The 288358-nt window shown below is 37.4% G+C and overlaps 1 protein-coding gene and 2 pseudogenes across 2 annotated transcripts; 2 read left to right on the plus strand and 1 right to left on the minus strand.

Annotated features, from left to right (window-relative positions):
* Positions 1-909: 909 nt before the first annotated feature.
* Positions 910-241191, minus strand: Mipol1 (mirror-image polydactyly 1). Of its 2 annotated transcripts, XM_075947988.1 has the most exons (11): positions 241070-241191; positions 181115-181319; positions 179536-179668; positions 178180-178285; positions 161652-161781; positions 155593-155626; positions 155163-155333; positions 119598-119705; positions 77959-78053; positions 35391-35621; positions 910-1644 (listed from the first exon to the last, which is right to left on the minus strand). In XM_075947988.1, the coding sequence occupies exons 2-11, from the start codon at positions 181246-181248 to the stop codon at positions 1578-1580; spliced, it is 1209 nt and encodes a 402-aa protein (XP_075804103.1). In that variant the 5' UTR covers positions 181249-181319; positions 241070-241191; the 3' UTR covers positions 910-1577. The 2 variants fall into 2 exon arrangements, with proteins under 2 accessions (XP_075804103.1, XP_075804104.1); XM_075947989.1 differs by lacking the exon at positions 910-1644 and having other exon boundaries at positions 35387-35621; positions 241070-241157.
* Positions 225367-225501, plus strand: LOC142835214 (thymosin beta-10 pseudogene; annotated as a pseudogene).
* A 19639-nt stretch (positions 241192-260830) lies between the features above and the next one.
* On the plus strand, positions 260831-261506 carry LOC142835278 (motile sperm domain-containing protein 3 pseudogene; annotated as a pseudogene).
* Positions 261507-288358: the final 26852 nt, after the last annotated feature.

A 288358-nucleotide genomic window follows, 5' to 3' on the forward strand; every position in this document is an offset into this window, starting at 1 on the left:
GGAATAGATGTTTTCTTTACTGACCTGCATCCCCTGGGTAACTTTCAAGATGCTGTGTCTTCACACAGAGCCCAAGGAAGCAACCAAAGCACTAGCTTCCTTGTCTAAGTAGTCATTGCTCTATCAGAGGTTATGATGCTCTTCCATGGCAGAGACAGATGCAGTTAGCTTATTTATAATACCTGCTATCATTTATCTTCTAATTCTCACAGTTTAAAAACCACTAAGAACATGTAACATGAGTGAATTTCAAATTTGAATGCAGTGAGATGATTCTAGCTTAATTTTACAGATTTAGTAAAAAGGAAATTGTGGTTAGTATCCTGATTCATATTTAATCTACGACAAATGGCCTTAAGTATTCTGCAATGTTCAAAGATAAACAAAATGGATATTTCCCAACGCTATATGAAACAATAGGTATAGCCTATTATTCTGAATATATTTATCCTGAAAATAGGTAATGATAAGTAGTTTAGCTCACTCTTATAGATAAATTAGGAACTTAGAAAAGTTTTTGGCTATAAAATTTTCAATAACAGTATTTTTTGGTCATTTCATCCTATTCCAGGTATGGCCTTTCAGCTATCCAATCTGTAAAACTGGCAATATTCTCCATAAATATTCATAACATCTATGATGAGAACTGGCTTCTATGCTTTCATTATTTTTTGTCTTAAATTCAAAAGTGGATAACTTGAACCAAATTGCAATAATGCTTTTTTCCAAGTCCTCATATTTGGACACTATATTTTTGTGTATTTTATATTAGGTGTTCTTCCACCACACCAAAAATCATAATCTGAAAAATAGTAAGAATGCTAGTAGGTTTGATGTCTTCTTGCCTTTTAGGATAGACATGCTGACTGGCATATGCTAAGACTCAACATTAAAAAAATACCAATAATATGTATGTGTAAGCACACATTAATAACTTTTTAATTGAAAACAGCATATATTAAAAACAAAAATCATACCTTGGTGATTGTCATCTTAATGTACTATCAAAGCAAATAATACACTCTATTCATGGCATCTATACTTAATATCACTCACTATTAAGAACAAAAGCTGCATACGTACATTGAAGGTAGACTACATTCTCTCATGTCTGAGCTTCTCCATCAGTTAAGAAATATACTCTATACTGAAAATGCATTTGTTTGAAGTTTTGACCTAACACAGTGGATTAAGGCTTAGACAATATTGACTTTGCTGCACTTTGATTCAGAAAGGGCCATATGTGAGGGTACGATCCTGACCGACTTCACACATTTTTCTAGTACATCTGCAAAAAAGAGTTACATTAAAGGCGCAAATATAAAATAGCTACAAAAGAAGCTGCAATGTTATAATTGGTAAAAGCCTGTAGTTAATATATTTGGATGAATAACTGAAGCCAGCAGCAAAGTGGTTAAACATTTGTGATTTGATCTTATCTCAGCTTGGAATGTGCTTGGAGTGTCCCACTTCTAACAACTGTTTGCTAAGTTAAGGCTTTCAGTGTTTGCACAGTGCTGAATGAAGCAGCCTGGCCACCAGATGTGATTGCTCGCCCCAGACTGGGTGTTTTTCAGTCAGATCACTGTCCTCAGGGCCCCTGTTCCAACCTTCTTCCTCAGGACATCCACCAGTCTTTCTAACCTAAGGAGAGGCAAGGGAAAGAGAAAGAAAAAAAAAGTGTAATTATTATTGAGAATATTCTGGCTGCAAAGAACAGTATGTGCTTGTGACCTAGCCGTTCTAGTAGTCATGTTAAGAAACAGGCATTGCTGAGAGAGACACACAGAGTGCCAAGAATTTGAGGCTAAACACAGCACAGCACGAATTTTAACGCAGATCCTTGGCTGGGTGAGTTACAGGTTACACAAAAAATAAGGAACACCCATCTGAATACACTTATCTTCTTGCATAAAATTTGTGAATGAATTACCTACTATGTAAAGACAACATGAGGATTTGTAGTAGAGTCACAACATTAGAAAGGTTGAGAATCACTGAAATAGACGAAGCAATACGAAAAACAGGGGTTGAAAGGGGATAAACCAAGACGAAGGCATCACATAAAATAAAACATTTGAAAAGAATCTGCGAAAGAAGTCAGAGAAATAAAAGATGGACCAAAGAAGACCTGCTGTCGGAGAACAGTGTGAGGACTTCAAGCAGGGAGTAATTGATGGGGCGAGGTGATGAGTTAAAGAAAGTTGAAGTAGTCCAGCACGGTGGTGGCGCACGCCTTTAGACTCAGCTCTTGGGAGGCAGGGGCAGGTGAATCTCGATGAGTTCGAGGTAAGCCTGGTCGACATAGGAAGTTTTAGACCAGTCAATGCTGCTACATAGCAGGACCTTGTAGCCAAACAACAACACAAAAAAATAACAACACACAAACACACACATACAAATGGGATTGAAGTGAAAGGTGAATATTTAGTTGACAGAGGGAATGTCAACCATTTTGGTACAGTTTTTAACGGTTGTCCAAGCAGGATGAAGCATAACCAGAATATTAAAAAACTGAAAAGCAAAGACAGGCTGTTACATGAAAGCTCACCCAGCAAAGGAAGAAGGGCTGTGGCCACTGGGGGATGACTCAAATAGAAGACGTGAATATATCTATGGATCATAGAAAGGAGATCATGGAAAGATTAAAAAAAAATTTAAGAAGAAAGACGATACTTTTGAAAATAAGATATCAAAGGATGATGTCACCGCAAGATTTGTAGGATAATCTCTGGAAAAAATGACTAGACAAGTTTTCCTTGGGGACTAACAGGAAAGAGTAAAGGTGGAAACAGCTGTGAACAATTTTGTAGGTGTGGAGGAAGATAATTGTCAGAAATAATGGCAGCTAGATTCAGTTTTCCCCATGGAGTAAGAGATACTGATTGCTGATGAAAACAGAAAGAAAATTCTGGAAATGAACAATGAGGGCTTAATAGAATAAGTGGGGGCGATGATTATGTCAATTTAACAGGACTGCGGTGACAACCATCTCTATGAGGTTAGAGACTATAGTTTTGTAGAAGACACTGGCTGTTATACTAGTATAACTTTATTTCCCCATCAGCTCTGCACATTGAGAGCGGAAGTGTGAAGGGGAGTTTTTGCCCAGCTTGAGCCTAACTGGAACACATGACTTTGGATAACACAGACTCATATAAAATGTACACATGTACATATTTATAAAGACATGGTCATAGAAAGACTATATATACATATGCTCACAAAAGGACACATACTAATGGGATATCAAATGAGAAAAAGGCAGAAGTGGAGGTATATGCAAAAGTGGGTTGAAAATCAAAGAGAATGAGGAAGAAACAAGAAGACAAAAAGTAGTAAAATTTATGGAGCTGAATACTAATGGCGTGGCCATGAAATTGGGAAAATAGCTGCCTCCTTACAACTTCCCTGCCTGTATCAAATCACCTGATTGATTTCCTATATAAAGTATTGCCAAAATATTGGAGAATTCTCAAGTCTTTGCCATGTTTCACTTTTTCTAGTCTAAAAGTTGTCTTCAAATGGCTTCATTTAAGTGAATATATGGATCACATTATTGAGGTGAACAATCTAAACAGACCTGTTAGTCGCGAAGAATTAGAAGAGGTTATCAAAAACCTCCCTACCAAAAAAAGCCCAGGACCAGATGGTTTCAATGCGGAATTCTACCAGAACTTCCAAGAAGAGCTAATACCTATACTCCTTAATGTATTCCACAATATAGAAACAGAAGGGTCATTACCAAACTCCTTCTATGAAGCTACAGTTACTTTGATACCAAAACCACACAAAGACTCAACCAGGAAGGAGAATTACAGGCCAATCTCACTCATGAACATCAACGCAAAAATCCTCAACAAAATACTGGCAAACCGAATCCAAGAACACATTAGAAAAATTATCCATTATGATCAAGTAGGCTTCATCCCAGAGATGCAGGGCTGGTTCAACATACGAAAATCTATCAATGTAATCCACCATATAAATAAACTGAAAGAAAAAAATCATATGATCATTTCATTAGATCCTGAAAAAGCATTCGACAAAGTTCAACACCCCTTCATGATAAAGGTCTTGGAGAGAATAGGGATACAAGGATCCTACCTAAATATAATAAAAGCTATTTACAGCAAGCCAACAGCTAACATTAAATTGAACGGAGAAAAACTCAAAGCCATCCCACTAAAATCAGGAACACGACAAGGATGTCCACTCTCTCCATACCTCTTCAATATAGTGCTTGAAGTTCTAGCAATAGCAATAAGACAACATAAGGAGATCAAGGGGATTTGTATTGGAAAGGAAGAAGTTAAGCTTTCGTTATTTGCAGATGATATGATAGTATACATAAGTGACCCCAAAAATTCTACCAAAGAACTCCTACAGCTGATAAACACCTTTAGTAATGTGGCAGGATACAAGATCAACTCCAAAAAATCAGTTGCCTTCCTTTACACTAAGGATAAGGAAACAGAGAGGGAAATCAGAGAAGCATCACCTTTCACGATAGCCACAAATAGCATAACATATCTAGGGGTAACCCTGACCAAGGAAGTGAAAAACCTATTCGACAAGAACTATAAGTCTTTGAAGAAAGAAATTGAAGAAGACACCAGAAAATGGAAGGACCTCCCTTGCTCTTGGATTGGGAGGATCAACATAGTAAAAATGGCAATTCTACCAAAAGCAATCTATAGATTCAATGCAATCCCCATCAAAATCCCATCAAAATTCTTCACAGATCTGGAGAAGACAATAATCAACTTTATATGGAGGAACAAAAAACCCAGGATAGCCAGAACAATCTTATACAATAAAGGATTGTCTGGAGGCATTACCATCCCTGACTTCAAACTCTTCTCTCAATGTTAATTATCATGTCTCATATTTTAAAAATTCTCAGCCATATATAATCATACAGTTCAAACACTACAAAAAGAAACTGCAACTTCCATCTTCCTAGAACTGCACATTATTCCTATTTAACACAGTCATTTCCATAACTGGCTTAAATGGCTCCTATAGGCAAAGCATTTACCCATTAATACTCCAGCCAAGCCTCTATTCTGGACACATACAATTTCTGTGTACGAATATATATGTTTCCTGGAGTGGGACACTTTATAAGTTGAACTCACGATGAGACCTAGTATAGCCTCAGACTCTCAATCTTCCCGGCTACTGGGATTATAGGCACACTCATGGTGATGTGCAGCTACAGCGAGTACTTTTGTATGTTATTTACTGCTATATAATAACCTCAAAGTCACTCTCTTGGAACAAAAATTACTTTTAGCCCCAACGTCTCAGTGGGTGGGCGCATCCCTCGCAGTCCTGACTTCCTTGCTCATGTTCTCCCTCCTTCTGCTCCTCATTTGGACCTTGGGAACTCAGTCCAGTGCTCCAATGTGAGTCTCTGTCTCTATCTCCATCCATCGCCAGATGGTGATATGCAAGATATTCATCAGTGTGGCTATAGGACAGGGCCATTTCAGGCTCCCTCTCGTCAGCTGCCCAAGGAACTAGCTAGAGACATCTCCTTGGACACCTGGGAACCCCTCTAGAGTCAAGTCTCTTGCCAAGCCTAAAATGGCTCCCTTAATTAAGATATATACTTGCCAGCTCCCATATCCACTCCTCCTCCATCCCAACTGTCCCAACTGTCACGTCTGAGCAACACACAAAGAACAAAGTCAATTACTCAAGGCGAAGACATGCTGTAAATATTTTAAGCAGTCAAAGCCTTGGAAGAATGCCATTAAGTGGCAGAACAGTCATTCAAAAGAACACAGGTTGGTAGGAAGGCAGTTAGGTGACGCTTTACCCCAAGAGCTAAACCAAGGTGGGTCTTTTGGTGTTTGGAAGAAGGTAGCTAATGCTAAAACAATGATGCACAGATGCTACAAACCAGCTCTGTTTAATTCCAGATTTATTCAGAGATAAAGAGAGAAGATAGATGAGGAAGAGAACGAGGAAGAAGCATTCTTTTAAGAGATTGGAGTTAAAAAAAACAGGCAAGCATAAGACAGCAGGAGAAGCAAAGCAGTAATCATTTAAACAGGCAAGCATAAGACAACAGGAGAAGCAAAACAGTAATCATTTAAACTAATCACTAAAATTTTTGCATTTCTAACTACTGAAACAAGATATGCCACTGTTGCTGTTTAAAGGGGGTGCTGATGTGTTCTCTTTTCTCTTTCCTTATCCTAGCTTTTGTGTTTTGCCCCTGCATTCCAGCTTCTGGGTTGACCCATGTAGACATCTGCGTACGTTACAACTGACAGCAAAAAGAAAACCTTTAATTCTTTTTTTTTATTGAGAAAAGGAAAAAAAAGTTTCCCCTTCCTCCCAGCCTCCCATTTCCCTCCCCCTCCTCCCACCCTTCTCCCCCTCCCCCCACTCCTCTCCCCCTCCCTGTCCAGTCCAAAGAGCAGTCAGGGTTCCCTGTCCTGTGGGAAGTCCAAGGTCCTCCCCCTTCCGTCCATATCTAGGAAGGTGAACATCCAAACAGACTAGGCTCTCACAAAGCCAGAACATGAAGTAGGATCAAAACCCCGTGCCATTGTCCCTGGCTTCTCATCAGCCCTCATTGTTAGCCATGTTCAGAGAGTCCGGTTTTATTCCATGCTTTTTCAGTCATAGTCCAGCTGGCCTTGGTGAGCTCCCAATAGATCAGCCCCACTGTCTCAGTGGGTGGGTGCACCCCTCGTGGTCCTGACTTCCTTGCTCATCTTCTCCCTCCTTCCGCTCCTCATTGGGACCTTGGGAGCTCAGTCCAGTGCTCCAGTGTGGGTCTCTGTCTCTATCTCCATCCATCACCAGATGAAGGTTCATAGGCAAGAGGATAACTATATGTTTTTCCTTGGGTTCACCTTCTTATTTAGCTTCTTTAGGTTCACCAATTGTAGACTCTGTGACCCTTATTTATGGCTAGAAACCAATTATGAGTGAGTACATCCCATGTTCCTCTTTTTGGGTCTGGGTTACCTCACTCAGGATAGTGTTTTCTATTTCCATCCATTTGCATGCAAAATTCGAGAAGTCATTGTTTTTTACCGCAGCGTAGGACTCTACTGTGTATATATTCCATACTTTCTTCATCCATTCTTCCATTGAAGGGCATCTAGGTTGTTTCCAGGATAAAATACATGTGCAGGTGTATAAGTGTGTGTGCATGTGTGTGTGTGTTTGCCTGTGTGTGGACATACATGTGGAGGGTAGAGGGTGCTATCTAGCCAAGGTCTCTCTCTGGAACACAGAGCTCCCAGAGTCTGGTAGTCTAACTAGTCAGCCACTTTGCCATTTCTGTGGGCACTGGGATATGAACTCTGATCCTCACACTCTTGTGTGGCAAGCCCTTTACCCACTGAGATGTTTCTCTAGCTGAAAAGCTTTTTTGGTCCGAAATGGACTATTTGTTGGTTACCCGTGTTTTATTTTTTAAAACAACCCACAGCTTCATTATATTCAAAACATTTTAGTTAAAAATGGTGATTATTTCATTCCATGCGGAACTGACCCTTCAAGAGAAGCATACAGTAAATAGAATGAAGAAAAAGCTTATTCATTATAGTCTGAAATATTTACAGACACTGATCCTTTCTGGAAGTTTATAAGCCCATGTCACTAGACTGAAATATTCAGTTAAGTCCTAAACTTTTTATATGGAGGGATCCATTTTTCTAAAACACTTTAATTTAGTTAAGCAGAACAGCCATAACACGGTAGATTGTTCTGAAATGTCAAGGTGCACACTTGATACAGCACACACCTTTTCACTAGGACAGTTGTCATCCACATAACGAGAAACTGTTACAAAGGTCCATACTGTGTGTGCTGAAGACAGATCAACTTTACAGTTTCATTTATCTCAAAATAGTGGGTATCCCAAGCACACACTACACATTTTGTGTGTGTGTGTGTGTGCGTGCACACGTGTGTGCTTTACAAAGAAGGAATTGCGGCAGCATATAAACACCAGCATTTCTGAGTTTTTTTAGTTCATTTTCCTCCCGATTTCTGATTTTGATATGCCACTTGTAAATGTAATTTCCATTCTTTAATATCCATTCACTTCACTGCTAATACTTTTTGAGCACCATAGGTGACTTGAAATTAAATCACATACATCTTTCTTTTATGCATTAAAGCATCGGTATTAAGGATTAATGAGCTTTACTCTCAGTACCTTTATTCTTTGGCAGTTAGTGGCATCGGGATGTATTAACTCTTTCAAGCTAAGACACTATTTACTAAACTTTGGGAGAATGAGGAACTTAACTGTGAAATATACTAATGCTCACATCAGTCAGTGGGAGATTTATTTAAATAGATGGTATTTTTTTCCTTTTGACTTCTTTGGGACTTAGATCACTGGTGCCAGTAACAATACATATTGATCTTTATATTCTAGAAACTTCCTCTATATTGGCAAAATGTATAATAAAGCCTCGTATATGTATAATCACTGTAATTTACAAAATGTTAGAGGGCATGTTTAAAAATTACTTTTAATTATATGCATGTAAATGCAGTGCCTTTGGAGACTGGAGGCAAAGGATTCCCTTGGACCTGGACGTAGAAGTAGATATGGTGGTGAGTTCTCTGACAAGGTGGTAACTCAAGCCTCCACATTAACAGTTTACATTCTTAACCTTTGAACCATCTCTCCAGCCCCTGAGGAAGAACACTTCATAAAAGCATTGCAAACTATTGCTATTATTCTTTTGGTTTTTTGAGACAGGGTCTCACTATTCATGCTAGTATTCAGAGTGTACACTACCATACCTGGTAAAAAATATTCATTTGTGTTAACAAGAATAATTTTAAACTAGGTAAAAAAGGACGCTTTCAACTTGCTTCCTGATAGAAATCCTTAGATATTTTCTAAGGATTTATACTTTAAAAATCTATACTTTATACTATACTTTATAAAGTATAACACACAAACACTGTAACTTAAAGCCAATACAGAATGTTTGCCTCTTCAGGTATGCGTTTTGTTTCCTGATGAAGAAATGTCTTGAGTGAGTCACCTAGACAGAGTCAATGAACAGGGGCTATAAATCTCCGCTAACAGCCCCGCTTGTGCTCTATCCCTTTGAAGCAGAATAATTAGTAAATTTCCTGCTATTAGCTGTCCGTTTCTAAACTTTTAAATATTCACACTTCAGCCTGGCTCAGACAATTGCTCCCAATGTGAATGACATCAGCTAGGGGCTGATGTGCTGTTTGCCCAGCAGAGGAGTTACATATTACCTTTTGAAGAATGACACCTCACGTGCCAGTCTTGACATCTGGCCTGTCTTTGAATGGCTTGAGATGCAGCTCTCAAGCATAAGCTTTATGATTCAGAATAAGTTTGGCCATTCTGACTTTTGCACTAAACTCCATGGAGAGTGTAATTATGTGGGAAGTGGGGTTATATAATCTAAATTGCTATCATTCCAGACAAACTCTCATGGGTATTTCCATTATTCCCCGAGAAGAATCTGTTGAAGCCTTTCCCTTCTTTGGCTGTTCAGTATCTGGAAGCCAATTTTGATGAATTTTATATCTGCCACCTGGCAGTACTGTTCTCAAACTTAATATTTTTTCTCATAAGTTTATAAGTTAGGGTTACACAGAAAGAAAATGAAATTAGATCTTCGCACTGAACTAAAGACATTCTATTAATGGCACGGTGTTCTTCCTATCCTTTAGGGAGAGAATCTTAAAACCCTGATTTCTTTGCCCTGCACATCTTTTTGGTCACTAAGTCGTATTTCCTCTGCAGTGTTTCTAATATCAATCTCTCTCATTCTTACTACTTCCAGTCCACGGCGGAGCATCATCTATCTTCTTATACTGGATTGCTACAATCACTTCTTAGCTGGTACTTTTGCTTCTAACACCAACATGTTTAGCTAATTTTCTAATAAAAGAATAGGCTGATGTTCCTCGATCCTATGATCACCTACAATTATAATTACACAGTCATTAAAGAACTGTACAAGAAACTCAGTGCATTTGCATACTCTGAAAACTTGGGTATCCAGCCAAGTCTTGTCATTCCATAGGAATCTCTGGAGTTTTCTTAGGTTATGTTCAGACTTAGACCCAACTTTATTCACATATCTGCTCTCCTCTGTATTAGCTTCTCTCCCTTCCTTTCTACTAATTCACACTCCATCCACTCTATTAGGTACATCTGCTCTCCTTGAAGCCTTTATTCTCCTGTTATCTATACTGGAAACTCAAAAGGACACTTGGCACCAGCGTACCCTATGAAGTAATGAATGAATGAGGTGGAAGATACAGCATCAGTATCACATGTTGATAGATTCCAGATTCTCTTCAACTCACTGATTTCACTTGCAGGAACCTATGATTTCTTCAAATATTTGGTACACCGTGTTCAATGTAGAAATATGTAGAAAAAATCTCGTAGGTATTGATGTCATAAACTGTAAGCGAAGGAAGTATGTCATACTTTTAACATAGCTCACCAAATTTAATACAACGACAGCACGAGGCATGATTTGTGTGTATGTACACATGCATGCAGGTGTACCCATGAGTGCACTTGTGGAGGCCAAAGGTTGACACTGGTTGCTTTCCTCTATCACTATCTTGTTTTTTATTTTAAATTTTATTCCTTTATTTTTAAATTTTATATGTATTGGGCTGGAGAGATGGCTCAGTCAATAGAGGCTAGGATCAAAGACAAAAATTTTATGTGTATGGGTGTTTTTCACGAGTGCATGTATGTATGTATTGTATACATGTATGTAATGTATTGTGTACACCACTTGAGTGCTCAGTGCCTATGGAGTCAGAAGAGGGTACTGGGTTCTCTGAAACAGGTTGTGAACTGCCATGTGCATGGTGGGACTGAACCCAGCTTCTTAACAGAACAACAAGTGCTGTTAACCATGGTGCCATCTCTCTAGCCCCTGTATTTCTTTCTATGGGATCACTAACTGATCCCAGCAAGTCTCTGGGATCTCTCTGTCTCTGTCTTGCCCCACGACCTCGAGTTATAGAAGTGAGCCACCAGGTGGGTAGTGGGGACAGGAACTCAAGTGTGGATGCCTGCAGTCAGCACTTCACTGAGTGCGTCATCGCCACAGCCCAGGACATGACTTTCAGTGAACTGTCTTTATGCTTGGCAATTACATAACAAAGCTAAAAGTCAACTCCAACTTTATTGCTCCTCTTGCACTGTTACATGGTTTTTTTCCAAATTGTGATAAAAGTGTTTTAAAGTTCATGTAGCAAGTGGTAAGATGAACAAAACCCTTTCATATTCACTATTAATATAAACCAGGGAGGAGAAAAAGTACGGCAAATATGGAAAAATGGAGTCATCTTATTCATGATTGTCCCCTTTCAGGTCAATGTTTCCAAATGAGTAGTATTTGCAATGCTATTTTCATTTATGGAAAGATTTAAATGATTCATATTAACTAATCAGAAATATTAAGAATGAATTTTCATGAAGCAAGTTACTAACTCCATTCTAAGCACTCACCTTCGATCCAAAGATTTTAGGGCATCTCTTAGATCACATATTCTATATTTTCTACCTTCATGAGTTTCTGGTCATGTATGTATATATGTCTAAGCTAGGCTTACTAACCAGCAAGATATATGCATATATACATACATACATATATACACATATATGCATTATTGCTATATATGTAGGTAGTAAATGTATAGATAGTTTGAATGTTTCCTCAGTACTTGTACCATGTAATAAGTAAACCCAAAAAAGTTGTGAATACTAATGTACATATATTATAGATTTTATAAGGTCGTTTTATTATAGAACGTATAATATATTTCACAATCAGAACCAATATGAAAAATTGTCCATTATTAAATAAAAATTCACTCTATTATTCATAATTGGTTTATAAAGTTGTATGTATTATATAAAATATTTTATAAAACGGTCAAGCTGCTTAGTTCTTTTAGGTGTTTCTAAATTTAACACTTATTGCTTTAGTAATTTGAATGTTTTAATTTGAAAAAAATTTAGTCTATCAATAAGACAATCAATGGGTGTGTGTGTAGGTATAGTTCAGTGGCAGAGTGCTTGTCCAGAGTCAAAAGGCACTGGATTTGATACTTAGCACTGAAAAACAAAAGACCAAAGTCCAAACTAATGGAACCCCTTACAAAGAAGAAATTAAAACACTCCTTCCAAGTATTTAATATTTCTGTCAATCAAGATAAATACAAGCTATAATTACTAATACAGACACCAAGAGTGCATGTAAAAGAGAAACGCAGCTGCTTTTCTCTCTTCCTATCCTTACTGAACTCATCATAAGTCTGGGTTATTACCTTCCTGACAAAGAGAATGAGGCTTCAAAGTCCCACTCAAAGTAACTCTGTCTACAAGACTTAAATCTTCTTGACATGTACTGTGTAGGTCTTACATTTTTTATTTCTAAAGAGACATTTAGCAGAAAAATAAAGATATATGGTACAAAAATGGAAGAACTGATCACTATTTTTAAAATAATAATTAAGGCCCCACAACATTCCTGACTGAGCGTTTACAACAATCAAAAACCTCTTTGCTCTGAGACAGACTGCCTTTTACAGCCGGGCTGCTCCTCAGGTACCACCCTGCACCCGACACACCCAACCAGCCAAACCTGGCATCGAAGGGCTCAGATCTTTCGCTGTAAGATTCTGCTTGTTTCATCCATTCGGGATATTTGCTTTGGAAGACACAACACACAGCCGAAGAACTATGACTAAACAGCTTATTTGCTAAGAGAAACCAATCTGAATTGGCATTAAAGTATGAGAACAGTTATCTGATTGACTTCTAATTATTAAAAGTGATTTGGTAAAGAAGGAAGTACACATAGCTCATGTTTACAAAATAGCCTAATTATTTTTAAAAGCAATACTAAGTAATAAGTATACGTCTTAACTAAGCAACATTCAGTCTCAGTTTCCCTAAATTACTTCAGTTCAACAAACAAGCACACCCCAAGTTCAGTTCCCTGCAGCCAGGTAGGGCAGCCATAGCTGACTATGACTCCAGCTCCAGGGGATTGGATGACCTCTTTGGCCTCTGTGGGCACCTTCACTCATGCGTACATACTCTCCCCACTATACCTATATACATAATTTAAAAATATTTTAAAGAGGAAATGCTTATAGGTATATAATAAAATTATTTCCTAATAAAGAGTTCTAACAAATAATAACGATTCACAATTCAAAAGAAAAAATGTGAAAAGGCAATTCACATAAAAAACAAAATTGTCAAGAAAACTCCCCCCCCAATCCCATAAAATTGTCAAATCTTATTTTCAAAGAGATGCAATGCATACTATAGTGAAATAATTTTAACCAACAGAATTGGAAGGTTTAACAATTTACTAAATAGGGATGAAAGCTCGGGGAAAGTGCATTCTCTTAGATAAGTTGTTTCATGAATTTTACAAAGAGCAATTTCATAATATTTAGCTTTTGACGTTTAAGACTTTGCTTTCTTAGAATATATCCCATTGATCTATCCTCAAAAATATAAAATTGGTTTGGGCATGGCTGTTCATTTTCAGAATCATTTATAGTTAGTAGTAAATTTAAAAATCCCAAATTATTCATAGAACTTTCTTTCTCATCTACAAATGAAGATATTTAACTTTGGTGCTAGGAATGAATTTATGGCCTTCAGTAAGCTGAGAATGCACTAACCCCCTAAGTACGCTGTCAGCTATCACCTAATTCCAGAGTCAACACAACCACAACACATCTTTATGGATTCAAGGGTCCACATGTAGTTCGCCTATAACTGCCTACAGATATGGAAACTTGCACAGTACAACAAGGGATTACTGATGTTTACGTCACAGAATGTACTGGGCATACTTGATAAACTGGAAAAGTGAGCTCTGACGCTGGCATTCTACAGTAGCAAGGTCAAGATTACAATGTTGTCTTTTTTTTAGTTTTTCAAGACAGTGTTTTCCCGTGTAACAGCCCTGACTGTCCTGGAACTCATTCAGTAAACCAGGGTGGCCTCGCACAGCCTGCCTTTCCCTCCTGAGTGCTGGGATTAAAGACATGAGCCACCACTGCCCAGCCAGAATGTTGTCTTAAAGAAAGTCAGTTGGACTCATAATTCTAGTAAAAAAAAATTATTAGGTTTTATAACTGTATACTTTGTACATGGTAGACTGAATTCATTTTTGCATTACAACATGGCTACAAGTCTTTGGGAATCAGGAAGTAAATGTGGTGGTTTGAAAGAAAATGAACTGTAAGATGTTGGACTCTCAGCTTTCCCCAGCACCATATCTACCTGTGTGCCACCAAGTCCCACCATGATGCTAATGGACGGAACCTCTGAACTGTAAGCCAGTCACTCCAATTAAATATTTTCCTTATAAGCTGTCTTGGTCATGGTGTGCCTTCACAGCAATAGAAACCCTAACAGAGACAGAAGTTGGTACCAGGAGTTGAGTAGCTGTGGTAGGCCTGACCACGCTTTTGTTTGGAGGCTTTTAGACTTCGGTACTTTGGGACAGGAAAACAATGGAATGCTTTAAGCACTGCTTAATGGGATATATTGGTAGTAGCAAGGAATACAGTGGTGCTAAGAGTTATTTAAATCAAGAGGTTCCAGAGAAGAAGAATTTTATAGTATATTACCTAGAGACCATTCATGTGATATTTTGGTGAAGAAACTGGTTGTGTTTTGCTCTTATCCAAAGATTCTGCCTGAGGCTAAAATGAAGAATTCTGAATTAATTCCATTGGCAGAGAAAAATCTCAAAACAGCCTCATATAGACTCTGTCTTGTGATTATCAGTGGTAACTCTAGTGAAGATTTATAATGAAAAGGAGCAAGCTGAACAGGGTATATTAAGAAACGTAAAAAAAGAGTAAAGAGGCACCAGGAAGTGGAATGGAGCTAAATCCTGTGTTCAAGGAGATAAACGGATTAAGAAATGGAATAAAGGGAGTGGTGCAGGGCAAGATCCCACCCAGCTAAGTTTCCAACTTGTGAAAAGGGATTAAAGAAAAGCGTAGAGCCAGGTGGGGTGGTGCACACCTTTAATCTTAGCATTCAGGAGGCAGAGGCTGGCAGATCTCTGAATCTGAGGCCAGCCTGGTCTACTGAGCAAGTTCCAGGACAGTCAAGAACAGGCAGTGGAGGAAAGCACTGAAAACAGAAAACTGGTGAAGATATAATTGAATATGGGGGCCATGTTCCAGTCCTGGCAAGCAGCAGAACCTGGAAGCTTCGACCACGTGGTTCGGACTTCAGCGTCAAGGATCAATTAAGAAAAGCTGCTGAGGCCAGGCACATATCAGGGATGTCCTTGCATGAAAGCCTAAAGAACCATTTCATGAAGCTGTGAAGGTGAAGCCTGGACTGCCTTGGAGACCTCCAAGATGTTGGAGATGCCAGAGTTTTGGAACACCTGCTGAGAAGAACAGGGTATTCAATCAGCCCAGGAGGAAGAAGTGTGTTGCAGTCAACAAAGCTGAAAGGAGTTGGAGATCTGAAGAGCATTTTGACTTCAGACATGGAGATGCAGAGTTTGGAGTTTGCCAAGCTGGTTTTTGTTCTTGCTTTGGTCCAGTATTTCCTCACTATGCTCCCTTCCATACATTTGGAAATGGTAATGTATATATCCTGTGCCATTATATGTTGGAAGTATATGATCTGTTTTTAATTTTGATTTCATTGGGGATTTTAGCTAAGAGATTGTATAAAGCTCAGAAGAGATTTTGAACTTTAAACATTTAAATACATTTAAGACTATTATAGGATAGACGGGCTTTTGAAGTAGGACTGAATGCATTTTTGTATTATGATATGGCTACATGCCTTAAGGGGCCAGGGAGTGAAATGTGGTGGTTGGAAAGAGAATGGCTCTGAATGGGAGTGGCACTGAGGGAGGTATGGTCTTGCTGGAGGAAGTGTGTCACTATGGAGGCAGGCTTTGAGGTCTCATACATGCTTTAAGCCATGCCCAGTGATTCAGACCACTTCCTATTGCTTGCGAGGTATAGGACTCTCAGCTACTTCTGCAGCACCATGTCTGCCTGCATGCTGCTAAGAGCCACCATGATAAAGGTCTGAATCTCTGAACTGTAAGCAAGCAATCCCAATTAAATGTTTTCCTTATAAGAATTGTTGTGGTCATGGTGTCTCTTCATCGCCACAGAAACCCTAACTAAGACAGTGTCCTTTATATTTTGGGGTTAACCAATGGTCACCTAACTGGATGTAAGGCCTGATCAACAGGAAGGAATGAAATCATGTTTGGTACTGTAAACCTAGTCAACTACTCATAGAACCTACAGGAGAACCCACTGTTACCACTTTCCTAGTCAATACAGTTTCTATTTGCAGTCTAGTTATCCTTAAACACATAGAAAAGTATGACTCTCACCCCTCATCAAAGAAGACCCTCTTTGCAGCAGAGATTAAGACAGAAGCCATAACTGGTGAAAATTCAGAGAACAATAGGGAGTGGCACTTCTGTCCCCAGTTACAACAGGCCCTACACCTAAGACTCGGGGACCACAAAGGATGAGGGCGGCAAGACTGTTAAGAGCTAGAGTTCCAGGGCATCAGCTCTAAGATAGCCTCTTAAAAAAAGAAGAGAAGAAAGGAAAACAGGAAAAAAGGAGGAAGCAAAGTGAAGGGATGAATAGCAGGAGAGGGTCTGGAGGATTAGGAGTGAACACAAAACCTGCTGCACGAAATTCTCAAAGAATAAAAATAAATTACTAAAAATGCGCTAAAACTTGGCTATTGCTTACTTAATGACTAATATCCACATATAAGCAAGTACCTACCATATTTATCTTTCTGGGTCTGGTCACCTCACTCAACATGTTAACTAAGCTACAGTCCATAGGCCCCCAGAGGCTAGATACAGAGGAAGAAAGCAGAGGGACAAAAGGACCTCTCTTGGAGGTGGAAAGAGTTCTTATTGGTGGACTGGGGGACAGGACATGGACACAAGAACAGGATCAGGTGGGGAGGGGAGTGGGACTGAGGGAGGAAATACAGGGAGAGGACAAGTGCTCTTCTCTGCTGAGCCCACTCTCTAGTCATTATTCTCATTAATGTAACATTGGGTGCTCACACAGAGGAAGATGAAGTACACCAACGCCGAGCACAACCTAACAAGGGAATACATTTGTTTAAATTCACTAAATCAGTAAGTTGTATTATTAGGTCAAAATATTCATATTTACTTAGTTTCCATACATTGTAGTAAGAACCAAAGGGCTCACAATAGCTATTTGTTAGCAAACAAAGGCAGAAAATGAATTCATTTTAAAATTCAAATGTTAAAATCCAAATACCATGCCATAAGCAGCTCTCCACAGAACAACTAAACTTTCCACTACTTTATTTCCATGCTAAGACGAACAATATACTTCTGTAAAATACAACGATTTAGCTTCTCCTACATACCTGAAGACAACCTCATAGATCTAGTGGCTATTAGCAACTGTATTCAAAATGTTACAAAGCAATCAATGTAAATTATCTTCTTTTCATATGCTGAGGCAAAGAGGTGCTTGAAATACTACCTAGAGAGTCATATACTGCTATTAAAGAGATTCAGAAGTCAGGGTAGCTGAGGAATGTTGGTGAAATACTGCTAAGGTTTTTGATCATTTTAAAGCCAGAAAAGTTTCAATTAATGGTGGAGGAGGCAAAACACTGATTTTCCTAGTGTCAGGTGAAATGCAGCCAGCTGGAGCAACTGGTTAGTTTTATTAAGGTATCTTATTAAGATGGCTTATTAAGCTCCTCACCATTGTTTTCAGAGAGCTTTATACTGATACCAAACTTTAAAATGTAGGATTCTTTCCTTCCTAACTTTCATAAAAGTCATATATAATTAGCACTGAATGAAATTTTCTAATGTCAACATTTCAAATTTTGATTAACAGGGAATACAAATCAACCTTATTCAAGTTTAATTCAAAAGACTAGCAACATCCTTTGGGAGACTAGTAGAGATAATATATCAATGCAACTTCAAATTTCAGACTAAGCCACAGGCCTACAAAGTAAAGTAATATTCAACTTATTAAGCTGGCATGGTGACAGACATTTTCTCTGCCGGATTTAACTTTGATTCATAAAACCATACATTCTCAAATTGAAATGAACATTTAGGGTCATAGAACCCTTGCAATGACATATATGTTTTTTTATTTACCTACACTCTAAAAGATGATTACAATGAAGATAACACAATAGTTGACAAACAAAATCTGTACATAGACAGTAGTAACTTTTCTGTACAGCAAGCATGAGAAAGTGTTGTCCAATTTTAAAGGCCTGGAAGAACCACCGATCCATCAGACCTGTTCTGCTGTATGCAATAACATGCAACACCATTCACCAGAAATCACAGTAAGGTGGGATAACTCAGTAAGTTATTGCTTACTGATGAATTAGGTCTATTTCCTTCAACAGCTGTGCTGCTGCTTCTATAGGGCTGGAACTTCTTAGGGCTAGAGCTATGCTAAAGTGAATGAGATGGTGAGTTCATCTTAAGATGTAAAGAGATGCAAACCACTTCTTGATAAACAAGACATTTTAATAAAACATTTTTTTCTCAATATTTTTAAAAATCAAAATTAATTTAAACCTCCATAATAAACACAAAAATTTTACCTTAAAGATATGTCTAACTGTTCAACTTTGCAAAATGACATTATCATCTACAATGTTAACATTCAAAAAAACCACACAATAAGGTCACCAAAAATTTTACGAATTACTCCTCCTAGCATATTGTCTCACTATGGGACCTGCCTCAGCCTTCCAAGCTCTGGGCTGTAGACCTGCGCTAATACACTCCCAAGTAACTTCTTACTAATTACCTGGCTCTTGAATTAATCCTACTGAAGGTTACCAGAGGATGCTTTATCTAATTCTGCATCCTATCTTCAATTAATGACTGATATTTTTCTGTACAAAAGGATTTTTCCTTTTAGTAACTATCTTTCTTTTCTCAGTGTCTCCGTAGGCTGTAAAATATAAGAGTTCAACATGACTATAGTTCCTTCTCCAAAACTAAAACTGTTCCAAATCTGCCAAGATTGTGTCCTTCTCAATACCAAAGCATATATAAATGAAGCATAATCTGACTTCAAGCACAAATGATAATCATACTCACTCATAGTCTCAATTTCTTTTATTGAGAAATTGTTATAAAAATCTGCACCACAGGCAAGGATGAACCTACCCTGAGAGTATGCAGGTACTGCACCCAAGGAGGGTGGCCCCAGTAGCTTGACCTGACCTCCTTGGCTAACACCCAGGCCCACAACTGCGACTTGGGCTGAGCCACCCTAGCATATATCCCATCTAGGTACTGCTGGAGCTAATAAAGGAACTGGTCTTGCAGAATGATACCCACAAGATCCTCAAGACACAGGTACCTCAGAAGAGCTCTAGTGAAGATCCAGTGAGAATGGTATGCCAAAATCCAGAGCCTTGAACTAGTCCAATGACTCACTGCAATGAACAGTTGCCAATCAAGCTAAAGGGAAAAAGGGGAACACTATATCACACACTGAAGCCTCCAACGGCATCAGGACAGGTTAAGAGGTGATGGAGGGCAGGAGAGAAGGAGAAGCAGGGATTTTGCTGTTTTGGGTGTGTTTTTATTTTTTTCTTTTTTGGGTTGTTTTTTGTTTTGATTTTGTTTTTATTTTTGCTCTTGTTTTTATTTGCTTGCTTGCTTTTTTTTGTTTTGTTGTCTTTTATGGGGGGATGCAACAGGGATGGGGGAATATGGGGGAATTTGGAAGTTAACAGAATTGGTGTGCATGATGTGAAACCCTCCAAGATTTACTGAAGAAGAAAAGAAAGACAAAGTGTGAGGAAAGAAAGGAACTAAAATTTGGGCTACATCCACCTATGCTTGTAAAGGATCTTAGTGTATAGAGCTTAGAAAAATATTTTAAATCATGAGTTCTTATTGATAGTTCTGACTCAAATGTAATGTTGAAGTACCTTTTTCTTAATGCTACTTATTTTTACAGTTAAAACCTTGCTACCTAATTATGATACTATTATTTACTGCTTACTTGATCAATTCAAAATATAAAAATGTTTCAAAATGTTAGTACCAACTATGAACAATAGGCATCCTCCTGAATATTAACCTTCATCAGGCGATGAAAGGAGACAGTGACAGAGACCCACATTGGAGCACCGGACAGAAATCTCAAGGTCCAAATCAGGAGCAGAAGGAGAGAGAGCACGAGCAAGGAACTCAGGACCGCGAGGGGCGCACCCACACACTGAGACAATGGGGATGTTCTATCAGGAACTCACCAAGGCCAGCTGGCCTGGGTCTGAAAAAGCCTGGGATAAAACCGGACTCGCTGAACATAGCGGACAATGAGGACTACTGAGAACTCAAGAACAATGGCAGTGGGTTTTTGATCCTACTGCACGTACTGGCTTTGTGGGAGCCTAGGCAGTTTGTGTGCTCACCTTACTAGACCTGGATGGAGGTGGGCGGTCCTTGGGCCTCCCACAGGTCAAGGAACCCTGATTGCTCTTCGAGCAGATGAGGGAGGGGGACTTGATCAGGGGAGGGGGAGGGAATGGGAGGCGGTGGCGGGGAGGAGGCAGAAATCCTTAATAAATAAATAAATTAAAAAAAAGAGTGTAAAATATATGATTGTTTTCATTTCCTTTGAACCTCAGGATATATTCCCGTGAGGATATGCAGAGTATGATGACTGAAAGTTCTTCAAGATGGGGTGACGACTCAGAGAGAGGTATTTGCTGCCAATGCCTGGTGACCTGAGTGTGACACCCAACACCCACATAAAGGTGGAAGGATGGCGAATCCATAAATCTGTTCTCTAATCTCCATATATGTGCCATGACATCTGTGCTCATCCTCATCATGTGCACATGCAAAATCCTAAAAATGAAGAATAAAAAATACTTCAGCTAATTACCTTCTCTTTACAAGAATCTTATTGGTTTGATAATATAGTTACATATGTTTATCACTTTTAATTTATTTTTAGGTTTGACTTTTTTCCTTACAGATGTGATTTAGTTTCTGATTATGTACAACACTGATATGGTTCTAACATTAAAACGAGAGGCAATATTGTCATTGGTTTCTGGTTAACCCTCCTGTTCTCATTATTCCAGTGTAAGCAATTTGGTTTTTTAAGTTAGCAATATGTCTTGGACACTACTCAAGCTCAGCTTATAGGCACCCTTCTTATTCTTTTAATAGTTGCATGGTGTTCTCCTAGGAGTATATATTATAAGCTACTCTACTATTCGGGTTGTTTTCACTTGCTATTAGTGGTAGTAATTTTTGAGTTATTTCATATTTATAGAGACATATATTCATGATAGAGCTCTGAACCTAATTTTCCTCAAAGGATAAGTGTACATGTTGCCTGCTGTCAAATCCTCCTCTTTGGATTTCTGTTTTGCATTCCCACAAGTAATATATAAAAATGTATATAACTTTTAACTTTCAGTTTCTAAGATGTATGCTTAAAAACAATCTCCTTCTCGAAAGGCTAAGACATTATTATATTATTACGATTTATGGATCCAAAGATCAACTTGAAATTTAGCATCTATATTATGGTTTGAAGCCAATCAATGGCTTATATTTATAGAGCACAGTTTTCTTCATTAAACTTCTATGAATATGGATATCTGATTCTTACAGCTATACTTACAAGCACAGCAAGCAACTCAGTAGCTCCATTTTCCAGATGAGAACACTGAGTGATAACACAGTGTTAATTTGTGTTCCACAACATGCCCGAGAGCAAGTCAGTGTCCGCGAATCCACTGAGGTTTCTATTACATGTGATGCTGCATTCCCTTTAACTTGCAGCTCGAGTTTATCACATAACCCTGTAACTTGCTATAAAAGATTTAGTGATATAGACAGTTATAACTAATTCACAAATAGGAGAAATAAGAAAATATTTTTTATTTTCAGCTTATTTTAGATATATATATCTTCATTGTTTGGGTTTAATTTAAGAACATGATAAACTATCAAATCTAGTAAGAAAGCTATGCCTGACAAAAATAGGTCATATTTTAATTTAAAGTGAGACTCTATTATATAATGCAAGTAACAAATTTTTTAAATATGATAAATTTTCTTTATTATATAAAAATGCTCAATTTCTAAGGTTTTATAATATCAAGTGTAAACAAGCCAAAATACAATTTCAAGACTGGGTCAGTGTTTTAAGGCCTCTTCTGTACTAAACAACGTCTCTTTTATATTATGAAAATGTAAGACAAAGTTCTATTCGTGTATAAAACCGTTTAACCTACTGTTTTAACAGTACTGCTTCATCCCTGTCAAACGGCAACATATCCATCTACCAAGTGTTTCCTAAAAATATTAACAGATGACTTTAGTCAGCATTGTAAACTGAATCCTTAAGCGGAAGTCATGAGATCAATGTGCATAAATATAAGTCTCAATTTCGTCTCATTTTCATAATGCAAACTACTCAACACTACACAAGTCCGTATGTTAAAGATGACATTTATTTTTGAACTTGAAAAATAAAGACATTCGACCCACATGGAATAGGTACTCTTTTTTATCCTTTTTTAAGACACTGACCTGTATATTCATCTAAAACTTAACACCGCATCTATACGTTATTAGATCTTTGTTTTGATCTATTAGTATTCACCAAAGTGCCATTTTATAAAACCGCACGCTGAATAGCCACGGCTGGAGGTAACCATCTGCAGCTTTAGAGGCTGCCTTTGAATCAGTGAAAAGAGCTTTGTGTTTTCATTGCCAAGTTTGATTCCTGCAGTCATTAGGCATTCCCCTCAGATCGCATCAATGAAACCGTACTCTCTTACGCCCATGTGTTAAATTCTCTTCTCCTCATGGTTTCCCTTGCCAGTTCTACTCAAGAATGACTATTGGGTCTTAGCCACATTCTTCTCACAGCTGTGTTAAAAAAAGAGCACCAGAAAGTCTCCCTAAAACCCATATGTGTATCTGGTCAGCTCTCTGTCTTAGGGTCACCTCACACTGTGGTGTGATTATTCAGAGATTCATTCTTGTTCTTGAACTGCGCCTCTCCCATCACTCTGGGAAAGATTAGGCCCTCTGAGAGTCAGGAATAGAGAACTTGGAAGGCGAATGTGAAAACACATAACTCCATTTAGAAAGAAGATTAACTTAAGGAAAATTGCGGAAAATTAAATGTTATATTATTCTCATATATCTTATAAGATAAGGTAAAGAGAAATCACATGTGCTTATGCACGCTTTCAGAAAACTTCAAATGAGAAAGTAAAACATCACAATGTTCTATAGAATGTTACTAGTTTGTATAACTACCAAAAATTAAATTATTAAGTTCTGAAATATTATTAAGTTCTGTGCAGTTCTTTGAATCTTAAAATTTTAGTTCCAGTCAGCTGTTATACAGAAATATTTGATAAAGCAATATAAAAAATTATTCGTTATACTTTACTTAAGTTCAGAATAGATAGGAAATCTGCCTCTGTTGAGTTTAATATATAATAATTGGGGTTGGAGAGATGTCTTGGTGGTCAAAAATGTAGAACAATGTAAGAAAAGAAAAAATAAAATTCAGCTGGCATTCTATATAGTACTGTTAGAGTTCTTTTCTTTTTGAATGTAAAGCATCAGGAATGAAGTTTAGGTATATAATGTGCTCATGACTTCACCATCTAAGTTACACTGAAGCAAGCAAAGACTTTTTTCTTTCTATGGATTTATTGGGACTATCTCTGTCCCAAAAGGAAGCAGTAGTCAACTACTGAATGTTGGAATTGGAATGAAAGTGAAACTTAACTGTGGGTTCAACTGAGTTCATGTGGAAATTTTAAACGATTGTTTCGGTATCAGAGTTTCAATGCAGCTTTATCATAGAGTACACGCTGACTTATGTAAAGTTTCATGCATTCTCTATTCTACTAATATACAGTATATACAAATTATGTGTTTAAAGCAAAGGAAGTGGAAGTTCTGAGAGTTATAGGATATATGATCCATTATACCAAGCATATTAAATATAATACAGCACCATCCAAACAGGAATGATGTAAAATTAAGGTCAAATTTCTACAACAGCTTCATTCCCTTTACCAGCGATTAACTTCATCAAGCAATCTTTTTATAGAAAACTTAAAACACTTTTTACATATTATTTATATCAGTTACTAAACCATGCTCAAGTAAGATTTGTAATTTTATAGAACCATGCAGAAGTAGTGCATCCCATTTAAAGTTAAACAGTAGGAAGGTCCTGACCGCACCTAAGAGCAGAATTAAAGAAAATGATGCTAGGTAGAACTTACATTCACATGTATGCGTTAAAGCAAAAGTCACATAAAAACTCCTATTTTTCCGCCTATCAATTTCTAGTCAAAATGTACGTGATTATTTAAGTAGATTTTGTAACTGCCCTAGGTGCAAGTCTTATCTCTGACTTTTTAAATTACTGTGGTACTAGGATTAATGAAAAGGAAGGAAGGAAGGAAGGAAGGAAGGAAGGAAGGAAGGAAGGAAGGAAGGAAGGAAGGAGTGCATTGTATATGTCTCATCTTTGACTTTTGATCTTTTTTCTTTTATTTTTTTCTATTGTGCTTTCCTAAAACATGTTTATCTATTTTAGCTTGCAGAAATGCATATTAGCTCAATTATAATAGACATTTCTGCATACCACTGGAACACAGCTTCTGAAATGAAGAAGCAGATCAAATGTCAGAAGCAGCGCCGCAATTTAGCTTTTTAGCTCCTGCTTTCTTTTCTGTTTCCACTCCTTCTGAGGGCTAACTATTAGGGTCTGTCTTAGGCGGGACAGTACAGGGTCTTGGATTCTTTGAGCTCCTTTCTTACTTTCTTTTCCACTGGACTCTAATTCTGGGTTAGGAGCCAATCCTAGTAAGCCCCCATTAATCCTAGCATAGTATAAAGGAGAGAGCCAGAGAATTAAAATTATGTTTCTTCTTCATGGTAAAGTCAGGGATTTCCCCAAAGACTAAGCTGTGGACGGACTCTTCAGTTTACAAAATAAATGAATTCAATTAAACATCTGTAGAGAACTGCGTATATTTCTGCACACAATGAAATAGATCTAAAGAAACTTACACTGAGTATTGGAGTGAGGAAGGCACTCGAGTAGATAAATATATACTGGAATTGGTAATTTTAATAAAACATATACTTGCTTTACAGAGAACAAGATTGATAGGTTTGGTAAGTTAAATATGTACTCAGGTAATTTAAGAACAGGCTTAAACTTCACAAACACAGACTCTCACAATGTACAAGACTGCATCATGTGTCTGAGACGAGAGACAGGGTATCTGGATGCTCTTCAGCATCTCGCAGTGTCTTGGGACTCATCTGAGTTCATTTTCCACATGTGAACGATAGAAAAGATGAATCTAATGTGATACAGATATAGAAGGTGCTGATCTGGGAGAGCATTTGAAAAGACGATCGCTGCCGGGTGTTTTTTCCAGAAAAGTTCTAAATGCCAAACACTAAACACATTTGATGAGCTACTTTAAAGCCAACATTTCCTAGTCTATTATTTGTGCTGATGCATCAAAGGCAACTTTAAACATTATTTTAAATACTAATTTACACCGTATGATGAGTTGAGAATTTGTAAAAATGCAGTCTTTGATTCAATTCGTGAGCATTCATAATATTAATATCTGTCTAATGCTGCCATGGAATTAAAATAGTCCACCAAAAATTTATATGAAAAATATCACAGGTAAATTTGACAAGGAAACACTGTGTTGAAGAGACCATGGAATTAAGAAAATGTTCTCAGAGACTTTTCACATTAAGTTACTTGAGAATATTTTTACGTAAACTATTTCTCCTTGTGGTCAAATCAGATTCTTGAGCAAGTAGCAAAACAGAAACGTGTAGTGAAGTCTTCCGATGAAAACAGTAGGCCTTTTCTGGTTTTCGTTTTAAATCAAGAAACTGTGGAAATGCTCGGTTCCCCTTCCCAGCACCAGAGCCATCTATCCCGCTTTATAATTCAACCTGCAAACAGATTAGGCCGCCGAGTTTGTGGAAAGCATGTTTGCTCTATGCTAAGAACCCTCGTGGGACACGGTGGTGACTCCCCTGACACTTTGAAGAGAAGCGCACACAGCTCTTACTCATCAGCAGGGAAACCAGGCTGAGAATTCACAATTCCTTTGTAACATCAACTTCTTCATAGAAATCAGTATTTGGCTGAGGGGCAGGAAAGACTTTGTTAGCTTTGCATGGCTTCTTTTCTGTTTCCCTGTCAATATCACTCGAGAAAGGCTGTATGGTGTTCTCAGAGACAACTCTAAAAATCTAGCAACTGAAATATTTTATTCTAATCTTTGATATTTTGATAACCCTATAACATTTTAAATGAGAAGAAATTATGTAAATTTTAAGCAACTGATTCTTTTTTTTTTGAAGAAAAGAATGAACAGAAGGTTCTGAAAAGCTAACTTTCTAGAAAATATGTTTAAGTGTTTAAAAACGTCTAACATCCATTTGCCCGACTTATTCGTCACATAGTTACAGCCCACGAGGGAATCTGAATTGCAGTGCTGTAAATCTGGCTTACAGGACAGACGATCTATGACAAAAATTATTTAAATGTAAAAATTCAGAACTCCGAGAGGCTGTTTCACCTTATCATGATTGTCATCACGCTTAAGTGCATACAGCTTGGGTAGGCTAAATAGGGCAAATTTTATTTTATTAAAACCTTTGGCAGTTTCGCTTTGGGCTACAAGAAGCATATGTCTGCAGACAGAAAATAAAGTGTTGTAGACAACATCACTGCGTCTCAAATCCTCACGAGCGTAAAAGAGTCTTTTAGAATGGTATGTCTATTTTCTCTATAGTAAACAGAGATTAGAGGTCGTCCTTAGAAAAACTATTAAAAGATATTTTCATCACAAAGTTCTTGTGCTCTTCACCTGCTGTTTAGCTCTCTATACCTCTACAAACCTCCTCTCTGCAGCACCTACCTATCAGAAGCAATCGAAAGGCTAAATCACTATGTGGTATTCATCAAATCGAAGTACATATATTCAGCAAAATTTCAAAGAAACATAGCGGGCTTCACCCAAAGAAATGGCTTCTCATTGCTGAAATTTTATATTTAAAATAAATTTGTGTTTATATATGTGTATGTATGTATGTCTCTGTGTGTGAAGTTTAGAAGAGTGTCAGATCTCATGTTGCTAGAGTCACAGGTGGCTGTGAGCTGCCTAACGTAGGTGCTGGGTCTGAACTCAGGTCCTCTGGATGAGCAGCAAAATGCTCTTAACCACCGGACCATCTACTTGCCTTTGAAATATTAGATCTTATGACAACTGGGTCAAGAACTATTTTTGAACATAGAGGTTTAGCATTCATTAATTTTTATTTTATAAGCATTTCTAAGTCATATTAAGTATGGTAGTTTTATACAACTTTTCTTTCCAGAAATACTTTTAAACTTTAAAAAGTTCAGAAAATAGCAAACATTTATAACTGAAAAAAAAATAAAATATAAAATTTAAATTTTAAACTTAACAATATTAGATGACCTCACATCACTATTAATGATGGTGTTAGGTCTTAAATGTAATTAAACTTGATAGAAATGGTTGGTTAGCACAAGAATTATAATCTGGTCATCAAGTCCCAGTTCCTTGGGGAGTTGTGGAAGATCGACAACAAAGGGCTCCTTTTTCTAGAAATGCACTGGGCTGGGAGAAGACTCCTATCTAGGGCCTAAATCGATCAGAGTTCACATGAAAGTGCTCCACGTGCTCCTGACCTGGACAGCGATTGGCTTTATTTCACTGTTCTCTCTAGTTAATTGTTAGGCTCTCCTGTTGGTGAGCACTGTGGAATGCCTATCTTACAGGAGCATCTGCACAAGATTTTGGAGATGGCATATGAAAATGGTGTCTGTGTCTTGGGAAATTTCAGAGAGAATAGAGTGCAACAAACATTCAAAATTACTATAACACTGAATGACTAAAGGTTGCTAATACATGCACAGATTAAGAATGGTGAATATTTGGACTTGAGCTTTGTGCATGGCGATAGCTATGGATCTATTTGCATTCTTCTACATGTCAACATCCAGTTATGCCAGCACCATTTGTTGAAGATGCTTTCTTTTTTCCATTGTGTAATTTAGCTTCTTTGTCAAAAATCAGGTGTTCATAGTTGTGTGGGATGATATCTGGGCCTTCAATTCGATTCCGTTGGTAAACCTGCCTGTTTTTTATGTCAATACCAAATTGTTTTCATTACTGTAGCTCTATAGTAGAGTTTGAAGTCAGGAATTGTTATGCCTCCAGAAGTTCCTTTTAGAGGATTGTTTTGGGTATCCTAGGTTTTTGTATTTTTTTTTCTTTTCCATATAAAGTTGAGTACTCTTCTTTTGAGGTCTGTGATGAATTTTGTTGATGTTTTCATGGATATTGCTTTGAATCTATAGGTTGACTTTGGTAAGATTGTCATTTTACTATATTAATCCTACCTATCCAAGAGCATGTGAGATCTTTCCATTTTCTTCGTCTTCTGTCTTCTTCAAAGATTTAATGTTTTTGTCACACAGGTCTTTCACCTGTCTGGTTAGAGTTACCTGATGTGGGATGCCCTTCTGTATATGTGTTGCTTTTATGGGATAATGAATAAAGCTGTTTTGGCCAATGACTTAGCAGAGTAAAGCGTGAAATTCGAAGAGATGTATAGGGAGAGTAGGTGGAGTCAAAGATATGCCAGGTAGCTGTCAAAGAAGAAAGATGCCAGTGGAACCTTTCCAGTAGGCCACAGTCTCGTGATGATACATACATTAATAGAAATGGGTTAATTTAAGATGTAAGAGTTAGTTAATAAGAAATCTAAGCTATTGGCCAAACAGTGTTGTCATTAATGTAGTTTCTGTATTATTATTTAGGTCTGGGCAGTTCGAAAACAAACAATCAGTCTCCATTTACAGTTACCCCAAGATATTTTAATGTTATTTGTGGCTATTGTAAAGGGTAATGTTTCTCTGGTTTCTTTCTCAGCCTGTTCATCATCTGTATATTGTAGGGCTACTGAATTTTTTGGGTTAATCTTGTATCCTGACATATTACTGAAGGCATTTATCAGTTGTAGGACTCTCTGGTGGTATTTTAAAGTCAATTATGTATACTATCATAACATCAGTAAATATAGAAAATTTGACTTCTTCTTTTCCAATTTGTATCCTCTCGATCTCCTTTTTTTGTCTTATTGCTCTAGATAGAACTTCAAGGACTAGTGAATCAAAGACCTCAACATAAAACCAACCACACTGAATCTCATAGAAGAAAAAGTGGGAAGCAGCCTTTAGTGCATAGGCGCAGGAGACCACTTCCTAAATATAACTCCAGTAGCAGAGACACTGAGAGCAACAATTAAGAAATAGGACATCCTGAGATTGAGAAGCTTCTGTAAATCAAAGGACACAATCAACAAGACAAAATAACAGTCTACAGAATGGGAAAGGATCTTCACCAACCCCACATTGGACAGAGGGCTAATCTCTAAAAGCCACAAAGAACTCAAAAATCTAGACATCAAAAGAACAAATAATCCAATAAAAATGGGGTATAGACTTAAACAGAGAACTCTCAACAGAGAAACCTCAAATTGCCAAAAGACACTTAAAAAATGCTCAACATCCTTAGCCAGCAGTGAAATAAATGCAAAGCAAAACAACTCTGAGATTCCATCTTATACACAAAAACACTGATGACAATTTATGCTGGAGAGGACGTGAAGTAAGAGGCACACTCCCCCATTGCTGATGGGAGTGCAAACTTGTATAGCCACTTTGGAAATCAGTATGGCAGTTTCTCAGAAAATTGGAAATCAATCTACTACAAGACCCAGCAATACCACTTTTGGGTATATACCCAAAGGACGCTCAATCATACCACAAAGATATTTGCTCAACCATGTTCATAGCAGGAAACACCCTAGATGCCCCCAACTAAAGAATGGATAAGGAAAATGTGTACATTTTTATAATGAATTACTACTCAGTGGTAAAAAACAATGACATCCTGAAATTTGCAGGAACTAGAAAAACCAGCCTATTTGAGGTAGCCCAGACCCAGAAAGACATATAATATGTACCCACTCATAAGTGGCTTTTAGACATAAAGCAAAGGATAATCAGCCTACAGTCCACAACCTCAGAGAATCTAGACAACAAAGAAAACACTAAGAGAGAAATATGTGGATCCGCTTAGGAAGGAAAAAAAACAAGATGTCCTGACTAATTTGGGGACATGGGTGGCAGGAGGGAGGGTGAGGAAGGAAGGGAAGTGATAAAAATTGTATAGCTCAATTAAAACGAATAAAGTATAAAAGAATCATGAATATAATGATTAAATAGAAAAAACCCTCTTTTAAGATTTATTTTTCTTACGTGTGTTGAGCATTTTACCTGCACATATGTCTATGTACAATGCATGTACCTGCTGCTGCAGAGGTCAGAAGAGTGTGCTGGATCTCTTGGGACAGAGTTACAGGTGATTGAAAGCTCTTGTGAATGTGCTGGCAAATGAACTACGGTCCCTCTGCAAGACAAAGTGTTCTTAGCCCCTGAGCCATCTTTCCAGCACGAAAGAGAAATCTTAAAAACGCCTATCACAGGAAGAGTATTAGAACAATGAGGGAAGGCCTACCTTTGGCTTCATATGTCATGTTAAGGTGTTAGTGCTTTACCTTGTAGGGAGTGAAGGATACTTGAGAGATTAATAGGGAAAAATAATATCTTTTTGTCAAAGTAACAATTTTTATTGATTTTATTGAGCTCTACATTTTTCTCTGCTCCCCTTCCTGCCTCTCCCTTCCCCTTCAACCCTCTCCCATGTTTCCCATGCCCCCAATTTACTCTGGAGATCTTGTTCTTTTACTACTTCCTATGTAGATCAAATCCATGTATGTTTCTCCTAGGGTCCTCATTGTTGTCTAGGTTCTCTGGGGTTATGATTTGTAGGCTGGTTTTCTTTGTTTTATGTTTAAAAACCAATTATGAATAGGTACATTTGATAATTGTCTTTCTGGGTCTGGATTACCTCACTCAATATGATATTTTCAAGCACTATCAATTTGCCTGAAAATTTCAAAATGTTGTTATTTTCTCTGCTGTGTAGTACTCCATTGTGTAAATGTACCACATTTTCCTTAGCCAGAACCTGTAAACAACCTAAATGTCCCTAGCCTGAAGAATGAATATTATAGTCTTATTTGTGTTTTCGAGCACTTCATTGTGATGGCAGATTTTTTTATTTACTTTTTTTAAAAAGAAAACTATGTTCTTTCATTTTCCATACCAATCCCAGTTCCCACTCCCTTCTCTCCTCCCACTCCCTCTACCTTCCCTCCCTCACCTCATCCACTCCTCAGAGAGGGTAAGGCACACTGCTTTGAGGAAGGACCAAAACCCTCCCTATTATATCTAGGCTGAGCAAGAGATCTATCCAAAGAAAATGGGTTCCCAAAAAGCCAGTACAAGCAGTAGCGATAAATCCTGGAGCTATTGCCAGTGGCTCTGCAGTCTGCCCCAGCCATACAATTGTCCCCCACATTTAGAAGGTCTAGTCTGGTCCTATGCTGGTTCCTTCCCAGTCTGCCTCGAGTTGGTGAGCTCCCATTAGCTCAGGTAGACTGTTTCAGTGGGTGTCCCCATCATGGTCTTGACCTCTTTGCTCATATTCTCACTCCTCCCACTCTTCAACTGGACTTTGGGAGCTCAGCCCAGTGCTCTGCTGGGGTCTCTGCATCTGTTTCCATCAGTTTCTGGATGAAGGTTCTATGGTGACATTTAAGACATTCATCAACCTGACTTCAGGACAAGCCCAGTTTGGGCACCCTTTCCTCTATTGCTTAATGTCTTAGCTGGGGTGAGCCTTGTGGATTCCAGAGAATTTCTCTAATGTCAAGTTTCTTGCTAACCACATAATAGCTCCCTCAATCAAAATATCTTTTTTCTTGCTCTCATCTCTGTCCCTCCATCTGGACTATCCTGTTCCCTCAAGTTTTCCTTTCCCCTCCCCTTCTCCCATCCTCCTCCTGTTTTACCCTCCCTTCTCCCCTACCCCATGCTCATAATTTTGTCAGGCGATCTTGTCTATTTCCCCTTCCCTGGTGGATCTATATATGCTAGTCTTAAGGTTCATCTTGTTACTTAGCTTCTCTAGGGCCATGGACTATAGGCTCGTTATCCTTTGCTTTGTATCTAGTATCCACTTACAAGTGAGAACATACCATGGTCATCTTTCTGGGTCTGTGTTACCTCACTCAGAATGTTTTTTTTTTTTTCTAGCTCAAAGTTTTTTACACAAGTTTTCCTAACATTCATTTGACATTCAATAGGTAGGAAGTATCATGTAGAATTTTAGGGCTTATATGTCCTAAGAACTTATACGACCAAGCAATATAGAGTCCAGCAGGAAAAAAAACAAAAGCATATAAATATATAGTTCAGTAACTATATCTGGGCATATTGTAGACCAGAAGATTCCCTAATACATCAAAAAGAACCCTAAATACTATGGAAAAACAGAGAATACATTTTTCTTTCTAGGAAAGACAACTTTCTTTCTAGGAATAACAACTTTGTGGAGAAAATGTGGTAGAATTGGTCTTATATTAATGGATATGCTGTTATTAAAAATACAACATTTTATAATATTCTGGCACTGCACTAGGCATTTATATTATAATTGTATAATAAATTATACAATTTTTCTTCATAAGAAGGCATTATATGAAACCAGTATTATTTCTAACCTGATCTAGAAACTTTTCCTTATGGAGTAAGTAAATCTCTTAAGCAATTAGTAGGGATCAGGGATCGAAATCCAGAGCTACTTGATGTAACACTGAGCCCACATTTTCCTATGCTCAGCACTGCACTGACTCTCACAGGATGCACAATGTTCTTGAGGCTGGCAGGGAAGGCAAAGGGCTCCACAGAGAGAGATCAACATTTGCAAAGGCATCTAGTCCTGAAAAGGCAGAACCGTTCTGAGGAATGGATAGACAGTGCAGGAGAGAGGAGGGAGCACAGAACAGGATTGCTTAACAGCTCTACACGTCTCATTCCATCTAGTTCCTACAACACTGCTGAAGAAGGCATGCCACTGTGAATATCAGCGTGACGCTTCACAGTAAACTCCAAGTGCATACTTACACATTTTAAATCCAAAGTGTAAGTATTGAAGTTGCTATGTTCTATTGCTAATCATGAGTGTACGTCTTTATTTTTATTGTGGTTGTGCATCAGTTTATAATAAGAATATGGTAAATATGTGCCGTGGGCTGTGGAATTAGAAAATTACTTTTAACCTTAATGAGAACAGTTTTAGCCAGTTGCCAAGAATGTAATGAACTCCAGAAGCATATATAGGTATTGAAAAATGAGCAATGATTATTGATCATATACTCAAGAAATTTGGTTGTGAACAGAAAAAAGACCTTTTTTGTTCAAATTTTATACTGTAAAATGTATTTAGATATTTTCAAAGAATTTGCCTCAGTGAAAAAACTAGACTGTATAGAGCATCCTAAGCCCATCTAACACAGTTCTATTTGTGGTCTTTTCAGAGGAGAACCTTCCTAAAACCCCCTAGAATGCACAGACTGCTGCTCAAGCAACCATGATGAAGATACAAACTGCCTAATTTGTAGCTATGAAAATAAACATAATATATAAAAGAAATCCCCGCAATACTTCAAATAGGTCTTGTAGGAACTCAGAATAAAAGGTTTGAGAAGTAATTTCAATAGTTAGCTCTTATAAAATGTCATGTTGTAGTGTTAAATCATGTTAAAATGATCCTCAGATTGGTAGAATTCCATTATAAAGGTTTTATGTGTTTGTGGTTAATGTATAAAATAAAAAGGACATAATTTTGTCCAGTAGTTACAACTACCCAGTTTAATAACATGAGCTAACAATGATGATCTTCCCACTTTCTGGTATTCAAAAAAATAATCTTTTTTTTAAAACATGTTAGCTGGTGACATTTCCAACATTTTTTGAAACCTAACTGATCTCAAGAAACCAATGTTTTAGGGAATTTTAGTCATATAACAAAGAAGTGCTTACACATTAAAAAATTTAAATTTATAATTCTCTGTAGACTGTACAGACAGAATTAAATCATATCATAATGTCCAAGTTACTGATTGTGATTTACAATAAAATATATATTAGCCATCTATATATCACAACATTCTTAGCTTGTTAATGTACTTGAAAATAACTAGATATATAATGGCTTATTGAATTTGAATCTAATTTTTATACAGAAAATGCACAGGACTTAATTAAAAGCTTCAAGATACACTGTCTGCAAAGATTAAAGTGTGGAACCCTAAACGATTCCAGAATGGCTTTGCCCAGATTCACTTGAGTTTGGGTTATCAATTTAAATATAGTTTCAGAGATGCTGGGGAAATCGTTGAGACCACTTATTTCAACTAGGAAGTTAAAGGAAGTAACAAGCCTTGCTACTTGTGCATAGGATGTAGTCTTGAAAATAAAGAAACAAACAAGATGAAGGGAAAAAGCTGTGCCGGCAACAAGAGGTGATTAAATTTGTGAGTGAGGATGTGTGCTGTCCACTATACAAAAGGATGGGTTGACAAGCCCTAGTCCATAAAGCGTCCTCAGAAAGCACTGCTACAAGATTCAAGTTCCATAAATTAATAACGGACGTCTTTGCTTGGGAAAGTGTTAGCATTCTGTGCACCGTCATAAGGACCAGTTGATTATGCAGCTTTGGCTAAATTTTAATAAAAATGCAAAGAACCATCAAAATAAACAAATATAATTATGCACTCTGAAGGCTGCACTGAATACTTTTAAAGAACAACACAGGAAAACTAATTTCTCTGTACGGGTTCAGTGCAGTGAGAGGCCTCAGCGACCAAGGTCCCAGAAGATCTCAACTCCATAAACATGACAGCGAGGCTCAGTGAGTACAGCCCATGGCAACATGTCTGTCTTTGCGAATACCATTGCCTCTCAATGTGGGGTGTGCAATGGTTGAAGCACCATGGCCTCCCTTAATTGGTCAAGCCCACTTATTATAAACAATTTTTCCCAATATTATAGTAACAGTAAGTCTCAAGAAAACAATTTTTTTTCATATCAAAAAGGATGTGATATGTAACCTAAAAAGTTCATTTTGTTCACTTTTTCCTTAAAGCAATAGTAAGTATTGCAAACAAAAACCAGATATTGTTTGGTTTCCAAAGGAAAGTTGTTTTGCTTTGATTTTTTTTAAATGTTTCATGCTTTTATTTACTTACTTCTGAACTTTTTCATTGGCTGCTTGGGAGACCTCGAGAGCACACTGAAGCTGTAATTCCATGCTTGCTTGCTGAGTCAGAGCCTGCTCAAGTTGGGTGGCCAGTTCTTCGTTCTGCTGTTGAGTGATGGAAACAACGCTCTCTCTGTTTTTCAAGGCTTCTTCATAGGTACTAAGGGCATGGTTAAACTGATCCTTCAAGTTCTCTTCTTGGGATAATGATTTGTGTAAACTGAGAAAACATAAAATTACAATTATAAATATCTAGGCTGACTGTTCAATCATTTCTTTAATAAAAAATATTCATTTGGAATCCCCACTTCTAAAAATCAATATAGAAATACCTAAATAGGTTTTTTTTTATAACATATTATTATAATTGATCATTGTTCTGTAACTCTGTTACTTGCCAAGAGCTATGCAGACAACTGGTTATCTGTGATATCAGAGCACACAGAAAGATGCTGTAAAATGTTAATTTAATTATGTCAGTGTAAATATTACATTCAATTTTCTTTTTAAAGGAATAGCACAGAACTAGAAAATAAAGTATCTCTAGGTAAATAAAAAGTATAATAAGCTGACTGCAAAGATGTGAGAAGAGAGTGGACACCAGTTTAGGAGATCCAGGGCCTATCGAAGCCCTTAATGAGAATGAATGAGGTTGGTGCAAATATCCGTCAGCCTTATACAGACACGCAGCGGAAATATGAATGAAGGTAAAATCAGCAGTCAGATGGTATGTATTCAGATATATATTTTTATGGTTAATGATTCTTATAATAAATACATCTACTCATTAAGCGATATGGAGGAAGAGCATATAAATTAAGACTAAATGAATGCAGAAGAAAATGCAGACAAATAGAATCCTAAAATGCTAAAGGTCAGATCCTTGATATGTCATTACACCCACCACCTGAGGTTATTTTGAAATGGCACCAAGCACCTCACTCAATTAAATAAAGACATTTTGAAAATATAAATATTTAATAAGGGAAATTTAAAATCCACATAGGAGATGTTCTTTTTTTATTAAATAAAATCATTCCGGTATATGCATACAAAGGAAATGTCGACTGAAGTGCAGGAAGTACTACAACCACTGAGCTATATGACACAAGTTGATAATATGAATGAAAGCTATTCGTAAAGCTGCAAAACGCTAAAGGGAGAACCTCAGTACTGGCCTAGCCCGGGTCTGACGCTTCATCTAAAACTGTTCAGATGAAAGTGATTATAAATTTCTTCTTTTCAAGTTACAGATAAGCCTTTATAGTCGCCTCACTGTGGGATAGGTATCACATAGAAACAAAGACAGTTCGCATATCAAAAAGAATCATTTCAGGATTTGAATTAATACCTAACAGTAGAGATTGTTGCTAAACGCTGGTCAGTTGGTTATCCCGTGTAAAATCAGAGTGATGTGCAGACGGCTATGTGACTTTACATCCTAGCCCACAAAGGCCACCCACTCAAACTGCCTGACAAACACCCACATTCCACCAATGTTGTTAAGGAGAAGCAGTAGCTATAGTGCTCTTTTAAAAATAATATCACTAATATCATGCAAAGGCATCTCATGTGCTCTGAAAACAAATCTCTAAAATAACAAATTGTAAGTTTTAACTCACTAAACTTGCAAACAACCCTTGTAAAGAGCTTTATTTACTGCCTTTGTTTTATGAATGAAGACACAGAAACAAAGAGAGGCAGGCAATTTAATCAGTCTCATCCCCCTAGCAGAACCCACAGTCTCTTCCCACCTCAACCCCAGTTTGTGCACTGCCTGGCTCTTCTGTGCTGGCCACGTCTACAGAGCTCCGCATCATCTGGCCTTTCTACCTCGTCCTTCAGCCAGTTTCTTAAGCAGAAAGCTGTTCCTGCCCATGGCATTTGCTTGCACTGTTTTCCCTCCATGAAACTCCTACTCAGCAGGGAGGTTTCAGTGTAGATACTGCTTCCCCTGGCAAAATATCAAGACTCTCCAAACTTAATGGTTTTGAATTGTTAGTTCTTTGACAATTTCATACAAGCATGGAATGTGTTCTGGTAACTCTCTTGCAAGCCGTGTCTTATCTTCCAGCTACTTGTATCAACCTCATTTCCCCCTACCTGTCTCTTTCCCAGATGCAAGGCTTTGAATTTGGTTGTGTTTCCTGACCCTCTTAGTTTAATCACAGCCGCCTGGTGGGGTCACGAGTGGGCACACAACCAAAGGCAAAGGCTATCCCTCTCTGTGAGTCTGGCAGTTCAGAAATGAGTGGCCATCACCCATTCCAGTGCAGATCCAGTGAAGTCATCTGCAGTTGTTGAGCGGTTGTTATTATAATGGCTGTGTTCAGAATTTGGCATGTGGCAATACAGTGTTTTTGGAACCCTTTCCCTTATTCTCTGGCCTTTACATTCTTTCTACCTCCTCTTCTGCAATGCCCCCAGAACCTAGGAGGGGATGATATTAAATGCCTTGTTTAGGGCTGAACACTCCACTGTCGCTTCATCTTTTGTGTAGCCCTAAGTCTGTAATCTCCACAGTTCATTGGAAAGAGGTTTTTCTGACTAAGATTGTAATTATCTATGTGCCTAAACACACACACACACACACACACACACACACACACACACACACACACAGAGAGAGAGAGAGAGAGAGAGAGAGAGAGAGAGAGAGAGAAAGAGAGAGTTTAGAAGGAGGTTTGATTCTATGTCAGTTTAGCTAAACAACAGAATTAAATCCACTGTTACTGTAGGACAAACTCGTGTAGCCAATATGAAAATCTATGAAATTCCTCAAAAAGCTAAAAACAGAACTACCACACGTTTATTCCTCTTCTGGTAATATATCCAAAGACATTTATATCCTACTATTGAAATACTAGCTCATCCATATTTATGGCTACTGTATTCATAATAATAGGAAATGGATCAGTCTAGGTGTTCTTCAACTGATGAGTGGATAATAAAAAAGGTGGAACATGTACACTATAGATGGAATTGGCCGGAAAATAGAGGAAACTGTTAAAGTTATACACATGCTTTTTGTGTCCCTGCATTCGAATCTCTGGTTTTGTGTCTTCAGCGTGGAGTTCCTGTAGAGCTCAGAAGTCTAGAAAGAAGCTGTGGGGAGAGGGATATTTTAAGGGAGAAGGGATACTAAAGCAAAGGTGATATGAAAGTAGAGAGGTGCAATCTGGGAATGGAGAATTTAAGAAACTGGCAGGATAGGAAACACTAGGGGATAAGTAAAGAAAAAAGGCGATATATATAAAAAAAACTATATGGAAGCTACTATCTTATAATCAACCTAAAAATTCATATATACAAACAAACAAACAAAATGTTGGGGAATGGAGATGCCCTGAATGGCTTATAAGAGCTCCTCCTAAAAGCTGTGGGTTATTAAACAAAGAACTCAGCGCCAGGTATGTTTCATTTCCTTATGAGGACTTGGTTAGGAAAGGCCCCCTAGCAAAACAAGCTCTTGCCACGTTTTTTGGTTGTCCACAATGACAAGACGGTAAGATCCAATAGCTGAATATACCACTTACCCTAGTTGTATGAAATAGAAAAATGAAGGTAAAACTAAGCTTGAAGCCCTTCTTTGCCAGACAGCTGTTACAGTGCAGGAAGGGGCTATGAGGTCAGCTGGGGAAGAAGAAAGGGAGGCATCAATTTACCTACTTAGCTGTGATCCCTAAGAACTACAATACCAACCTGCAGGCAGGAGGTGCCCACTTGTGCAATAGTGGCAGGATATCTGAGGGTAACCAACCGCTCTCTATTTAGATTAGAGACCCACTCCACAAGAGGGAATCTACACCTGGCATTGGTATTGTAAACTCATTCAAAAAAAAAAAAAAGCCCATGGCAGACACAGAGGTCATAGTCCGTAAGGGGAAACTAATATTTAAATTTTGATGTTTTCTCCACTAGTGTGTCTCATAATCCTACTCTTGTATTTTTTATAACTTATTGTAATATATTTTCTCTCTTATTTTGTAGTTTACTTCCCACTAACAATATACTAATATTCTGTTATTAATTATATGGTCAATTTTAGGTAAATGTTAATTTTAAGTTCTACTTTATTTTATGAGAAGTACATATTTATTAAGAACTTAAAAAGTTAAATGTTTATACTTCAAAAAAATTTTCCTATATGAACCTAAAATAGGGAGAATAATAAGTAAAGTAAAGGGAATATATTCTCAGCATCTGGGTGTTTATAAATATCTGTAGTGCCCCTTTGTCTCATAGTGCTCTACCCAACATGGACATTAGAACCCCACTGTCTAGCTTTCTTCAGGGAATCCTGTTGAGTATAATTTCTTTCAAAAGTTATTTATTTTCAGCACAGCAGAAGCATTACAACTTAATGACCCTTAAACGGCATGGAAATAAACTAAGTTACAGTGAGTTACAGTGGAAAGAAATGATAGAAAGCAGAAGAGTTGTTGAATCACTCACAGATATTCAAGGCACATAACCAATGTCTCACAGGATCCTAATTCTTCCTGTTTGCTACAAAGGCAATGAAATACAATAAATAAATTTTTAAGTTATGTTTCAGTTTTGAAATTATATAACCTTAGTGATTCAATGTTCTTCTTCTTCTTCTTCTTCTTCTTCTTCTTCTTCTTCTTCTTCTTCTTCTTCTTCTTCTTCTTCTTCTTCTTCTTCTTCTTCTTCTTCTTCTTTTTGGTTTTTCGAGACAGTGCTGGGAGCCTGTTCTGGAACTAGCTCTTGTAGAACAGGTTGGCCTCGAACTCACAGAGATCCACCTGCCTCTGCCTCCTGAGTGCTGGAATTAAAGAGGTGTGCCACCACCGCCTGGCGATTCAATGTTCTTAAGTACAGAAAATGAGATTTTCAAACATTACTAAGTGAGAGAGCTGGTCCTGAGGGGGAGCAGCCCCTGCCCACTACCAGCTGCAACACTCAGGAAGGCAGGCCCTGCACCTCACCTGGGCAGCCCAAGAGATCCAATCCTGTTGGTGGGGCTGTTGATGAGTCAGCCCCGATATTGTAAGCATGGAAGAATTGTCCCCATTACTGTCATGTGGTGGCAAAGACAGGAGAGGCATGTGGTCCCCCCATTCTTGCCCACCAAAGCCTGAGGCAGGTAGGAGAGCTTTCCCTGGGGTCATAAGAGCCAGAGAGCTGTCCCTGCTCCCCATCTGCTGCTGCACTCCAGAGTGGCCCCTACTCCCTTCCCGGGCAACACAGTAGAGCTGGTCCTGAAGGTGTAAGTGTGGGAGATTCAACACTGAGGACAAGGAAGCAGGAACACTGTCCCCTCTTGCTCATTGCTGCAAAGGGCGAACTCACCAGAGCAATGTAGAACTAATACTGGTGGTGAGGACAAGAGAGAGTTGACAGAGTGACCAGCCCTGCAAGTACCCAGGTCCAGAACCAGGGTTATGTGTTGGTCCACCCCAACAACCACGGTGATCTGCAGGAGTACATGAAGGGACCAGGGCTGTCTACGCCAAACAGCAGGTTTTCCACAACACAGGGCAACAACAGGATATCCAAGAGGAGTCCTAGTGAGGGCCCAGCACCAATAGTGTAGCAGAAGCCAGAGGACTTGAACAGTGAACACTTGCAAGGAAAGGTGTCTGGACAGAAGGGTGTAGTGTGACTCTCTGTGTCACACCACAGCTTCCATGATGAGACCTGTTCCCTTTTTTAATTTTAATTTTTCTCTTAAATTTTATTCTGGGAGGGGTGCAAGGGCAGAGGGCAGATAAACAGGGATAGAAAATGAATGGGACCGAGATGCATGATGTGAAAGACACAAAGAATAAATAAAAAGAAAGTTTAAAAAATTACTAAGTAACTGTAATAGTTAATCTCAACTGTCGAATTATCAAGATTTAGAATTATGTAGAAGACAAATTTCTGGGCGTGTCTGAAAAGGTATTTCCAGGAAAATTTAATTTAAGTAGATCTTCTTGAATGTGGGCAGCCAAAATACACTCCTCTCCTCCTGCATGGCTTCTCTCAGGTGTCCTATCATAGCAACGAGAAGAGTAACACAGTACTATTTCACCTTATTACATTTTAATTCACAAGACTTTGAATTATCTCCCAACTCCTTCATTAAATACAGTGGAGGATCACGATAGAAAAGTCCCTTAGTGGGCTCTTCTCCAATAAGTGGTATGCATTTTTTTTCCCCCAGAGAATCTTGCTATGCTTTAGGCTGGCCTAGAATTTGCTATACACTCTAGATTGTCTTTGAACTTGCAGTCCTCTCAGGCCTGGAATTATAGTCATGTGCTACTACACTTGGGTGGAAAACCCCACCGCATAGCCCACCTTCAGCAGCCTAGCAGCAGCAGGGCTACATCGCCATCAGCCACCAAAGTACAACACATTTCCACTGTTAGCACTAGTCGCATATTCTCACTATGTGCATGCACTGCTCTTGTAAAAAGCTAGAGCTGTCTCTTTGCGCCCTATTTCCCCTTCCACCCTTGATCAGAGGCAGCCTCTGCCTACCCTCCTTCTCCCAATAAACCTGTTGAGTGAGCTCTGCGGTGTGGCATGATCTTTGCAGCATACCTTGGCCAGATCCGCCAAGGTTCTCTGTCACTGACTCTTAACAGGCCTGGCCCCGACTTCCTTTCTGCAGTGCTTTCTCCCTTTTCAGATATTTCCTGGTTGACTCCGTCTAAAGTCCTGTGATTTTCCTGGACCGCGACTCTGTACTGTTTCAGCTTAACGCATTTAATACTATCAGGCCCCTGAACACACAACAGCATGCGTTTTCATGTAGTGTAAGTTCTCCTCAACTGCTTGTCAAACTCTCGACTGTAATGCCACACACGGGTTCGGCTGAGGTACTTGATTTGCATTTTTTTTTTTCATTTACACCACATTTGATGCTACTTTCCTTATGTCCTCTCTTCTCTGCATGGTGCATGCCCTACAACAAGCACTTAACTCTTCAGCTTAGGCTTCATTTATCTTATAGTAATCCTTAATAAAGAGCGTGATCTATATGCACTGTTTACTGGATAGTCTGTGTTTACACTTTAGAGCTAAGGTAATATAGACGAGTAGTTCTTTTATTTAAATCTTTGTGTGAGTGCATGCGTAGTATGTATGTATGGCATGGATATGTGTTCATTTGTACGGATGCCATGGTATGAGCGAGGCAGTCAGAGGACTCCTTTAAATGCCTGTTCTCACTTCCCACTATTGTGTAAGAGAGCTCAGCTGGTCTTTGCGGCTCTGTTTCTCAGGCCGCTGAGGAGCACCGGTGTGGTACCGCATGTGGCTCTGCAGGCGCTGAGAACTCAACTCAGGCCCTTGAGCATGCACGGCTAGTACTTTACCCATGGAACCACCTCCTTGGGGCAGTAAGTACTTCTTGACTTGGACTGATTTTTTTTTTAATCCCTCGAAGTAATTTTTCAGTGTTCAAAGACATTTTTAATTGTCAAAAGCATAGCCACGGAACAGTCATTTAGTGGGAAATGGGCCAGAGATGCTGCTAAATAGTACAGAACAGCTCCTGATAACAGCTAGCCAGTCTATGACTTCAGAACGCGAAGTGTGGCACAGACGAGCGAGGTTGAGGCTGGGTTCCACGGTAGAAGATAAAGGTCACATTTCAGTCTTACCTTCTACCGTGGAACCCTGGGAAAATACTTTTCTCTCTGAATATTAACAAAACATGAGAAAACTCTTGAGTTCAAAGGATCTTTAAGGGTAAAAATTCTTAGCACAAGCCCTGGCCAAGAAAAGACATTCTTATCTGTGAAATTTTTATACGACTTACATCTAGTTGACATTTTCAACATATTATGCAATACTAAGATATTTTGTAAACACCGTTGAAAACAATTTCTTGTGGCTACAGGTTTTTCATGAATTGAGAGAAGAAAACCAGTTTCCCCAACTTTTACTCAGCTACTGATAACATCCTTAAGTCATTCTTTAAAAAAAGAGAGCAAGAGAGGCAGGCTCGGCTTGTTTTACAGAGTAAATAGAAGTTAAGCAAAGTATGCAAACCAAGAGTATGCACTGACTTGTAGGAGTGTTTGCCTTTATGCTCTGGTCAGTTGCATTAATTAATTCACCAAGGTCCTTTCAAAAAAACAATAGTCTATTTTACATAATTTTGGGGAAATTAGTTTGTATTTCAACAGGCTTTAACTCTGAATAAGCTTCAGAGGGAAGACATCCCTTCAGCATCGTTGAGCTTGTGGACCCACAGATTTCATGCGTAAACATGGCAGCCTGGTGATGCCACTGTTGCTTCCTCTTTGGCACAGCTGACTTAATTAAAGAAATAAGTTAAAATTACCTCAGAGAGAATAGTTTTAGGTTATAATGTAAGACAATTAATACTCTCTACTAGATAACCAAATGGTACAGAATAACTCAGCATCATTGAACACCAGAATATACAAACTACTCACAGATATACAGCAGCAATTCACACATTATTTTCCATTGTCCCCAGAACATATACCATGATAGGCAATGTCCTTAAATAATCTTAAATAAGACCACAAAACAAATTTCAAAAATTCAAAAGAATTAAAGCCATATATGATTTATTCTCCAATAAAAATGAAAAAATAAAACAGACATTAGCAACAGAAGGTTAATATTACTCTAGGTTCTCTTTATTTATTATTTTAATCTTTCCTTTATTTTTATTTTATGTGTATGGGTGTTCTGCCTGCACATACGTGATGTAGATACATGCAGGGCCTGCAGAGACCAGAGGGTATTTGTTCCCTGGCACTGGATGCGGATGGTTGTGGGCTTCCACGTAGGTGCTGGGATTTGAACTGGAGTCCTCTGCAAGAGCACTCAGTGCTCTTCACCTCTGAACTATATTTCCTGCCTATCCTCTAGGCTTTATAAGTTAACAGGAAAGTCACTAAACACCTAGAAACTCAACAATACATGTTCAAATAAAATCTGAATGAAACAGGAATTTCCCAGGAAAATTAAAGAACACACCGAAGTTAATGGTAATGAGAGTGCAGGAGACCCAAATCTGTGGACAAAGCTGAAACAGCGCTGAGAGCAAAAGTCACTGCACTAAATGCACACATTAGGAAATGTGAAATGTGCTGACTTAGCACTCTAACCTTCCTCTGCAAGAACCTTAAACAATAAAACAAATGCAAAGCAATGTGGAAGGAAATAGCAGAAGCACAGAAAGGCAGCCTGAAGATGCCTATCATCAATGCAAGAAACAGTGGTGACTGTCACCACCAATCTTGCAGATACAAAAAGAGAAGAGTTTACTAAGAACAAGGACACACACCATATGTAAAAGTGGCAACTCTGAAGAAGTTAGGCATTTCTCTAATATATATATATGTGTGTGTGTGTGTGTGTGTGTGTGTGTGTGTGTGTGTGTGTGTGTGTGTATTTACCATTCAATTACATTACTTGAGAAAAATGAGATCTCCTGTCTCTGGAAATATCAAGTATCTAATGCAGTGTTTTTAATTGTAGTTATCACATTATTTAAACTATATTCAGAATTCATTAATTCAGATTATCCATCTGAAACGTCACATCCAGGGTGATCATCATTCTATCTTCTGTTTCTGAATTCAGATTGTTAAGATTCCACATGTAAATGAGAGTACACTGTATTATCTGTTTGTGTCCAGCTTATTTCACATACTGTCAAGTCATTCAAGACATCACTTACCAATACAGAGTTGGCATTTATAGAATAATTTTAGCAACAGAAGATTATACACTCTTCTCAAACTTAAGTGAAACACTTGCCAAGATATATTGTACTATATGGACCATAAAACATACCTTGATAAAATTAAAAGATCAGAAGTCATAAGATATGCTCCTATGCTTTTATGGGATTAAACTAAAAATTAATATATAACCAGGGCTGGAAAAATATTTGGAAGTTAGACAACAAAACTCTAAGTGCATATGGGCCAAGAGGGAAAAACTGAAACATAGTAAAAATGAAAGCACAATTTACCACAACTCATGTAGAAAAGTAGTGACGTATATGCAAACATTTAAGAGGAAGAATACTGATGAGCTAAATGGAGCCCTGTTAGGCCAGTGTGAAGACCGTGTTGAAATGTGGCTAGAGATAAATTATGTAAGGAATTTGGTCTTTGGGTTAGAAAAATGACATGTTTACTGAAAGATTTCGAAGGGAAGCTACTGAGATCTGCTTTAAGATTCTGCCCTGGTTATGGGGACTCTTATAGGGCTAACAATGTTCCCACTACTTACAGGACAACATGCCTCTAAGTAAGCTTTAGCTTGTTCTTTTGAACGGGTCAGTTTTAGAATCTTAGCTGGAAGAGATGGGACCACGCTAGAGTCCAAATCTACAACATAGAATAAAGTTCAGAAACTCATTTTTAGTTATCTGAACCAGAACAGCTATGAAAATTTTTGTTGTTACATATCGGTATTCAGATTTACTAACTTTTCTAGATATTACAATTTGGCATAAGAGGACCTAGTTGGGGGGGGGGGTGTCTTATTTAGCTTTAGGACCTAACTAGAAAGTCTTATTTAGCTTTAGGAAATAGTTAGAAAGCCTTATTTAGCGTTAGGACCTAATTAGGAAGTCTTATTGGCTCTATGGTTGCTGCCTTCACATCAATTTCATTTCAAGGGGCTGCAATCCGTTTTGTGCTCAAGGTGTTACTGAATTTGCTAAACATCAAGACCCTCTCCTAGCTGTCTCTATCTTACCTATCTGAAGCCAGTTCTTTCTGGAACCGCCTTCCTGACCTGCTTTGTAATTCAATTCATGCTGGTTTCTGTTTACTTTCCCAAAGCTCCCCTGTCTCCTTGAGAGTGCTTCTCCTCCTCCACTTAGCCTTTGCCTAGACTGCTGGTGCCTTCTCCTTCACCCATCTCTCTCATGTCAGTTCATTCTCAACTCTTCCAGTTAATCATCTCTAACACAGCAAACTCCTCTCTGCCACAGATGGCTGCATTGAGCACCAGATCTGCACAAACACCTTGAAGATATTGTCAAATTACAATTCTGTAAATAACTAACTACCACATGATGTCTGGATGTGAACTCATGATCTCATTTTATACCCTTCCCCAAGGAGCTTTATCTTCCTGTCATTTCCTATGGTGGAGCCATATTCCCTGTCTATCAGACTTCAAACCGATGTATCATCATTAATATGTATCTCTCAAGTTACTATCCAATCCATTACGCTGATTTGCACTTAACATCCCTCCTTCGTCTTCAATTTCATCCCATTATGATTGCTGCTACCCTTACATAGAATGGTAGTATTACTTTTGTTGGTGAATTTCTGTAAAGGTCTTCTTGCTCTTTTCCTAGAGTGAGTTTTCTGAAGCGAAGGAAGTATTGTCTATCTCCTCTGTGTATTGGGCATCGCTCCTCAGTGCAGTTCTCATCATGCAACTACTTACTCATAACAATCCAGTCAGGATGAATATCTTTCGATTTCCTTAGAACCCTGGCCCAATCCTGCCTACACATTTCCCCCATCTCACCGCATATATGAGTTTCCACAAGAACGATACATTAAGGGCCAAAGAGATAGCTCAGTGGTTCAAAGTGCCTACTCTTTTATCAGGGATCCACAATTTTGACCCCAGCACCACATCAGGGGGCCAGCTAAGTGACTTTCTCATGTGTTTTCAAACTGAGTAGAGAGTATGAATCAGAAAAATAAATCTTCAAAAACTAATGTTCCCCCTTTTAATCATTTGATATTAATCTATTACCAAAAAGTGTTTTTCAGTCAATATCTGTGGGATAAGTGATTCCTGATTCTTTACCTCAGATCACACAGTTCTTTATTTCTCTGTGTTAATGGCTGATGAGAATCTTTGTGAAGTATCTAAGCCCTGCATGTTTATTTATATTCAGTATCCAAAGTGGATTACAGGTTGGTTGCTCTGTGAGCTCTAAGGGTAAAACAAAGCATAGGATTTAAAAAAAATTAAATGAAATTGAAGAAAGTAAGCATTGCAAACCTTTTAAGAGTTAGTCTACCTTGGGAGACTCTGAGGGGACTCACTAATGCAACATCATTGCCTGATTTCAGAAGCTTCCCTGCCGTGTGGAGAACAAGTGCTGCTGGAAGCCCGCCTGTGGCTCAGCGTATATTTGCTTGTTTTGAAATAATTTTTGAAGGGGTTATTCATTGGATATTTATTGAACAACCACACACACACAAGTATAAAGCATAATAGCAACTAAAACAGATAAAAATCTAATCTCTTAGGTAGATTTTAGGGATGCTAGGACCTGCACCCAGAGCCTCCATAATGCTAAGTACACAGTCCGCCATTGAGCTACATCCTTTGTCTTACAGAAGTTTTACTGTTTTATCTGTAATACTTGGCAGAATGCTTACTAAATACCTGAAAATTAGTTACACCACATTTCTTAAGGGCTGTGTTCAATCTGAACCATCCTATATTTTCTTGAATGTTGATAGCCTTCCAGGGGACATGTGGAATGCATGGCAGACCTCACAGACGAGGAAGAAGGGAGGCTAAGACATGTCTCCTGGAGGAAGCCTATTTTTCTCCCATTTTCCTTCACTTCTCTGACTGTATAATATTGTCACAGAAGTTTACATAATCAGCAAAACATTAGCTAGTGAAACTGAAATCCAGTCTCTTTCCAATAGATCAGAGAACAAAAAAAACCTTGTATAGTATTTTTTTAATACATAAATTTACCCATGGTAATTACAAAGAAACTGCTAATCACTCATACCTGGAGAGCCTCTAACTTTAGCAAATGACACATGTGGTCTATGCCCCTTAATGAAAAGAAAATTTTTTTAATGGTGATTTCAATGTATTTTTCTGTGTAGCACGTGGAAACTGAGAACCTGACAAAGTGAGCCCAAGCTTCTTGGAGACTGACTTATCTCCATGTTTTAGGGATTATAAAGATAAAACTAAGGCTATTGTTTCGTTTAGAGCTGAGGTATCAGGCAAAGCAATTCACTGAGGTTTCTTCAAAGGGGAACACTTGCATATAACCAGTCTGATAACACTAAAACACGACTTACAACACGTTTATAAGCATCAGAATTCTTTTAAAAAATTTAGCTAATAATCAGGATGAATGCCATTTACGTTTGTTTGGCTCTCCAGGGAATACTGTTTACTTTGCTTTAAAATTTATGTGAGTCATTTGGTTATATGCCTTTTTTAATTAGCTTGAAGGAAGCAATCACTGGAGAGAAAGCGGAAATCAATTCTGATCCGATATTGATAGCTACTGTGCTGTAAACTGTGTGTCCTTTCTAATTAAATGTAAACACGTTCAGTTCTAAAGTCCAGCAGCAATGACAACAGTCACTAGGAAGCATTGCTTAAGCACCGCTCAACTGATTTGCCTGGCCTCTCTTTCCTTCAGAGCTGTGCTTGTGCAATCATTGGTGGGGAGAATGCTGGCTGTAACTGACTTTTTTTTTTTTTTTAGGTCGTCTTCAGAGAAAAGGTTTGACAAGAATGTAGAGCACTCTGTAATACTTAAAGTTACTTATTAACTCTGTCCTTCTGATAGCTAATCAATGGCATTGCAGAGAGTCAAATGCGGTGCACTAAACTGCCCCCTTGCCTAAAGCCAAGTCTTGGTAAATATTTAATGGCTGTAAAGGTGTTTTGCTAGTTATCAAACTGATATGTTAAAGGACTCTTAAAAGCAACTTTATCTTCCCTTCCCTTCCATAAATAATTGGTTCAGCAATATAGTGTGTAGGTGTAAAAGCATTTGGATGATTGTATTTTTAGTATCTTGTTCAGAAAAAGACCCCATGAGAATTAGGATAAAAGGGTGTTCATTTAAATTATATCCAACTCTATCACAAAAGCAGAAGAGGGAAGAAAGCACCCAACTTCTCTTCTTGGTAGACGGCCAACTCAGAAGGATAAAACAGTCCAGCCCTTTCACTTTACTGAACACCACACTAGGCTTGCTAAAAACCTGCTGTATAACTGTTCTCATAAGGAAATGTTATACAATTGCTGTTGCTATAGAACTGCAACATACTCTGTAAAGTTGGGAGTCATTAGGTTTTTTTTTTCACTATGGAAAAGGTTGTGCTTTACACATTTATATTTTCAATTAGCCTCCAAATTTTGTGCCCCATTATTTTAATAACTCTACTTGTTGATTCTGCAGGAAAAAAATGGAAGTTTCATTTTGGAAATAAGAAGAAATTTTATCAATTTAAATATTTTTAGACTACTTGGCAATTGACTAGATTTTTTTTTTAGAAATGTGGCTAAATTCTTTAAACTTGAACTCATTTCAGATTTTAAAGGACGTTTAATACAATTACCAAATACTGACCTGAACTTTAATAGTCTAATGACAGAAAGTCCAAAATTTATCTTCCTAAGTATTGAATAAGAACTAGAAACTCAAAGCATTATATTGAATTAACGACCATTCAAACTATAACCTACATCAAGGGGTTAAAAATGGGGCTGGAGACAAAGCTCAGCACCTGCTGTTCTTGCAAAGGACATGAGTTCGACACCCAGCACCCACATGGTGGTTCATAATCACTCACAACTCCAGTTACAGGGGATCTGATGCCCTTGGCTGACCTCCACTAGCTCCAGGCATGCTCGTGGTGCACAACATACAAGCAGGCAAAATACCAATATAAAATAGATGAATTTTAAAAATTAAAAAGGGCTAAACTGAAACAAAACATGTTAGAATAAACAGGTTGTGGAAAATATCACAAATGTGCTGAATTTGAGGTGGCAACATCAGACTTAACAATCCTGATTGACCTGTTTATTTTACTTCCTCTCAGGTGGCCAAGAGGAAGGTATTTATCTATATATGGATAGTGTATAGAAGAGAAATTGATGTGGGATGTCCTTCTGTATGTGTTGCTTTTATTGGTTGATGATAAAGTTGTTTCAGCCAATGGCTTAGCAGAGTAAAGCCAGGCAGGAAATCTCCACAGAGATAAAAAGAGAGAGTAGGCAGAATCCAGGAGACACCATGTAGCTGCCAAAGGAAAAAGATGGTAGAACCTTTCCAGGAGGTTTTAATAGAAATGGGTTAATTTAAGATGTAGGAGCTAACTAGGAACACGCCTAAGCTATTGGCCAAACAGCTTTGTAATTAATATCGTTTCTGTGTAATTATTTGGGTCTGAGTGGCTGGGAAATAAACAAGGAGTCTTTGTTTACAAAAAAAAATAATTCCATACTATCCACAATGCATAAAGTTAAAAATGTCTTCAAAACTTCAAGTGCTGTGAATTTTCCCTAAGACTTGACCAAAGGATTATTTAATAGTAATGTATACTTTAATAAAGAATTATGCACAAGTCTTAAAATGAATTTCAATTTGTACGTTGCTGACCTGAAAAAAAATGAACGTTTGGAAAAAAGGAATATAATACAAATACTTTACATCTCATAATTCTGGCTGTGTCTCTTAAAGTCATATCTACATTGATTTTTATCTCTGAATGTTAAAAACATAAGTGTGTTTCTTTACTTCTCAATTGTTGATGAAGTTCCACTAAGAACTACAGGCAGGCCAACAGGTACATGTCCAGGGCTTCAACCTAAAATAGCCACGAAAGCCAGCTGGAATAAATTCAAAATATGATCAGGTTGCACAGGCAACCAATTAACCATGTAAATGGAAAAATATGAACTGGGTATACTGCCAGTGAAATAGATGAACACTTTAACAGGAAATTACAAATGTTTTTTTCAGGCTATGAGTCACAGTTGCACATATGCGCAAAGACCAAGACAGACGGCATTAAGGGTATTTCACCAGCAAGTTGAGTTCTGGAAAATACAGAATGGTGCTATAGGCGATTTGGGCTGTAAACCCCCTTTAGTTTAGTATGTTTCCTCTCAGGAACTGGCTTCAGAAATTGCATAAAACAAGCACAGAAATCCACAGGTGTACACAGTAGGAGCACCTACCCCAGACTGAGTGGGAGGACGTCACTGAATATATGATGTCCTGGATGAGCGTGAAAAGTAACAATTCATCAAATAAGGAAAAGGGGTATTCAGACTAGAGCAGGGCACGCACATTGTCATGGAGGTATAAGAAACCGATTGCTAGTTCTAGGGTACTTCAGATGCAGATGCAGGTCCAGAACAAGAGGCCCTGTCTGCTCACCAGTGTTCTGTTCTATACTCAAGGCTCCAAGACACAAACTCTTTGAGTTTAAAAACTAATATTTATTTTAAATTTTATACTTTGTGAGTTATCTTTTTTTAAATTATGCATTGTCTGTAATAAATGACATAATAACAAAATAAATTCTTTAATTTACTCAAGTGTTTTACAAAAGTTAAAGAAGTTGTAACTTTTGAAAAGTACTAAAATTTCTGGAAGATTATCTGCTAAAAATTTCAAGTATCATTGTTTTTCAAACGATTCTTTAGACCTCTGAAAGAAAATGTTAGGATGAGTCCAAGTTTATGATATTAAGAAAAGGCATGAAACCACAACAAGAGATTTTTGTTGTCCATTAATATCTCTACCTGTTTTGGTAATTATTTGCTATAAGGAATTTATATTCAGGAGTAAAAAATACAACTACTATAAATCTCTTCAAAACAACAAACTAATCTAAAAGAAAAATTTAATTTAAATGAAACAGGGAATTTAATGTCATTTGGGGCAGATTGTTTTACTTTATAATATCTTACTGTAGCAAAAAAGATTAGGTCATTTCAATAAGCAAAACTTAATTTCCTTTATGTAAAAATACAGTTATAATATGGTTGTTTTTTTGCTGTGATCCTACAGCTGTTTTGTATTCAGCTAAGCTACAATCCAGTATAAAAATGGTCCTCAACTAAATTTGTTTTTTCATCTGGAGAAATTATGGCAGATATAATCTAGGAACACATTTAGGTGGGGAAATGTATATATAATCTTGCTTACTATTAAAGAAAATGTTAGTTATTTGAAAGACAGATTAAATATGGAAATAATATAATAGGAATTGAGTTTGGTTACATAAAGAGATAAAAGTGGCAAACATATTACTTATTTTACTGTGTTTGTTCTCTAAAAGGTTTGAGTTCAGAAATAAACTACAAATATTAACAAACAGAAGATATGGAGTTTCTTATGAACATTCTTTATAGGGTAAAAATTCTTTAAAATTTCATCAGCTTTCTTAGTTTTGTAGCTTATTAAAACCCATCGAGTAACAGAATATGGGATAAGTTTATTGTACTGAAAAAATACACAGAAATAGAATAATATTCAGTTTGGTAACCACAAATATACAATTTTGAGCTATTAAGAAATTGCTGGAATCATACTGAAACAGAATGTTAGTGAAATCATGGAATTTTCATGAAGTATCACCAACTTTCTAAGAATGCATGAATTAGGATGTTTCAGTGTGCCGTAGTACAGGGATGATCATATGGTGGCACAAGCTGAAGGAAACGATTTTCACCTCAAGAAACTTAGAAGAAACTTCTATTACCAATTAAATGCAAGACTGCTAGGAAATGTCACTGAGAGGGGAAAAGGAATATGAAGTTTTGCAGTCAAAACCTTGGTTCTTCCATTTAACAGCTATGTGATTTGGGCCAGATTGTTTGACTGAAATTGAGATTGTTCAACACTTGCAAGACAGTGCTGTTTATTTCACATAGTTATGGGGAGAAAATTGCATTAGAAATATGAAGAAAACCAGCCCATAAATCACAATCCCAGAGAACTTAGACAACAATGAGGACCTAAGAGAGACATACATGGATCTAATCTACATGGGAAGTAGAAAAAGACAAGATCTCCTTGGTAGGATCAACATAGTAAAAATGGCAATTTTACCAAAGGCAATCTATAGATTTAATGCAATCCCAATCAAAATTCCAACAAAATTCCTCATAGGCCTTGAGAGAACAATAATCAATTTTATATGGAAAAAAAAAACCAGGATTGCCAAAACAATCCTATACAATAAAGGAACTTCCAGAGGCATTACCATCCCTGACTTCAAACTCTATTACAGAGCTACAGTAATGAAAACAGCATGGTATTGGCATAAACACAGAGACGTTGACCAATGGAATCGAATCGAAGACCCAGATATTAATCCACAAACCTATGAACACCTGGTTTTTGACAAAGGAGCTAAAATTATACAATGGAAGAAAGAAAGCATCTTTAACAAATGCTGTTGGCACACCTGGATGTCAACCTGTAGAATAATAAAAATAGATCCGTATCTATCACCATGCACAAAACTCAAGTTCAAATGGATTAAAGACCTCAACATAAATCTTACCACACTGAACCTTATAGAAGAGAAAATGGGAAGTAGCCTGCAATACATGGGCACAGGAGACTACTTCCTAGTATAACCCCAGTAGCACAGATATTAGAGCAAAAATGGATAAATGGGACCTCCTGAAACTGAGAAGCTTCTGTAAAGCAAAGGACATGGTCATTAAGAAGACAAAAGGCAACCTACTTAATGGGAGAAGATCTTCACCAACCCCACATCAGACAAAGGTCTGATCTCTAAAATATATAAAGAACTCAAGAAACTAGTCATTAAAATTCTAAATAACCCAATTTAAAAATGGGGTACTGAACTGAACAGAGAATTCTCAACAGAAGTTCAAATGGCCAAAAGATACTTAAGGTAATGTTCAACTTCCTTAGTGATCAGGGAAATGCAAATCAAAACAACTTTGAGATACTATCTTACACCTGTCAGAATGGCTAAAATCAAAAACACCAATGATAACCTATGCTGGAGAGGATGTGGAATAAGGGGAACACTTATCCATTGCTGGTGGGAATGCAAACTTGTGCAACCACTTTGGAAATCAGTATGGCGGTTTCTCAGAAAATTGGGAGTCAACCTACCTCAGGATCCAACAATACCACTCTTGGGAATATACCCAAGAGATGCCCAATCATTCTACAAAAGCATTTTTTCAACTATGTTCATAGCAGCTTTATTTGTAATAGCCATAACCTGGTAACAACCTAGATGTCCCTCAGTGGAAGAATGGATAAAGAAAGTGTGGCACATATACACATTAGAGTACTACTCAGGGGTAAAAAACAATGACATCTTGAATTTTGCATGCAAATGGATGGAAATAGAAAACACTATCCTGAGTGAGATAACTCAGACCCCAAAATATGAATATGTTATGTACTCACTCATTAGTGGATTCTAGCTATAAACAAAGGACATTGAGTCTATAGTTCGGAATCCTAGAGAAGCTAAATAATAAGGTGAACCCAAAGAAAAACATATATAGATCCTCCAGGAAATTGGAAGCAGACAAGATCGCCAGGCAAAAGTTGGGATCATGGGAGTGGGAATAGGGTGGGGGGAAGGGCAGAGGGGGAGAGAGAAGGGAGAAGGGGAGGATTGGGGAGAGCTTGGGGGAATGGGATGGTTGAGATGGAGGAAGGGCAGAAATAGGAGCAGGGATGAAGATATTTTAATCAAGAGAGCCAATTTAGGGTTGGCAAGAGACTTGGCTCTAAAGGGGTTCCCAGGTGTCCACGGGGATGTCCCCAGCTAGATCCTTGGGCAGTAGAGGAGAAGGTGCCTGAATGGGCCTTGTTCCATAGTCACACTGATGGATATCTTCAGTATCACCATAGAACCTTCATCTGGCGATGAATGGAGATAAGAGACAGAGGCCCATATCGGAGCACTGGACTGAGCTCCCAAGGTCCAGCTGAAGAGCAGAAGGAGGGAGAAGATGATCAAGGAAGTCAGGACTGAGAGGGGTTCGTCCACCCACTGAGACAGTGTACCTGATCTAACGGGAGCTCACCAAAGCCAGCTGACTGGGACTGAACAAGCATGCGATCAAACCAGACTCTCTGAATATGGCTGACAATGGGGGCTGATTGAGAAGTCGATGATAATGGCACTGGGACTTGTTTCTACTGCATGTACTGGCTTTTTGGGATCCTAGTCTGTTTGGATGCACACCTTCCTAGGCCTGGATGGAGGGGGGATGGCCTTGGACTACAATAATCTTTAAAAGTGGTAATTAAGAGATATGATTAATTGTGGAATCTAGAGAAAGCCACCAATTGCTTTTTTTTTTTTTACCTTTAAACCATTTATATTAAGACAATTCAGGCCACTAATCACCTAACAAGAGGAAAGTGCTTATCACTTTTATACATTAGAGACAAAGAACATAGACAACAACACAATACAATCATATGTCTAAGAAAGCTTTTGAGAATTCTTAAATTTGAAAAATACAGTTTTAAAATTGCATGCACGATTTCATATTAAAGATCATCAGATGGTAATTGTCTTTCATTAGTAAATAGAATGCACATGCTAACATTTATTTTCCAACTCATTATTGCAGCTTCTTAAAATGCCACTGCCTGTTTTCTGAGCGGCAAGCACAGAGAAGGCCATTTACCTAAAACCCAAGGACTAAGGCTTAAGGAAGAAAGAATGAACATCCTGCTGCTTGACATTAATCACATTAACTGAGAGCACCTAGCAGACGGCGCTGGCATTACTCCTAACTGGAAGACACTGAAACCAAAGCATAGGGCTTCAGAGTTAATGGAATTGCGCAACTGAAACACTCTATGTCAACTTGATAATATGCCCCTAAGTTATTGTTCATGGATAGTGCTTTTCTATGTTTAGTCAAGAGTTAAAGCATGGGCAGTAATTCCTTATTTTCACAATATTCTTTCTGACAATAAAGATAACAACTATAAGAACAGTTTTTAGCTGGTTAAACCTGATGAACTGGTTTTGTTATTAAAAAAGTTCATGACAATTAATGAAGTAGGTCTATTAAAGACAGTCCTCCAAAGCAGTACAGCTGCCACACCTACAGATGAACTCTTCCTGACCTATGTTATTCAGAAAGAACTGTAGAAACTTGCACTAAAATCTATTACTCACAAAAATTTCAAATCAAGTCAAAGCATTACTCAGAAGCTGGCAAGACAATTCAAGTGGAGAATACTTGATATGGTCACCTTTCATGAAGCTTTCACTTGCTACTCATGTTTATTTCAGCAACACATGCCTTTCTACCAAATTAAAGTTTACTAAATGTAAATCTACACTCAAAATCATTTTTAGATAATTATAACTTGGCTTAGTTCCAGATTTTATATTTTTTTATTCCAGCTGTAATGAAAAGAGAGATTGCTGAGTGATCATACCTCTTTCTCTTCATCTCATTTTTCTGTTTTGTTTTTTCAAGACAGCGTTTCTTTGTGTAGCTCCAGCTGCCCTGGAACTCACTTTGTAGACTAGGCTGGCCTCGAACTCATAGACATTCACCTGATTTTGAGTGTTGGGATTAAAGGCATGTGCCACCATGCCTGGCTTAATCTTGTTTTTTAATGTGAAACAGTAAGCAAAGAGAAAAGACAAAAGACCCTCAGGGTTCTGGACAACTTGCTTAAGATATTCTGAGAAATACAAATCTGTTAAACATTTATTTTGTATAGTCTCTCCCTGAAAAACAATCTTTTGTCATAGAAAAGTCACGCTTTGCTTTTCAACCTCTCTGGGTATCAATAATTACTTTTCTACCATGCATGTTTTGTTTTATTCAATTCCATGACTACTATGAACTATAGTCAAATTAATTTTCATGAATATGAATCAGAACCTATAGAGCGAAGTTCATTGTTTAACAATGACAGAAATGCCCCCAGGGGAGGTTAATTTACTGCTCATAAGGGAGTGGAATGTTGTAGAATATTCCTTTACACAGTGAAAATGTCACTGTGCTTGATTTAATAAAGAGCCAAATGATCAATACCTAGGTAGGAAGAGGTTAGGCTGGACTTCCAGGGACAGAGAGGACTCTGGGATAAAAGAAGGTGGAGTCACCAACCAGAAATGGAGAGGATATAGAAGGTGCTAGATGGAAGAGTAGTAACACTACATGGCAGAAAATAAAGATTATGAGTTAATTTAGGTTATGAGAGCTAGTTGAGACAAGCTTAAGTTAAGGCCAACCTTTTATAAATAATTTGAAATTGCCATGTCATTATTTGGGAGCTGGCTGGCAGGAGACTGAAAGACTCATTATATATGGCACCCAATATGGGGCTGGAATAGCCAAACATCGTGCTGGAGAAAGTTATGAAAAGTTCTGGACAAGGAGTCAGATGTGGATTCCTAGTCCTGCAGTCTCTCAGGTGGGCCACTGTTGTGGAAGATTATTTTAAGATGTGTTACATTTGATTATTTAATGATACAAATATGTATTGCATTCTTTTATGTTGCATTTATTTAACTCTGTGAGGCTGTGTTACTTTGCCTGTCGAAAACACCTGATGATATAATAAAGAGCTGAACAGTCAACACTGAGAGAGGAGAAAGGACAGACAGTACTGGCAGGCAGAGAGAATAAACAGAAGGAGAAATCTGGGAGGAGAAGATCAAGGAGCAAGAAAAAAAGGGGCCAGCAACACAGTTATACAAGCAGCAATTGAGAAAGAAAGAAAGAAAGAAATGTTATATAGAAATAGAGAAATATAAAATCCCAGAGGAAAAACATAGATGGGATAATTTACATTAAGAAAAGCTGGCTAGAAACAAGCTAAGCTAAGGCCAGGAATTTATAAAAAAAATAAGTTTCCATATGTATTTATTTGGGAGCTGAGTGTTGGGCTCCCAAAAGGAACAAAGAGTAAAAGGGCAAAAAGAGTTCAAAGAACAACCAGCAACAGGCCAGTGCTCAGCAGCATAGAGAAGTAGGGCTCCTGCCCTTGCCTGTGGGCTGGAACCAACTGCCAGCAACACACGCCAGTGCCATGTGCTAAGCTAGAGTTGCTTGGTGGCTGACGTAGTCATCTAAGGTTTGTTTCATGATCAAAGAACACTGCAGCTGTACAGTAAAGCTGTACACACCAAGAAAACCTTTAAGTAGATAAAGAAAAAAAATAGGTATAGACAGTCACAGAAAAAAATAGCTTCAAAATAAGAGAGCAAGGAGAAGGTAAGTAATATTTTTTATAAAAAGTCACATGAAGGTGGGATTTAAACAGGGTATCTGGATTGTGTATGGCACTCTGTTGACTTTGAATTTTCTAAATGCTGATATACAAAAGACAATCGCTGCCGAGAGATATTGGATTATTGAAACTGCTATATTAAACCATCATATATATTTTAAGAATATCTTAACTTCCTACAAGAAACAAAATGCTATGGCTCTCTTTAAAATTAATTAAGGTCAGATTTGATTTGGGCAGAGCTCCTGAAAATCTTGGCTGCAGACATGAAAAAAGAAACCAAAGAAGTTACAGGACAGGTGATATATATGCTGATCATCTCTGAGATTGGATGAGACATGATAAATCTTGTTGGCTATAGAATCCTCATGAGTTAAAATGTTCCACCCTTTCATATGGCATGGCTCAAGATTTGGTTATACAGTTTAATGAAACTTGTACAGTTAACAGATGCCTTTTATCTGCTCAAACCTAAAACAAAAAATAATCTTTAACTGACTTGTATACATAACATATTCCATACTTGTGTTAATGAGGGTGTTACCTTTAAAAGTTTATGTGTGTTCAGAAGAAAGAACAAGACATCAATAAAGACAAATAGCCTAGGTGATCCAGCCTCTCGGATTGCCTCTGCTGCAGTTTCCTCAAAATTCTGTATCCAGAACAACATCAGAGCTACTAGCTGACATGGCCCAGCCTCACAGTTCTCACCATTCGAGGCTTCAGATAAGTCCTATACTTTCCCATCACACATAGGATAATGATAATACAATAGTACAGTTAGCTTTCCCAGTACTTGGCCATTAACCAAATTTTCTCAGGGTACCTAAAGGTTCCATCACCCTCAGACAACAGGAAGCAGTCTAGACAACATGGTGCCCACGTTTCCAAAACTTGGGGTGGGTGGTTTTGGTCATTCAATGGATTATGAATGCTTATCACCATTGGGGGGGGGCGTTGTTACAAGCTGTTGTCAGTTATCGTCAGGAAAAAGGCTGAACAAAGATTAGTTCAGGGTTCTCATTCTAAAGGGGAAAAGAGGGTATAGTATAGAATTGATGAGATAAAAGGTTGTATTGTTGAGTTTACCTTTGAACAACTACTAGTCCAAAATATTTTAAATCAGAATAAATTTTTATATATTGTTATAAATTTAAGGTTATTTTTGTTATACTGTATTTATGTTTCTAACCTTATTTAAGCTATTGTACCTATGTAGCTCATTTAAAAATGTAATGTAAAATTTTAGTCTTTGAAAGCTATTTAGGATAATAAAAAAAGACAGATTAACTTAGGATAATAAAAAAGAGAGATTAGTAGCTAGTCATCTATAACAATCAAACTTACAGTCATGTTAGGTAAGTGTTCAAGTTTAAATATCTATTTTAAACAGATGTCTTTCAAACACTTCAAAGATCTACAGAAAATGGCATTTAAAATGTTTTAATAAAATAAGACTTTCACGATATTAATATACATGTGATCCTGGCAGCAATTTATCTTAAAAGAGGATGACAGGCATCAAAAAATATGGAATTTGCTTTCATTTGTGGCAAAGTTAGACACTGGAAAAAGAAACTGCCTTTGCCTTAACTGCTGACAGTATGCCATCCAAATTGAACAAGCAGGGCATAAAAGAAGACAACTGCCAAACTTTGACAAGGCAAGGTTTTACAATTCTTTAAAACTTCTGCTTCACAGAAAAGTCTGTCAGATATTCTAGGCCCATAGGCAGAAGATGAATGCCCCAACATTACAGAAGAACTCTGGGATGACTGTTCAGAGAGCCAGACGTCTTTGTTGTTTCTTAGTTTTGGAAGTTGTGTACTGTGCACTTTCTGTTTAACCAGGTAATACCTTCTCACATCTCTAATGAGGTTGAGGATGAAATTGTCATAGTTTTACAGTTTTCCTTGTTATCAAATTCAGAAAAGTGATGTAATGCTTATAAGGTTAAAAAACATTAAAGCTTAAGTTGTTTATCTAAGAAGATGTTTTAAGGTCTAAAAAGATATTTTTTTAGGATGGTAATACAGATCATGATATAAAGTGACTTAGGTATAAAGCTTTCAACTCACTAAGATAGGATAGATAATACAGTACCGTCTCTGAATTTGCTTAATACAAATCGACTGAACATTGTGAATGCAATTCTTACCTGAATTTTCTTTATTGTTTATAATCAGAGTTAAAACCTTCCCTTTTATTTAGACAAAAGGGAAAAATGTTGCAGAATATTCCTTTACACTATGTGATGATGTGTCACTGTGAATGGTTTAATAAAGAACTGAATGGTCAACAGCTGAACAGGAAGAGGTTAGGTGGCATTCTGGGGACAGAGAGGAATAACTAGAATAATCAGAATAATTTGAATAAAAGAAACACATTGTATTTCTCTATTTGGAGCTTAATTAACTTGTGGATACTTCTATTAGGTAGCACAGTGAATTCTTGGGTAATTTACAAGTTGGACAGAGTAAAAATATCAAGCTAAAAAGCTTCTGAAGTTCAGACACTGTCATACATTCCCATTCATATCAAGTGTTATAAAATGTATTAAAGTTACTTAGGATGGAAAATGTATATATTAAGTATAAGAGAAGCTGGGTTAGGGATAATAAAAAATTAGTAGACTCATAAAGATAGGGAAAACATTATGCTAGTTATATAAAATCAGATGTTATAAAAAGAGCTACAAAATAAAGAACAATTTAAGAGAATAAAAAATAACAATTACTAAGATAAAAGTTCGAAAGAATACTTGATTATTCATGCTGCACATAGTATTTCAAATATAATGATAAAAATGGACTTAAAATAAAGTTGAAGAGATTTTTAAGTGCAGACATCAGAAATGTAAGGATTTTAAAATATTAAGAAAAAAACATTAATCTGTCTCTGAGGTACAACCTCTGGCAATTAGGAAACCAGAAAGAAACATCAAGGGTAAAAGAAGTGGGGTGGGGCTTACAAATAATCTTAAGGAATATTGTTCAGGGATGAAAGGAGAGAATCTTCAAGTAGAAATAATCTTTAAGAACAGATCACAATAAATGAAAGAAATATATTCCCAGACATCTTAAGAGATTTCAGAACACCAAAGGTGAAATAAATTTAATATCTTCCATGAGAAAAAGTCTACAAAGATAAATTGATTTGAATCATTTTAGAATCAGTTCAGTGTAGAATCAGCAGGAAAAAAGGAAGAGTAATATATCTTAAAAGTTGTGAAAGGATATAATATTCAAATCTGAATTATATATTCAGAAGCTCTAGAAGTTACTTAAGGAAGAAAGCAGAAAAGAAGGCACAGAATCCTGGAAATGGTGACATCAACGCAGAAGAGAAGAGGTATCAAGGGTGATAAATGTTGCAAGGACACAAAACAGGTAGGATGTGCAGAGCACAGCTAGAACAGAGGATGGGAAAGCTGAGATAGTAAAGAGTGAGACCCAGTCACAGAAACATAATTAGCATTTTTAGGCAGTGTTGTATAAGAAGGTCATGGCTGTAGAGAGGCAAAGACAAATAAAGGATTGACTTCCAGTACTTGATGGAGTGTCAAAAATCTTTTTGTCTTGTTCCAGAGAACATTCTGTTTGGCAGGGGGCTGATAAATTCAATCCAAAGGAAGACCCCTGTAACTCTAGAATTCCACCCTGTGAGACAGTCTTAATTGTGCTGTTCCTTAGATTTCATACCACAGAGGTGGCTTGCATGTGCATTCTCCACATGTATGCATTTCACCAGTGTTTAGACTGAGAATTACAACATTTGGGAACAGTCTGGGTGCCTGTATCCCTTTCCAGTATTCTGTCAATGGCTTACAGATTTTCAAAAGCCAAAGTATTTCTTCAATTTTTACCAGTGTAATCTATGTCATAACTTATAAATAGGGAAATTGATGTAAAAAAATGAAGAAGCTATCAATTTTTAGAATGTCTTTAACATAGCAAAAATCTCAGCAACCTGTCTGATCAAGTCCCACACGTGGAATGTGAAAGATATCCCATGGGTGACAGGAGGAAGAATGTGATCTTGCTGCCACTGCCTCCTTTTTTGACATAAGCCAGAAACTGTTTATTAAGACTGCTCCTTAGAATGCCTATGATTAAAAACTGACTGAAGAATTCAAAGTTATCCTCAAAAAAAAACGTAAAAATAAATGTCTCAAGGACATAAACACAGAGACAAACTGGAATGCAAATGCGTTATGTACTCATTTACAAATACTAAGTCTTCATACACACAGAAAAGCAAGTAGAGTATTGAGTCCATATTTCGTTTGCTTTTAGTATGATTTGATACTAAAGGATTCTAAGGACATTGTGAGCTCTTCCCTTCTCATCACTGTTTGTGAACCCAGTACTGATATTAAAAGGTCATAGGCTAACAGATGACAACATTACTTTCACTTAAGGATTTCTGAGCTACTGAAAACACTCAGGGATAAAGTGGATGCTGTTAATGCTAACAGTACAGCGTCTGGCCCTTTGAAGGAAGACAGCAGGCAGGAGAGTTAGGGACATCTGAAGTCTAACTGGGGTTGTCTCTCAGGTCCTGTTCTTCAATGTTTGGAGAGAATTGCTTTGTTTTGATGGCTGCTCTGTTTTCTCCACCATAAGAGAGGAATTCAAAAGGACAGAACTCTCCACGAAAAATGATTTTATGAAATCAGTCATCAAAATCTTGAACATGTGTTGAAATCTTGCTTGGCTCTGTCAATGGCCAAGTAGTCATTTGACCTCTGTATTTCAGTGATAAACACCAATCTCTAGCTAACATCTGTTGAAAAGAAAGTTACCAATGTTCTTTAAGTTCTCTGAGCAAAATAAAGTCACATTATATCTATTTTCTTAGAAAACAGAGAGCACCCTGGAATTAAAGTGTTAGAATAAACGAATAAATAATGTTGACACTAGCTATCAGTGGGAGTAATATGCAAATCAGTAACACCAACAAATTGCACTGAATCCTCCACAGCCCGGGCTGGTGACTGCCTCTGCTTGCTCTAATTTAAGCATTCCATGTTCTTACTCCTTTAGCTTGTAATACATACAGCAGCACAGAGCCATATCTGTGAAACGGTTCAGCATTGCAGCACCAGGAGGGTGCATTAGGAAGCTGTGGTGAGAAGACCTAATGGACTGATGGGGAAACGAGGGGACATGTCTACCTAGCACCGTTTAAGAGCTAAGACGTAATTTTCTTTCTCAGTGAGAAGTTTCCCTCACTGAGTTAATAATCAGAAACTAGGAGTGAAGGTAGCCAACGATTGAGTACACAAATAGCTATTAAACATGTATTTTCGGCCAGATACTATACTAGGTTTAGAAATGAAAAGTTCTAATCAAAGATGTTTTCCTGACAGATCCGTGAAGCCAGGGATAAAATTATTTTTTTATATATAATTACCCAATTACTCTATTACTATTTCTTAAATATTAGACTTTTTAATAAAAATTGCACTGTCCTCTTGGTGAAAGTGTTACCAAATCCAGTTCCAATAACATGAATATCGGTCTTTTTACCAACTCCAGTGTCTTGACTGATGCCTGAGTCTACAGACTCTATCTTGGAACCTGTGGTTAACTTTCCCTACTGTTTCCTTTATCAAATTGTTTTGATAGTTCTTTGGCAGTCATTGGCATTTTCATATAAATTGTATCATTAGCCTATATTTCTAGAATTAAAAAGGATGTAGGTTTTTTTTTTTTGCCTGAATCATGTGGAGTCGAGGCTGTTGACAGAAGGTGCTTCTTCGTACCATTTGTGCAGAATGGCCATCTTGGCCACACAGGATCTTCCTTTTGTCTGTATTTTGTTTATTCTTATAGACCTGTCAAAATTGCTGCTAAAACCTTTTGGTATTTTTCAGCGTACAGTGTTAAGTCATTAAGATGGAATTTTATTTAATTTTTTGTCTTTTCTTTTGCTTTGAGGCTTAAAAACTAAATATTAAAATTCATCTTTGTCTATTGGTAGCAGATAAAATATAGTCAGCTTTCATTTTTTGATCTGAATAAACTTATTCTAGTAGCATTTTAAAAAGTGCTCATCATTGCCTAATGCAATTGTGCTGTTTATGAGTAAAAGTGAATTTCTCTCCCATTGCCATTTCAAGAAACTATAACTTCTTGCCAAACAGGGAAGTGGTGAGTTGTCTATCAACGCCCTTTTCTCACTCTTATTAAAAAGTAATCTAGACTTTAACATTAATGATGACAGCTGCGACTTTCCTTCTAGATATTTTTTAAAATCAGTCTTACCAGGCAACTAAGCAGGTTTTGGATTATCTCCATCCAAGAGGATGCAGTGTTTTTTTTCAGCATCCTCTTCTCTCTCCCTGCTCCCTTAACAGCGTGAATTACACTTATTTTCAAATGTTAAAGCACTGCCTTTCCGCTCTATCAGTTTTACCTATTGTTGGATTTGCTTTCTAGTCCGGGTGGAACGTTTTAGGGCTTATATTCCTGTGAGGTTTCAGCTTGTAGTTTTTGTCTTTGTTATGCTCTTGAATGGTTTTCAAAGTTATTTCACCAACTGATTTGTAAAATATTCCCTATACTATTTTCTGAAAACATTACAACTGTTTTTAATCTTCTTGAAGTGGTTGACAAAACTCGCAGTAACACCTGGAGTTTCTTTGTGGAGTACTTCCTGGGTTCAACCTCCTTAGCAAATGCTGCTACTTAGGGGTTCTCTTCTATAATTAATTTCATATTCATATAATTATATAATATGAAGAAATAGATTTCATTGGGAAATTTTCATATAGATATATTTTATCCTTAATTGACCTCCAGCTCCACAGCGTTCACCTATCCTTGCTCTCCCACAATTGCTGGCTAGGTTTCCTCCCTCAAATTGTATCTTTCCTTTTATGACATATATTCCATCACCCTCTCTTGTTCCCCATTCCTCCCCCAATCTCTTATAATATTCTTTCTACTTTCAGGTTTTACACACACATGTTTACATGTATATCTAATTTACATGTAGTTTCTGTAGTTAAGAAAAGCACATGGAATTTGTCTTTTTGAGTATGACTTATTTCACTGAATATAATATTCTCTAGTTCTATCCATTTTCTGCAATTGCTATTTCATTCAGTGACTTTTCAGCTTAATGAAATTCCACTGTGTATGTATACCACATTTTCTATACCTGTTCATCTGTTGAGACTGATTCCCTATTGTGAACAGTACGGCTTTAAATAGATGCCGATCTGCAAGCATCTATGTAGTATGCTGACCTAGAATTCTCTGAATATATAACACCCTAATATATAGGATTGAGTATTGCAAGGCCATAAATAGGGGTACTATTTTTAGTTTTTGTGAGCAACTCTATTCAATACTGGCTCCCACGGTTTACATTCCCATACTATATGAGGAACCCCCTTCTACATCCTTGTCAGTATTTGTTGTTATCTATTTTCTTGTTGATAGCCATTCTGACTAGAGTGAGGTAGAATTTCAATGTAGTTTTAACTTTCACTTCCTTGATGACTAAGGATGTTGAACACTTTTCCAAACACTTATTGGATATTACATTGAATCATTGTGAGGGTTAGTATAGACTATCAACTTGAAGGATCTACAAAATAAGCCTTTGGCCATGCAGGTGAAGGATTATCTTGATTAGGTCACTGAAGTGGAAAGACCCACCCTAAAAGTGGGTTGCACTATCCCCTGAGTTTGCATGAAACAGGAGGAAGCTAGCATTCATTGCTCTCTGCCTTCCCGACTGCAGACCAAGATGACCCAAAGGCCCGCCTGCCATGACTTCCCTGCCAGGATAGACGATATCTTCTAACTGCGAACAAAATATATTCTTTCTCCCAGAAGTTGCTAGGCATTTTGTCACAGCACTGAGAAAGCACAGGATAAAATGGCCTATGACTTGAACAGACAGCTCTTAAAGGAAGAAGTATAAAAGCCAGCATACCATTTTGTCTTTTAATGCCAGCTGTGGGCTTATTTCTCAACTCTCCCTAGACTTTACCCCACTGACCTAGATGTCAGTCCTCATGCCATTAGCACACTGCTTTGATAAATGAGATTTCTGTATCTCTGTAGTGAGTTCTGAATGCAAGATGTAGAACTTTTTCTGCTTTGTCTTTTTAAAGACCATCTTTAAAATCAGAAACTCTAAAAAGAAAAGAAATAAACAAAACACTTAGTCTTCTTAAATCTTTTCAATTTAGGATTATTTTATTATTAGCTTCAGTTTTCTAATAGTTTCTGGGAGTCTAGTAGGTTCTACCATCTTAACTATGTAGCATCTTGGTATTCACAAATACAGACTTTTTTTTAAAAAAAACAAATACAAATATTCCACTGGTTTCTAATTTTGAAGTATGTTTGATGATAAATAAATGCTGTTTTAGAAATTACAGATGATTTCTACACTGTTTTATGCTTTTTAAAAATTAGTTTGACGAGTTTTTTTTTTTTTTTTTTAGTTTAGGAGGGTTTCTACTTATTATTGTGCCATCTGTGAATACTGAGGGTTTAGGGTTTTAGGTTTTTCCCAATCACCAAAACTTTAATGGGTTTTTGTTCCTCAGATGCCCTGACTATGACCTCTAGTATATATGTGCAAGGGAGGACATCCTTGTCTTGTGTGGTGTTGTAAAAGGAAAACACTCACAGCTCTCAAGTGTGATGGTAACTGTGGTTTTCACAGATGTTTCTATACACTCAGGGTCAGATAGAATCGTAGTCTGCTGAGTGGTTTTATTGTTTGTCTGTGCACACAGTTTATCAAATCCTTTTCCTACATCTACTAAGATGGCCACATATGTTTTACTATTTGTTCTATTTAAGTTATATATGTGGTTACTTTTTTGTCCTTTCTATTATAACTTAAAAGTAAGTATTCCTTAGATTAAAAAAATTAGGAAATACATCCTTTGCACAAAATCGTTATATTATTTTACTTTCAAATGCCCATTTTAATATCATATCTATTTTTAATACCATATTATTAATAATAAATACCTTATGAGTTAATAAAAAGGAGCATATAAAGATGGAATGAATGATACAAGGTCTGAAATAATTTATGCTGTAGGATATTTGCACACTGTGTAAAAATGTTTTGCTGTGATTGCTGGAGTTAAAAAGCTAATGGCAAGAGATATAGACAGACGTCAAGGCAGAGAAAGGACTCTGAGAAGAAGGTGGAGTTACCATCCAGATGCGGAGGAAGCAGCATGGACAGTGTGGAGAGATGAGGTAATGAGCCATTTGACAAAAGGTAGCGAAAATAAATGGGTTAATTTAAGTTATAGGAGCTTGCAGGACAAGCCTAAGCTAAGGCTGAGCTTTCAAAATTAAGAGTAAGTCTGTGTTGTTATTTGGAGCTGGCGGTCCAAAGTAAAGTCTGACTACACATTTTGAATCTGCATGTATGTATAAGGTTACTACTTCATCCCTCTTAATGATATGGAGGATTAAAGAAGATAACTTGAAATTTTCAGTCAGTTGTTAGCTATACCATGAGGATGTACCAAAAAGAATTAATATTGGAAAATTTAAAATACTAGGAAATTCTTCCTACAAACAATTATAAATGACATTACATAATATATAAAATTAACTTTTAAATAATTCAAGAGGGCAGAGGTCTGCGTGTGAAAGCATGGATGGAGCAGAACTGTGAGCAGGTTGATGGCTTCAGGAGAGGAAATGAGTCGGTGTGAGCTTCATTCTTCCTGCTTTAGAATGCACTCAAAATTCTTCATGAAGAGCAGTTTGCTATTGTTGTTGAGCTGAGTATGGAAGCCAGGGCTGTGAGCATGGTAGACAAGCACTGGACTTTTGGATTGTACACCCAGAAATTCTCAAGTTGTTCAAAAATTTCATTTACTTTAAAAAAAACCCCACTTTTAGAAATTTCAGAAAAATTTGGGTATAACTTTATTGTAAAGACTTAAGCAAATTATCCCATGTTCCCAAAGCATCCAAGGAAGTACAGGCTTAAAAAGTGTAGTTGGCATTAAAATTTCTGAGCATTCCTCTTAACTGCACAATGTGATACAATATGCTCATTACAACATCAGCACTTTTGCTTAAATGCTGCTTCCAGAATATAATGTCCTCTCTTAGAATCTTACTTAGTCATGTTTTAATTCCCAGACATCCCATGAAACTTCCTCTGTTCCAGTGTAAATGATCTCTCCCTTTTGTGACTTGAGAATGTCCAATAACATCACTTAACAGCACGGTATTAGTTTCCAGTTTTGAATACACATTTTCTGCATAATTCTGTCTTCCTTGAGAACAGCGATTGCAATCTGTCCTAGGATACCCAATTGTCCATGGGCTCCTAGAGTCCTCAACCCTTAATAAATCATTCATAACCCATGGGCTATTTGGTTAATGATTACTTCTTAATATGGTTACTGTTTTGTGAGCAATTGTGCTAGAACACTGATAAAACAACAAAGTAATACTACAACCTACTAATAAAAATAAAGTATTATGAGTGTGTAGATAAAATTACTGTCAGGCCAAGCATTTTCTTTCTGTAGCCTGACACATGATATAACGCTAGAGCTTAAAAGTTCTCAAAAGAATATTCAGGGGAAGTCTATTTATAAATCCAGACATCGACTGCGGTTATAAATTGTACAGTTTAGTTGAACACAGACAAAGACGGCTAAACTCCAAAGCAGGTCAAGTTCCCCAGGGTCTTAGTGATATGTTTTGTGCAATAAACATATCAAGCAGAGCCAAATCAGGAAGACGGTGCTGAATTACCAGTTTTTGTTCAGGAATATTAAGGAGGAGGCACGATAGGAGACGCTGTCTAGTAGGAACTGAATGTTCAGAATAGTTACATTTTTATCTTGGCCCTGGTGTGACCTAATACATACTAGTTCACCTCTCTGTGATTCTGTTTTCCCATCTGTAAAAGGGATGATATCTCACAAGGATGCAGAAGGGATAACACCAGATAATTCTTGTACCAAATTAAATTATAAGATACAGAATAGTCGGAATTGGAAATATCAATGGTGAAACCCATGGAAATCTTTTGACAGACTAAAAAGAATAAAAATTAGTGTAAGCAGACATTTTTCAACAGGTTTCTGAGCATTAAAGAATTCTTGTGTGAAAAAAGAACTCATGAGAATAAACTATGAGTCAGAAAAGGCTAAATCTGAGTTAAGGGTACCATTTTGATCAAATCTGTATCTTTTTGCTTTAAAGATTGCTCATTCTGACTGGAGGGGTGGCACAGGCCTTTAATGCAATTGGGAGGCAGAGACAAGCAGATCTTTAAGTTTGAGGTCAGTCTGTTCTACAGACAGAGTTCCAGGACAGACAGGGCTACACACAGAAACTGCCCAAAACAAATAAAATAAATAAATAAGAAAAGAGAAAGAAAATGTGGAAGCGTGAAGATTTTCAAGCTTAGCACACGCCTTTAATCCCAGCACTCAGGAGGAAGAGTCAGGTGGATCTCTTTAAGTTTGAGGCCAGCCTGGTCTACACAGCAAGTTCCAGCACAGGGAAATAAAGAGAAACCTGTCTCAAAAAACCTAAACCAACCAACCAAACAAACAAAGAAATAAAAATGCTCACTCTGAGGATCTAATTTACTTATTCTAAATAGCCTAGAAAGCATCTGCTACATTATGACAGTTAAAAAATTGTTTATGATGATTTTCCCTCTTCTCTTCTATTCCTGTGATATCCTTGTACCCTTACAACCCATGAAATGTGCTTGTGTGTGTGTGTGTGTGTGTGTGCGCGCGCACATGCGTGCATACACAGAAGTGTTCTCACTTGTGTGGACACGTGTGAAGGTTAATGTTTGTGTCTTTTTCTGTTATCCTGCACTTTAGTTTTGAGATATGATTTCCGGCTGAATCTGAACTCTCTGTGTTTGCCAGGATGGCTGGACATCAAGTTCCTGAGATCTATCTGTAGCCCAGTGTTGGGATTACAAATGCTGCACAACAAAGCATCTTGCTTTTTCAGATCGGTTCTGAGGTTCTAAAATCAGGTTCTTACACTTGTGAGCAAGCATTTTACCCAGTGAGCATCCCTCCAGACTCATGGATCTTAAAGTGACTTACGATGAGGAAAAAAAACAAAACAAGATACTAATTCCAGTAAAAATTTGTTTCCAAAGATTCAATAATTCTACACTCCTGTCATAATATTACATTCATACTAGAAAATAGTAAAAGATCAAACAGAACAAAACACAAACAGCTCTCCATCTGTATATTAGTAGGTTTTCAAGGCAAAGTTAACAAGGGCAATCTAAATTTGATGGCAGGATTGTGATCATAGTGCCTCTTTCTGTGTTGGCCATCTAGGTACGGCAGATGCACCGCTTCATTTGATTATTCTTTACAATGACGAAGGAGAACTAGAATTCTTATTTTATATGTCAGGAAATTGAGGCTTTGAGAGGTTAATTACTTGCCAAAGGTCATTGTCTAGAAAGAACACACACCATCTGTCTTACTGTAGTGCTAGTGCTGAATTAAAACATTATACCATATGAAAAGAACGAATGCAAAACAATTTTCTTAACCAATGGAAAGATGAGCAAACACCAAATTAAAGCAGCCGACTGCACGGCCCTCTCCATGTCAGGCTATCGTGGGTTATCAGTGTGCAGCTTCCTAGGACACATGATTATTTTACCCTGTCTCATACAATTGAGGGTTTAGGAAAACGTTTTGTTCAAAATAGCTAACCTGATCAAATGAGACGACAACTAGGCATTTTATGAATTAAAGTAAATTATTCAGACTACTATCTAATAAAACTAAATTTATAAATGCTTATACTTCCTGTTTTACAGAGCAATTGGATATTCTATATTTTTTATTTCAGTCAGAACCTGGCAATTTTAAAAAGTATTTGAAAAAATGACTGGTATTTTATGAGTAGATACCAACAATCACGAATCCTTATAAACGCAAAAGGAAGAAGACATAACATAAACCATCTACAGCTTAAAATCATGATAGTAGGTTAAGACACAGTGAACTCAAAACTTTCATATCTTAGGTTTGGAATTTTAAGTGGAGAAAAATAACTTTAAATTTATCTGACTTAACATGATATGGTTTTTTTTTGTAATTACGGGAAAATAATTATATCAATCTGACTAATGAACTGTTGCTACCACCACTGTTAGCTCTGTAGACCAAGTACTTTATGATATAAAGAGAAAAAAAATCTACTTCATCAGTAACTGAACCTGGAACATTCACACATTTAAATATCTAACTGCAAGTAAACAACCACCCTTCTGGGAGCCCATCCATCTCAATGTGCCCCGTGGCAAAACAACACTGCAAAAGCCAGGACGTCTGGCAGCATTGCTGGTCCTGCCTGGTAATACTGGACCATCATCTGCATCCTTAGTCAATATTGACTTAGTTCTTTATGATAGCAGTGGTATTAAAAAGTTTATGCACATCAAGGATAGCTTTAAAACGTCAGTTTATTATATCTTGTACTGTGTGCTAACATTGTGATTCTTTGCTTTTGAAATTAATAATCAAAATGTTCTTTAACAAGTCCGATGATTAACTCCCAGTTCCACTTGTCAAATATTTTAACTAATTAATAAACATTTTAGTACACTTAGTATACACATGTTCTATAAATAAAAAAAATAAATGTAATATTTGTATTTCACATATCCTAAAACTCTCACTGTACAAGTAAAGTTTCCCAAGCAAAGAGGAATTGTATGTTTTCATTGTCATTTCTGGTCATAGCTTATGCTCATGGGATCAAATTTTTCATATTATTATTATTATTATTAGTTTTATCCATACATGGTTTCTCTGTGTAGCCCTGGTTGTCCTGAAACTCACTCTGTAGACCAGGCTGGCTTTGAACTCACCTGTTTCTGCATCCCAGGTGCTGGGATTAAGGGCATGCACCACCACTACTGAACAGGTAGTAATTTTTAAAAATATATATTATTTTCACACACCAAATGGGCACACTCGATATATTGTTTTGGAATGATAAATAAGGGAAAGAAATATGAAGGGTTTGTTCTGAAATATAACACATATGATTATTTAGAAATCAAAGTATTTATTTTCCAGTGCCGATGAGTTCAAGCATATTTCCCACTTTCTCTTCCATCAGATTCAGGATATCTTGTATTGTGCTGAGGTTCTTGGACTTGGAATTGAGCTTTGTGCATGGTACTAGGTATGCATCAATTTTCATTCTTTTTATTTTATTTTTTTAAAATTTATTTATTTATTTATTAAAGATTTCTGCCTCCTCCCCGCCACCGCCTCCCATTTCCCTCCCCCTCCTCCGATCAAGTCCCCCTCCCTCATCAGCTCGAAGAGCAATCAGGGTTCCCTGACCTGTGGGAAGTCCAAGGACCACCCACCTCCATCCAGGTCTAGTAAGGTGAGCATCCAAACTGCCTAGGCTCCCCCAAAGCCAGTACGTGCAGTAGGATCAAAAACCCATTGCCATTGTTCTTGAGTTCTCAGTAGTCCTCATTGTCCCAATTTTCATTCTTCTACATGCAGTCATCCAGTTCAACTAGCACTATTTATTGAAGATTGTGTTGTTTTTTTTTCTACAGTATGTATTGTGGCTTCTTAAAAACTCAGGGGTCCATTGGTATGTGGAGTTATGTCTGGGTCCTGGAATTTATAATTATTGTTATTTAGAAAGGCGATTTGATGAACACATCATGCCCATTTATCAAAGCAACAGCAGCAGAGTCATGACTAGGGTCTGTGACGTCCCAGTCATGAATTTTTGGTTGGGTTTATTTCAGATGTAAATTCCTTCCTGTATGGGCACCAAATCCAAAAGTGAAGTAGTTGGTCACATCTGTAATAGGCTTGCACTGTTACAGGATTGGGTCCATTTTGCCTAGCTGGTATTGCTGCATACAGCTACATAATACTGTTAAGGCATTTATGCCTCAGCAGAACCTTCTGGCATTATAAAGGCTAGCCAGCAGTAAAAAAGCTCCTTTTTTCCTGTATCTTTAGCAATAAGGTTTTATCATCGAGTTCTGGTGATAGCCAACAGCAGTGGCCATTGACTGTACTACTTTGGGGACTTCTGGAAGCTTCTTGACCAAGAACTTGCAGGGAGGCAGTCCACTCCTGCCACTGGATATTTTCATTGAATCACCAGTGGCTTCCAGGAGCAGGTTTACCCAGCTCATAAAACACCCAGCTCTTTGGTCAATGCCAAATCTAGTTACTGCTGTACTCCAGAAGTGACTACTATTAAAATCAGGAGTCTCAGTAAAGCAGGTTCCTTTATATGGTATGAGTCTTTTCTAATCAGACCTTACTGAAGAAGCAGAAATCCCTGGAGAGGAAGAAAATAAAGCTCTTGGGAGTCACAACTGCAGCATGAACTCTCTCAGGATTCAGCCTTGTTGGCTTCCCTGCAGGTTTCAAGCTCCCAAAGCTGCTTGAAGGACTTCCTTTCAGCAAGTCTCTTTCCTCTTACAAGTGTGGTCTTTCTCATTTCTCTGCAGGACACTGGCAAACGTGCTTAGCCACCATTCTACGCTTCTCATGCCATTAGATGACTAGCTTTTATTTTGTCAACACACTTTATATATTTCCAACAACGTGAAAACTCAGCCATCATTCTAGGAAATGATTCTAATTAGTCTTTTAGAAAATAGTGTTATACTGAACAATCTTATTTTCTAAGACATATTAACATTCCAATTCCAAGAAAGGTTAAAAATAAATAAGAGTTTTGGATGGTGTTTTTCAAATCTAAGCACTATAAGTTCAGGAAAAAAAGGAAATTTTGTTGGTTGATGATACTCATTTCATTAATGTGCCTTACATCTTTATAAAAATCTTGACAATGAACTAGGTTCACGGCATATTCAATAATTTAATTCATAAATTTATAGTTGAACTGTTATATATATTTTTGTTTTGTTGTTGTTGTTTTACTCAGAATAATGATTTTTAAGGTTTATGCATGTTACATGGAATATATAAAAACTGCATGTCACTTCAAAGTTGGAAAACATTCTATTCCATATAGAAAGATAAGTGCTGCCATATCCTGTTCCTTCATTTGTGTGTTGATGGTCAAATGGATTGTGTCTATTGAGAGAACACACTGCTGTGCACACTGCTGTAACAGTACCTACTAGAATCCTCCTTTTCATCTCTTTTGTGTATACTGAAGGGTAGAACTACTGACATACAGTGATTCTATATTTGGCTTTAGAGAACTGCCACACTGTTTTCTATAGCAGCTACACCATTTTGCATTCTTATTAGCATTTCATGAAGGTTCCTGGTACCTCTTGCATTTTGATAGCCACATGAATCTTCTCACATGAACTTCCCTATTTAATTTTTCTGTGATACTTCTGATTTAAACTCTCTTTTGGCTTTTCTTTTTTTCCATGCCTGTGCATTTCACAGTGTGTGTTTGGAGACCAAAGAACAGCTTGTGGGACCTGGTTCTCTCCTTCCAGGATATGGACGCCAAGGATTGAATTCTGGCTCTATTCATTTGTTTTATTTTTAAGAAAAGGGTATTATGTAGGCTGTTACGCTGTACTCCAAGCTGGCCTTGATCTCATGGCACTCTTCCTGTCTCAGTCTTCCAAGGGTGGGGATTATAGATGTGAACCACTAAATAGAGCCCCATTTGTCTATTATTAGATCTTTTTATGTTTTGATCTTATAGTAAGCACACTGATACATACGTTGTGATCTGCTGTTGATTTATGGTTTCTTGACCATCCCCCCTCAGTATATATGTCCCTTAAACTTTAGTTTTTGACATAATTCAGACTATCTTTTATCTGTTGGCTAATACCCTTAGACTCCTTATTTCCCATCATTTTTGTCCTGTAAATTTGTAATATAGAGTCATTTCAATTTTTGCCTTTTGTACGGATATACAAGAACATTGATTATAATATATTTCTAATTAGTTAGCAATAACCATACAAGCTAATGGTATATACTAATAGCTGAGTCCTGATTAACTGGTTAGTCCGTTCTTTATTTTTGATGGTTTCTCATTTACACACAATGTACTGTGATTATTATTTATCCACTGTTATTCCTAGCTGTTTTTTTTTTCTCTTTCACACCTAGGATCACTGTCCGGGCATCTTCCTGTTCTGCACGCACTCTAAATCCCACCCCTTTCAAAGCCAAACAGAAAGCAGAAAGGTGAAGTTTGCTTATGAAAGACTAGAGTGAAGCCACAGAGAAACCCTGTCTCGAAAAAACCAAAAAAAAAAAAAAAAAAAAAGACTAGAGTGTGTCTATTGCAAAAGATAGCAATGAGAAGGCACATGGAAAATGTATCTTTAATGCAGTAACCTGTTTAGGAGATGTTATGTAACTCTCAGATTTAGTAAATTCTCAGGAGATTTCTTTAAAAACTGATTTCTTCCTTTTTACTTTCTGTATATGTGTGTGTGTCTGCACATATGCTCTTACACACTTGTGCTGGTGACCCTGGAGGTCAGAAGAGGATGTCATACTCATTGGAACTAAAATTATAGGCAGTTGTGAGTTGCTCAATGTGGGTATTGGAAACTAAACCAGGGTTTTTATTGACTAACTAAATTAAGCGATTCTAATGATAGCTACAACTAGGAATAGTACAAAAACCACACAAGTGCTATAATATCCATTGTGCTATTAAAACAAAACAAAACAAAAAAAACAGGAAAGCAAGATGTTTTCCGTTACCATTGGTGTTTGTTTACCTGTATACTCTCCCACAACACTGGCTACAATTGGAAAAGCAAATTCAACACCCACACACATGTGGCGGTAGTTTTCTATGGGTGCTGTAACAAAGAACTATAAACTAAGCAGTTATGGACACAAGAGACTGAAATCAGGTGTCAGGTGGGCTGTGACTCTTCCCAGGCCAACTTGGCTTTGCATTCTGCTGACAGTCCGGCACAGCTTTCCTGCAGCATGGCTGTCTTCTGCCTGTGTATCTTCACGATGTGTTTCCTCAATGCCTACCTGACTCAGTGTACGAGTTTTGCCTTTCCTATAAAAACGCCTGCCATGAGGGATTAAAACTCACCCAAATGACCACATTTGGACTAGTTCCCCTCTATAGTGACCCAATTTCAAATAAGGTCACATTTAGAAGTTATGGACTTTTAGCCTCGTTTTGAGGGCTAAAAATTATCAACACTGAAGATGTCATCGACAATTCCCCAAAGCAGGGTTTCTTAGTGTTTTTGTTTGTTTGTTTTTTGGTGGGAAGACATTAGTATTTTCTTTTCTTGAACTGCCAGTGCAGGTAGTAAACACGGTACTTAAGGCAGCTGTGCTGACAGTAATGCTTGGTGATTTAGTCCCTAGCACTTGCAATTATCATCCACATAGCATCCATAATCATCATTAGTAAGAATTGTAGTTATTAGCATATGCACTGCTAGATTTGCTGCTATTTAATACATTAATAATGAAGCATATACATATATCATGATATATTTTCATAATTGCAATTCAATAAACTTATCTTGATTTCATTATATTTTAGGCACTTAACAATGCTAGTTTGAAAAAAGTTCCATTGAAGTTTAACCCATAGCCTCAATGGATTTTCACACTTCAGACTTAAGGTAGTTTAAGATTTACTGTTTAAGAACCAAGAACATCCATATATCAAACAATTTCTTTACCATTGCCCACCATGGAAATCTAACATTTTATATTTAGCCCAAAATACTTATCCTACACACCCCACAGAAACCTGAAACAGAAGCATTGCAAAACAATTATTAATCCTTATTATATAGCATTTATATAGTTTGCACTTTTTATAACTATTCTAGAATAGGAATGAAATGTCCTGGCGGTGGTGGCTCACACCTTTAATCCCAGCACTTGGGAGGCAGAGGCAGGCAGATCTCTGTAAGTTCAAGGCCAGCCTCGGCTACAAGAGGTAAAGAGGTTGTTTCAGGACAGGTTCCAAAGCTACAGAAAAACCCTGTCTCAAAAAACCAAAAAAAGAAAAAAAAAACAAAAAAGAATAGAAATGAAATGATTGCGTTACGTATTTAGTGATATTTCCATAAAAATTTCTCATGGCATATTGTTAACGGTGAAAGTTCATGTTATATACATGCATTATATATATACACACACACGTGTGTCTGTCTATCTATCTATCTATCTATCTATCTATCTATCTATCTATCATCTATCTATCTATCAATGTATCTATCTATCTATCTATGGATCTATCTATCTATACACACACATGTATATAGCATACACATAATTTTAGAAGTGGCATTTAGATGAACAAATACCTCAACTATCCAGGCTTCACTTAGACAACTTGACTATTTAATGAGTTATATGATTTTAATGGTATAAACTTAAATGTTAACCCAAAGTATGAATAAAAGGTAAAAAACAATATTCTAGGTAATTTAAATACAATAAAATGCTTTAAATCTTCAGAGTCTAATTTCATTGAGAAATTTCTTCAGCCACAATTACAATATCAGTATAGGGGTTTCTCAAGCAATATTACGTGAACTGAAGTATGAAATGTTTTACCTGTAGTAAACTCGTAAGGTCTGTATTTCTTCTTCCAGCCTTTTGTACTGCTCAACAGCAGTTTCTTTGGCTTGCTGCATCGATAGCAATTTTTCCTGCAAATATTAGTTTTGGCATGTTAAAACACAGGATAAAGGATGAATATGAGCTAAACCTTTTTTGTTAGTTTAAAATCTAGCCACATTTTAGCAGCCACAATTCTTCACACAAGAGTCCAAACATTAGTAATAGAAATACTAAAGGCAGAGCTTCTTAAGTGTATGAACTTTGCTAGTACCTACCTTCAACCTTACTTCATCTGTAGTATCAGATATGCCCTTCTGCAATGTTTAACTTTATGCACAGAATTCAGAATGTGGAACATGGGTTCAGAAAAGTGTCTGAGTAGAGATAAGCACAATGGGCATTTCAGATACAGATTTAATGGGGCTCCACTGCCTGCTCTCACTAGATTTTCTTTTAACTTTATTAACAATAAAACTCAGGAAATCCTAAGTATGTTGTCAAGCCATCTTTGATACACAAAACTATGACCTGATTCTTACAGATATAAGTTAACACTTTCAATTCCTTTTCTGCAAGAGATTTTTTTCCCTAAAAAGTAGATTGATGGCAGCTTCCATTGCTAGAGATATTTTTCTTGAGGATATCATCTTAAAGCATAGGCAATTTCGTCTACAAAACTTTACACTGAGTTAATTTTAACCAATAAGGAATAATCAGCCTACATCTTAATGGGAACTGTGGCATTTTCATGTTTGTATATATTGTGTGATGTTTGGAACAAGGTAAACTTTCTATTTCTTATGGACCTGTCAGTCTTTCATGGAATAAACTTTATTGTGTTTTCTCCTAGCTTTTTGTACTGAATTGTTACCTTCATTTTTATTTTGGTAGTGCTCAACGTTGTAATTTTAAAATAATTTTCCAGACTCCTACCATCATTTCCACAAGTTTTAAGAAATGTCAAAAAAGAGTTTAGCATTACTTTAAAACTATGGTACTAGTAAGCCAAGTTTTAGTATTATTTTTGTCAAAGCTGAATTTGCATGAAAATACTGTCTTTCAGTTTAAATAGTATTTGACAATGAACATGTAATTGTTTCAAAACTTGAAAAACACATTAATTAATTAAAAGTAATTTAAAGTCTGGAGTCTCCGCATTTTGTTGAATGCATATGATTTCAGTGGGATTAGTTTCTTGCATAAAAATGCAATAAATAAGAAAAATAATAAAATCCCAATTATGAGAAAATTAATTAGAGTAATGAAAATGAACACTAGATAATGCAACTTTTCTACTTTAATAATGGAAAATTATAAAGACATGCAGCAGACTGGATATTTGCATGTAAGTTTAGGCACAAGATATTAGTTTGTTTTCTATCTGGGCTAAAGAATTTAATAGACGTATTCTGTAATTAAATTTAAGAAGTTTGAATGATTGTTTTAATCTTCTGAATTCTGTAACTATAGATGAGATATCCCTGCAAACTAGGAAAAAACATTCAAAATCAACTCTCATTTCCATGTTAAAATGTTTTTTTACTTTACTGTAGTTATATCCTTATCGACACGTTTTACCATTTGCATTTTTATATTTCTACTCATAGACTTATTTTAGGTAAAGTTTCATGAAAGTGAAACATATATATGACATCAAACAAGTATACACACAGATTTTAACAATTAGGCTCATGGAGTTGTAATTTCCAGAAAGTTAAACCCATGATTTCAAACCTATTATCTGTAATGTTATGAGGTAGAGTAAGGAATCTAGGTCAGGTTTTTCTGGATAGGGCAGCTCAGGTCTTGAACTTGAGGCAATCTTCTCATCAGCTTTCAAAGCTGCTAGTACAGGCATGAGCCACCACATCTGGTTGCTTCTGTAAATTCTGATCAATATATATAGTCATGTGATAAGCATCACACTCAGGATATATAGCATTCCCACTACCTCCATTGCACACCAACAGTCACTCGCCTCCTTTCGTGTGGGAGGTCCTTATTTCTATGTGTTGCTTTCATTGGTTAATGAATAAAGAAACTACCTTGGCTTGTTGATAGGGCAGAACTTATGTAGGTGGGGAAAACTAAATAGCATGCTGGGAGAAAGGAGGCAGAGTTGGAAGAATCCACAAAGCCACAGAAGACAGACACTGGAAATTTTACCCAGTAAGCCACAGCCACGTGGCAATATACAAAATAATAGAAATGGGCTAAATTGATATAAGAGTTAACCAATAAGAAGTTAGTGCTAATGGGCCAAGCAATGTTTTAATGAATACAATTTCTGTGTGGTTATTTCCGGGCTAAGCTAGCCGGGAGACTGGGATTAACAAGTGGGCCCTCCTCCTACACTCCTTTATATTTAGCCTGTCTATATCTTTGCCTTCTTTAGATGATGTAAAAAAAATACAGTCACTAACTCAAGCTTATTTTACTTAATATATTTGGATATTAATCTATATTACTGCATATCCTAGTAGTTCATTCCTGCGTAATCAGTGAACAATGCTACACTGTGAAGTCATTAATACAATTGTTATATGTATATATGTCATTTTCATTTTTTTTAGTAACTGCCTTGAATCAGAGTTTCTGGGTTCTATGGTGTGTATATTTACATATTTTATGAAGAATAACAAAATTTGGTGATTTCACTGAAAGAATCTTAAGGGTTCCATTTTGGAAGGATGTTACCTGTGGAATTCCTGTTATGGATTAAGATGGTGCCAAGTGCTTGGGAGATATTACTAGAGTCTATCCTTTCAAACAACCTATAGGATAATTCCTATTATATCCAGGTGAAACTATGAATCAAATCATCATTAGGTAACAGAATTGCTGACAACAAAGTTAAGCATAATGTGTTTTCTGCATTCTGTGTGCTTTTATGATACTTGAAATAACAATAATAAAGACTGGTTGCCTAGTGCTAATGTACACACCTATTTTGAGTACTGTGGTTGAAATAGGGCAGCCATCGACTATATTAGAAAAGAAATACGCTGTTTTAGGAAGTCTTTTCTGGTAACTGAGAATGGCAGACAAAGGCAGGATTATTACCGCTCACAGAACAGAACAATATTTACTGTTCCTATTGTGAGTAACAATCTTTATCTTACTTTAAAATCTTTTTATGTTTGGCTTCAATGTGTTTTTAATAGTTATGGTCTGAAATAGTTCAGCCTTCCTTTGGTATCACCAAGATCATTAAAGCAAGCCTCTTTTCATGACAGAGCAGAGGTAGTTGATTGTCTTCACGCTATCTGTTAAATAAAGGAGCATGATGTACAAATTAAATTGAGTCAGGATGCAGATTTAGGATGCATCTTAGAGGTAACATAGTCCTCTGTTTTCATGATAAGGAAATTGTTGCTATTGCAAACATTTGGAACCTGTCCAAGGTTTCACAGCTAATTAGAAAAAAAGCTGAAACTAGAATACAAATATTCATAAACCATTGTTTATTTTACATTATAAGACCACATTTTAATATGACATAATTTAAGAGTATGTTAATTTTTAAAATAATCATTTTTACAGAATAACCACAAATATATTAATCTCTGGTATAACATATCTAAAGACATCTTCTTGTTGATTTTTAAAGATAGGTATAGAGGACTGTTTAAACAGTGACTATATTCATCTTGGATTTTAGTTCTCAAACTTGCAAGCAGATTAAAAATTTAGTAGATAACATGTAACTAAAACCCTGGCAAAAGAAGCCTGAAAATTAAAAGTCATTATTGAAAGGATAGAAGTGAGATTTCGTTTACAGCTTCCTCTTAGAAACAGAATTTGTTTGCTTGCTACATTGTGTAACTGAGAGCATTTTTTGTGGTTATACTTTAGCCTCATGTCATAACCTTTGATTTACCAAAATGGATACAACTGAGTCTTTCATTCAAAGAGAGCATATGCACTGTTCAATAACCTATGAGGTCTGACATTAGAGGAAATAGGCGATTGTGGTGGAAACAGAAAGTATAATAGCAATAATTGAAGTTGATTCTTGAGCTGGAAGCACAAGTCACAGAACTGAGATAGAAAACTTAGAGTATACCAGAAGTGCAACCTGACAAGGTCTGTGGAACCAGGGACTTGGGAGGCATCCTTGCTTCCTCCTTGCCACCTGTCTCATCAGGCAACCTAGTACTTCATTTTTGTATTCACCTACAAAGTGGGTAAGACCCATTCTCAAGGAGCTGATACTAGTAAAATATAATAAAACCAATGAAATACATAAAATAGCACTCAGCATATAGAAAATGCTTTAATGAGTTATTGTTGAATAAATAGTAGGAAGAAAAGCCAAATCACGGGCTGGAGAGATGGCTCAGTGGTTAAGAGCATTGCCTGCTCTTCCAAAGGTCCTGAATTCAATTCCCGGCAACCACATGGTGGCTCACAACCATCTGTAATAAGGTCTGGTGCCCTCTTCTGGCCTGCAGACATACACACAGACAGAATATTGTATACAGAATAAATAAATAAATATTTAAAAAAGTCTTAATTCTGAAAAAAAAAAGCCAAATCACCAACCTGGTGACTTAGGAATTGAGGATGTAGTAAATACCTACCAAACAGGAGAAGAAAATAAATTAAATTTTCAGTATCGTTCCATCTTATAAACTTAACATCTTTGACTCAGACCAAATGATGAGTCTCTGTGAAGCTGTTTGTGGGTTTTCTTATGATCTTAAGTATCTCTACCAAGAAAACCATTATGGGGCAAGACACCATTTATTAATTATGTGCAATATATTAATAACTTTAAAGAAAAAAAACACAGCTTTGCTTTCTCAGGCAATGCTTCTCTATCTCCTTTCTTGGCTATACAGTTTCTGTGCAGGGCACAGGACTCAATATCATACAGTTTATAAAAGACTTAAAGTAAAGGACGTTATTGAATTTGACATGGTACAAAACTGAATGATTTTCTGAAGGGATAAATGTTATGTCAATTATTTTGGAAGGGAGAAAAATAAGAGAAAATAATATTATTAACTGTGTGCATATTTTAGTAATGAAAAGGATATAGAAAGATATCCAGGTTTTCCAAATCATATTATGTTATAATTTTGTACACATCCATAACAAAATTAAAATACTGCAAACAAACAATGTTCTATGTTCATTTACTTATTTCTCTTAATGCACCATCGTGGTAACTAATATTTCCATTTTACAAATGAGAAGACTGCTATGTGACTTACAAAATATCAGCTGGCTACTAAGTGTCAGAACAAAAATTTGAATTCAGTACTCTAGGTTCCAAAGTACTTTTCCCCTTAACCACTGTGCTCTAAACACCACGCAAAATTTGGCCTTTTACAAATCAGATGTTTAATGGCAGAGCTTTGGAGATCGAGCTCATAAAAACCTCTACAAAAGAAGAACACTTGTGCCTAACGCACAGGGAACATGGTGGAAGAAGGGCTGAAAAAAGTTTAAGAACCAGAGATCATGTTCTCCCCCCTTCTGCTCCTCATTGGGACTTTGGGAGCTCAGTCCAGTGCTCCAGTGTGGGTCTCTGTCTCTATCCCCATCCATCACCAGATGAAGGTTCTATGGTGATATGCAAGATATTCGTCAGTATTGCTACAGGATAGGGTCATTTCAGGTTCCCTATCCTCATCTGCCCAAGGAACTAACTGGGGACATCGCCTTGGGCTCCTGGGAGCCACTCTAGGTTCAAGTCTCTTGCCAACCCTAAGGTGGCTCCCTTAACTAAGAATTGTGCTTCCGTGCTCCCCTATCCAACCTTCCTTTATCCCAATCCTCCTTTTTCCCCAAGTTTCCCCCATCCTCCCCTTCTCCCTTTTCTCTCCCCATCTCCCCTTACCCCCATCCCACCCCACCCCCAAGATCCCAATTTTCTTCCCAGCAATTTTGTCTACTTCCCATAGCCAAGAGGATAACTATATGTTTTTCATTGGGTTCACCTTCTTACTTAGCTTCTTTAGGTTCACCAATTGTAGACTCCGTGACCCTTATTTATGGCTAGAAACCAATTATGAGTGATTACATCCCATGTTCATCTCTTTGGGTCTGGGTTACCTCACACAGTATAGTGTTTTCTATTTCCATCCATTTGCATGCAGAATTCGAGAAGTCATTGTTTTTTACCGCAGCGTAGTACTCTAATGTGTATATATTCCACACTTTCTTCATCCATTCTTCCATTGAAGGGCATCTAGGTTGTTTCCAGGTTCTGGCTATTACAAATAATACTGCTATGAACATAGTTGAACAAATGCTCTTGTCATATGATAGGGCATCTCTTGGGTATATTCCCAGGAGTCGGGACCACGAGGGGTGCACCCACCCACTGAGACAGTGAAGCTGATCTATTGGGAGCTCACCGAGGCCAGCTGGACTGTGACTGAAAAAGCATGGGATAAAACCGGACTCTCTGAACATGGCGAACAATGAGGGCTGATGAGAAGCCAAGGACAATGGCAAGGGGTTTTGTTCCTACTTAATGTGCTGGCTTTGTGGGAGCCTAGCCAGTTTGGATGTTCACCTTCCTAGATATGGACGGAGGGGGGAAGACCTTGGACTTACCACAGGGCAGGGAACCCTGACTGGTCTTTGGACTGGAGAGGGAGGGGGAGAGGAGTAGGGGGAGGGGGAGAAGGATGGGATGAGGGGGAGAAGGGTGGGAGGAGGGGGAGGGAAATGGGAGGCTGGGAGGAGGTGGAAACTTGTTTTTTTTTCCTTTTCTCAAAAAAAAAAAACAAACAAACCAGAGATCAGAGAGTTTTCTGTGAGACAGTTTCCTAGAAATGTCAGAAGCTGTAGACATGAAGTCTCACCAATGTTACTGCCTACATGTGAACTCACATGTGAACTGAACAAAATGACAGCAATAGACACACCAAAGGGGATGGGGAAAACCATGAGACCTCAACCCTATAGAAAAGATAATAGTAATGGGCATGCCAAATGGGATAGGGGAGAAACCAAGAGTCTTTAAAGCCATAGAAAGAACTGCAAGCAACTAAGGAATGCTGAGAATGGGAAAGTCATATACAGGGAAGCCCACACCAATTGTCATCAATACCAAATGGTCAGCCTTGAAACCATAGATACAAGTAACAATATACAGAATGAGCAGGTTATATTTGTATATTTAGGAATAAGTATGCATACACATATGTATGTAACAACAAATAATGAAAATGAGGTTATGAATTTGAATGAGAGCAAGAAGGTGTATATAGGAGGGTTTGGAAGGAAGGGGGAAAGATACAATCATAATTTTAACAATAAATAATTAAAAGTATGATGTTAGTGATCATAAATGAATTATATTGATAAGCTTACATAAAGAAATTGGAATACTACCACAAGATTATAATGCATTTGTGTTTTTCAGCTACTTAATTCGCTTAACATTAGCCCACTCTACTTCTATCCGTGTCTTCAGAGATGATAGAAACTTATGGCTGACAACAATTCATATATATATATATATATATATATATATATATATATATATATACACATAATATATGTATGTATATATATCACTTTTTCATTATTCACTCATTGGCTGATAGACATTACATGTGTTTTCATGCCTTGGCTATTGTGAGAAATACCACAATTAGTGTGGGAGTGCAGATGCCTCTGATATCATGATATCATTCCCTTTGGTTATACATCCAGAAGTAAGACTGTGAGATCATGTGGTAGTTTTGTTTTTAAATTATGAGAACCTCTACCTTGTTATTTGCACCATTTATGCTAATTTACAGCCCTACCATCAGGGTCCAAAGTACTTTTTCTACACATCCTTAGTGCCCGCCATCTGCATTATGGGTAACTGCTATTCTCAACACATATCTGACCACCAGCGAGGTTGGACATCTACTGCTGATGCTCATCTCCACTCCAAAATGCCCATTGCCTACTTTCCTACCAGGTTGTGTTCTCAATTGGAGTTTATTATATATTTCAGATATTATTCACTTGTCAGATGTGTAGTTTGCCTTTTAATTTTTAGTGTTAGGGAATTTCTTAAGCTATAAGAAATTTAAAAAGTTTTGTGTTTAAACATTTATGTGCATCTTAAATCATCCTGTGAGATATATATCTCCACCTTGCATCTTTTACATCTAATGAACACTATTTCATGAAATACTAATTCGGCCTATGTTTGTTGATAATTAGGCATCAGTTACATGTTTGGTCCCTGAGACTTCTTGGCTATTCTTCTGAAAGTTATTCTTATTGACATGTAGAATATTGCCAAAAATTCACAGGTTTCACATATAATCTAGTTAACATTTTATAATATTTGATATGTAGAAATCTGGAACACAGGTAATCAAGTGCTACTACAGTCTGTTTACCTCTCTAGTAGGTGGCGAGAAACTGGGAGAGTGGGCACTAAAAGTGAGGCAGACTGAAGTCTCATGCAAAGCCAACTTTATTCAGAGCATCACACAATTTATACCCCCAGGGTTAAGAAGAGTCACCTAAGTATACAATCACAAGGACAAACCACATGTGACAAAAACCACATTTTCCCATAGGACATTTAAACAAATAACAGCAGTCAGTTGTAATGAACAGTCTGAAGTGAACTTCAGTCCACCACATCTGGGAGGGGTACAAACGCACATTCTAAAAAAAAAAAATTGTGTTTTTGAAGAAATTGAGGTCACAAGACATTTGCCCTGTTTTATTGGAGTTTACTCACAAGCACTCAGAATTCTCACATGACTCCATTCTTAGTCTGTGTTCTGACAATGATCCTCAGTGAATATCTCTTAAATAAATGAATTTTGTTCGAGCCACAGCACCTATTCATGAGGTTACTTTCCTAAAGAAGAGATGTAGTGTTTTAAAAAAAAGTATCAGCCAGAGTGTGGGTTCCTAGGTTGGGAGTGTAGCTCAGTGGTAGAGCGAAAACTTGGCATGTAGGTTCCTAACAAAGCCTATTGTCTTCTCTCATGTTAGAATACATTCCTCTCTCTAAGCTCTGTGGAGCCACCTAAGAACATGAGCACACAGAGAAAATTAAAGTCTTATTTAAACTCAAGAAGCAAACATTTCCACAAGTGACAATATATACTCTTCTACATTTCAGTCATAAACATTTCTCTACATGCAGTACCTTTCTATTTAGTTAGACTTTTAACCAGTATAATTTTGTTTATTTGTTCAGGATCGTGTATGTTTTTGCATTACATCTATTGTACACTTCATCACCTGAACACCTGCTGAACTAAAATAGTCTTGCCAGGAAAAAAATTTGAAATTATGCAATCTGCAATTCAGTCCACAGCAAGCACTTGGGTAGAATTTCTTTTATACTTTTCAACATCAATTACTGAACAGCCTGCATAGAAATATTGCCAACTGAAAAAGCTAGAGAAGCAAGGGTAACCAGCTGAACATTACTATCACCTTAGTTCAGGACTTTTCAGATTCCTAAATTAAATAAGATTCATAATCACTGCCATGTAACTCACCAGAACATTCTTAAATTCATAAAAGTATTAAGTGGAAAATCAACCTGATTCTGTGATTGTGTGATCTCTAATAAATATGGACCTCATATTATCCAGACAGTTTTATGTATGGGTGTGTACTACAATTAAATACAAAATGGCTACTGAAATTTCTTGATATATAATTAATAAAAATTATAAAAGCATAAGTATAAAGCTCTATTGCCAATGTTATATTAAATATATATTGCACTAAATCAGAACACAATTAAGAGTACTAAAGCATAAGGTAACAAGCATGAATTTATAATCCTTTTGTTGCAAAACAGCTCTATTCAGGTGCTAAGTCCAAGCCTACAAATTTTCTAGTCACTCTCTGTAAAGAAAAAGAAATCCCCAGAGTTTTCTGACCTAAATATAACTTAAAAAAATCCAACTCAGTTTTTAAAAATAGCAGGTGAAGCAAGGTTTCATAAATGCATTACTAGGTTTTTTGTAAAAACTTCAAATATAAATGAACTAACAGGTTTTTGTAAAAACTTCAAGTTGACATAAAGGTATTAAAATAAGTAAGATAAAGTTTTTAGGAGAGGGCATCTTAAAGAGGAGAGAGGGCTCGCTACAGCTCACTCCATGCTAATTGGAATATGCAATAATTTAAAGAGAAATTCAGCATCTCGGTATGGAAATTGCTTTGGAGCTGTGCATGTGAAGGCAGAAAAGAATTCTCTGTCTTCCCCTGTCCCCTTTTGGATGCTCACACAGCAGCACAGCCCAGGGCACACTGCTGCGGATTTTAACTGTTGTATGGAACTACTCAAAATGCTTTTGATCCATTTTATCTTCTAAGTTAGCAAAGAAATGTTGCAATAAGAAACACCAACAAAGATCTGGAAAAGTTAAGCTCTGGATTACCATATTGTGCGCTCCCGCCATTCAATGCTTCAGACAAAGGCAGTGGTGTTCAAAGTAAGAAAAAAAAAATGTAAGGAGAAGAGAAGAAAGGGAAACTGGTCTCAGAAAGTGCAAAGCACCAAGTAAATAATATTCTTCTACATCACTTCTTTTTCACAGATTGGATGTTAAAAGAGTTGCAGCAATTAGGCTTTTGTTAATTACCAGCTGTTGAAACAGATGTGTTGACGATCCTTATTAGTTAACAGCTGGGTGAGAAGAACAATTGATGCTCCCTAAAACCAACAGCCAGCTGCTCTTCAGTAATTATCTCCAATTAATAATACAGGTGATAACAGCAAAAAGCTCCCAACCCTCTCTTTCAATAACTTTTGCAGTTTCAATAACCATGGCTTTATCATTACACAGTACTAGATAATACATTTATTACAATAAGAAAGGTTGGTATATTGGAGTTGCATTAACGCCACGGTAGCTTCCATTATGCAATTTCTGCAGAAGGAATCAGACAAGTGCTAAAAGTAGAAGCAGACATTCTGTAGGCTTTTATTTATCATATTTCAAATGTCACTGCCAACTTACTTCTCTAGTACTAACAATAAGAGCTAAGCACTTAAGTTCTTTGAAAAAGAGAAGCATAGCTAAAATCTGTTCTCTTTGATTTCCAGGTGTTTTCACCATCATGTTTTATATTCAGTTCGCTGAAGCAATATATTTCCTCTTGGTATGCCTAAATAGCAGTGTGTTGTTCTCTGGCTTATATTTCCTAGGTGACTGGTAGAAGCAATTTTACCAAACTGGAGATTTTATCTCAGAGCAGTAAACATTTCATGTATACAATGCGATCAGCAAAACAAACAAGCAAGCAAGAAATAAAGAAACATACTTTAGTTTTGTAGACATTGCCTATGCCATGTAATCTTCAGGTTTCTAATTGTAATATTAAAAGAAACATCATCCCAATAAATCACACCAATAGCATCACAATGATTACATACTTCAAAACTACATTTTCTACTTCTTGCATTTTAGATGTTTCTATTAAAGCCCCACTTATTAGAATGTAAAACAAATATGCAAAGAAGCCAGGCAAACCATCTCAGTCCTATGAAGGTGTCTACAATAACTCACAACCATATCTATTCACTAATTAGAGAACACTTAAAGATACTGCTTTCTGAAAAACAAAGATTAGAGTGAGCTGAATACCCTTCTCTCACAACCCTTCCTTGTGGCTCTCTTGGGTCATCACAAGCAGCTTGTTTTTTCAGAATTAAATAGAAAAGCCTGCTGATGATCAGTCCTGAGTGCCTCAGTTGGGCATCAGGGCGATTAATAGGGACAGAAACTTTAAATATCATGTAAATAAATCATTCCAGCACAAGTGGCTGTAATAAAGTGAGCAACGGCAAACTTTCTAAAGCAATATTATTTAGGTTGCCAATTGGGTTATATAGGTGTCTGCTATAAAAACCATTATATAAAACTCTCAATACATTCTATATAATTGTGACTCCTAACATAAAATTGTAATGCTTATGTAATTACAAAGTAGAGAGAAGTGGACATATAAAAAGTTATTCATTTCTATAAAAGTAACTTCGCAGGACAATACGTAATAATAAGTTTCTGTAATGACAGGGAACCACCTAATATGTACAAGCTATTAAAATACATAACTAGAAAAGCTAACTATTAATTTTGCTTAAAAATCTCTATTATTCTACTCTTTCCCAGTTCTAAGTAAAGACCTAAGTTTTAGCACAGTAGCTGGCAGAATAGTTAGCTGTTTTCTGTCCTGACATTGGACAGCCAACACTGTCTTCCTATTGCTACAATACTGCAGCAGAACCCACGTGCCAGAGTAGCCAGCCACGCTTTTCCAGTTTGTGGAATGAACAGACTGCGGTCCCCACTCATCAAGCCACCACTCCAACCATGATCAGCTTCTCCTGGAGTAGAGGGCAGCCCTCTCATCATATTCCAGGTGACTTGAGAGGGAAAGCAGAAGTGAAATCCATTCTCCTAAATTCACTCCTGTTTAAAATCACCCGGGAAGTATATGCCCTTTCTTTTCTACAAAACATGGACATCAATACATATGTAGTGAACATCTGGCTGAGCTACAATTCCTCTAAAGGCTTCCTTTTCTGAAAATCAAAAAATGATCAGGTCTAATCCAGAACAGTAGCCAATTATCCCTAAGTGCTTTTCGTAACAATTTCAATGCTTTTCAGCATAAGAATTTTACAGCACGCTTTACTACCCTGAGATGATCACCTGTCTGTTCTCATTCATAACATACATCCCAATGCTCAGCATGACTTTCCCAACTTGCTCAATGACAGACTCACAACCTTCTCATTTCTAAGTCTCACACCTTTTTTTTTTCTATGCTTCACCTTCTGCATTTTTCCTTCTTTCAACCAATCACCATCTTTCTCCATGAAGCAGATATTCTCTTAATTTACACTTCTTGGGCCTATTCGTATCAGATGCACGGGTTCCCTTAGCATAGCTGTGAACTAGCGTATCTAGTAGTGATGATAAGGAATCAAACAGCATGTAGTTTCCTCTGTGCAGATTAGTGCTTCCACTATGGCAGGATCATTAACTGCATAGGAAAGCTTCTCAAGATCAAACAGGACCCAGTAGAGCTCACACAATCAGGGAAAACTAAGCTCCACGCTGATGCTTCCTTCTCTATTATCCCGACTTTTAAAAGTTGTATTTGTTTTACTTCTACAACAAATACTCCTCCTTTTAGACCGTCACACAGACTCCACAGGGAATTAGCACTGGAACCACAATATGACCATTGAGCTTTGACTACCCATGCCAATCAGTTTCAGTCTTTGTATTTTCGAATACCAACCACGCATCTTGCTGACTCTAGAAAGGTAGCATTTTCTGCACAAACTCACTCGTCTTTATTAATCAAATTAATGTCACTGTCTTTGTAAGTAATGTCGTTTTCCCCGTTACCCATTGTTAGTACTTGAAAATACCTTAAACATTTCCTTCATTAATCGTGCTAAGTCAACTCTTGCTACTTACTCTCAAGCTTCTCACTGTTGTTTATTTATTACTACTATTGTTGTTCAGAGAAGTCCTGATCTTCTTTATTGCATTCACAGAATGCATTAACATCCTCCAGTATTTCCTGCCTTCCTATGCTTTTATAATTAATCCACTGAAATTATTAAAATGATTAATTTTTGTTGTACAATTCCAATTACCAAGTTATACATCTTTAAGTTAAAATCTTTAGAGTTTATTTAATATTTGCTTCAAGAGAAATAATCTCTGTGGATTTTTCAATAGCCTATACTATAATATCAGAGTTGTTTACAGGGCAAAGAACTGTTACAGTTTCGTTTCGGTTACCATGACAAAACACTCTAACCAAAAGTGACCTGGGGAGAAAGGATTTATTTAGCTGGTCCTTTCAGGGTATATAGTGCATCGAGCAGGAAGTGTAAAACCTTGAAGCACAAGAGATGGAGGAATGCTGCTGGCTTGCTTGTAGCTCATACTCAGCTAGCTTTCTTATACAGCCCAAGACCACCTGCTCAGGGAATGGTTCTGCTCACATGGTGCTGGGCCCTTCTCTCTCAATTAACAAGACATCTCCCCATAGATGTGCCTACAAGCCAGGTAAATCCGGGTTGTTCCTTAATTGAGGATTCTGTACTCAGATGACCCTAGGCTATGTCAAGATGACAGTGAAAAGCAATCTAGGACAATGGGTTGGCATGTAAGTGTGTGCATATACTTGGGGTGGACATGCTTATGGAAGTCGGAGAACAAATGGTAAAAGTCAGTTCTTTCCTTCCACCACGTGGTTCCTGGAATTGAACTCAGTAAGTAAGGTTTAGCATTAGGCACCTTTACCAGATGAGGCCAGCCCCAAATAAAAATTTTTGTCTTCCTTTGACCCTTGTTTCTGAGATATATTATTTTCCTGGGTTCTTTGCTACCTCTCTTATGATGAGGCCTTTCATGCCCTCTACCAATACTGGAATGACACATGCCTTGATCCTCTTCTTCATCAATATTATATTAATAATAATATGGACTTATGGCTCATCTGTAGATATGCACACAGAAACGTTATCTCCCTGCCTTGGCTTCATCTCTGAAAATCCAAACTTGTATACCTAACTCTTACCATGATATGATGACTTACAAGTCTAATGTTTACACTAACATATTCTGAAAAAGCTAGTTCTATTACACTTTTCTAAATGTCCCCAACTCAATTACTACTGTTTTCTAAGCTTAAGAGAAAACATTCATTCTTTACTGCCTCTTCCCTCAAAAACTTCTCAACATTCTATCAGCATTGCTACTATATTCCCACACACAAAGCAAACATACACATCCATAAATAACTTTTCTGTTAATAAGAAACCTGAGCCCCACCTATGTCTCACTTACCTACTTTCTGTTGTCTATTATAAACCAATATCATCTCTTGCCAAAAATATAACCTCCCAGTAATCATTACTACTTCAATTCTTATCTCTCTGAACTTCTATTACACATAATAGCCAGTGATTTACATTTTTTATTGACAATTTCTTTTGTGGAATATTCCTTTACACTGTGTGAAGATGCATCACTGTTATTGGTTAATAAAAAGTTAAATAGCCAATAGTTAGGCAGGAGATATAGAAGGTACTTCTGACAGAGAGAGCTCTGGGAAGAGAAAACAGCCAGACACAGAGAGAGACAGAAAGACATGCAGGAGGGAGAAGTAAAAGCCATGAGTCACGTGGCAACACGTAGATGAATAGAAATGGGTTAATTTAAGTTGTAAGAGCTAGTGGGACAAGCTTAAGCTATAGGCTGAGCTTTCATAATTAATAATAAGTCTCCATGTCATTATTGGGGAGCTGACAATCCCAAAGAAAAAGTTCAACCTCAAGTTTTAGACATTTATGTAACGAATCTTAGTCATATATATCCCCCCGCGATTTTTTCCCTTATCTCTCCCTCTTTGGCTGGAAGCCTTCTCAATACCCCCCCCCCATGGCTTCAATGTCTTCTCTCTGTATTAGACCTACTGTATTTGGCTTCTTGCCCAATAGTGGCTGAGAGGTTAATTGCCTGAGCACAGGCAACTATCAGTGGCTACACCACCGAAGAAAATGACACCTCCACCCCCTAACCACCATTATTTGCCAACAATTTCTCAGGGATGAACAAATGGGACATTTAAATTGTTTAGAGCAATCTAAACCATCACTTACCTAACACTTATAAAAATCAAGTTCTTTATCATTGTGACAGATTCTATGAAAAAATATCAATTATCTTTTAGACCCAATACCTGTTTCCTTTCTTTTACTATGTTTGAGCCATGCTGGATTTCAGTTTGTTCAGTCTGTACATATTTATTTCAATGTTGGCTTTATTTACCCTCCCTGGAATGCTTTTTTGCAGGTTGCTAACTACAAGATCATTACTCTAGCGTCTTGAGGGAAAATCTTGGGTCACTGACCTCTGGTCTTTTGCTCTTTCAGTACTTACATTTTGTAGAAAGCATCTTTCCCTTCATATGCTGTTTTAGCTGCATTCCACAAGTATGTTATACCAAATCCAAATTCTAACTCCCTTGTGAATTTTTCTGTGAAACATAGTTTATTTTCACATGTCTTATTTATTTTCCAGAAAGTTGATTATTTATAATTTAAGAGATTTACCTTTAAGAAGCAAGATTTTTACTGTGACAAAAAGACTGTCCGGAATCAAACACGAAGCTCAGAAGATAGGGTAGAGGCAGAGAATGTCTATTACAAAATGGACAGAAAAAGAATAAGGACTTCGAATATCAAACTGTGAATCGAATATCAAAATATGAATCCAGATGAGATGTCATACAAATCATGTCATTTAGCCATGTGTGTATGCATGTCATATATCACATACATACATACGCTGGTTAAATACATACATATACATTTGGGATCATCTCTACAAACTGAAAGTTAATAGAAAAAAATTCCATCAAACACTATGCCAGTGTATAGTTTACAGCCTGATAAAGAAGAAATCCCATATGAACGTTTTTATTTTGTTTCCTCCAACTTCCCCTTCTGGTTCTTCTAGTTAAATGATGTTTTGAAATTCTCAAGAAACCCTCTTTGCCTCAGTCACAACCTAACTTTAGAGGTTGAGCTTGGTTGATCTTAGCCTGTCCCTGCATTTCATTCTTGTGTCTATCCCCAACCATTAAAGAAAAAGCGAACAAGCACATGAACTTTTATCTGTCTCATCCGAATTAGCAACACCTTCTCCCGGAATTTCCCTTTTAATTTTGATGAGTAGGTTAGCCTTTCCCTCCTGATTAAAGTGAGAAGAGGGAAAGTCCTATATACTTCAACTTCCCACATAATATGGGAGGTAAAGTCAATACATAGAGGAAAGTACATGGAACCCAGGAACAGAAAACAACATTTGGAGTCCTAAGTAGGACTCCCTTGAAGTTAAAGACAACAACCACTACATATACAGCATGAATGAATCTTAAATTATACCAAAAGATGCCGGTTACACAGGACAAGATACCAATTATAGAATATTTTAGAAATGTGCAAATTTATTCATAATCACAAAAACAAGCCAATGATTGCTCGGTGTTAGGGGCGAAGGCACAGACAAACTGTAAAGCAGCACTAAAGAGCTTGTGGTTCTAGTGGAAAGGATGCCTTCATTAGGGTGACACACACCTGTCAAAGTGCACTGAGGTCTATACTCCATAGATCTATAATTTGTTACATGGTAACTGTACTTAAATAAAGCAGACTGAAATAAAATCAAACAAACAAGAAATCAGTCATCCTGTGGGTTCAGTTATAAAACCTCTGTGAGTACCACAAAGCCTGAGAGTCTTACATGAAATAGTATAGTATTTCCATAAAACATACACACATCTTTCTTATACTTTAAATCATCTCTAAGTTATTAGTGATATCCAAAACACTGTAAAATCTATGTAAATAGCTAGATGACATTGTTTAGGAAATAACAAGATTTAAAACTCTGTGCATATTCAGAAAAATGCAAAAGGTCTAACTACATTCTCAGTCTGTATTTGGATGAGATTGTAGTAACCGAACCCTGAAGGACTAATTATCCAACACAGAGTATTTCTGGCTCTAGATACAAACAATTCTTAACAAAAATTTTATAAAAAAATGTTATCAATACATTTTAGAAAACTAATAAAAACAGGAGTAGCTGAGTTCATATATCCAGTACCCATATAAAATCTAAGTATGGTGGCTTGAGTCTGTAAATATCAGTAATGGGGAAACAGGGACAAGTTGGTCTCTGGGGTTCACTAGCAAACTAATCTAAAGGTAACCAATTTTGGAGCACTTCAGGCTCACTGAGAGACCCTATCTCAAAAAAAAAAAAGATAGAGAACAATATAAGCAGATATTTGATATAGATAACTGCCTTGGAAGACAGACATGCCGACAAGCACACTTGTACATACACGTATACACACAAACAGACACAAAATACATTACATAAAATCTGTGTGCTAAATGCATGACTGACAGCCTCAGCTGGAAGCCAAGGGGATGCACATGCACACAGAAGCAGCCTGATAAACAGGGAAGTTAAGAGTATTTCAGGCAGATATACATATTGCTCGTTTCTTTGGGGAATTACAGCTCTTATGTAACACGCCTGCTCCACAGCAGTGCCCGGGGGAAATCATCACTAGGACAGAGTTGACACACCCCATGGAAACATGGCATCAGGTTCCTTACCATGGGGAGCAATCTCAGTTTCTGGAAATGAGCAAGTTAGCAGCTCTACAATGACTTGTCTCTCCTTTACTTCCTCATATAGAATACTTTAAACAATTTTGTTCTTTTAAAAACATTTCTATTAAATTTTATTTATATAGTGGTGTATGCATGTTGCATGTATGAACACATGTCATGGTGCACACGGAGCCATCAGAGCACAATTCATAGGAGTCAGTCTTCTCTTTCCACCATGTGGGGTCTGACTGTCAACTTCAGGGTGCGGGTCAGGGTTGTTGGCTAGCTACTGAACCTTCCCAGACATCTCTTCAGCTCAAGTGACTTTTTTGTTCCTGGTGCTTCAACAGTTCAAAACAGTATGGTCCACATTATAGAATACTTATACAAATCCCTGTTGATATTTGTTACTTGTTACATAATTTATGCCGGTAAAGTAATTTATTATTTTTCTATGCTTAAAATCCTTTGCATTTCATTTTACTAGATTCTTTGATATTTCAGAAACATTTTTAATTGTTACTTCCACTCAGATTTCATTTTCTCATCACGCGCACTATTGCATTCTACAGGTCTTGTACTGTATCATCTGCATCCAGAGTATTCCTCACCACACTGACACCAACAACAAATTATTTAATTTTTAAATGAAATACTATTTTTCCAGCAGTTATACAATTACATTAATAAAATTTGCTTTAAAAACATATTAGCTATTTTGTTAATTGCACGTGACTAGAAAAAAATGAAATAACTAATTTGTTTTTCAAATCCACTTGGGATACTGAGATGAGAGTAAATACACAATATACATATGCACACACACATCATGGAATAAGGACTATATTGTTGAAATACTATTTGTCTTTATGACGCAAAGTTCAAATTACAGCTGTCTGGGAAGCAAAAGGATTAGTTGAAGTCAGGAGGAGTAAAAGGAGGTTGTGTGTCTGAGGACAAAATGCTTAAATAACTTATAGGGTAACCTTTTATAATAAACAAAATAAAATATTATCTTTAATGTTAAGAAAGTCAATTATTGCTTTGCATTATCATTTAATACCTAACATGGTGATTTGTACTAAGCCCTTAATCAATTCAGTATTTGACTCGCTGATTTCTCTGATCTAACACATTAATAACCTCTAAACTATTGTCTAAGGAATTAACAGTGCTCTAAAGAAATGGTGACTCAGAATTTCTGGTTCTAAACCTGGGGTTTATGGCTAGGCTGGGGGAGAGAACAAATTTCCTGAAGCTATATAAAACCTCTTGCCTCCCTGTCTGTCTTCCTCTGTTTCTGTCTCTGTCTGGTGCACAGAGAACACATAACTTTTGCACTGGTTATTTAAGATAGTTTCAATGCAAAAAATATTGGGGAAAATCAACATGAATATGGAGAAGTAAAGATCAATTTCTTGTCAAAAGACAAAACCATTTAAACACGAATCAGGCTTTCCAGCTTCAATGCCAGGGCTAAGGCTTCTTCTGCAGTCAGAAGTGCATCAGCCATGAACCACAGACTGCATGCTAGCCAGCTGTGTTCACTATGACAAGGATCTGCGTTTAGAAATAAGGCAGAAAAGGACATGTTCATGCAAACGAAATATCATAGCCAAGAATGTGAGGCCAGTAAAGATTTACATAACATAAAGATGACATGTAGTTGACAAAAGAAAATGCAAAATATTTACTTCAAAATCACATGTCTAAAATTAGTAAACACTGGCCAAACTAGAGATAGTTAAAGCACCAAGTACTTTTCGAGGTATTAGAAAGCCACAAAGGAAAATTACATTAATAGATTTATAAAAGTTTTTTCAAAATACTATTAAAAACTTGTCAACATATAATAGAAAACAGAAATCCCTAGAAAGTCTTGAAAATTTATAAATATAAATGTTATATCATACTTGGTCTATGTAATATTCTTGCATTTCTCCCTACAAAAAAAAAAGTGTTTGAATTTTTCAGCAAACTTCTTTCACTCCTTAAAGAAAATGTTAGCACATGGAAGAAGTGAACAGGGCTTCCCCAACTTGACGTAGTCAGTGAACAAAAGGCAAAAATGGTTGAGAAGACATTTAAAACCCAAAAGGCTCTTCTACATAGATTATATGAATTACGTGCTCTTACGTGCTTATGTAACTACGCAAAGATAAAATGTATAAAACACGAAAGGCGCTAAATTCTGTCACAGCAAGAAAAAAGTGTTGTGCTATGAAAACGGAGCCAACACGAATGCCTGCGCCTTTCTCAGGCCACTTTAAGGCAGAGTCGGAAAAGCTGGAAAGTAAACACAGGTGTTTTAAACTGGAGCTGCTGCCACGGACAACCGCAAACACCCTGGACGCTGATGTGGCAACGCCTCTGTCCCGCCCTCTGTGTTTTTAAAGCAGTGCCCAAAAAGAAAATGTCAAATGTTTCACCTTTCAACACCTCAGAATAAGTAAGAGCTTAAAGTATTGTTTCACAAATCTCTAGTAAATAGATCACTCTATTCTGTAGTTTTAAATGTAACCAATTAAATATTAATTATATGAAATAAAAATTCTTAAAGAATTATTGCTACTCTCCAACTTTCCACCATGTTTTATAACCATTTCTTTAGTTACTATGAGCAAAAATTTTGAATGAGATTTGTATTGCTTATGGTGTCATAATTTATACAGAAAGTATCTGATGTTTTTCTTTGTGAGGGTCAGCACACAAATCAGTAATATTAAGACCCTTAAAAAAATTCAGAGCTTCAATTGAACTTGGTATTATCTGAGACGACTATGTTCTATGCATACCTAAAATTGGAAGACAAATGATTACTTATGAAGAAAAACAGAAAACAGAAGATAAAGCAATGCTCAACTTACTACAGAACAAGGAAGGAGCTCACATTCTCAGATGGCATCCACTTTCTAACATGGAAATGCCAGCCTAATCACTGCAATTTCATAGAAGCTGCCAAAAGGCCGGCATAGAATTCACGGGCAATCAATGAGCTACCATCTAGATAACAAATATAGAAACTAAAGCAGAATGAATTCTTTCATTGCCATCAAGAAAGAGATTAGGTGAAGAGACTCTGAGTATTTATCATTTCCCAAATTAATCTTGCAGGTTATTTTTGGAGATTAAGAATGAACTTCAAAATTTCACAAATAATTCTCTTTTGCAGTTTGTATCAGAATTGTTCTACACCCTTATAACACTCATGTACTTGATTATTCTTAACTGGACAGGAATTTCTCAATACTACAAGATTCTAGGAGAGAAAAAGAAAAAAATACAGGAATAAAACAAAAAATGAAAAAAAAAAGTAGGAATTCAATCAGTGTCTAAATTTTTGGAAATTTCTTTTATTCATTTTTAAACTTTTGTTATTTTTAAAGGTGTGAAAAACTGGTATCTAGCTGCATGATGCATGGCTTCTGAGAGCAATCAACAACAAATGAGATCTGAAATCAAATAAACTTTTACAATCTTGTTTGCATCCACCATGTATAGCATTAACAGATAAATAATCTTAATGCCAAGAAATTTAGAATTAAGTTTGACTGTTCTTAATGGAGTACACTGTACGTTGGTATTATAACACACACATGATACCTTCAGGCACAAAGGAGCAAGGGAAGGGCAGTGTGTCAGCCTTAGAAGTTAATTTCCTTGCTTTTGTTGGTTTATATTACCATCTAATATTACGTAAACAATCCGTTTCTAGGCAATTTATTTTTTCCTCTGCATGATGAGCTAAATATCTTTCAGCATATAAAAATCCAGCTTAAGACCAACAAAGGGGATGTCATTTAAAAACAAAACTCACAGAAATAGAAGATACACAACCTTTGCTAAACTGGAGGCTTGCTATTTCTTACGTTTTAACAATCTCTCAAAAGGTGAAAGTGAAATTAAAAGAACAGAAATTATTAGTAAAAAATAATCTACCTTAGAATGTTCTGGGGTTGTAACTATTATTTTTTTATTTGTCAAAAAATAAAGAGCAACCTAAAAATTTATGGGTCCAGATAAAACTCAAAATAGTAATTAAAACAAGGGAGACTGGAAACCCTTGGACGTAGATTCACAAAGAGGCATCTCAGGGCTAAAACCTCACAACCCAGCAACAGAGCAAAAATACAGTGCACAAATACACTCTTCTGTATCACTTTGATAATTAAATTTGTTAGCCTCCCAATTTAGCACAATGCAGTTACAGCAATGTTGAAACTAAATAATATGTAACAATACCCTATTAAATGATTGTTTGTAGGAAGAAGGCAGAAGTTCTAACACCTCTTGGGAGTAAAACATCAAAACAATTGTAGACATAAAAACAGAAAGTACCAAAAGGAAGCGAAGGTTTACCTAAACAATCATCAGCCTCAAACAGCACAGGGAACAGTGCAGTTATTCTAGAAACACTTCCAGCAAATATAAAACTATGGTGTATGACTGCGAAATTATTACGGAAGTAGAAATAAGGGATCCTAGATGCCACAGATCCAAGGGTAGTTGTGTAAGATACAAAGCTCAAAATGGAAAGTAAAGCTACAAGTTCCTTAAACTCCCCAAAGCTGCAATTTATCAGAATTTTAAAAGGATTTTGAAATATAGTCTAATAATATAGTTAATAGGAACCAAAGAACAAAAATGTTAGCAACATATTTTTGTATCAAAATGTAAAGATAAGCAATAAATTATTGGATCTTAAAAAAAAATCTGTATGAGTCAGTAGACAAGAGTGATTTTCCAAGACGCTGTTTTTGTTTCAGTTAAAATTAAAATCCATGCTGTCTAATCCTTGGAGTCACTTTGTAATTAAGGGGATTTGATGAGACCAGGCACTGAATTAATGATAAAATTTAATATCTGTTTTAATGCATCAACATAACAGAAAAACTAACCAACACTGAACAACACAATAAAGTCATTTTGTGCTAGTTGGCATACTCTAGCTATGTCAATTATGAATGTTAGAGGTTTTTCAAATTAGGTGTACACATTAAAGTTCTGCAGATACATTACATCAGCAAATCAACTTTCACCTCAACATACTCAAAGAATAAAGAGTGTTTGTTACTGAAAAAATCTCACAAGTAAATGCATTTACTTTCATTGAAAATTTTTATATAATGCCTAATAAAGAATTCTATATTAGTCTCAAATTAGAACATTTTTATTTAGGTAAGATATCTTAAATATATTTAACAATCTAAGACTTTTAAAATGTATTTTTGGTTGGAAATAAGATAAATTTTTAAATCCATCAAATCAATTTTATTGTGTTTTAGACAATCATTGAAACTCTGCACTGTAGTTTTCAAAATATCATCATGCATAAAGCACAAGAGACAATATAATAAATCACTGTCCCCAGTCATTAGCGCACAACTTTGTGTGAAATTGGTTGCTGCAAACAGCTAAAACTGCCAGAGAGGAAAAACTCATTTGATCAGCTTCAACATTTTCATCCAACTTTGTTATAAAATACTATGAGAGCATCAAGAAAAACACAAAGTGAATAATGTTACTAAATACTAATATTGTTATATACAGAAATCAGGTCAAAAATTAAGACATTGTTGGTATATTTTTTAAACAAATCTCATCACTCTAAAAGAAAGTTGGGGCATTAATTTTCCCCACTGCACTTTTCAAACAGTCTGTAGTGGACACATTTTCCCAATCAGAGTTAAGTATTGCAATTCTGAAGTCTTTGTGTCAGGCTCAGGCCTACTATTATGAGAATAGATGATGACTGTAAGCCATGCTTCTGGAGAGTACCCGTGAAGTGAGGTCTACTTATGAAGTAACAACCATAAGCTGGACTCCACTAGGAATTACTTTCACAGTGACCAGGGCATTGTCTCCAGCAGAACATCACAGGAATCTACTAGTCTACATCTCTCTGTTACTGTGATTCCAAAAGTCCATAGATCCAGAAAAGAGGAGGAAACAGAAGTATTAGTCCCAGCAGACACAGAAGAACTTATCTCATATTCCATGTCTTTTAGGTCAGCACTTAATGTCTTCTAAGTCCAGTTTGGCCAAAGACAGAGACCTGAACACACACAGGTATCATGAGATGGGCACAGGAGGTAGGGAAACAGGCTTAGATGATATAGGGGGAATGCCAAGTTCAAAGACCAGGCAATACAAAGACTGAACCAGGGTTCCAGAACCTACCCAAAGCCAATTCATAAAACAGAGAGGCCTGGTGTGATCGATATTCCCTTTCTACTGCACATGTATGCCTTCATTCCTGATAAAGTATTGCTATTCTATAAAATGTATAACAGTTTCTTCAGGGAAACTTACAATATAAATTTTATATTTCTACCATTACTTATCAAAACAAAACATTAAATTATACAAAACAATACTATGAAATTCAAACTAGGAAAAAAAAGTTATTGGTCAGTTAAGAGCAATTAAACATATCTGCAATTAAACAAGTACTGCATTTGTACAAACACAGGTTTCCACCGTAACTCAGGGTTAATTTTGTGGTGGAGGCTACAGTTCAGTTGTTTTAGCTGCACCTCATGGTTGGAGCTACATAGGCTTTTAATGATTTGGCTATACCTGGTGCCACAATCCATGGAGCTAACCTTCAAAACAGTTTTTCACTTCAGAGAACCCACAGTAGGCACAGGTGTAGCATTTTCCACAGAGTATGCAGCAACTGCGAACCTGGTCCAGCTCAGAGTCTTACTTGTAATGAGAAAAAAAACTATTCCATGGAATATAAAGTTGGACATGGAACAGAATGATGTTAGGAACCAGAACCAGAAAAAATTTCCACCTCCCTTGCAAAGACAAAACTGTTTTTCATATATTTTGACTCTTCTCTTTTCTTTATTATTATTTTCAATTAATATTGCTTTGATAAAATATAATTTGGTTATGTCTCTCTCCTCCCCCAACTTCTCCAAAATCTGCTTTAGTTCCCTACTCATCCAATTTTATATTCTTCTTCTCTATCAAAAAATCAAACACAAAAGAATGTGACAAGAAATACAACACACACACACACAAACACAAAATCAAAATCAAAACAAACAAGCAAAAGAGCAATTAGAACAAAACATGCCAAAACAGAGCAAACTGAAACAAGAAGCCCATAAAACATCAAGGAGTTCATTTTGTGTTGGCCAAGAATGTGGATGATACACCCAGTAAGAATCCCATGAAAACAGCTATTCCCCCTTTGTCATCGGGTATCAATTGCAGATAATTTCTTGGTTAAGTGGACTCAGTGTCCACTTTCCAGGCCAAGTACTTCATCTGCCTTGAATCTGTGTAGACGGCTTGCCTGCTGCCACAGTCTCTGTGAGTTCATATGTGCTACGGTGTCTGGAAGACTGTTTCCTTGGAGACATCCTCCTTTCTCTCTTCTTTTCTAACTGGCTGTTCAATAATGTCATATGGCTTAGGTCTGTTACACTGTACATGACCAAAGTCTACTTGATGTGGGATTTCCCTCTGTATGTTTTAAATACATTTTATTACCATCGATTAATAAACAAGCTCTTTGGCCTATGGCAGGGCAGAATAAGCCAGGAGGAAAGATCGAACAGAGATATATATAGAGAGTAGGCATGGTGTAACACATATCATGTAGCTGCCAAAGAAGAAAGACACCTTACCAGAAAGGCACAGCTTCATGACGATACAAAGATTAATAGAAATGGGTTTATTTAAGATTTATAAGACCTAGCTAGGAATATGTCTGAGCCATTGGCCAAACAATGTTGTACTAATGTAGTTTTGTGTGATTATTCGGGTCTGGGTGGCCAGGAAAAGAAAGTGCAGTCTCTGTTTACAAAATGATGCCCAACATTCAGCAACATACATCCACATGAAGCCTAAGAAAGCTTAAAAAAAAGCTTTTTTTGTGGGTTTCTAGACCCACAAAAACAGGAGTCAATTAGAGCTTCATTTTTTTTTTCCAGATAGGCTCTGTTTGCTGGACACAAGCAGAGGCATGGCTTCTGTAAAAGAAGGCTTCTTAAAAAAAGAAGGCTTCTTGGTTTGTGCTGCATGCATGAACAGCTCTGATTCTTTTAGGAAGTATTGCTATGGAACACTTATTGGGTTTGTGAACAGCATGTTACAAATTGCTTAATGGTGACATAGACCTGCTGCATCTCTGGAGCTTGGGTGGTGAGCATGGCTTGCAGAAGCAGTGACCACACATTTACCATGTTGGACTGGGTGGAGCCAATAAGTAAAGCAGCATTATTAATCTTAACCACACCGGTGGGCTTAGCATTTAAAAAGATAAAAAAAACCTCTCCTGGTCAGATTACAGATACACAACAAGACATATTCAGATACAAAAAACCTCTGAATGAGTCACAGTGTTGGATATATGCACATGGAGAGAGAGAGAAGAAAGAGCAGAGAAAATCATAGGTCAAAGGAGTAAAGATAATAAAATAAATATTAAAAATAAAGTAAAAAAATCCATGTAAAGATGGAAAATACACAAAGAGTCTGAATTAGGTATATTATTGTTTTCTTTGAATGTTTTGACTGTAAATGAGATAAGTATGGAGAGGTGTTTCATTATACGGGCTGCTAAGCTAAACCAACATATATATTTTAAAGGTATCTTGACTTCAAACTTCGAGTCTAAAGATATATTACTTTGGAAAAGAGAGTCTGCTTTTATTTCCACAAAAGATGAGAACCTGTGGATTCCTTCCAGGCTAATGTGGCTTGATGGAACAAGACCCATCAAAATGTTTCCATGAACCATGAAAATATATCAACAACAAACAGCAGGAAGCAGTTTGAAGAAAACAATGCCCAAATTTCCAAAATGGTTGTTTATAAATGTTTGTTTTCATTTAAAGGGGGATATGAGATAGAAATGAATACTTTACATTGGTATGGACTTTGGTTTGTTGATACAAATTTAAGGTCAATTTTGTTATTATATATATATTTTACTCTTGTTTAAGGTATTATGCTATTATATTTATACAGTTCACTTAAAAATAAAATGTATAATTAAAAATTATATATTAGTAGATAGCAAAATAAAAGTCAATCTTGTAGTCATGTTAATTAGATTTTCTAGATATACAGAGATATATTTCAGCTAGGTAGATAGAACACCTCAAAGACCTATAGAATATGGCCTTTAAGAGCTTAGATTTTTCTTGACAGACATGTGTGCTTCTGGGAGCACTGATTACTTGATGGGTATTGAAGAAACTCATTATGGAACTGGCCTCAAGTGTGACAAGGCTAACCATTTGGGAAAGAAACTGCTCTTGTCTGGACTGCTTGGCAGTATGTTGTATAACTGGACATGCAGGACCCACAGAAAAATGACTGCTGAACTTGCCTAAAGAAGGTGAGAAGATTCTTCAGAATCCCTGCTTCATGAGTCTGCCAGACATTCTCACAGAAGAAAGTGACTGACAAACTGCGAATCAAGGCAAAATAGTCTTTCAAATTATCTACTTCATGACAATGTCTGCCAGACACTATGGAACTGTAGGTTGAAGATGGATGCCCCAACACTTCAAAAGAACTTTGGGTGACTGTCCAGGGTAGCAAGATTTCTCTGTCAATTCTAGAACTCTGGAAGTTTCTTACAATGCACTTCCTGTTTATTTAGGTAACGTTATATTCTTCTTGGATCTTTGATAGAGTTGAAGACAAATAACTATAGCTACAGTTTTCCTTAGTTATGATCAAAGATAAATTAAATATGAAACTTTAGACTCACAAAGATAAAATAGCCGATCAAATATTTTCTCTAATTATGCCAGATAAAACTACACTAAGTATTATAAATGTAATTCTTGCTTGATGTGGTTTGTTATATGCAATTTTACTATGTTAAAGCTAAAACCTTCCTTTTTATTTATACAGAAAAGGTGGGATAAATTGGGATTCCCCTCTGTATGCTGTGAATGTTTTATTAGCATTGGTTAATAAAAAAGCTACTTCAGCCTATGGTGGGACAGGATAAAGTCAGAAAGGAAATCTGAACAGAGATATACAGAAAGAGTAGGCAGAATCAAGCAGACACCATGTCATTGCTGAAGGAGAAAGACACCAGAATATTACTGGTAAGCCACAGCCTCGTGAAACACACAGATTAATAGAAATGGTTTAATTAAAAATATTAGCTAGAATATGCTGAGCTGTTGGCCAAATAGTGTTATATTAAAATAGTTTTTTGAGATTATTAGGGTCTGTGTGGCCTGTAGAAGAAAGGGAAATCTCCATTTACACCTATGTTGTATTTGGTTCCCTATTAGTTTTCCAAATCTAAATTATTGCAGCAAGAATCTGGTCTATCCATCTTTTCCAAACCAGGCCATAAAGGTGGTCAACATCACTGGCTAGCTGTGGGCTAAGCATACTATTCTAATAGATTGGAGGGTGGGGAAATGAGTTTGAATAGGTGATAAAAGATCTATTATACTCTGCATTTTTTTTTGCTTACTTTGTTTCTGTTTTTTGAGATAGGATTTCTTTTCATTTATTTATTTATTTATTTATTTATTTATTTATTTATTTTTCTTTTTTTTATTGATAAAAGGAGGATAAAGAAAAGAAAAAAAACAAATTTCCACCTCCTCCCACCAGCCTCCCATTTCCCTCCCCCTCCTCCCACTCTTCTCCCCCTCCTCCCACTCTTCTCCCCCTCCTCCCACCCCTCTCCCCTTCCTCCCACTCCTCTCCCCCTCCCTTTCCAGTCCAAAGAGCTGTCAGGGTTCCCTGCCCTGTGGTAAGTCCTAGGTCCTCCCCCCTCCATCCATATCTAGGAAGGTGAACATCCAGACTGGCTAGGCTCCCACCAAGCCAGCACGTTGCGTAGGATCAAAACCGCATGCCAATGTCCTTGGCGTCTCATCAGCCCTCATTGTTCGCCATGTTCCGAGAGTCCAGTTTTATCCCATGCTTTTTCTGGTAACAGTCCAGCTGGCCTTGGTGAGCTCCCAGTAGATCATCTCCACTGTCTCAGTGGGTGGGTGCACTCCTCGTGGTCCCTATTTATTTATTTATTTATTTATTTATTTATTTATTTATTTATTTATTTATTTATTTATATTTCTGCCTCCTCCCCTCCACCGCCTCCCATATCCTTCCCCTCCCCCAATCAAGTCCCCCTCCCTCATCAGCCCGAAGAGCAGTCTGGGTTCCCTGCTTTGTGGAAAGTCCAAGGACCTCCCATCTCCTTCCAGGTCTAGTAAGGTGAGCATCCAAACTGCCTAGGCTCCTACAAAGCCAGTACGTGCAGTAGGATCAAAACCCAGTGTCATTGATTTTGACTTCTCAGCAGTCCTCATTGTCCACTATGTTCAGCGAGTCCGTGAGTCCGGTTTTATCCCATGCTTTTTCAGACCCAGTCCAGCTGGCCTTGTTGAGTTCCCGATAGAACATCCCCATTGTCTCAGTGTGTGGGTGCACCCCTCGCGGTCCTGAGTTCCTTGCTCGTGCTCTCTCTCCTTCTGCTCCTGATTTGGACCTTGAGATTTCAGTCTGGTGCTCCAATGTGGGTCTCTGTCTCTGTCTGCTTTCATCGCCTGATGAAAGTTAATCTCCAGGAGGATGACTATATGTCTTTCATTGGGTTCACCTTCTTATTTAGCTTCTCTAGGATCACGAATTATAGGCTCAATGTCCTTTATTTATGGCTAGAAACCAAATATGAGTGAGTACATCCCATATTTCTCTTTTTGGGTCTGGCTTACCTCACTCAGGATAGTGTTTTCTATTTCCGTCCATTTGCATGCAAAATTCAAGAAGCCATGGCTATCTTAGAACTCATTTCTTAGGTCAGGCTGGCTTCAACTTCACAGAGGTCTGCCTGCCTCTTCCTCTAGAGAGGCTGGCTTATATTCTGCATTATAAAAATAAAATAATTTTTCCCACATAACATTCATATTATACTCTAAATCTATAAAGTTACCAAACAGAACTACAAAATTTATCTACAATCTTCTGCTTTTTAAACTTTGTCAAAGCTTCCACCATCCCCACTGAACATAAATTACAATGACAACAATAATGGACACCTTCTTGCCACATCATACAGACATTTTTATCTTCTTGACACAGCTGTAGCATTTAACAGGTGTGCTACTCCCACTGTGATACTTTATTCAGTTGTGACTATATGCTGCCAAAATTCATTTGATGTGTTCAGGTACATATGGCAATTGATCAATATCTTTGATTCTTGAGTGTCAAACAAATACTATTTGCAAACTCAGAAGCAAACAAAGTTAAACAAAAGTCCATCGCCGGGAAGTGGTGGCACACCCCTTTAATCCCAGTACTCAGAAGTCAGAGGTGGGTGGATCTCTGTGAGTTCAAGGCCAGCCCGGTCTACAGAGCAAGTTATGAGGCAGCTCCAAAGCTACACAGAGAAACCCTGCCTCGAAAAACCAAACCAAACAAACAAAAAAGTTCTTGACATCATGGAGTATTCACTATTAGGAAAACATTGTATCACAGTAATAACTGATACATATATATGTATTATATATAGAATGTATCTACACACACATATATATGTATGTACACTCACATTATATATATAGGCAAGCCTGTCACAGAAAAAGAAGGAAGGTAACAAAGGAAGTGCTGACAGGGTATGAACAGGCTGCAACACAAAGCAGGTTGGTCAGAGAAGGCCGTGCTGTTCCTGAAGTATTTCAAAAGATATGAAAAGGGCACAAGCAAATTTTATGTAGGGAGAAGAACTCTCCTTAAAAGTGAAAGCAGAAAGTATGAGGCTCTGAGGCACAAGCAGGCTGGTATGTTCCAGGAGAGTCGTATGTGTACAGTGTCTGAAGTGAAGTATGGTAACAAAAGTGTAATATAATCTAACTTACAGTCTGACAAGCTCATCATGAAGGCCGTGCAGAGAACAGAAGACAAAGACAGATACAGGTTAAGAGAGTTTGTTAATAATTGAGGCACAGGTGAAACAGCTTAACATACAGTAACCATGAAAGTGGTAAGGATAACCGAAACCTTGATGTGCATGAGATGTACAAGAACTAGTTTGCAGATGCTAAGTAGAAGGTGAGAGAAGGAACGAGGCCAGGACTAACTCTACTTATTTTGGTAAATATTACTGATAAGATAAAAGGATGGTTTTTTAGATGTAGCTATAGATAGGCATATATAGGTGGCATGATAACTGGTTTGGAGCGAGGAATGTAGTACAGTGGCCAATAAAAGCTCCAAGTAAGGATTTTATTTTGGCATATTATTGAAATGAAAGGTAGTCTCTTACCTGACCCCTCCAAAGGTCCTTGCTTCCTGGTATTTATGTCCCATGCATTCACCTTCCCTTTGATGTGCACTGGTCTTAGTAGCTCACTTTTTGAAATAATTTTCAATTTTTAAAAATTATCTTCACCAAATTGGACTGTAGGCAAATCTGTGGAGGAATTTTCTTGATTCTTGATTGACACTGGCAGGTGCGACCCACCATGGGTAGAGAAGCACCTCTGAGAAGTTTCCTTGGGTTATGTAAAAAGGAAAAGGAGTAAGCTGTGAAGGCAAACTAGTAGTATTGCCACATGGACTCTGCTTCAGTTCCTGCTTCTAGGTCCCTGCCTTGAGTATATTTTATGAGATGATTTTATTATTTATAGTATTTATCACAGCAATACAAAGCAAGCTAACACACACTCCTTTGTCCACACATCTTTTCTAACTGTCTGGTTTATAAAAAAAGTCATCTATACAGTGTGCATAGTGTTGGCCTTTGGAGAGTTTCTTTCAAGTATAGCATGTGTTTAACTGTACTCACCCCATACCGTCTATCTTCCCTCCTCATCCTTCTCCCAGCCTATTTGTCTCCTTCTGTTCTCCAGTCTCCTTCTACTTTTATGCCATAAGTCTTGTGTGCATGTGCATGTCTGTGATGTATTGCTATTAAATCTAGGATTAAAACATGAGATAAAGGCTGCGGAGTGGCTCGGCGGTAAAGTGTGAGAACTGAAGTATGGATCCCCAGCACCGTGTAAATGTCAAGTGAGCCTACGTAGCCTGTGCTCTCTGCACTTGGGAAGTAAAGGTTTGAGCATCTAGCTAATGATACTAACAGAATTGGGGACCTCTAGCTTTTGGTGAGAATCTCTGCCTAATATATATGGTACAGAGTGATGGAGGGAGCCATGGGATATAAGTGTGTGCAACTACACGTGCAACATATATACATACACTGCACAGAAACAAAATGAGAGGATATATGCACCACTTGTCTTTATGAGTCTGCCTTATCTTGCTTACTGTGATATCCAGTTACATTCATTTTCCAGCAAACATTTTTCTTTTAAATTAAAACATTATTATTAAAAGCTTTGAAATAATAAAACACTACCCAGAGAGATGAGCCAAACCCTAAGTCTATTTATCTCAGTTAAGTTCTATACACTTAGAATATACACTCTGGGGTTATGGAGTTTCACATTGGATTGTACCTTCACTATCAATTATATTCTTATGTATATTATCCACAAAAACTTACACATTCTGTAGAGGGTTAATATCTAAAATATCTAAGAACAAAGGAAAAAAGTAAACAAAAATGGGATGGCAAGAAAACAACTCAATTACAAAAACGAGGCACAGATTTAAACAGAATTCTTTTTTATTCTTAACATAATTTTTATATACTCAAATCCCACCCACTTCCCAGTCTCTCCATATCTGCTCTTCATCCTTTCCCCCCCCCAAAGGAAAATTAAAAATAAAATAATAAAAATAAGATAAAATTAAAAATGCAAATAATATTAATTAAAAACAAAAACCAAAGAAATCAAACAAACAAAACCCACTTCACTCCTCCATCTTTCCTGTCTCTTCATCACCTCTTCATTTTGTCTTGGCATTGGGAGCGGCTGTGTAGATCCTTTTGTTCAAACAGCTTTACTTGGAAATGTTGGTGATGTCATGTGTTGTGTCAGGTTCAAGTCCTCTGGCTTCTGGTACACCATCAGTACTGGATACTCACCTAAACTCCTCCTGGATATCCTGCAGTTATCCTGAATCATACAGGTCTTGCAGTAATCGTTCTACAGGACCAGTCCCTGCATGTGCACCAGCAGGTCATAGATGGCGTTTTGTGTTTTAATAGGATTCCTATGTGTGCAAACATGCACATCTCTCTGTGCATATGTGTTTCTTATGCTTTTTCTCTGGCTCTTAATTTTCTGTTTGTTTAATTTGTACTATTCCTACTTGTTTGTTTTGTTCTATTTATTTTATTTTTATTATTATTCTTTAGATGCCTGTTTGTTTTCTTTTTTTTTTATTTTTTAAAATTTATTTTTTTTTAATTTATTTATTTATTAAAGATTTCTGTCTTTTCCCCGCCACCGCCTCCCATTTCCCTCCCCCTCCCCCAATTAAGTCTCCCCCCAGCCCGAAAAGCAATCAGGGTTCCCTGTCCTGTGGGAAGTCCAAGGAACCCCCACCTCCATCCAGGTCTAGTAAGTTGAGCATCCAAACTGCCTAGGCTCCCACAAAGCCAGTGCGTGCAGTAGGATCAGAAACCCATTGCCATTGTTCTTGAGTTCTCAGTAGTCCTCATTGTCCGCTATGTTCAGAGAGTCCGGTTTTATCCCAGGCTTTTCCAGACCCAGGCCAGCTGGCCTTGGTGAGTTCCCAATAGAACATCCCCATTGTCTCAATGTGTGGGTGCACCCCTCGCGGTCCTGAGTTCCATGCTCGTGCTCTCTTTCTGCTCCTGATTTGGACCTTGAGATTTCAGTCCTGTGCTCCAATTTGGGTCTCTGTCTCTGTCTCCTTTCATCGCTTGCTGAAGGTTAATATTCAGGAGGACGCCTATATGCCTGTTTGTTTTCCAAGAAGAGACAAAAATGATGTGGACTTTTGTCTGGACAGGGAAGTATTTGGAAGAATTTGAGGGAGGGGAAACCATAACAAAAAACAATATAACAAAATAAACATATACACAAGAAAAAACAAGAACAATTAGTTTCATATCTCTATGATTCATATAACTATTATCTGGATTTCATATTTCATCACCTAATATCTACCCTCTTTGTTTCTACATGTCCCACATTTGCTTACCCAATGTATATAAAAAATATAGGCTAGTTTCCAAAGTGGTTGCACAAGATTGCATTCCCACCAGCAATGGATGAGGGTACCCCTTCCTCCACAGCCTCTCCAGCAAAGGCTATCATTGGAGTTTTTGATTTTAGCCATTCTGACAGGCGTAAGGTGATATCTCAAAGTTGTTTTGATTTGCATTTCCCTGATCGCTAAGGAGGTTGAGCATGACCTTAAGTGTCTTTTGGCCATTTGAACTTCTTCTGTTGAGAATTCTCTGTTCAGTTCAGTGCCCCATTTTTTTTTAATTGGGTTAAATCAGTGTTTCGGGTTCTTAGGAAATTCGGGATCAACCTACCCCTGGACCCAGCAATACTACTCCTGGGAATATACCCAAGAGATTCCCTATCATATGACAAGAGCATTTGTTCAACTATGTTCATAGTAGTATTATTTGTAATAGCCAGAACCTGGAAACAACCTAGATGCCCTTCAATGGAAGAATGGATGAAGAAAGTGTGGAATATATACACATTAGAGTACTACGCTGCGGTAAAAAACAATGACTTCTCGAATTTTGCATGCAAATGGATGGAAATAGAAAACACTATACTGAGTGAGGTAAGCCAGACCCAAAGAGATGAACATGGGATGTAATCACTCATAATTGGTTTCTAGCCATGAATAAGGGTCATGAAGTCTACAATTGGTGAACCTAAAGAAGCTAAGTAAGAAGGTGAACCCAAGGAAACAATATAGTTATCCTCTTGGCTATGGGAAGTAGACAAAATTGCCAGGGAGAAAATTAGGATCTTGGGGGTGGGGTGGGATGGGGGTAAGGGGAGATGGGGAGAGAAAAGGGAGAAGGGGAAGATGGGGGGAACTTGGGGAAAAAGGAGAATTGGGATAAAGGAAGGTTGGATAGGGGAGCACGGAAGCACAATTCTTAGTTAAGGGAGCCACCTTAGGGTTGGCAAGAGACTTGAACTTAGAGTGGCTCCCAGGAGCCCAAGGCGATGTCCCCAGTTAGTTCCTTGGGCAGATGAGGATAGGGAACCTGAAATGACCCTATCCTATAGCAATACTGACGAATATCTTGCATATCACCATAGAACCTTCATCTGGTGATGGATGGAGATAGAGACAGAGACCCACACTGGAGCACTGGACTGAGCTCCCAAGGTCCCAATGAGGAGCAGAAGGAGGGAGAACATGAGCAAAGAAGTCGGGACCACGAGGGGTGCACCCACCCACTGAGACAGTGGGGCTGATCTATTGGGAGCTCACCGAGGCCAGCTGGACTGTGATTGAAAAAGCAGGGGATAAAACCGGACTCTCTGAACATGGCTAACAATGAGGGCTGATGAGAAGCCAAGGACAATGGCAAGGGGTTTTGATCCTACTTAATGCTCTGGCTTTGTGGGAGCCTAGCCAGTTTGGATGTTCACCTTCCTAGATATGGACGGAGGGGGGAGGACCTTGGACTTTCCACAGGGCAGGGAACCCTGACTGCTCTTTGGACTGGAGAGGGAGGGGGAGAGGAGTAGGAGGAGGGTGAGAAGGGTGGGAGGAGGGGGAGGGAAATGGGAGGCTGGGAGGAGGCAGAAACTTGTTTTTTTCCTTTTCTCAATAAAAAAAAAAGAAATCATGAAAACTAAAAAAAAAAAAATATAATCTAGGAGCTGAATATTAGGGAGAACATGTGGTATTTTTTCTTTCTGAGACTATGATCTCACTTAATAGTATACTTTTTAAGTCCATTAATTTCCCTTCAAAATTTTATGACTTCATATTTCAAAGAACTGAATAGTATTTCATTTTATATACCTGTAACAATAAACGTGAGGTGCAAGCATCTCTGATAGGATGAGGCGTGCTCTGAGCGTATGTCAAGGAGTGAAACTGCTAGGTGATAGTTCTCATTTCAGTCTTTCGAGGAATCTCCAAAATGATTTCTATTTGTATTCATTTTCATCCCCCAAACTTCAGTCCAAGGTTTGCTGTCATATTTCTTTATGACGGCTATTCATGCTGGGATAAGTTGGTGTCTGAGACTCGAGCAAATCTGCATTTCCTTGATGGTTAGGGACACTAAACACTCTTAAGTACTTAATGGCCATTTGCGTTTCTTTTTTGAAAACGTCTATTAGATTTGTTAGTCCATTTGCTGACTGGCAGTTTTATTTCTTTGGTATTTAACTTCTTCAGTTCTTTGTAATCTCTGGATATTATTCTCTTGTCTACAGTGTGACTGGCAAAGATTTTCTCCCATTCTGCGAACTGTCCATTGCTCTGCTGATGGGCTGTGCTGACTTTTCATTTACATGTAGTCCCATCAGCTGATACTGGGGGCTCGGCTCTGTTTTACTGGTGTGCACAAAGAAATTTCTTACTTATTACAGTGACTCAAAGAGATTTCCCCACATTTTCTTCTAGATATTTCAACACTTCAAGCTTTAAATTAAGATCTTTGATTCAATTGGAAACAAATTTTGTACAAGGTTAAAGATATGAATTTAATTTATTCTTCTGCATAAAGATATCTAGTATGATTTGCTGGTATGATCTGTTTAAAAGGCTGTTCTCCAATGTATATTTTTGCCTCCTTGGCAAAAACTAAATTGGCATAGCTTTACCATTTTACTTTTGGGTCCTTTATTCCAATGGTCTACCTATCTATTTTTATGTCAGTACCACCAGGCTGTCTTTATTACTATAGCTCTGCAGTATAATTTATGTTTGGTTATGCTAATGCCTCCAGCACAGGTCTAACTCTTTGTTTGGTTAGTTTTGTGTACTGCTCTTTTAATCTCTACTTCATTAGCTTCTTCTCTGAGCTTTATCATTTCCCACCCCATCTACTGTGACTGGGAATGGCCGTTTGTTGTATTTTGAGAACACCACATTAGGTTTTATGACATGAGCACTTATTGTTATAAATTTTCTTCGTAAGATTTCTTTGGCTGTTTTCCACATGTTCTGATAGGTTGTGCTTTCATTATCATTTGCCTTTAAGAAATTTCAGTTTTCCTCTGTGATTTTTTTAAATGGCCACTGTTATTCAAAATGTATTTTTTATTCTCAATTTTTCTTGTGGTTTATATAATTTCTCTGATGTTAATTTCTAGTTTTATTCAATTGTGGTTGGACAGAACACAAGTAATTTTTTATTCGTTGAGATACGATTTATGTTCTATAATATTTTGGAGAAGGTTCCAGGTGCTGTCAAGAAAAAAAAAGCCATATGGAAACCCACTATTTGGAAACTTCCTAAAATATATCCACATATAAAAAGAGTTTAAATGGAGTTACTCTGTAATGGGGGAAATAACCCTAACTAGATATCACATACTACCATATAAAACCTACAGTATCAGAAATGGGTTACTTCCATTTGACTTCCAGTTGCCAATGGTACGCAATAAGTGCCCTAAAATTACAAGCTACTGCCATGACTCTTGGTTATCCTCCATGCAGAGCTTGACAATGAGATCCTATTGCTGAGGATATCACTCATTTGAATCATAAACACGGAGAAATCGAGTGTGTGCTGACCTCAAAGCTTCATCCCTACTAGCATTTAGCTTCCATAATGCTGGAAGGTGCTATGAATAGTATCAGAGAAGAACAATCATCACATTCACCCAGTTCTAAACCCTTTTGAACTACAATGATGTCTGGCTTGACAAGATATGCCCACTGTTGTAACAGTGGCACACATGTTATCGTTTTATTTTATTTTATTTTTTATTAATTTATTTATTTATTAAAGATTTCTGTCTCTTCCCCGCCACCGCCTCCCATTTCCCTCCCCCTCCCCCAATTAAGTCTCCCCCCAGCCCGAAAAGCAATCAGGGTTCCCTGTCCTGTGGGAAGTCCAAGGAACCCCCACCTCCATCCAGGTCTAGTAAGTTGAGCATCCAAACTGCCTAGGCTCCCACAAAGCCAGTGCGTGCAGTAGGATCAGAAACCCATTGCCATTGCTCTTGAGTTCTCAGTAGTCCTCATTGTCCGCTATGTTCAGAGAGTCCGGATTTATCCCAGGCTTTTCCAGACCCAGGCCAGCTGGCCTTGGTGAGTTCCCAATAGAACATCCCCATTGTCTCAGTGTGTGGGTGCACCCCTCGCGGTCCTGAGTTCCATGCTCGTGCTCTCTCTCCTTCTGCTCCTGATTTGGACCTTGAGATTTCAGTCCTGTGCTCCAATTTGGGTCTCTGTCTCTGTCTCCTTTCATCGCCTGATGAAGGTCAATATTCAGGAGGATGCCTATATGTTTTTCTTTGGGTTCTCCTTATTTAGCTTCTCTAGGATCACTAATTATAAGCTCAATGTCCTTGGTTTATGGCTAGAAACCAAATATGAGTGAGTACATCCTATGTTCCTCTTTTTGGGTCTGGCTTACCTCACTCAGGATAGTGTTTTCTATTTCCATCCATTTGTATGCAAAATTCAAGAAGTCCTTGTTTTTTATTGCTGAGTAGTACTCTAATATGTATAAATTCCATACTTCATCCATTCTTCCATTGAAGGGCATCTAGGTTGTTTCCAGGTTCTGGCTATCACAAACAATGCTGCTATGGTTTTAACCAACCACTTTCTGGCTCAATTTAAGGCCATCTTCATGGAATGGAACCCATACCCAGCACTGTTCATGAGGCCAAGAACCAGGGCTAGATACACCATAGGCCCCAAGAGAGAACCTACTACTGCTGTTCTGCTAAGCAAATATAGTATTTAAAAGATCCCTAATAATTATCACTGTAACCATAGATCAGCATGTCTCTCAACTGTCAACAGAGAAGCTTCTCCTTGTAATAGATATAATTAATACAGAGACACAGAACTGGTCAATGCCTAAGAGACTTTGGAGTGCAACTGTCCCATTTATGTCTGTGATGTGCACTCCATTCTTCAAGTCACAGAAATATTGGTAAAAGAGGAAGTATTAAGATTATAAGAGCCAGAGGTTGTAGTTGATTTCAAGGAAATAGTGCTTTGTACATAACAGGTTTGCATATCTGAACTCACAGAGACTGTGACCTGTATAAGTTCAAACCAGACAAAATCCCAGCAACAGGTATGAAGGCTGACTCCTGATTGAGAAGCTATTGGTACCTGATAGCTTCTGAGAGAGGGAGAGTCAGTTTTCTTTAATGGTGTGAACTGTGGTATATTCAAGGTCAGGACACCACACTAAGAATAGTTGGGTAACACAAACTAGACTGAATGGCGAGGAGAGGGAGAGGGAGAAAAAGAGAGAGAAGAGAGACAGAATATTAATTTGATTAAGTAGGGAGGTGGTAGTGGATCTAGAGAAGTTGGGGTAGAGTGACTATGATCAAAATACATTGTATAAAATTTGCTAAAAATTAATAAAATAATATTTAAAATCTTTTTTGGTATAAAAAAGAAAGCCTATTAAAATTCACAAAAAAATCTGATGTTATCCACCATAAAAATTATCTAGAAAGAATTTTCTGGATATTAGGAAAAACAGGCATGTTTATTTGAATAATAATAATAATAAAATACCTTAAAGTGTTTCCTTGTACATTGATTGCAGCTTTGCCATCATTACCACTTCACAGAGTTCTACATAATATATGATCACTAACTTTGATTTTTTTAACCAAATATATTTTCAGTATAACTGAGTCAAAAAAGAAAGAAAAATTTCAATTTTTTACCTTATTTAAATTTATATTTATCAAGATTGATGATAGGACATGTAATATCAGAAATACTGCTGAGATTAAATATTTCTAAAGACAATCACTCTTTTTAAAATGTTCTTAATGTCCATTTGGCTACAAAATTAATGTTTAATCAGTTAATATTCTATAGTACATATAAATGGACTGATAATTTCATATCAAACGTGTCCTTCATAACTTGAATGACAACCAGAAAAATATTACCAAATGAAGAGTAAGATTTCCCCAAACAACTCTTATTAAAACTAATTTTAAAACTGTGATTTAGGATGAATAAATAAATGTGGGCCAGAGAGATGGCTCGGTGGTTAAGAGCAATTGTTCTTACAGAGGACCTGCCTGGGTTTGGTTCCTAGCAGGCACGCTGAAGTTCACAACTCTGTCACTCTAGCTCCAGTGATAGCAAGTCCTCTTTTGTCCTCCAAAGGCACTAGGTATATACATGGTGTACATACACACATGCAAGCAAACACTAATACACATAAGATGAAACTAAATAAATCTTTTTAAAAAGAATAAGGAGATGTATTATAACTGAACATAGCCTTATACCAAACTTGTTTTCTGTGATGAAATACTTAAAAATAGACTAAAACTCAGCATTATGCATGGCAGACATTTTTAAGAATTTCAACATAAACAGAGCTTTTACAAAGACTAAATTGATGAACTGACTCTTCCCCTTCTCTTTTCCAGGACTTAAAGTCAGCTTTATTTAACAGATGCAACAGATGAATTTAATGCGACTAACAATAGCACAAGTCTAGAAAATCTTGTTGTATAATAAACACATGATTTTTGTTTCTCACAAACTGAACTTGATAATGAACATGCAAACACCTTGAGGGGCAGAGACTATGAGTGTTTCATAGACACTTTACTAAAAACTAAAGTAACTTAAAAGTTAATGGAAGGGCACGGAGGTGCATAGCTTTAATTCCAGCACTCAGGAGGCAGAGGCAGTTGGATCTCCTCGTTCAAGGCCAGCCTATTCTACAGAGTGAGTTTCAGGACAGCCAGGACTACAGAAAAACCCTGTCTTGAACCCCTCCCCACAAAAACAATAACAGAAAGGAAAAAAAAAGTAGAATGGGAAGTCATGAGCACAGCCCCCACTCAAACAGTAATACTCAGAATGTTTCTTCTCGTTCATGATTAATGTATCTGTATTGCACTGAGATAGAACATGCCATAAAATACATATGTCACATGTTTCAAGCTCTAGTTGAATACACCATCTTTCTTTTCTTTCTTTTATTTTAACAATTTAAGTATTCCTTCAATTTCCAAACAAATCCACATGTCCTTCAATCAGCATTAGCTCTCTGGATGACAAATACTACAACACATTTAAAATTGCGTAACAAATGTTGCTACAAAGAAAAGGCTGATGATTTATCATTTAAGTATAAAAGGTAATAACATAAAAATATAAATAAAATAAATATATACACCAGAAGTTATTAATATACGACCACTCAAAATTCAGATTTTTTTTCCTGTACACATACATGAAATAAAATAATACCATAGCAGAAGGGTGCTGTGTCTGTGTTTAAAGAAGCGGTTGTTGGCAAACAGCACGGCTCACTATTGCGGAAATGTACACAGCTGATCTATGCCGCACAGAAAGCTGGCACCGAGGGCTTACAACCTTAATTTGCCTGCAAGAAGGAATGGCCATTTACCTTCAGAGCACGTTCCTGATTGTTTTCAGCAGTCGGGTGTCTCGTGTTGTTTGCTGAAGTCTGCTTCTGCTCTTTCAGACGATGAAGCTCCTGGTGCAGCCGTTTGCACTGCCACAAGGGAAGAATCCCATTAAGTAAAGGAGTTAGCATTTTTTTTAACCAAGCCATATGAATTAATGTAAATAACACCACTGTATTCTCTCGGAGACAAGGATTTCTTTTGCAACAAAAATGGTAGGTATAATGTTAAATACAAACAATATAACCATTATTTATAGAACTTTGGTAATTCAGTTACAATTTTCAATTAGTCTTATTATAAATATTATATTGAAAACATTTAGTTTCATAAAATTAGGATCAAACTATTTCAAATAATTTTAGTTCCTGGTCAAAAAGCTCTAGTTAAAAACCCATTGTTGAATAAAAAGCAAGTATCTAAAATCATATTGAATTTGTAATAAACTATAATAATGTAGTCTATGATCAACTTATATTAATATTCTCTAAGTAAAAATGCCTAAAGAATCAATCCAGTTTTTAGCTATTTAAATCATTTTACATAATAACTATACAGACTATAAGAAGATATGGTGCAAATTAAGATGATATGAAGTTATAATGAGACACTACTTAAAGCAATAAACTATAAAACCCATGGTTCCGAAAGAAATTAAAAGTTACTCCTCGTTTTATCTACTTTAAAAATAGTATATTTGAGAAATAACCAATAAATGGGCATACTGAATTAAGATCTGAACAACGCCCTTTAAGACTTTTTGACAAATGGAACTTGCCATAATGAAAAGAAAAAGATTCATTTTCATGGTACAACCAAAATGTAGCTACAATCCAGTACTTCTTACTCTGGCCCCAGCTACAACGTATCATCTGTATCAGTAGTTCCTTGGGGTAATATACAAATCTTTTGAAAAGAAAAAAGTCTTAACAGACATTCAGTGTCGATTTAGATTACATGATGTTGATATACACATATAAAATTGACTGTACACAGCTCATACATGTACAATATTCTTAGCACATTTACCAATTAAATAAAATAACCACAAAAATAAAGACATTTCAAGTTCATACTAATTTAAATTATCTGACAGCTTTGTGAAGATAAATTCTGGGGGATTGAGGTAATGATTTAGAAGGAAAAGTACTTGCTGCACAAACGAGGGTCCGAGTTTCCAACACTAGAACAAACTAAAAAGTCAGATGTGGTACTATGTCTTCAGTCCCAGTGCTCCTACAGCACAATGGGAGGCAGAGATGGGAGAATCTCCATGAGCCGTGGGCCAGAGGGCTTGTCTCAAATAAAGTGAGAAGTGAGGACTGACACGAATGTTACCCTTACCGCTCCACATGCATGTCATGGCATGTGTAAGCCTCTGCTCACACAAAGGAGCACGAAAATACACACGTATGCACATCGTACAAACACACAGAGGTAGCATGTTCTGAACATATGATGTGCTGCCCACTGGCTAAGTGGTAGTTCTCTTACGCTGTATATCCATTCAACGGTGTGTTATGTGACAACCTAATTCACTTACCACATTTTAAATATTAAGTAAAAACTCTGGGACACGTTTCCTTTCATTATTATTTGGAGGGAACACACGATTACCATTACAGTTCACCTATTTTTGTTCTTTTTTTCAGCTAACAAGAAGAAAGTTTGTCTCATAGTGAAAATAAAAATTATGACATGAGAACAAATTTCATAAATAGCAGCACAGTTTTTTTCTACTATTATTATCTTTTTATTTTCAATTAATTTTTATAAAGAAATGATTAAGTATCAAAAAGTTAAAGACTAAGTGATCTATGGAAGTCCAAAAGCAAAGTAAATAATTTCAGCTGTAGAATTATATTCTTTTTCATGGAACAGAGTAATTCCACTTTGGGTTTATTTTGGGTATATTCTTAGGTTGATACTGAATCTAAAAGAAAATAATAGAAAAAATAAAGGGAGAAACATCAAGGGAATATTGGAAAGTAAGAACATTCCTCAGTTGAGTTTTGCTCTTCCTAGGTGACTCTAGTTTGTGCCAAGTTGACAGAAACTAACGTGCACTGCACTTTTGGCCCACTTGTGCCGAATGTAAAAGAAATGCTTGTAACATACAGTTAAGAGCAGGTATTTTGATAGTAGATACACTAATCATATTAGGGACATTATCTTTTATTACTAGCCTGCCAAAGGTCCACCTCCTCCTCTGTAAAATTCTGTCGGGTTTCATTGTCTTTGAACCAATTGTGTTAATCTGATAGATTATCTCAGTTTTCTAATAGAAGACAATCCTTGCCATTATGAGGTCTACCTGATCATCACATATATTGGTTATGCCCATTGTATAAATGTATGTGTACATTTAATTTGGTTTGTAATTTATCTCAGATTTCTGGTAAGTTACTATATGGTAGATGCATTTGGTTGTGCTTTCTAGTGCAGTTTCCAAAGCTAAACTTCATTCATTAAAAAAAAGACCTTGTTCATACTGGCAAACCGAATCCAAGAACACATCCGAAAAATTATACATTATGATCAAGTAGGCTTCATTCCTGAGATGCAGGGCTGGTTCAACATACGAAAATCTATCAATGTAATCCAGCATATAAATAAACTGAAAGAAAAAAACCATATGATCATTTCATTAGATGCTGAAAAAGCATTTGACAAAATTCAACATCCATTTATGTTAAAAGTCTTGGAGAGATTAGGGATACAAGGGTCATACCTAAATATAATAAAAGCTATATACAGCAAACCGACAGCTAACATCAAATTAAACGGAGAGAAACTCAAAGCCATCCCGCTTAACTTAGGAACACGACAAGGCTGTCCACTTTCGCCATACCTCTTCAATATAGTGCTGGAAGTTCTAGCAATAGCAATAAGACAACATAATGGGATCAAGGGGATTCGAATTGGAAAGGAAGAAGTTAAACTTTCCTTATTCGCAGATGATATGATAGTGTACATAAGCGACCCCCAAAACTCCACCAAAGAACTTTTACAGCTGATAAACAGCTTTAGTAATGTGGCAGGATACAAGATCAACTCCAAAAAATCAGTCGCCCTCTTATACACAAAGGATATGGAAGCAGAGAGGGAAATCAGAGAAGCTTCTCCATTCACGATAGCCACAAACAGCATAAAATATCTTGGGGTAAATCTAACCAAGGAAGTGAAAGATCTATTTGACAAGAACTTTAAGGCATTGAAGAAAGAAATTGAAGAGGATACCAAAAAATGGATGGACATCCCTTGCTCTTGGATTGGGAGGATCAACATAGTAAAAATGGCAATTCTACCAAAGGCAATTTATAGATTCAATGCAATCCCCATCAAGATCCCATCAAAATTCTTCACAGATCTGGAGAGGACAATAATCAACTTTATATGGAAAAACAAAAAACCCAGGATAGCCAAAACAATCCTATACAATAAAGGATTGTCTGGAGGCATTACCATCCCTGACTTCAAACTCTATTACAGAGCTACAGTAATGAAAACAGGGTGGTACTGGCATAAAAACAGAGAAGTCGACCAATGGAATCGTATAGAAGACCCGGATTTAATCCCACAAACCTATGAACACCTCATTTTCGATAAAGGAGCTAAAAGTATACAATGGAAGAAAGAAAGCATCTTCAACAAATGGTGCTGGCACAACTGGATGTCAACCTGTAGAAGAATGAAAATAGACCCATATCTATCACCGTGCACAAAACTCAAGTCCAAATGGATTAAAGACCTCAATATCAGCCCGAAAACACTGAACCTGATAGAAGAGAAAGTGGGAAATACCCTACAACAGATGGGCACAGGAGATCGCTTCTTAGGTATAACCTCAGAAACAATTTATATAAAAGAATTCTTCAAAAGGGATTAGTAGATATGCCCCATCAAACCATTTGCATTTCTTCCCTGGATTCAAGTTCTTTTTCAGAAGTACAACTTTCAAAATTCTGTTTATGGGGATAGTTCTTTCTGTAGAAACCTGATTATTTGTCCCCCGTATTCTTCAGTAAAGAAATGTTGTGTCGCTGTCAACCTCATGTAAATAAGAGCTCTGTGGCAATGTGAAGTCACTCCGATAGAATACTAATCCCTTTGTATGCTGATTCATCTTGCTCAGGGGCTGTTCTAACCAACAATATAACTCCTGGTTATGTTTAACTTTGGCGTTCTGCAGTTCTGGAGCATGTTGTGAATTTAGAAGTATTTTCTTTTTACCATCTTATCATTTTACCTGGACACGTGACAGAGTGTTCACCTGCCATGCGCCAGGTCCTGAGTTTGATACGCAGCACTAGACACAAACACAAATGCACACACATGAACACACATGCACACATACTCACAGTCACACACACTGTCTTAAGACTTCTAACACAGTTATCATCTTAGGACATTACCTTCTTCTAACTAAACGTTTACTAGTCATATTTTAAAAACACTTATTTAATGTGTGTGTGTGTATGTGTGCGTACTGTGTACATACATACTGAAGTCAGAGGACAATATACAGGAGCTGATTTTTCCTTCCACTGTGTGAGTATCAGGAGCAGAAATCAGGACATCAAGCCTTGGCCCTGGTGCCTTTGCCCTCTGTCCCATCTCAGTAGCCCTCTCTCATAGTTTTAAAAGCATGTGTGTTATGGACTGAAAATAACCATCGTTAACTGAGACTCTTGTTTCTGTCTTCAGCTGTTCTCCCTGTATTCATGTACATGAAAATGTTGATGATCATAGTTTTCTATCATACAGGTTTCTTATATTCTTTTTCAATTCGGTCCATCTTTCCCCTCATACTGTTATCATGTTTTTCTCTTGCCACAAAGTATTACATCTCAAGTTTGTAACCGCACTTTAATTGTTCCTCTAGGTGAACTGCTTCCTCATGTTAGGTATGCTGCTTTTCCGTGCCTGTCTCCAACAGTGATTCCTTCATTGGCACTATTCATGGCACTTCATTGGCATTCGCTTCCCTTAGGTGACCTAACTCTACCCACTCAGAGCAGATTTATGTGATAATGTCTCAGTTTGTGGATTCATTTCCTAAGAGTTATGCAACACGAAGCTTCTATTATTGTATAATACAGGATGAGCCCTTTAACTTTTCAGCTTAATTTTCTCCATCTAGGCAAAGACAAATTTCCTATCATTTCTCTGAACATTTTTAGATCATTGTTCATGTGAAATAACTAAAGTTATAAGAGTAAGAAAAAAATGAATTTGCACAGAATTTCTCCACACCAACAACTGCATGTCAGCTAAGAAGATCACTAACCATGGCTGCTGCTGAAGCCATTACTTCTTTTTCAGGAAGCCTTGTTACAGGCACAGCTGTTCCAGAAAGCTTGCATCAGCCTTTGGAGACTTTAATCAAGACAACCTTTAATGACCTTTCGATGACTGACTCCATCTTGCAGCTACTTTCACTCAGGCAAAGAGTGTGCACTTCCTGGATGACTCAGCAATGACTCGTGATTGGGGCAAATGTGAGGCTTATGACTGGGACACGACTGATGGTAGAGGAACTGCATGGACACAGGCTGTGACTGGCAGAGCTGCAGGCCTGTGTGCCATCCCTGGCTGTGAAAGCCTCTTCTTGATGGTACTTTCTACTGTGCTCTTCATCACAAGCAGGGCGGGATTAGCTGCCTGCATCAACCGCAGAGGACACACCAGAGCTTTGCATCTCATCAGTGGCAGTAGCAAAGCGGTGGCTTTAAAGTTACAAAGAATCGCTGGATGTTTAAATTCCTGAGGGTCAGTGGCTGTGAAGAACAGAAGAAAACATAACACTGGAACTCCTGACCACTGACAGAGTTCCAAAAAAGCTGCTGGAAGAGTTAAAACGCTAAGAGTCCCAACAGGTGGTGATATTTTGTTTGTGATCTAACAAATAAAACTCGCCTGAAGATCAGAGTGCAGAGCTAGCGACTAGTCAGCATAGAGTCCAGGCAATGGTGGCACACACTTTTAATCCCACCACTTGGGAGCCAGAGGTAGACAGATCTCTGTGAGTTCAAGGCTACCTGGGCTTCATGAGATTGATCCAGTCTAAAAGAGAAACAGACCCAGGCAGTGATAGCTATCACTTTTAATCCCAGTATTTAGGAGTCACAAACCTTCGATTCCAACACTAGAGAGGTAGAGACAGGAAGGAATATGGCTGGGTGAAGAGAATATAATGCAGGATGTGACAGGAGCTCAGACATTCAGTCGTGGCAGTCTGAGAATTAGTAGAGACAGGATCTTGCCTATTCTGTCTAAGCATTTGAAGAGATAAGAACTTCAGTGGCTGGCTGCTCTGCTTCTCTGATCTTTCAGAATTACCCCTATACCTGACTCTGAGTTTTTATTATTAAGACCAATTAGAAATCACACTACAATTCAAGAGTTGTAACAACTAGCTGCTAAGTATCTTAAGAATTGAGGGATCCAACACCAAAACTCAAGAGCTCTTATACTCTTTGCTGGGTTCTGGGCTGTTGGCATTCAAACTCCAGAGCAAAAGATTCTAACCATAGCATAGAGATCTATAAGTTACTAGCTTTGAAAGATTAAAGAATCAGAGTCCAAGCCTCTGAGGTCTGAGTTTGCTTTGGCCTGAACACCTACCTTCATGAACTATAAGCCTCCAGCTTTATCCACCTGAAGATTAGAAGTTATCGTCTAGTTCTCAGGATCTATGTCTGTTAAGAGTGAGCTTGTATGTCCAGCTTACAAATCTGGGGCTACCATCACTGAGGGAATTGCTCTTTTCCTATTTGTTACTTCTAGTCCAACAGAACAAACCTGGAAACAACCTAGATGCCCCTCAATGGAAGAATGGATGAAGAAAGTGTGGAATATATACGCATTAGGGTACTACTCAGCAGTAAAAAACAATGACATCTTGAATTTACATGCAAATGGATGGAAATAGGAAACACTATCCTGAGTGAGGTAACCCAGATGCAAAAAGATGAACATGGTATGTACTCACTTATTAGTGGATTCTAGCCATAAATAAAGGACATTGAACTTATAATTCGTGATCCTAGAGAAGCTAAATAGGAAGGGGAACCCAAAGAAAAACATGTAGTTATCCTCATGGATATTGGAAGCAGACAAAATTGCCAGGCAAAAATTGAGAGCTTGGGGGTGGGAGTAATGTGGGGGTAAGGGGAGATGGGGAGACAGAAGTGAGAAGGGGAGGATGAGGAGAGCTTGGGAGAATGGGACGGTTGGGATGGAGGAAGAGTGGATATGGGAGCAGAGAAGTATATATCTTAATTAAGGGAGCCATTTTAGGGTTGGCAAGAGACTGGACTGCAGAGAGGTTCCCAGGTATCCAAGGAAATGTCCCCAGCTTGTTCCTAGAGCAGCTGAGAAGAGGGCGCCTGAACCGGCCCTATCCTATAGCCATACTGAGGAATATTTTGCATATTACCACAGAACCTTCATCTGGCGATGGGTGGAGATAGAGACAGAGACTCACATTGGAGCACAGGACTGAGCTCCCAAGGTCCAAATGAGGAGCAGAAGGAGAGAGAACGAGACCAAGGAAGTCAGAAGCGAGGGGTGCGCCCACCCACTGTGACGGTGGGGCTGATCTAATGGGAACTCACCAAGGCCAGATGGATTGGGATGATGGAGCATGTGATCAAACCAGACTCTCTGAACATGGCTGACAAGGAGGGCTGACTGAGAAGCAAAGGACAATGGCACTGGATTTTGATTCTACTGCATATACTGGCTTTGTGGGAGCCTAGTCTGTTTGGATGCTCACCTTCCTAGACCTGAAAAGAGGGGGAGGACCTTGGACTTCCCACAGGGCAGGGAACCCTGATTGCTCTTTGGACTGAATAGGAAGGGGGAGGGGAAAGGGGGGAGGGGGAGGGAAATAGAAAAAGGGGAGGAGGTGAAAAATTTGAATAATAATAATAAAAAATAAAAATTAAAAAAAATTGATCACTAGAGTCACAGACAACCCAAACTACACTAATAAGAGGAAAAGATGGGTAGACAAGGTAAGAACAAACGTAACACCACAAAGAGCAACATGACACCAGTAAAAACTAGTGAACTTTCAATATCAAGACTTGAACAACCAAATATAGATGAAGCAGAAGAAAATGACCCAAAAATAATTTTAGAAGAATGTTTGAGGCCTTTAAAGAAGAAATGACAAATTTCCTCAAAGAAATCGAGGAAAAGACAAAAAACTGGAAAACATAAAAAAAAATCTCTTAAAGAAAACCAAGAAGAAGCAATCAAACATATGAAAGAAACTATTCAGACTTAAAAATGGAAATAGACACAATAAAGAAAACAGAATCCGAGGGAATAACAGAAACAGAAATCATGAGAAAACAATCAGGAACTCCAAATGGAAGTATAAACAGCAGAATACAAGAGATGGAAGAGAGAAACTTCCATTGAAGATACAATAAAGGAAATAGACTCATCTGCCAAAGAAAACATTAAATCTAACAAAAGCTTAACACAAAACATTCAGGAATATGGGACACCACGAAAAGACCAAACCTAAGAATAACAGGAATAATAGATATACAAGAAGGAGAAGAAGCTCAACTCAAAAGCACAGAAAACATATTTAACAAAATTATAGAAGAAAACTTTTCCAACCTAAAGAAGGATATGCCTATGAAGATACAAGAACTTTATAGAACACTAAATAGACTGGATCAAAAAATGTCCCCTCACCACATAATAATAATATTAAACATACAGAATGAAGAATATTAAGAGCTAAAAAGGAAAAAGGTCAAGTAACATATAAAGGTAGAATTATCAGAATTACACCTGACTTCTCAAAAGAGACAATGAATACCACAAGGTCCTGGTCAAGAGTTATGGAGACATTAAGAGACCACAGATGCCAGCACAGACTACTATACCCAGCAAAACTTTCAATCAGCATAGAAGAACAAAACAAGATATTCTATGACAAAACCAGATTTAACTAATACCTAGTCCAAAACCCAGCCTTACACAAAGTACTAGAAAAAAAACTCTAACCCAAGGAAGTTGGCTACATCAACAAAAACATAGATTATTGATGATCTCACAGCAGCAAATCCCAAAGAAGGGAAAAACACACCAATTAACATCATCAACAGCGAAAACTAATTTAACAGAAGATAGCAATCACTGGTCATTAATATCCCTTAATACAAATGGACTATACCTCCCTTAAAAAGACACAGGCTAACAGACTGGACATGTAAACAGAATCTATCCTTCTGCTGCATACAAGAAACACACCTCAATCTCAAAGACAGACATCGCCTCAGAGTAAAGGGTTGGGAAAAAATTATGCAATCAAATGGACCTAAGAAACAAGCTGGTGTAGCTATCCAAATACCTAACAAAACACACTTCAAACTAAAACAATCAAAAGAGACAAAAAAGGACATTTCATAATAGTCACAGGAAAAATCCGTCAAGAAGAAATCTCAATACTGAACAACTATGCACCCTCATACGTGAAAGAAACACGTCTAAAGCTTAAATCATACATTAAACCCCACACACTAATAGTGGGAGACTTCAACACTCGACTCTCACCACTGGACAGGTCAGTCAGACAAAAAAATAAGAGATATAAGGGGACTAACAGACTTTATGACTCGAATGGACTTAAAAGACAACTATAGAACATTCCATCCAAACATAAAAGAATAACCGTTCTTTTCAGCACCTCATGAAACCTTCTAAAAAATTGATCACATACTCAATAACGAAAACAAATCTCAACAGATACAAAAAAATTAGATAAACCCATGTATCTTATTGGATCTCCATGGCTTAAAATTAGAATTCAACAGCAACACTAATTCCAGAAATCCTACAAACATATCAAAAGTAAACAATGCTCACTTGAAGCATCAATGCATTAAGGAATGAATAAAGGGAGAAATTAAAGACTTCCTAAAATTCAATGAAAATGACCATACAACATACCCAAATTTATGGAACACAATGAAAGCAATGTTAAAAGGAAATTTCATAGCACTAAATGCCTATATAAAATAGCTGGAAAATTCCCACACAAGTGAATTAACAGAAGATTTAAAAACTGTAGAACAAAAAGAAGCGAACCCACTCAAGAGAACTAGACAGCAGGAAATAATCAAATTGACAGCTGAAATCAACAAAATAGAAAAAAAGAAAATAATACAATGAATCAATGATACAAAGAGATTGGTTCTTTGAAAAATCAACAAAATAGGCAAACCTTTATCCAAACTAACCAAAAGGCAGAAAGAGACTATCCAAATTAACAAAATAAGAAATGAAAAGGGGGACATAACAGACACGGAGGAAATCAATCTGATATTCATCAGGTCATATTTCGAAAACCTGTACTTCACAAAATTGGAAAACTTAAAGGAAATAGACAACTTTCTGGATAAACAACACTCACCAAAATTAAATCAAGACCAGATAAGCAAATTAAATAGATCTATAACTGGTAAAAAAAAATAGAAACAGTCATCAAAAGTCTCCCAAACAAGAAAAGCACAGGACCAGATGGTTTCATCTCAGAATCCAACAAGATTTTTAAAGAAGAACTAATACCAATACCCCTCAAATTGTTCCACACAATAGAAACAAAAGGAACTCTGCTAAACTCTTTTTATGAGGATACAGTTACCCTGATACCCAAACCACATAAAGACATTGCTAGGAAAGAGATTGCTAGGAAACAGACCAATCTCACTCATGAATATTGATGTAAAAATATTGAATAAAATACTGGCAAATCGAACTCAAGAACACATCAAAACCATCATCCACCATGAAAAGTTGACTTTATCCTAGAGATACAGGCATGGTTCAACAATCAAAAAATGCCAATTTAATCCACCATATAAACAAACTGAAAAATGGAAACCGTATTTGACAAAATACAATATCCTTTCATGATAAGGGTCTTGGAGAGAGCAGGGATACAAGGAATATACCTAAACATAAAAAAGGCAATAAACACCAAGCCAATTGCCAACATCAAACTAAATGGAGAGAAACTCACAGCAATCCCACTGAATGGTACTCAACTTCATATGGAAAAGCAAAATACCAAGGATAGCCAAAACTATCCTGTACAATAAAAGAACTTCTAGAGGCATCACAATCCCTGACTTCAAGCAAAAAAAAAAACATGTCAGATGGAAAAAAGAAAGCATATTTAACAAATGGTGTTGGCATAATGGGATATCAACATATAGAAGAATGAAAATAGATCCATATCTATAACCATGCACAAAACACAGTTCAAATGGATCAAAGACCTCAACATAAAACCAGCCACACTGAACCTCAGAAGAAAAAGTGGGAAGTACACTTGAATACATTGGCACAGGAGACCACTTCATAATTATAACCCAAGTAAAGCAGACACTGAGAGCAACATTTAATAAATGAGAAATCCTGAAACTAAAAAGCTTCTATAATGCAAAGGACAGGGTCAACAAGACAAAACGACAACCTACAGAATGGGAAAAGATCTTCACTAACCCCACATCAGACAGAGGTCTGATTTCCAAAATATACAAAGAACTCAAGAAATTGGTCATCAAAAGAACAAATAATCCAATGAAAAAATGGAGTACAGACATAAACAGAGAACTCCCAACAGAGGAATCTAAAATGGCAGAAAGACCCTAAAGAAAATGTTCAACATCCTCACTCATCAGAGAAATGCAAATCAAAGTGACTCTGAGATTCCATCTTACACCTGTAAGAATGACCAAGATCAAAAACACTGATGACAACTTATGCTGTAGAGGTTGTGGGGTAAAGGGAACACTGCTGCATTGCTGGTGGGAGTGTAAGCTGGTATAAGCCCCTTTGGATGTGTATGTGGTGATTTCTCAGAAAATTAGAATACAACCTTCCTCAAGACCCAGTAATACCACTTTTGGGTATATATCCAAATGATGCTTAATCGTACCACAAGAGCATATGCTCAACTATGTTCATAGCAGCATTGTTTGTCGTATCCAGAACCTGGAAACAACTAAATGCCCCTCGACCGAAGAATGGATAAGGGAAATGTGGTACATTTACACAATGGAGAAAAAAATAATGACATCTTGAAATTTGCAAGCAAACGGATAGAGCTAGAAAACACCATATTGAGTGAAGTAACCCAGACCCAGAAATACAATTATCATATATACTCACTCATAAGTGGTTTTTAAACACAAAACAACGAAAACCAGTCTACAGAAAACAATCCCAGAGAATCTAGAAAACAATTAGGACCCTAAGAAAGACATACATGGATCTAATCTACATGGGAAGTAGAAAAAGCCAAGATCTCCTTAGTAAATTGGGAGCATGGGAGAGAGTTGAAGGGGAGGAGATAAAAAGGGGGAAGCAGAGAAAAGAGTATAGCTCAATAAAATCAATAAAAATAAATAAAAAGGAGAAAAGATAGCATTAAAAAACAAATTAAAAAGTTCAAAAAAAGAATGTGTACAGGAAATAAACATCACCAAAGTATGTTTTTTTAATATATACATATGAAAATGTCACAATGAATCTCATTTTTATATAATATTTAGAAATACTGGGGTGGTATTTCCTAGTTTAGAGAAGCTTAGGATATTTCTTTTAAAATGTTTGGTGTCTAAATGGACTTGAGATTGTAATTATAAGAGTTGGACTAAAAGTAGAAATTTCTTAATAATACATCCTCATAAGTTCAATAATAAATGGCAAAAATTCTAGAACTGTTCTGATTTTTTCATTTTGATAGCAATTATATCAGAAAAATATTACATTTCTGTATTTTAATATGAATAATCAGAAAGTAATTAAAATGAAGAACAATATTTTATAACTGAAATGATTAAAATAAAGATAATTATAAAATTATCACATAAATGAGGTTTGATGAAGCTCATTCATTTTCTGTAATCTCTTCCAGGCTGCAAAGACATTTATTTCTAAGACATTCACTTTACTTCTCTGGTTAGTGCAACTAGAAGGATGTGGTATTCTGATTCCTTTTATGTGGTTATAACCTTGTGTACCTGAACTTTGCAGTTAGCCGTTGGTCAGGAAAACAAAATTCAGTAAATAATACCATTGTAATGAGTTGCTTCTTAAGTAAACATAAATGCATTTTAAAAATCCACAAATAAACATAGACCAACCTAAATGCAAAGTTGGCAGTTGAAGCCCGGATGGGCAGTGAAGCTTCGTGTACTATTGTAAACCACAGAGCTGAGTTCAGGATTAGTGCTCACTGGATGCTAGCTGCAGCTGAATTCTTTATTAAGCTCTTCTTCAGTTATTGCATTCCTGGAACCACTGAGGCTTCTTCTTGCTTTGCAAACTTTGTTTGTTTGTCATTATGAATGTCGTAATCTCCACAGAACTGTCAATTACTTACGTGCTCATTCTTAATTCTCTTTTTGCAAAATCTGTTGCCCAAACATTGTTAAATCCTAACAGAAGCCACTCTAAGTTCTAAGATTACAATGGGAGAAAAACTAAAATCTTTTTTGTAAGAGCCTGAGAAACAATCAGTCGAATATTATATAAAAGTCATTCTCTTTGAGAATAGCCCTTAGCACTCCTCAAACAAAAAGGTAATGGCAATCCAAGCATCAAGTTAAGCTTAATTTCAATGTACAGTTCATTAGTTATATAAATCCCAACATGGACGGGGAAGGTGGGCACGAAGTCCCGCACATAGCCAAAGCACTACTGGCATTTGATAAGTGCTGGAAGACGAGACAGTTATCTTCAATGGTGTGACCCCTGGTATGTTGGCCATTTTCAAGGGCAGGCCCCACACCAGGAATAATTGGTAATTGGCAGAAACAATCTGAACTCAGCTAGTTTTAAGTGGGGATAAATATAAATGTGAAGTTGGGCAGGTGAAAAGGTGGAGATGGGTCTTCAAAGAGTGGGTGCATGAGGGAAAAACATGATCAAATAACTATATGCAACTGTCAAAAACTAATTACAACACTGCGGTAGTCCGAATAGGAATAGCCCCCACAGACTCATTCATGAATTTGAGTGCTAGACCCATACATAGTGGCACTATTGGGAGGTGTAGGCTTGGAGGTCTCGTACGCTCAGGCTATCCTAGTGTGACAGTTTCCTTTTGCTTTCTGGCAATCACGATGTAAAACTCTCAGCTCCTTCTTGAGCGTCAAGTCTGCTGGCATGATGCCATGTTTCTTGCCATGAACATCATGGACTCACTCTGTGAAACTGTAAGCCACCCAAAAAATAAATGTTTTCCTTTATATGAGTTGCCATGGTCATGGTGTCTCTAAACACCAATACAAACCCTAAGACAAACATCAATAGAAAAAAGTCAATACACTCTGGCAGACTGATAGTCAACACTTAAAAATTCATAGGGTTAAAACACCACAAGCCTTAGGTTCTGAGAGAACCTCTGGGAACATAATTCCCCGGACATCGTTTTTCCATAAAACTTATTCTCCAGGAGACCATACATCCTTAGATATATTCAAAATATTTTGAAATTGCTATTATTGATGCCATGTCCACTTGTATCAATTATCACTGAAAGTTCCTTATCCATGGTTCAGTTGCATCAACTTCGTACATTCAAGGAGGGCAGGAACACATTTTGAAAATTCAAAACATATTACTTCTGGCTTGATATACATTTTTTCCTGCTTCATAATCCATTCATGTTTAACTAGATTTCTACCTGAAACTCCATAGATGTTTTGTTCACTTCAAGAACTAAGACTTATTTTGTTCTCAAACTGAAGTTTTACCCTATTGGCTCACATTCATAGATTGAAACTGTTATACTCTATACTGCAGGAGGAAATAAATGCTCAATCTCATTCACCTCTGAACCCTGTGAGCTACAATAATGACCTGTCTGAAAGATATGTCCATATGTGCAATAGTGGCACACATGTTATGGAGAAACCAATAACTTTTAAAGACGATTTAAGACCTGCTCCATTAGATAGAATAAGTGTTATGTGACTAAGCAAACATGTTTTGATTAGATTTAAGGCCTGCTCAATGAGATGGAACCCATGTGGCTAGCTAGAGAGGTCAGGGGCCCTGTGGGAAGCTTATTAGTATTATTTTGATAAATGAACACAGAAATAAAGCAACTTCTAATGATATGTGTCCATACTCATGTCTAAGTGAAGTAGACATTTTTCATCAGAGAAGCTTCTTGCAGTAGACAGTAATTAACACAGAAACCCACAACTTACGCAGACTATGAGATATTTCACAAGCTCAACTCTACACAGGATGTCAATAACACTTTTCCACTCAAGGCTCACGGATCATGCAGAAAAGGGGAGATTTTGGATATGGTAGATGATTTCAAGGAAACAGAATTTTCCAGACATTGCAGGGCATTTGCATTTATGAATTCAGAGACTGACAGAATGTACAGGACCTGCACAAGTTCAAGCCAGAAAAAAGTTCCAGAAATGAGTAAGGGAAGCAGATGTAAAGTCCTGTCTCTACCTAAGAAGCTAACTGCAATTGACAGCTGCTGGGAGGATGAAAAATATCAATGTTTCAGGAGAGTGACACTAGATACATCAACTACAACACAGGACAGGTGCTGTGCTTAGCCAACACAAACACTAGAAATTTAACTCTGTCTCTGTCTCTCTCTCTGCCTTTCTCTCTCAGAATATAAATTTTTATTGGCAGAAAGAGGAGGGGGGTCTGGTAACAGAAATAAAATGATTAAAATATATTGAACAAAATTCTTAAAGAATAAATAAAACATATTAAAATATATGTTCTTATAGATGGTCAAATGAGAAAATAATGGCAGCTTGTTATATTAGACCACTGTTATTTATGGGAACCAGTATATTGTGTTATTAGTAGGACATTTCCTATGGATATGTATTTGCCTTTCCTGAACACAATACTGCTGGGAAACAGAATTATTGGGAGCTCCTAGAGTATTTTATTTACAACCATGGTATCTGCAAACATTGCTTCTGACCAAGAAACTCACTATACACCAAATTATGCATGACAATGAAGCTCTAGGAACTTACTGGGCTTTCACATTATTTTATCAGCCTCTTTTGATACTCATTACCAATTGACTCAAAAGAATCTCAATCAAAACCTTACCAAAAATTTATAAAATTGAAAATTATAATATTTATCAGAAATGCAAATAGAATGAATAACTCAAGTTTTAATAAGTGAAGTCGAAAGTGTTGAAATGCCTGACTACAAAATTTACAGTGTAATATGGACCTAAGTATAAACAAAGAATTCTTAGAGTAAAACATGTTCTGAAACAGACACAGATATAATTCCAAGAGCCATTTCATAAGAAAAAAAACCTTTCAATCAATGATGCTAGAACTAGATATTCATCTCTCACACAGATTCAAAACAAATCATAAAAATAATAATTAAATTAACTTCATAGAAGAAAATATTTTTGGGATCTTTTAGTAAGTAATTCTCACAAAGGACATACAATTAAGTTATATTTGTTCAACAACAACAAAAGAAAACAAAATAAAAAATAACAACTGTTTTGGGAAGACGGCTCAGTAGTAAGAACAATAAATGATCTTTAAGACCCAAGTTCAATTCCCAGGACCAAGATGGCAGCTCACAAATATCTGTAACAGAAAGCCCAGGGGAGCTGATGCCCTATTGTGGACTTTGAGGGAACATGCATACGGTATACAGACATACATACAGGCAAAATACCCATATGCATAAAATAAAAATAAAGGCTGGATGTACAGAAACATCACAAGGACATTTGCTCAACTATGTTCACAGAAGCATTATTCGTAACAGCCAGAACTGAAAACTACCTAAACGCCGCTCAACCAAAGAATGAATAAGGAAAATGTGCTACAGTTACACAATGGAATAGTACACAGCAGTAAAAAAACAATGACATCTTGAAATTCATGTGGTAAGTCCTTCTGTATATGTATTGCTTTTATTGGTTGATGAATAAAACTGCTTTGGCCTATGGCAGGGTAGAATATAGCTACGTTGGAAGGGATATAAAGAGAGTCAGAGGACACACCCAAAACTTACCCAGGCCACAGCTTCGTGGCGATACAGAATAATAAAAACGGGCTAATTTAAAATATAAGAGTTAGCCAGAGATATGTTTAAGCTACTGGCCAAGCAGTACTGTAATTAATATAGTTTCTGTGTGATTATTCAGGTGTGGGCGGCCAGGAACGAAAGAGTAGTCTCCATCTATAAAAAATTTTCAGGCAAATGGATAGAACTAGGTAAAACCATTCTGAGGGCAGTAACCCAGGCCCAGAAAAACAAATAATGCATGTACTCACTCATAAGTGGATATTAGATATCCACTTACTATTATTATTATTATTATTATTATTATTATTATTATTATTATTATTATTATTATCAGCAGCAAAGGATAACCAGCCTATATAGACCATGACCCCCGAGAAGTTAGGTAACAAGAAAAACCCTAAGAAAGACATATATGACTCTCCCTGGAAAGGGGAAATAAATAAGATCTCCTGAGTAAATTGGAAGCATGGTGGAGGGAGGGAGGATGGAAGGGGAAGGGAGAAGCAGAGCAGAGAGGAGAACATGAGGGAACGGGATGGTTGAGATGAGGAAGGAAAGAGAGGGAGAACAAGGAAAAAGATATCTTAATTGAAGGAGTCATTATGGGGTTTGTGAGAAACCTGGATCTAGGGAAATTCTCAGGAATCCACAAGGATGATCCCAGCTAAGACTCTAAGCAATAGTAGAGAGGGTACCTGAACTGGCTTTCACCTGTAATCACATTGATGACTACCTTAATTGTCAACATAGAACCTACATCCAGCAACTGATGGAAGCAGATGCAAAGATCCATAGCTAAGCCCTGGGCTGAGCTCCCAGAATCCAGTCAAAGAGAGGGAGGAGCAATAATAGGAGGAAAGAGGTCAAGACCATGATGGGGATACTGACAAAAACAGCTGACCTGAGCTAGTGGGAGCTCACTGACCCTGGACTGACAGATGGTGTTGGGGGGGGAAGGGCAGCATAGGACCAAACTATGCCCTCTAAATGTAGGCGACAATTGTGTCGCTGGGAAAGTCTATGGGGCCACTAGAAGTGGGACCAGGATTTATCTCCAGTGCATGAGCTGACTTTTTGGAAGTTCATCCTCTATGGAGGGATAGCTTGCTCAGTCTAGATACAAGGGGTAAGGCCTTGGTCCTGTCTCAATGTGATCTGCAAGACTTTGTTGACTCTCCATGGGAGCCCTTATCCTCTCCAAGGACCAGATACAGGATGGGATGGGGGAAGTGGGAGGAGGGGAAGGAGTGGGAACTGGAATTGGTATGTAAAATGAAAGATTGTTTTAATAAATAAATAAATAAATAAATGTATTCTATTTACAAATAAATATATTTATATTGCCAAAACTTTTAAATAAAATAAATAGGTAAATAAAAACTAGGAGAAAGTATGAGTGATACACATAATTGACAAGATTTCATTCAGAATCTATGATATCTACAAATCAGTAAGTCAAAAAATATATAAATAATAAAAATAAAACAACTTCAAAAAGAAAAACACAACTAGCTAACCAGTAAACATAAAAAATGTTCAACATCATTAGGCACTGGAAAATGCAAATTCAAAACAGAATCACATACCACTGCACATTTACTAACGTGATTATGATTAAGAACAGTGACAAGAAAATGCTGGCTACTAAAAGAGGGATCCAAACTGCAATAAGTTACTGAGTATAAAATAAGAAAGTCCCTTATGTGAAAGTAAAGTGTGTATTTTACTCAAAATTTAGTATATTTCTATTCTATGACTCAGAAATACTATTCCCAGGAATGTAACCAAGTAAATGAAACTATTTATCTACAAAAAAAAATCCTTGTACAGGAACTATCACACCATTTTAACAGATTAACAACAGCAATAATTCAAATGAGCATTTATAAAACACTAAACACAAATTTAATATTAAACAACAATGAACAATGTTACCTAGTAATAAAAATGTGTAGACTTATGGAAAAAAATAACTTGGTAACATTGAATGATTCTGTGTACATGAAGTTCTATAAATAAAAAGCAAATCTTTAGTTTAAACAAATCAGAGAAGAGAAGCTCTTTGGATTGAGGAGGGATAACAGAAAGGGATATAAATAATATAAACCTCTTAGAATATTAAAACATAGATTGTTTTAGATACTCATAGGGATGCAGTGATGTGAATATAAATATCAAATTGTCTATTTAATAATTATGTGTTTTATTTTTGAGTATAAATGTTGTCTAAAACCAACATTGTAAAAAAAAGATGCAAATACTAAAATGAGAAAGACTTTTTCAGTGTTCATTCAAAAAACTCAAAAAAACACAAATTACATCATATATTTATGAGTTGTATACTTATCAAAATTTTAGAAGGAATACATTTTAAATGCACAGATTATTGCATATTTTGATTTACTTTTATTAGTACTGCCAGAATTTTAGTATACCTGGATAATAATAATGAATTACTATGCAACTTTGGCTTTTTCAAGTGATCATAATACTGAAACAGGCTACTAGTAACAAAAGAAACCATTTTCCTTTGAATCTTTTCAAGATTTTGACATTAAATATTTAAATTAATTCTAGGAAGAGGTTTGGGAGTCTGATCTTTTGTGATCCCAGAGCTTAGCATTATGATAGATGAGTCAAGTAGCAATTAATCAAACAAACCTGTATGCAAATGTACAAGCATAGCCACAGAGTCATTTTGAAAAGGAGGCCTTGTGAATGCAAGGTTTATGCGGAAGCATCTCGCTATAAGGACTGAAGATAAGTACACTGCTTGACAGATTAGCATTCCTCCGGGGTTATTTGTAGAAGCAGATGATATATTTTACTTAGCTATTTGTTTCTTTAAAGGTAAAATGTAATACTCATCTATATACTACATTAAGATATTAAATGAAAAATTTCTCATAACAATAGAGATACTGAACAAATACCCATACAATTGAAATTTGTCAATGGGTTTATAAAAGCTATCAAGTAGTTTCCTCACATTCCCATTATAAACTTCAGTGTTTTCCTTTTCAAAATCCCATCTTTGCAAAAAAAGATACTTTCAAGCCAAAGTAGTTTCTAATAAAGATTCTACAGTATTTAGTCACTTTAAGTACCAAATGTGTTCAACGTAAGTTCATAGTTCACATCCACATTCCATGCAGTCTGCCAGGTTGCTCTTCATCTGCTGTGCTCAGAACAAGACCTGTTCTGGAAGGCTTTCTTAGCCAGGCACAGAATGCACTGGTCAGAAAAGGAAAAGTGATAAAATTAAATGTTGCTATTAAAATAGCATTAAAAGAAAAATGTAATAAAGACAAACTGCGCAATTCAGTAATGGGCAGACACCCCCAGCAGACTAAAAGATATCAAATGACAAATGTATATGCGAAAAATTATTCAATATCATTAGTCACAAGAAACATACTATTTAAAGCCATAAGGAAATGATGGAGGAGGGTCATCTTTCTATCTGTTGTTTCATTGGTTAAGTAATAAATAAACTGCTTGGTCTCTGATAGGACAGAAAATTAGGTAGGCGGAGTAGACAGAACAGAATGCTGAGAGAAAGAAGCTGAGTGGAGGAGTCGCCATGATTCTCCTGCTCCAGACAGATGCAGGTTAAGATCTTTCCTGGTAAGCCAGCTCATGGTGCTACACAGAATATTAGAAATGGGTTAGATCAATATGTAAGAGCTAGCCAAAAAGAGGCTGGAACTAATGGGCCAAGCAGTGTTTAAATAAATACAGTTTCCGTGTAATTATTTCGGGTAAAGCTAGCCATGCGGGCGGCTGGGAGCCAGGAACCCTGCTCGCCATTCATCAACAAAGAAATATGATTAAATACCCATCTGAATGCAAAAATAAGATAGATAATGATACCAACTGTTAACAAACTGGTACACTACATTTGGGAAAATAATTGACATTGCTTACTAAACCTAAACCTATACTCCCCAGTGGATCATCTTTGAGTACATTATGTCTATTATGGTTAGCTGAGGAGAACGAGTTAAATTTAGTAGACACCAAGAAAAATAAAAGCTTATGTCCTATATGTATAAAAATATCTACAGGTTCAAAAAGGAAATAATTTAAAACAACCACTAAATATGTAAATAATCCAAAAATAACCACTAAATACATAAAAAATAAAAAAAGGAACAACATGAGGAAGATGAAGTACTGATGAATGTTACAACACATATAAAAGACTGTAGCAGGGCATTCCTTTTTAGTTTTGCTTTTTTAAATAAATATTTTATTAATTATTTGAGATTTTTTTATTTTTATTGAGCTTTACATTTTTCTCTGCTCCCCTCCCTACCTCTCCCATTTCATTTAATATATTTTGATCATATTTTACTTCAATCCCTCCTCCCTTTAATTCCTACCAGAGACTCCTATCTTTCTTCTCCCCTTTGTGTATGGTTGCATTTTTTCCTTTTATTGAAAATAGATATTTTTCTCACATAATATATCCTGACCATGGTCTCCCCTTCCTCTTCTCCTCCTAGTTTGTCTCCACATCCCCTACCATTCAGATCCATTCCTTTTCTTTCTCGTTTTAAAAGGAAGGGCTTAAGAATAAAATCAAAATAAAATATAGTAAGACCAAACAAAAGCTAACACATTGTAGTTGAACAAAACAAACAAACATAAGAAAATATTCCAAAACGGGCATAAGAATTAAAGATCCACACATTTGCACACTGAGGCATTTCATATAAAAACACTAAGCTAGAAGTCATAAGACACACACACACACACACACACACACACACACACAGAGAGAGAGAGAGAGAGAGAGAGAGAGAGAGAGAGAGAGAGAGAGAGAGAGAGAGAACCTGGTACAGATCTGTGCAGGTACTAAGCATGCCACCAGTCTCTGCGATAACATTTGTGTTAGAATAATCTTTTTGTAAGATGTGTCTCTGTTTTACCTCACTGACAAAAGGTACCTTCTGATTGGTTTAATGAAGAGTTGAGAAGCCAATAGCTGGGCAGGAAGAGGATAGGTAGAGATAGGAATGCTGGGAAAGAATTTGAAAGAGATTCGCCAGCCAGACATGGAGCAAGTTGGACTTGTGGTACTGAGGCGAGGTAATGATGTCGTTTTTTTCCTGCTACGTAGTACTCCACTTTTTTTTATTGGATTAGTTCTTTTGATGATTTTGATGCTCATTTATTCTTCTTGAGTTCTCTGTAAATTTTGGAAATCAGACCTCTGTGTGATGTGGGGTTTGTGAAGACCGTTTCCCATTCTGTAGGCTGTCGTTCTGTCTTGTTGACTATGTCCTTTGCCTTACAGAAGCTTTTCAGTTTCATGAGGTCCCATTTATTGTTTCTCTAAGGTCTGCTGCTGGGGTTTTATTTACAAATTGCTCTCCTGTGGCAATGTGTTCAAGTGTACTTTTCATTTTCTCTTCTATGAAGTTCAGTGTGGCTGGCTTTATGTTGAGGTTTTTGATCCATTTGTACTTGAGTTTTGTGCATGGTTATAGATATGGATCTATTTTCATACTTCTACATGTTGATATCGTTATGCCAGCACCATTTGTTAAATATGCTTTCTTTTTTCCATCTGATATTTTTTGCTTGTCAAAAATCTGGTTTTCAAAGCTGTGTGGATTTTTGGGTCTTCTATTCTGTTCTATTGGTCCTCCTGTCTGTTTTTATGCCAATACCAGGCTATTTTCAGTAGTTCTGTAGTAGAGTTTGATGTCGGGGATTGTGATGCATCCAGAAGTTCTTTTATTGTACAGGATAGTTTTGACCATCCTTGGTTACTTGCTTTTCCATATGAAGTTGAGTACTATTCTTTCGAGATCTGTGAAGAATTTTGCTGGATTTTTGATGGGCATTGTGTTGAATCTGTAAATTGCTTTTGGTAAGATTGCCATTTTTACTATGTTAATTCTACCTACCCAAGAGCATGGGAGATCTTTCTACTTTCTGGTGTCTTCTTCAATTTCTTTCTTCAAAGATTTAAAGTTCTTGTCATGCAAGTCTTCTCCTTGTTTGGTTAGAGTTACTCCAAGACATTTTATGCTATTTGTGGCTATTGTAAAGGGTGATGCTTCTCTGATTTCTTTCTCAGGCCTTTTATCCTATGTGTAGAGGAGGGCTACTGATTTCTTTTTTTTTTTTTGAGTTAATCTTGTATCCCACTACATTACTGAAAGTGTTTCTGCATTGTAGAAGTTCCTTGTTAGATTTTTTTTGGGTTGCTTATGTAAACTATGATATCATCAGCAAATACTGAGAGTTTGGATTCTTCTATTCTGATTTGTATTTCCTTGATCTTCTTTTATTGCTCTAGCTAGGACCTCAAGAACTATATTGAATAGATATGGAAGAGGGGACAACCTTGTCTTGTTCCTGATTTCAGTGGGATCAGTGGAGTTTCTCTCCATTTAGTTTGATGTTGGCTGTTGGCTTGGTGTTTATTGCCTTTATTATGTTTAGGTATGTTCCTTGTATCCCTGCTCTCTCCAGGACCTTTATCATGAAGGGATGCTGTATTTTGTTAAAAGTTTTTTGGCATCTAATGAGATGATCATATTTTTTTTCAGTTTGTTTATATGGTGGATTATGTTGACATATTTTTGTATGTTGAACTATCCCAGCATCTCTGGGATGAAGCCGATTTGATCATGGTGGATGATGGTTCTGATGAAGAACACTTGCTCTTAGCCAGGTAATGGTAGCCCATGCCTTTAATCCCAGCACTCTAGAGGCAGAGGCAGGCGGATCTCTGTAAATTTGAGGCCAGCCTGGTCTACAAGAGCTAGTTCCAGGACAGGTCACAAAGATATAGAGACACTCTGTCTTGAAAAAAAGGAGTAGAGAAGTTGTCAGCACACACACATGGGTCAGAACCACTGTACCTCAAGTTTTGGGACTCTTATGCCCTCTCCTGGCCTCTTCAGGCACTATCCACACACATGATACAAAGATAAACATGTATGTAAAACACTCTTACAATAAAAATATTCTTAAAAATGAAAATAACAAATCTAAATGAATTTCAAATTATATTCAAAGATCCATCATTTTCACTCCTAGGTATTTTCCCTAAGGATAGAAATATAGACACAGGTAATATTTTAGCTACAATTTGTTTCCAGTTTGTCAAAGCAGAAAGACTATGGTTAGTCTTTCAGGGATAGGTCAGTTGATCAAATCTTAACACTCGCATTACAAAATTATGCTATGTACAAATTATAAAATCTAATAGAAAAGCAATGATAGAAAGCAGTTGTTCAATATGTATTGCAAAGCATATGTATGTGATTATTTCTAAGGGAATGAGTTTATAGGGATTTTTCTCCTTTGTGTTTATCTGTACTTTCTCCACTTAGTTATACTTTTTAAAAGTTTCTATTTAACAATAGAATATTTATATGAAGGAAAATGAGAAGTATTTATAATTGATAAAATGGTAACATATGTTGGCAAGAAAAACAGAAAAGAGACAGAAAAATTTACTGTATGATATATAGGAAAACAAATTAACAAAATAATAATGAAAAAAATAAGAATTTTTACGATCACTATAATGAAGAATGATTAATGTTTCCTATTTTCTGTGAGGTTCTAAATATTTTAATTTGTTTTCTTTCCAGTATGACTTTCTGATTATTTAGCACACCATTATTTGCATCTTTTATAATTATGCATTACATTAATTATAAGGAACAGAAAATGAAGACAAAAGAGAGCTTTTAATGCTCAGTTATCTGATTATTTTCTTTGCTAAATGGAAATTAACTTTGATATCACTGTCCAAGATTGTGGATTTGCTATTCAAGTGGATTAGGCTGTGCTACATAATCTCAACCTGTATACGACCTTAGATCACACAAAATACCAAGTGAGAAATTCAGAATTGGCCAATGACTGTTTTAGTATAGAGCTTTGAAACTTAAAATATGTGTCATTATATTAACTTCTCAGGTTTCGATTTCTGTTCTTGTTATATAAAGAGAAAATTATTTGCAAATTTTAAATTATTCATATATTTCCCCTAGATATGTTCAATTTGTTACTTCTCTATCTGCCTTGCTAGCTATGTGATAACATTCAGGATTTATTCTTCTATAAATCTATATAACCTTACACAAGAACAACTTTGCAATATATTGGCTTCTTCTACATTATATACATGCATGTAATGAATGCATGTATGAGCATGTGTACATGTGGTGCATCACCTGCATAGGTGCTGCACGCATGTGTGAGCATATGCACATGTGGTGCATCACCTGCATAGGTGCTGCATGCATGTGCGAGCATATGCACATGTGGTGCATCACCTGCATAGGTGCTGCATGCATGTGTGAGCATATGAGAAGACAGAGATAGGTGCTTTACTACCTAACATTTTTGAGGCAGGGTCTCCACTGACCTTGATATTCACTGTTTTGGCTAGAGTGGCTGGCCAGAGTCCCAGGATGTGTCTGCCTATGCCCCACAACACATGAGTTCCCGAGAGCTGTGACCCCATCTGGCTTTTAAAAAGCAAAAACAAGAACAACAAAAAACATGGGTACTGGGGGATCCAAACCAAAGTCTTCAGGCCATACAGCTAGCACTTCACTCACTGAGCCATCTCCCCAACCTCACTGACATTATTTCTAATGTTTTCTCTTTTCACAAGAAAGACCTGATGGCTCATGGCAATAGGGACTGGCTCTTCCCCATTATGTCTACGGCTTCTTGTAATTATCTACAGAAAGATGCACAATAGAGATGCAGATGCTGAGAAAGGAAATCAGACAATACCTAATTTTACAGAACAAATTTAATTCTGTAATTCTCAAGTGGGCATTTAGCTTTGCCTAGAAAACCTCCGTTTTTGTATAATGTTCATTACATACCAAAAAAACTATTCCCTATTGACTTTATAAATCTCAATTAATCTAACACTAAGAAAAGGATAGACACCTCAACTGTCTACTAAAATTATGAACTTGCCAGCACTGTTTTTTTGCACTTTAGTTACAATCAAAGTAACTTCCTTGAATCCTAACAGTCAAAACTCTTCATGTGTTTTTTTTCTATATTATGTCTATTTTCCATCTACGTTTATACCAACACTCAGTATTGCAATTCTCTCCCTTAAAACATCTCTGCTCACTTCCCCTTTCTCCTATCTCTCATTAGAAAGTAAATACTCTCCTAAGACATTGCATAAACCTTTCTACTCAACCGTAATCTTCCTCAGCTATTATAGGCAGGGAAAGCATTGTGCATCTCCAGAGCATTCCCCCCTCATTTTCCATTTTCCTATTGTACCACACTGTTTGCCTGTATCTTGAACTAAATCTTATAGAAGCCTTCAACATTACTCACATGGCTGATTCTCTCTTTTTCCTGCTTTACCCTCCTATGCCTTACACGAAAGCAACCATCTCGTTCCGCTTTCTTGAGTCTCCCTGACACTCTCTTTAACTTACTTCCGTCGGCATTCTGTGTCTATGCTCCTACTCTGCCAACGCCTAGCACATGCTACAGATATTGGTCATGGGCTCTGTTCTTCCTCTAGATTTTTGTAGTGTCACAGATCTAATTCACTATATGCTGATGACTCACCAGCCAAGAATCCTCCCCCAAAACATCTCTCATCACAACACAAATATCATCAGTGTTTGAGCCCAAATAATGGAGGTCAGCCATGTCCTTCTGTTCTCTATTGCTCAAATCCAAACTATCTTCAAAGTTCTATTCATATTGTTTTCAAAATCTTTCCCAAATGGGTTCCCTTCTCTTGATCTGGTCTTGTTCCTCTAAGCAAGACATTAGTGTTATTTTTCATGAGATGATGCTTTTTCTCCTGTTAATACCTTTCTAGCTTAAATGCTGGTTCTCCCGCTAATGAAGGCCAACTTACACCACAGTTTAGATCTGTGGTTACCTCATCACCCGCCAATAAAATCCTCTTATAATATTTCACTTGAATACGAATTTGGTATTTTCATCAACAACTTAAACATATTAGCTTTTTCTTCACAGGGTAATGTTGATTACTTGCTTTCTGAAGGAATGTTATCGATACAGTTCTTTACATGGCCAAATCTTTTTCTTTTCAAGTTTTAGTTAATCTTTTTACCTTAACAGAGTCCCGCTTTGATCACCCCATTAATTCTACCACCAACCACTACTGTGGAATATTATTTTAACCAGGTAAAGATGTGTTACATTTGTTTATGCTCTACTTGTTTAACGATGTAAGGATGTGTGTTATTTATATAAAGATGTGTTGCATTTGTTTCACCTTGCCTGCTTAAGGCACTGATTGGTCTAATAAAGAGTTGAACGTCCTATAGCTAGGTAGAGAAAGAATAGGTGTGGTTGGTGGGAAGAAAGAATAAATAAGGAATAAGAAAAGAAAAAAGAAGACAAGGAGAAAAAGAAAAACAAGCCCAGGGCCAGCCAGGCAGCTGCCAGTCAGCCAGACACAAGAAGTAGTGAAAGTAAGATATACAGGAGGAAGAAAGGGAAAAAGCCCTGAGGCAAAGGGCAAAGAGAAATGGATTAATTTAAGTTAAAAGAGCTAGCCAGAAATGAGCTTAAGCTAGGATGTGCATTCAAAGTTAACAGAAGTCTCTGCCATGATTTGGGAGCTGGGGAGTGGCCCAAAAGAAAGCCTGGTATAAACCACAGTCTTCTCCATTACTTTTGTTTTAATTACACCACTACGTGAAAATACTTTTATTTGTTTACTCACCTCCTATATTTCGTTACAAAATTATAAATTCTACAAGAGACAGAAACATTTATTGTTCGATGATCATGACCATTGGATTATTGCCGAAATCCAGCACAAGGCATATAATCGTCACTCAGTAGAACATGAAGAGAATGATCATGGAATGGAAAATATTTCATCACTTTTATTTATTACACTTTGAAACATAAAAACTGTACAGTAATTCATCAATCAAATAAAGCTAATAAGTTCAGCAATTCAGTAAATATATATTTAGTACCTATAATACCATAGGAGTATCAAAAACAGAATACACAAAACCAGTTTCAATCTCCATAGTAGAAAATAGGAGAGCCATAAAGAAAAGCATTATGGCAAGTGCTGTAACAGGATACAAAGTAAAGTGCGGGGAGGAAGGACGACCATCAATATTGCTTCATGGGAGAAGTATCCATGGAGAAAATATTTAAATTGGGTCTTACCATAGAGGTTGAAGGAAGACTGGTCAGAGAAAGAATGCTCCAGTGACAGGGATAACTATGCTTTAAGTCAAACCAGATTTATAAAACAGCAGGTCAGTGTGCTTTCCTGTTGATCAAATGTCTCCCTAGAGTTTTGATTTCATTTCTGTGTTGGATTTGCTAGGCTGAAGCTTGGTGTTTCGCATGGGCTTGTGGCTTATAGAGATACAGAAATCTGGTTATGAACTGCTAAGCTGAATGTCTTTAATTATCCTCATGATTACCCCTAGTTTCTTTTTGCCTTCTGTATCTCTCGACTCTAGGCACAAAGACGATGTCATCTGTAGTATTTGTTTTAGCCTAGGCAAAATGAGGTCACTGAATTACAAAAAAAGGCATTATTACAGTCAATACAAATATGGCATTAAATTATTTCAGAGACTAGAAAACCTAGAGACAGGGAAAAACCAAATACTATTTTTATGTTACAAAAAACAAACAAACAAACAAAAAACCAAAAGCCAAGTATCAATAAAATGACTCCTAATGCCATTCTGTTATACTCAAAAATCAATGCCTTGTTTAGTCACCATCTGAGACTAAGCTAAAACTAACCTAATTTTTCTAGATCCCCAAGGAAAAACGGAGTCCCTGCTACTAAAGCTAAAAGTTCCCATCAGATCCTATGATCCTGTTATTGCTTATGGATAGCTAGCATGGACTCAAATGTGTCTCCTAGCACACTACTAAGGAAATCATCATTATAATGCATATTTGAAAACATATGAAATAATTTATCTGTGAAATCTTGAAACGTATACTAGTACCAATGGCTAGGCATACAGAGAAAAAAGGTAAAGGACTAAACTGAAAATTAGACTCCTTAGTTTAGTAATTTTAGTTTTTCTCCAGGGCCCTACAACATTCTGAAGTATTTGATTCTCTGAAAATTCTTCTACTTAACAACCTGAATGCTTAATTATTTTGGTTTGATGGTTTAGTTATGGGCCAAATGTGTCTTCTAAAGGAACTTTAGTCTCCAGTGTGGCAATGTTAGGAGGGAATAACTTCTAAGAGATGAAGCCAAATGAAAGGTTGGTAGCTCACTTCAAGACCTATTTGGAAGAGATTAGCACACCTAGCTCTGTGGCACACACAGTAGCTTCTGTGATAGGCAGTTAGTTGTTTTAGAAAGAGCAAAGCTAGCACACAAATCTCGCAAACTGACTGTCTAACCATGTGATCTCTTCTACAACGCACTTCTATTACACAAAAGATGAGGCCATCCAACCTTGAATTTGCAGTCTACAAAAACTGCACGTTAAACACAACTCTCCTTATTAAGTACCCAGCCTCACACATTTTGTTACAGCAACAGGAAACGGACTAGAGCATGGGCAATGAAGAAATGAAAGGTTCAACAAGTCATCTGGGTAAATGCAATTTTCACCTCTATCTTTTAACTCCAGGTATTTCTGCAATTTATTTAACATACAAGCATGAACTGACCAAATGAGAAAGAGTTAAGAATGAAGGGTTTGTGTGTAAGATGTCTTGCTGATCAAATAAAATGCTAATTATAAATAATTTATTCTTTCAAAGAATGAAAGTTTTTTCTGTACTCAGTTTGAGATCAAAGAGATATGGGAAATTTTTCTTATAAATAAAAGTAAAGTATAAATAACTAACTTTGATTGGAAATGTAAATTAGCAAATGTACCTAATTATCACTGAATATGATAATTTTCAGTATTTATAAGAAGGATACTAAAATTTTCCTAAAATTATGCAGAAGCAGTATGTTTGGAAAATGTATAATTATTTTAAAAGCTTTAAAAGCAAAGTGTTAGCAATTTGGTATTTTTCCCAAAACTCAAAATCTAACCTAATCATGAGAAATATGCCAAAAATGTAGAGATATTTTATAGAACACACATATAACTCTCTCAGATAGCAGGAAGATCAGGAGCCCATCACAGAGCAGAGGAGACTGGGCAGAAACAATAAATGCAATCTGATGACAAGGACAGATCTTGCAGCAACAAGAAGACACTGATAAAAACTGGTGAAGTCTGCATGGTGTGGATTGGAGCTACTGTATCCATGGTGCTTTCTTCTTTTCATTAATAGCATTTTTATTAATTCTTTGAGAATTTCACGCTAGACATTTTGATTATATTAAACTCTCCAACTTCTCACACATACCATCCTGAACGCTTACTTCATACCAACCAAATTTTGAGATTCCCTGCCCATGCCATGAAATCAGTTTGTGTTACTCAACTAGTTTGAGGTTTCAAATTGCACCCATCATCATGGCTAAGATTAACTTTAAAAGTGACAGCGTAAGTTGGTGAGGATGTAAAGGAAACATCCAACCACTACTGGTCAGACTGCAGACTTTTATTGTCACAAGGAAAATCAGTGTGGCTGTTCCTCAGGAAGATGAGAATCAATCTACCTTAAGATCCAGCTATACGATTCTTGCACACATACCCCAAAATGCTTCATCCTACCACAGGGATACTTGTTTAAACATGTGCATTGTCGTTATATTCATAATAGCCAAGAATTGGAAACAACCTAGATGTCCCTCAACAGATGAAAGGATAAAGAAAATGTGGCACATTTACACAATGGAATATTACTAAGTATTAAAAAATGAAATCATAAAAGTCTTAGGTAATGGAGGGAACTAAAGAAAAAAATCATCTTGAGAGAAGTAACTCACACCCAGAAAGACAAATATGGTATTCACTTATATGTGGCTATTAGCTCTTAAATCAAAGCTACAATACATAGAACCACAGAGGGTAGATATAGAGTAAGGGAATGGGGGGACATAATAGTTATGGATGGACTAGACGAAGGGGACTGGAATAAAATGTCAAGTGGGGACAGTGAGAAAAGAGAATGATGGAGAAAACACAGGGAGAGTCACCTAAAATTAAAATCATTTGAGGGGTAGTATGAAAACCTAGTAGAGTAGAAACTTACTAAAATATTATACATATATGAAAATGATCTAAATGAAATTGCTAAATAATGGGGGAGACAAGAGCCTCACTTGGAAATCTCTTGCCACCAAATGATGTTTCCAGTATTGGGAATGGGTCACATCTAATTGATGGCTGATGGGATCTAATGGGAATCCCCAAACAACTCAGACTGTTACCAAGGTTGGTTGCTCTCCACAGACCCTATTGATGAAGACAATACCTACACAATTCACGGAACATGGATGAGTCATGCTGGTGCCTACCTAAAGTATAGTCGGGCTAGTGTTTTGGGTACCAGAAGGTACTCTGAACAATACCAAAGGAGAAATGTAAACCCCAACCCAGCTACAAACTCTCTGATTTAAAATGGTGTCCTGCTTCAAGATATGCTGGCACAAAGTTTGTAGGAGTAACTAACCAATATCTTATTTGACTGGAGGCCCACTCAATGAGATTGGACCCATTCCTGACATTGCACTGGTGAATAAGAATATGAGACTAGGTAGTCCTGGGACCTAAAGGAAAACCAAATATTACCTTTTACTAAAGGAACATAGCAATAAGATGACTCCTAATGCCTACACATAGTCATAGATCATTGCCTTGCTCAGGCGTCATCAATCTTCCTGCAGTAGATGGAAATGAAAACAAAGACCCACACTTAGACAATATGCAGAGAGTAAGTGTCCTTAAACACACAGTTCTAAGAAGGTATCTCCACTAAATTCATGCCCACAGGCTTCAGAGAACTATTTGGAAGTGAAAGTGAAAAAGTCTTAAAGACCACAGAAGATGGAGGATACTATGGGAAAAAAACACCCTTCTAAAGCTAACAGGACTGACACACACATAAACTCACAGAGAATGAGGCAGCATACACAGGGTCTACACCAGATGAAGTCATAAAGCTGAAGAGAAGTAGACACATGTCCCCATCGCTAACCCAGAAGCTATCTCCAATCATTAACTACCTGCAAATAAAAATTTAGTTTTGCCCAAGGAAGTCTCACTGGGGAGACTCTTTCTTTTTCTTCTTAATTTTATCTTTAAAATTTTTTATTTTATTTTTTATCTCACAGGTCCATTGCTTATACATTTTGGATCCCAGTTTTGTGTTCTTATGGGATTCTTTTTTTTTAATTTTTTATTGAGAAAAAGAAAAGTTTCCGCCTCCTCCCAGCCTCCCATTTCCCTCCCCCCCTCCTCCCACCTTTCTCCCCTTCCCCCCACTCCTCTCCTCCTCCCTCTCCAGTCCAAAGAGCAGTCAGGGTTCTCTGCCCTGTGGAAAGTCCAAGGTTCTCCCCCCTCCGTCTATGTCTAGGAAGGTGAACATCCAAACTGGGTAGGTTCCCACAAAGCCAGAACATGAAGTAGGAAGACATTTTAATCAGTGATTATGGCCTTTGGGAGAATTGAGCTGAACATGAAGTATTAATGTGGAAACTCATATTTGTAAGTGCTGTTAAAATGATGCCAAGAGCTGAAATTTGACAGCTTTTATTTTATTTTTGTCTTGTAGCAATTACCCACTCTGCTAAAACATGAAATACAATCAAAATACAAAATAAAATAAAATGTAAATAAAAAAAACCAAACCCGTGCTATTATCCTTGGCTTCTCATCAGCCCTCATTGTTCGCCACATTCAGAGAGTCTGGTTTTAGCCCATGCTTTTTCAGTCACAGTCCTTATGGGATTCTTGAGTGTGCATGAATGAGTGGGAGGTGTGGGAGGTCCTTCTGTCTATTTGGTGCTTTTATTGGTTAATGAATAAAGAAAATGCCTTGGCCTACTGATAAGGCAGAGTAGAACTAGGCGGGGAAAACTGAGCTGAATGCTGGGGGAAAGAAGGCAGAGTCATGAGAAGCCAAGTAGCACCACCAGAGCCAGATGCCAGACTGAGGTTTACCTGGTAAGCCACAGCCACGTGGCAATACACAGATTAATATAAATGGGTTAAATTAAGATGTGAGAGCTAGCCAATAAGAAACTAGAGTAATAGGCCAAGCAGTGATTTAATTAATACAGTTTCTGTGTGGTTATTTCAGATCTGAGTGGCTGGAATGAGCAAGCGGCCTTCTACAACAAGTAGGTCTCAGCATTTATCTGTTCTTGTGCCTTTTCTTGGATGCTTCTTCTTCTGTTTGTTTTGTCCTATTCTGAAGTGTTTCTTTTTATTTTATTATATCATATTATTTTGTTATTATCTCTTACATGCCTGTTTGTTTTCTCATGAGACAGAGATGATAGATCCAAATGGAAGAGTAGGTAGGAAAGAACTGTGAGGAACACATAATTTCCTGAATAGTCTTGTAAAACTCAAAGTTTTATAACTGAAAGTAAAAATTATTTTCAAGATATTAATCTTCACTTAGACTGGATTGTGGATATCAATCAATTAAAATGCTGTAATTTTGTAGTTCCCCTCTTTGGTTTTTTGTTTTTGTTTTTGAGACAGGGATTCTCTGTGTAACACTCCTTGCTGTCCTAGATCTCACTCTGTAGATCAGGCTGACTTCGAACTCACAAACTTAAGCTATTTCCTGATATGTCACTACAAAGCACAAGGAGCTGAGAAAGTGGTAGGTTAGTGCTCAATTCTAAACAAGTTACTATGCTATCTCGATGAGGCTCAGGGCACACTGTGGAACATGGGGCACAAAGATCTTAAGAGTCAGACACCAAGAAGGGCTGTGAAATATCTTCTTGGTAAGACACAGCTGCTCTGATCAGAAACCCACAGCAGAAGTGGATGACTGCACTAGTTTGAACAAGAAGGGTTTGTTTTACAACCACGTATGGGGAAAGAGGAAGCAGGAAGCCCTACCCCTCTCAGATGAACTATTAGCTATTGATAGATTAAGAGAAAAAGAATATTGAGACCTCATCACCACATTCTAATTGGTAGTTCTAATTATTTGTATCACAGATAGTCAAACTAAATCTCTCTCGCTCTCTCCCTCTCCCTCTCCTTCCTTCTCCCTCTCCCTCTCTCTCTCTCCCTTCCTCCCCCTATCCTGGCCTCTCTGTCTGTCTCTTTCACACACACGCACACACGCAATGTGAATTTAGGAAAGTAACTGGTAGCAGATGGTGTAAACAGGGACTGGAGGGAGATAGGAGTAGGTGAGGGTGACAGTAAACAGAATACATTATACACATGTGTGAAAGGGTTAAATAACAAAATTAGTGGATAAAAGAGAACTGAAGTCATATGAAAGTTGGTGATAATTATGATGAGCAAAGGAAACTAAGATAGGTAAGGTAAGAAGCAAACATGGAGAATCTGAGACTTAAAACAGAGTAGGCAAGATCAATTGAAACAGGTACCAGTGAAGTTGAGAACTTGACAGAATCAAAATTCCAGAGTAAATGAGCTAAGACAGTTGGAGGCCATAAATGTAGATGATGTTTGAATTAGAGAATCGTTAACAATGAAGAAGAGGATATGACCACAAGGTAAATGGCCTAAAAAGTACACAGCACACAGTAGGCAGAGGAAATAATAGCTGGTATACTGGCAGGAGAAGAAGGAAGAAAGAAACAGTGAAATTGATTCTGAAAATGTCACAAAGCAAGAGATGTAACACCGCATGTGTCAACTGCAGCCACAGTGTGTATGAGCAGTGTCATCTTGTGCATGACTTCATAGTTGTGCTTGGGAAGGACAGGAGGACAAAACCAAAGTATACTAAGGAGGAATTAGCCCACACTGAGAGGAATGGTCTCACTGTGGAGGAGGAGAACTTGAAACCCAATAACAGGACTGTGATAGACCCAGTAATCTCAGAGGAGAAATCAGAGTTGAATTAATGCCTATTTTCTTTTTGATCCAAAATGTATCAACACAGATTCTGGAAATAAAAACTAAAAACAACAACAAAAGCAACCCAGAAAACAAACAAAAACAGTCTTAACACTTACAAAACCGCAATGCAAGTAAGAAATGTAATATAGAAGTGATTAATGAATGCAAGTATATTTTATAGAACATTATTTTACTAAGAAATTATTTTCTAAATTGTAGGACGCATATTCATAAAAGCAGTACAAAAATTTAAATATTTTAATATTTGATTGATTATATACTCCACACTAGTGTGAATTAGATACCAAATACAACAAAGTAGTGTGTGTGTATGTGTGTTACAAGGAAACATATTTCTTTATATAACAAAAGATTCTAAAAGGGAAATAAAGAAGATCTGAGCAAAATTCACTGTTTCGGGATGTTAAGAGAGGCGAGATGGCACGTGTATGCTTCTGTGGGCACAGCAGTTACCTGAGACAAAGCCGCATCCCGCTCTTCTATCACTGCCTTCATTTCTTCCGCAGTTATTCTCCTTTTACACTCCTTGGTCTTGTAGATTCTATCCACAATTAGAGCTCCATTCTTCTCAATAGCTATGCCAGTGTCTGCATTGTTTATTCTGCTCAGTAATTCCTGTAATGTCTACCAACACCATTATATGTTAGTCAGACATGAGGTTTTAATATATTTTATTTAATATAGGGTTTTAATTAATAGGCACATGTGAATTGTAAATTGACTGAGTGAAGTTATTGAATTTTCATATTGCAGCAAAGATGTACATTATTAGTGTGTCAATTCTTCTTTTTCCCACATCTTAGTTCTTGAAACCCACTCAATTGAACTTAAGCCTCTAAGATATAAGACTGACATCAAGAAATCTCCTCAGAGAATGGCTTACCATGTCATTTTCTTCAGGGTTAATATTTTCTAGCCTAGAAAAAAGGGACACAGAAAGCCTGATCAGTAGCATTTCCTTAGTGCAGCAAAATGAGTTCGCTTTTTAAATCTTTAGAACCTCGAGTAATTTCATTCGACTAGTCTTTAGAGTCAACCATGACACTGAACATATTAAAGTGGCACCTGCTCGACTCCGTCTTCCAATAATGCTCTCTATCTTCTGCTCTGACTTCAGACTGTTAAGTTATTAATGTTTACTGCTATATATGACTACAAGGATCAATTGTTCATATGTGTTTAGATGAAGAAAGTTCCCCAGTGACAGAAGCACTCTTTCTCATCATGATATTTATTCCTGTTCTTTCCATTCTGATCAGAAACTATTTCCTTTCTTTTTTTTTTGGGAAGCTGCCACAAGTAAAAAACAAAGCAAGCATTTTTATTACAAAGTTTAACTAAGGTCCCACAAAAGCAATGACAAATAATTGCACTAAATTAAACCTGAAAATCGATTGCAGCACCTAGTATACAAACACACCGAATATACAAGCAGACCAAAATTGAACCATACTTTAGATGAGTGGGGTTTTTTTCTGTTTTCATATTTTATGGAGGCATTCAATTGAAAGAGAAAGACAATTTTCCTCTTCATCAATGCATTTTCTGATAAGAATTATCACGTTTACTGAAATGCTTATTAACATGGATGAACTGAATAAATGCACTAATGGAAAAGACAGTCTAAGTGATATATTTTGGAAAACAAAATTTAGGCAATGGTTCTGTGATGGATATTAGTAAATGACAGATTTAAAAAGAACTGGGATTATTTTTACATTGTACTAAAGGTTTACCAGCCAGTTTCCTGTCTTCTGAGACCCTCTCCATATTTGCACTTTTGGGATTTACCACAAAAAGGATGTTACTAAAAATTATTAGAAACAATTGATAAATATGCTACAGAATTGTTCCAAATGACACAACTGGGTAAACAGCACTATAATCATGGGGAAAGTAGCTGTTTTTAAACGGAGCAATTTAATAGAAAAAAGCATAAGCAGAAAACGCTGTGTGTACACAGGGGCATACGACACATACTGACACAATGGTAGGAGCTAGAGACCCTGATTATATACAACTGCGGCTCACACGCGTCTACTAGTTTGCTTTTATTCACATCTCTAGAAGAGCAAATATTCTTGTCTTTTATAGAGTTTTCTAAAATAAATTACATGTTCAGACATGTGACTTATAAACGTTTATTAGACAATAATTTCAAAGTAGCCAATTGTTTTGTACTCACTTCAAAAGCATAGCAGAAAATCAGAATTCTTGCACAGCAAGAGTACTTGAATGTTGGTAGCATTTATCTTCACTTACACTTAGCCAATAAATTTTAAGTGGAGTCACGTATTTTAAAATATCTTGGTATTAAAGTTTTTCAGATGAAACCAAACTAAAAGCTGATCACTATAGTTTCCAGAAAAATCAGTATGAATACTTAAAATTTTAATAATTATTAAACATAAAATTAAAATATGAGAGGACAGATGGTAGCCAAACATCTAGATTGGTAGACTTCTGGTAATCTTTAAAAGATTTTGATAGTTATGGTAATAAGCTTGCAGCTTTGGTTTCTACCAAATAAAAATAATAATAATACCGGAATGTTATCTAATTTGTATAGCTGGGATAATCAACAGAACACAATGTTTGAGGGATTTTCCCTATAATACTTATAAGTTGTTTTGGAGTATGGCAATATAAAAAATTATTACTTTAAGGAGAGGAAGATAATGAGTTCAAATATTTTAAATGAACAACTCTTCATAATTTAGAAACAGTTAACTGAATTTAGTCTAGTATTAAAATCCACAGCTAGTAATAAACAATTTTTAAGTTAAAATTGATTTCTTATAAAAGGCTTAATAATTATCAGCATGAGAACTTATCTCTCAAACTTTAAAGTATCTGTGTGACCAGTTTTAAAATAATATGTAATGACTTTTAATTAGATAGTAAATAAACCTGAACTGTTTTTAGTGAGCCACGTGTGCTAGATCTCACATGCTGAGAAGAAGCGAGCAAAGCCAGTCCCTTTTCTTTTTATTCTCAATCCTGTTTATTATTTTTACTACTATTATACTATTGTTATTACTTATAATTAACTGAGAAAAACTTGATATTTAAAAATTTGTATATATGCATGCATAACATAAGCTTATAATAAAGAGAAAAGACTGCTGCTCTTATTTCTCCTTTGCTTACAAAGTCTTGGGGATGTGTTTATCACAAACATCAAATGATAATGTCATAACAATCATCTTAATGAAATTAAATAGAACAGGAATCAGTAACTTTTTTAAGAGGCAGGCACTAACTATATTTGGATCAGCTTCTTCTCTGTCTTATCTCCCCAACCTTGCCTTTGTAGTGCTAAAACATAGACAATGGGCATGGCTAGGTTTCAATAAAAGTTTATTTATAGAAATAGGTGACAGGTTGGCTGTATAACATAATCATTATTTCTCCCTGAAATAGAGTATTAAAAAGTGAAACCAGATTTTTAATGTTAATAAATTAAAGATGGAAGTCAGTATATTTCATATAGTTTCTGGACTGGGTCATCAATTATCTTGAAGAAAGAAATGAACAAAATTATTATCAGAAAATTACATTGAGGCTTTCAACAGGTAAACCATCCACTGTAACATTTACTGTTGCACCAAAATTAGACATTCTATCTTTTCAAAAGAAATAATATAAAACAACTACATAAAATATATAAGGCCTTCAGTTTTATATAAAATGATCTTAGATTGATAAAGTTTACTAGAAGCATGTATAAAATACAAAAATGCCTGGTTTAATAAAAGATTTAAAGTAATGATATTATATAAAATACAGGGCTTGCAAGTAGATAAGAGAATCTTAACCATTTGTAAACTCATAATAATGCTTACTACAGTCTAACTTAACATCGCCATGATAATTAGTTAAGAATTTTGCTGAGGTAAATGTTCATGGGCTCAGGTTTCAATTGATTTCCTTTACCATGCAAATTCTGACTGACAAGTTTGCAATCTAAGTGAAAAACCCATGCATGAAATGTCACATTTCTTGAGTTTCCCGTTGATCCATCAATATTATCATTTTCTTTCCTGAAAGTTAGCTCAATAGTAAGAAGCAGAACAATGGCCTCAAATGATAAAGAGTTTGCGATCCAAAAAATACAAATAAAAACATTTGAGTCCAGTAAAACATTCTGTAGATATAAGCAAAATGATTTTAAAATATATCTAGGGAGGTAAAGGTACTAGAATAACTGCATGATTCTGTAATAAGGAGAAAAGTTGGAGCAATATATGGTTTTAAGGCATAAAAAGATTCAGAAATTACGGCTATATAACACTGGCAAAGAAATAGACATATATATGTATATATACATATATATATATGTATATATATGACAAAATTATGGTTGATAGAAGTACAAAGACAATCCCAGTGCAAGAATAGGCTTTGCATTCAATGTTAATGGAATAAGTGAGTACCAATATATAGAACAACAACAAAAATAATATATAAAAACAAAAAGAAATCATGTTTCTTATAACTTCTGAAAAACTAAAAATGAATCACATATTGCCATGATTCAAAACAGAAATGTTTCCCAAAGGCTCATATTTTGAGCGTTTGTTCCCCATATGGTTTGCAGTGGCTGTGGAACCTGTAGTGGGGTGGGTATATAGGCTCAAGTAGAGCATTAGGAACAAAACTTGAAAGGTTGTAAACTAGCCCCCATTCCTTATACTTCCTGAGGCCTGGTCTGCACCAAAGAGACTGACACTGCCAAATGCTCCTACTTCCATGGACTGAACCACTCCACCATGCCTCCCCTTTATCATCAAGTCCTGAAGCCTACTGAACTCCAGGTCAAAATAAACTCTTTTTTTCTTAAGATGACTCCATTGGGTATTGTAGTCAAAGAAACACACATGTCAGTGGAAATCTGGTACAGAGAAGTAGGCTTGTCACTGTGATGAACTCAACATGAGGTTCTTGTGCTTCTGGATAATTTGTGGGAAGAATATGCAAGAGTTTGAAGATATAAACTATAGTGACACAAGAATTATAAGTATTATTAATGGGTGATTCTGGTAGAAATATAAAACCACATCACTGAGAGAAATGCATGCAGTAAAAGCTTAGCTTGTGAGCTTTCAGGCTAGAACGGGATTCTGCTGGTAACTAGACTATATGCCATTTGTGTTATCATTGGGCAAAGAATTATGTCTGAGCAGGTCTTGAAAATCTAAGCAAAGATGAATTTGAAAATATAGGACTAATTATTAGATGAAGAAAATATCAAGATAGTATAACACCTAGGCTATAACATAGTCACCGGTGTCTACTTTTAGCTAGATTTATTGTAAGAATCATGAGCAAAAAGCAAAGGAGTTGAAAAACACAATAGGTTATTGGTTAGACGGTGACTAAGTAGACAAAAAAACAACTAAACATTACTAGCCAATGGAGAATACAAATGAAAACCTCGATGAGATAGCACATCCCAATCAAAAATGAGAAACAATTGCAAGTGATAATGCAGAAAACTGTGGGCTCATACAATACTAGTAGGAACACATATCAATTATAGAGGAAAATAGTGAAGAATCTAAAAGAATCATACTATATGAACCACCTATCTAGTTCTGAGTATATAAACAAAGAAAACAAAATCAATATATCAAAGATAACTACATTCCTTTGTTTACTATATAATTATTCACAATAGCTAAAATACATAGTAACTGGGGTATCTACTAGCAGCTAAAAGAATAAAGAGTATCATTCAGGCTGTTATTCAGCTTTCTGACACTGTGACTAAATACTTGAGACAATCAGTCTAAAAGAGGCTCAGGCTTGTCTTAGCCATAATTTCAGAGCAAGGTCATATGGCTCTACTGCTTTTGGGTTCTAGGGAGGCAGTCCACGCAACAAGGAGCATGCTGAGATGGAAACTGCAGATCTAGTGATGACAAAGAATCAAAGACAGAGGAAGAAACTGGGGCCTCAATATTCCCTTTGGTGGCTCAACCTTCTAATAATGCACGGCTCTGGAAGGCTTCATCACCTCCCCGTGCTGCGACAGGATGGAAATCAATCCTTCAACATATGAGTCTTTGGGAGGAGCCATTTAAGATCTAAAGAATATTACAGCCATACATGTCTGATCCCTAGGACCTATGTAGTGGAAAGGGAGAATCAATTCCTGACAGTTGTCTTCTGACCACCACACAGGTGTGGTAGCATGCACAAATCCAGACCTACTCCACACCTTCTACTAGCCTTCCCACCTCAACACAAATAAATAAATTAACAAGTATTCTTAAAATAATAAGAAATTAGATTATATATAAAAACTGAATAGTACTTCTAGAATTTTTAAATATGGTCTTCTTTACCAAATAGAATCAACTGTGTTACCTCTTCAAGTGTGCAGCCTCTTAGAGTCAATTGTACTGAATCAATAAGACTTTAAATACTGCTAGTGATGTTGAGACATGACAGGACAGACAAACATGTGAACTCACAGAGACTGTAGCAGCATGTACAAAGCCTGCCGTGTACAGGTTCAAGTCAGATAAGGCTCCAGTGCTGAGAGAGGGACATAGACAAGGGCTCCCATCCCAAACATTAGTGCACATACAGTAAAAAAAAAAAAACAATATATTAAAAAACAGACAAATAAAAAACCAGATATTAATGGAGGTAATGAGAAGAATCACATAGGAAAGTTGGGTAAGAACAGTGACAACAGGGCTCTGAAGAAGTAACTATATTGAGAGCATGAATTTTCATTTTCTTTCTAAAAATTTGATTATCACCCTCATCAGGCAAACCACAAGCTTGCCTAAAGTTTAGAGAACTATCATAGGGATCTGAATTGTCTTAATGTAATAACAACAATCAGTAACACATGAGACTATGTAACCATAATACAAATCCATACATTTATAATGTTTATATCACACAAGATTTTAAATGTATACACACATTTTCAGTGACATTTCCATATGCTTCATACGTGCGACTGCTTCATCTCTCTCCTCAAGGGCTAGCTGCAGTCTGCACATAATAGCTTCATCACGTTCTCTCTGTGCAAAATACACTTCTTCGACCAAAGCTACAAAACAAGAAAACTCAAAATCAGCTAAGAAATAAAAGAAATAAAATTTATGCCCTAGCAATGCTGAAGCATGTATGGGAAGCCCATATACTGTGGATCTATTGAACTTGTCCATACTGGACTTCACGGTCAAAGAGGGCACCAGATCTCACTACAGATGGTTGTGAGTCACCATGCAGTTGCTGGGAACAGCAGGCAATGCTCTTAACCGCTGAATCATCTCTCCAACCCAAGAAAATAAAGAAGAAATGAGTAAATAAATGCAAAAAATCTACTATTTTAAAGATTATTCAACTAATTCGACTACTACCAATTAATGACTTGAGGAAGCATTTTTAATAATTATTGCAACATGAAGATATCTGGTATGTATAAAAGGAGAAAAAATTAAACAGCATACCTTTAAAAATGAGTTTGTTTAAAATAATGAGACTCATAAATACTGCAAGTATACATGTATATCAATAGCAATGAGCAACAAGTTAACAACATTATTAAAATCAAGCATGTCCCTACTGTAATCTAGAAAATAACTGCTATATTATAAAAAGACATTCATACACATTAAATGCAAAAGAAAACACACAAAAATACTGACTGTGCTATCCTCTGTAGCAGCAAAACTTAAAAATTACCCAATGTCCACCAAAACAAACAGGAATGGACATGCAGAGATCTAATCTACATGGGAAGTAGAAAAAGACAAGATCTCCTGAGTAAATTGGGAACATGGGGACTTTGGGAGAGAGGGTTCAAGGGGAGGAGAGAGGCAGGGAAGGGAGCAGAGGAAAACATAGAGCTCAATAAAAATCAATTACAAAAAAAAGAAATGCCACGTGGCACTTGAATTAACTAAGAGAGGCAGCCAAACAGAAATAAAAGAGCAGGTTACAAACTAAAGCAACTCTCCCATGTATGCATATGCCCAACAGACAAGCAGCCTCAATGAGTGCAATCATGAGTTCACATTGTATATTCACACAGAACAGGAAGCACCTGTGGAGCAGATTACATTTCGAATGGCATCTCTTATTCTGTTGAGAACTCTGATATTATCTGAAACTGACTTTTCTTAAGTATAATTTTTAATACCCTGAAAATACCTTAAAATATTGTAAAATGTTAAGCAATATGCCTCAAATACCTAGAGAGCTGTCCTAAATTTTATTTAGTCAAACCATAATGTAAACTTAGAAAAAATATAAAATACCCTTCATAAAATAGTAGGCTTTAGCCATGGCTGTTATAAATGAATAGAGCTGTTCAAGACAACTATTGGCTTACTTAAAAATGGTGGTAAAGAAGCATCCTGAGGATAAACAACTACCATGTAACTAAACTAGCATAACCCCTAACTACATTTCAAAGACTTGTCCTTACACCCACAGATCAGCCTAGTTCTCACCTCTCAGCACAGTGGAACTGATCTAATGGGAGCTCACCAAGGCCAGCTGGACTGGGACTGAACAAGCATGTGATCAGACCGGACTCTTTGAATGTGGCTGACAATGAGGGCTGACTGAGAAGCCAAGGATAACGGCACTGGGATTTCATTCTACTGCATGGACTGGCTTTTGGGGAGCTTAGTCTGTTTGGATGCTCACCTTCCTAGACCTGGATGAAGAGGGAGGGCCTTGTACTTCCCACAGGGCAGGGCACCCTGACTTCTCTTAGTACTGGAGAGGGAGGGGGATTGGGGGGAGGGGGAGGGAAATGGGAGGAGGTGGAAATTTTTAATAAATAAATAAATTTTAAAAAAAGAATGGGAAAAAACATCTTTTCTGTAACAGACAGAGACCAATACAGAAAACTACAACCAATCAAAATGAAAAGGGTCCCAGTCTTAACTGATATAACTACAAAACAACTCCTTCACCTAAGGTTCAGAGAACATCGTGAGAAGAGAAACAGAAAGACTGCAAGAACCAGAGGAACACTGTGAGTTCGTATCTCCTAGTAGTGCCAGAAGCTATACCCCACAACATCTCACCAATGTGGCTGTCTAAACATGACCCCCATTAGTGACGTTGAAGTGAAAAACAATACTAATTTGAAGGGATGAATATAAGTCAATAAATGCAACTAAAAGGAAATGAGAAAGAAAATCTTTAGATGAAAGAATGATAAAAAGAGGTAAGCATAAGCAATGAAGAAAAAACAACAGAAATGGGAAATATTAGAGTGAAAATAACAGAATACTCCTGAGTTTCATTAAAGAGTTTTGTTACTGAAAACAAAAGCTTGAACATTGATGGGGTTTTCACGGAAAGCAATTTAATATATTAAAAATCAGACTGCCTCCTGATGAAATTCCAAGTAACCAACAGTTGTTCAGGCCACAAGGCTGGGATGTCTTAGCTGGTCTTCAGTATAAGTTTAAATCCAAAAGAAGTATGCTCTTATATCAGCATGGAATGTCTCAACATCAGGACAGATGAACTTGCCCAGAAGAGTGATGTAAGCACACCAAAGCAAAGAGCTTCCTTTGTCTTTTGTCCCTTTAGACAAGCTGCCACAAAAGGTGTGGCTGTGATTTAGGATAGGTCTTCAGATCTCAAATGACCCAGACTTACAGGTTGGGTCTTCCCACTTCAAATGATACAAGGAAGAAAAATCCCTCACATGTGTGTCTAGCTGCTTGGGTTGAAGTTAAATCCAGATGTATTCAAGTTGAAATGCAGAATTAGCCATCACAAGTCCACCCTTTGTCAATATGACACCCACTCATATTCCCTAGATCATCTTTAATTTCCAAAGAAAACAACAATCAGTTCATAATTAATTACACCTAACATGACATAACTCTCCCAAGTACAACTTTAAATGCATTATGAATTTTAGACTAGGGGTCAAATTCCCTTGAGGAACCTTCTCCAGTATATTACAATTTAAAAATAATCACTGATGTCTCATTTGATGTTCCATTACTAGATAAAAACACACAGAGGAAGAAAACACAATTATCTGCTTCATATGTATTTACCTATTCATAGCACATTCATATGACAGAAATACTCATTTCAGTTTTAATACTCATTTATGCTACTGATTACATGGAATTAGCTGAAAATTAGAACTACCATCCTCTACTATCAATTACTTCTACCCTCAGCAAGCACCTTAGTAGGTCTTGGAACTTTTCTTAGAGGAGTGACCCATACCTTCATTCCAAAAGCCATTTGTCAACCTGGCTCAATGGGGTTATTTGTTGTAAGTTTCCCATTGACTTTATAATCCCAGGGCAGAGTAGCAACAAGAGACACTTAAAAGGATCTTCTGTACTCCAGACACAATATTCTTACCTCTATTGTGGAGAAATTATCTAATTTCTCCCTATCAAATCACTCTACCAAACACTGTTATTCTCTTCTTAACCTGTTAGCTTAAAGGCATAAGAAGCCCAAAGTGATTGTGAAGAATTCTGAATTTCCAGTTCAATGGAAGGCTTTTTATGGTTTCTGGCATAAACACTCCTCCTTATGGAACCCAAATTTCCAGGCTAGCATAATTTCAGTTCATGGAAACAGAAAGCAGAAACTTTCCTAACTAGGGGTGATAGTCAGTGTAACTATGCCATATAACAAAATTGACCTTAAATTAGTATCAACAAACCAAGATCCATACTAATGCAAATCTCTATAGCATATCACCTTTTAAATATAAAGAAACATTTATAAACATGTCTTTGGTTATTCAGTTCAGCAACCTGGCACCTGCTACTCTGGGAATAATGAGACCCACTGTATTTATATCATCCAGCAGAGGAGCAATATCTATAACCCTAAGGTGAGACACAAGGGGAAGAGCAAAGCTCTACAAATGTGCTGGTGCTCCTCTTTCCACTTTTCATCTTTTAAGATGAGTGAAGGGCATGTTTTCTGGGCGTTCTGAATGTAGAAAACTAGGTTTTGCATGGTGTATGCACTCTAGTATTGCAATTTCCCTGAGCCTTAAAACTCCCTTCATTAACATTAAACAGATATGGCTGTCATCTCCTCCTCATCAGTAGACCCTTCTAACAAATGCTTCTGACAACCAAGCAGATAAATTTTTGACACAGTTTTTAAATCATACATATGTTCACATTAAACCTAGTACCATCACTCTGTGTGTGGGGCCTTATCAATAAACATATACTGATCCAATTTAATGCTCCTTTTACAATTATTATGCATCTTTAAAATCCATTCCCACACATATTCCCCAAAATACTGATGGAATGAATTAGTAAACTCATAAGCTTTTTGGTGGTATGCCACACTTTATCATGGACTACACTTTCTATCTCCCTCTGTCTTCACTCTGGGTATCGGTGTATAGTCAACCACTGCTAAACCTTGAGGATTACCCTGCCTGGTATTTCCTTCACGGAAATACTTCACAGCCAGTAATGCAGGCAATGAAAGATTAATTTCCTCAGGCAAAGGCAGAAAGTGTGGTACTACAGGGGGTGGGGAAGTGCATCCTCTGCTAAGGGTGAAGAGGAATCTGAGGGTTCAAAGTCTCAGCCTCAGGAGAGTCTTCCTACACATCTCCATCCCAAATTACAGGATCCCATTCTGTAACAATTAGGGCCTTTACTTTAACTTTCACCACTCTTTTTATTGATTTTTGTTGACCTCTGCATTTTTCTCTGCTCCCCTCCCTGCCTCTCCCCTCCCCTTGAACCCTCTCCCAAGGTCCCCATGCTCCCAATTTACTCAGGAGATCTTGTCTTTTCCTACTATCCATGTAGATTAGATCTCTGTATGTCTCTTAGGGTCCTCATTGTTGTCTAGTTTCTCTGGGATTCTGAGACTAGATGTTGAATTTTCATTGTAATTCAAACAACCTTATGAAGAGGGCCTTGGTTTCATTTTCTGCCGTTTAAGCTCTATCGCTGCTAAAGAAAGGATTCTCTTCCAGGCACACTTAGAGAACTTCAGATTGTTAACTCTCATCTCACCTCATCAATTTCATCACCAAGTTCATTCTTTTCCTTTGTCACTGTGTTTGTATCCTGAGATGCTAGAAGTTGGCTAATTTTATCACAGACTTCATTCTTTTCCTGTCATTTTATCCAGAGTCTATGAGTCACCAGCCAGTACTATTATTCTCCACAAATAGTCAAAACTTTTCTGAATATGGTCACTAAATTCCTTCCTTCTCACAATAGGTGAATCAGGATAATCTAATGCATTTGTCTCGGTAAGTTTGTTAACTACTTCACACCATGTGATGTTGGTTCTCTCTCAGAGTCTAGGACAGGCTTCCTAATTGTAGGTGTCTGCAAATTAGAAGTCTGTTCCAGAGAGCTACTTTAAAAATTCATCCTTATACTTCTGCTGTGTAGAACAACTTCTGGTTACAATAACCTACTTGTCAGGGTTCTCTAGAGGAACAGAATTTGTGTGTGTGTGTGTGTGTGTGTGTGTGTGTGTGTGTGTGTGTGTGTTGTGTTTTATTAGAATGTATTACAGGGCATAGTCGAGGTAGTCCAATAATGGTTGTCTCCCAATGGCAAGTCCTCGTATATGATATTTCTTCAGTACATAAGACTAGATGTCTCAGCTGGTCTTCAAAATAAGTTGGAATCCTTTAATACTAGCTTTAATATTAACAAGGAATGCCCCAGGAGCAGGCACTCCTTGCTGGCATATTATATATGCTGCTACCAGAAGGTGTGGCCCAGATTTAAGGTGGACCTCCACATCTCAAATGATCCAATGAAGAAAAATCCCTCATCAGTGTCCACAGCTGCATGGGTTTTAGATGATTCCAGATGTAGTCAAGTTGGCAATCAATCAAGATTAGTCACCAGAGGTTCTCAACATTCATGGTGGGCAGCTCAGAGATGCCATTAATCCAACTCCAGGGATTCGATACACTTTTCTGGCCCTAAAGACACCTGAACACATGTGGTGCATGCACACACACACCTTTAGACAAATATAGTATAAAGCTAAATCTAAAGAATGACAACTAACCTTAAAATTCAGATATTAAATCAGCTGTTGTTATTTCCCTATGTATCAAGGAAAATGTCATGACAGAAATCAGAAATATTTTGCCTGAAAAAAGGTAAAACAGCGTGTAAAAAGCCATGTGAAAAATTCAAAGCAGTGCCTGCAGATCATATCACAATAATTAACACATGTGTCAGCAGCAGTTCTCCACGTATGGGTCACGGCCCCTTTGGGGGTTGGATGACCCTTTCATAGGGGCTGTATATCAGATATCTTAGCTATCAGGTATTTACATTACAATTCATAACAGTACCAAAATTACAGTTATGAAATAACAACAAAATTTTTACGGTTGGAGGGTCACTAGAATATGAGGATCTGAATGAAATGGACGCAGCACGAGGAAGGTTGAGAATCACTGAGTTAGAGAGTGCTCTCACATCATCATTTAAGCTCCTGTTTCCTCCTGTTATATAGCTGGCCTTATCTATACTATTCTTCTACCATGAATGAAGTCATCATCAACTGTGACAGAAACTTCTATTCAAGAGGCAGTGCCCTAAAATATTTACTTTCCCTTCTTCTACTAAACAACTATCTCCCAAAAACCACAACTCTTAATAGCTTAGAAAAACACTGTCTTATCTGGTATAGAAACGGCGTGGTATATGACAAGATACATCTTGTTTATTATCACTTTCCAAAAGTTCAGCTATATTGGTTTTATAAATATCTGAAATTATTTTAGTCATAAAGCTAGTATATAAAAAGACAAAAATAACACCACTTGTTTAAACTAGACAAAGAGCTCTTGATCAAATAAACAAGTCAAGAGGGTCCTAAACAAGTAATATTTTAATTCCACTACTGTCAAAACACTTCACACACATACTCATAATACGACTTAGTTTCTAATAATTAAAATGTGATTTGGGGGTGGAAAAGTCTGCTTAGGAGTTAAGAGCACTTGTTGCTCTTGCAGCGAACCTGGGTTTTGTTCCCAATCATCCAAACCTCTGTTTCCAGGGAATTCAATGCCTACTTCTGACTTCTGTGGGCACCAGGTATGTATATGGTGTATATATATTTGAGTAGACAAAAACAGTCATACACATAAAACAAGCAAACCTAAAAAATTTAACTGTGAGTTTTGACAATATATAAAAATAAATTCAAAATTCCTCTTTTTCAATATTTTATAGTAGTAGGCAAAATAAGAAAGAGGCAAAAAGAAAACTTCTCCATAGCTTATTGCAGGCAATATACCATGATGACACAGTTCTCGCAAAGCATCATGCTACTCTAATTTTTCCATTATAAACTACTTGTAATAACTACTTGCAAGCCAGACAGAATGTAAAATAGTGATGAAATTACAAATTAGCACACATATATCATATCATCTTAAAAACTGTGGAATAATTTTAGTATACAACATAAAATATTGATTACATTTTAAACGCCAACAGATTTCCTACGGAAAATTCCCTATTTATATAAATAAAATGTGAGCAGATTTGTTGTGAAATTTAAATTATTTATTTAGACAGGATATTTGTATATAGCTCAAGGTGGATTAGAACTAATGTTCCCCTGTACAAGCCAACAACACAAGACAGCTCATGTATTGCATGTTTCACTTCATTTTACATAAGATGTTAGTACCTGGTAAAAAGAATGTCTACTCATCTCTATGATTCAAGCTAAAATGCTTATTTGATCCTATATGATTAACAAAACTAGCTTTAATTTTATAAGACTACTTAAAATCCAAGTATTCCTATGTGTATTTGAAGATTAACACATGGATATTTGAATGCTATATTTAAAATGCTCCAAACACACATGTACGCCACATTCAAAATCTGGTTATAGGACTAGAGAGATGGCACATCACTTAAGATCATTCTCTGTTCTTTCAGAGGACCAAGGTTTGGTTCCCAGTATCCATATCAGATGACTCAGGATGAGTTCCAGGGGATTTGGTGCTCTCGTCTGGTCTCTGAGAGGCCAACCACACACACAGTGCACAAACATAAATGGAGGGCAAACACTCATACAAAGAAAATTTTTAGAAATTAAATCTTGTAATATAATTAATAAAAATGTATTCAAAATTAAGGCATTATTGAATGAACATTTAAAAACATCTTTTAGGTTATATGTAAATTTGGGAGTTTATAAATCACCCAATTCCTTCTAGAATCCTGTACTTTTAAAGGATCAATATGCAACTCTCAAATATTTTTAGTAAAGAAAACTTAATTGTAAACACTGAGCTTTTCCAAGGTAGATGACTATTACAAAGTTCACTAGAAAATCAATATAGCATTTTAGTTGGAATTTGCTCATTAAACACCCACAGCTCTAATGCAAATTATGATGGAATGAATAAAGCAAATACGCATGCTTCTTTCTTTTTATTAAATGTAAAATCTACTGTTAATTGCATCTCGTATGTCATACAAACTTTTCTCCTTAACTATTAAATAGAAGCTTTAACAAAAGTCATTAGAGATTCTTTCTTTGACTTGAATAAATTTCAATATTTGTTCAGTAAAGGTTCACAGCAGTTAAATTACATTAACAAATATTATTAGCTACTATGTAAGCCAACCAAGTAAAATACTTATATTGTAGGTAAAACAAATCATTGGGTGTTTACAATAATATTTGGATATCTCCATTTTTAAACATGGTTATCAAATACCATATAATTCTTACTCAAATGAGGAAGATTCAGAGAGGATCACCCTCACCCCACCACTATCAAATACTCAAATTTGTTTAGTAAGCTAATTGTTTTCTAATATGGGCAAGAGTAAATATGAAGAAGCTGAACCATACTAAGCATGAGTTTATTGAGTCAAAGCAGGGTACATATTTTCTTAGCAGACCCAAGTCTATTGACAAACCCATATTCTACAGTTTTCAAGCTGCATTTAAGACATAGTAGGAAAGAGAGTGTATTGAAAAATATTCTAGTTTAAACATTGGATCATGATTCTCTAAGTAACCTAATTTGAAAGATTGATATTTCTCAGAAAGAAGTATCTGCTCATAACATCTGTGTGGTGGCTATTTAAATAGAATAGGCTGAGGTAGTCCTTCCCCCTGGCTGAGCCAGGTATTCAAAAGGAACAGACTTCAAAAAGCCAGCTCAAGCACTAGGGATAAATCCTGGTCCCACTGTCAGTGACCCCACAGACTGCCCAAAGTACACAACTGTCACCTACTTTCAGAAAAGAAGTGTGAGACTTTTTTGACTTCCCATGGGAAGATTTACCATCTCTGAGAAGTGGTTGGAGGTGGGGAGGGGGAAGGTGGAGGAGCAGGAGGAGGGGAGGAAGTGGGAACTAGGATAGGTATATAAAATGAGAAAAGATTGTTTTAAAAAATTAATTTAAAAAATTGAACAGGCTGAGTTAAAGAGAGAAAAATCAGCGGAATTTCTCACAATGAAGCCACCGAAGACGATCATCATCCACAAATCACAAGTAACACATGCTATGTAGAAAATATCTTGTGAAGGCTAGGCCTTTAAAAACAAATCTCCAGCTTTACAGGAGGGTCAGCAACTTTTGGAGACACAGTGATGTCAAATGGTGTCCTTGCAAATGGACAACAGCGTCAAGAGAGGACCACAGGAACATTCCTAACTGTGGATATAAGATGTGTTTACACATATAATTTACCTTCCTTAGCATAAACTCTTTGTCAAACACTTTAAAGTAATGACTGCCTCAGGCCAGAAACAAGCAAGCAAAGCCCACTCCAGGCTGCCTGACGCTTCTCTCAGCTGCATCACAATGCTGGTGTCACTGCCACAACCGCTTCTGCAGAACAGAATATTACAACTTTCTAAGTCTGGATTTGATATTTCAAGATTTTAGAAATTAAAAAATATTTATTATTATTGTGTGTGCACATTATGCTTGTGTGTATGTAAGGTATGTTTGTGTCACAGGGTGTGTGTGGAAGTTCAAGAAAGTCTTGTGTGGAGTTGCTTTTATCTTTCCACCTTTATGTGAGTTCCAGGGGAAAAGGTGAGTATTTTATGTGGCATAACTTTTATTTTTTCACATTATCAAGTTGGGAATCTTCACTTATGTGGCTATATAATTTATATTTTAAGCATTTATATTGTCACTGAATAGAAAAACTGGGGTTGTAAGATTCAAGGACTATGTTTTCATCCTCTTAATAATCACAACAAAACTTCTATGCTCTTCAGAAAAGCAAATTTAAATTTTGTACTGTAGTAAAAATGAACTATCTTTATATATGAGATAATGTAAATGAGCTGTTTAGAAAAGAATCTGTATTTAAAGAGAAACGGTACTGTAAGAAAAGGGACTGCACTGTCAATACAAGGAAGCTATGACATACACCCATTATGTTATATGTTAAAATACAGTAATATAGATAGATTAGATAGATAGATAGATGATAGATAGATAGATGATAGATAGATAGATAGATAGATAGATAGATAGATAGATAGATAGATACATACACAGATAGATACACAGATAGATACACAGATAGATGCACAGATATACAGACAGACTTATAACCATGAGGCTTAAAAACTAAGGAGATCATTTGGCTAAAATCCAATATTGTCTTTATTTCAGTTTAATTGGAAGAGGATCTCAAATTCATCTTCTCCATGAGATATCAGGAACCTGGATTTCTCTTTGTACCAAAGGTTAATAAGAAATGTGTCTGCAAAAGTCAAACAGCATTAAATACCAAAAACTGATTATTATTCTACAGGAGTTGTTCTGTCATTCATAATCTCTCCGTGCTCCAACCTTCCACAGCTAATCTTTAATGGATGACATTCAAGAAAGAAAAATAACTAACACATAAAGCAGAGGCTCTAATGTGAGCTTTAAGAAATAAAAAATAAGGCTTCAAAGAAATATCAATATTTTAAACATTATAAACGAGTACTGAAAATACTGTTATATAAAATTTTCACAGTATTTGTATAATAATAATAATAAATACAAGAGACAATAAGCACCAGGCAACACCACTAAAATTCTAGAATAGAAAAAATATTTAAGTGAGCAACATATTTTTGAAAGTTAAAAAGACATCACTGGCATAAAAGAAATTAGCAGATGCAATCAGGGAACAGAACATTATGTCTTACTATTCCCTCAGCTGAATTAAAGCAATTTTTAAAATGTTTAGAGGTTAGCCACCTCATTTTAGTTGAAAAAAGATACTTTAAAAGTGTAAATATTTAATATTTCAGCTACTTTTCCTCTAAAATACACAGGTTTGGCAATGATGTTTTCAAGTAATATTACATGTGTGTAATTTAAATAAGTCAAAATGAATAAGAAGTCCTTAACAGGAACAATAAAACAAACATTTCTTAACATATGGAGAGACTTCTCTAAAGCTAAGTAAAACCTCATTACTATACGTTTCTCCTTTATTTTCTTTTCTTGTAAAGGTCACTTATTTTTCCCCTGGAGAAAATATATATCTCAGGCTTTATATAGCTCAGGCTAGTTTTGAACTGGGATCCTCCCAAATGCTACAATAACAATTCCGTAACACCAAACATAGATTCTTTTTCTAAACTTTCTTTTTGTTTATTCTTTGTGCCTTTTACATCATGCGTCCTGATTCCACACATCTCCCCCCCCCCCATACCACCAATAAAACTAAATAAAATTTAAGAGAAAACAGGAAAAAAATCAGGAAGAAAGGGAAATTGTCATCATGGAAGCTGTAGTGTGACACAGTGAGTTACATAACAAACCCCTTTATTCATACATTTTTCCATGCAGGTGTTCATCCCAAAGGATCATAGGTCTGGGGAAGCCACTGGTCTCTACTATGCCATCAACACTGGAACTCTTTTTGGACATCCTGTTGCTGCACTGTGTTGTGGAGATCCTGCAGCGGCTGGATCTGCAGGACCCCCACTCCCACCCATGCTGAAGCAGATCACAGATGGAGTGGATGTTGGGGTGGGCCAACACATAACCCTGGTTCTGGGCCTGGGTAGTTAGTTGCAGGGTTTGACAGCTTGCCAAATCTACCGTCTTTACCACCAGGGTGAGCTCTCTAGCATGACCCTGGCTAGTTGACCCCTTGCAGCAATGAACATGGGCATGGCCACTTCTCCTGCTTTCACATCGTCAAGGTCCATTCTTCCATGCCTGTACTCTCAGGGCCAGCTCTACTGTGCTGCCCAGGTGAAGTGAAAGGGTCATCCTCCTGAGAGCTACAGCTGATGGGGGTAGTGACAGTCCTCCTCTTAGGACCTCAGGGCCAGCTCTACTGTGCTGCCCAGGTGAAGTGGAAGGGTCATCCTCCTGAGAGCTACAGCTGATGGGGGTAGTGACAGTCCTCCTCTTAGGACCTCACGGCCAGCTCTTCCACCTGCCTGAGGCATTGATGGGTATGCATCTGAGTGGGGGTGAGGGCATCTCTCTCCCATCCACTCTACTGCATTGCAAATGATCAGTGGGGCCAGTTCTCCCACACCCACAAATGCGGGGCTGCCTCACCCACACCTCCGCACACAGGGTTGGCTCTATTGTACCATCCAGGCAAGGTACAGCACCTGCTCTCTAGTGTTGCAGCTGGTGAGGGGTCAAACCTAGTTTCTTCTAGATAGTACCAAACTTCTTCAGGCTTTAAAAGTTTAAGTATGAAGATCAGGGGGAATGAAAAGCTACGGGAGTAAATTAAATAATTAATAATATGTAAAATAAATATAAACTCTTTATAAAACAGACTAAGTATAAACACAGAGGCATTACCTGTTATTAGAATGGGCAAGCACTTACGCCTCTACAAACCTGTTATGAGCACTTTCATGGTGTCTACTTGATGGAGAGCTCCAGAAAACAATGTGGTGTCATTTACGGAGACCTTCTATGAGCAAAGCACTTCACAAGCATCAGTCTAAAACTAAAAGCCACCTAACAACAGATTTTAACCAATGCTGAGTGAGACTGTCATTATACATGTGAGAAAAACATTGGAAAAAAAAGTATGACCCCAAAGTCTGAACACTTAACCACAACCAATACGTGAATGAAGCATTATGATTTAAAAGTGCTTGCAAGTCAGAAAGAAATGATTAACAGTTCAATTTTTTTTATTCTTTTTCTGATGTACTGTCATTACATAGTTCATAATGAAGCTTCAAGATACAGCTCTTTGATTTGTAATGAAATTTGCATTGTTCCTAAAAAGCATTTAGGAAAGTATCTGTGACTATGATGATAATGATGCTCCTAAATAGGAGGGACAAATAAGGGCAAAGTATCCGAGGTTTCTTGTGACGGTGGACATAACCAGGCTTCAAATGCTCATGAGAACATTTAGAATGATAATCTTCACACCGTGTAAAAATGAACAGTGAAACAAAGGAAGCTAAATAACAATATACATGAAGGATTGTAGCGAGCTGCGTGGTGTCACACCTGATGGAGATGTATAATCAACTCCTGAGATGGCTAAGACCTGACAGAGAGAGAGAGAGAGAGAGAGAGAGAGAGAGAGAGAGAGAGAGAGAGAGAGGAGAGAGAGAGAGAGAGAGAGAGAGAGAGAGAGAGAGAGAGAGAGAGAGAGAGACGAGGGTGGTCGTGACAAAGGATTTCCACAGTTATACAAACCTAAACTTTTTCTACTTCTCTAATTTTGGATTCACAATTTATTAAAAAGCTATAAAATACATACTTATCAATAGCATTTTTTCTTAAATCTAATGCCTTGTCTCCAAAGTTTCTAACATAATTTTCAGGGTATTTCCCTTAAAGTGTATCCACAGTAAATCATTAATGGGGAATGTGGGTAGGTAAACGCCAGCAGCTCTGTCAAGTGTTTTCCATCATTGCTCTAGGTCTTATCTTTTTAAAGACAGTGCGACTCACTGAACCTGCAGCTGAATGGTTTCACAAGACTAGCTATAGCAGCGAGTTCCGGGGACTTCTCTCCCCCTCACCAGCACTAGTATTCCAGGCAATGATCCACATCTGATTTTTTACTAGGTCCTGGGAAATCCCAACTCAGCTTCATTAAAAGACCAACAAATTTCATTTAATACATATGCATAAAGATTGCCTTTTTTAGCACAATAATGTTGTAAATGCTATTTTCTTACTACTTCTTTAAATTAATTTTGAGATATAAAAGACTTGCGTGTTATCAAATATTGCTAAAATTTATTATTATTGTATCACATCTTATAACGTATCAAATTTATGTAATAATTCCATCATTAGATTTTATAATATTCTTATAATCAGAACAAACACAATAAAAACATTCTTATAAATTTTTATATCCTATATACATGAAAATGTCTAGTAGAAAGATTATTTGCCATGTATTAAAAAAATTTTAAACCTATAAATATCTTTGCATCATATTTGTTATTTTCAGCATTTAGTTTGGTGTTCATCCAGTATTTACCTTTTTATGGAAGCTGTTTTGTAAACATTAATATTTTGCTTACAAACATTGTAATAGATACATGTATACTTATCTTAGTTCACCAAATACACATATTGAAATAAAATGTGAAGTACAGTAATAAAAACAAGCATCCACACTTACCTGTATTATTAGTTCTTTTATGTTACAAGATACAAAGCATCGCTAACATATAATCAAAGTCCTGCATTGCTTCTCTTTCTATTACTCTGCTGATGTAATTGCTTTGTTTCCCAGTGTTTTGCTTTGGAATGCTCTTCATACATATGAGATAGAATATGGGTTTATTAAAACTTTGTATCTATTTAGAAATGATGAAAATTTCAAGAATGAACTAGAGATAGAAGTTTTTAGAGTTTCAAATCAATGAAAGGTTTTCCCTGTTCTTTTTAGTCTCTAGAGTCCATTGTCATGTTTCAGGGAAACTATATAATCCAGGTATTTTCATCAGCTAGGTACAAATAAGAGATTTAAAACACCTCACATAGACTAAAATAATATTCTGCTATTAATGAAAGAAAACATTACTAATTAGAACAATTGAATTCCTTCCATTTTGTATGTATTATTCAAATTGTGTAATCAAAAATTCTTAAATATAACAATACATAAAAATTTGAACTATATACTGAACTGTATTATTCAAAAATTATATAGTATATTTTACTCTTTAAGAGATAGGCTACTTAGTTGCATTAAATCATTACTATGTCATTATAGCTCCCAAAATATTTAATTATTTCTGTAGTAGTAACATTTAGAAAGTTAAGATGCATATATTTCAAAATAAATCTTATAGTACTGTCCTAGTAATTAGTGTATACATATATGACTTTTATAAAAATTTAGGAACTTCCCAATTGTTCTAAATTTTTGCTTACATTACTTATTTTAATGTATTATTAATTTTCCTTAAAATATATTCTTATATTTCCCTATCAAAAAGAAAAAAAATCTTATAGTTGTTTGTCATTAATAGAAAATTTGCCACCCAGTATTCATACAGATTATTTGTGTTAATCTTAATTATATTATCACAGGAATATTTATTAATAATTATCACCCACATTAATATTTTGAAAATAAACTATATTAATCATCTCTCTGACCTAAAATTCCACAATTCTTTTATATATGTTAACAAGTTAAGTAGTTTATAAAACATAATTATAACTTAAAATTAATCACTAAATAGTTTCATAAAATATACAATTGTTGAACAAGTAATCTATAAAATACTTCTAAATGCTTATCTATCATTTTACAAATTTCACTTTTCTTAACACAGAAAAATAGTGCAAGAAGAAAAAGCTACGATGACACAGATGGAGATCACTGAGTTCAGAATCCAGTGACGTATCTCTAACATGTAAATATGCTTTAAAATTGTCTCCATGCAAAGACCTGTGCATGAGTAAGACAGTTTCCAAAATCTAAGGCCGTTCTGTACAACATTAAAATGTGGCAACCTTTCACTTTAATCTCAAGGAAAACATTATCTCTCATCATCTACATCATCAGATGTTAACCTATTAGATGTATAAAACAGGTTTTTAAAAAAAAATCAAATGTAGGTTTCCATTGGTAATGAATATAGTGCTATCTATCTAATACAAAGGAGAGGTATTTCCTCTCCAAGAGCTAAAACAATAAGCGGTGTTTGAACTGCTGGTTGAAAGGTAGAGGCACTGGAAGTCATTATTTCCCCTTGTTTGTTCAGGCCCTTCCAACAAAACAAACAACCTTTTTGTGATTGGATTGACATGGTGTTAACAATGCATTTAATGCCCAAATCAGTGTGAATACAGGTAAAGCCCTCGCTAATACCAGTACCAGGATGTTAAAGCCACCTATTTTCTAAGCAGCCAAAAGGGAAAAAAGCTTCCCCTCCCTTGGCAAACAGGGCAATGAGCTAGAATCCAGCAGCACACATTCTCCAGCCACCTCCAGCTCCACATGAGCACCCATCTCCTACCTGCTGTCCTCTCAGCGACTTCAGCCTCGGCGGCTTTCTCCTGGAGTTCCAACTTAAGCTCTAATTTTCTCCTTTCTTTATCTTCTTTAGTCAATTTTTCTTGAAGCTAAAACAAATTTAAAAGATTATTCTTATCTGATAAACACCTTCTATACATAATTCATTTCAAAGTAAGATTTTGTTGTTCTTAAATCCTTATATAATATTACATTTAATTACTTAAATACACTGACTGTGAGGGGAAAACATTAAGGTTGTCATATACTCGTTAATATACTACCTCAAATAATATAAAAAATGGAAAAATTTTAATCTACACATTTATAGATGTGCATATAGACATAAAACAACACCAATTATCACTAAAAATACCTACTGCAGAAGCTGCTTCATTCATTCCTTTGTCTTAAAGCAAAGGATTCTAAGTGGCTCTACCAATCCTTAAATTACTAGCAGCAGGTTTATGCTTCTCTTACTAAGTCCAATATTTTGAAAAAAAATCAATTGAGTCAATAATCTCAATATCTGATACAAACCTGACTGGGAGTACTACCTCATCATATTTCATTTAATTGATGCTGTCACCTGACTAAAAGTTTGCATGTAATAAGTTCTAAATCAAAGTGCAGAAAACATCTCACACTTATACAGAACGCTTTTTATTTTCTTTTCCCATTGTTCCCTAGACTTTTGTCATCTGTGTTGTGCTCCTTCCGAAACAAGATTCATGCTTCAGTCTGATTAGGTCAAAAAATGAAAATATTAAAATCAGAAAGCTATACATAATTTTTAAGAGAATCCATAGAAACTGAACATTAGTTAATAAAATTTTTGCAGGCCAGAGGTATGTTGAGGAAGAACCAGAGGAAACAAAACATGTCATGTACGTGGAGCTGAATGCATGCAATAGTATAATAAGATACAAGACATACAGCATCATTTGCAACTTTGACATTTGGTGACATATATCACTGAAGTGAAAGAATGCACAGATACTAAGAAAAATGAAGAAAAATTAACAAAGTAGCATGAAAATAGCTGATAACACAACTCATATAACGTTGAAGTAAAATTTTACTACAGTGAAATTTGAATATTTGCTTTGTAGCAACATAAATTACAAGAGCTTTATGGAAAATGAGTGGTGTTACAAAAGCAAAAAATAAAAATAAAAAAAGCTTATTTTCATAGCCAGTCACTTAACTGAACCAACCTGGATGGCAAGACAACACAAGCCTACTGTTGAGGCATTAAAACACAAAATAAAGTTGAGTAATAATGAACAACAGGGAAAACTGAAATAGTCAACAGCAAAGACATTTTTTGAAGCAATTAAGACTTTTTATATTTCTATACCTTTTTATTGCTTGTTCTAAGAATTTCCAATTCTTTTTGAAGATATGCTACCGATGTCTCTTTATTTAAGTCTGGGATAACTTGAGAAATCTCAGATTCGTAATTCATATCACTCTTTCCACATTCCATAATACTACAATAAAAGAACATTATTAATGATTAATATATAGGATTTCACAAATGGCATTAATTTCTTATTAATAATAAATATGTAAAGTTTAAGTTTAAACTTTTTTATGTAGTTAAAAGTATGAGGGTTATAAAACAATAAATACGTCAACTTACAGATATACCAGTTTCTCAGTGGAGAAAATTTAGTTTGTGGATAGCACATAGTGATCCCAAAGATCACTGGTAAAGTATACTTGACAAAAGAGTTCAGGTTTTAGAAGCTACAAATGTTTTGATTTGTGGTTCTGGTTCGGATCAACTTATATTTTTTGCTTTCCTGAAAATGGAAACAACCATTTTCTCAATTTTATTAAAAGAGTATCATATCAATATTTTAATTATTAAATTAAAATTAATTTTAATTAAAATGAAAAAAGACATTAAAATTAATACCTATTCTCCAAAGACTTCACAGTAAATATATTCTACAAGACAGCTGATAAGGATACCTGAAAGCAGGTAGTATAAAGAAGAGAGGAGACCAAGATGGATTGTTTTCTAGTGTTATGGTATTAAGTATGTAAACTCTGATGGGTATTAAAAGTCACCTAAGCCAGTCTTTGGCATGGAGTTCTGGGATAGTCAGTGAGTGAAGGGCTATTACCATGCTCTCATAATGAATTATACCCATTATTTCATCATTCTTGCCTCTATACCTTAAAAATATACACCCAATTGTATCTAAGTAGGAATCTGACATGAAGGGAGAAGAACACCAATACAGTTATTGATTTTACTGTGTATTGATATCAACGAATATATCTTACTGAGTAATTTCAAACAGAACAGCAACCCCACGAAAAACTTTTAAAACAGTGCTCTAGAAAAATGAAAACAGAATTATGGAGCCATGTTCAAATCTAGTGCTATCTTTACCGCACATGATCAATTATCAAAGGAGCATAATCCCATTCATAACAAACAGGCATCGGAGATTCAAATTTCTTCACAGTGGATGATTTAATGCTGCAGAATGTAAATTTATAAGAAAGGCCAAAGGTAGACAGAGTACAGGGTAACTCTAAAAGTGTTCAGATTATACCAAACAAAGAACAGAGAGCGATGGAAAAACATCTCTGAACAGATTTGAGCTTTGGTGAACAATATCTCATATCAGTTTCACAAATATCCTTATATCCATAAGGAAGAGCCACAGAAATAATATTGCGGAAGAACCAAACATCATTGCTGTCTTTAAACTTGTCTTGTGCTGTTGCTCTAAGTGCTCTAGACACATTATAGCAATATCGTGGTAGAAATAGAAAGCCCTTGTAGGGTCCTAAATTTGTTTATAAGTCACTGATACATTAAATTTATCTCACGTGGAAATGAAGAGGAGGGACAACATATTAAAGAAATGTTGTTCCAACTCTTACCTTTTAGATTAAACACTGAAATCAATACGCACCTGCACTTTGTAAATGGCCCTTCATCTGGATAAGATTCCATGGCATGTATATTCCTGGAGTTACTCGATGGTGGTTCAAGGTCCTCAGATGTGACTTCATTGCCTAACTCATGCATGTTTTGCTCAGAATTCATAGTCAGCTGCTTATCTACTGAAGCACTCTCACTTCCCACTGAAGCCTCTTGTGGAAAGCAAATGGCTATGTCTGCACAAAAACCAAAGTGTATGATACATAAAAGGGCATAGCCAGATAGGAAAAACGTTGAACTAATAAACATTCTCATAGCTTTTAAGACGGTTCCTAGTCTTACTCTGCTGAAGCTGATTAAGTGTCTGCAGGTGTGTTTTCAATTCCCTGAACAGAAGCTGTTTAGACTAATCGCTTACAAAACAGGCCACGCACTGAGACGTTGGCAGAGCAGGCCATGCCTGTGTTAACTGAATTGTAGTCTCTGGGACTGGGATCAGCTCCATTTGTTTTATATTGCCTAAATGACTACAGTTGCTGTGACAGCCACTGATTTTAAACATGCTATTCTCAAAGTAGCAAACAATAAGAATATGACTATAATGAATCAATACCGTAAAATGGAACTGCGGTTCGGAATGCCTGGGGAAAATTATAGCCTTAGTACGTGTATAACATTGTACATGTTATTTAACACAATACTTTCCTGCCTATATAATGTAAATAAAATATCACTGACAACTAAATTCCTGGCATACCAATGAATATTATTTATTCAGTAACATCATCATGTTAAAATGGATGTAAGAATAACTTTAACATTAATGTCATCATATACATATATTATAAAATATACTTTGTATACTTTTTTGGCTTTTTCTTTTTAATTTTATTTAAATAGCATGCTTTTTCATTTACTTTACATACCAACAACTTTCCCCTCCTTCCTCTCTTCCTATCCTTTCCCCCTCCCTCCCCCCCTCCCTCCCTCCCCCCTCCCTCCCTCCCCCCTCCATCCCTCCATCCCTCCCCCCTCCATCCCTCCTCCCCTCCATCCCTCCCTCCCTCACCATTCTCTCCTCCTTCATCCCCATTCAGAAAGCAGCAGACCTTCTATGGGCTTGCATATAAAGCATGGCATATCAAACTAGGGCAGGACCAAGCTCCTCCCCTTACCTTGAAGTAATCTAACATGGGGAACAGGTTACCAAAAGCCAGCTAAGCATCAGGGAGAGGTCCCTCTCTCACTGTTAGGAGTCTTACTAAAAGACCAAGTTACAAGATTGTCACTCTGGTATGGAGAGAGCCTGTCAGTTCCATGAAGGCTCCCTAACTGTTGGTCCAGCATCCATGAGCTCCAGTGAGCTCAGGCACAGAAGCCTACTTCCTGAACATAACACCAGCAGCACAGACACTAAGAAGGACAATTAATAAACTGGACCTCCAGAAACTGAAAAGCTTCTGTACTAAGACAAAATGGCAGTCAATATACAGAGTAGGAAAAGATCCTCACCAACCCCGTATCTGACAGATGGCTGCTCTCCAAAATATATAAACAACTCAAGAAGCTAAACATCAAAATACCAAACCAGCGCCCACCCACTGAGAAGGTGGGGGTGATCTAATGGGAGCTCACCAAAGCAAGCTGGACTGGGACTGATGGAGCACGTGATCAAACATGCTGATCTCTCTGAACACGGCTGACAAGGAGGGCTGACTGAAAAGCCAAGGACAATGGCACTGGGTTTTGATTCTACTGCATATACTGGCTTTGTGGGAGCCTAGTCTGTTTGGATGCTCACCTTCCTGGACCTGGATGGAGGGGGGAGGACCTTGGACTTCCCACAGGGCAGGGAACCCTGGCTGCTCTTTGAACTGGAGAGGGAAAGGGAGGGGGATGGGGGTAAGAGGAGGGAAATGGGAGGAGGGGAGGAGGTGGAAATTTTTAAGTAAAAATAAATTTTAAAAATGTGAAAAATAAATAAATAAATTCAGCAAAAAAATGGGTTGCAGATCTAAACAGAGAATTCTCAATAGAAGAAACTCAAATGGCTGAAAGACTCTTGAAGAACTGCTCAACATCCTTAGTGATCAGGGAAATGCAATTCAAAACAACTCTGAGATTCTATTTTACACCTGTCAGAATGGCTAAGATCAAGAACACTGATGACAGTTTATGTTGGAGAGGATATGGAGTAAGGGGAACACTTCTCCATCGCTGGTAGGAGTGTATATTTCTAAGGCACCCATTGGAAATCACTTTCTTAGAGACTTGGAAATCAATCTACCTCAAGAACCATCTATGTCATTTTGGGCATATACCCAAAGGATAAGCAATCATACCACAAGGACACTTGCTCAACTTCGTATGCTTAATTGTATAAAAAAATTATTTAAATTGGATCGACTAAGCACTATTTAAGGAGATAAACTATATTAAATGGCATAGTAAAGTTTCAGAGGAAATCATATATACAAAATCCACTGTTATTCCTATGATTTACAGGTACAACTCTTGGTTGTAACATGTACTTCATTAACTCCAGAAGAAATAATTCTTCAGCCTTAAAAAATATTCTTGGTGATACACTATGAAACCTGCCAACACAAAATCCTTTTGAGGCACAAAAGTGTTTTTAAAATAAAAGGAAATTAGTATACAAAAAAGAAAGTAACTCACAAAACTTCATTTGATTTTTTTGTTTGTATTAACTGTAGGCAATAAAAACTTCAAGCCTAAATATTTCATAATGGTACATCACAAATCACCTGATTTTAGTAAATTATTTTGATTTCTCTTTTTTGAGGAAAAGAATTGTAAGAGAGAAATGTTGTATCATAACTGCATACTATGAAATAATCATGACATTTCAACATATTATCCTGACATTTTCGTTCTTTTTTATTGATTTTTATTGAGCTCTACATTCTTCTCTGCTGCCCTCCCTGCCTCTCCCCTGCCCTGCAACCCTCCCCCAAGGTCCCCATGAAAACTCTTCCATGGTTTGTTTTACATGCTCACTCACAATTCTGCTTTCTTACAATACCTGGCATAAGGATGGAGTCCTCAACCTCTAAGTAAGAGCATTTCAGGTATGCTAAAGAGACATTCTATCTGCAGTACATCATTAATATGTAACTCAAATAAAAAGTAGTTACAGTTACTAAAATAAATATATAAGTAATAAAAAATGCATTCAAAGCCATTTCATTATAACTCTGGTGTCTGTTGTTATGTCTCCCTTTTCATTTCTGATTTTGTTAATTTGGATGTTCTTTCTCTGCCTTTTGGTTAGCTTGGAAAAGGATTTGTCTATCTTGTTGATTTTCTCAAAGACCCAGCTCTTTGTTTTATTGATTCTTAGAACTGTTTTCTTTGTATCTATTTTATTGATTCAGCCCTCATTTTGATTATTTCCTATCTTCTACTCCTCCTGGGTGAGTCTGTGCCTTCTTGTTCCAGAGCTTTCAGACGTACTGTTAAGTCGCTTGTGTCAGATTTCTCCACTTTCTTTATGTGGGCACTTAGTGCTATAAACTTTCTTCTTAGCACTGCTTTCTTAGTGTCCCATAGGTTTGGGTATGTTGTGCATTCATTTTCATTTAATTCTAGGAAGTCTCTAATTTCTTTATTTCTTCCTTGACCCAAGAGTGACTCAAATGAGCATCGTTCAATTTCCATGAGTTTGTAGGCTTTCTGCAATTAGTGTTGTTGTTGCATTCTAACTTTAATGCATGGTGATCCCTTAAGATACAGGGGGCTGTTCCATTTTTTTTGTAGTTGTTGAGGCTTGCTTTGTAGTCAAGTATGTGATCAATTTTAGAGAAGGTTTCATGAGCCGCTGAGAAGAAGGTATATTCTTGTGTGTTTTGTGTTTGAGTGAAATGTTCTATAAATGTCTGTTAAGTCCATTTGAGTCATGACATCTATTAGTTCTCTTACTTCTTTGTTAAGTTTCTGTCTGGCAGACCTGTCCATTGGTGACAGTGGCATGTTGAAGTCCCCTACTATTAGTAATGTGGGGTTTGGTGTGTGATTTTAGCTTTAGAAATGTTTCTTTTACATGTGTGGGTGTTCTTGTTTGTGGGGCCAACCACAGAAACAGCTGACCTGAGCTAGTAGGAACTCACTGACTCCTGACTGACAGTGGGGAAACCTGCATAGGACCGAACTAGGCCCTCTGAATGTGGGTGACATTTGTGTGGCTGGGGAAGTCTGTGGTGCCATTGGCAGTGGAACCAGGATTTATCCCCAATGCTTGAACTGGCTTTTTGGGACCCATTCTCTTTGAAGGGATGTTTTGATAAACCTAGATATAAGGGGGAGGACCTTGGTCCTGCCTCAAAGTGACTCTCCATGGGAAGCCTTATCCTCTCTGAAGAGTGGATGAAGGGGGGAGCAAGGGGAGTGGAAAGTGGGAGGAGGAAGAGGACGGAAGGGAGAGGGAACTGGGATTGGTGTGTAAAATGAGAAAAGAGTGTATTAAAAAAATAAAAAGAAAAACTAATAATTGGATAAGCTATTTTACACTGCAAAAAATGTTTGGGATACAGCAAGAACAGGAATAAAATTATAATTGTAAAGTTTAAGAAAAATAACTTTAGAGTCTATGCTGTTCTGCTGTGTATAAGGAACAAAGACTCTGTCAAAGGGGAAGAATAATCCAGGAGTCTGAGGTTACAAAGGCCCTCAGATTCCTATGACAGAACACACCAACTGTGTTAGATTCTTAAGTTCTGGCCCATTAAAACCAATTATCCCACTATTTACAACTTGGTTCAGTTATCTACGTATATATTTCTTGGTCTAATTTAGCATCTTTCTCCATCCAAAGTTTTATTCCTAAAGTTTCTGTTTTTGTTGTAGACGCTTCATTGTTTTTTAATCCTACCTCTGATAGCTTGCTGCTATTTGCCATGACAGTTATAACTTTTCTACTGGTTTAACCTATCAAATTATAAGACCCCTTGAGATCTTCATAGATCACCATCATTCCACTGTGACCATCCTCCATTCCAAACTTCTAGAGGAGATATAGAGGCTTCCAAACAAGAGTGCATTTGGTTTCCTCCCAGATCTTAGTCATTATGATATTTGGAACAATAGTAAAATAAATGCATAGATTTCTGACACTTCTTTTTAATTCTTTAAAAATTATTTTATTGTGTGTGTGTTTTACTTGTATGAATATCTGTGTATCACTTGTATGCCCATGAAAGCCAGAGGAGGGTGGCAGACCTACTAAATCAGAAGTTGCAGTAGTGAGCCACCATGTTGGTGCTGGGAATTGAACCCTGGTACTGTGGAAGAGCAACCACCCAACCCCCGTTCTAAGATTTCTTGGTTTTAATTTGAAAATGTTTCAAAATGTTAATAGTTTAGAGACCACGGCAGGAGGTATGATAGACAGTGAATTTCAGGTAAGCCCGGGCTCCACAGTGAGATCATGTACTAACACTATCCCTCTCTCTCCAAAAAACACTCTCAAAAGTTAATATTTGAAACACTTAATATATATATATAAGGAACCGATACTGTGTGGTTTAGCTCTTTTTCTAATTTTGCTCAGTCATAAAACCTTTCAGATTCCTAATTTGAACTGTTCATCTGACATTTGGAGTCTGCTCTGCAAATCAAACTATCTATACTCTTTATTGAGAATTTAATTTTACTTCAGAGTAAACAAGGCTGATTTATAAAATCTTTCCACCTACCTGCCTGCACTTTATTTTATTTTTTTAAAAAAATCAGTTTGGCAAATACTATTTCATCAAATTAATGCTAAATATTGGAAAGTCCTTTGAATGTTCTTTCCTACATTTTCCTATATAAGTATTTAACTATTATTTGGAAATGTGATCTTTTGAATTCTATCATATTTTGATACTATTTGTGGGAACCAGAGAGTGCAATATACTCTGTGGCAGTGCACTAGGGAAACAAATAGAAGGAGAGAAGAGACAGTTCTATGAAGGGCTCTAGTACAGTTAAGATGAGAAACTGACACAATGATTTGAAAATTTGAATGTAACAAGGACCAAGCAAGGGATGTACAAATGATTATATTAAGAAATATGCATAGGATCAAAAACCCATTGCCATTGTTCTTGAGTTCTCAGTAGTCCTCATTGTTCGCTATGTTCAGCGAGTCCAGTTTTCTCCCAGTCTTTTTCAGACCCACAGGGCAGGGAACCCTGATTGCTCTTTGGGCTGACGAGGGAGGAGGACTTGATTGGGGGAGGGGAGGGAAATGGGAGGCGGTGGCGGAGAAGAGACAGAAATCTTAAATAAATAAATAAATAAATAAATGATGAAAACTAGTTAGGAAAAAAAAGATATATGCATACTCAAGATTCAGCTCTAGGAAGACTTTACAAAGGTATTAGCTCCGAAAATGAAAAAGAAAGATTGAGGAAAATAAATGAAATGACAAATGGTTAGTTTGGCAATGAAAAACTGACAGATGGTAAGTATAAAACACCTAAAGAAAATCAGTTTTCAGGGGTCATTGTAGAAGAAGGAGCAAAAATATGTTAAGAGCCAGAGCAATTGGGAGTTTACTGTGAAGTTGTATCGCCTAGAAATGTCAGAAGTGACACCAATCAAGTCTTCCATGAGCTGAACAAAGATAACAAAAGACCTGCTGAAGAGGACAAGGAAAGCCTAGGAAGCCTCCATCCTACACAGAGGCAACTAAGGAATATAGAGAGTAGGACATTCACAACAATTGGTTAACCAAAACCAAATGGTCAGTTGTATAAATGTATACATACACATAAAGTTATACAGAATGAGTAGTTTTCATTTATATATCTAGGAACACACATACTTACATATATGCATATATACATATACATATAACAAGAAAGCAAGGGGGACATGAAAGGGTTTGAAGGAAGGGAAAGGGGAAATGATGTGCCTGTATTATAATTTCTATATATCAATAGCTAGGTATCCATAGATAAGTATAGATGTATCTATATAGATATAGAGAAAGATCTCTCTATCTATAGAACGTGGTTCTCCTTCTTCCTTAGATTGTCATCCACAAGCAGAGAGTGAGGTGAAGCGGGAACAGGGTTCAGACGGCTGTGGATACAACTGAGAGAGCCCTTGGGAGATGACTTTAGTGAATCAACTCAACTTTATTCCAGAGTATAAGAAATATATAATGATGTACTAGCACTTTTGAGAAAAGCTGTACTCCTAAACCTCTGTGTTGCTGTTTGGTTGTGTTGTGTTTGAAGGATTTTTTTTCTGTTGTTGCTGTTCTGAGACAGGATCTCCACATATACCTATGTAGGCCTTAAACTCACTAAGTAGCACAAACTATTTAATCTTCCTGTTTCAACCTCCTCAGTGCTGGAAGGACTGCTATGCCCGGCTATTTGTAAATCCATGTTGCACTAAATAAAAATGGACAGAAAAAAAATAAATATGTAGGATTGGGAAGCTTGGGGACAAACCCTAATTTAAGTGACACACTCCTATCATAAGGTTGGGTTAATGGAAGTAGGGTCTAATAGCAAAGCTCCTAGTACAAGTCTTAGTTACCATATGTGCAGCTGAAGAAAACTAGCAGGAAACTGTGCCAAGGGTCATGCTAGAGACAAGTCAGGCCTCCAGGCTTAGAAACAGTCTTCAGATAAGGTCAGTCCTCCCAGTCTTCAGAGAGACATTCTCCAGATAAGGGCAGGTAGAGAGCAGGAAGTCTCACTGGGGAGGGTGTCCCAAATGTTGACAAGCTTTGGAGAGAGCTGACAGGATATTATAGACAGCAACCTCTGACCATCAAGACCTTCCAACAAGAGAGAGATAAGATAGATAGATAGATAGATAGATAGATAGATAGATAGATAGATAGATAGATGGATGGATGGATGGATGGATGGATGGATGGATGGATGGATGGATGGATGGATGGATGGATGGATGGATGGATGGATGGACGGACGGACGGACGGACAGGAACACAGAACTAGAAGCCAGATGTGGCGGCACGTGCCATGCCTGTAACCCCAGCACATTAGAGAGGAGGAAGGAGAATGCCACAGGTTCAAGGCCAGTCTGGTCTTACCAAGCTTTAGGTCAGCCAAAGCTACACAGTTAAACACCGCATTTTAAAGGCTTCTAAATAATAAAATAGAGTTTATTTCAATAATATTTCAAAAGGTTTTGTCTTAAGATCCAGGAGGCAACTATTCTTTAATTGGCAAGGCTCCAATGGGTAAGAATTTTAGCAAAACAGATATTTCTTGTATAATGTTGGGATGAAAAACTTCTAAAATGAGTGACAGGTTAGTACAGAGACCAAGATATGTCTCATCTAGAAAAAGGGGATGCAATTTGGAGAAGTGGTAATCAGGACGAAGGATGCTGGAAATGTCACTTTTGAAGGCACCAAAGTCATCCAGGAATGGTAAGAAGTGAAGAGAAGAAATAGGAAACAAATGTAAATCTCTTCAGGGGTTACAGAATATGCTAAAGTAGACAGAAAGATTAGAAACAAAGGAACAAACAAAACACAAAACTGATAATTGGTAAAAAGTCTTTTCTTATTTTTTATTTTGAAACTAATGTGTGTATAAGTTAATAAACACAGAAAGTAGTCCTGTTAACTTTGTCTACAACCTCTCCGCTCCTCCATCTCCATCGGCCTACTTCTGATCTGTCATGCCCATACATGTTTTCTTTCCTGAAAAATTTTAGAGTATATTGCAGTATGCACTTTGGCTTCTGGGTACAATTAAAGTACTAATCTAACCCCTTGCATTTTCCCAAATTTTATCTATCTTATCCAAATGCTACAATAAATAAAATTTCCGACTTAGTGCCTCTCCCACTATGAAAATAGACTAGCACACAGTAAGTCTGAATTCAGTCTTTATTTTCCCCAGACTCAATCTGAGGAGAAGGGGGTTTTAAGACAATAGTGGAATGAAGCTGTTAAAAGCTTAAGTCGAACTTGTATTACCAATCAATTCTGAAAGAACTATGTAGAAACATGAACACGAAAGCCAATAAAATGCTATAGAAGTGAAGTTGTGGGATGATTCTGCACAGCAATCAGTCTGTTAGAAAGACAAATATTAAACAAAAGACAGATGTCCACTCTAAACCAACTCTTATCTCTGAGCAGACAAACTTGAAACTGAAAGTCTTCTACTGAAATTCTTTCTCTCCCTCTCTCCCATATTTAATATAGAAGCTCTCTTTAGTAATCCATATTAGTGTTTAATCAATGCCATTGTTAACTCTTCTGCCATTATGGCTAACTGATTTAATATTATTTAAATTCATCTATCCATATGGGATTAGATAATAACCTCTTCTCATAACTCATAAGTCTACGAAGTCTTGATTTCTTTATTCAACTTTAAGCAAAAAGGAAAATCATTATGACTATTATCATGCCTTCATTTGCTCTTCTGCAGACATGGTTTTATATGCCATATATATCTACCATTCCAAATATGTCTTTGAAATTTTGTCATTACTATCTAATGCTATCACTGTTGTGCTAACCTATCATGTAACTATTTGAAATATTCTGGACAGCTATTAAAGGTGGTACTCTAAAATGCCATGCATTGCTAGTGCCAAAGGAAGTTATGCATCTGGACAACATGAGTGGAATTGATGCTGACCTTTTCAAATCAATACTTATTGGAAGGCTAGCTACAATATAAGCTTTGAGGACCTCATCTCTCTTTAGTGGACTTGGGTATCATTTCAAGAGATGATTTTCATGATTGAAAAATATGGAGATATCAGCATTGTCAACAGGCTTAGTGTTGATGTATTTAAACACTTGATTCAAATTATGATACCATTTCCTTATCTAGAAAAGAAAGCTCTGAGATCCTCTTTGGGTTGGCTCATTTCTCCATAAAATTACAAAAAATGTATATCTGATGTTTCCTATGAAATCAAAACTCACAGCTCAAAATAAGAATTATTTCATGACAGAAGTGATGAGGTGACTAGAATCAAATAGGGATTCACAGAAGCTGGGAAAGTCTGTTCTGTCTGGCTTTGCAAATAGTTTGTGACAACTGGTATCTGTGTAAATGGATTTGATGGTCCCCTGGGGGGGTCAATATTGTTTATAGAGCTGTTTCCTCAGAGTGGTTGAACTAGAATCATCCCTAGAGATCCTACCAGGTTACTAAGAATAGCAATGACCTAGTCACCTGAGAGCTTAAGAACAGAAAAAGACAAGCATATAAAAGGAATATTGGCAAATACATTGGAATAAATGAATCACTATCAAATTTTTAAATATCTCCTTTTGTTTTTGAGATTATAAAATAATTATATCACTTCCCTTTCTTTTCTTCCCTTCAAACCCTCCCCTAGAATTCTCCTTGATATCTTACAAATTCATGAACTCTTTTCATTAATCGTTATTGCATTAAATTATATGTATATACATATACATTCCTACATATAATCCACTCAGTCTATATAAAATACAGTTTAGGAGATTTCATACTTAAAATTAACTAATTAACTAGTGAACATGTTGTTATTCTGCTCTGACCCTTGCTAGCCATTTATAAGCACTTCTTTAAATTCTCCTCAGCAGAACTGAGGAGGCAGAAATAATTACATTTACCAACTGATTCTACAAATATAAAAATAAACTCTGTTGTTTATTGTTTTATTCCTAAACTATCTCCATTTTTGCTATTAGATTATAATGTAGATGTAGATAAAAAGACTTACCAGTGGTCCACATTTTAAACAGTCTTTAAGAATGAGCATTAGTTTCAAAATACCAGAAGAATAATATCAACTAGAGGTTCCTAATGGCACCTGACACTTTTAAGCAATGTGGAAGTATGCATGTATGTGTATGCATGGATATGTCTGTCTATCTGTACAAATCACTTATTTCAGTTAGTATGTATTTCCAACTTTCCGTCTCCTTTTCTTCAGGAGTGGAGGACTAAAATCCACATAGATGTTTACTATATGTGTTCCCCTGACACACACAAGAGAAAAAGAGAAAAAACACATCAGAAATATCATATTAATTCTACTTAATATGAGGTGTTCAAGAAAATAGTACAACTACCATACACTGATGGATTGTGACTTAACTGGGTAAACAACTCTGAAAACAGACTGCAGATTTTAAATTCTAACACCATGCATGACCTACTGTATGATCTGTAACAAATACTGTTATTTATTAACTTATTGGTTGTTACTATATAGGTTAGGCTGGTGGCTGGGAAGACGGATAAGTCAATAAAGTTCTTGCTGTATAAGCATGACAAACCTGTGTTCAAACCCCCAGAGCCCATGTAAATGGTGGGCATGATGGCACATGATTGGATCCCCAGTATCTGCCAGGTAAAGACAGGAGGATCCTGAGAACTCACTGACCAGCCAGCCAGGCCAAAACAGAAAGCTTTAGGTTCATGAGACACCCTGTTTCAAAAAGTAAGACAGAGATCAATAGAAAAATATACCAACATCAACCTCTAGCATCCACACTCACTTACAGATGAGCAAACCCACATACATGTACACACACAATATGAATGAATAAACAAAGGAATGAATGAGCTAAGTACACCCAGGATGACCTTGAATTCGTGACCCCGCTGCCACGCCTTTCCCATTGTGAGGATTACAGGAATGGAGCACCACACATGGCTATTAGCAAATTATTTAACCTTAATTAATTTCCCTCCAGTAAAACACAAAATAATATTCCCTCAAAGGGCACTTAAGACCAGTAAAATATTTAAATTTAAAAGTCTCTTGGAAAAGTATTATCATAGAACACATACTCAATAAATGTTAATTATTACCTTTAAGCTGATGTTAACAGTTGCCTTCTGTATTTTTGCTTCCAAATCTCCCCTGACTTTATTATGTACTATATGCTTACACTGACATTATACATTGGTACTGTATGCTCATGCTAACTTCATAGGTGGATACTGTATGCTCACAATGACTTTATACATGAGTACCATGTATCATAGTAACTTAATACGTTAGTATTGTATGTTCACACATACTACAAATGTGGGTACCATATGCTCACAGTGATTTAATACATGGGTACCGTGTTCTCACACTGACTTCATACACGGATACTGTATTTTCACATTGACTTCATACGTAGGTACTGTATGCTCACAATGACTTCATGTGAAGGTACTGTACGCTTACACTGTCTTCATATTGGGTACTGTACGCTCACACTGACTTCATATTGGGTACTCTATGCTCACACTGTCTTCATACTGGGTACTCTATGCTCACAATGACTTCATACGAAGGTACTGTATGCTTACACTGACTTCATATTGGTTACTGTATGCTCACACTGACTTCATATTGGGTACTGTATGCTCACAATGACTTCATAGTGGGTACTCTATGCTCACAATGACTTCATACAAAGGTACTATATGCTCACAATGACTTCATACTGGGTACTCTATGCTCATGCTGACTTCATATTAGGTAATCTATGCTCACAATGACTTCATACAAAGGTACTGTATGCTCACAATGACTTCATATTGGGTACTGTATGCTCACAATGACTCCATATTAGGTACTCTATGCTCACAACTTCATTATGGTACTGTATGGTCATGCTGACTTCATATTAGGTACTCTATGCTCTCAATGACTTCATACTGGGTACTCTATGCTCACAATGACTTCATACTGGGTACTCTATGCTCACAATGACTTCATATTGGGTACTCTATGCTCACAATGACTTCATATTGGGTACTGTATGCTCACAATGACTCCATATTAGGTACTCTATGCTCACAACTTCATTATGGTACTGTATGGTCATGCTGACTTCATATTAGGTACTCTATGCTCTCAATGACTTCATACTGGGTACTGTATGCTCACACTGACTTCATATTGGGTACTCTATGCTCACAATGACTTCATATTAGGTACTCTATGCTCTCAATGACTTCATACTGGGTACTGTATGCTCATGCTGACTTCATATTGGGTACTCTATGCTCACAATGACTTCATATTGGGTACTCTATGCTCACAATGACTTTATATTGGGTACTGTATGCTCACACTGACTTCATACTGGGTACTGTATGCTCACAATGACTTCATATTGGGTACTCTATGCTCACAATGACTTTATATTGGGTACTCTATGCTCACAATGACTTCATATTGGGTACTCTATGCTCACAATGACTTCATATTGGGTACTCTATGCTCACACTGACTTCATACTGGGTACTGTATGCTCACAATGACTTCATATTGGGTACTGTATGCTCACAATGACTTTATATTGGGTACTGTATGCTCACACTGACTTCATACTGGGTACTCTATGCTCACAATGACTTCATATTGGGTACTGTATGCTCACAATGACTTTATATTGGGTACTGTATGCTCACAATGACTTCATATTGGGTACTCTATGCTCACGCTGACTTCATATTGGGTACTGTATGCTCATGCTCACTTTATACATGGGTACTGTATGCTAAGTTGAGTTTATACATGGGTACTGTTTGCTCACATTGACTTTATACATGGGTACCATATGCTCACAATGACTTTACATATTGGTATTGTGTTCTCACACTGACTTTATTATGTCAGTACTGTATCTTACTCTGACTTTATATGTGGTACTATATACTCACAATGACTTTATATGTGGGTACTATATGCTCTCTTTGACTTTATACATGGGTACTAAATGCTAGTAATGATTCTGAGTTTGGGCTTCAAAAGCCATGACATAAAACATTATAAAATTTTCAAAAATTTCTTTGCACTTAATGCCCTTTATAGAAGCTTTCAAATAACCTTTAGGTTGCTCCCATATACAGCAAAAATGAAATTATTCAGTAATCTTTTGTCTATATTTCAATATTAAAGTTAATAATAAACATGTTGTGGTTAAATACATCACAGAAAAAGAATTACATAGATGTGTTCTCTAAAATGTATGATCTCATCTGTGTCCACCTCCAAGATTTTTATATTATTGAAATGAATCAGTGAAAGAAAATAATGACATATAAAACCATCTGAAAGCTATATAAACACCAACTAAGCAGTAAAAATGTATACTTGTTAAATATGGTAGCTAACATACACTGGTAATAACAACACTCAAGATTCTGGAGTGGCTGGTTGTAAATGTGAGGCCAGCCTGGACTCCAAGTCAAAACAGGGGCTATGGATGGAATCAGTCATAGAATGCTTGCCTGGCAAAACTCTCAAAAGTCCTACCCAAGGAAAAAGAGAAAGAGTGGGTATGAATTTGAGGTTACCCTGGGCTACACAGAGAGACTTGCAAAAAAAAAAAAAGGGAAACAGAAAAGAGAAAAAAGAAAAAAAGTAAATAAAACCTACTAAGCACTGAGCTGGTACCAGATGTTAAATAAAATTTAAAGGTAAATTTAAAAAGTGTATCTGTTTTCAGGGGAAATAGTAAATATTAAGGGAGACAGGTAACAGAGTAAAGTTGTAAAGAGATACACAAGAGACTGGTGGCAGAATGAGTATAGTCTAGTGACAAGTTCTGTTGAGACCAAAGCTTTCCAAAGATATTCATACTGTTTAAAATGTTCAGTAATCACTAAACAAAAATGTGAAACAAGTAATAGTGACATTGAAACACTGCTTCAATATTCAATATAAAATCATTTTTAGATATCTTACATTTTTATATGACATTTATGGCACAACTCCCTTTAGAGCCTAGATAGAGCTATATGATTCTAAAAGCTTTTAGAAAGGTCTGTAAACTCCCACCCCAAACCTTCAAAACTCCAATACCACTATTCTAGTATGCAATACACTTGCATTCTAGTATGCATACTAGAATTAGTATCATAGCAAAGGTGCCCCTTGAGCTCTGTGCAGGGATGTATCTGGATAAGTAAACACATCAAAAAGAAGTGCCGAAGTTATTTATCTCTGATTATGACAATCCAATGATTTGGATTCAAATCACCCCCTGGATATTCATAGAAATTACTTTACTGGAATTTCCTTTTTTTACTATATAAGAGCAAGTTAAAATGTTAATCCTACACTAGCTTTTTATAAACTTTGTATTATCAAACTTAAATAGTCATAAATACAACAATATTTAGCCTATAAAGAAAATTTCAGATTTATATACAAAAGCTATTTAAAATATATAAATATTCATAAAATTCTATCCTAAAATTTAAAAATTTGAGTTTTGATGTCTTTTATCTGATACAGAGAAAGTAAAACAATGCAATCAATCTCCTAAAGTTTAAAATAAATTATATCAGAAATAAAAGCTTTATAAAGCTCATATCACCCTATTTAAAATACAAAGTATTCTTTATATTGAATTAACTATTGAAACTATCTCAGAATTAGATTAATTAATGTAACAGTAAATTTTTATTCTTTTACTTTCCTTGTCATGAGCTATATGGAATTCATAATACATTTTAAATACTTTCAGATTTCCCAATTTTTCAAAGAATAATCTATAAAATGTAACTAAAAACATGATGAACTCAGTAAATTTTAACTCAACATATAAACTAGGCTTAACAATCATACATTTTGTCTAAAGTTAAATGCACAGCTATTATAAATTCAAATTCTGATACTATTTATAGAGACAAAAGCTCTAAAAAATATACAGAAAAAAAACAGATTTTCTTTCTATGTCCTTTTCATTTTGTTTAAGAATATCTTTGGAATAAAAAAATAAAATAGAAGAACCACTACTCAGATACTAATCGAGAATCACTGACATAAAATGTTAGTTCTAATGGATGGATGATTGTGTTTGGTCTTTTGAAACTTTGAAGTATAGGTAAGTCTTGATCACACAAATTAATAAATCCTAAAGCTGGAGTTAACAATAACCATTACACCCAAATTCTGCAGCTTAGCCCAGGCAATTTTTCCAAAGGTCAGGTTGTGAACTGGAGAAGATCAGGGAGGTCCACCGCGTAGCTTTGTTGCCAGGCATCTCTCGTCTGGATTGTTGCAGGCATTTATTAGTATTCGCCAGCCGACTCAACAAAGCAAACAAGAAATTCAAGCACGAATAATAAAATGAAATGCTGCTATATAACCCTTTGTCATTCAGCAAATATGGGACTTTTTAGCTACATTGTTCCTAAACCTGGGTTACTACTTTAATTTTTCTCCACAGTGCTGACTGAATGAGTATGCATGTGTGTTAAATGCGCAGCTCCCCTAACAACTGCAGGACTGCCATTTAATCTGTTGGTAGATGGACCATTTCCTGTGGGAACCCTGGCGATGATTTCCAGATCCACCAAATAAATCTCAGATTAAGATTCCAAATGAAACCTGCCTTTGGCAGATAAAAAATGTCAAGATGGATATAAACAGTAAAATTATAAATTATCTAGGTGTTGCATGACAAACTAATGCTCAATTTTTTTGTTGACATGTACCCAGATATCAAAACTATATGAGACATTCATCAAATGTCACACTTTCATAATACTGGAAGCATCATTAAAACTGTTTGACTAAGGACCTGAAAGTGTTTAAGCAGTAGCTCAAAAGTATATTTGTGCAAAGTAGAAGAATAAATTTACATATCAGCTGCAGCTCATAAGGGATGGGTAAATATTCTGTTTATCTCTCATTGTAATTCAGGTTACTTTAAATACAAGGTTTTTAAGAAATCATTATACTCTATATGGCATTATTACATAACTTCCTATGCAAATGATGTATTTTATTCAAATTTGCCATAGTTGGTAAGAAAAACAAAAACAAAACCATCAAACTAAAAAGGTAGAAGAGCTTTTTCATTAATAATTCTGACTCCTGCACTATAGCCTAGGTAATTATGAGAAAAGCATCCTCAGCCACGGTTGTAGTTGGCACTTTAAACATTTAAAAGCATTAAATCCTTAAGACCTTGAGATAAAAGACAAAAAAAAGAGAGAGAGAGAGAAGAAAGAAAAACCTGAGACTCAGAAAAGTAAATTTGTTTTCTGATAATGTGTTCATTTCAAATGACTTGGGGGAGGAGCAGAAACTACAAAAAAAAAGGTAATAAAAGGCCAATATAGACCATCTTAGAAAGCACATGGGCACATGGCCTACTAAACATGCACAGTAAGCTCCTGTTGCTCACCTCTTTTAAAATTTCAGTAGACCAAGGACTACTTCAGTGATCTTCTGTGGGCTGGGGTTGGGGTTTTGCTCTTATTACCTGGACTAATATGACCGGGTCGTTATCTTAAACTCCTTATCAGTTGATTATAAAACACAAATGAAGGATCTAATTACAGATTTATTTTTCTGTCTTTCAACTATTAAAAACAACTGAGTAAAAATATTGGTGTTTCCAAATTTTGCAATACTTGGTTTTAAATAAACTTTTTAAATAATGTATTTAAAATTGATTCTTAAGTACAATTATTTATATTTTCATTAATCTGGGAAAAATACAGAATAATTATTCCCAACTCAAAATCTTAACAAAAGCATGAAACCTTAAGGATTATGTATTTATTCTATCGTTCTTATCAAAAATTTTTCCATTAATACATGTTGTATTGTAAGAAATTAATTCTAATTACCTTAATCTTTGAGAAAGTGACACAAATCTGCAACTTTCAAAAGTACTATTAGGGCAGGTGAGAAAACTAATTAAAAAGAAAATACCTATTTTATGCTTATCTTGTTTATTTTGCTATACTAACAATATTCAAAGCAATGAATCCGGCTAGTTATGTTAGTCTAATAAGTTGATAATTTCAGAACACATCATATTAACAGTCACAATTAAAAGACGACCTAATTTGCACTTTTAAAAATATCAAGTCACAAAACTTACACATGACTTTTTAGGCAGCAAACATTTTATCAATATGAAATGACTGTTTTCATTTTTAGTCATTACTAAACTAATTCTCAAGTACTGGAAGATTATATTTAAAAACTAAAACAATCCAAAATCTAAATATGAAAGCCAAAATATGATTCTTTAATAATTATTCTTCTTTTCACATTTTATCTTATCAATAAAACCTATGATCTGGCGAAGTGTTATCAATTTTATCTAAAAGCTACAGACTAATTTTAGGTACCACTGGACACTAAAGACAAGGTTGCACACTTACTGAGCATGAGTACAATCAGCCATCTTAGAACATGTTTAATTCAATCCCTAAAAACAAAATTAATCTACTTTACCATTTTCAACAATTTGAGGCCTGGCTCATTTAAGCTTTTTCATATTATGCAAGAAAAACAAAACAGACTGATAAATAGTAACTGAAATTCTCCCCAAAAGAATGTCCTACATGATAAGAAACCAAGGCATCAAATGTTGGAATATTTGGGTAACTCTTCCAAAACACTCTTTTTCCACAACTAGATATTTATGCATGACCAATCTGTGGGTAGATATACATACAGCTTTGCTAACCAATTGCAATCTAAAAAGTGCCTTCAACCCAGAAAGTCGGTCCTACCATGTCCATTCTATATATTCAACAAGAATAACTCAGTAACTTACCTTAGTATCAGTTTATATAATGCACATTAATTTCCATGACCAACAAAATGCCAGTACACATCCAGAATTCAATATTAACAATTTTAAGAACAGGGTATTGAAAACCCAGAAATTCTAATTTATTAAAAATTAAGAATTTAAGAATAAGATATGAAGACTTGTGTTGTAAATAAGGAGTGTGAGAATATTCTGAAATGTAATGAAATAGCCAGAAATAAACAAGGATTTTTTTTTCATTTAAACACTGCTTGGCTCATTTCTTTTTCTTTTTTTTTATTTTTTAATTTATTTATTTATTAAGGATTTCTATTGTTTAAAAAACAAAGTGAAATCTTTTTACAAGCTCAAGCAATATTTTCATGGCCCACAATTAAACTTGGGAGATCATCCACATTTTAAAACAGGAGAGAGAAAGAGAGATAGAAAGAGGGGGAGGAAAGAGAGGGGGAAATATCTGTGTGTTTTGTTTTTGTTTTAGAGATAAAGAATAAAAAGTTAGGTTGGTGAGCAGTGGGGAAGGATCTGGGAGAAGTTAGGGAAGGGAAAGAACTAAAATGTAAGAAATAATCAAGAATAAAAATAAAACATTAAAAAGAAAAGCATTAAGTTCTCCAAGAAGAACACTGTAACAATGGAATAGAAATGTGGAAAAGGAGACCCTATGAAAAAATATTGGCATCTTCATCCTTCTTCTTGATGATGATGATTATAAGCTGAGAGACCAAGAGTATACTAAGAATGTCATATGAAGAATTGTATGCTTTTGAGGAACAAGGAGATTTGAGAGAGGAAGACAGACATTCTTATTCTCTCGAAATTTCCCCTCACTGAGAATTTATGGCTACGTTCATGGATTATAAACAACACTCTACAGTGGTCAGAATGCTTGTAGTGAAAGGGCTTGTGTATAGAAGGGAAGGGGGGGGTAGAGGAGAACACTATGACATTCTCTCTATTTTGGTGTGCTCTAAAAAGAAAAGAAAGCTATTAAAAACAACTGCCAAGAAATATTTTTGAAAGAACCTACTAGAAACTCAGCTATGTGACACATTCATATCAAATATGATGACTGTGGGAACAGTTCATATTAAATGCCATAACCAACTAAAAATATAAGTTACTTTATGAAATATTTTAGTACAGAATTCCATCCTTTTGCTGAGGCAGAAGTAATAACAGAATCATTCAAACTAAACTTTAAAAATAAAGAGACACAAAATCTTATTAAACATATTAAAATAAATCATTTTTTTAGGAAAGGAGCACATCCTACATTGTTGTTCTGAAGGAAGAGTCCACATCTCCTCAGGAACAGCCTATCCTTTCTGTCCACCGGTTGGAATCTTACCTCCTCTCCATCTGATATTCTAGATATCATGTGTAGAAACTACCAGCACACTGTTAAGCCAAGTCCTGTGGAGCTAAATAGTAAATTTAATCACACTTCAGCCTTGTTCTTTATTCAACTCCTTTAGGGCATGCATAAAATTATAAAATACAATCTTAAATTCATACTTGTGGAAATAAATAGGCTTTAAGCCTGTATGTCAATGGCACTTGTCTAAAGGCTTTTATTACAACCAGCATTTCAATAAATATAAAATTGGATTTTACCCTAGGTGAGCATTATTGATTCTATATTCTATATACTCCCATTTAAAAATCAAGTTTCTAATGACATCCTGAACATTAAATACAAATATTAAAAGTATTCAACTAATAACCATATAAAATATTATTTTAATATTTCCCAATATTCTTTCTTGAACTTCTAACACACTGATTGTTCACAGCAAGGAGGAATGATATCACAATTTATTTAAATGCTACATAAAATGTCAGCAATCTTTTGTTTCTAACATCTCTAGCCACTCTTTTATCACTTTAGCTAAAATGATATTTGTCATATACATAGCATATATGTAAAGCACACATTGAATAACCTCACTTTATGTTTTGAAAATTATAGCACTGCTTTTCTGTACAGCAAATCCGATATACTTAATAGCAATGAAAAATTGTCTCCAATTCCCCATACAAAATGTAAGCATTATAAAACTTGCAACCAAGTCTAGGTACATGGCAAATAAGACTTACACTACTGAATTTCTGCTTATATAGCTCCAAAATTTACAGTATTTCTATCATACCTTTTTATTGAAATTAATAAAATGCATTGGGTTTCACAGTACAATTACCTTCTTTCAAACACAGACAACAAGAAAAGATTGAACAAGAAAACAACTAATTACTAGTTAGATTATTTACTTAGGAAGCCTACTAGAAAACCTTTTATTAAATGAGAATTCTTTCCTACAACATATCACAGAATGGTTAGCTATTTACAGATGTTAAAATCTTCTGTGTAAAGAAGTACCTAATCATAATGTCCAGGGAACCATAATTCTTCCCTCCTAGCTATCTTGCCAGTGGAAGGAGCTGTCTCCTCTAAGCCACTGTTTTCTTCCTCCCTACCTTAACACAATAAACTAGTTCACAAAAGCAATATTCTATTCATAATGATCAATGTCATCTAAACGCATCACAGGTGGCTTTCTATCATGCTTCTTTAGTTGTCTACTTACAAAATGTTAATAAATCAAAGTTGAATTCCATTACTAAAGAAGAAACTTCTCAAAAGATGAAAAGCACTCTCAAGGTGCATGCGCACACTCACACACACTCTTCCAAAGAGTAACATGAATTAACCAATAACAAGAGACAGAGGGTAGTACACAAAGTGCCAGGCACAAATAAGCAGCTGTGCTTCAATAAGAAGGTAACATATCTCTTAAAGTCACCTTCTGTCATGTTTTATTTATTAACTTATTTGTTTAAGACAAGGTTTCATGTAGCCCATGCTATACTAAGCCCATTAAATAGCTAAGCACAGCCTTGAACTCCTGATTATCTTGCCATAATTTCAAGTGATAGGATTATAGGTGTGCATCACCATGACAATTTTATAAAAACTGGACCTATTTATTTTGTTTATTTAAAAAAAAAACAAGAACCAGAGCTGTATAAGATATTTTCTGATATTTTCTAATTTTAAAATAATAAAGATAATTGCTGAGTTTTAATTAAATTTACTTATACAGATTACAATCAAGTGTAATATCTATTTGATTAAGTAGTTTGGGTGTGGGTTGTACGATGTTACATAAGTCCAAAGACTCCTGATGTAGAATCACACTCATTTTAAAATATACTGAAGCTTAAAGGAAAATAGTTTAAAGCTCTTGTAGCCCATGTAGGATTGGACTACCACCAAAATTTGTAAGAAAAAATGGGCCCTCTTTGTATAAATTGCAAACTAAATGTGATACCCTAAAATATTAAAACCAAGCATAATATTGAAAAAAATCATTAAACTAAAGGGTTTTTATTAAAAAGGAGAAAGTTTCACAGTCTAAACAGAGTATAGATTTTATTTAAAGCTTCCTCAAGCTAGGCGATTCATACCATTTTTAAACTTTCAATTAGTAAAATATACTTAAAAGATAGGAGTTTTAACACATTTCTGATATTCACTGTAGCCTTTTTTAACCTTTCTTAGGGAACACTGACCCCTAAAGGTTCTAAATTTAAAGAAGTTTCACAATTTTCTGAAGGTAACTGCTACTCAGCTGTTGTTTTTTGTTTTTTACCAATACTAAGTAAGTGTGCATACTATGGCAAACATACCTACCCATATATAACACATAAACAGTTTCCAAAAAGTTGTTGTGAAGTATAAAACCCCTAGGTAATACTTCTGTGTTTAACCCATCTTAAGTGTAAGAAATTCTTAAGAATTTATAATACCATTTCAAATTATTATACATATGAGTCTTATAACTTCTTCAATTCAGTCAAATAAGCATGTAGATATTGGTACTATGATGCTCCACTGATACCAAAACCTGCACATAAAGTCCTCAAGTCCTTTAAACAGAGCAGCATAGAATCTGCACATAGCCTACAGAAAAGCCTTTTCAATACTTTAAATCCCTTATGGACTGACTGTAATGTGTAATGCTACACAGTCACTCCATAGTACTCTTTAGAAGATAATATGAAAAAAATCTGCACCGGTTCAGTCCAGACACAAGTTTTCCTTAAATTTTATCCATCCAGCTGGTTAAACTCTTGGCTATATAATCCACAGATATGAAGGGCTACATGTAATTGATTAAAAAGGACTTAAACAACCAACCATAAACCTATCTGTTCAAATACATGTTTACGTTCTTCATGATATTCTGTCTTACTTCTTAAATAACACAAAAAAGAATCCTGAGAAACAGGAAGATTTTATAGAAGGTAAAACGTCTTTATTTAAGAGGCCAGAAGACTGCAGCAGTGCTCACGTGTCTACGCTGTTTTTAGTAACTGAAGTTCTGTTCATTCCGGCATTCAATGCTGTATTTCAATTACTTAAGAAAACTTGACGCTTTCAGATGCCTTCACCACCAATCCCACCTATGTTGGGTTCACATTTTCTAAAATGTGTATAATGACAAAACACAAAGGAAATGCTCATGTTTGCTACATTATTTATTTAATAAACTCTTGGACTTAAAGTGTTTCGGCAATATTTGTAGAAGAAATTCAGTAAAAGATTGCATTGATGTTCATACTTGTGCATATGTATGTGTATATATGCAACAATAACAGAGAAAAAGGGACCATAAATTTGAGGGGCAGTGAGAGGAAGACAATGGAAGGGGTTGGATAGGGAAATAGGAGGAGGAAAGTGACACTTTTTTTATTAAAAATTAAAATTGTATTTAAAAAGAAATACAGAAAAGAAAGGCAACTTGGGTATTCCTTGTGGAATTCAAGACAATGCGAAGCCATGGCTATGTAAGTTTTAATTAGGCCACTTTTTTTATAAAGGTAAAATAAGATTTAATAGGATACTGATCACAAGAATGGGCTGTAATGTCTGTGAGACAGAGCTTTCAGATGAAGAGGACATGTGAGAGCTCCCCGCTGAAGTGATACTGACAAGATGCTGCATTTGCCTGCTTGCTTCTTAATGCTTACTACCATTCTCATATAAATAACGGTTTATTTGTATTCTATTGTCAAAAGCTCCTAGAAGATGCACATTTTCTTATTAATGTTTTAGTCACTTCTCTCACAGCACACGCCTCCCTACGAGCTATCTGGCACCTATGTTTTTGGTCCTAAAGCTTTCCTTTCCAAAGGCAGCCAGGCATCAGGGGTCCCTTGCTGCTTGGCTACACCTGGCAAGTGTTTCCTCTACTGCGTCTATCTCTCCAGCTTTATTAAAAGTGATTCCCTTAAACATCCACCTAATGTGAATAAGATGTTTTTCACAACTATGTGACCTAAGACTAGAGAATATAAATAGGAGGCACATCATTATTTGTCTTCTTATTTCATTTTGTACCTCAGTTGAATGGAGTGCCTTTTTTGCTATTCAAAATAAGAATGTTTGCTTGTTTACTTGAATAAGAGAAGAAAATACCCACAACAAACTCTTTCCAGTTCACATAAAAAATTCTATCATAAACTTAAAAAGAAAGATCAATAGTAAATGCAAACAGTGCAGGGACAAAACTGCTATCGTTACAATAAACCATATACAAATACAATGTATACTATCACTTTAACACAGAACTCAATCCGCTATCTGAATCATAAACTCATCAAAAGCAGCCCAGAGTCTCAAGCGAGAAGGTAAACCACTAATGGCAGTGTAAATAGAAAGTTGTAACTATGAAAATCAAAATCAAACAAAGAAAAATATACATAAAGCACGGTACCTTTCTATACTTCAAAACTGTATGCAGTAATTTACTCAGTGATCAGACTGTCCCTCAGAACAGCTTTCGGCCTTCTTCTTTAGAGCACATACTTTATAAAGACTTTCTTTAAAAGAAAAGGACCCCAAACTAAAAAAAAGACTGAAGCCTTTTAGTAAGTACTCTATTTTAGATAATAAAGGTGAAATGAAATAAAATAGATGAATAAAAATATTTAAGTCTTAAGCTATAAGTACCATGTCATGTTCAAAAGTATTTACTTCCTAAGAATTTCAAATTTTTTGAATTTTACTAGCATACATCTTAAGCCTCCTGCATATTCCTTTCCCCTCAGCATTTACCAGCCTGCCATAAGGTTTAGACTGTCATTGTTTCTGTGTCACTGTTTCTGCATACCTATGTTTCCTCTCTGTGTCTCCCTGTGTCTGTCTGTCTGAGAGTCAATCTTCATGCATCTGTACATCTCTGCACAGTTCTGACTCTGTCCCCGAGTGTCTGTGGGTGTGTCGTATTGTAGGTATGTTTCTGTGTCTCAGTCTGTTCTTCATGTTTCTCTCTTGATGTGTTCTTCTCCTCTGTCCCCATGTGCATCTTTGTCTCCCCATCCCAAGCCTTCCACTCTCGATGTCTTTTGCCTCTGCTAGTTCCTATGCTTTTCTGTTTTGTGTTTCTTTCCTTGTTCACTGTATAGTTTTGTCTTCATAATGTGTGCTTCTCCAAATCTCATATCTCTCCTTTTCTTCAAGTCACTATGTGTGTTTCTTTATGAGGATCTCCTCGTGTATATCTAGATCTTTTAGGTCTTCTTCAAGTATGTCCTTTTCTCTGTCTTTTTTAACTGTGCCTCTGTATGTCTAGCTCAGCCAATCATTGTCCCAGTCTCCTTCATCCTTTTCTGTGTTCATTTTCCTTTTTATTTGTACCTTTTTTCTCTCCTCTTCAAAAAATCTTTTCTGTGACCATGTATGGCTCCTTTGCGGGATACATATATGTCTTAATGTCTTTCTTTATGTCTCTTTCACAACAGATCTCTTTGTGTGAGTCGTGTGTGTGTGTGTGTGTGTGTGTGTGTGTGTGTGTGTGTGTGTGTGTGTGTGCAAACGCATGCAACCACGAGAGCGTATGTACTTGTTGTTTTAGGCTAACATATTTGTTGGGACAAATACACTTCATTTAGTGTCTTGAACTGCCACCACCCAAAGCGCTTGATATTAATATCTAGCGTCCCCACCTTCTGACCAGCCCTTCATGTGCACTTCTGTTCTTGTTTGCTCTGGCACTGTCTCTGCTTTTGGATCCAAGATTGAAGCTAAAATAAAGCCAGCTCTAGATAAATAAACTTAAAACAATATATCAAAAAATACCTAAATCTTACCTTTATTTAACAGACTTATAAAATAAATAGCTTTCTAAAACATCTATAGTAGGAAAATTAACTGCCTTTCAACAGGTGAGGTTAGGTCTTTTTCTCAGAAAAATGTTTATTTCTTCACAGATATACTTTCATAAATACAGTTTTAAACTTTTACACGTTCTATCTTCTTGGGTTACAGAATATGTAATTTATTTGACTTACATCTTCAACGACAACCTCGTGTATTTAAAACTTTACTATTCATGCTTTGAACTTTTTTATCTAAAACTTCAAATTTATTGATTGAATTTATTACATATATATTTATATAAAACACTCAACACCTGTAAAGGCAATTTAAGATTGCTATTATTTTTTAATCGTTAACTTATGAAATCATTGGAACTTTTCTTTTGCATTTATTATAATAAATATGATAAAAGTAATACAGGTTTTATTTCCTTTCTTCCTATTTTCCTTTCTTCAGGTTTTCTTTTGAAAGAAGATGAAATTAGATAGACCTCACAGCTAGAACTCTGTGTTCTTTAAAAAGTACTCAAATAAAGCTGTAGGAAGCTTCTTCTTTTCCAATTTTCTCTAAATATGTTGATCTGGAGTTGGCAATCTTTTTCTAAGTTCCTCATTTACTTTTGGATTAGCTGAAAATATAGGAAGTTATTAATATCAAAGAAATATGTTCTAGTCAATGAAGCTATTTCCCTACATATTGCCCAAAAAGGTTAATAATAATTGCATTATTTTAATAAGAGATTCATATAGCAAGACATGTAGAAAATACAGTCTTTAATAACCTCTGGAGTATTTTAAAGCATGTCTTACAGGCCTTAATGTGCTTAGTAATATACTATTTAAAACCATAATTTTATCCCTCTGCAATATACAGTCACTCTTCCTCATCATTTACCCAGCTAATGAATGCCAGCAATTAGTAAAATGTAATCCCATTGCACAATCATTTTAATGCTTTTAGCACTCAGAAAAGTAAACACCAAATTAATACTGCTCAAGCCATATCAGATCCTTGTTGGAAGCAAGCAATTATAGTTCAGCTCCTCAGGTGTAATTAAATGATTGGAATGATTTAGTTCCATAAATGCAAGTTAATTCATAAGCAAGCAACAAATATACTGGGAGTAATTACAAGAAACATTGACAGCCTAAGCAGGGCAATTTTTTTAATAAGCCTGATGTAGTAAAATGCTGCCCTCTTCTGGGCAGATCAGTGAATTTCTGGGAGCCAAAGATTTCCACTTGAAAACCTTAAACTTTAAAAGCCTCTAGCCAATAAATAAGGGCATATTAACTTGGCATTATAATGTATCCCACAAGCCCAGATAAATGTATTATACTATAGTAATTTGTAGAACCGATAAAATTATTTTCTAAGTAAAAATCTTTGAGCCAGAGAAACAAAATGAACTGAGCAATTTCTAAACTTTCAATGAAACTAAATCATGCTTGTATAGCACTTACTGACTGTAAATGAATCTTCTCACTCCCATCTGGATTGTCAACGCAGGTTGTAAACATCACAACTAAGCTATGCTTTCATAAGCAGCAAGGTTTGTGTGAAAAGTTTAAACTGACATAAATGTATTGACTTTATATAATGGCCTAAATTTGCTTTTAAGTTTAATAATAAAACATAATGGCTGGTATAACTGTCATTTTAAGACTTTTTAAAATATGTGTACGTGTGTGTGTGTGTGTGTGCGCGCCTGCCTGCAGAGGCCAAAAGAGGGTGGCTGATGTTTTAGAGCTGGAGTTGCAGGCAGTTGTTAGATGCCCAGTGAGTATACTGGGACCCAAACTCAGATCCCCTCGAAGAGAGCTCTTAACTACAGATATATTTATCCAGCTCAAGAATAATTTGAAAAATAAAGAATAGGAGCACTACAGAAAATGCCTCCTGGTCTTATTTACAGAACTAACTTTTTCCTTTCTTAGTTTAAAATGAAGGAGAAACCTACTTACGTCCTGCTCAGACGATCTTTGTTGTCACACATTTAGGAAGCTTACTTGTATTTTAAAGACGTTATAGTCAATGTCGGTGTTAAAAACATCGATTTATAACACAAACCCTAACATGTATCCCTTAGCCTTTCTGCAGTGCTGAACATGTTCTCTAATAAAATTCTTCAATTATCACAAATGTTTGTCTTCAATAAATGCAAACTCATAATGTTTACCACTACACCATCACCCCTTGGGAAAGAAAAAAGTCTAAACCAGTGCTCTTTAATTTGCTCTCAAATGCATTAAAATCATATTCAAAATAATTTCTTATGTAAACTATAAATTAAATCAAAATATTAAAAGTCCTGTCATGAAGTTTAAAATGTACAGCACATTTTCTTTGACCTTGATGTCAGAGTCTTATTTTTCAATTCATATCTTGTACACTGTAAGTTAATTGCTTTTGGAAAGTACTTATTATTCATGTAAAAATTAATGTGCCAATGTGTTTAAATCCTCTTAAATGACCATTCATGCATCTATCTTCTTTAAGTACCAGTGAAATCTGTCAAAAGACATCAATGCAAAATGATCTTAAAGAAAGTTCTAACAGATTTTTTTTCTGCTAACACGATTTTCATATTCACCAACTTTACTTAAATTCCATTAATTTTTTAAGCTACTTTTAATAAATTCACCAAGTAAAATTTTTAGGCCTCATAGTCTGTCATTTGTGTTCCAGCTGACATTATGAATATTAATAACTGTGTTATCCTGATTAAATAGGCTTCATATGAAATCCCTGTGAATCCTATAGCTCAGACATCTCATTTTTCCAACTCTTTATGAATTTGGATTCAGACATTAAACTGGAAAAATCTTAAAAAGCAGATTTAATGGCACATTTGCATATTCTTAATCAAAAATTAGATGTTTTAATGGTCCAAACAATTAATGTATCTATATTTTGTAACAGGGATGTAGTTCTATAAACATGTAACATATTTTACCCTTCTATCTTTTTTTAAGAAAAGGATTAAGAATAATAAAATATTGACTATCATCACTAGTAACTTCATATCAATAACTTGCTTTCAGAAAAATACATATTTATATTAAAAATAACTGAATGATATTAGAGTATGCACTAAAATAAGTGCAGCTTGCTAATAAAAATGTTAATAAGACAAGTTAATTGCTTACTTATTAGTAATTTGCAGAAAGTAAATTTACATCAATAAACAAAATAAAATTCACTTCAAGGCAAAATTGTAAGTTGTGCTAGAAGAATACCTTGTTTCTGAAAAACTAATAAAATGAACATATTATAACATTAGACTTCTTCGTTAAAATTTTCTCCATCCTTAATCCTTAACCTTATTCCTCCAAGTTACTTTTAATTCTCCAAGGAATAAGCTTTGCTATGAAGAATAAAAGAAAAATAAAAATTAAGCAAACTCCATACCTCCTTTTCTCTATAAGTACATGGGAATCTCAATGTGTGATACAGTTACGTATACTTATCAAAAAATGTAGACTGAAAAATTTAAACAAACATGTCTATGCTCTCAAATATGGTTTTACCTCTCTTTGTTTACTCAGCATTAAAACACTTCATGAAATAAAACTTATTCATAGTCTACTCTGAAATTTCAGATTTATCTAAAAGATAATAATTCTAACATTTGACCTTTAAAATTAATATTTTTAGAGAGTTTTTTTTTTAGTGGGGATTCATTCTCCAGTGTTATAGCACCCAGGAATTAAAAAACTATGTATAAAGATGTTTTGTTTGCATGCATCACCTATGCATGCCTCGGTGACTACTGAGCCAGAAAGGCGTGTCAGACGCCTGAGACTGAAATCTCAGATGGCTGCTAGCCATCATACGGGTGCTGGGAATTGAACCCAGGCCCTCTGGAGAAGCATCAGGTTCTCTTAACCCCTGAGCCATTTCTCCAGGCCCTTCAAGGTTTTTAAAACTTATTTTAAATAAGGAATAATCTTTCTTTATAAAAACTACATTTTCACAAAGGTTTTTTGTTTATTTGTCTTTTGTTGTTGTTGTTTTCTGGCTTTGGTTCGTCGAACAAAATGATCTCCTTCTAACTGAATCATGAGTTTACTTATGCTAAATTTGTGTCAAACTAGGAATCATTTGTAATACTACAATGTATCCAATGACAAACTTCAAATTTTGTGTTTTCCAAATTTAGGAATGTTGACAGTTCCTTTATGTAAACAGTTTCATTAAAAGGACAAAAGGAAGCACCATATATTCAAGATCCAATTATGTTGTCACATGATATAACATAAATACAACATAAGGATATGGTCTAACTAACTTTTCATCTTACTGTAGAAAAATCCCTCAAATATTCATAAACCCTGATGCATTCTTTTTCCAAAAGAATTTCTTTCAGCCAGCTGCCTACTTACACACAACAGCAGCTAGAGGTCCTCGGAGTCAGAAGAGCAAGAGGAGGTTCTAAGGGCAAATGCTGATCCTTCAGTCATACTGGACTTGTGTTCCTCATACGCGCCTGGATAATTCTTGCCTTGATGCCTCTGTACTTGCTATTCCCTCTGCCTAGACTCTTCCCTGGACCTCTGCAGTTTTTCACATCATTCAGACATGACTAGGGAGTCATCACTTCAGAAAGAAGTTGCCTAGGTTTCTTATCTAAATTTAGGTCACATTAACTACATTGCTGTCTTCATAAACCTAATTTAGTTAGATTTTATTTCTTTGTTTCTGATATATCTCAACAACTTTATCCAAGGAAGATACAGAGAAGCGGGCCTCTGATCTTCTGCATCTCTGTTTCTTTGGGAGATGTTAATCAAGTGCCAGGGATGTGATGGACAGATGGTGGGGGGACAGAAGCAGTTATATACTATGAACTAGACACTGTTCTGACAGATAAAAATAATGCACATTTTCCATAGAAATATATTCTTTGTCAAAGCAATACAAAAACTGTGTGGGTACATTAAAAAACGTAAAAATTTTAATTATATTTATATCTAAACATGCTTAAATACAGTGTTTTTCTTAAACAGGAACACACATGAAATTATTTCTAGTGAACTGTCTGCAGAAAAGATCTTTAGAGTTAGAAGGAAAGATGGTGACAATCAGAGGAAGAAATGTTTACTTGATTTCCTATCTTTAACTATAATGTTGTTTTAGTGTGGGTCTGAATTGTTTTAATCTGGAAATATTTAAATATTTATAAGTAACTTTGTGATTTAACTGGACACCACCGAGGCATCACACTCCACCCAAAGGGGCAAGCACAAACAGAAAAGAAGCATCTTTAATGACTCTCTCACTAACCTTTTTATAATTATATTTTGTTGCAGTTATTTGCTTGCTTGGATCAAGTATATGAAAGAGCTAAAAAAAATTAATAGATATGGCAAGGGTTTCTTGCAAACCTGTACTGAACAAACTGTATTTCATTCCTGGGGAATAAAACTTGCACATACTAGCCAAGTACAGGTTGTTGAGCTACACATCATCACTTGGTTTTTATCAGCCACGCTATCCTTGAACTCTATGGTGGCCTCAAACTCAGTAACCTTTTGACTTAGGCTCCTGAGCACTGGGCTCACGAGCTCATTTTAAAGGCTGTGTCAGCACATCTGGCAAAACCGTTCCTTAAAATCACATTTTTTAGTTCAATTAGGAACCACTGGTAATAGTCTCAGAACTCAGGAATCTGCGGTTTTAAAATTTATAATGAAAAATAAATTATTCTACATTATGAGCATTTTTCTGAAACAGATCATTTCTTTTTAGTATATTACTTCAGTCATAACAACTTTCTTTTTTAAAAAGACTATTTCCTATCACTAAAGTCATTTTAATAGAGAATATATCTGTCAACTTGGCTGGGTCAGCTGCTTGACCAAGATATAATTTACCTGTGCCCATAAGGTCTATCTGGATAAGCCTAACGTTTGAAATCAACAGACTTGGGAAAATTAACTGTCTTCCCTAATGAGAGCGCACCATGCAGCCAATCGGTGGAAGAGCTGCTGAACAAAAAGGCTGACTTGTACAGAGAAGACTGCCTGACTATCTTCCCTGGAACAGCCTTCAGATTCAAATGCCAGTTTTGTTTGAGCTCCAGACCACTAGGCTTCCAACTCAGACCACCGCCATCTAGGCTCACGGTTCTGAGGCCTGCAGAGAGGCTCTCCATACTTGCCAGGACTGCAGATCTTGTGACTTGTCAGCCGCCATAAGGCATGAGACAATGCCTTACACTAAATCAATTCCATGCATTCATTCACTATTCATTCATTCCTCTACCACCCTCTTGCTCTCTGAACTACCCAAATAGTCATGAAAGGTCATCAAATTCAGAAAAAAAGTAAGTATTATTTTTTTACATTTCCAAAATTTGCAAAAAAAAAAAAGAGCATACACTATTTTGAATGGTGTAGCAGCCTTCAATGAAATTGCAAACAACACTTGAGAATACAAGACATGGCACAGCCCAATGGTTTAAAAACAACAGCAAAACTAAAACTAGTATTATTTCCAGAGGGCTAATCATATACCAGGATTTTATAAAATATCCTGAAACGTTTTGCTCCAAGCCAAACTAAATTAAATCACTTAATCTAGCACAGAACAGACTATAAAAACAGAGTCAGCTTATAGAATAGTTTCTGCCGGGAACAAACAGCCTGTTTTCTTAAGATTCATGTGGGTGCCAAGTTCTGATGCAATAGCATACTCCTGCGCACAAAAGCTTACAATGCCACACAACTAATTGAAGTTCTTGGCATAGCTGAGATAGAAAGCATTAGAGCAGGTCAAATCAATCTCTAATGACAATTTTTAAGCACAGCTACTTGAAATCAAATGAAACAGCTACCAGAGAAATCCTTCTAAAATAAATAAAAACCGAATCATATAAATATCCAACTGATTCCATATCATAACAATAGATTTTTCTCTAATTGGAAAAAATATTTAATACTATTCCATAGTTTAAAGTTTAGCTATGCACACAAACAAAGGAAGACATTAATAGAGGCACATATATGAGAATAGGTACAGTGCTAACTAATACTCAGCTAAGCAGAGTTTTGAACAATTAATAACAGTCCCATAACTCATACTGTTTAGCTAGGCAATTACCTAAGACTATAGAACCAACTTATTTCCAACAAGCAACGGTGTATATAAACTAGGCATTTTATTCTATAAATTGTAAAGCTATGGACAGCATCTAGTTGTACAATACAATTACTAGAAACAAGTTTTAAATGTCCCAAACTAAGTGTCTGGACTATAGCTTGAATTTCTTTTCCAGTATCAGCAAGGTCACAGTCAATACCATTCATTTTTCTGAGGAACTACAAATCTCAAAGTTAAAGTTTTGGAGTCAACTTAAACTAATAAACCTTTCCATTAATGAAAAAGTATGTATAGGATCTTAAAATAGTTATTCCATAAGTAATATAAAAAAATTCATTATTACAAAGAAAAATCTAAATAAGAAATCAAACCATGGAATTTTCCTTGAAAAAGCAAGGAAATTTAACCACTAGTACATGTTCTATGGTATCTCTTTTTCCAAACTATAAAAAGTATCTTAGGATGTACATATACACATTCAATCAAAATTGCTTTTAAAAAGAGTTATTTTTTTAAAAAATTATATCAAATTAAAAAATTAACTAAATTGAAAATATTACTTACAAAATTAAGTAACACAACTGTAGCATAGTCCAGACAAAGTATTGAATATATTAATTAACATATACTTTTTTGTGTTCTTTTTTTGTTTGTTTGTTTTTGAGAAGGGGCTTCTCTGTAGCTTCGGAACTTTTCTTGGAATTTGCTATGTAGACCAGTCTGGCCTCAAAAACAAGATTAGTCTCTCTATGCCTCCCTAATGCACCACCACTACCTGGCAATACATGCTATTTTGTTATTTTTAAAAGACATCTTCCTCTTCTAGAAATGTCTTTCATTTTTTTAAAAAAAATGTTACATCTTTTAGGACAATTTCATTTATATGATTGTAAATTTATGAAATATAATAATTCCTACAAAATACTTTCTTGTAGTATTAACTTTCCATTTTGAGTTTTGTAATAAAATCACTTACAAAACCACAAATACTAAAGCAGAAAATAAGCTGGAGGAAAATGGTGAATACCTTTAATCCAGGTAGGTACTTGGGAAGTAGAAGAAGGTGGATGTCTGTGAGTTCAAGGCCAGCCTGACCTACAGAGCAAATTCCAGGACAGCTAGGGCTGTCAGCAGAGAAACCCCATCTCAAAAAAAAAAAAAAAAAAAAAAAGGAAGGAAGGAAACTTTATCCTGTGATAAGAATTGAAACTACTTCAAAATAAAACAAACATTATATGCCTCCTGATGAATTTATCAGTATTATTTTTCTTGAGAAGAAAGAAAATAAGAAGAGAAATGAACAGGACAGAAAAACTGTGAAGATGTGAATAATAAAACAAGCTTAGCAGACCTGGCCATAAAGGATGAATGTTGAAGATGCATAAAAGGATTCTGGCGAAGTTTGCAATCTCTGATTACACACACACACACACACACACACACACACACAGAGAGAGAGAGAGAGAGAGAGAGAGAGAGAGAGAGAGAGAGAGAGAGAGATTAAAAATTTTCATTTTGATTTTAATTTTTTTTAAATTTTATTGAGCTTTACATTTTTCTCGCCCTCCCTGCCTCTCCCCTCCCCCCGGTTGATTTTAATTTTGTCTTTGTTTGTTTTCCATTTTCATTCACTTTGGGCTTATCCTATACCTTTTTAAACTTTATTTATTTATTTATTTATTTATTTATTTATTTATTTATTTATTTATTTATTTATTTAAGATTTCTGTCTCTTCCCTGCCAAACCGGACTCGCTGAACATAGCAGACAATGAGGACTACTGAGAACTCAAGAACAATGGCAATGGGTTTTTGATCCTACTTCACGTACTGGCTTTGTGGGAGCCTAGGCAGTTTGGATGCTCATCTTACTAGACCTGGATGGGGGTGGGTGGTCCTTGGACTTCCCACAGGGCAGGGAACCCTGATTGCTCTTTGGGCTGACGAGGGAGGGGGACTTGATTGGGGGAGGGGGAGGGAAATGGGAGATATTAAAAATTTAAAAAGAATACATACTTTTCAGAAGTAAAAGTGAACATTCTGTCACTTTTGAGTATTTCCTTTTATGTTAGAATATTTTACATGTTTTATGCTAGAATATCTAATACACTATACTATAGAAATACCTACCCCCACAGGATTTCACAACATGTAACACTGGGTAAAGACTACACATTTCTTTTAAGCAAGCAAGAACTGAAAGAAAATGTTTGTAGCTGAATGTATTTTTCTTAAACATCTTGGGATGACTCCCTACTTGAGATTTAACAATTAAGCAATGATGAAGTTGTTATCAGTAGTTTAGTGCACGTAAGGAATAGGATAGGCACTCTGTCACCTTTAGCAAGCGTCATCCTCACTGTCTTAGCCACTGTGCCACTGCTGTGAAGAGATCATGACCATGACAACTATGAAAAAGGAAACGATTTAACTGGAGGTGGCTTACAGTTTCAGAGGTTTAGTCTATTATCATCATGGTAGGGTTATGGTGGCAAGCAGGCTTGGTGCTGGAGATGTAGCTAAGAGCTACATCCTGATCCAAAGCCAAGAGACTGTGCCTGACGTGGACATTTTAAACCTCAAAGCCTACCCCTGGGGACACACTTCCAATAAGGTCACACCTGATCCTTCTCAAATAGTGCCACTCCTTGGTGACTAAGCATTCAAACATATGAGCCTATGGAGCCATTCTTCTGAACGCCTCCACACTCATTAAGTACTCAGAGGCCACATGCTACACTGGGGGAACACCTTAATTACATATAGTGCAAGTCATCAAGTTTATTATCTGCTCAACTCATAACTTTATGAACCTAAAATAGTCCCTATTTTATTCTAGAAGTCATCTCCATCATAGATGGTTCCTTTTTATAGAAGAGTCATTTTTCTTATGTACAACAATTTTTAATTAATAAAGTTGATGGCTTTTAGAAAGGAATAATAAATACAAATAGTGATAGGAACTAGAGTAGTTTGAATGTAATTTGTCCCAATAATCTCATAGAAAGCAGCACTTTTAGGAAGTGTGGCTTTGTTGGAGTGGGTATGACCTGGCCTTGTTGGAGGAAGTGTGTCACTTTGGGGGTGAGCTGAGGTTTCCTAAACTCAGGATACTTTCCATATCTCAGTCAACTTCCTGATTCCTTCTGATCAAGATGTAACCAACACATGTCTGCCTGCACATGGCCATGACCCATCGTGATGATAATGGACTGAACCTCTGAAACTGTCAGCGAGTCACCCCAGTTAAATGCTTCCCCTTACAAGAGTTGTCATGGTCACAGTGTCTCTTCCCAGCAATAGAAACACCAACTAAGGTAAATACAATTCTGCTTCAAAATTTCAACCCCTTTTACCAATTAATAGTTATTAAACTTATACAAAAACCAATAACAAATGTGGGCAACAAAATTAAGTAAATTCTATAACTTATTGCAATGTTTATAAAAACCAGATGTGATTGACTCATTCAGGAAGCTGATGCAGAACTGCCATGTTTAAGGTCAATAAGTTCTACTACATTCTAGGCTACCAAGTAAGGCCCTGTCACCAAGAAGTTGATAATGTAAGTATCTTTAATAATAATTTATAAACATACATATAAATGTGTACATATATATAATATATTCAAATGTTCACGACAGTAACTCCTCTCAGCAGTTATGAAATAACTAAACCCAAAATCTTTTACCTGGGAGAAATGAGGCACTGTCAAAGTCCTGAGTCTAGTAGTATTCTCTTTTGACTCCTTATTCAAGAGAAAGCAGTGGCAGTTGGAGCAGTTGTTCACAGGGGTTTCTGATAAACCTAGATCACAACCTATTAAAGGCATAATCTTTCCTTCCCCCTTTATCTCTTCTGATACAGATCAAAACTTGAGTATGCTTGCCTCAACTCTCTGGATAGTCCTCTTTCTCATTCTCAGGCAGCTGCTTGCCAACCTCCATTACCTCACAGCCTGTTTGCTTGGACCCTAATTCAAAAGGTGACTCTCTCTATCTCTTCTCCAGCTGCCTCCTCCTAGCAGCTAAGATTTACACTTGCCAGCCCTGTGGATTGTCTCTCAAAATCTAATAAAATAGTCCTTGAGCTTGCTTCGAGTACATTTTTACTTATATATTTTTTAATCAAGGAGACAAAGAACTCACAAAAAGGCACCTTAATCCCTGGTTGTGGATGCTCCCCAATAGGATTCTCCTTTAATCATAAATTGCATGTTTGAGTCACTTTCCCTTGCAGTCATATAATCACCTCAATGCTCTCCTGTTCAGATGTTTCCTCCACCAGATATTCCAGCTCATAGCTCTTCAGTTTTGCACTTGACAAAGTATAAAGGCAATTCCAATGAACTAATTTTGTGTTTTGTTGTTTGTAGTGCTGGGGATCAAGCCCAGGTCCTCACAGTCATCAGCAAAGTACCTTACCACATTTTTTTTCTGAATGATAAAGATAGATATTATTTTATTTTCTAAAACATGGTCTTCATTTCCACCTGAAATTTCATCAGAATGGCTTTTACTGTCTGGCTTATGACAACTCCAAGGAATAAGAACTCTAGCTATGAAGTATAACTCCACTTAAATACCAAATAAACTCTGCATTGCATTACTCTCTAAATTTCAATACTGTACCCACATGGGGTCCCACCTCTAAAATGGTTCTACCACCTTCCAGCAGTGCCATGGGCCTTTGTGAACGGAAGAGCAAATGCAAATTGCAGCACCCAGATAATATAAAAAGTTGGTTATAAATCTTACTATAAATTAAGTCCTGGTAAGATTTGTGAATTCTTTATTTATGGCTAGAAACCAAATATGAGTGAGTACATCCCATGTTCCTCTTTTTGGGTCTGGCTTACCTCACTCAGGATAGTGTTTTCTATTTCCATCCATTTGTATGCAAAATTCGAGAAGTCATTGTTTTTTACTGCTGAGTAATACTCTAATATGTATATATTCCATACTTTCTTCATCCATTCTTCCGTTGAAGGGCATCTAGGTTGTTTCCAGGTTCTGGCTATCACAAACAATGCTGCCATGAACATAGTTGAGCATATACTTTTGTTGTATGATAGGGCCTCTCTTGGGTATATTCCCAAGAGTGGTATTGCTGGATCCAGGGGTAGGTTGATTCCGAATTTCCTGAGAAACTGAAACACTGCTTTCCAGAGTGGTTGCACAAGTTTGCATTCCCACCAGCAATGGGTGAGTGTACCCCTTTCTCCACAACCTCTCCAGCAAAGGCTATCATTGGTGTTTTTTATTTTAGCCATTCTGACAGGTGAGACAATGGGGATGTTCTATCGGGAACTCACCAAGGCAAGCTGGCCTGGGTCTGAAAAAGCATGGGATAAATCCGGACTAGCTGAACATAGAGGACAATGGGGAATACTGAGAACTCAAGAACAATCGCAGTGGGTTTTTGATCCTACTGCACGTACTGGCTTTGGGGGAGCCTAGGCAGTTTGGATGCTCACCTTAGGAGACCTGGATAGAGGTGAGCGGTCCTTGGGCTTCCCACAGGTCAGGGAACCCTGATTGCTCTTCGAGCAGATGAGGGAGGGTGACTTGATCGGGGGAGGGGGAGGGAAATGGGAGGCGGTTGCGGGGAGGAGGCAGAAATCCTTAATAAATAAATTAGTTAAAATAAAAAGATTTGTGAATTCTTTAAGCTTGAGACACCAGGGACATGCAGGATCTTTATATATTAACTTGGTATTCCTTACTCTCTGGGTTTGGCAATGCTCTGTCTTTTTACTAAAGGTATTCTATTACTATTACTAAGCCTATTCTTTAAGACTGAATAAAGAAATTTGAATTTGAATTGAGCCATAGGCAAAATAATCAACAGAGAGTTTAAAAGGATCACTCTTAGGCAGTGCCTCTAGATCCCTGAGACTAGGACATCATGGCCTCAATATTCAAAGAAAAAGGATTCTTTCTGCTGACGTGAGAATGAAGATGGGTGAAAACCAATGACTACTTCAGCAGATTGTCAAAAAGACAGCAGCAGAGATTCGAAGTCTGCCTAATATAAATGCCAGTACATTACTTTTTAAGACTGTAAGCAAACCCATCCTGGGCCTAGTCAGAGACTTTAGCTATCATCAAATGTCACCAAGCAATTCTGAGTTCAGAAAATTTTACCATTTCCTGGATCTGTCAATCATTCAAATAAGGCCATTATTATGGATTGGATATGCTTTGTCCCTCAAGGGCTGATTTGCTGGAAGTTCAGTCCCCATTGTAGTGATGTGAAAGGCAATGGAACCTTTAAGAGGCAGCACCCAGTGGGAGTTTTTCAGGTCATTAGGAATCTACCTTAGAATGCTTATTTCCTGGCATGAATCATTGAAAGAACAAGTCTGACTCCTCTCATCTCTTTGGCTTCCTGATTCACAATGATCCTTCATTGCTCCCTGTGTTGTAGACATTGTCATGTCAATTACCATGAGGTAATACAACCAGGAGGATCCTATGCAGAACTAGCACAATGCTGTCTGGAATACCAGCCTCCAAAAATGTGAGCTAAGTGAACTATTTTTCTTGTTAAGTACCCAACTTCAGGCGTTTTGCTAAAGTAAGAAAAACAGACTTGTATGCACTTGACAGACATGACTTATAATACAGATATGTGCTAGAAGGAAAAGTGCAGAAGTTTGCCCAAATAAAAGCCAATTTACTACCTTAAAAATATTGCTAGTTACACCCCGGTTCTCTAACAGTTGTGGTGGTCCACATGCCTGTAAATCCAGTACTCTGCTGACTGAGGTACATATCGGGGTGAAGAGAGCTAGTGAGAAAAAGAGAGGGAGAGAAAGGGAGAGAGAAGGAGGAAGGAAGGGAGAAATACAGACAGACAAAGAGAGAGGCCACAGGACTTCCAATACAGACTACTATATGATAAGATTCCTGTGGCTCATCCATAAACCACAACAGACCACTTGTTGTAACAATAAGAGTTCCCTAACTATAGTATTGAAGTCAGTTGCCAAAAGCTACTAAGGCCTTACAAACTCAAAGATAAGAGGTGCCATGTCTTTAGCAATCAGTCATAGATAGGGTATTTACATAAAACCAGATCTGAAGGTTATAATTACGGTCTTTTTATTCCCTTTTGCCAGAGAGCCAATCTTTTATCGGTAACTACCAGCATGTTCTTGCCTACCTTGAGTACAGTAATACATTTAAAAATTAGCCATGTACGGCTTACAAATCAGTAAAAATGTGGTGGGTGATATTAAGAGTTGATCTGTACAATGAGCCTTTGGAGAAAATCTGAACACTCAATTGTTTTAGACCATTTAGCTAAAATCTAGCACAAAGGTCTTAGAAAACTAAGTAATAAAAAAACATAGAAAATTTAGTTAAAAATTATAAACATGCATACGTATATATATAATTTTTAACTAAATTTATATATATATAAATACATATATATAGAGAGTTGTTGGCTCAGTGGAAAACTAAGGTGCTGAGAAAAATGGCCAATTTATATTCTTCAAATTACTCACTTGAGCTAATGAAATAAGAGAGCACTAGTCTTCTCAATCAATGCAAAAGACAGGCAAATGATATGGAATATGCAAATGCACAGGACAAATATTACTGACGGCAAAATAGTGAACTAAAAAATTATCCCAGAGTAGTAGTTTAAAGGGGCTGTGGGGACTTTGTGAGATTGCTTAACAGGTTAAGGCACTTGCTCTCAAGACTGATAACTCAAATTCAACCCCTGGTACTCACAAGGTGAAAGAATTGAATCCCACAAGCAGTAGGGGTGTACACACTCATAAATAAAATAAATAAATATAATAATGATTTTTTTTTTTTACGATGAACTAACTTGTTTTCCTATGCTTGCAGCTGCTCTGAGCAGGAGACCCTCAGGAGTTCCTGATGGCAAAGGAGTGGTTTCTGGTAGGCTTGCAGCCGAGAGTTAAGGCATTGCCATTAGTCAAGGAGACCCTATATAAGCTGTCCTGGAACACAAAAAAGAGAGCATTTTTGGCTGTCTGTGTGTGTTTCTGTCCCTTCCCCGACTCATGAACCATACTGCAGTGTGTGGCGCATAGAGCAGGCATGGAACTACAGGGAGGGAAAATGCACTGGGATTGGTATATAAAATGAGAAAAGATTGTTTTATAAAATAAATTTTAAAAAGGAAAGGAAAAAACATACTGCTCTGGATGACAAAACAGCTTCTGTACATAAAACACAATTTTTAAGAGAGACCATAAAACAAGATGTGTTGGTACAACAGTAGCACAAATGTTATGGGATTAACTAGCCACTTTTAAAATTAGATTTAAGGCACACTCCATGAGATGAAACCCATTCCTGAAACTTCTACAGTGGCCAAGGACCTGAGACTAGCTAGGTCATAAAAAAAAAAAACACTCACTACTATTATTCCACTGAACACAACAATCATAATGACTCATAATTGCTCTGCCCATACATATTTCAGAGCATCACTCAACTCCCATCAGAGAAACTTCCTATTGTCGTAATTTACACAGAGACCTACCGACTGGACACTGTGCTAAAGCTGTGGAGCATTCAGCCATAAATGTGATCATCAAACCCCTTTTCTCAAGGCTTTGGAAATAATTAACAAGAAGAGGCTGAAAGATTCTTGGAGCTAGGGGTGGTGGAGAACTCCAAGGAAACAGCATCTTTCAGACACAACAGGAATAATTCACATATAAACTTGCAGAATCTGTGACAGCATATATAAGACTTGCACTGGTTCAAACAAGGAAAAACTCCCAGCAGGGAGAAGGGGATGTGGGCACAAAGTCTCAGCCCTAACTAAAAATCTATTTGTAATTGATACCTGCTGGGAAAGGGAAAACCACTTTTCTTCATTGGTGTGTCAGTGGGTAAATCCACAACACTCCAGCGAAGGACCCAACCCCAAGAGTAGTTGAACAACACTAAATGGACTCATGGTATTTTTTGTGGTTGCTGTTGTTTTTCTCATGTGTGTGTCTGTGTGGGCGTGTGCACACACGCGCGCATGCATGCACACACACATACACACACACACACACACACACAAACTTTTTTGTTTGGTTAGTATTTTGGGGTGTTTGCTTTTACCCGAGGGTGAGTGCACAAGAAAGCATGATATTGGGTGGGTAGGGATGTGGGAGCTCTCTGGGAGGAGTTGGGGAGGAGGAAGATTATGAGCAAAATACATGAAAAATAGGAAGAAAGTTTTACTGCATTCCCCACTGATTCTTCTCCCGTGTTCTCTCTGTGCAGTGGTGGCGTTGTTCTTGAAGTAACTATTTACATGTAACGGTAGGAAGCAAAGCTAAGCTGATGCATACATTGCTGTACACAGCCATGCTAACCTGCTCTAGGAGTACTGGTGCACAGACCTCCTTTCTGTTTTGTCCAACACAGAACTCAGGTAGGAAAAGCATCAAACACTGATCCTACATGACAGGGTCCGGGGCAAAAGGTTAGAGGTGGAGATGGACAACAGGCCAAGCACAGAGAAATTTGAGGAGACTGTGGCAAGTAACACATGCGTAACGCAGCGTGTGCACTGGGATTTTAGAAAACCATGCAGTCCAGACAAGAAGCACGTTCAGTTGGGCAGGAGACATCCTTAAGCTTTCACTGCAGGCTGGTGTCCGGGCTGAAAGCTACTCTAGCTGAAATCTGAAAGAGTGCTCTATCACAGACACAGTCCTCAAAGACTGTAAGGCTCCCTGGTGGTCAAGGAACTGTCTAGAAAAACACTGGGTAAACGTAAAATAAATGAACGAATATCAGGAATGGTTTGCCAAAATAACCTGAAAATTCTCAGAATACACCACTATCGCCTTCAACAACAAAATACTAATAGAAATGACTGGAACAGATCTTTCTGCGATGAAGATATATGCTTGGAGAGATAGAAGGTCCATTAAAAAGATGTTCACATCAGCAGCCATTAGGGAAAGACAAATCAGAACTATGAGACATTATTCATGCATGATGATGACTGACACAATAAAAGTACTGAAAAAAGAAACAAGCCTTTGTAAGGATGGGGAGAAAAATGAAAACTTAGGTGCTGCTCGTGGGAATGTAAAATCACACTAAAAGACAATATACTGTGAGCTGCTTTATGAGATACTTTAAAAAGAAAATATAGCTATAGACGTTTGTAGAATAGATGTTAGTAAGGACTCAAGAGAAAATAGGGAGTCATTACAATTGGGATGATGAGAAATAGCAGTTAATGTCACTGAACTGTCTAATTAAAATGGGTTTTATGCTATTTTCTAATACATATATGAAATGAGAATGGGATTTTACCCAGAACTAATGAACTGTCTTCTAACTATAACATAGATAATCACAAAGTAAAGCAGAGACAGAGAGGCAGAGAAAGACAGAGACAGAGAGAAACAGAGACAGAGATGGAGAGATACAAAGACAGAGAAACAGACAAACTTACTGGCTCTGACCTATAGTTCCCAAATTGTGCATAAGAGGCATACTCAAACAATGAAGCAAAGTTCATAATTTAAATTTTCATGGGAAACAGCGACACCTATTGATCATTGTATGAACTTCTTTAATATTCACTACTTAGATCTAACTACTTGCCTTATAGTGATTTTAAATCTTTACAAACCTGTTTTCAGCTGCACAGGGTACCGGATAGCACTCAACTTGCTACACATATGCTCAGGAAATTCTCAAGTGTGATGACTAAGTTTATGTTTAAAAGTTTACAATTATCATGTTTGAGAGAACTATAAAACAAAATTGGACCTCCAAAAGTTAAGGACTGTTTTTGTAATTGCCTGGTTTTGTACAATTTTAACAAAACTGTTGTTTATGTAAGATAATGAGTCATAACTGTTTCTGCTTCTGTAAACAAAGCTTGTTTTGGTAGAGATTTCCAAGACTTTGCAATAAAGAATGTAACCTGCTTGCAGGTAAACAGAATGTAACTATCTTCTTTGCCTTTATAAATCTATAGCACATGTGGCTATGAGCTACATTTGGAAGCACTGCCCTGCTCTTAGACTTGGCACCAGTTTCTGAAAAACGGCTTCTCCTTTGTTTAGAATGATTTATAGCCAGACTGGCGAATCTCTGAATGACCCCAGACCCATAAAGGAAGTGTTTATAACTCCAGTCTATGTAGTTAACTAATACTATTTATGAGTGTTTCTCCATCACCAAGTAGTTTTGCTTTGTTTTAGCATTTTGAGACTAAGTCTGGTTATAATCCACGTGACCTTAAACTCACAATCTTTCTCAAACCGCCTCCTGAGTGCTTGGAATTACATGTGCATACCACTGGACCAACTGCCAGAATTACAATTATTTCTCTATCAAATCATGTAACTTTTTGCTGGGAATAAACAAAATCAAAGGTGTCAGTCTCTTGCCTCAGCAACGCAAGTGGCAGAGCACCTTGAACTTGGGATGGGAAGAGATTCCACAGGTTGTAAGAAAATGGAAGACAAGATGGTCATGGGGGAAATCACAAGCTTCCATAAGGCCAATCTGAAGAAAATTAAGACATAGGAGAGGAACACCCTGCCAACCAAAGAGACCACTAAGCAGGATAAGTAGAGTGAAATGTCTTAACAGCCTAGACTAGAGGATTTCTCCCCACCCTATTGCACCCCACCAGGGCATTTCCAAGATCCCTTCATCATGTGGAAGAAGAACTGCCTGCAAGATTCGGCCAAAAAGTGCACTGTGAACCTGGGCACTCTGAGCCAATGCCACCAGCACATGGGTCTCTGAAGGGGGACTCCTTACTAATTGAACTGCTAAATGAAACCAGTTGGCCCTGGAATATTATAGAAAAAAATGTATGACTGGTGAAAATAAAACATACCTTATGTCCAAAAAAAAAAAAAGAGATGTCAGCAAATAGCTGAACTGCCCATCACATCGATAAGCAGTGCAGCCAACTCAAGGCATACATGAAGAGGAAAATTAGAAACTAAACTGAATAATAATAAAAACAACTAACAATAATGAGAATAAACAGACTATCCCATAAGGAATAATTTTATTGCCGTTCAAGAAGAACTACTCAGAGTAAAAGGTAGGTAACTCGTTAGCTTAACACTGAAACCTGGAAGTTTAGACAGATGAGCCATCCATGAATAAAGAAGATATCTGACTAAACTGATGAAATAATACATAAAGTTTTCTTTTAGGTTAAAATACAATTACATTATTTTCTCCTTCCCTTTCCTCCCTTCAGTACCTCACCTGTACCCCCTTGCTCCCAATAACAAATATATGTGTATACATATGCATATGTATGCATTTCAGACCTTTGGTGTTATTTGTACTCATATAATTCCAGAACTGAGCACTAAGCATCGGCTAACCAACTAGTGGGCTCATCCCTGAGGAAGACTATTATTCTTGCTCTCAGCATTCCTTAGTTGCCTGTAGTTCTGTGTCTATGTGTGGGACTCCATGAGATTTCCACCTTCCTAGCATGTCTATTGGTCTTGTACTTCATGTCTTGTTTAGACAGCCATATTGTTGAGGTGAAGCTTCCCTGCTATTTCTAGGAGTCACAATCTCACAGTAGCTTCCTGGTTATGTGACTCTTAGATCTTTTCACCCCCTTATGTGATGTTTCTTGACCCTTGGGTACTAAAGTTGTGTTGCAGATGTTTATAAATGAGGCTGGGTAGCCTAAGATCACTTGTTCTCTGCATTTTGACTAGTTCTGTTTTCCTGTAATAATCTGTCTGTTGCAAAGAGAAATTTCTTTAATGAGGGGTAAGATTCATGCTTATCTGTGGATATAAGGATAAATATTTAGAATACAATTAGGTATTATGCTAGTTTACTAAACTGTTGGCAGTATGCTCTCCCCAAAATCTGTTTGCTCACTATACCCAGGTAGACAGACAACTAGGCTCCCGGTACCAGGCATGTTTTTTCTCCTGTTGGGAAGACCTCAAGCCCAATTAGAGAGTTGATGGTTACCACCAAGATGAGTGACACCACTCTATCCTCTGGGTTATGGTGCCATGCTGGTCATTGCTGTGGTTCATTGGCATCATAGCTGGGTAGGAATATCGGTTGCTTCCCTACCTTCCAGTAATGTTAAGGTTAGTCCTCAGGGAGGAGACTCCAAAGTCAGATTGAGCTCAGATACTCAGGGTCTTGCATCTGAAGTACATGGTGTCTTCAAATATAGGGACTAATCTTCAGCCACTGGGAATTAGTCAATGGCAACCCCAATAGTCTAGAAGTCTGAGTCTCTTGGACTTCTGATTGATTACCCAAAAGAGGGTTTCTCATGCATGGCATTTGGGTTTTTATTAGATAGTCTATGGTTCCTGGGGGAAGCACTGTCAGCCCAAGTGGGATAACAATTTTTTTAAAATTATGAAAATGTATACACATAGACATATATATTGTATATAACTCTTTATTAAATAATAGTATGATTCCTTATGGTTTCTGCAGGCATTCTTTGAGTGCTGTTTTCTTCTCCTCCCCTTTTCCTTCTGTATTGACCTCCTATCGCCCTCCCCAGGTAAAGCACCAATCCCATTTTACCCATTTACACATTGCTTGAATTACATAGAATGTGTATAATACTAATATATTATTATTAATGTAATAGTATCTGAGGAATTTGTACAACATCTTTTGATCATATTCACCTTTTCCAAGATCCGCCCCTCCTTCCATACCCACCCAGTTTAGTGTCTTATTTTTTTTAGCCATCATTGTAGTCTAACTTGCACTACCCATACATTCTTGAATGTGTGGCCTTCCACTAAAAGTGGTCAATTACCTGGGGCAACACTCTTAAAGAAGCTCATTTTCCCTCACCCAGCAGCCAACAACTGCCAATGGTGCCTCTGTTAGTGGTAGGACTTCATGGCCACCTCCCCTCTCCACACTGGGATTTAGTCTGGTTTGAGTTTGCACAAGGATCACAGAAACTCCACAACTTTTTAATCATGATACAAAATTATGTACAAATAACTCAATACAAACACACTAAAATCAGTTACCAGTATAAAGACTTAAATTAACAGTAGTAAAAGTAACTTATTTTTCCTATATTAGTTTAATTTCCACAATCATGTAAAAATTTAATATATAATTTACCTGTAGTATCTTTATGTTGTTGATTCAAATGTATTACTATTCATTTGTCTACTAGACTATGAAGTGAATTTATTTGTATAGTAAACTTGAAATATTTATGAGTTTATAAGTACATTAATATCAATAGCATCCACTGGGAAAGAATGTGGTATAAAGTATATAGAGACACATACATATATATCATATACATATATACATAGACACAAACATACATTTTGTATACTTGGTATAACCACACATACACACACACACACACACACACACACACATACACAGTGGGAGTGAGAAAATATTCCCGTTTGGAAAGCTAAGAATGGGGGCATAGCAAGAGGAGGTCAGAACAAAACAAGACCCATACTTAGCAGCACAAGAACGCTGAAGCAATCTACCTGGCATCTGAGACTCTAATGGAATCATTTGAGCTCCTATGGGCTTGGGCAGCCCTGCCCTTCCAGTCTGCAGCACTCACACTGTCTAGAAAATCAGCCCCATTTCACTCCTGAAGCTTTCCTCAATGGGATGTCATCTCTAACACCAAGAGGTCTGTACTACTAGTAAGGTTTTATCTTTACAGCTTAACCCAATGCCTTTTCAACATCTCTTGCAAGGAATCTAATACTGCCACACAGTGCCTGGCCTCAGAAGCTTTCATGAATCAGGTGCAAGTTGTCAGAATTCCTCACTCTACTGAGATCAGTTGTCAGCTCAAGATATAGAATATTATCCCTTGGGCCATAACTGCAATGGCCACAATGCCTTGGTGCCTACATCTGAGAAAATAATTTCCTAGGCAATAGATTTCAAGCAGAAAACTCCTTCAGCACCAGACTTAGATAAGGGCAGTGAGCAGTAACCAAGACGCAGCCTGAGGGAATGGAGAGAGACCCAGCAGTTAAGGGCATGCACTGCTCTTAAAGAGTCCCAGAGTTCAATTCCCAGCACTCATATGGTAACTCACAAGCACCTGTAACTCCAGCTCCAGTGGATCCAGCACCTCTGACTGCCACAGGGACCCACGCACAGACAAATACACTTGATTAAAATGAATTATTTTTTTTGAAAAATAAACACAGCCTGAATATTGTTATAAGGTAAAAACAGTGAAGTCAGGAATTCTAAATATAAGAGAACTTGCCATGGGCTATAGGAAAGCCGAACTAAACCAGACAAGAGGAAGGACCGGCCCTGCTGGGGAGTGGAGGGGAGCCAGTCTCAGCTGGTACCAGCAGGCCCCTGAAGAGCTCTCAACAGGGCACCACTGTCCTTGCCTCTAGTAAATTTCTCTTCTTCTAATGTGGCTGGTTGTAGCAACAATGATTTGTGGTTAAGGACAGCTTCTAAGAAATTCTTCTGTATTCCAGGAAAAAGACCACTGTGTTGGGAAAGGGAAAGGGAACTGGTAGACCAAGATTTTTAGTCCAGATTCTGAAGGCCAGCTCCATTTGCTCTCACACTGGAGGATATACTTTCACCTTCACTTGCTAAAAATAAATTTTGACTGCCTGTTCAACCTAGGTCCTGATGAGAATTCTTTGCTCTCCAGAGTATAAGAGCCAAGACAGCTGCCATGGCTGGGATCAGAAAGAATCCAGGTGAGCAAACTTCCCATAACACTATTTTGTCTTAAAATTTCCTCTTCCAAATATATAATTAGTGCATTATTTTCTGAAATGAGGTCTCACTCTGATCCTCAGGATATCGGCAGAATATAGCCAGGGTTGTTTTTTGTTTGTTTGTTTGTTTTTGTTTGTTTGTTTTTTGCCAGAATATAGTACAAATGGCCTGTTCCCATTCCAGATAGTCTCTGTACCCCTCTGAAACCTCTTGAGCCCAGCCATTACCATCCACATTTCTCTTGGCATTCTGGTCTCCCAGACTCCCACCACAATAGATCTAGAATTCCTTACACACGAGCTCCAACCCCTTCCACTTTCTTCCCACAAATCAGTTCCAAAGGCCTATGAACTGTACAATTTTACCTTAGCAACAGCTCCATTTCTTGGTGCCATTTTTTTTTTTTGACCAAACACCTAACAGAGCAACTTTTAAAGGGGACGGTTTATCATAGAGTTTGAGAAGATCCAGTCCATCAGAGTGGCTAAAGCACAGTGCAGGAAGCATGAGATAGTAGTCACACTGCATGCATATCAAAAACTGCATGAAATCTACCTTGACAGCTGGCTGAATTATACCAGAGCCATTCCTATGCCTACTTTGCTATATTTGGGCCGCCTGAGCTGTAGCCAGTGTGGGCAGAAATAATAAAAATCAGTTTCAGGACTCACCCTGAAGGCATTCAGTGAGCTCCTACTCTTCAAGACTTACACATCTGAAAATTCTGCAGTGGTGGCATCACAAGCCTACGCTCTGCTGTGACTTAAGTGTGCTTTAAACGGCTCATGTGCTAGAGGCTTGGTCCTCAGTAAAACAGTGCTGGGAAGTGATGTGGAACCATTCCAGGGCAGAGCCTAGTGGGATGTAATCCCACTGAGAAAAATGGCCTGTATAATGGACTTCTTTGGTTCTCACAGAGAGCTGTTATGTGTCCCAGGGTTTTTGCTGCTGTAATGAAATACCATGACCAAAAGCAACCTCAGGAATATATATAGTTTGTAGTCTATCACCCAGGAAAGTCAGGGCAAGAACATGGAAGCAGGAGCTGATGCAGAGACCATGTAGGGGTGCTACTTATGGGGTTGCTCCTCAAGGTTTGCTCAGCCTGCTCTCTTATATACTCCAGGACCATCTGCCCAGAATGGCACCACCCAATGAGCTGGGTCCCATCATATTAATCACTAATTCAGAAAATACACCACAGGTCAATCTCAATTGAGTTTCCCTTTCCCCAAACAACTCCAGCTTGTGCCAAGGGCTGCACGATGGCTTTGTGGGTAAAGCCACTTGCCTCCAAGCCTATCAACCACATGGCGGAAGGAGTGAACTAACTTCTGTGCAAGCTGTCCTCTGACCTCCTCGTGTGAACTGTGGCACACGTGTGCACATGTGCACACACTCTACAGGAGCAGACGAGTTTTACAATTAATGTCTTTGTTCTGATTAGATTATTTAATCTAATAATTAACTATACTGGAAAAAAACTTCAAAGAACTGAATAGAAGAGGCTATGTTAAACGAAAACTACTTTGGAATAAACAGGCCATTTCATTTGATTATCAAGTATTCTCTAAGAAACAGGTACAGGCAAAAAGACATATTTAGGTCATATGAAAAAACAACCAAGTGCTACCAATGCCTTCATTTTAGTCTTGGAGCAAGTAATTCAGAATTCTGATGCACACACCCCATAGTGGTATTTCATTTGTATTTTAATAAAGCTTGCCTGAAGATCAGAGAGTAAAACAGCCCCACTGGCCAGCCTTACAGACCAGGCAGTGCTGACACACACCTTTAATCCCAGTAGCCACACTAGTTAGCCATAGAAACCAGGCGGTAGTGGTACATGCCTTTAATCCCAGCACCAGAGAGGAATTTAAGACACATGAAGGCAGCTCTCAGACAGTCTCATTCTGAGGATTCCTGGAGGCAGGATCACCATTTCAGAGTGAGGTAGAGGTAAAAGCCAGTGGCTGGCCATTTTGCTTTTCTGACCTTCAGGTTGATCCCCAATTTCTAACTCTGGGTTTTTATTAATCGTGCTACACTCCTCCAATTCAAAGATAGCAAATTTGTGTTGTTTTAAGCCAGTAATTTTTGGATCTTTGTTACAGCTGTCACAATAAGAGAAAACTGAAGCACAGGCCTTGTAAGTTGTATAGATCACACTACCCAGTGTACTCAAAGGCACTTTCAGCTTCTCTTAGATAACATATTTTAAATGACCCACAAGCTGTGTGTTAGTTGAAAAAAAAATTCTTTATTATTTTAATTTATTTTAATTAATTTATTTTTTAAAGGCTAGGCTTTTACTCCTAGAACAAATTTTAAAATGATTCCTATGTAATAATAAAATGCATATTCAGATATTGGTTTATCTTTTTTTTTTTTAATTTTATTCTACTGGAACTCACTCTATAGACCAGACTCGCCTCGAACCCAGAGATCCACCTACCTCTGCCTCCAGAGTGCTGAGATTAAATGTGTGTACCACTACCTGGCTGGTTTGTCATTTTTTAAGTCAGTTGCTTTTATCAAATAACTTTTCCTGTTTTAGCGAATCAAAAATAAAATTGTAGATTTCACAAATCAGTAAAATCTCCAAGACAAGAAGTACTAGCAACTTCTTCTAAAAAAAAAAAAGGCAATTTTTTTTCTCTTACACCCATTAGACACAACCAACATCTATAATCATGAGACTTTCAAACAATGAAGAACATTTAGCTGTATCTAACTTCCAAAAGAATAATACTTACAGGTATATTGAACCTGGACCCATAGGAGTCAATAGAAAACTGTGAAACTTGATACTATGTGAAATACTTTGGGCTTTTTTGTTGCTTTTTTTTTTAAATTATTATGTTCTGTTTTTGAGCATGAACATTGCTGATGACAATGACATTGTGTCTCATTGTCAAAAGGTTAGACAGTTCAGAAAATTAAACTGAATAAATTAAATGTGGTTAAGACAGAAGGACCAGATCTACAAACAGAACCCTTCCTACCGAAATTAGGCAAAGCCTAGAAGACCACAGCAGAGATATTAATGCCTGAGTGGATACAGCATCTACTGTGCAGAAGCAGAGGGAAGCACAGCAGCAAAACAGGGTCTGTGAACCAGGAGAATCCTCCAAACCGACAGCTAAGCTCTCCGGAGACAAATGAATCAGGTTTAAAAGCTGTTGCTGTAGGAACTCTCAAACATTTGACAGATGTCTTCGCAACATCATGCAGAAACTTGAAATGGAATTCAGACTCAACAGAAAGGCAATAACAACGAGTGGAGGGGAGCAGGTAGAAGCTGGGAAGGGAAGGCGTTATAACAGAGACCTTTACAAACTACTGACATTTTTACAAGCTTAAAAGCAACAGCACAAACTTTAATAAACTACTTACATTAGTAATCTTCAGAAAGTCATAGAGAGGATTTAAAGGCTAAAAGATCATCTTCTTTATAGTGAAAATATAACCAAGTATTTATTTTAATCACTAAAAGAAAGATGATCAAAAGTCAGATGACAAAGTAAAATGATGCTAAATCTGCAGCTTTGTAACTATGACTGAAGAAAGAAAAACTAACAGAAATATAAATTTTAGGCACTTTCCACGTCACTATCTCACCCAGAAAATAGTCTAGAATACAACAAAAGGAAAATAGAAAGGGGGGTCACCTATTACATTCACTAACAAAATAATGATTTTAGAAATTTACTGTCTCTTTACACTTTTATTTTACACACACACACACACACACACACACACACACAGTTTCTCCAAATACTCCAAATTCTCCAAATTTTTGGCAGAATATTGTATGATTTTTCCAAACATTTACTTAGTGTTTGTTTAATAGGCCACTGGGTAGCAATAGCTTAGTTTTCCGTTCTGAGCACGTCCACAAACATCTTCTAGTGACTTTCAAAGACACCACTAAAAATAAATATGATATATGCTAAAGAGTAGCCTAACTTTTTAGTCACTAATAGTTATCGGGCACGTTCTCTTGATTTTCCTAAAATAATTCTTAAAATTATAATACATTTTAGGAGAAAAATCTATTCAAAAACTTCAATTAGAAAAATAATTTCTCCACTGTTTAAGATACATTTGCATATGGAGCAGAGTTTGCAAACCCAAGTAATTAGTAATTAGCATGATGGGATAATTTTAAATGAGACCATAATTCTAAATGGGTAGCAAACAAAACGCAGTCCTTATAATACATGGACTTTAACTGAAAAGAAGATCAAAATTAATAATTAGAATGGAATAAAGACAATAGAAATTATGATGCTGAAATTCTAAACCCAGATTTTATCATTAAAGAACTGTAAAAACTGACAGAATATTTTTGTACATTAACTTCCAAGGTTTCAATTCATTTACCCAAATGAATTACAATAATCCTGCCTACTGTGCCAGCTCATGCCAGTGAATAAAATGTTCTGCTTTGAAATGTTGTAAGCTATAACACAGCTCCCATGCTGGCAATAAGCTGTTTGACATAAATTAAGGAAATAGCTTCAATTTACATTAAAATTTGAATACAATAAAAGTATTAAAATACTAATCAGTTTTAAGACATGTTGCTTTAAAGTCAGTCAGAAAAAAATCATTAAAAGAAATTTAAATTTAATTTAGATTATATAATTGAGACACCATTTTAGCTATCAAATAAAAATTTCTAGACACTTTAATGTCCAGTTGGCTTTTTAATATTGTCATGGTTTGAATCCCAAATTTCCCCCTGAAGGCAATAACAGGATGTAGGTCTCTTCTTATCTGAGAGAGGTAAGCAAGTCCCAAGTGAATCCTGAACCACAAGTAGTACTGAACATCATATATATTGTGGCTTACTATACATACTAAGTTATAATGAACTTTAATTAAAATTAAGCACGTTCAATCCAGAGTACTCTTAAAAAAAATTGGGTACAGTAAAATATAAAGAGAACAAGTAATAATACAGATTAATCAGAATTGTATACTATAATAAAGGTTATTCTAGAACCTCACTTTATTAAACCAACATAACCCCTAAGTACACTCTAAATATGTCCTACCCACAAAGAAGTATAGTTCTCACCCTTCATCAAGGAAACCTCTCTTAGCAACACACACCGGTACAGAAAACCACCACCAATCAAAGCACAGAGTTGTTGAGCTCAGTTTCAACAGACACATCTACAAAACTCCTGTCCCTAAGGCTCAGGGAACACTGGGGAAATGGGGGAGAAAAGATTTAAGAACCAGAAAATCAGGGAGTTTGCAGTGAGACTGTGTCTCCTGGAAATGTCAGAAGTCTCACCCGACCGGAACAAGGATGACACCAGTAGGCATGCTAACACAGAGGGGGTGAGAGGGAGCACAAGAGAATTCAACACTAAACAAAGAATTACAGGAAACAAGAAATGCTGAGAGTGGGAAAAATAGCATCCCCAGGGACAAGCACACCATTGGCTATCCAATACCAAATGGGCACATACACACACAAGTAAGATTATACAGACTGAGTAAGTTGTATGTATTTACTTAGGTGTGTGTGTGTGTGTGTGTGAAAGACAGAGAGAGAGAGACAGAGAGAGAGACAGAGAGAGACACAGAGAGACAGAGAGAGAGAGAGAGAGAGAGAGAGAGAGAGAGAGAGAGAGAGAGAGAGAGAGGGAGAGAGAGAGAGAGAGGGAGAGAGGGAGAGAAAGAAAGAAAAAGAGGCTATAAATTTGAAAGTGAAGTTAAGGGTATGGGGGGTTGGAAGGAAAAAGGAAAGAGGGAAATAACATATTTATTATAATTTTTATATTTGTATATAACTTTTAATAACTATTTTAAGTTATTTTAACACATGAATTATATTTTAAGCTTTTCACTTAATAGTTTGTAATATTAATCTCAGGTAACAAACTTTATCAAATGAAATTATGATAAAGTTGCTGTGAGACTATCATATTATTAAAATATGATTAAAAATAAAATTTTTATTTCACAGTTTATATAATGGAGACAAAAAAAAAAAAACCTCTCCTTTAAAAGCAAGCAATCAGAACCAGATCGATAAAAAGACAGAAACCCAGAAGAGTCTGTATCTATTGACAAACCAAAATCATAATGTGAAAGTCTAACAAAAAAATATGGGGTTCAGGGATTATAAAATCTCTCAAATAACCTTAACTGCCTGGATGTCTTTCTTGGGAGACTTTCTGATCTAAGCTGCTGACCCTCTGGCCTGCCATTCTTAGACCACTGTCTCATTCTCAGTCTTTCCCTGGGCTACATTACGCTTTCTGACATCTCAAATGTTTTGTTTTTGTTTTGCTATTGTTTGTTTGTTTGGGTGGGTGCTTTGTTTTAATAGAACATAACTTGAAGAACTTTCAGAGGCTTGCAGTCTAGAAGAGTCGTATTCCGCATCCTCCATTCTCCACATCCCTGACTTCCTGCTCTAGGTTCGGGGTCTTGTCCTTCGAATCTGTCAAGTAACTGAACTCAGCAGCAGATAGTGCTGGCGAGAAGACTGAGAGACACTAGCATATTCAGTTCTCTGGTTGTTTTGATAGCCCGGTTTTATGTTCTCTCTGAAAAGATCCACGACTTCCTTTTCCATTCTTGGTGTTAGCAACTTTCACAAATAAATGCCAATGCTAAGGTTTCTCTTGTTTTAACTACGAGCTCTGAAAAAAAGGGACAGAATACAACACAACTTGTTTTCAGTGGAGGTTTGTTTGACAGGCGTTTGCCTAAAAAAGCTTAAACTAAATTCTTATACTTTATATAAAGAAGGATGCCACATAAAAGAAAAAAATAAGAATGCCCTAATCGTTGTGTATTATTTTAACATTAAAAGTATTACACATGGAATACAGAATTCTAGAAAGATGTTCTTTGACTTCTGATGGGCTACATCCTGATAAATACATCAAAAATGTATTATATACACCTAAGCCACCAAATACCCAGCTTTACACGGTGTACCAAAGACCACCAGTTGTCGGTCTCCTGACACCATCTAAGAACTGCAGCTTGCTGGCACTGCCCAGTGCAGGAATAACAGTATCTTAGCACATCTACCCCTAGCCTGAATAAAGACTGAAATTATAGATTTGAGATATCACTTCTACTGAATATCTATCAGTTTCTCACCACCTTGTAGGAATAGTTTATTTGTATTTTAATAAATAAAGATTGCCTGAAGATCAGAAGGCAAAGGTAAGCCTCTAGAGGCCAGGCAGTGGTGTCACTGTCTGCTGTCAACTTTAATCCCAGGATTTGGGGAGACAGAGGCAGATGGATCTCTGTGAGTTCAAAGCTATTCTGGGCTACACAGGATCAACCCAGAAACAGACCCAGGTGGTGCTGGTTCACACCTTTAATCCCAGTGTTTGGGAGTCACACACCTTTAATCCCAGCACTAGGAAGGTAGAGACAGGAGCAATATGGCTGGGTGGAGAGAGGAATATAAAGGGAAGGGACAGGAACTCAGTGGAGTGTGAAGTCTGAGGATTCATGAAGGCAGGATCTCATACATTCAGTCTGAAGATTCGATAGAGGCAGGAGGTCTTTCTAGAGGTTGGCTATTTTGCCTTTCTGATTTTCAGCTTGAACCCCAATATTTGTCTCTGGGTTTTTTATTATTCGTGCTACATCACCCCAAAGCCAAAAAAAATCTTAAAGTGAAAAACCAAGTCAGAGATAGCATATACTTTTTTCTTCGACTTCTCAACAAATACACTATTTCAAAATGAAAGGGTTTAAAAAAATGAGCTGAGTCACTGATAAAAGAGGATGCCTCACTTACAGGAAAATAGATTAACCATAAACCTGCATATTTTGAATAGCATAACCTCAAAAAATAGATATGTACCTCTGTGTGTGTGTTTGTGTGTGTGTGTGTGTGTGTGTGTGTGTGTGTGTGTGTCCAGGGAGAAAGAGACTCTATTATTACAAATGGAGCTTTAACATATAGCAAATTGTCAGCGATTATCACTACTAAAAGAGATTCATACATATACAAGAAATTAATGAATGAAAATTTTAATGAAAGAGAATTGAGCAACAGCCTTAATAAGAAGCAGATAAAACAGTCCATCCATTGATGAATCCATATCACATGCACATACATGCTTTGTAAACAACCATATACAAATTAATAACAAGTTATAATGATTATTCATTTATTCAAAAAATGTCTACATGTTTTATACTTTGATCTTTATATGCATTACATTTCATAAAAGTTTTTTAAAGTTATTATTATCTTTAAAAATGTATTAGCAAAATCCTTAAGATAAAACTACAAAGAAGCCCTGTGCAGTGGAGCACGTCTTTACTACCAGCACCCCGGAGGCAGAAGCGGGAGGATCTCTCTGAGTTCAAGGCCAGCCTGGTCTACACAGCAACTTATAAGACATCCAAAACTAAATAGAGACTGTCAAAAAATTAAAAGAAAAGATATTGACATGTTTCAAAAAGAAACAATAAAATTCAAGATTATAGACTGCAGTAAAATGAACAGTTTTATAGTCCAGTTATTTCTAAAATATATAAATCCAAGTATAATGAAAGCAATCTCAATGTATATATACAGTTCATCTAATGCAAAACTATAAATTTATAAGAATATACCACCTACTTGTATATATTCAAAATAGAATAAAATTAAAAAGAACAATACTTTCAATTTTAGCAATATCAAAACCGGGTTTCTCTAACCAACTACCAAAAACAGTTCAACGGAAAATCTGTCCCATTATTCAACCATTTCATGAAGCACCAAACCAGCTACCCCTTTAAAATAAAACTTTAAGCTGCCAGATTAGAGACTTCAAAACAAAACAACAAAAACTATAACCCAAAACAAAACTGGGTATTATAGTTACAATTAAATTTAATACTTCAGGACATAAAATCAACTATTCCCAAACATATTAAAGTAAACAAGTTAAGTGCAGTGGCCCATAGCTGTCCTATCATCTACTTGGTGGGCTAAGGCAGGAAGACAGATGTCTGGAAGCCGAGAGTTCAGGGCCAGCCGGAACAACTAATGATGACAATAACGACAACAACCAAAGACTCCAAGCATGGTCGTGCACATCTCTGACACCAGCAGACAGCTCTCCAGAGTCAGAAACAGGAGAGTCAAAGCCTAAGGACATCCTCAGCTACTTAACTCGTTTGAGGACAGCCTAAAGGACAGGAGATCCTGGGTTGTTTGTTTGTTTGTTTGTTTTTTAAAAAGGATTTAAAGTGAGAGATTACAATGGAGTTCTGTTATTTAAACTCTCATGAAGAGCTATTTCTTTCACTAATTTTTCTGAATTTACAATAAATTTAATAAATAGCACATTTGTTACCAGATTATTTCATTAGAATTTATTTTAAAAGTACTTACATAAACTGTTATTGTGTCACGAGATGTGACCTATCTTAAATCTGCGTTTACTTAATAATCAAAGAAGAATCAATATCACATTGCTAGACTACCCCTAAATGTCTCAATATACTTCTAATACATCTTAAATTTAATACATATTAAATTCACTTCTAAAAAAACCACCTAAAAGTAGAACCTGTCTGCTGTAAATGTTAACTGAGATAATAGGGAAAGCTGGAGCAGTCCTGAGCAGCCATTGTTTAAATACATCAGTGGCTGGCGAACTTCAGCCCACAGCACAAATTTAGTCCAGGTACTCAGCCAAAATAATTAACCAGGAGGAACTTATGCTGTAATGGCTCCAGTCCCTTGAATTCCTATGCAAGTAAGCTCAAATCCAGTGATTACTATTGGTACAAGCAGGGTTTTCTGTAATGCAAATACTATTATGCTGTTTTTTTTTAAATGTAACTAACATTTTATGTATGTTGGTATTTTGTCTACATTATGCCTTGGCACCGAAGTGCACATAAGCATGCTAAGAGGGCAGAAGGAGACATAGATTTCCTGGGACTAGAATTAAAGAAGGTTGTGCGCACCATGTAGATGCCGGGCATCAAACCGGGTCCTGCGCTCCTAACCACCAATCTATTGCTCCATCCCTTATTATGTTCTTTCTTGATCTTGATACTAGATAAAAGAGTATACGTGATGAAATGCGGTGAGTTGTACACATGACTTAAATACTTGAAAGTTACCACACAAAGATTTGTATTTCATACTCTGCGTCTTTGAAGAAAAAAAATGTGTCTATTACCTATTCATATTTGTTTTGCCATCATTACTTTAATGAAACAACTCATATTATCTCACTTTTAAAAAGTAAACCTCAATTAGTTTTACTGGCATAGTATTACATAGGTTTTGTTTCCATTGTTTTGATAAATACCAAGACTAAAAGCAACATGGGGGGGGGGGGGCAGGAGGAGGGCTTCCATCACCCAGGGAAGCTACCAAAGTTGCTCAAAGCTAGAATCGGAAAGCAGGAACTGAAGCAGACACTAGGGAGTAACCCGGCTTAATGGCTTGCTCTCCATGACTTGTTTGGCTTGCTTTCTTAAACACCGGAGGACCACCTGACCAGTGGTGATACCGCCCACAGTGATCTGGGCCCACCCAAATCAAATTCAGAAAAATGTCCAAAGACATGCCCAAAGGACAATCTGATGGAGGTAATTCCTGGCAAACTGACAAAGGGAATACATATGTGTGTGTGTGGTGTGTGTATATATATATGGTGACAGCCTATGTAATGATTACATAACTGTCGTTTTATGCTTTCCAGATAGAAGATCACACTGTGTGAAGTGAGTAACTCATGATTAGTAGGTTAAAGTTGTCGTCCCTTAACTCTGTCCACGACCACTGGGAATTAACTCGCATAAAATGCTCGAAGGAGCCCACCCAAAGTCCTGTTCTCGTGGAAAGGTGTTTCTTTAGACCACCCTAGTCTGTCCTGCTATCTGGTAGTTTAGCCAGATATCTGGTAGTTTCCGTGACGTTCCTTCAAGAACTTCACCAGTAAGTACCACTGGGAGGTGTCATCCTCCAGTCAGAAAAGTCGCCTCCTGGATGTTGTGAACGCGGAGCTGGCATCCACGCGCTCTTACAGCAGCGGGCTCTGCGCCTGCTGCGCGACCCTGGAGTTAAGCTTGCACTTTCCAGGGTGAAAACTCTAAAGTGCTCAAGTGTCCCGCAAGGACACAGTGGATCCGCGGTCCAGCCAGGGCGGAAACCCGACCTCGCCAAGACTTAGAGGAAAAGCAACCCACACTTTTGATCAATGTTCAGTCTCTTTAACTTTTGCAAGCCCGTGCGGAAACCTGAGGAGAAGGAGCAGTGTGTCACCTGAGAACCCCGCGACACCGGCCCTCGAGGGTGGCCAACAGGCTCCGGGCCAATCCCATGCACACCTCCTCGCATCTCCAGGGGCTGCAGCCGGAAGTGGGGAGCCGGCTGCAGCCCACCCCGATCTGCCCTCCCTCCCCCAGCTCTCCCGGTCCACGCCGTTACCTAAGGAGCCGCGGGAACCCTCCGCGCCCACTCAGCTCGCTCGCGCAGTCTCTCAGGCCTGAGGCGCCGCCACCGAAGCAGCCAATCTCCGCGCGCTCGCTACGCGCGCCCCCGAAAGACCAAAAGAGGCGGGGCAGACGAGGGGGAGCGCGCCGCGAGGTTGCGCGCACCAGGCGTGCGCGAGCCCGCTGGCTACCTCGGGGCGGGGCTTCCGGCGAGCCTGGGGCCGCGGAGAGTGAGGAGGAGCTGGAGAGGAAGGCGGCCCAGGTCGCTCGTTGGGGAGTAGCAGACTGCTGTCCAGACAAACTCTGGTCTGGCTAGAGGAGGAGAAACGTGGGGTGCGTGGTCTCAGTCTCACGTGGGCGAGCTTCACTGGGCAGAACTGTGGTTTCCTTTCGTGGGTTTAAGTTTGCGCGCGCACCGGAGGAAGGGCGCTGCAAAGTGAGCCGGAGTGAGACCTTGATGCTGGCCAAAGAACCTTTCAGAAAAACTTTAAAGCTGGTGGCAGTTTTTACTTCAGGACTAGAGAGAGAGTGTTCTAGACCATGTGCATTCACCAAACGTTCAGTCTCTGAATTTCAAAGAATAACCTGAATGCCAAGGATGTTGCTTTATTGCGGAGTTAAAAAGGTAACAAGGAATTTTATCTAAACTGGTAATATTCAAGTATTTCCTCTGAGAAAGACTGAGAGTAGTGGCGTCTCTGCTGCCCAGTCTGATGGAGAACTCCTGCCTCCACCTTGGCCAGGTTGCTGGGACTTAACACTGGCAGTTTAGTATTGAGTTTAAAAGTCACTTTAATTACATTGCCTAGTATTCTCTGAGTATTTGCTGACCAAATAGCCAACAAAAGCAACTTAGAGAAGGCTTTATTTTGGCTTACAGACTAAGAAGAGATACTGTCCATCTTGGTGATGGAGTCATAATGATAGGATGGTCACATAGCTGGTCACACTGCATCCACAGTCAAGAAGCAGAGAACAAATGGAAAATAGGGCTGGGCTATACAACCCATTCCCAGGGACCCATTTTCTCTAGCAAAGGTTCATTTACCAGAAGTTCCTCAACCTCCAAAATAAAGCATCCAACTGGAAAAGTCAAGGTCAGAGACTAGGCATCCCTAAGAAGTCAGGTTCAGCCACCTAGCATTAAGAGACCAATTAAACAATTAATAATGAAAGGCAGAAAAAAATATATTCAATATGGACAGAATGGGAAGAGGAACATAGAAATCCAACAACCTTTCCCATAACCAAGTCTAAATTCAGGGCCATAACTAGAGGGCAACAGGTATGTATAACTAAGCAGTCCTATCTAAAGTGTGGTCTGTCTTTCAACTTCAAACTCTTCTGCAAGGTGGACTATCAACTTGTCAAAACTGTGAAATGGCTTTCCAGGAAACAAGATCTCCCTCTAGCTGGTACAATGGTTTTAGCCTTTGTCTCATTTGAGACTTCTGGGAAAATTGCAAATTCTTAGGCTCCATTGCCTCAGAATTCTGATAGCCAAAAGGAGGGGCAAAAGTATCTCTTTGGGATATCTCCATTCCTGCCAGGACTTTAACAGGACAAAATGTTCAAGTAATTGAGCCAATAAAGGACATTTCATGTTCAAACCCTAGCCAAGTATGATGAGTGAATTACTTGGGGAAGATACACAGTTCATATGCAGTGGTGTTTTCTGGATTGGAATGAAGATAAAGATATGAGAGTAAAATAAAAATAATAGTGTTGACTGAGGTTTCTGTCCTGTCCAGTTCCTGCAATTGTTAAGTCCCAAAGAAATTACACAGGTCTACATTAACTATAAACGGATTGGTCCATTAGCTCAGGCTTCTTATTAACTCTTATAACTTATATTAGCCCCATTATTCTTGTCTATGTTAGCCATGTGGATTGGTACCTTTTTTTGGTGAGGCAGTCACATCTTGCTTGCTCTGTGGCTGGATCAGGACTACAGACTCCTCTTCCCAGAATTCTCCTGTTCTCATTACCCTGCCTCTCTCCTGCCTGGTTGTCCTGCCTCTACTTCCTGCCTGGCCAATCAAAATTTTATTAAACTACAGTTGACAGGGTACAAACCATTGTCCCACAGTATAATCGCTATGGTTAAAATGTCCACATTGAATCACATGACTTTCCAATACATCATGAAACATATCCCTTTACAAATCACTTTTCTAAAGAATCATGAATCATTTTTTAATCCCTTTTTTCAAAGGTGAGGACCTAGCCTGGGTCTTCACACATGTCAGAAGAGTATGTAACCACTTATCCACCTCAGCTCTCATGTGCATCACACACCAGAAGGGGCATTATGCATGGTACTAGAAACCTACCCAACTTCCCAGGGCTAGTGAGGCCTTGGTTCTAAGAGGTGAACCTTCTACTTCCACTTCATTGAACCAGCATGATTCCTAAGTACATTCTAAACACTTATCCTTCTACCCATAGGCAAGTATAGATTTCATCCCTCATCAAAGAACCCTGTCTTTGCAGCAGACTTTTTTACTTTAAGACAAGGTCTCACTGTGTAGTCCATACTGGATTTAAACCCTCTTTCTTCTGTCTCAGCCTTCCAGATAGTAAGTGTATAGGCATGTACCACTATACTGGACTCTAGGCTTTTTAAAGTAATTTTAAGCTTACAGAAACTTGAACAGATTGCACAGGTTTTTAACCTTAAGTTTCCCATATTATTAAGATTTTTCATTACTATGACGTATTTGTTATAACTAATAAAAATAACTGATAAATTATATAGTGGTTTGAAAAGGAATGCCCCCTATGGGCTCATATATTTGAATGCTTGGTCATAAGGAAGTTATGCTGCTTAAAAGGGTTTAGGGCATATGACCTTGTTGGAGGAAGTTATCACTGGGATCAGTGAATTTCAAAAGTTCAAGCCAGACTCAGTGTCTGTCTCTTCCTGCTTCCTGCAGATCCAGATGTAGGACTCTCAACTATGATGTCTGCCTGCATGCTGCCACGCTCCTCCCTGCCATGAGGATGATGAACTAAACCACTGAAACGGTAAGCAAGCTCCAACTAAATGCTTTCTTTGTGTAAGAGTTGCCGTGGTCATGGTGTCTATACACAGCAATAGAACCTAAGACACGTCAACTCACGTCCATAGTTTACATAAGTTATGTGTTCTGTGCCGTTCATAGTGCAGTTCCATGGCATCTGTAATGTACCGTATCATGTGCCCACTATGGCAATATTAGAATAGTTTCATTCCCCCAAAGTTTCCCAGTGCCTCACTTCTCTCCCTTCTTCTAAAACTCACCTCTGAAAACTACTGATCTTCATCACCACCTTAATTTTTGCCATTTTGGACTAGTTCTTCAGTAAGCAATATTTATCAATAGTTCTGTGGAAACATTAATTGTCCATTTTTTTCCCTTTTGATCTTTTAGACAGGGTCTCATGTATCCCAAATGCCTTATAACTTGCTGTATTGTTAAACATGTCCTGAACTCTTGATCTTACTGCATCAACCTCCCAAGTTCCTGGATTACAGGAATGCACCACCACACCTGGGATACTTTATCTATTTTCACGGTTTGATAGCTTATTTCTTATTTTTATAATCACATTTTGTTGTATGGTATAAAACAATTTGTTTTTCTACCTGAAAGACATGTCAGCTACACCCAGGTTTGGACAATTATGAATAAAACTGTTATAGACATCTGTCTGCAGTATATGGAAATGAGGATTCGATTAACCTGGGTAGCTAAAGAGGGACAAAATTGCTGAGTTATTTGAGTATATTTTATTTTTTAATATTTTTTTATTAAAAATTTCCAAATCCTCCCCGCCTCCCATTCCCCCTACTCCCCTCCCCCTCCCTCTCCAGTCCAAAGAGCAGTCAGGGTTCCCTGCCCTGTGGGAAGTCCAAGGTCCTTCCTCCTCTATCCAGCTCTAGGAAGGTGAGCATCCAAACAGGCTAGGCTCCCACAAAGCCAGTACGTGCAGTAGGATCAAAATCCAGTGCCATTGTCCTTGGCTTCTCAGCAGCCTTCATTGTCCACCATGTTCAGAGAGTCAGGTTTGATCACATGCTTTTTTATTCCCAGTCCAGCTGGCCTTGGTGAGCTCCCAATAGAGCAACCCCACTGTCTCAGTGGGTGGGTGCACCCCTCGCGGTCCTGACTTCCTTGCTCATGTTCTCCCTCCTTCTGCTCCTCATCTGGACCTTGGGAGCTCAGCCCGGTGCTCCAATGTGGGTCTCTGTCTCTATCCCCATCCATCGCCAGATGAAGGTTCTATGGTGATATGCAAGATATTCATCAGTATGGCTATAGGATTGGGCCATTTCAGGCTCCCTCTCCTCAGCTGCCCAAGGGAATAGCTGGGGACATCTCCCTGGACCCCTGGGAACCTCTCTAGAGTCAAGTCTCTTGCCAACCCTAAAGTGGCTCCCTTAATTAAGATATATACTTCCGTGCTCCCCTATCCACCCTTCCTTTATCCCAACCATCCCATACCCCCAAGCTCTCCCCATCCTTCCCTTCTCACTTTTCTCTCCCCATATCCCCTTTCCCCTATCCCACCCCACCCCCAGTTCCCAATTTTTGCCTGGCAATCTTGTCTTCTTCCAATATCCAGGAGTATAACTATATGTTTTTCTTTGGGTTCACCTTCTCATTTAGCTTCTCTAGGATCACGAATTATAGGCTCAGTGTCCTTTATTTATGGCTAGAAACAAAGTATGAGTGAGTACATCCCATGTTCATCTTTTTTTGGGTCTGGGTTACCTCACTCAGGATAGTGTTTTCTATTTCCATCCATTTGTATGCAAAATTCAAGATGTCATTGTTTTTTACTGCTGAGTAGTACTCTAATATGTATATATTCCAAACTTTCTTCATCCATTCTTACATTGAAGGGCATCTAGGTTGTTTCCAGGTTCTGGCTATTACAAATAATGCTGCTGTGAACATAGTTGAACAAATGCTTTTGTAGTATGATAGGGCATCTCTTGGATATATTCCCAAGAGTGGTATTGCTGGGTCCAGGGGTAGGTTGATCCCGAATTTCCTGAGAAACCGTCACACTGATTTCCAAAGTGGTTGCACAAGTTTGCATTCCCACCAGCAATGGATGAGTGTACCCCTTCCTCCACATCCCCTCCAGCAAAGGCTATCATTGGTGTTTTTGATTTTAGCCATTCTGACAGGTGTAAGATGGTATCTCAAAGTTGTTTTGATTTGCATTTCCCTGATCGCTAAGGAGGTTGAGCATGACCTTAAGTGTCTTTTGGCCATTTGAACTTTTCCTGTTGAGAATTCTTTGTTCAGTTCAGTGACCCATTTTTTAATTGGGTTAATTAACATTTTAAAGTCTAGTTTCTTGAGTTCTTTATATATTTTGGAGAGCAGACCTTTGTCTGTTGCAGGGTTGGTCAAGATCTTCTCCCAGTCAGTAGGTTGCCTTTTTGTCTTAGTGACAGTGTCCTTGGCTTTACAGAAGCGTCTCAGTTTTAGGAGGTTCCATTTATTCAATGTTGCTCTTAATGTCTGTGCTGCTGGGGTTATACGTAGAAAGTGGTCTCCTGTGTATATTTCATTTTGTAAGAAACTGTCATGCTGCCTTTAGAAATTGCTGTAGTATGTTTTTCTCTTCATCCACAGTTAGTAATTATCCCCCTAACCAAAAAATAATTGTTTCCCACTTTCAAAAGTATTTGTTGCCAATGACTTGCATTTAAACTTCTCATTGATGAGTGTTCTATTTCACAAGTGTAATTTCAAGAGGCAGAGATCAAGCTTGACAAGGGCAAAATCATAAATGTCACTGTATTGGGATCAGAACAGAGAGGTTTAAAATAAGACAAAACATTGAGACTTTTTAGCAAACAGAGCCTTGAAATACCATAGTTTTTAATTTGTTCTTAATGCAACTGAAAACCACTGCAGACTTTTTAACAGGAAATTGTAATCGTCTAATTTATGTTATTAGGAAACTGGTGAATAATGAGTGAAGAAAAATCTAAAAGGTTTTCCAGGATTTCAAGCAAACTATACTATGCCTCAACTCATATGATGACAGTAGAGATAGAAGCTGGCCTAACTAGGATGTATTTTAAAGGTAAAATTCACAATATGTGCTACTGGCCAGATGTGAAGAGATTAGAAGATCCCTTCTAATCAGAGATAATTCCTGTGTTTTTGAAAAGAACCATTGTGTGGGTTATGATGTCATTTCAGAAATAGTCATAGTGGAAGAAAGGGGTCCTAGAAGTTTCTCTAAAAAGTTATTCCAAGTATAGCTGAGCTTTCTTTGGACTGACAGCTCCAGAATAATGACATGGAAACTTTTTATTAATTATGAAAGCTTGGCCTTAGCTTAGATTTGTTCCCAACTACCTCTTGAAACTTAAATTAATGCATTTATATTCATTACATTGTGCCACATAATTCATTGCCTCTCCTCAGTACCATACATCCAACTTCTGCTGCATCTAGCTGGTGAATCTCTCCCACCTCAGATTCTTTCCCAGAATTATTATCTCTGTCCTGAAGTCCTGCCTACCCTCTCCTGTCTGTCTATTGACTGTTTAGCTCTTTATTAAACAAATCAGAAGGTGCTTTAGGCAAGTTAGTTAAAACAGAGACACATTTTCTCACAGTGTACAAAAAGATTATCCAAACAACCCCCAGTTCAATAGATTTTTTTACCTTTAATTATATGCAAGTAAGAAAATTAATACATATAATCAGTTGTTTAATCCTGGGGCTTAGAAAGTAATTAGGTGTTTCCTTCTGGAACCAAAATTGGTAAAGTCATAGTGTTGGATATTAGTTTTAACTCAGGGCTTAGATGGGGTCACTTGGAAAGAAAACACTTATCAACAAAAGCGTGGTGAGGTTTAGACAGGGGTGTGGGTATGGGAGGGAAGGGTGTATGGGAATAGTTAACAAAAGCTGAGGCGTGAGGAAGAAGCCACAGAGAAACCCACTGGGTGTACATGTTCTTTTTTTTTTTTTTTTACTTTTTCTTTTTAACTGATTTCTTTGGAATTTCACATCATGCACCTCAATCTCACTCATTTCCCAGTCTTTCCATGTCCAACCTCCACCCTTGTAGCCTCCCCCAGGGAAAAAACAAAGAGCATTCTGCTTCCTAGTCTTTCCTACCTCTCCATCACATATCCATTCCATGGTGGTGGCCTTGGGGGCTGTGGTGCGTCATGCACCTTACCCTTTTGCCCAGATAGCTTTACTTGCAAATGTTCGTTGCAATGAGTTATTAGTCTGGTTCAAGGCCTGTGACCTCTAGTATATCAGCAATACTGGACCCTTACCAAAATTTCTCTCTGGCATCTTGTTGCTGCCCCAGTTATGGAGATCATACAGGTATGGATCCTCAGACCCAATCCCTTCATGCACTCCCACAGGTCACAGATGTTGGGGTGGACCAACTCAAAGTCCTTGATATTGGCCTGGGTGATAACTGAGTTGCTCAGTCTGGGCCTCCACAAAGACTCCCCCCTGCCGCCAGGGAAGGGTCAGGGTCAGCTCTCAGGTGCTCATGCCGTTGGGGCCAGCTCTCTCTCTCTCTCTCTCTCTCTCTCTCTCTCTCTCTCTCTCTCTCTCTCTCTCATCTGGAGAGGGATGGAGTCAGCTCTCCTGTGTATGGGGCCAGCTCTCTCTCTCACACGTCTGGAGAGGGGTGGAGTCAGCTCTCCCTTGTATGGGGCCAGCTCTCCTGTTGCAGCCACCAGCAAAAGGAGCAAGGCAGCTTTCTCTGAGGTGGCAGGACCAGTTCCCTTATGGCCCCTAGTGGTAACATGACCAACAAATATTAACCCAGATCCTAGCTGAGGAAGGACCACCAACCTAGACATGGCCCTTGGTGGCAGCTCAGACCCACACAACACCAACAGTCAAGGTGGCAATGCAAGCCACTCAGATTGGAATGGCCCCAGCAACAGAATGGCCCTCAGACACCAGTACGGTGGCTTAGACCCAGACATGGCCCTTGGCTACACCTCAGACCTAGATGTCACCATGGTCTTGGGTGCCAGTGTTAGGCACTCAGTTGAGTATGCCCTGGCAACAGCATGGCCCTCACACGTCAACATGGCCTCCAATGATGGCCCAGACCACAGGCATCTGCGGCCTTCTCTGGTAACATGGGTGACAGACATCAACACAAACCCCAGTTGTGGAAGGCCCATGGACCCAGACATGGCCCTTGGGGGCAGCACCGGCCCAGACATGACGTGACCGTGGGTGGGAGTGTAGGCTATTTACTTCAACCTGTTCCTCGCTGCCATTGTGTCTTCAGTTCCTGATGGAGGTAGGTCATTGGCTAATAAAGGAACTGCCTTGGCCCATTTTATTGGTTAGAACATAGGTGGGTGGAGTAAACAGAACAGAATACTGGGAGGAAGAGGAAGTGAGCTCAGACTCCACGGCTCTCCTCTCGGGAGCAGACGCCATGCTCCCAGCTCCCAGGCAGACGCACGCCATGAAGCTCCGACCCAGGATGGACATAGGCTAGAATCTTCCTGGTAAGTGCACCTAGGGGAGCTAGCTACACAGATGATTAGAAATGGGCTAAATTAATATGTGAGAATTAGCCTAGAAGAGGCTAGATAGAAATGGGCCAAGCAGTGATTAAATGAATACAGTTTGTGTGTTGTTATTTCAGGCATAAGCTAGCCAAGCAGGCGGCCAGGGTGCTGGGAACGCAGCCCCGCCGCTCCTATTACTACAAATTCCATTTCTCTCCATAGTGCACTAACCACTCTGCTTCTCCTTCTTACCACCACATAAGCTGATTGTAGTGGTGATGGCCAGGGGCATGGGTGCTGGGCTGGCTTCCCAACTCATTGTGTTTTAAGTTAATTTTTTAAACATAATTTTAAAGACTTTGAATGGAGGTAGCATGCATGGATTGATAATGTCAATCCTAGAAGCAATTGGTTAAATAAAAATCTCAGTGCCAGATGTGGGACACCACCCTAGGAGTCAATGACCAGGAAGGCTTTGTGGGGACCCGAAACTCTACAGGTTATAGCCATGACCACTGGTTGGTTCAACCATACTGTTGAAGATGCACCTTGGTTGCAGAATATGGCAAAACCATGCTGTAACTGAGCTTCAGTTTCTTTTCTACCAGAAGGGAACTGGGGGAGAAAAGTCAGAAACCATTGTCCCAAGCTTGAAACCTGGCACGCTATAGTGCAGACTTGCCAGGTGCTCACTGGTAACATAGTAACATGATTGTTTGCAGGGACAATTGCACTAGTTTTCTGTTGCTGTGATAAAATACCATGAGCGAGGCAATTTATATAACAAAGAGTTTATTTGAGCATATGGTTCTAGAGAGATAAGAGCCCATGATGACAGAGGAGAGCCGGGACAGCAAGCAGCAGGTGACTGAGAAACTACACAAGCGTGAAAAAGGAAGAAAACTAGAAGTGGTGGAAACTTTTATATCTCGAATCCTGCCCCTAGTGGCATACTTCCTCTGACAAGACTACATCACATAAAGGTACCCAAACAGCAAAGAGGAACAAGTGTTCAAAAGCCTGAGATGATGGAGAACATTTCTCATGCAAACCATCACAACAACCAAACAGTTTTGATTGGGCCTGAGGCCCACTCTAGCATAGGCAGGGGTTCACGCCGGTACTACAAACCTGTTCAAAGGCCTGTGGCTGAAGTGATATGAATTAGAGGTAAACCTACCTCTTTTGCTTTGCTAAATGGATATGTCAAACTGTCTCCTAAATACTTTTGTATATACTCAAATACTAGTGCTTCGAGCAAAAAGCCTTCTCTCTGTAGTGATATATTAAATTTCTTATATACGTGGATAGATTCCGTTTATCTGCCTTCCTTCCTACCTATCTGTCTACACAGTGTTGTCTGTTTCAAGCTTCTGACTCTCTTGGTCTAGAGTGGAGTGGAAATGAAGCTTAGTATCTAAATTAAATTATCCAGAAATTTTAATATATTATACCGAAGGGATTGGGAGGGTTTTGCATTAATGATATTATCTTTTAAGACATTAAAGAACACTTGTGAGTTTATGGGCCTCATGTAATAAAAAATAAGAAACCAGTGATGTAAGATTTTATATTATCCATTATGATTCAGAGAGAAGAGGAAAAAGAATGACTAAGAGTGGGAAGAAATGGCTATTTTTCATTATATTGAGGTGGAATGTGTATAACAAAAGACAACCATTTTAAAGTGAACAATCAGTGCCATTTAACACATTTACAACGTTGTATAGCCACCATCTCATCTAGCATCCACGTATTTTCTTCAACCCTCTGTATGTTACCAGAATCAGATGATTCACTTGTTTCAAACGCCAATCAAACAGAAAAATAAAACCATCAGTTGAGGATGAAGGGCCCCACGCACACATGCAGATGACAGGAAACTGTTACAGAAACTCCCGAAGGACTCTTTAACTCTAGACTTGTAACAGCTTTTCCCCAAAACTTTCCATTCTGAGGTTTCTTGTTGGAGTCAAGGACAGCTAGCCTAATACACCAGATCCCTTGCCTAATATGCTATCTCAGTTAACGAACTGTTTCAGGACAAATAATATGTACTTCTCTTCTGCCTTTATAAATTTATTCTTACCTCAGTCTCCCTGCATTGACTCTTAGTCCCCTACAGCGTGTGTCCCAGATTATAATCCTCTTGTTTGCTCCAAATAAACCCGTCACCTTTAGGAATACTCTGTTATTCAGGGAGACAGGCCACAAAGAAACCAGGTACCTATTAAGCAATCATTTTGTACTCTGCTGTTCTCTTTACCTCCACTTCCCCACATCAACCAACCTGTTTTCTAACTAGGATGCATTTCTCTGCTTGGGTATTCCAAATAAGTAGAATTTACAATATGTCATTATTTGTGTCCAAATGAAACAGGACTTTATAAGTGGTTTCCCCCATTATAACAAGAGAAAAAAAATCCGAGAATGTGAATACATTTCAGGAGAGATGCAATGATCTGCAGAAGAGAAGACGAGAAAATGCTGATTGCTTCTGTCTGACTGATGAATAAGAAAAAGGATCGTGTTGATAAATGAGGACAAGTGTTTAATGAAATGCATTAAGAGCTTGTGAGGGAATCTCAGGTAGTGAAGTGGTAATCTCAGAGAGTGGTAAATGAATCAATTAACCAAATGTATATGGTTGGGGGATGATTGTGTTTCAACAAGATTGTGAAGGTTTAGGATAGCAGTACAAGGAGGTAAGGGTGGAGAATTGATTATGAAGATAGAGCTTAGATTCTACTGCCATGGTAAGGTGGAAAGTAAGTTGAATTGGTAGATGTTGAGAAATGGGCAAGTTCTTGTATTGGAACACATGAGACTGAAGAATTATTAGAGTCTAACTCTAAACAGTATTTTGTATAGGGGGCATTCAAAGTTGGAATGTTTACAGTCAGGATTTTGCAGACACTGCTATGCTAATGATAAGGTTCATGTAGAAAAAGTTAAGAAGTAGGCTAAGGGTCTGGGGAGATAGCTTACTCAGTAAAATGCTTGTTATATAAGCACAAGGAGCCAGGTTCAGATCCCTAGCATCCATGTGCAAAGCCATGCATAGCAGAATTTTCTAGGAATCCTAGTTCTGAGGGAGCAGAGACCTGTGGATCCTTGGAGCTCATTGCCTAGCTAGTCTAGTTAAATCAGTAAGCCCTGGGTTCAGTGACAGACCCTGTCTCAATAAAGTGTAGAGTTACAGAGGAAAACAACCAACATTGACCTCTGACCTCTACACATGAACTCACACTCAAAACTGCATTGATTTTGGTTCATTTCTGATACTATGATAAGATAGCCTGACCAATAGTAACTGAGGGAGAAAGGTTTATTTTAGTTCAAAATATCAAAACCAGTTATAGTCTGTTCCTGTGGGGGAGACATGGAGGGACAGATAAAGTCAGAGAGCTAGAGACAGCTGTGTGCATCACAGAACGGTAAAGAGCGGAGAGAAACAACTGTGAGGCCACCAGTGGCTTCACCTACATTTAAGCAGATTCTTCTTATAGATCAAGACAATTCCCAGGACACAAACATGTCCCCAGGCCAAGCTGGTGTAGACAATCATTTATTGAAGCTTTCTTCCCACACAATTCTAGGTTATTTCAAGTTGAGAATTAAAACTAGCTGCCAAACATGTACACAGAAATATACTACACACACAAAAACATAGGCTAAGAAAAGATCACTGGAGATGAGGGGACATGTCTTGGGAGACAATTCTTTATGTGTCTCTGGCATCTCGGCATGCAATAGGACAACTGTTGCTCTGGAATGGTTTTGGTTTGTTTGTTTGTTTGTTTTACTTTTTCTTTTCTCCTCCTCCTCCTTCTCATGGTATAGTCAATAGCATCAGAAGGCAAATACCGTGTTTCACTCTAGTGTGGAGGATAGCTAGGTTTCTTGGTGATACAATGACAGAAATAACTTCCTCTAGAGTAAAGGTTGTGAAGTTACAAACGTGCTCCCTATTATGTTTGGAACCTCAGTTCTGACAAACCCCTTTATGGGTGCAACATTTGCTCGGGCTGGTATCTCCAGTGTCTCCGTGGAATCTGAGGCAGGGAAAATGGAAATTATGACACTCTCAAGCCCAGATGCTGATTTCATCATAAGTAATAAAATTAGTGATATCTGCCCCAGGAATCTCTTTTTCCTGCCCAAATTTATGGTGCTATAGCTTGCTAAAATTTCAGTTAAAAAGGAAGAATATGTTTAATAGATTTTCATCCAAAATGGTAAAGTTAGTTAATAACAGTGAATTTTATGTTTTTTATATTTCTAAAGGAATATATTTTTAAAGTAAAAATGCTAAAAGTATGTGCAGTAATAAATGTGCTAAGTAGTTCAATTTAGCCATTCTGCAATCTATATATATATATTAATCTATATATATTAATACAATATATATGATAAACATACAAAAATTGCCAATTAAAAGAAATGGTTATGGTTTTGAAGTGAGACTGGAGTTTAATAACATGGGAGATAGATAGTTATCACTCCAGAAGAGTGTAAGGAAACAAGAGTCTTGGTGTGGGATTCCTCTCTGTATGCTGTGAGTATGCTTTATTGTCATTGGTTTAAAAAAGCTGCCTTTCGGCCAATGGTTCGGTAAAGTAAAGCCAGGAGAGAAATCCAGAGATGTATAGAGAGAGTAGGCAGAATAAGTAAGATGTCATATAGCGGCCGGAGGAGAAAGACAAGAGCCACCAGCCAGAACCTTGCTGGTAAACCACGAACCTCGTGGTAAAATATAAAATAGTAGAAATGGGTTAATTTAGGATATAAGAGCTAGTTAGAAATATGTTTAAGCTATTGGCCAAACAGTATTGCAATTAATATACTTTCTGTTTGATTATTTTGGGTGCTGGTGGCCAGGAAATGAACAAGCAGCCTCTACCTACAGGGTTTTCTGGGGAAAGCATGTTTTATTTACTTAGGGCAGCATAGTAAAGGTAAAAGTCAGAGACAATATTAATTAAAATATTAAAAATACAAATTTGTTGACTGTAAACACATATTGAGAGAACTTGGAAGAGAGAAGAATGTTCTGACTTTGAAACAGACTTGGAGATGTAAGTCAGGATGATGTGAGTAGTGAAATACACTGAAGGATAACAAGAATGTTGGAGTCAGGGACAGAACCTTAGAATATGGAATCTGGTCTTAGTTCAAGTCAGGTTGGTAGTGAGATTGAGAATGTAAGCAGGCATAGGTGGGAGGATGGGTTCAGTAAAGAAGTCTAGATTGGAGGTAAGGAGCGTCAAGCAGTATATGAATTATAACTGAAACCATGGAATTAGATAGCCAAAGGAATGTCTGATAAGTAACAAAGAAGAAAGTTAGGACCGGATACTCCAGCACTTGCTGGTCATGTAGGGAAGTAAGCCTGGGTAAGGAAGATAATGTATGGAGAATGGAGAGGCACCTGTCGCCATCCTGACCACTAGTCTTATTTAGGATTTCTGTTGCTTTGATGAAACAAGTTGGGAGGAAAGGATTTATTTGGCTTACACATCCACATCATAGTCCTTCAGTGGACAGGAAGTTAGTACAGTAACTCAAACAGGTCAGGAACCTGGAGGCAGGAACCTGGAGGCAGGAGGCCATGGAAGGGTGCTGCTTACTGGCTTGCTCCTCATGGCTGCTCAGCCTGCTTTCTCATAGAACCCAGGATCACCAGCCCAGGGATAACACCACCATGGGCTGCCCTCCCCCATCAATCACTAATTAAGATAATACCTTGCAACCTGATCTTTTGGAGGCATTTTTCAGTTGAGGTCCTTTCCTTTCCAGTGACTATAACTTATGTCACGTTGACATATAATTTGCCAGCACACAACCTAAGTTTGATCCCCTGGACCCAAGTGGTAGAAGGGGAGAACCGACTCCAGCAAATTGTTCTCTGCCCTTCACTTGCATACTGTAGCGTGTGTGGGTATGGGCAAAACAAATAAATAAAATGCAACTTGTAAAACTCTAGTTTAAAGAGAAAGCTAAACTTTTACATCTAAAGGAGACAAATGAAAGAGAAAGCTAAACTTTTACATCTAAAGGAGACAAATGAAAGAGCTGACAAAAACTCACAAAAAGCCTTTGAGGGTAAAATGATAGATTAAGAGCTGCCTCTTTGTGCATGAAAGAGGCTTAGGACAGAAAGGGGTTGACGTGATCCATGATAGAGAGATTGGAAGAATATCAGAATTTTTTTAAAAAGATGATAAAGTGGCTGAAAAGCAGAGAAATCAAATGATATGCTTTGATGGGGGTAAGCAGCATGTGATCCACCTCTGGCTTCTCAGCAGGGAAAGAAACACATCAATCTTGACCAAATGTTAGGGGTAGGCCCTGACCAAAAGAGACTAGGATATGCTTGCAATTCCCATAAGCGTCAAACCCAGTTGGAAAATTTGGTATGACTGGCCAACTTTGGAGGCAAAGCACATTTTATCACTCCCTTATCTCAACAGCCTTTATATAAACACCAACAGGAAAGGAGGTGTCTTGTTTGAGACTGAACTACACTGTAAGCTGGACAATACGAAACAGTTAAAAGTCAGAGAGTCTAGTTACAGCCAGAGCCTCTGAGTGAGAAGGGGATATGCTGAGTTTAGGCAGCAAGACTTTAGGGAGGGAAATGTGGATGGTGCCTGTCCCTCTGTAGTAGGAAGCAAACTGTTCACCTGAGGATAATGTTATGAGAGCCTAGAATCTACAGTCATGGGCTTCAGGCCTGAAGTGCCCCTCTGCCTCATGGTTTATCTGCCAGCAGGACTAAGGATTCTGAAGCTAGTCCATGTACTTAGCTCGCACACCTCAACCCTCTTCTAGGCCGTTTAATGAAGAGTAGGAAATAAAAGCAAGGAGTGTTTTTCCAGGTTGGAGTTCAGCACTCTTTGCTTTTTCCAGTCTCCAGGGCACTTGAGATACATCCCTGGTCCTGGACGTGAGCCGACCCAAAGCATTCTCTGGAGCAAGTGAGTAACTGCCCAGCCCAGGGGATGCAAAGTGAAGGTTTGAATGCAGAAAAGGAAAGTTCCAGAACTGTAGCAGCCGTGACTGCTCTGGACTGAGCTCTATCCTGAAAGGGAAGAAGGGAAGAGACCCCATCTTTTACTGTCATCTGCTCCACCAAGCAGACTCGAAGGAAAGAGCTGTTCCACTCCTTTGCCATTCTAAAAATTATTTTTATTTGTTATGCTCCTGGGTTTGCTTTTATCTTTTTGCTATGTGTCTTGCATTACTTTTACTTTCTCTTAAAGCTTTGTGTTTGTAGTTTATTCTGTGTTATAAATGTTTAATTTTTCGTGCATTTTCTTTAGTCTACAATCAACTTTTCTTTTTCCTTCTCCTGGGTTTTCTCTCCCTGTTCCTGCTGGGTTTTGGTATCAGTAGTTTCCAATAATTTTAATTGTCTTTCTCTCTGGTCTGGTTTGTTCTAATCTGGTCTGGTGTGCTGTTGTTATAACAGCTCCTTTTTTCCTCTCTGGAAACTTCTGGAGATTTGGGTCTTCAAAAATGGGCTGCTCATCAAATAAATGCAGAGTCCAATATATGACCAAATCATAACACAGAAACATGAAAATAAGAGAAAATCAAGCTGAGATGAGTCTTCCTAATCATAATGATAACTCCTCAGTTACTGAATCCAAACATGCTGAAATAGTTAAAATGCTTGAATTCAAAAGCCTACCTTTTCTTAAAAACAAAACACACACACACACACACACACACACACACACACACACACACACACACACACAAAGAAACAGAGATCTACCTGCCTCTGCTTCCAGACTGCTGGGATTGAAGGCATGTGTTACCAACTACCGGCTCTCAAAAGCCTACTTTTAAGATAATCAGTGACTTTAGAAAATATTACATTTTGATGTAAAGGAGGAAAGAAAATAAAGAAGGAAGGAAGCGAAGGAAGGTAGAAAAGACAAACCACTAACCATGACCACAGACTTTGAGAACTCCGGGACAGAGTCCTTACTTTTCCTAGTAACATAATGAATGCCTGACAAAGCTGCTTACAAGCAGTGGGACCTGTTGTGGTTAGCAGTTTGCAAGGTATACTTTCCACCATGGCCGTAAAGACATGGTAGTTCATGACTCCATGGCCGTGGGAGGATGTGGAAGCACATCATATTTTGATTGGGAAACAACGACAGAGAATGAAGCCAGACCTTCCCAGTAAGACTTTTCTACCTCATGGTTGTTTCTCAAGATGTAAGCTCTCCAGAGTTTATATGAACCCACAGAGACTGAAGCAGCCAAATGCACAAGTCTGCACCAGGCCCTGTATATACTATGGCTTCCAGTTTAGTGTTCATATGGGATTCCTGAGTGTGAATTTCTTGGCTCTCAGATCACCAGGATACCCTTTTGCCAAAAAAAAAAAAAAAAAACCTCTTTCAGGCAGAGATAGAGATAGAAGCAGATGCAAGCAGATCTCTATGAGTTCATGGCTAGCCTATTCTCCATAATGAGTTTCCAGCCAAAGCTACAATGAGAGTCTCAAAACTCCAAAATACCTAGGACTGAACTTAAACAAAATGATTATCAATGAGGGTGTTTCCAGGGAGGTTTCACTGTGCATCCATACTCTTCTTGGCAATAAGATTTTGTTTGTTTGGTTGATTTGGTTTGGTTTTTCGAGACAGGGTTTTACTGGGTAGCCCTGATTATTCTGGAACTAATTCTGTAGACCAGGCTGGTCTTGAACTCACAGAGATCTACCTGCCTCTGCCTCCCAAGTGTCCCTCCACTACTATTATAATTTTAATTTTTATACTCTTACCAAAAAGTCATCAAGGCACAACATTCTTCAGAATAGATAGTCTCATATAATAATTATCAGTAGACCTGGAACCCTATAAGATCTGAAATCAGAAAAGCAACAAAATGAATAGTATGCATGCAAATGTGCAATTTTTTTGTTCTCTGGTTCAGGGTTTCTAGTCAAATGTGTTGTTAGCAGATAATTATCTGCTGAAAGTTTTTAGACAGTTAACAGCATCCCTGGCCTCTATCTAGTAGATGCCAAGAGTTATAAATTGCTATAAATTCTCCCCTGATTTATAATGTCAAAAATTGCCTCCAGATATTATCTAATAGAGCCTAATGGGACAAACCAGCCCTGATTGAGAATTGCTACTTTAATTAAGGAGCAAATATAATAATGAAATCTACTTAAGTTTTTGGAATCCTAGAGTGCAAGACCAAGGAAAGAACTTTATTAAACAGTTTCTTATTTACAGATGAGATTGATATGTGAAGGAATTGAGATGTTAAACGCAAATCTATTTAAGGGATGAGTTGCATGGCATAGCGGATATATCTGGCATTATAAAACTGGTGGTCTCGGCTGGTACGTTGCCTATAAACTGAATCAAGTATGATGGTAAAGTAGACATTATGATCCTTCCATGATAGCTTTCAGGTGATATCAAACCAGCTCTAAGCTTCTTGTGACTCCTAAAAATAAAAACCAGAGTCCTACTTCAATGATCACAATGATTGGTTTTCATTGCTACTTTGCTCCTAATGCCATTCTCATTCATTCTCATCTCATTGCACTGTTTTTCTCGACTTTATCTTTTAAAACACCCTTCTCAAAACAGTCACATTTGTGTTAAGACTATAAAATATAAATGGGCAGCCCAATTCAGTAGGTGAGCAGGTTAATGTCTATCACTAAATTCAAGAAAATTTTGGCCATTTCTTATTAAAGTATTCTTCTTTTACTATATATTTCTTTTTGTATATTTTAAATTGATTTTTATTGAGCTCTACATTTTTCTCTGCTCCCCTCCCTGCTTCTCCCTTCCCCTTCAAACCTCCCCCAAGGTCCCCATACTCCCAATTTTCTTGGGAGATCTTGTCTTTTTCTACTTCCCATGTAGATTAGACCTATGTATGTCTCTCTTAGGGTCCTCATTGTTGTCTAGGTTCTCTGGGATTGTGATTTCTGGGCTGGTTTTCTTTGCTTTATGTTTAAAAACCACTTGTGAGTGAGTACATGTGATAAATTGTCTTTCTCACTCAAAATGATGTTTTCTAACTCCATCCATTTTCCTCCAAAATTCAAGCTGTCAATATTTTTTTCTGCTGTGTAGTACTCCCTTGTGTCAATGTACCACCTTTTTCTTATCCATTCTTCAGTCCAGGGGCATTTAGGTTGTTTCCAGGTTCTGGCTATGACAAACAATGCTGCTATGAACATAGTTGAGCACATGTCCTGTGGCACGATTGAGCATCCCTTGGATATATACCCAAAAGTGGTGTTAGTGGGTCTTGGATATATACCCAAAAGTGGTGTTAGTGGGTCTTGAGGAAGGTTGTTTACTATATATTTCTTATAAGTTCTATGACCAATCATTCTTGATGGTACTGAATAGAACCCTTAGACTCTGTTATATTTTCTTTATTTTTTCTGAGTTATTTTGGTTACCTGGTGTCCTAGTTAGTTTTCTTTTGTCAACTTGACAAAACTTGAGTCATCTGGGAGGAAGTATCCACAATCAAATTGCTTCCATCAAATTGTCTCTGAGAATGTGTGTGGGCATCTTCTTGGTTAACAATTAATATGAGAGCACTTACCAAACTGTGGGTGGTACTGACTCTGGGAAAGTAGTCCTGGGCTGTAAAAGAAAGGCAGCTTAGCAAGTCAGAGAAGCAAGTCAGTAAGCAATGCTCTTCTGTGGTCTGTGTTTTGTTTATGCCTCCGTGTGCCTGCACTATGTTTCCTTGATGATTGAAAGTGTAAGATGAAATCAACCTGTTATTTCCAAAGTTGCGTGGGATCGTGGTGTTTATCACAGCAACAGAAACCAAACTAGAACAGAAAATGGAGGCAGGAACAATGGGTATTGTAAAAAACCTGATCATATTTCTTTCTGCGGAGACGGTGACAATTTTGGATAGATAAAGCCTTCAAGTCCACAGAACTTCATGGACTCTTATGGGAGCCTAGAAAGTACAAATGTTAAGAGAAGTGGAAATTAGGGTGGCCTGGCCCATGAAGTTTCAGAAGGAAGCGAAGAGTCTATTAGGGCCTCCATCCACGGGGTGCTTTGGATTAAGCATCTCTAGAAGTGAAACTCTCCGGAAGATGACGCCCTTATCCTAACCACAAGTTGACTGGAGGGAACTGACCACAAGTCCTATACTACAAGCCCTCTTGCCCCTTGAACTCAGCCCTCAGATGTCTGACTTCCCAGAGCCTGCATGCACTGTGGGGCACCCCAGGACAGGGAGTTTGTGGGTTCAGAGACCCTAGGCTGGGGACCCAGGACTCCCCTCCTCCATCAGGACCCATCTTAACCCCAAACCTAGCAAAGGGGGCAGAGCAAAGGAGTGGACCCCAGCAGCTGCTGACCCTCTGCAACCGACTGTACTTCATTTCCACATTCTGTACAACACCTGTTAAATATGTGGTGTTCAGAAGAGTGTGTGAGGCCTCCGTCTTGCATTGACACTATGATAAGGCACATGGTCTGATCCCCAGCCTCTGTGACATCCAGGACTGATTTTGCATTGAGCTATCTGAGGAGGGGGCTGAGAGATGTGTGGATGGACAAAACGACATTACCTCTGTTCTTGGGACCGCAGCGTACACCCTGGAGCTTCAGGCACATTCTCAGCCAACATCAGCCCAGGGCCTCCTGTGCGGACAGGACCAATGCCAGGCAGACACCCATAGAAGAATGCCCCCACCCGGTAGCTGGGCACCAGCCCCATCGTGCTCTTTGCTGGCAGGTATCATCTTTGTGGCCTTCCTGCTACTGCCACTGAAGGACGAACTTGGCAGCCAGCTGTCCCCAATTCTGCATGTGTCGCTGGACAGAAGCTGCTGGTGGCTTACATCCTAGGCCTCCTCACCATGGTGTTCCACCAGACCTGAGCTCTCAGCTCAACCCATCCCACCTACCCTCTCTTTTGAGGGCAGGGACCTGAAGCAAACCCTGCTCCTTCTCACCCATTTCCATCAGCTGCCAGCCTCCTTCTCAACAAACACCCTGGGATTTATACTCATTTTCCAAGTTGAATAAAATAAGTGAAAAAGAAATCTATAGAAATGAACCCGTTGCTGGGATGATTGGTGGTGGTTAGCTGGGAATGATGAATCCCTTGTGATTACTAAGAGAACAGAACTATTGAGGTGAACTATTTTGGGAAGTACCCTCAGGTTCGGCACACAAAAGCTGCAGCCAAAGGGTGCCAATGCTGTGTCTCAAGCTGGCAGCCAAACTTGGTACTATGTAAGAGTCTCCCTGTGGTATTGATTTTGGCTTATATTGTGACATTAGCATAAAATGTTTGAAGTTTAAAAAGATGATTCATTGTCAGTAATGTAGTTTTCAACAGCGCTGAGGTGGTAGTGGTGGCAGAAAACGGTTAATTCTGCAATTTTCCACCAATATCAGGCAAATAAATAATTTCAAAAGATAAGCTTGATACTTCAGCAGCTTGACTCTGAGTCTTAGCACATTTAAACGTTATTTTAAATAATGTCAATATGATGAATTGTTGGAGGAATCTGAAACAGTAGGTCAAACAAATATTACTAGTTTTGCCATTCTAAACTTTATATGACTCCAAAATCAGGCTTGGGCACACCTAGCAGATTCTGCATTGAGCTATCTGAGGTGGGGGCTGAGGGATGCGTGGCTGGACAAAAAGACATCACCTCTGTTCTTGGGACCCCAGCAGACACCTTGGAGCTTTAGAGACATTCTGAGCCAACACCCAGCCCAGGACCTCCTATGTGGACAGGAACAATGCCAGGCAGACACCTGTAGCTTGGCACCAGCTCCTTCCTGGTCTTTGCTGACAGGTGTCATCTTTGTGGCCAGCTGTCAACGATCTTAACTCAAGGGGCACTTGCTGACTCTGATGAGCCTTTTACAGAATCCTAAGCTCGAATGTGCTATTCCTTTTGGGGTCTATCTCAGTTGCTATAGACTGGAGTATATGTGGTGCTAGATCTTACATAAAATTACATAGGGAATTATGTTCTTGTCCAAAGAGGGTTTTTTTTTTTTTAAAAAAAGACTTTTTTGGGGGGGCAGGGGAGTTTCAGTGTGACCTCAAATCCACACTCATCTGAGATTCTTGGGCACAATGACATCAACAAACTATCTTTAAATAGTGACTTGCAAGTATTAGCTATTCTGCAATAACCCAAGAGAGAAAAAAGCTTACAGACTAAAGGGTAGGCTCTGGTCCATTAGATTATGCAATCCACTCTGAAGAGATGTTAGTGTTAATGTTGCCAGTGCTAGGAAAGCGTCAAACTGAAGGTTTTTATGAGCGACTGCATACTTTGGTTGAACAGGCACCTTGAAATTTACTAGCTATAATTTTTTTTTAATTCTGTATTTGGGGCTTGTGGGATGGTTCAGTGGTAAAGACAACTGTTATAGGTTTCAGATCTGAGTTTGCTGAGTTGGATCACTGGACTCACAGGGTGGTGGAAGGAGAGAGCCAACCTCTACGATGTGTTTGGACCTGCACATGCTGCAGTGTGTTTGCATTCACCCATTGTATACACGATGCTTACTTTTTAAAAAGTCCATATCTTACATACAAATAGAATTTGGGGGAGATCGCTATTTAGTTTTCTGTGTATTCTAGCCTGTGGTTACTCCTGTTGTCTCTTAAAAAAACTCAATTTCTGCTTTAGAAAAATGAAGAAAATATTTTTATAAGCTCTGAAATTCTGGGTCTATGTCTAAAATGAAATAGTTACTCAGTATTTGTTGAATAAATGATTTATAGTAAAAGAAGGATAGTTCTCAAAATCTTTTATTTAGTTAGCCTGGGAAAGAAAAAAGACAGGGGAAGAAAGAGTGAGGGAGAGAGAACTGTATTTTTGGTAAACATTTTCATTTTTTGCCATTAGGGATTTTATTTTTTAATTGTTCTTTATTTTGGAGATTTTATTTATAATTATAAATAATTTATTTATAATTATGTTATACCTTCTTTCCTTTTCATCCCTCCAAGCTCTCCATTATACTCTTTCTTGTTCTTTTTAAAATCCATGCCCTGTTTTCATTAATTGTTGTTACATGCTAGTATAATGTCAGTATAATGCTACTTGTATATGCATGCATGCTTTCAGGGCTGACCCTTTGGTATTGGTGAACATTTTCAGACTGGGCCATTTTCAAAATGAGAAGCTACTTTTGTGTATCTTACCACATAACCAGCAAGTTTACCCAACTCCTCACATTACATATGTTTTCTAGTCAGGCCGAACAGGCACACAACTTATGTATGTACATGTGTTGTGTTTGTGTGTGTGTGTGTGTGTGTGTGTGTGTGTGTGTGAGAGAGAGAGAGAGAGAGAGAGAGAGAGAGAGAGAGAGAGAGAGAGAGCAGGTACATACGTGTAACAGGAGTGTGTAGTGGCCAGAGGTTACAGTTAAGTATCGTCAACCGTTTCCCATTTTTATCTTTTGAGATAGTGTCTCTAACAGAACCTGGAACTCAACTCACCAATTTGGCTAGACCCATCGACTAGCTAGCTCCAGGGATCCACCTGCCTCTGTCTTCCAGTGCTAGGATTACAGACCCAGACTATGTGTGCTGGGGATCTGAATCTGGGTCCTCAGGCTGGCAATGAATGACAAGCACTGAGCCGTTTTGAACCCCAAAGGTGAGAATTAGACCACTACCACAATTTGAGTCAAATCTGAAGCATACATTTACTATTAAACGCAATGCTTTGGGAATAATAACAGGGCTCCCATTGTCTCTCAGTTCTTACCAGCTCCTTCCGGTCAGGGTGTGGTGAGCATAACATTCTACAATATCAGAAGCCTGTGTCTCTCTTATGTTGCAGTTGGCAACTTGTGGTTTTTACTAACAGGTATTAACTGATAGTTTTGTCAGTTATTCTTAGGGGCCAAGATGAGTAATTACACATTTTGTAAAAAGAATGAACTAGGTTATTAATAATGTCCCTCATTCAGGTCTGCCTTAATATGTAACTACAGAGAACTACTAAAAATGCCGGTTTCTAGGTCCTAATCCCAAAGCACCCAGCTTTCTGACAGACTGTCATATTGTACTGCTTATGTACTGTCTGGTGAACCTGTGAACTGGCTACAGAACACTTGAATAGCAAGGCCTTCATTATGACTTTCAGTAAGTCATAATAGGCATGAGATAAATGTCCAAAACCACTTTCTTAGCAAAGTTACTATGTTAGCACTTCTTAAGTCGGAGTTCGCTCTTAGTTTGCTGCGGCCTTTACTTTCTGGATAACTAACTTATGTATTCATTTTCCCTTCTTTGGAACTGTACTGCATTCTAGGCTGCGAAGAGGGCAAGGGTCGCCAGCTGCTGCTTCACAGTTAGTCATCTCAGGCGGCCCGGCCAGATAGACGAACTCTGCTGGAGGTCGTGATAGACAAGTTCCTGAGCCCCTAGCTAGGAGCTCAAGCCTGGACTCCTACCCCTCCCCTCCCGTTGCCAGTGTCCCCCCTCCAGCGCCGATGAAAGGGCAGCCACGGGCAGCGGGGAGCAGGTTCGGCGACCTCGCGGCGAGCCTGTGCCCGAACCGCCGCCGTCTTTAGCTGGACCTCGGCCGCGCAGCCCGAGCGAGGACCGACGGGGCCCGGTCTCCATCACCAGCGGCCTTCAGAGGAGCTCGCTAGGGCGCCTCGGCCACCCGGACCCCCAGCCGCGAAGATGTCGGCCTCCGACGTCAGCTTCCTGCGCGATGCTTCCCGACAAATCGTGGCCGGAGCCTCTGCAGGTAAGGCGGCCGGCTCCCCAGCGCGCTAGCCGCTCCCCCGCCGCACCCCCACAACGACCCTAAGACTGGCTGGCCTTCCAACGGAGTTTCGTGCGCGGCCCCCAAGTCTTCCACTCAGGTGGCAGAGAGCTGAGGAGGAGAGCGGCCCAGTCCTCTCTTTTGGTGCAGCCCCCGCTAGCCGCCCCGCTTGCAGGTTCCTGCTTTTCTCTGTTCCCACAGCGTGAAGGGAGTCGCCAGTCCCTGAAACTTGCTGGGACTTTGAGGAAACTTCCTACTCCCCTCCATTTCTTCTTCCTTTGTCAGTTGTTTTACTTGAAAAGGAATCCAGTTCGGTCTTAGCAATTTTCTTCCAAGCTCCAAGCTAGAGAGGATCTTAACATAAACCTTGCCTCTCTTCACGGGGATTCCTACTGTATACTGTACTTCTTGGGGCTGTGTGTATGCCATACACAGGTATACTAAAATTAAACGTACATGCTGATATATTTGAACACCTTTGATGTCATGGCCTCACTTTAATTTCTGGAGAGCTATGAGGTAGGGAGAAGCTTTACAAAAAAGATCTGTTAAAACCTGTCTTGGGAATAAATACTGTCAAATGCAGCTGGAGGAAGTTGCTCACTATTAAGTTATGTGCACACATTTTGAAGATATTTTAAAGTTAAGATATCTAAAGATATCTTTAAGATATTTAAAGATGAGTTGGTTGAAAATTTGCTCTCATATACCATGATGCATTTTAAATATATAATTTAATTACCATAATTAGACTATAACAATTTTTATAAATGTATCTATTCTTTTAATTTTATTGTAATAACAATGGTAAATACTAAAATTGACCTGAAGATGTCCAATACATAACTTTGACTGGTATCATTTATTTTTATGTAAGTTTGAACTTTTAAAAAAAATGGACTGCTTCAAATTATGACTAGTTACACTTCATGAACTGGCTGCATCTCAGGGATACCCTAAGCATACAGATATGTCACTTAGAGACTGCATACTTTAAGATGCTGTATTTATGAAATGAAGCCTTTGTTTCATATATATATATATATATATATATATATATATATATATATATGAATGATTCTAACTCTGTGATCCTGAGCAAAGAACACTCAGATAGACCACAGGGACAATGAAGTCGGCTAGCCTCCTAAGCTATGCCCAGTGACTTACAAGCATCTCTGTTGGTTTGTATAATCACAGTATGTATTAGGCACACTCAATGTTGAAAAGTTGATTAGACTCTAATACTATTTATGCTGAAATTCTTGGATAAGCATTTGGCACAGATGTATCAATGCCACCTATATCCTCATTAATGTAAATGAGAATTAATCAGTTGATACAATAATCTTCCAAGTATTCATGCTCTTCTCTTGAATGACCTTTCTGGAGTGGGGGTGGGCAATTATTTTTAGTTCAAAATAGGGATAGACTCAAAATTATCCAGTGTTGATAGGAACCCGCCTCTACCAAAGAACTAAATAACCTATCACTATTGGATGGTGGTGGTACATGTGGCTTGGGGAACTTAAGAGGAAAAAAAGAAAAACTAGCTAGACACGCCATGAAAGGGGAAATACGTGTATTTTACATTATATCTCTCTTTTATTATGTGATGGCTTGTGATGTTTACATTTAAAAGACTAAAGGTATTGATGGTTAGCAGCTTCTTAGCATCCTTCTAAAGCCTAGTTTAGGGCTTATAGTTACAGCTAGATCTTGTAGATGTCTAGATGTTGCTACCAGTAGTAACTTTGTCTTATGTGATAAAGGTTGTGTTCAAGCACGTCAATAGGCACTGGATTGTTTTAAAAATTAATCTTTTTGTGTATGCATGTGTGTGTGTATGCACAAATGTGTGTGTGCCTGCAGAAGCCAGAAGAGGGCTTTGATTTTCTGGATCTTGAGTTACAGGTAACTGTGAGCTGCCCACATGAGAGCTTAGATCTGAACTCTGGTCCTGTGCAAGAACAGCATGTACTCTTAACCTCATCTTTTCAGCCTTCATCATAATTTGTATGGAATAATCTGTGCTCTCAGGCTTTCTGTCCTATGCATATGGTCTTTCTTCTTGACCTGTCAAAGACTTTCCTATCTAACCACCAAGACATTTGGGCTGCCAGAGTTTGCCAGATGTCCTCATCAAGGGAACTCCTAAGATGTGTTCCACAGAATTCTCTTTCATGGCACCAACTATACAGCCTTTCTCCTACTTCTCTAGGATCTTATTGCTAGCTCTCCAAGTCTAACCCTTCCTTAGAAGACCTCCAGGCTAGTTTCCCTCCAGGGACCACAAACACAGTCTCTCTTCCTGAGGACTCTGACTACTTTCCAGCCTTCCAGCTAGTGACTTCTTCAGCCAGTGGGTGCCCCGGAGGCATGCTCGACCTTGACATCTTTCTCAGTCATTTTGTGCCTTTCCCACGAGTAAGTTGTTTTCATCCAAACTATTCTTTAAATCTATGATCTTAGCTTTAAATAACAGCATAATGTTCAGGCGTGTGTGTGTGTGTGTGTGTGTGTGTGTGTGTGTGTGTGTGTGTCCTAGAACTCAATGATGAGAACCACACTGCAGATTGGGGAAAGAAGAGGTTAAGTCATCCTCGTTACTCAAAGTGCTGCCTGTGGAGGAATAGCAAGAAATACGATGTCAGCTGGGTATGGTGACCTCACCTTTAATCCCAATGCTTGGGTAGCAGAGGCAGGCCACTCTCTGTTGAGTTACAGGCCAGCGTGGTTTATATAGTGAGACTCTATCTGAAAAAGCAAACAATAAACAGGAGATACAGTGGCACCTGGATATTTGCTTAAAATGCTGATCTTCTGGCTTCTCCCAAGTGTGAATACACCAGAGTCGACATTTTAGGTAGGCTTCAGGTTGGTGGCTTTAAATGCACTGTGTTAGATCTTTGAGCAAAAGTACTCCAGAGAGTGGGAGGGCTCGAGCTGTGTGGTAGACAGAGGCAAGTAAAATGCTTTTGGCCTTCACTGTGGATCAGAGTGGGCACAGAGGTGGCAAGAGAATGAATTCTGTAGCTCTTATAATGTGCCCTCACCCTACCTCACTTTAGCTTTCTGTCTTTTGTATAGGCATTTCTTTTGGTTTCTGCTAAATAAGCTGCCTGTACCTTAATTTCCAATGCCTGGAACTTGTTTCTGTCATTTTCTCTGTTGAAATATGAAGCATCTACCAATGTCTGGCTTGAGAATGTTTTCCCCATAAATATTTTGCAAGTGTTTTCCTCCCTTAACATTTTAATTAACTTATTTAATGCAAATATTAAACTATCTAGTGTCCACTGAGTATTAAATGCCAGTCTATTGGATGTGAAATGCCAGTCAGTTCTAGGTTAATGCTTTGTCTTAGTCTTTTACTGTGATGAAACACCATGGCCAAAAGCAATTTGAAAAGGTTTTATTTAGCTTACACTTCCATATCCATAGTCTGTTGCTGAAGGAAGTCAGGACAGGAACTGAAACAGGGTAGGAACCTGAACGCAGGAGTTGATGCTGAGGCCATAGAGGAATGTTGCTTATTGGCTTGATCCCCATGGCTTGCTCAGCCTGTTTTCTTACAGAACCGAGGACCACCAGCCCAGGGATGGCACCGTGTTGTGGGAGGCTGCTTATTTGTTCCTGGCTGCTTAGACCCAAAATAATCACATAGAAACTATATTATTTAAATCACTGCTTGGCCAATCACTTAAGCATATTGCTAGCTAGCTCATATATCTTTGGTCAACCCATGTCTACTAATCTGTATATTACCATATGGTTCTGGCTTACCAGGTAAAGTTCCATCCAGCAATAGTCTCTGGAGGGCCTACGTGGCTTCTCCTTGACTCTGCCTACTCTCTCTATATATATCTCTTCCAGCCTGGCTATATTCTGTTAAGCCATTGGCTGGAAGTAGCTTCTTTATTAACCAATAAAAGCAACACATACACAGAATGACTTCCCACATCAGCACCACTCACTCTTCCTTCAATCACTAATTAAGAAGCTCTAAGGCTTGCCTACAGTTCAGTCTTATGGAAGCATTTTCTCAACTGAGGCTCCCTCCTCTCAGATGACTCTAACCTATGTCAAGTCAACATACATTAGCCAGCACATGCGTATTGAGTCTTATATGCTAATCACTTCTAGGCTAATGCCCATTGAGTGTTCAATCCCAGTTAATTATAAACGCCACAGAAATTAATATCTTTTTTGGTGGGGGGGACTGTGTTTCTCTGTGTAACTTTGTTGCCTGTTCTGGAACTCCTCTGTAGACCGGGCTGGCCTCGAACTCACTGAGATCCGCCTACCTCTGCCTTCCGAGTTCTGGGATTAAAGGTGTGCACCACCACTGCCTGACTAGGAATTAATATCTTTAATCATCTCACATCTCCACAAGGCAGACAACATCATAATCCCTATTCCTGGAGGAAGGACACAGAGAATAAGAAACATGCCTCTGGTTATACAATCATGCAACCATTTTTAATTAGGGATAGAGGAGGGATTGCTAGTCATTTTCAGGAGTTAGGGCAATTGTGTCTACTCTCTCTTACTCTCTGTAGCTCCTGGTATTTTATATTTCTTAAAAACTCTTTATTTACAAATACAGTTCTTTAACATGTTCACTAAACAATGTTATACTTATCTAGAGGGAACAAGTTGCACTTTTATTCAAAATAAAATCTAGTTATTTTAATGCCAATCCATCCAGGGCCTCCGTATGCAGCTAGGCCAATTTTGGACTGAAAAGGGGCTCTGGAAAAAGGAGGAAGTAGCCACACTCAACATCTGAGCATCCTGACGCAGTGCTTTACTTTTCTCTCTTCTTTTTTCTTCCATTTTCTTTTTCTCCTCCTCCTCTTCTATTTTCTTCCTTCTCTTTCTTTGCCTCCTCCTTTTCTCCTCTTCCTTCTTATTCTTTTCCTGTTGCTTAAAAAGCTACCCATGATTACCAGAAAGCACAACAACAACAATGGCTGAATTCTACACACTGGAATCCTTATCTTCCAAACTCCATTTTCACATCAGCAGGTTCTAGGAGGTTTTACTGTCATTCCTGTGGACAGCTCTTACTTGGATCTAGGATGATTGATTCTCTTCAGACAGCCTGCCTCCTCCTCTTCTAAATAAAGATTTATGTTATTATTGTTTTTAGTTATGTATATGTGCATGTTTTGCGTGTGGGTATGCATGAATGCATGAATGCCTGTGCCCTCTAAGGTCAGAGGCCTGGGGTTTGCCCAAAGGGGATTCTGGAGCTTGAGCTCAGGTCCTCTGCAAGAACAGTATGTTCTCTCAACTGCTGAGTCATTGCTCCAGCTCTGCCTCCTTTTTCTTAATCACTAGCTTTTTCCTGTCTACACATTCTGAAAACCCAAGAGGTTTTCTGTTTTTGTTTTTTTGTTTGTTTTTGTATGATCCTTCCAAGTTCACTCAGATGCTTATTTACCCCAAATGCTCATGAAGCTTGTACACCCAAAGTCAGAATCTCCTGAGGGTTCTGCTGAAGTTGCTCCGGTTTCCTGGGACATCTTTCTATTATTAGGGCTTGCCAGGTTTACTTGTATATTTACCACTAGACTTTGTACATACTGAATCCCTTCCATGTTGGCAAACTTAGGGCCCTTCTGCAGTCTCTCAGAAACTTACTCTTTTCAAGTCTTCCAGTCCTACCCACAGTGCCACCCTAGAGCTTATTCCCTTGTACAGGGTCACTGTACTATTATGACATGGATTCTCCAACAGTTGTGTCCATTCCTACTTATCCTCAGCCTCATCCTGGTCCTTTATGATGTGTAGGCACACAACCCACGTCTTCATCGATTTCTGTATTCCACTATAGTAATTAGGAGCGGCGGGCTGCGTCCCCAGCACCCCGGCCGCCTGGCTAGCTTATGCCCCTAAATAACTACACGGACACTGTATTCTTTTAAACACTGCTTGGCCCATTTCTCTCTAGCCTCTTCTAGGCTAATTCTCACATATTAATTTAGCCCATTTTTAATCATCTGTGTGTAGCACCCCAAGGTGCGCTTACTGGGAAGATTCTAGCCTACGTCCATCCTGGGTTGGAGTTCATTGCATCTGCCTCAGAGAGAGGGGAGCATGGTGTCTCTGCTCCTGAGAGCAGAGCTGTCGAGTCTGAGCTCATTTCCTCTTCCTCCCAGCATTCTGTTCTGTTTACTCTTCCCACCTATGTTTTAATCTATGAGGGACAAGCAGTTTCTTTATTGCTTAACCAATGAAATCAACAGATTGATATATGACACTCCCACATCATTCCACTTTGTCCATCTTCCTGGAAGCCATTGCTCTGATTGAAAATAATTTTTTGATCATATTATTCTGGGGGAGAAAGTTTTCTAATTTTGTGTTAAACACAGCTTGAGTACTTTGAGAACTGTAATTTTATGAATGACTTTCAGCAAATGAGAGTGAAGTGTCAGACCCTGATGTCAGATTTTCCTGTGTATTCTGTGATTACATTAATGAATAAAGAAACTGTCTTGAACCCATGATAGAGTAGAATAGAGCTAGGCAGGGAAAACTAAACTGAATGCTGGGAGAAAGGAGGTGGAGTCAGGCAGAAGCCTCTCCCCCCTCCCCCACCAGAGACAGACTCCGGATGGAACTTTAGCAGGTAAGCCACAGCCTCCTAGAGATACACAGATTAATGGAGATGGGATAAATTAAGATGTAAGAAGTAGCTAATAAGAAGCTAGAGCGAATGGGCCAAGCAGTGATTTAATTAATACAGTTTCTGTGTGATTATTTTGGAGCTGCTGAGTAGCTGGGAACTAAACAAGCAGCCTTCTCCAACAAGACCCTTCTGGAATTCATGGACAGGTTCCTAAGAGATTGATTCTGAGAGCATATAAAATTATTTCTGATTCTAAAAGGAAGAGACTGCAAAGACTTTCAACCAAAATGGTAAAAGATATAGAATAATTTAAAATCTTAATTTAAAAAATTCTGGCTCTTCCATACCTTAAATGCTTCATTTCCAAAATATTTTCTCCTTTTTGCCCTGTCATAATGGTTTAAATACAGTTAAAGGTGATGCATTAATGGCACATGCACTAGAAGCCTTCTGGATTCTAATTTGTAGTTGGGAATAAAGGAGCCAATACTCCAGGGGGTAATCAAGGTTAAATTTTTGATCAAGGAAATTTCTTTCTCAGAATGAGTGCAAATGGGGCACACATATGATTTGGATAAATGACACCTTTGGAAATTCAGGATTTGAGGAACTGTAATTGTTTGATAATAAATAGCAGGTTGTGGTGAAACAGGTGAGCCCTTGTGGTACATCAAAGGGAGGCTGGAACCTATTATCTGGATAATTAGGGAGGGAAAAATCCCCTTTATTTTAACCACAGAGGAGGAAGCAACTCTATTGCTCGAATTAATTATAAAATACCTTTAAACAGTGTGTGTTAATTAAAATGTAGTCTTGTCTCTCTTTAAGAAAAATCTTGTTTTCAAGAATGTGAATTAAAGAACAAAACAGGAGTTGCATAACTACATTTCAAAAAATTTCTCATTTTATTCTGGGGAATATTTTAAAAGTTTTGCTGCTATCTCTATGCGTACATTATTCAGTTGACATAAAACAACTTTCCCTAATGTTTTAGAAACAGGCCACTAGTTCAGCCTTTCCTTGCCCTTCCACCAATGTGACTACAGTAAATCACATATTAAAAATTCTGTTTCATGCCTTCATGCTTGCTCAGCACTTTGCTCACTGAGCCAACTCCCCAGCCCCTAGGTGTGTCTTGATTAGGGATGCAGCTAGACTCATAACTTCCTTTATATTATGTTTCTCAAACTCATATCTCAATCTGTGGTCTTTTTGTCTCCCATTGTCAACCTCTCTGAAAGTTTTCTCATTTGATTTTCAACTTACTATAACTGGTGTATCCATTTTTGCTGAAAAATGTATATGCCATTTTTCATTCTCAGATTTATCTCATACAGGAAGAATTTTACATATTTTTTACTTTTTCTTCTTGAGGTTGTTCTTGATGCTTATTTGCAGCCTTCTTCCTGTTCATTCGTTCATTCATTTGGCAGAGTTAGTCTGTGGCTAGGGCTGCCTGGCTTCTCTTTATGCACCAGGCTGGCTTGAGTTTGCAGCAGTGTCTCTAGGGAGTAGGTTTTTGCTACTACGTGCATCCTTTGCATCCTTTCCATCCTCCTTTGCTGACTATCCACACGTTTGCCTATTATCTCCCTGACAAATGTCTTCTGCCCTCTGACTGACGTGTAACTGTTTGCAGTGACTCCCAGGTCTGTATCTGCAACTTCTTTGTTCCCTGAAGAAACACATTTCTTTTATTTTTATTTTATTATTTTTTTTTATTGAAGAAAAAAATATTTACGCCTCTTCCCAGCCTCCCATTTCCCTCCCCCTCCTCCCACTCCTCTCCCAGTCCCCCCACTCCTCTCCCCCTCCCTCTCCAGTCTGAAGAGCAGTCAGGGTTCCCTGCTCTGTGGAAAGTCCAAAGTCCTCCCCCCTCCATCCTGGTCTAGGAAGGTGAACATCCAAACTGGCTAGGCTCCCACAAAGCCAGAACATGAAGTAGGATCAAGACCCAGTGCCACTGTCCTTGGCTTCTCAGCAGCCCTCATTGTCCGCCATATTCAGAGAGTCTGGTTTTATCCCACGCTTTTTCAGTCACAGTCCAGCTGGCCTTGGTGAGCTCCCAATAGATCAGCCCCACTGTCTCCGTGGGTGGGTGCACCTCTTGTGGTCCTGACTTCTTTGCTCATGTTCTCCCTCCTTCTGTTCCTCATTGGGACATTGGGAGCTCAGTCCGGTGCTCCAGTGTGGGTCTCTGTCTCTATCTCCATCCGTCGCCAGATGAAGGTTCTATGGTGATATGCAAGATATTCATTAGTATGGCTATAGGATAGGGTCATTTCAGGTTCCCTATCCTCAGCTGCCCCAGGAATTAACTGGGGACATCGCCCTGGGCACCTGGGAGCCCCTCTAGGTCCAAGTCTCTTGCCAACCCTAAAATGGCTCCCTTAATTAAGATATGTGCTTCCCTGCACCCCTATCCAACCTTCCTTTATCCCAATCATCCCGTTTCCCCAAGTTCCCCCCATCCTCCCCTTCTCACTTTCTCTCCCCATCTCCCCTTACCCCCCTCCCACTCCACCCCCAAGATCCCAATTTTTTGCCCTGGAATCTTGTCTTCTTCCCATAACCAGGAGGATAGCTATATGTTTTTCTTTGGGTTCACCTTCTTATTTAGCTTCTTTAGGATATCATATTATAGACTCACTGACCTTTATTTGTGGCTAGAACCCAATTATGAGTGAGTACATCCCATGTTCATCTTTTTGGGTCTGGGTTACCTCACTCAGAATAGTGTTTTCTATTTCCATCCATTTGCATGCAAAATTCAAGATGTCATTGTTTTTTACTGCTGAGTAGTACTCTAATGTGTATATATTCCACACTTTCTTCATCCATTCATCCACTGAAGGACATCTAGGTTGTTTCCAGGTTCTGGCTATTACAAATAATGCTGCTATGAACATAGTTGAACAAATGCCCTTGTCATATGATCGGGCATCTCTTGGGTATATTCCCAAGAGTGGCATTGCTGGATCCTGGGGTAGGTTGATCCCGAATTTCCCGAGAAACCGCCACACTGATTTCCAGAGTGATTGCACAAGTTTGCATTCCCACCAGCAATGGGTGAGTGTCCCCCTTCCTCCACAACCTCTCCAGCAAAGGCTATCATTGGTGTTTTTGATTTTAGCCATTCTGACAAGTGTAAGATGATATCTCAAAGTTGTTTTGATTTGCATTTCCCTGATCGCTAAGGAGGTTGAGCATGACCTTAAGTGTCTTTGGCCATTTGAAGTTCTTCTGTTGAGAATTCTCTGTTCAGATCAGTGCCCCATTTTTTAATTGGGTTAATTAGCATTTTAAAGTCTAGTTTCTTGAGTTCTTTATATATTTTGGAGATCAGACCTTTGTCTGTTGCCGGGTTGGTCAAGATCTTCTCCCAGTCAGTAGGTTGCCTTTTTGTCTTAGTGACAGTGTCCTTTGCTTTACAGAAGCTTCTCAGTTTCAGTAGGTCCCATTTATTCAATGCTGCCCTTAATGTCCATGCTGCTGGGGTTATACCTAGGAAGCGATCGCCTGTGCCCATATGTTGTAGGGTACTTCCCACTTTCTCTTCTATCAGGTTCAGTGTGTTCAGATTGATATTGAGGTCTATGATCCATTTGGACTTGAGTTTTGTGCATGGTGATAGATATGGGTCTATTTTCATTCTTCTACAGTTTGACATCCAGTTGTGCCAGCACCATTTGTTGAAGATGCTTTCTTTCTTCCATTGTATACTTTTAGCTCCTTTATCGAAAATGAGGTGTTCATAGGTTTGTGGGTTAGAATCCGGGTCTTCTATACGATTCCATTAGTCGACTTCTCTGTTTTTATACCAATACCACACTGTTTTCATTACTGTAGCTCTGTAATAGAGTTTGAAGTCAGGGATGGTAATGCCTCCAGAAGTTCCTTTATTGTATAAGATTGTTTTGGCTATCCTGGGTTTTTTGTTTTTCCATATAAAGTTGATTATTGTCCTCTCAAGATCTGTGAAGAATTTTGATGTGACCTTGCTGGGGATTGCATTGAATCTATAAATTGCCTTTGGTAGAATTGCCATTTTTACTATGTTGATCCTCCCAATCCAAGAGCAAGGGAGGTCCTTCCATTTTCTGGTATCCTCTTCAATTTCTTTCTTCAATGCCTTAAAGCTCTTGTCAAATAGATCTTTCACTTCCTTGGTTAGATTTACCTCAAGATATTTTATGCTGTTTGTGGCTATCGTGAAAGGTGATGCTTCTCTGATTTCCTTCTCTGCTTCCATATCCTTTGTGTATAGGAGGGCGACTGATTTTTTGGAGTTGATCTTGTAACTGGCCACATTACTAAAGGTGTTTATCAGCTGTAGGAGTTCTTTGGTGGAGTTTTTATACATGCATACAATGTATTTTGAATACCCTGCCTTTCTTTCTCTCCAGGACTCTTCCCAGACCACCCTCCACTTCCTGCCCACTCCCATCTCCCATCTTCTTTTTTAAAATAACCCAGCAAAGGCTGGAGAGATGACTCAGAGGTGAAGAACACTGGTTGCTCTTCCAGAGGTCCTGAGTTCAATTTCCCAGCAACCATTGGTGGCTCATGACTATCTGGAATGAAATCTGGTGCCCTCTTCTGGCCTGCAGGGATACATACAGGCAGAACACTATATACATAATAAATAAATCTTTAAAAGAATAACCCACTGAATCCAATTTGTGTTGACAATATACTCATGGGAACTGGTCACAATATATTTTCTTTAAGGTTACATCCTTAAGAAAATTGTCTCTTCCTTCCCTGAGGCTACCATCTGCTCAGGGCTCCTCAGCTGGTTTAGGGGCTAATCAGCTACTCTCATCCAGGCTGTAATTTTTCAGAGTCACGATGCTAATGAACACAGTAGAGGTAACACGTGATTGGTACTCAGCTGGGCTCTAGTGATTCGCAAAGACAGTCTGGAACATATTTTGAAATCCCCAGACCTTCAGATGCTGTTTTTTCTTGGTTGTATAGTTGCACTCATTACTGTTTTGATTTCAGCCACACTCACTCTTTTTGTCAACCAAAGCAGTCATAAATAGATTTTCTTGCATGTTTGCTTAGGTTGGGTACATATTTTGCAGTTATCATAATCAATTAGCATGATAAGATCAATAAGAACTGATAAGGCAAATCTTCTTGAATGCTAATATTTATGGTTTACTGTGTTCAAAGTATTTTTTTACTGTGCTTAAATCACCTATATTAATTTGTGATTTCTTAAAGATGAGGAAAGTAAATCTCAGAGAAATTAAGTTGCTTATTGAAGATTAGTGACAAAGAATAAAACCTAAATTCTACATTCCCTCCCCTCTCTCTCGCTGTTTTTATTTTCATTTTCAAAACTTGCATTCTCAGCAACGACTCTACATTTTCTGGGGCAGATTGGGAAATAATGTAGGCAGCCCATGTTTACCATTGCCTTTTGCTTACTGGGTTAAGAATCCAGATCTGCTTTGGGAAGTTGAGTATTGGTGACCAATCAGAGCCTGGGGGTGATGTAGCTGACCATTCCTCGCCTTCACGGGATCTTTAGCTATCAGACCTAGTTCAAGTGTGAGATTCTTCTTGCACAGCACGGATTTCAACTTTAGCAGGCATGTCTTTTCTGTTGTCCTTCACATATGCTTGGTTAAGAATATCCCAGCCTTAGTTACCATCTGTGTGTGGAACCCATATCTAACCCAGTAATAGCCATGAGTGACTCACTGGAGCCAGAACATTGCCACGGAGCATGGTGGAGCTTAGCTATAGAAAAGGAAGGCATTTTAATCTTTGAAGTGGATATATCTTCAGCATTGTCTTCTGAAGGAGTAGCCAGTTTGGGTTAGACGCACGAATGAATTTAGCCTGGTACATATACAAACTACAGTTCCGTAATGTGAACATGTGTCTTCTTTTTCTGTGCTTTAACAGAGTTAGATGACATCTACAGGGAAATTATGCCCACAAAGAGTTCTATAAGGTGAATACATTAGGGGGAGGAAAATACCTACCAGCATGCTAATATTTCTTCATTAGTTACCAATATTTATAGACCGCAAAGAGTGGAAACAATTACAGAAAAGCGATGAGTGTTGCTTCTTTTTGTTGATGCTGTTATTGCTATTTTGGAAAATTGTTATAGAGAAATATTAAAACACTTTGTAATAAGTTAATATTATCTCCAGAGACTTGAAGGTGGACAGGGTTATTTCAGAGCTTCCTGTTAAGGATAGTGTATCCCAGTGGCATCCCCAACAGAAACCTAAACTGAGCCTTCTCTACTTATGCAAGCCTATAGATGGCGCTGTCTTCCTATAACTTAGATGAATTGCTTAAGAAACTAGGTAGACTTAGCTCTAGAGCTGTTTAACTTCTTATATAGACTCCGTTACATTTGGAACAGATTCATTCAGATTCCTTGAGGAAACCTAGAAGATTCTATAATTGAAAAGTACAGAAGACCACAGTTTAGAATTAAAAATGTTCTTTTAACTATGATTTTCAGTTATATATGGAAAAATAGGTTAGATGTAGTAATAGAGAGAGAGGGGGAAATTATTTCTTTTTGCTATACTGTTTATTTTTATGGTCATCTTTCTTTGGGGCTTAGAGTCGTGGATCAAGCAAAGATTGTTGAGAAATTTGGATAAATATCATATTTGTTGTTTTAAAGATGTTATACATTACGTATAGAACTGCAGGATTCTGTAATCTGGTTGGTTCTCCAAAATTATTATGGCTAGAGTGTATATTATGGTAATAGTAAATTATAAACTTCTGTCATCAAGAGCAGATATTTTTGTATCTGATTCAGATATTGAGAATGTTGTTTCTGTTTTAACGCAGTGTCATTTAACACAAATTGGAGAGAAGTATGAGTTAAATACAAATTTCCAATACAAAAATCTAGATTGATCCATACTGGGTTGTAGATTTGGTTTGTTAGTAAGAAATACTAAAGTTTAGTTTGTAAACACACTTTTAACCACATGATGGCAGTGCAACGTTCTTATGGATTCAAAAAATGCTTTTAGTTTAATGACTATGAAATAAAACTTTTTCATCTCTTCTTAGTGAGACATGGACGCAGCGAAGGAATTTTAGGACAGTTGCGATGAGGATAATTGTGGGAAGTGCTCAGTATAAGAAGTAGAATAGACTGGTTAGTGATTTTTTTATTGTATTTCTCTTTTTTTGAAGCAAATTTTAGCTATGATAAGAAATCAACACCAAAGTTGTAAGTCTGTTGACAGCATTCCTTAGGGAGTAGCATGCTTTCCCCACATATGCCCATAAGCATCTGCAGATGTTGCTTGGGATTAGAACCTCAACAGAGAGAAAGACAAGACAATGAAGAAAAGAGTAAACATCTTGGCATCACAGTTAAAAAATGTTTTTAATATCTATGGGATTCTTGTTGGGTTTATCTCTTCTGTAGGTGAAGGTCCATTTGTACTGTCAATAGCAATAATCTAATATCATACATACATACTTAAAATGTGTCCGTGGCCATGCTTACGTAGTGTACAATGTTGTGTCCACTCTTCAAGCTTGCACTTTACCACTGCATTAGTGTTTTTTTCTGTTTGTCCTGTGGTTTATTCCTGAGCCTACACTGTAAACATCCTTACAGAGAGATTGCTTGTTAGGTAGAGATCATATTTTCTACATTTTGTGTGTCCAAGACAGCAAGGGGTTGGACTATAGCAGCCACTCAATTAATACAGTGCTTTCCATGGAGCAGTAAAGTCCCACTGAGACGTACTTTGCTTATGCATCCTTCTCTGTCCAGAATGCGTATGGCAGCAGTAGAGGAAGTGACATCTGGTGGCCAACTACTCAGAGCTCCTTCACAGCATCCTATTTTACTAATGGAGGGACACTGTCCAACTCTGAAAACTTTTGGTTTTGGACCTAGGGTATGTCTAAATGAGAGTGGCTCCGTGTTAGCCATCATGATTTACTCTCTCTAACACAGCACTTCCAACCTTCCTAATGCTGTGATGTTTTATACAATTCCTCAGTGACCCCAACCATAAAATTATTTTTTTGCTACTTTATAACTGTAATTTTGCTACTGTTTATAAATAGTAATGTAAATATCTAATATGCAGGACATCTGATATGCAACCTCTAAGGATCACAACTCACAGGTTGACAGCAACTTCTTCAGCAGAATATCTGATATACCATTAATAGAGTACTTAGTCTTCTGTGTGCAAATATACAACAAAATATTTTCTTCTATAAACCCAGTTTTTCTGCATTTTATTACTTACATAATTAAGGAATTGGTTGTACAGTTTTGTAAAGTCCTTTTTTAAAGAAATGGTTCTTGTATCTTGGCTACACTGAGTTCAAGCAATTCTCTTCCCTCCTGATAGCTAAAGACTTGCACCTGGCTCTATAGAACCATTTTATGGGCGGGTTGAGCCTTTAGAAATCACACATGCCCAGGTGTAGTGGTGCATACCTTTAATCCCAGCACAGGAAGATCTCTGTGCGTTTGAGGTCAGTCTGCTCTACATAGCAAGTTCCACATCAGCTAGGGCTCTATAGTAAGCCCTGGATCAACAAAGCAAAAACCTGAATCAATAGATGTAAAGAAATAGTAAAGACCAGGGCAGAAATCGAAAAAATGCTGACAAAGAGGAATAGAAATAACTAGTGAAACCAAGAGATAATTCCTTGAAAAGAGTTATACTATTTATAAAAGGAACAGAGGTGTGTGTGTGTGTGTGTGTGTGTGTGTGTGTGTGTGTGTGTGTGTGTGTTAGTTATGGTGCCTTAAATATGTAGGCATTCTTACAGGAATGTGTTGCTTTAGGGGAGTAGGTTGATATCAGGATGCTTTTTTCTCTAGAATGTGCTGTGTCAATTCGTCCACTTTGGCAGACCTGTACTAGAAGTGAAATACCACTAATTGGAGCTTTTAGCCCTGTAGCACTTAGTATTCCTAATCCTAAATGTAGATTCCTTTGCCCTTCTAAAGCTAGCTTGATATGGCACCAATGAGATAAACTTGCTCATAAATGGCATTGTCCAGTGGCTTCTTGGCAGTGAGCGGGAAGGAGCCAGCAACCAGGAGCAAGAGGGCACCAGGCAGAGCCAATGGAGCTTTGTGAATGGGAGTTGGCTGTTAGAGGGGCTCATAAATGGACACTTCTGACAATTCTTTTAATTATGCCTAGACATCAAGTGACTCCTTTGTCTCTGCAGTTGTGTGGGCTAAAAGCATGACTACCAGCTGGCACTCTTTTCAGAAAGTCCTTGCCTATGCTTTTCACCTTCGTTTTAATATTTACTTTTAATTATCATGTAAATTATTATGTTTCATTATAATTTTTCTTCACCAGGGATCTGTTTTATGGTCCTCCTCTCTTCTTCATTGGCCCTGCATTTACCCTCCTTTGTGCCCTTCAATCCCAAGTAGCTTCTTTTACACTTTTGTGTCAGGTGATCTTCTATGCTACCACCATTGCAGCGTGTCCTCTTCCCTCTTGTGGTCTCTCTCTGGTTACTTGACTCTTCCACCCCTCTCCCCAACACACACACACACACACACACACACACACACACACACACTTGGAGATAGGATCCCCATATAAGAGAGATCCTGCAGTGTTTTCTTTTCTGGGTGTGGGTTCTTTCCTCTTAATTTAATATTTTCTAGAACCGCTTATCTATTTTCTAGCAGGTTTCATAATTTTTCTTTACAGCTGAATAAAATTCCATTGTGAATATGTACTATGCATTTCATTACATCTTTGTCTATTGATGGGACTGTACTCGGCCTCCATTCTCTTGCTCCCGTGAAGTGTCTTCTCTACACAAAACATCTACTTAATCTTTAGTATCTTATCCTTGATACTATCATTAGAATAGTATAATTATATCATTTTCTTAAAATTACATAATTGAGAATCTTGTAGGGGCTAACCAATGAAACTAGTACAACTGATATCCACATAGAAGAAAGAAGGTATCTTATCCAGAAAAATCCATGCTGTAGTGAACTTGGCTTCTCAAGGAGAATGGTGGAAAGACAGTGATATGGATTCTGAGGCCCTACCACAGTAACTGCAATAGCTGTGCACTTGTCACTTTGGTACCTCCTCCATAAAGCAGAGAGACAATGCAGTCTTCGTATATGGTTGCTGGCAGGACCCTAGACTCCACAGGTGTCATGGTTGCTGGCAGAACTCTAGAATCCACATGTGTCCAGCTCTTAGGAGTGTTTGCTAACCTACAAGTATCTAGGTGTCATCACTTTTAAATTTTTACAAGGAGAGCTTTATATGCATGTGTGCCTATACACAAACTGTGGTTCTGAATTTACTATATAAAATGTATTTTTCTGTTTAGTGTCTAGAAATTTAACCTGATGTCCCTGAACTCAAACTTTTGTTTTCTTCTCAAAGTTGGATACCATTGACATTAATCTTTTTTCCCACCAAAGTGTTCTTTTTATTTCCTCAATGGAATCTGAGTTGCTTCTGGAGACTTCTAAGTCCCACAGTGGGTCAAAAAGAGAAGTTCTTTTAAATTTTACTTTAAATCAACACATGATGGATACATGTACCTATGGGGATAAAATACTAGTTCATTTTGCCTTAGTTACTCTATTAAATATTTAGGGTCCTTCTCCCAAGACCATTTTGTTTTAACAAGGAAGGGAATTTGTGTTTATAGATATTCTATTATTTTTATTATTTATAATACCTTTTTGTGTGTTAAAATTATTTAATATCATTCTGAATACATTTTCTCAATAATTATCAATGAAGGTGATGAATAAGTACCTTGCCCTCTTTCCTTTTTGTAAATTATTTATTAAAACAATTTTTCTCTTTTTACATACCAACTCCCTCTCCCTCCTTTTTCAAAATATATTTAATTATTTTTTATTTTATGTGCATTGATGTTGGGTCCTCTGGATCTGAGTTAGAGACAGCTGTGAACTGCTGTGTGGTTGCTGGGAATTGAACCTGGATCTTCTGGAAGAGCAGGCAGTGTTCTTAACCACTGAGTCATCTCTCTAGTCCCATTCCATCCCTTTCTTAAAGTGAATTATTCCTGTATCCCCTGAGTAAAAAAGATTACTCAGATGGCAGCTCCTTATTTATAGAGTCTCTGTTTCCTCTAGCCCTAGCAATATTAATCAAGTTGTAATTTGGTAGCTTTCATTTTCTTAGCAATGTTTGTCTTTGGTTTAGTCTTTCAACCCAGAGATTCAGTGTTCTCAGGGTTGGTCCCACACTTCTCACAGCCTGCCTGACGCCCATCAATGCCTTTTGTAACAGTGGAAAATGTTTTTATTGTTATTAGGTGTGTGTGAGTGTGTGTTAGAATGAACACGAGTGCCATGGCGTACATACCATGGCATACGTGTGTATATCAGAGCACACGGCGGAGTTATATTTCTCTTACGTTTACTTGGGTTCTGAGAATTCAACTCTGCTCCCCAAGCTTCAGTCATTTCACAGGCCCCTACTAGTCTGACTCACATTTGTTTCCACAGATTTGTTGTATTTTATGTGTATGAATGTTTTGCCCACATGTATGTATGTGCACCACATGATTACCTAGTGCCTGTGGAGGTTGGAAGAGGGGTTGGATCCCCTAGAATTGTAGTTACAGATAATTGTGAGTCACCTTTGGTTGGTGGGGACCAAACCCAGGTCCTCTGCAAGAGCAGCAAAGCCGCTTTCCTGCGGAGCCATTTTTCCTACCTCTCCTAATCTAACCTTTAAAATCCTCAATATTGTTTTATAAATGGTAGCTAAATTGATACATTTCATTAATTGTACATTGTTTTAGATGGATAATATGTCAAATATTTATATCAAATCAATCTTTTTATAGTCTCTTTTTTTAAAAAAAAAGCTATGACTTTCTCTTAGGTAAAATTTAAGTTATGGTAGAAAAATCAGGGAAAAGATATTTTGAGCCAAGTATAGAATAAACTGGGCCTGTCTTCTTCATCACCTCAAATGCTGGAAAAAGTACAACAGGTGTCTTCGATGCCACCCCCAAAGTGAATGCTCATGAAGTTATCAAACCCTTCTCTTGCATTCATCCAGCCTTCTCCCATACGAACAGCACACATGTGCACACACTTCTCCCTGCCTTCCTCATGTACACACACTCAACACATAGGTAGATGCATTAAAGTATTTTCTGTCTGGGCTTGAAGCAGAGTTCCTGTTATTTGCATGCCAACATTACATTGTTACTGTGTCTCTAAGCTGATTTTCAAGTCTTTTTAAAATTAATACCCCTGAATATCTCTGAATTCATTCAGGAAACATTCTTAAGTGTTTGGTATAGGCCAAGCCTTGTGCTAACAGGTCTAGTGGCTGTTCTCATTTTGACCATGTGGGGTGTGCTATGTGGAAAGGGTGGTAACAGTTAGCTGAGCCTGTTGGCCACAAGGCGTGTGCTCAGTTCACCAAGCTTCTCTAAAATTTGATATTTTGCTTTTGGAAGCTGGTTAGAAGCACTGCATGAAAATACTGCCAACTTCTCCCTACACACACACACACACACACACACACACACACACACACACCATTCTGTCCAAACTTTTTTAACTTGCAAAGGAATCTGCGTGTGTAAAACTTTCCATTATAAGCCACCTGTAAACTTAAAACAGTCACACTGTTTTTTCAGCTGCCTGCAGCTCTGTTTCTCATAGGAATAACACTGACAGATAAAGATGGCTTTCCCCTGAGATGGACTGTTTTGTTTGTGGCTGTTCTGTCACTACCAGGAGGGACGGAGCCCCTGATTCACAGGGAACACAGAAAATGCAGTTTACAGATGCAATCATATGCTGACTAGCAACTACAATAATAATAGTCAAATAATGATTTCATTGTTCCTTCGTGTCCATGACAACTGGGAGGTATGCAGTAGTCTTAGACACTGCTTGGGATTTGTTCTTTGCCTTAGATACTGCTGTTTTGAGAAACTTTACAATTCATTCTGACATTCAAACTGAAAAGACCCATGACCCCTGACATTTCTAATATCGGGTTTACTATAGTAGTCTTAGATCCTTGGCAGTAATTTTTAAAACTTATTTCTTTTTTATGTACATTGGTGCTTTGCTTACTTTTATGTCTATGTGAAAATGTTGTGGAACTGAAGTTACAGACAGTTGTGAGCTGCCATGTGGGTGCTGGGAATTGAACCCAGGTCCTCTGATAGAGTAGCCAGTGCTCTTAACTTCTGATCCATTTCTCCAACCCACCTGGAAATAACTCTTGTCTTTTATATTCGCAAACACTTGTCATCTTAAAGTTCTACTTCCTGGCTGTTTGTACTTCGAGGGTTACTGGTGATAATGTCACCACACTGGAATGGGGCAGAGTTCCATGGGTTCTACCCTGTCCAATTAACACCTGTGAAACCTTGGGCAAATTTTTGAGTTTTTCTAATCTTCATGTCCTTATTCAGAAAATATTAATAGCAGACTATTTCTTCATAGGTTGCTGTTAAGTTAAATCAGATAATGCACGTATTATATATACCCCAACATTTGGCCAAGAGGAAAAGCAATAAATGCTTAGTCTTTCTGACAAGACTCTCTCCAAAAATGTTCTTAGCCTGAGCACTTGAGAATCAGTTAGGGAACTTTAAAAGATTCTAATGCCAAGAGCACACCCCAGACTAGCTCAATTTTTCTCCAAGGATTGATTTAAGTTCTCACCGTTTTTTGTTGTTGTTGTTGTTGTTGTTGTTGTTTTTTGTTTTTAAACTGCTCCATCTGATTCCAGTGTTTAGCCGAAGGTGAGCAATACTGCATTTGAGAGTGAGGCCTACCTATGTCATATTAATATGCTCAGAAAAAAATGCAAATGAAAAATTTACTAATGTTTATATTTTGATAAAAATAGTGGTTAAGAGTTAGAAAATGCAAGACGTGCATATTTGAGGTGCCTTTGGAGCAATTGAATGTGCTACTAAGCAGCCAGTTCTTGTTTTTCTTCCGTGTTCTCTTGAGACAGGGTCTCATTTTGTATCCACACTGGCTTGGGATATGAAGTCTAGACTTAGTCTCAGAGTCATGATGGTCCTCAGTGCTGAGGCTGTAGGTATGAACCTCTACATCTCGGCAGTTTCTAGTTTCTTAAGTGAATCTTCAAGAGCATTCCGCTGTATTTTCACTTATCACAGTGTTTTAGTAGCCACGTTAGTGACTTCAATTTAAAATTATTCAAGAGTTTTAAAATAAACATTTACTCTAACCACTTCACATTTGCTTTTCTGGATGTCCAGTTTTGAACTGAGCATATTGCTGTCAATCATCATAATCATTACAGCTGTTTACTCTGGCTGGTTTTATTGGTACTTCTTTGCCTTCGCTCTCACTCAGATCTGAACAGCACAGGGAGGGTGAAGGTCAAAGATAAGCGTTGTTTGGAAGATGGGGAAACTAAAGTAGTTTCATAGAAGGCAGCTCAGCAGAAGCAGAGTGAAAATGTTTGGTGCTTATGCAGATGTTCCTTTGATGAAATCAGGAATTTGTGCTAATGTGTCGAATTAAGTTCTGGTTATGCTTGTCCAAGGTAACTGACAGTCCTTGCATCAAGGAGTTCTATACATGGTGCTCTAAGTGCACTAGCAAGCTTACTACTTGTGTAAACCAAGGCAGAATATGTGATTTTAAGTTGTCAATGGCCAAAGCTAGCAATGCCATGATATAAGTAGGAGAGAAAAAGAGACGATGATGTGGTTCAGAAGGCCGTTGCTGTCACTGTTTAAGGTTATTTTTGTCTTAGCCCACTAAAAGCAAGGCGAATCTAGGTGTTGATGTCCTTTGAAGAGGGATAGTCTGCTAATTATTCACCATATTTCATTTAGATGATGTTTAAATTTCAATTTCTTTAGCTTTTTAACTGTTTATATTCCTACATTTTCTTCTTTTTTATTTAATAAAACAAAAGCAAAAAATATTTTTTTTATTTTACACACCAATCCCATTTCCACTACCTCTTTTCTTCCCATTCCCTCCATGATCCTTCCACCCCACCCCCACCCACTCCTCAGGGTAAGGTACATTGCTTTGAGGGAAGACCAAGGCCTTCCTTATTGAATCTAGGCTGAACAAGTTTCCATTCAAAGGGAATGGATTGCAAAAAGCCAATACAAGCAGTAGGGATAAATCTTGGTCCCACTGCTAGTGGCCTCAGAGTCTGCCCCAGTCTTACAACTGTCACCCACATTCAAAGGGCCTAGTTTGTTCCTATGCTGCATCCTTCCCTGTCTGGCCAGAGTTGGTGATCTCTCATTAGCTCAGCCAGAACCTGGAAACCCAGGGATCCACAAGGATGACCCCAGCTCAGTCCCTAAGCAATTAAAAAAAAAAAGCCTGAACTGGCCTTGCCCTATAGTCAGATTGGTGACTATCTTAAATGTCACCATAAAACCTTCATCCAGCAATTGATGATGGAAGCAGAGGCAGAGATCCACAGCAAAGCAGTGGGCTGAGCTCTCAAAGTCCAGTCAAAGAGTGGGAGGAACAAAGAGGTCAAGACCATGACGGGGATACCCATTGGTAGAAACCTTTTCAACAATTAGCTGTTTGGTTTGTTTTAAAATTAAAAGTATTTTATTATTTTACATATATATGAGCATTTCACCGATTTCATGCCTGGTGCCTGCAGAAGGCAGAAGAGGATGCTAGATCTCCTTTACTGGAGTTCCATACAGTTATATGACAGTGAGCTGCATGTGAGTTCTGGAAATTGAACCTGGTCCTCTGGAAAAGTAGCCAGTGCTCTTAACCTCTTAGACAACTTTCCAGCTCCTGTGTGGTTTACTTTTAAAACTAATTTACCTCAAATATTTAGCTGATTTATAAATAATCCCATTGCAGAATCGGAAACTCATACTTAATATGTATATATTTACATATGTATGATAGTATATTATTACTGTAGTATATACATTAAATTTTACAGTAAGATATAGTTAATTTTATTTAGAACCATCTGCCTTTGCTGATTATAAATCCTTGGAGTAAATTTAGTGCCTTAATTGTCTTTTGTGATTAGCCATATTCTTTTCATTTGAAGCATAAAGCAAGGAATCAATAGATAGGGCTTCTCCAATTATTTTTGAAAGTCCACTGTTTCTTAGAAAGTTATTATGTAAAAATTTCTATGTTTTGAAATTTTTTTCCTTAGATATTTTACGATTGGAAATATGTAGTTAAATTAATCTTTATGAGTAAAATTTCACCAGGTACTGTTGAAAAGTTAAGACATATTATCAAGCATCAAGTAAATGAAATACCTCTTACTCTTGTCTGAAACTATTTTAGCTTGATGTC

Source organism: Microtus pennsylvanicus, chromosome 14, assembly GCF_037038515.1.
Source record: "Microtus pennsylvanicus isolate mMicPen1 chromosome 14, mMicPen1.hap1, whole genome shotgun sequence".
In the NCBI taxonomy this organism is placed as follows: Eukaryota; Metazoa; Chordata; class Mammalia; order Rodentia; family Cricetidae; genus Microtus; species Microtus pennsylvanicus.

What these genes read in the sequence shown, in the direction of transcription:
- Mipol1 (XM_075947988.1), bottom strand. Translation starts at nt 181,248, where the DNA reads ATGAATTCTGAGCAAAACATGCATGAGTTAGGCAATGAAGTCACATCT. An exon ending in ACCCTGAAGAAAATGACATG is followed by an intron (nt 155,334 to 155,592) that starts GTAAGCCATTCT and finishes TGGTGTTGGTAG; the next exon opens with ACATTACAGGAATTACTGAG. An exon ending in GCCAATGAAAAAGTTCAGAA is followed by an intron (nt 1,645 to 35,390) that starts GTAAGTAAATAA and finishes GCCTCTCCTTAG; the next exon opens with GTTAGAAAGACTGGTGGATG.